The sequence below is a fragment of the Phyllostomus hastatus genome, unplaced genomic scaffold (genome assembly GCF_019186645.2).
Source record: "Phyllostomus hastatus isolate PE091 unplaced genomic scaffold, TTU_PhHast_1.1 phas_contig_948, whole genome shotgun sequence".
Taxonomy (NCBI): Eukaryota; Metazoa; Chordata; class Mammalia; order Chiroptera; family Phyllostomidae; genus Phyllostomus; species Phyllostomus hastatus.
Window position 1 is genome coordinate 2,847,123 of NW_025333993.1, and position 244,456 is coordinate 3,091,578.

Below are 244,456 nucleotides of genomic sequence, written 5' to 3' on the forward strand. Positions count from 1 at the left end.
CTGGCTTTGCCTCCAGTGCAGTGGAGGGACCCCGGGCACCCCGCACACCCTTGCTTTGCAAGTCACTGAGGGTGAGAAGGGGACAGCCCGGAGGCCTCTGAAGTGTGAGTGGGGGTGTGTGTGTGTAGGGGGGTGTTCCAGTCGTGTGTTCCAGTGAGTCCCCTGGTGATGTGTCCCCGCCCACGGTGGACGATCATATTTGACTTGGCTGTTGAACGCTCTGGAGCTGTCTGGGCCGATCCAGCCGCCGATTTGCGGGGCTGGAGCACTGCTTGCTGGCACAGAACTCTCCCTGCCCGGCAGATGGCTCATTCATGAGGTTGGCGCTTATTTATTCTCCATGTGTTATTGTCATCTGACCCAGCCCCCTCGGATCTCCTCCTCCGAGCACCCTGGAAGGATGAGCGCCCAGACTTGGTGGCTGGAGGGGGCGGGGCTGCGCCCGTGCCTGTGGCAGCACGTGGGCCGGGCCTCTTACACCGCCTGGCTGGTTCTATATTCAGAATGCGGAATGTAGCTGCTTCCCTAAGTCTCCGACTGACTAGACTGCCATGCGGGGATTCAAGCAGCGACACAGCAGTCCTGGCCTCGACCCCGTTCCTGACGGAGCTGCGGTGACCCTGGCCGCCACGGGCTCTGTCCTCACCGCGTGCTGGTGCCGCTCTAGGCCCAGTGCACTCGCTGGAGAGCACAGAAACACGAGCCCTGGCCTGGGGGAGCGGCGTTTCAGTGGGAGACAGGCAGATGGGCTCAATAAATAGGACGTGTCGCCGGGCGGATAACGATGAGCACAGAGGAGAAGAGGCACGCAGGGAAGGAGCTGCAGAAGGTGGAGTGTGGGAAGCAAGCAGAGGTGTCCGGGAGAGGAAAGAACCTTCCAGCAAAGGGAGCAGGCTCAGGCCCAAGGTCCCTAATGTGGGAGGCCAGAGTGGCTGGAGCGGAGGGAGGGTTCGAAGGGGAGTGTGAGGTCAGAGGGGTGGGGGGGGCGTGGGGGGTGCCTACGAGGGACTCAGCTCCACCCAGTCAGAGTCCGGGCAGGAGGCGGACCAGGGGCAGAAGTGGTCTCTTCTGGTTCTAAGAGGGTCCTCCCGCCCTGGGCCTGGGGGTGGGGGGGGGCAATGACCTGGCGGGGAGGGGCTGCAGCGGGAGGCCAGTGACAGGATGAGAAGTGGTGGGATCTGCATCCGATTCGGAGGAGACTGTCCGAGTCTTTCATCTCTGCTCCTTTGTTGGACTGAGGCCGTTCTGCTTTGGGCTGTCCTTCCTTCTCACAGAATGTGGTTCTGCCTAAATGTACGCTCCCTCGTCCCTCAGGGCCTTGGGGTCAGGTTCCAGGAACCAGCCCTCGGGTGCCCGTGACGTTAGCCTGAGGATCCCCTGCTGCGTCTGGACCCGCATTCCCGGTCCTGGCCTGTCCACCAGGAATGTGGCCCATGTAAGTTCCCAGAATCACGACAACACCAACGAGTAGACCGCCTGCTGCTGGCCGCTGCCAGGTGGGCTGAGGGCCGGGACGAGGAGCCTCAGGGGAGGCTTGTGGGTCTGGGTGGCCTCAGTAACCCAGTTTGCGCAGTTTTGGAGCAGCTAAGTCCTGGGGAAGCTCCAGGGAGCGAAGTTTCCAGCTGTCTGGGACAAAGGTGTGAGATCCCGCCCACCTGCATCTCACAGGGAAGGGGGTGGAGGTGCAGGAGCTCCTGGAGATGCAGAGCCATCAGGCTCCTGAGAGCTGGGGCCAGGTCTGGGCTCTGTGTCCCACCCCCGAATGGGCTGCGGTTTCTTCCGGGACCATCCTGCCTGCCCACGGGCTGCAACCTCTACACGGAGCTCACCCTGTAGTGGCCACAGAGCCCGCCCCAAAGGACAACTGCAGGGTGAAGTGCAAGAGCCACATCGATGCTCAGAGGGCTGAGCAAGGCTGCGGTCCCCGGGTCCCACTCCTGCTCTTCATCCTCAGCAAGAAGAGGCAAAGCCAGGATGAGGAGGAAGAGGAGGGTCTTCTACGTCCCCACAGAGTGGGCAGCTGCCACCAAGGACACAGACAGGGGAGGGAAGCCAGGAGCACTCGGGAGAAGGCTGGAGGGTGGATCTAACAAGTCTGTCCAGAGAGGCTGCGCGGGGGCGGGCCGAGCATCCTCCAGCATGGCCCCATGCCACCCGGTCCCGCTCTGCCCGCAGCAGCAGCAGCAGCAGCAGCAGCAGCAGCGTCCCTGGGCTGGGCGGGCCAGGGGAGTGTTCTCTCTCCCGGCTCTGACTGGTGTGTTTAAAGGGCTGTTCTGCAAAAGCATCCAATTGCTTTCCATGCCAACTTTTCTGAACCAGGGGTGGGATGGGAGGACAACACGAACTTGTGGAACAGGCAGCATGCACCGGCGCTCACTTCACACGAGGCACGGAGCGGGCCTCGTCCCAGGGGGTCGGGCTCCCGGGGCTCCGGACACTCGGGGGGAGAGGAGTGGGGTTATAAAGCGGTCGGAGGTGAGGCGTGTTACACTCGGAAGCTCCGACCACCGGCCTCTGGGAGGAATCAGACCGCCTGGAACGTACGCTAGGGACCGAACAACACCCACAGACTGCCCAACACTCTGAGAAAACCACTGGCAAGGTGCTCCCGGAGTTCAAGTTCGGGTCCAAGTTCCCGGTGACCTGACTGAAGCGTGCATGCAGAGACGACCGCAGCAGTGTCAGCTTTAGGAGCGTTTGAGTCACACACGCGTCTTCCTCCCAGTGGGTTTGGTGCTACAAAATTATTACTAAGTGTAAATAGTCTATACAGTGTTGTAGAAAGTCAAAATCCCACTTGGGTCACAGGACGAGCTCCGCCCCTTTGTGGGCCTCCCTGGGTCCCTAAACTGCAGGCTCTCCCACCTGCTTAGGTGAGACGCAGCACTGCATGATATGGGCGTTCACAGTCCTCCAAGAGTTTTTGGTTGTAAACCATGTGAAAAAACACCCCCCTGTCTATCATTTGTGCTGCTGTTCTGCAGAACTGATTCTTGGAAGTAAGATTTCTGGATAACGGTGTGTGCACGTGTCCATTTCTGACTTCGCCACGTTGCCCTGCGTGGTGGAAAGCGGCCTGAGCTCCCAGCTCCAGTGTGTGGGTTGGTGTGTGGGCTTCCCACGCCAGCAAGCGGGTCTTGGGTGCCACCTGCATGGAGACAGGGTCAGCTCCCACAGGGGAGGGACTCGGTCCCATGGGGCTGCCTGCCCCCACTTTGGATGCCCCCTGAAAGTCCAGGTTGTCACCTGTGTTTCTGACGGGCCGCTGTAGATCGGAGGCGCTTGATTAATGTGCAGGAGTGGCTCACAGCACTCGGAGAAACTTGTTCCTCACCAGAGCACGGGTTTATCCTACAAAGATGGGGCTCGGGAACAGGCAGGCAGAGAAGACGCACCAGGCGAGGTGTGGGAAATGGCACGGCACCCCCACGACCTCTCCGAGTGTCCTGCTCTCCCCGAGTGTCCGTGTGGCACCAGCTGGGCAGCTCTCCGCACCCCATCCTTTGAGTTCGAGTGGAGGCCCCGTTCTGCAGACAGGGTGGGTTAGATCCTGGGCGGTTGGTGGTGGATGCCACTTCCAGGCTCTCCCCTCCCCCCACAGGTGGGGGCAGGGTGGGGTTGAGATTTCCAGCCGCTGATCAGGGGGCGATCAGGGGGCGGGTGAGTTCCCCTGGCAACTGGCCCTAGGTGCTTTCCAAAAGCCACCTCATTGACAGCATCTCAGGAGGGATGGCCAGGACCGTGCTAGGAATATCGAGGCCCCCCGGCCTGCTGCTGTTATCCCTGGGAAATTCCAAAGGTTTCCGAAGCTCTGTGCCAGAAACAGGGACGGGGAGCAACTATGTATTTCTTATTGTCAATCCCAACATCACACAGGGTTGCACCGTGTATGCGCCCCCCATCAGACAACCGGAGTGCCCCTTCCCCGTGCCTTCAGTGAAATGTGACTTAGCCCTGTCGATGTTTTCCAGTCCAATCCGAGGGAGCGTGTCTCGTTTCCAATGGCATTTCTCCTCGTGCAAGTGAGAGGAGGAGCTCCTGTATGTGGCCATTTGTGTTTCTCCGGTGAATTCATATTCTTTGCCCTTTGTTCCATTTAAAAAAAACCCTTTCATTGTTGATTTACACCAGCTGCTTCTATACAAAGGATAGTAACTATCAGGCATTTACATCTTTTAATTGTATTCATGGTACCTCCAAAATGTGGCATTATGTGTTTAATCAAAACTCCGCCACTCTTCTGTAGGCAATCTGGATTTCTTATCAGCCTAGAGAGGAGATGTCATTTAGTATAAGAAAAAAAGTCTAAAGAGAAAGAAAAAAAAAACTGACCTAAATTTACAAAGATTGGGACCGACTAATTAAACCGTGGCACATTTGCTGACGGGAAGATCAAGGTCAATGATTATGAAGAGTGTATAGAAGCCGAGAAAACTCCGGTAACTTCAGTGACAAGGAGAATCCACAGAGGCGTTTAGGCTCTGGCCGTTGGGATGAGAGACCCCAAACTGAGACCGGTTTGTCGGCCCCCTGCCTCCCGGCCCTCCTCCGAAGTGTGCCGGCCGCTGCGCACGCCCCTGACAACCAGCTGGGGCTTGCAGGAATCTGGGGAGATCCTGTGAAGGGGCTGTGTTGGGGTGGTGGGGTTCTAGGCATGTTTTTCAAAATACTTTTCTAATGCTGTGATGTTTATGGCCATAAAATTGGGAAAAGGAGGACTGTAAAAGTGGTAAAATTAGTGCTGGATGGAGCGGTTTCCAGCACACGTTCGAAGTGGCTGGTTACGGAAGGAGTCTCCCTGGGAGTGGGGTGCTGTGACCCCTCAGGGCTGAGCACACTCGGGTCACTTTATCGCTGCGGTGTGGAGTCGCCCCGCCCCTGCGGGCCCTCCCTCCGCTGGCCCCCCCAACCCCCTTCCTGGGACGGCGACCGCCTCTGTGGAGGCTGGTGGGTCAGACCCTCCTCTTGTCTTGGCCCATTTTCGTGGTGTCCTGCCAGGTCCCCTGCTCCCCTAACCCTCTCACCCTTCTCACCTGTGCGTGGGCTGGTCTGCCCTTGTCATTTCCCTGGAAGGTCTTTCTGGGGACGTCCCATCTCCTCCCCGTGCGGAACCCCAGGCATCTGCTGCCCGGCTTGTCCTTCTGTGTCCCCGCCCCACCCCGTTTCTGCAGCAGACACCAGAAACTCACTGTCACATCGGCCGTTTGCACCTTGTTTCATCCCAGAGAATGTCTCTCCTTCTCTCCTCACCTCGATTGCCTCTCCTTTAAGGTCCATTAAGGTGCCACCTTCACGGTGTCATATCCCCTGGGCCCCCAGCTCTCTGGAGCGAGGTGGGGAGCTCCTCCACCAGGTCCCCAAGACCTGGCGTACCTCTGTGACCCTCGCGGTGTGCCCCCGGACGAGCCTCAGACTCCTGGTTGATGGGATGGGGGTGATAGTGGGGGGCCCAGGACAGTGTGTGACGGTCCATAAGCCCCGGCGTGCAGTGGGAGCGCGGGGCTGACGTGTCGTCGTGTTTCTGTCGGGAACAGCAGCCTTGCACTGTCACTGCCCTTGTCCTCCTGCAAACTGTGACCTGGGGAGGGGAGAGGGAGCCGTGGGGTCTTCACGGCGGGGGCCGGGCCTCCCCCTCCCCGAGCTGCGTGGCCATCCACATTCCATCCGTGAGTGTCTCTGTGTGATGCAGCCACCAGCCAGCGGCCCTCTGTACCAAGCTCTTGGCCTGCGTTGAATCTCTGACCTTGGCTCACTTAGCATTCAAGCCGGTACTAAGTGCCAGCTCTGCCCGCCCTGCCCCCTTCAGCTAAAATGGCTTTTCTGAGTTTCTGAAGGGAAAGAGCTGTCTCACGCTGACCTCGGGAGGCCTCTTTCCCCGTCCAGCCCCGGGAGGAATGTGCTTCCTGTCTGTCCCTCGGAGCCGCAGCCCCAGACACAGTGCGGCCGGGAAGGGCGCAGGGAGGCCGCACGGGCCGAGCTCTGTAGCCGGGCTCCCGTGCAGGCGAATCAGGGGGGCTCAGCTGGAGAGAGCCCCGGCCAGCTTGCCGCTGTGTGCCGGGAAGAGGGGGGGCTCCCTAAGGCCAGGACTCACCTGCCCCCGTACACGGCGGCACGTCAACACCTCCAATGTCTTAACGTGAACTCTGGCCACGCCTCTCACTCATGTCCCCCCCATCTGTCGAAAGGGCTCTCCCATGACCTTGGCGGGACCTCAGGTCAGTTTCGTTCACCTGTTAGGAGCTCCAAGGCTGCATGTGCGTGTGACTGGGGGACACCCTGGGTGGGGGGCTGCTGGCCCTTTAGCTGCGAAAGCACGCCACCTCTCTGGAGACCGCGGTCCCAGCGATCGGGAGGTGGACGGAGCGGAAGGCGCCCTCTGGTTCTGCAGAGCTGCGTTCACGGCGAGGGGAGCGGAGAACGGGGCGGCTGCTGAGGACTGAAGGAGGCTCCAAATACGACACGTGGGGTGGGGTGAGGTGCGGGGGTGACTCCTTCGGGGCCCAGCCATCGGGGAAGGGCCCTGAGACCTGTCACAGAGGCGGCGGCTGGCCCCCAGCCCTCGTTTCTGAGTCATCTCACGGCCTCCCCCAACTCCGTGGCACGGGGGAAATGGCCGCCCACCGGACAGACGCCAACCCCACCGGCCGGGGGCTCCCTTTTCCTCTGGGCTCTGGGACAGTCCTGGGAGGGCGTGGTGGGCGTCAGCCTGCCCTCAGCCTGTCCGCTGCAGGGACTCCCGAGGCGGCCACGCGGAGCAGCTCCAGATTCTACGTCAGCGTCGGGGCTGCGCTGAGAAGCCAAGTCACCGCCGGCCTCGGGCTTGGCTGAGCAGTGAGCCCGCCGGGGTCCCTGGAATCAGCCGCGGGAGGACAGCCTCGTCTCCGGAAACAGGACACGGAGCCCCACTCGTGTGCAGGCCCCACGATGCACTGGGGGCACGTGTCCTCGGGCCCTGGAGGTCCAGCTTCGCTGCACGCTTCTTAAAGAGGCGGCTGTGGGCCATTTAGTTCGGTGGCCTCCACGGTGCTTGCGATGCTGTGAAAATGTGCCGAATGCTCGTTGTAGGGGCCAGAGCTGGTGTATATGTTTCAGTGAAAGAAATGTTTCTGTAAATTTAAAGTTCGTGGCTATGCCTCTTTTAAATTTGTGCTTAATTTCTTGAGCAGCTGCCTGTCCAGTGCACAGGAAGGTCCTGGTCTTGCATTCCAGGAGTTCTCTCCCCCTCCCATGTCGCCCACGACCCAAGGCTTCATGGCGGCTGAGAGGAGGAGCCTCTGAATCCTCGTAGGGGCAGAGGGCAGGGCGTCTCCTCCGTTGCTTCCCGCAAAACAAGTAAATGTGTGAGACATGGTACGTTTTACAAACTGCAGGTGCCAGAAAAATGAGATCTTCGCAGTAGGGAAATCCTATCCCTTTTTCCCTTTTTCCTGGCTGTGAGCTGTTACCGATACTCACGTGTTTAAGCAACGCGGCCCTGCAGCCATGTGATGTGGGGGACACTGCCGTGCCGTCGCCGTCACTCAGGCGGACGTCCCCGACCGCAGCTTCAGGAAGCAGGGTCTCTGCAGACCCAGCTGTGGGCCACCTGCCCTCAGAAAGGTCCCCCTTGTCTGCGCCATGACAGCGACCCCGCTGGGGTGGCAGCTGCCGCAGCCTCAGGGGCCCTGCCTGCTCCTACTTGCGCTCTCTCTCTCACTCTGGACTCGCGCTCTGAGCCCCACCGAGCCCCTGCACTCGCCGGGGCGTTCCTCCCCACGCTCTGGCCCCTGGGGAGAGGCTCCGAGTTCAGTCCCGACACCCCAGCCCTGGCCTCTGGGCCCACTCCCACCACCTGACACCCTTTGCTGAGGAAAAGCAGCTTTCAGACCAGTTTAGACCAGAGGAGACTGGAATTTTCCAAAGCAGCTTCTACTGAGAAATGAGGAGAGGAGGGGCATGGAGGGAATCAAAGAACCTGCCGGAGTTTGGACACATGAGCTCGAGGTGGCCTGTTCCTGACCAGGTGTCATGAGCACCAGCGGTGGAGCGGGTGGAGCCGGTGGACTGGCAGGACCCACCGGGCCTTGCAGCCTCAGGGCCGGCCCAGATCCAGACAAGAGCAAACAAGCACTCGAGGAGCTGTAGTCAGGCGAAGCATGGGGATGGGAGCCAGGATGGGGTGAGGCCATGCGAGGCTGGGCCCTGCTCTCCAACGAGCTCACAGGCCAACAGAGGACGGAGATGTGTAACCCCCCACCCTGCACCCTCCCCACACATACACACGATACGGTAGGCGCCATCTGTAGCATGGGTTTGCGAAAAGCTCCACCAACAAACAAGATGGGCAGAATTCTACTAACCTTGGACATGTATTCTGGTGGGGAGACAGATAATAAGTATCCACCTGAGACTTATGTTCTGGTGGGGAGACAGACAATAAACAAACCAATGGTGTATAATGCCAGGACAGAGATAAAACCTAGAAAAGAAAAAAAAACACACTAAGAAAAAGCATAGAAGATTCTTTGGGCTACTCTTTTGGGTATCGTGGTCAGGGAAGGCACTGTGGAGGAGGTGGCATTTGGGCAGAGACACGAATCGACTGGAGGAGGAGACTTCTCAGAGGAAGAGCTGTCCCGGTGGAAGGAGCTGCAGCAGGGACGGCGGGGGGAGCCGGCACCGGGCCAGGGAGGTGGTGGAGAAGAGGCGGCAGAGCGCTGGGGCCAGAGTGGGCTGGCTTTGCAGAATCTGGGGTTTCGTTCTAGGGGTGGTGAGAGCCACTGGAGGACCCAGAGCTGTGGGGTGCCCCGAGTTGGCTTGGGTGCAGGGGATGTGTGTGAGGAGGCCAGCCTGTCCATTGTAGTGGTTAGGCCAGCGGGCCCTGGTGTCTGGTCAGTGGGGATCTGAGTCCAGTTCTCACTGGCCGGCAGCACTGGTAAGTTGCTTACCCTTCCTAGGCCTCGGTCTTCTGCTCTGTAAAATGGGCTGTTAGGGCCTGTACAGGCTCCAGCGGCACCAGGTGTGGAAAGCACGCGGTTGCCCACAGCGTGCCCTGATCCAGGACTTTCCTCTTCGCCACCACGCAGGCCCCTCCTTCCTGCTCTCGACTGTGTGCACAGACTCGGAGGCCCCTGTGCGCGAGCCCCGTGGTTTGCTTAATGTACGGCGAGCTCTAAATCACCGTTGCCATGGCAGTTGTAATTTTTTTCCCCTTGGGAGCACAGGTTTAAGGATTGCTGAAGAGGCCCCTTTAAAGCCAGCTGAATACTCTAAACAAAATTTCTGCCCCCACATATGGGCGGGCAGCAGTTTCTCTCAGAGATGACTCCAAGGAACGGCATCCAGCTGTCGGAAGGGGCTGGCGGGCCAGCGTTGACCTTTCGAGAGAGTCGCCGGGGGCGCGGTGCGGCCTTCCAGGGGCGGAGCTGGTCCTGCTGACCTCCCGCCAGAGCGTGGGCTGGGCTCCCCGTGTGTGCTCCCCGTCTCTCTTCAAAGGCTGCCTCCCTGGCGACCAGCTGTCCACATCAATACGATGTTGGTACAGGAGTCGGTCTGTCGCTGTGGTTATAGGTTGTCGCTGTTGTTGCTTAAACGTAAATTTGTCGCCCCTTCTTCTTCTAAGCACAATGGCAGGAGCAGGTCTGACAGCCTGCCAGTGAAACTCCGCATTGTCATCGCTGGCGTCAGCCACGTCACCGGCAAGGTGAAAAGACAAGGACGGCTAGCCACTATGTGCGGGGCAGTTTGCAGCTTCAGGACAAACGGGTTTGAACTTGGCATCTGCAAGGTGCCCTACACATTTCTTGATGACGCAAGACACGGTCCCCCACATTTCTTTTCTCTCTGAGACAGGACCAGCCAACGTCACTTACATCCGGGGTGTGTGAGAATCTTTTGTGAGCAAGTGACGGAATCTCGACTCGGGCGTAAGCAAAGGCGATGCTTTGGCGCATAACCAAAAAGTCCAGGGGTGGGTCTGGCATTAGATGCAAAAAGATGCAGGGCCTGAATCAGTCGGACTTAATCCATCTGTCTGTCTCCTGTCCCTCCGGTGGCCTTTCCCCACGGGGCCAGTGCCATTGCTGGCCGGCTTCCCAGAACTCCCGTCCCACCAGCCCTGTGACCCAAGTAGAAAGAGAATAACCTCCTGAGAACTCGGTGACAAAGGCTCCGAAGGGAACCCTGAGAGGCCAGCCTGTGTCCAGCACACGTCACTTCGGTGGGGACCCGGGTCACTGCCTGAGCAGTCATGGTCATGAGTCACAAGCTGAATATGTTCATTATCCTTTTAAAAATAAAGATTTCATTTCAGAACCGCTCTACGTTTGCAGGAAAACTGCAAAGAGAGTGTACGCAGTCCTCATGTATCCCGCACCTGTTTCCCCTGTTGTGACTCTCCTGCCTTGGTGTGGGACACTTGTCACGGTGAATGAACTCATGTCGACACATTGTTCTTTTTTTTTAAAGATTTTATTTATTTATTTTTAGAGAGGGAAGGGAGGGAGAAAGAGAGAGAGAGAGAGAAACATCAATGTGTGGTTGCTGGGGGCCATGGCCTACAATCCAAGCATGTGCCCTGACTGGGAATCGAACTTACGACACTTTGGTTCGCAGCCCGCGCTCAATCCACTGAGCTATACCAGCCGGGGACACATTGTTCTTCACCAAAGTCCACAGGTCATTCAGACTGTCCTGGCTTTCCCCGAATGTCCTTTTTCTGTGCCGGGACCCCATTCAGAAAACCAGATAACACACAGTCACCCCGTCTCCTTAGGCTCCTCTGGGCTGTGACAGTTCTCAGACGTGACTGGCTTTCCGTGACCTTGACAGGTTTGAGGGGTGCGGGCCAGCTGTGTTGCAGGGAGCCCCTCGGCTGGACCTGTCTGGGGGTTTTCTGTGGGGTGTGGGCTTGGAGCAGGAAGAGCGCGGAGGCGAGGTGCCATTTTCATCACATCACATCCGGGGTGCACGCCGCCAACCTGACTCCTTGTCACTGTCGATGTTGACCTTGGCCACCCGGCAGAGGTCCTGTTTGTCCGCTTTCTCCCCTGTACAGTCACTCTGTCCCCCTTCCCATGCGGTCCTCTCTGGGAGGCAGTCGTCACACACAGCCCACACTCACTCCCGGGAGGGCAGAGCGCCCGCCTGGATTCCGAGTGCTCCTGCCTGGGAAATCCGTCTCTTCTCCCCTACGTGTTTATTTACTCAACCATTTATTTATGTCCGCGGGGACTCACGGGCATTTACTTTATTCTCGGGCTGTAATCCAGTATCGCTTTATTTATTTTTCGCTCAAACTGCTCCAGCTCCGGCCACAGACGGCTCTTTCAGTCGGCCGCTGCGTCCCCTTGACGTGCCTCCCCGTGCTTTTCTTCCCTTCTCTCCTCCCCCCGCCCCGCACATCCTTCCCTTCTGCACCACACGGTGCTCCACGCTCATCATGTGTATTTCCCGTCCCAGGCCCAGAATCAGCCCCTTCTCCAGGAGCCCCGGGTCCTTTCACCTGGGAGTAAGATCAGCTCTAACCCATCACCAGCCCCTCCTCTTAACTGTCACCTCCCAGTCACCCCGTGGTGGAGCTGGCTCCCACCGCCCGCCGTCCCTCACTCAATTGTCCGGAGCCATCCGTGTGTACTGACACTTGGAGAGCACGTCAGGGGTGGGTGGGCCACCCGGGTGCGGAGGTGAGGGAGGCCCCTGCGGTTTCCAGCTGGGGAGTCTGGCTGGGAAGCCAGGGCGCTGTGTGGCCTGTCCCCCTCCCAGTCCCTGGGTGCAGAATGGTCCAGACTCGCATGTGGGGCCCAGCGGCATTTGAGGAGTTAACCTTCTGCTGTGAAATTCACGGACAATTAAGCTTCTTCTCTGCAGAATGTTCGATAAGGGGCCTGGATAGACGCTCATTTCCTCCACCCAGCGAGGGCAGAGCGCGGGGACTGCAGAGAGACGGAGAGAGGCAGGGTGTTCTCACGAGCCCTCCCTGTGTGGGAGGCCAGTAGCCCGCATAGCCCCACGGGCCATCCAAAGCTGCGTGAGAATGAATAAATGAATAAAGACACTGGGAGGGGACCTGTCAGCCCGGCCAGAGAAGCTCTCACACCCAGGAAAGAGCAAAGGCACTCTGCCTGCCGACAGAAGAAGTTAATGTGCATTAGGCGGTGGGCCTCTGGACAGGGGTCCGAGGTTGAAATGGTGACTTCAAAGCAGAATGTTAAAAGGTAGCCCTGGTCTTGCCCTTTGTCCAAAGCGACCTTCCCCTTTGAGAAGTCCCCCAGAAGGCCCAGGTAGCTTGGGCAGAAGCCCGGAGGAGAGTGATTGATGGCTGTATGGAAGTACTTGGCACGGGGGTGCTCCTGGCACAGGGCCTTGCAGCACGGCCCGGAAGCCTTCCCTGGCATTTCACCCCCCCTGGGTGTGGGGGGTGGGGGTTTGGGGCTGGCTACCCTGCTGGCTGTTGTCATCCCCGCTGTGAGCAGCCGCTGTGGCCAGGAGTCCCTCTCTCTGGGTCAGAGAGCTGGCCTCAGTATTTTGCTCAAAAGTAGCCTGACAGTCACCATCGGGGAGTGTGGGAAGTCCCCGTATAACCTGACCCCGACGCAGGTTTTCTGTCGACACGTGAGCTATCCTTCGTAGATTGCCAAGAAAGGAAACAGCGTCCTCTGTCCCCCTTCACCTCTCCGCAGGCAGCGGGCCGTGGCCCCCTCACCACGGGTTCCCCTCCCTATTATGAGCGGTCGCTTGTTATCAGAGAAGCCGCGCAAAACTCAGTGCTCAGCGCGTGATCAGCCTGGGAAGGAGGCGTGGGCCTTCCCCAGGCACGCACGTGCACGTGTGTGCGTGTGCACACGCCGTCCAGTTCCACTCACGAGCCCCTTCGGCTCCAAGGAGAACACGACGCCAGCCCCTCTTGTGGTTGCTTAGCCTCATCCCACCTCCCCCGGAGCCCACGCGGCCTCCCAGGCCCGCTGCATAGACGTCTCCTCATGGAGGCTTAAGAAAATACACAGCCCTTCCATATCCGGGGAACATACATTTTTTTTTTACCATTTTGGAACCCAGATTAATTCCTTTAAGAGACGCTGTTACCAGGCGCATGGGGTTGATGTAATTATGCGCATGGTAAAAATAATAACCCGCCTCCCGGCTAATGCCATTCTACGGTCCGTGTGATTGGCTGGCTTTATACACTGGCCTTGCACTCCCTCTCCAGCTCTGAAAAAAAAGAAGAGGCTGGTGCACGAAATGGCATCGAACTGGGAAAGGTGAAGCTCTTTGCAACATGGTGAAGGCTTCTTTGGAAGTGCTCCCTGCCCGAGCGCGGTGTTTACAGAGTGTTATTAATAAGGCGAACAGTGGCGCAGCGTTATGGCTTTAGTGTGTTATGGAACGAGAAAAGAACCACTGGCCTCTGTGGAAGCATTAGCCAGACTGAGGATTTATCACTCTGGAATAAATATCTGGTTATTTGACTGAATGCAAACCTTTCCGGCGGCTGATTCCACGCCCTGCAGACAGAGCTTTAATGAATCATTGTTAGGTCTCTTTGGCTGCCTCTCGGAGGGAGGACAAATGCCGTCTCTAAGTAAACAGAGGATGTGCTCCAGAGTTCTCAGCATTCTGTTGTTTGCTTTAACTGAGGGCCAAGTGAGAAGAGCTGCTGTTACCAATGAGGGTTTCCCTGTGCACCAGCCCAAGGTTGGCACAAACAGCTGACCTCCAGCCCTGGGCCGTGCAACAGCTGCTTTGTGCTGGCGACCCTACGGGAGGTGAAGCTTTCTTGGGCCATGGCACTTGCATTTCGGGGTCCCTGTGTGTGCTTCTACATGCGACCTCCAAAAAAAAGAGCCAAGGGAGGAGTTAAGGATGAGGTTAAAGTCGTAAGCCACAGGCACCTGGTGGAGTGACGCTAGTGTTGAAAGGGTTCGGAGAATATGTCTTAAATGAATGAATGAGTGATGGGTGGGTGGATGATGGATGGACCGTGAATGCTTGGATGAGTGATGGGTGGATGGATGATGGATGCTTGGATCCACGTACGGAGTTTTGTGTGGATGATGGATAGCGGCACAGGTGTAGGGACGACTTAACAAATAACGACGTCTGGTTTGGGTTAGGAGAAACGGCGTGTCCCATCATGGAAGTCCCACAGGCAGGTGGGCACACAGTCGTTGGGTGCTTACTTCGTGACAGGTGTCACTGCAGCTGCGGAGAACCTCACTATGGCCCCGTGTGATCTGGTTAATGTTAAGACTGGTGCGGGTGTGTATTTTGTACAAAACCCTACCTTATTGCAAATTGGTAGATAAGAAAAGCAGTCATTTTACTACATTGTTCTGGAGAAGAAATACTAATGCCTCATGTGAAATAAGCTAAATTGCTTCTAGAGTGTCAGAAGAAGTCAATCTTTTAATTCAAGCAAAGATGTTCTGAGGAATTGCGGGGGACCCGGGTGTCAGCCGAATCCAGCAGAGACGGGGTTCTGCCTCCGAGTCCCAAGGCAGGAGCGCTCCTCCAGCAGATCCGGGTTCCCCAGCGCCCCTGGGTTTGTGCTGGGGAGTATTTAAGAATGCTGCTGTGTGGGCCCCGCCCCAGACCAAAGGAATCAGTCTCCCTGAGGGTGGGCCTGGGAATCTGTGTTTTTAACAACCCTCCCCCTCCCCCACCCGGTGGGTGCTGAGAACCATTGCAAAGAGCTTCATGACTGCTGCAAAGTCAGAAGCCAGGTGGGTACCCACTTTTGTGACTGTGGCTGGGCCACGGCAGGGGACTGAGTGGCTATGACTGATGAGGAGTCGGGGGGGGGGTGGCCTTGAAATGTGCGTCTCAGTCTCCACGGCAAGGCTCACTGGGAACCCCCCTTCTCTCTGCCCCTCAATCAGCATGATCCCGGCTGCTCACGGCCGCACGGAAGGCTGCTGATCGCTGTGCAGGGAGGTGAGAGGGTTGGCGCGCACTCACGGGGCCGACCCCACCTCCACAGCATGCCCAGGAAGACAAGCGCTCATTAGCTGCTTTTCAATACGCGTCATTATCCAGCTGCCCCGAAATTAGTCTGTGCACATCCACATGCATTTCAGGGAAGCAGTGACTGACAGCTTGCCCGAGAATGGAAATGCAGATGACAGAAGCTCCATCAAAATAGAACGGGCCGTATTTTTAAGGCCCCACACTTGGAGGCACAGCTTGCGCCGGGAACGCAGTCACGACGTGGCCTGGAATCGGAGCACATCGAACTGGAAAGATGTGACTCAGGGAGCCCAGGGAGAGGTGCGTGGCCAGCGAACGTCTCTCCGCGGCGGGGGTCGCCCACTCCGATCACACATTACCCGCCGTGGACTTGACCCCTCCCCGGGGCTCTGCCTCGTTCATCTCAGTAATCTGCACAGCATCCAGCGTGATGTCAGACACATTATAGGGATTCAATTTTTTTTTTTAAGGAGTGAATGAATAAATCCAGCAGCACCCGGGAGGTAGGAGACACAGCAGCCTCCACGAGGCTAACGGGCGGCGCCTCTCCCTGGACACTGCAGGTTCCCGCCGCCCCTCGCCACCAGGGAGAGAGGAGCTTGCCCGGTGGCACTTTCGGGGTGGTGCTGGTCCACCCTGGGCGGAGCTCAGTCACTGGGAAATAGGAACGAGGGAGCGGGGGTGGGGGGGAGTCACATCTCCCAGTTCAGTTGGAGTGGGCGCTGTCCAGCTGCCCGCCACACCCTGAGTCTGAGACCTGGGCCCGACAGCCTCGTGCAGGAAGGAGGCCAGCACACGAGTGAAGGTGCCGTGTGTTCCCTCGTTCGTTTGCTCAGCAGCACCGTTTTGAGTGTCAGTGGGTGGGGGGTGCTGAGCTGGGCCCCCGGGGACCCAGGTGGAGTGAGGGCAGCTTGTCCTCATAGAGGCCATAGCCTAGTGTGGAGACAGACTCGGAGAGAAGTAGTTCCCGCTCCACGGAAGGACTGAGACGGTGCGTGCGGGGCAGGGGGACTCTGAGGACCGTCACCAGGGCTTGGGGGAAGGTCAGCGGCCCACATTCAGTGGGCAACAGTGGGGGAGCACCTCCTGCTCTCCTGCGCTCTGGCCATGGGGCATTCCAGCTATTCCGGGCTGATATCGCAGCAGCAGGGCAGCGGGAAGAGGGCCTTGGGTGGGGGCGGGGCATGTGCGTCCTCAGAGCTCCGCCCCCAAGGAGCTAAAGGCCGTGGAAGTGTCAGGCCAGAATGCTGGACCCCCAGTGTACAGAGAAGGGAGAGGAAACGGCTGCCTTCCACAACACCGCTCGGAACGCCAGTGCACGCCCCGGTCCGCGTGAGAACAGGTGGGCTGCTCCGGGCTCCCCGCGGTCAGGTACAGTGTAAGCTGCTGGAGGGGGCGGGCAGGGCCTTCTCGACCGCCTCAGCCACCCGTCCTGCCTCACCCGTGTCTCCTTCTGGCGCTCCACGGACAAACGCGCCACCCAGGCCTGCCTGCACCTCCCGCGGGGGTGCTCGTGGCTGCCTGGTGAAATGTCTGTTTTCATCGTGGACATTTTCTTATTTTTAGCTTTCAGCTGCATTTCCTTGGAATACGAACCCAGAAGCGGATGGGCTACATTTCTGGCCATGCTTTAAGGTTTTAACTCGCCCCAGTGGAAGATGGCATTCCTCGGAGCGGGGGTTTCCGTGTATGCCTGAGATTTGCTTTTCCCTCCCTGTTTTCTGCTGCCAGGCCCCGAGCCTTGCAGCCTTCGGGAGCAGGGAGGCCCACAGGCCTTCTGTTCGGCACCCGGGACGCAGAAACGCTGCACGGAGGAAAGGCGAGCTGGCTCCAGAGCGCAGCCGTGCCCCACGGGGCGGTTTTCAGGGAGGTTCGCGGTCAACGCTCTGTGGACTCAAGTTCACAATTACCCTGGGGAACCTCAGCCTAGCGATGTCACCGTCAGACGCCTCTGGGCAGAGACGCGGGCTTCCTAGAACATCTGCTGTGAACGAATCACATTCACGTTGGGCATTTCCACGCCAGGCCACCCCACCCCACTGTGACAACAGGTCACGTCTCAGTGCGGTTCTTAAGAGAACAGTAGCCGGGGTGCCCTGCTGCTGGTGGCGGGGGTGGGGTGGGGCGAGGGGACGGGGGCGGGGGCGGGGGAGATGACCAGGGGTCATTCCTCGGAGAGGCGTGAGCAGGTTTCCCTGATTTCAGAAGCCTGAGTGAGTCCACGGGCCCTTCGGACTTCTTTTTACGACGCCCCTGAATCCCGCGTGAGGTCCTGTCGCGAGGTGAGACCCTGCCGTTTTGAAGGCAGCCACTTAAAATAATTCACAACGCTTGTTTTTGCAGGGTGCACAGGTCAAGAAGCGAGCGAGCGCAGGGAGCGCTGCTGGGCGCGGAAGACACCTGCTCCCGGCGGAGCGGAGGGATCTCACAGCCCCGGGGACACCAGGGACCCGCTCGCACTGGGGAAACCCTCTTTCATTGGCCTCTTGAGTCCTTCTGTCTCCCTTGTGAAAGTTCTTCAAGGGGTAACGTCGTGCGGAAAACACGAGCTTTTGTGCCAAGACGCACTCGGAAGTAATGGGCTGCTGCAGAGCCGAGAGAGGGGGGCGGTGCGAGCAAAATGGGTGGTGATTTGCGCGGGGGACAGCAGGTCGGGACGCGGCCCATTGCTCCCCTGTTTGACAGACACCTGCTGTTTCTCTTTCCAACGAGAAAACTCACCCATCGCAGTAAGCCTCCTCTGGGACAAAAACCTCCTTACTACATTCACAGAAGAGTAAAAGATATGGACCATGTCTTATGGTTCGGGCTGCAACCTAGAAATAAAGACAGAGCTAATTGCTTCCGCCGGTCGTGAGACCGTTTGTGGCTCCGAAGCCTGCGTACACTCAGGGGGACCTGCCAGGTGTTCCAGCCGCGGGTGTGCACTTGGATTCTTGTTTGGAAACGACAGGAGCGGACTCCAACCGAATAACCAATATGCCCGGCATTGAGGAGAAGCCGGAGAAGCAGACCCAGCCAAGGGCGGGGACCCAGGCGCGCCCGGCAGCAGAGAGCGCGATCAGAAGGTCCCTGGGAGGGTCGGTGACAACGCTGTGGCCCGCAGACACTGGCCATCGTGAACACCCTGCTCTCCGCTGCTGCGCCCAACCACACCGACCCTCGCCCTTCCTTCGCTCCTGCAGCCACCTGGGCCGGAGCCACGCGGCCGCCTCCCACCGTCAGGGAGACGCCCAGACCCATCCTTGGGAGTTACTGCCCCTCATCAGGCTCTTTGCTGCTCTTGCCTGTTTGCAGTTAAAGCAGGTCGTGGGAGAAACCAGGTGCCCCTGGGGCCTTCCCTAAAGTATCGGCAGCCCCATACCTCCAAGACGATGAGAATCAATGATTCCGGCCACCATGGCGCCTTTCCCGGTCCCTTGGTCTACTCGCACGAGGGGCCTGAGCCGGCAGTGGGCAACCCATGGACGTCCCCGAGAACGGCAAACAGTGCCGCCGAGCTGCGAGGGGCCAACGCACCAGGCAGGCAGCCCTGGGCTGGCCAGCGGTGATGACCGTGCAAGGACTGGGCGTCCGTGAGCCTGCGCCCTCGCCTGCGGACTGGGCAGAGCCACGCCCACCGTGCGGGGGTGGGGGGGGGGTGGGGCCCAGGCTGGGCTCGCGGTGAGAGCTGAACCGCTCCGGGTGCGCGCACCGTCCTCCTGCGGCTACGGCGCACTCGGAGGCTTTCTGATTCGCAGAGAAACTGAGGGCAACGGGCTTGCCTGTGAGCGGCGGTCGTGGGCCGCCGCAGCCTGCCGGGAACACGCACCTGACTCCGGTTTGAGTTTCAACCGATGATAATAAAAAAAGCAACAGCACAGCCGCATGTAAACATATTTGATTCATCCGAGGCAAAAAATTTAAAAATACGTGTCTCCAGAGGACCTAAGTGGACAGGCGCCTGTGCTATAAACACCCATAAACACACGCAGTCCAGACGCCCAGGGCGGCCCCTGTCCTTGCCTGTCCCTGTCTCCCACGCCACAGCCTCTCTGGATGCAACACGGCCGCTGGCCCACCCCAGGGCTGATGGGAAAATATCCAGACCTGGACCCTGAGGGGTCCCCAGGATGCGGAGTTCCGGGGAGACAAGGAGCTGGAGAAGCAGGTCTTCCCTGAGGGAACTGAGCAAGGTATAGGGTCCCCAGGGACTGCCCTGATGATGTCCCTTTCCCCCAATCATGTCACTCACCCTCCCTGTAGGCTCTCTCCTCGCCATTGCCATTGCTGCCTGGGGTGACAGGCACCTGTTAGAACAGGTGCCTCCATCCAACTGCAAACAAGTGGGCGAGGGATGAGTGTGAGTCAATTGTAGCAGCGTCCTCCCTCCCTCCTCTCGGAGCCGAGATGCCCTGTGGAAAAGGACTCTGGGGTTTTATCATCGCAGAGAACTGTGAGCTGGGTTGGGGGTAAGGAGCACCTCAGGTGCGGGGCAGGTGGGGTGGGGATCTCCCGTGGGTACGGGGACCCCAGGAAGACACTGGAGGCCTGGCGGCCGGTGCTTAGAACACAGGGAGAGGTGGGGGAGTGCCGAAGGCAGGGTGGGCCCTCCTCAGGCTCGGTGGAGAGAGGGACACGTCACATCTCTTTCTCCTGTCTGCACCCCCGATTCCACAGCACGGAATGCAGGCCACTGACTGCTGTGGCCCCAGCGGTTCAGCCCACGACGGGGCTCCTGAGGGCTGGCCTTTCCTCTGTGGGAACGCTCGCTTTGGACCCGAGACAAATCGCTCACACATTAATGTGGGATGCGACCTATTCAGAGTTTTAGGTCGGCCTGTGGTGGAGCTTCGGAACTCAAGCTAGAAAGCTTGGCTTGAGTTTTTTTTCCCATGACAAAAATGCTGCCCCCAGAAGCTTGCAAAAACGTAACCCTATACTTCCCCCGGGAGCGATGGTTCAGGGTTTGCTAATTCCGTGTTCGCACATACTTTCTGGCACATCAGTGCTGCGCATCGTGAGACTTGTCTATTGTGTTGCAGGTTAGCGGTGTCCGTGGTGGTCCCATCCTCTTAGGTGACTTCTGGCCGCAGTGAAGGGAGACAAGGGCTGGTCTCTCTCTCTGGAGCCTGGAGCTCAGTCAGCCCTGGCCCCGGCTGCTTCCTCTGTCCTTCTGAAATGATCCTCTGGGTGTCGCCTCGTTGCCAGAGGTGTTAGACGTGGAGGTAAGTCTGGGGCTTGATTTTCTTCTTGAAAGCACCTGGGGTTAGTCGCTGCACTTGTTGCTTCCGGCGGGCACTCCTCCGTTTCATCACTTGGCTGTTGGTGTCGGAGGAGCAGCGGCTTCTTTCTGACGCTGCAAGTCCCCCGATTGGTTCACTCACCCTCCCCTCTCTTGCAAACCAAGTCATTGTTCTCTGAGCTCGTTTATTTCTTGCATCTTTCCAGCAGAGCCCGAGGCAAGCAACACACACTCCTCAGATCTCATTTCCAACCACTTCCCCTGGAGCCACGGTTTCCTGAGGTGTAAGATCCCCTCCCACGGTGGGGAGGGAGTCGCAGGTGACAGATCTGCTCAGTGAGTCACCCCTGTCTACCTCGAGCTACCATTTCCCCGCCTCTGATAGCAGTTTCCTCCCTGCCCTCCCACCAGCCTCCTGTCTTGCCGGCTATACACCTGGGACCTTGGGGGCACCAGTGGGGACCGTCAGGGAGGGTCAGGGGCTCTGGATCCCATCTAAGCCAGACTTGCAGAGCAGCTACCTTTTTGGACACCACCAGCCACCGCGGCAGAGGGCAAAGAACCTGGGGCAGGGTCACACATGGGCAGTTCAATGCTCCAGCCCAGGAAGAACATGTCACCGTCACCCCTACTCACAGCATGTTGGCCGAACAAGGCAGGGGCTGGCGGTACCCTCGCCGCAGTACTTAAAAGGGGCGCGGTCTGGAAATACCTGGCAAAAAAATGCTAATGACTACTACGGAGGACCGAAGAGACGGGAGGACTTGCAGGGGACTCACGGAGGACGATGCATCGTCGTAAGCCTGTTCGGTAGCATCCAGGGCCGGGGCACGAGCCCTACGGAGGGGGCTGGCCAAGCCGGTCAGGAGAGCGGGCACACCTGTGCTGCGGTCCGTCCCCTGCTCTGGCCCGTGCTGGCCGCACACGGGACGGCGTCTTGGGGACGGCAAACCTGGGGCACACACCTGCTCGTTTACCTGAAAGCCTCAGTGTCCCCCCCTCCCGCCACTCCCACCCCGCTAGGGTGCTGATTCTGGGAACAGCTCCTGGATTTTAGTTCCGCCTTCCCTCGGGAGCCCTGGAACTATGCTGTGTTCACTGCTCCCTGCGCTGCATTGGCAAATGTCTCGGCCGCTTCGGAGCGGAGCTGGGCCTGTCCTGGAGCGGGTCAGGAGCGTGATCCGTTTGTCACCCGACTGAAAGCCCTCCGGGGGTCCCCAGCTCCGGTCGAACCCCGTCCCCGCCCCTCTGGGCCACTGGCTCTGGGACGCCTTCCCTGCATCCTGTACAATTTGGAGGCATCGGTTCGTCGCTCCCCCTACTCGGTATTCCCGAGACATGCTTCTCTCACTCCGTCCTGCGGTTTCTATAAATAAAGTTAGTGGTGGCTCGAGCATCTTACTCATCTCTTCCCTTTCCACTTACAAGATCCCGTGCCGAGGAGGTGAGCGGAGGCCCGCGTGCCCAGGTTCGCCCACACCCACCTTCTGGGTCCTTCCAGGGGGCACACGTGTGACCTCCGGCACGGGTGGGGCTCGCCCCTGGGGCTCATGGGTTAGGCCGCCAGGCGGGACCCACGTCCCCGGGGCTCCCAGCTCTGCTCCTGGTGGGACCGCTGCATGGCGTCCCCTGGCTTGTCGGGGCTCCGATGACCTCGTCTGGCCTTTGTCCCCACAGCTACAGGCGGAGCAAAAGGTCCTGTTCAGGCAGCCAAGTTGTTTGGGGTGCCATGACAGGGTTCTGGACTTTTCTTAAAAAATACATATTTTAGGAGGAAACTGAGAGCGACATATTAGGTCAGAATGAAGCAGTTAATGTGCTGTACTGCTAACTGCTAGGCGACGGGCACAAGGAACTTAACATGTCGTCTTGTCTGTTTTTTTGGTGCATGAAAATTCCCATAAGGAGCATAAAAAAGCTGCAAGACAAAAATCACAGGGACGCCTGACGGGCTGTGGCGTCTTGGGTCAGAGCAGGTGAGTCTGGGCCTCCCGCCCGGGCTGGGGATCAACGGATGGTCAGTGAGCTGCAGGAGCCCCCGATGCTGACCCTGGCTCGGCCACAAGGGGCCTCGGGGCTCCGGTGCAGTGAGCTCCCTGGGCCTGGGTCCTTCATCTTTTTAATTAGGAGGAGGGGGTAACGAGGCTTCACAAGAAGCCTTGGGAGCAGTGCGCGGTGGCTGAGCGAGAGAGGGCTTCCCTGGGCGGGAACCTGAACTGTGTCGGGGGTCATCCTCCCTCCGCGCTCCCCAGCCCTGTTCCCGGGCTGCACCCGGTCCCCACCCTCCTCCCTTCCTCCCCTCGCCCAGCTGGCGATCCCAGGCAAAGCGCCTGCCCTTCGGTTCCTTGTACCACGTTAAATGCGCCCAGAGAAGCGGTTGGACCCTCTGACAGCCCGACCCTGAGGGGAGCGCAGTGGGGGTCTCCTGGGCACGGGGGGAGCCCAGGCTGGGGGTGGGGGGGCTCTTCCCTGCAGAGGACGTCCTGGATGCTGGGCGCTGTCCTTCCCGAGGTCCTTCTGGGAACCGGCTCTCGGGGGCCCTCTTGTGGCAGCAAAGGGAAGTGGGTGATACTAGAACAAAAGGAAACAAAAACCACAAACCCGGCCTCAGCCTCTCAGACACCTACCTGGTCAGGTGCACCTTGCAGACCTTGGGCAGTGGGGCCCCATGTTTTCTGTCAGACGGTGGCACAGCCCCTGCCTGGACCCTGCGGCACCCCCGGCACCCGCCCCAGATCTGCAGCGGGGGCTGAGGTCATGGAGTGAAGACGGCCCTTGGGGGCTTGGGGGTCCCGAGAGGCACGGTGGCTGCACCCCGGGCACCTGGGGCGGAGGTCAGCTGGGGTCGGCACGTACCCAGGACGGGACGGACACACAGGCCAGCGGCCGACACGCCTGGGTCTGGCCTCCATGGTGTCTCTCTCTTTGGGCCTCAGCTTCCTCAACTGTTAAGTGACTTCTGAAGTCACTGCCAGCTCTGGAGTTGTGACTATGTGACCACAGTCCAACCTGTGACTCTTCCACCCAGACTTGCTTTCCTTCTGGCCCTCGGCTGCTGCCCTTCTTGGTGTCTCCTGACGCCCCCCACTTCCCCTTCCCTGTGCCCCCTGAGTCACCTCCAGCACACCACCCTTGTCCTGGCCAATACCGGCCCCACCTCCAGGGCCTCTGCTCCGAGGACCCCTGGCCACCGGGTCCCCACCCCTGAGCCCACGGCGGCTGCTGTCCCCTACCGCTGCACCCACCCAGGGTCCGGCTTGGCTCTCGCAGCCTCACCCCTTCCCTTGCCCCTTGCTTATTCCTCCTCCCTCGGCCCCGCTTGTCTGGAAAAATCCCGTTCAAGTCCCTGGGTCTGCAAGCTCTTCCCCTGCACGGTGGGCTCCGTCGTTCCCCAGATTTTCTGCACGGCCAGCCCGTCCTCAGAGACGACCCTCAGACATAGAACGCCATCTCCCCTCTCCCGCCCCACGTCCCGGCTTAGTTGCTCCCAAAGACACGTGGGAAGCCGCCCGCCCTTGCTTGCTGAGTTAGATGACAAACAGTGAGGTCAGAGCCACATGTACTTCTCAGGGCAGGGAGGGCCCAGGGGCCGTGTCTGGGGTGCTGGTCACGTTCTCTCTCTTGCCCTGGCGGCTGGTCGCACAGCTGGCCACGTGCAGCCACCGGGCACAGAAGCTGCAAGGGACTCCCAGGCCAGGGCCTGGCTCTCTGTGACGGGTGCAGAGAAGGCAACATGGACCCTCAGTCTTGGGGGTCGGACGTGTTTATGGAGTCAACGCTGTAGCCCTTGCCCGTAGGCAAGCCGCCGGACTCGCGGGTGTCCACCGAAGCCCCCGGGTTTCCTGGTGCAGACTCAGCCGATCCGTGGCCCTCAGCCGCATCCACTTTGAGGCAGAAAGACAGGTTTTGGCCAGAATTGGCTGTGTGTCTTGGGCCATAGGCTTAGTGTGACTCCAAGTGGTAAGAAGGTAGACCGAATCGATCATGTTTAATCCTGGTGGATCCGTGCGCACTGGCACACACCTGTGCTGTGTCCCAGCCATGACCAAGCCACTGGGGGCCGTCAAGAAACCACCAATGAACAAATCCGACAGGCAGAGGAGAGGGAAAGGTGTTCAGAACAATTCCACAGAGGCCTCCGGACGGACAGGGGGAGAATGAATATGAGCAACGCAGACAGGTCACGGGGTGCTTCTCACCTTGCTCACTCATGTGCACTCTTCCTGCTTGAGGCTCGTCACCGCCCTGGCGTTGGTCAGCACATTGGCTCGCCCTGGTCTGGGCCCAGCTCCCCCTTGGCTGCTGCCTGGGAGGGGAGCAATGAGGAGGACCCTTTGGATGGGTGGGACACTGCCTTCCCGGCCCAGGTGTCTGGGCCGTTCACTGCCCCCAGCTGGCTGGTGACAGGAATCTGCAGACCCGCTGAGCGCCTTACTGCAGCCGCAAGGCTCTGAGGACGGCGGTCTGACACCGGCGTCTCCAGCCCGAGCCCCTTCCATTCCTCAGGGGCGCCCCGGATTTCCCAGGGGCTCCAAGGGCAGGCAAGGCACAGGCCAAGGCTGAGCAGCCACACGCTGCCTAGTGATGGTGGGCCCATGGGGTTATAGCAGCACTGGAGGACTCTTGTTCTGCAGTGACTGTGTGGCCACCGTAACCTCGTAGCACAGGGCACTGCTCCCACATGGCTGGCGGCACTGGTGCCCACAGCCCCACTGCACTGTCTGTTGTATAAACGTGCAGCACACGCAACTGCGTAGGACACGTGGCACCTGATGATGATGACAGACGACTGTGTTTGTGGCTTATCTATTTACTATACTGTTCTGACTATCGTCATTTCAGGGTGTGCTCTTTCTGCTCACAGAGTAAAGCTGGCTATGAAACGGCTGTGCCACGCTGGCCATGGCTTCCATCTCGTGGTCCACAGACTCCGTGCAGCCGAGGGCACGGGGTTGTGAAGTGAGCAGTCGTGTCCCGGCGAGGCCCTGTCAGTGGAAGGGGTGGCATCTCCAGACACTGAGCTCTGGGGTGTTTGTGCTGGAACAGCCCTGGAGCCGAGACCCTCGTTTTACATGTGACGGGCTTGGGGGGAAGATGACGGGGTGGCTGAGTGGGCGCAGGTGTCCCTCCAGTGGTGGATGACAGCTGGGACTGGACGGGGGCAGGTGCACCATGCGGTGAGCGCACCCATGCCACCCGAGGGTGCACTTCAGAATGGATGCGTGTCCTTTGTGTGCCCTTCTGCTCGACACAAACTAGAGCTCCGGAGAGCAGGAGCGGCCGCACGGGCCGGGCCCCAGCTGCCGCCGAGGGACTTGAGGACGCTTTGGGGTGCGGCTGCCATGCGGAGAGGCCCTGAGCCTCTTTAGGCTGCGGGTGCAGCGACCCCACAGAAGCACATCTGACTGAGCTGGCTTCCACTCAACATGCACCGGGCCACAGTGGCCTGGAGGCAGACGGTACGCGTTCTGACAAGTGACAGGACGGCCAGTGCAGGCCGAAGGTAGAGCTTCCCCGAGGGGTGGGGCCGCCGTGGTTACTTGCAGAAAAGCTCAGGTGGTGCGATTCCCAGTCGGTTTTCATCGATAGCCCCAAACAGTCACGGTGGCCCCTGACGGATCCCGCCCTGACCAACCCCTGAGCCCTCTCTCTGCTAACCCGGTGCCTCGCTCCAGTCGAGACCACGCAGAAGGGTGTCCTGGAGCAGGTGGGAGGGGCATCCCAAAGATTGGGAAATTCTAATGGGCACGTGCTCCGTCCCCTTCTCCCCTGCTGGAGCAGAGGGGGGCGCCCAGCCCAACGCCAGCCAGGGGACGCCTGTGCCCCGCTGCCCTCTGACTGCCTTCTCAGCTGCAGACGTGTCCCCCTCTGCCCTCGGTGTCCCACCTACGGTTGGCCCGGCGAGGACGGGACCCCCGTCGACAATTCACGCGGTGCCCACCGAGCTGGGTCGCAGTGAGCTCTGAGGGTGACACTCCTGCCCTGTCACCGGATTGATCCCGTTGGGACTGTGACTTCACGTCCGTCACCCCTGCCAACTCCTGTCCTATTTTGGGCATGATGGCGTCTGGCTCCCGCTGGAAGTTTCCACTGTGCCCGGGACCTCTGCCCGTGGGGACTTGGCACAGGGCTCTGCCTCGGTTGGCGTCCCTCTGCAGGGGCCGAAGGGACTGCCGGGGATGCTGATGGGCCAGGGCCAGCAGCCCTTCACCCAGCCTCCCTTAGCAGCGCACCAGGAAGTCTGCGCCCTCGGGTGACAACGAGCCCAGGCTGGCTGGTGAAGGGATGACAGAGGAGTGGGGGGCTGGGGCCGAGAGCGAGGCTGGCCCCACCTGTGCAAAGCTTTGAGGGAGGAGCTCAGAACGTGCATTTGTTCTCCAGCAGAAAACATGCCAGAACACACCGGAAAAGGAAGCCCACAAGGCAGCCATTACCCTCTACTGGCTGCATAATATGGAGGGCCCAGCGGGGGGGGGGGAGGGGGACCTTGTGAGCCCGCCCCTCCTCCTGGCTCTGGCTCTGGCTCTGGCTCTGGAGGCTGGTAGGACAGCGGGGCTCTCAGTTTGACCCGAGGTTCCCATCGTAAGTCTGTGCCAGGAGGATGCACGTGGGGCCTGTGCCGTCACAGGGGGCCATGCACCCGGGAGGGCCTGCGCTTGGGGTCGAGTGCTCTGCCACGGCCGTGGCTGTGCTGACATTCTGAGCCGTGTCCGTCCTGCATTGTGCTTCTTCAGTGACAGGTGGGACAGTGCAGCGGGTGCTGGGGGAGGGGACCGGAGCCAAGCCCCACCCACTTCTGTGACCCTTCCTCCCACCGCCTCCTAGGAGGAAAACAGGGAAACATTTCACATTTTCAGGACCTTGAACAGCACCGTCTCCAGCTGGTTGAGAGAGCTGTCCCACGTCTGCCTGGGACACAGGCCCCCAGAAACGGAAGCCTGCAGCTCAGCCTGCAGCTCAGCCAGCCTGCTCAGGGGCTGCCGGGTCCCCGGGCTCGGCAGGCTCACGGAGGCTCCTTGGGTCAGTGTGCATGACACACAATGTGAGCAAGTCACAGCAGCTTCTGCACACAAGGCCAGCTTCCGAGCCAGCCTCGCTGCGGCCACACGGCCACACGCACCTGCGGTCCACAGGCCGGGCGGGGCATGGTGGCCCCTCACAGCCAGAGACGCAGAGCCCGGGGGGGACACGTACCCACTTCTACCGTGACTGGGCGGAGTCGGGTTTTGTGTCTGCGGGATCCAACCACACACAATTAGGACCTGTTTTTTTTTTTTTTTTCCCAGTTCATTTTTTCTTGTAGTTGAGTCTCACTGGATTCTGCAGCTGCAGACTGGAGGGGCGGTGCTGGGTGTTGACCTGGAGGTGTCTCATTTAAGAGCTGCCCAGCCGTTCCGTCTCCAGGACTGAAGACTGCGGTCCGGCCCTTGGTCCTCGCTGCCCCTTCTCCAGCCCGCATCCCCCTCACCCGGCCACTGTGCATGGGGGCTGCACGGGAGAACCTCAGAGTCTTACAGTTCCGGAGAGGCAGGCCCGTGCCCATGTGAGTGCAAGCCCGCCTGCCACCAAAGGGGCTCCCTGCAGACCGAGGCCTCCCACCTGCTGCCCCGGATAAAGCAAAGCATTTTTATGTTCAAATCATACACTTTCCCCTTTAAGGTCAGGAGGAAATCCTCCAGTTGTGGCCCGTGAGTGTGTTTCGGCAAACTTGCTTTAAAGAACAGCCATCGGTCCTCCTCATTTTCTGCAGGCCTCCCCTCCTCCGGTGCCTTGGGGCTGTCCTCATGACCGCAGCCCGGGGGCCGGGGAGCCGGGGCGGCGACGACCGTGACCTGCCTCAGGCTGCCTGTCCCTGAACCAGACGGTGGCCGCTCCCCTGGGGAGGTGTGAACGTGAAGGGGGGCTCCTTAACACCGGACACCAGCACCTGACGGGGCCACAGAGGACAGAAAAGGGTTCTCCGTGCGTTACTGAATGGCCGGCTTCCATGTCTCATCCCTCCCCGTGTTCGTTCGATTTACTTGGGAAGTGGACACGGAGGAGGACAGGGCCGTGTGTTGAGCAGGGGCTGCAGCCGGCGGGGGCGCAGACCCCTGCGGGCCAGGCGGGGAGGGGAGCCGACAGCCGGGGCCGGGGGCCGGAAGCCGGGGGGCCGCGGGCTGCGGGGGACAACACACAGGACGGACGGAAGGGGGACACCTGTGAGCCGAGGGAACTGCGCCAGAAACGGCACCCAACCCACTTAGTGCTCACGGACTTCTATTTTTAGTGGCAGGGAACTTTAAACTGGGTCAGGACCTTGTGTCGTCAAAAAGAGCCAGCCTGCCAGCGAGGACGAAGGCTGGTCAGAGGACTCTTACCCCGTCCGGCCCTTCTCTGGCTTGCAGGGGCGTGAAGCCATGACCTTGGCCGTGCACCGACCCCTGCCCTTCCCGCTGTGAGGGCGGCGGCACCCTCTCCGTGCACGGGGAGTAGGGGGGCTGCCACACGGCCCCCCCCCCCAAGAAACACAGGCAGCCTGCAGACTGGAAGGTGCCACGCCAAGGAAGCCCAGAAGCCTGTGCTCGCCTGTGCGACCTCCAGTGCCGCCGCCGCCCCCGGTGTGACACCTCCCCGTGGAGGACCATCTCGGGACGTGCCTGACACCGCAGGCTTCACAAAACGTCCTGTGCCTGGGGCTTGCGTGGCTTCTGGCCTCCGTGTGGACAGGGCCCGCTCCGGGGCTGCATCCCCACGCCTCCGGCCCTCGCGGGCTCGGGCGGCTGGGCCCTGCTCCGGTGGGAACGGTTTCCGCTTGAGAAAACTGGGAAAACCAAGAATGAGCAGTTCTATTCGAAAGTTTTCTTTTACTAAAATAATGGAAACGGGAGCAGGAACAATCAACATTCCACGTTTTTTAAAAAAACCAAAAACACTTTATTTCCGAGGGCGGATGAGGATCCTCCTAGGCGACGACCAGAAAACAGTGGCCGTGGAACTGCGGGCCGGCCGGCCCTAATAAATAACGGGCGCCGCGTGTGTGCGGGGCTTCCGCAGCGCAGTGTGCGTCTCAATAAATAACCCGCTCGGGGCTGCGCAGCGCCAAGTTCCAGGCTGGCGTGTCGTGCAGTGGAACAAACTCTGCCCTGGGCACCCGTCTGCTACCGGCGCCCCCCGCAGTGGGCCAGCAGCGCCTGGCCCTCGGTGCCGGGAGGGTGGGAGTCCCCCGGGGGCTCTGGGCTGGTGTCCGGTGCCTCTGACCCACAAGGGCTTGGACGGCTTCATCACTGCTCACCGGTCACCGTGGCTGTCAGGTGGGCACAGAGCAGGAGGAACTGCCGGGGTCTTCGGGTGAGGGGGCGGGTCTAGGTTCTGTGTGCGTTTCTGACCCGGTGGTCAGGTTCTTGTCCTTGGGAGGTGGCTCTTCGCTGGTTGCTGTATGTGCCCTGACTGTCTTCCACACGGCATGTCCTGGTGTCCTCGGAGCCCCCGCCAGCGTGGCGCTCACCCCGATCTGAGACTCCGCCCCAGATACTTGAGGGGTGGAGGGCACCTGAGCGCCTCCCAGCAGCCCCTGCCAGGTGCCCGCCGCCCGGGCTGGGCTCAGCCACGGTGGCGGCGCGTCCTCAGCGCTGTCCCAAGCGCCACGGCTCGTCTAAAACAGTACCGGGAGTTCTCAGGGTGGCTTCCGTGTCTCTTCCAGGTGCGTGTGCAAAAGGCAAGAGTAAGTCATTCAACACAAACCCAGGATCCTTTCTTTGAACTTTCCCTTGGAGGACGATGGCGTGTGGAGGACAGGCCCAGCCTCCCTCTGCAGGAGCCGGCGGTCAGTGTTCCTTAAACCTGAGAGAAAAGGGCGACACGGCAGCCGGTGGGTGACACAGACAGCGGCGGTCAGAGGGCAGACGCTCAACCCCTGCCCTGCGCACCAGCCCCACCAGCCCGGCCCGGCCCAGCCCAGCCCAGCCCAGCCCAGCCTAGCCCAGCTTTCTGCCCCTGGGCAGTGGTCCTGCCGCCCGCCCCAGCCTCTGGGGACACAGGAGACAGGGCAGGCCAGGCTGAGGGCTGCAGCTGCTGCCATCTGTGTTAGAAAGCCAAGCCCCTGGGGACAAAGGAGGCAATTTCCCTCCCCATCACTCTCTCAGATCAGGAGGAGAGATTGCCAGGATCACACCCACCGAGGTATTTGTTAGGAAAGATGAAAGGGGAGCTGCCAGCCGCCCTCCCTCCTGGAGGGACAGCCAGGTGCGGGAGGCAGATAAGCCTGAGTGAAGTTCCAGAGCCGAGCCGCTCTAATTACTGGGGGAAGGGGCCGGGGATGGGGGGGGGGGCAGGGGGACTTACAGAACTTGGTCCTCTGTCGCTGACCCTGGGCAGCTCAGCTCCTTGTGTATGAGGCGGATAAGGAACTGCACCCAAACACAGACAAGGCCACCTGGTCAGGGCAGGGCCCCGGGTGCCGGCAGCACCTGTGGTCACCTCGTCACCTCGCAGGCTCGGCCCTGCCCCCGCTGCAGCCCCATGCCCACAGCAGCGGCTGCCGCTGACGACGCCCTGCGGGTCACTGTGTGGGGGGCGGGGACACGCTCCTGGCAACAAGGCTGCCAGGGCACATTTGAGCCTGTATGACCCTCGGGTGCGAGGAACGTTTACCATAAAATGAGCCCAATCATCAGACATCCAAACTGGAAAAAGAGTAAGGACAGGGTGACCCCCAGCCACGGTGGCACAAGCAGGGGACAGAGAGCCGCGCAGGCGACTGTGAAGGCCAGGTGAGCAGGCACGGGCCGCAGGGGGCTGAGCAGGCTGTCCTCGGAACAGCCCCCACCTCGGGCCCCGGGCGAGCCGCTGCTGCTGGCGGGCAAACTGGCGCTGGCCCCTTGCTCGGTCGGCCCCTTTTCCTGCACGGCCCTTTTCCTGCTGAAGGGCCCAGAGCCAGGTCACAGGTCCAGACGCATGACTGAGCACCGCCCCACATGTAACTTTTTGTGCCAGTGTTTTCCTGGTCTTTCCCCAGGGGGACCCCAGCGCCCAGAGAAGATCCCACCGCCCCCCATGGTGAGCAGTGCCCTGGGCTTTGAAACAACCCCTGCAGGACATCCTGTTTCTGGTGGACCCACTAGGTAGACGCAGAGGGCACCCTCCCACCCAGGAGGAACCTCTGTGCGGGGGGGCTAAGGCAGTGGGGGCTGGAGGAGGTTTTGAAGGGAGATTTGAACCCATGCAGCTGCGCAGGACCGAGCCTCAGCCAGGACATTTATTTCCTTAGATGCTTAAGGTTCGAGGCGGAGCTCAGAGTCCTGTCTGTGCGGTGTGAGCTCAGACTAGAGGGAAGAGGCTTTCCCCGCAGGTAAGACGCGGTCCGCTGCCTTGCTCCACCCAGGGCAGCGCTCTGGCTCTGCAATCTCGGTGGGAGGTGGGAGCGTGGGGGGCGGGAGGCTGGTGCTGAGAGCATGGCCGGCAGCAACATCATTGTGTCAGGTAAGTGGATCAGCATGAGTTTGAACCCTGATCTCCAGCTACTAGCACGGCCTGCTGAGTTGAAGCTGGTGTCTTAGCAACATCAACCCCACCAAGTCCCGAATGCGAAGAGTTAGAAGGAAGCGGCTCGTAATTATAAAAAGCGGACCATTACGAGCAAGGAAAAACAGGAAGACGCTGCTTGTCACAGGCGGGTGTGGGATAAGCTACAAACAGCCGCAACGATTCCGAAGGACCAAGCTCAGCTCCCGAAATGTGACGCACGTTCTGGTCTGTGCACTACTCCCGACAAGGGGACCCGCCAGCTCTGGGTGTCGGCGTGAACTGGCGAGGGGCAGCCCATGCGTGTGACAGCCCGGCCACCCGGTTGGACCACACGCCACGGACAGTCCCCGAGGCCGCCAGGCGGCAGGGCCGGGACCCACAGCTGGGGCCCCCGTGCGGTGCCCCTCTGCCCTCCCGCCTGCCGCGGCCCGCAGCAGTTGACCTGCGTCTGCGCTGCCCTTGGCTTAGACCAGAAAGAAACAGGGTCTTGGACAGGCTGCCGGGAAGGGGCCCCGCGACTTACCAGTAAGGCACAGGCGTCTGCCAGCATGAGCATGTAGAAGACGTTGTTCCACCCCGACGGGGAGATGAGCCCAGCCAGCAAGGGGCCCAGGGCTGCTCCTGGAACGAGGCAAGCGGGCACGTTGCTGCCTGAGGAGCCGCCGGGGACGTGACCGGGGCAGCACCCAAGCCCAGTAGAGACACAGAACGGCGCTCGCGCCCTCAGTGACAATTAAGCGGAAGCCGTGAAAACAGTCCCGTGTCATTGTCACCTGTCAGACGGTGAGGGGTGAGAAGCTTAATGATGTTCGGTCCTGCTGAGGGCGCGACTGGCATAGCCCTCTTTTAGCAGCGAGGCTAAAGTACGCATTGACATTAAAATGTCCATTCTTTTGATCGAATCATGCCACCTGAAATGCTATCCTAGAGAAACCTGAACCTAACGCTATGACAACATTATGCGGAGAAGCACGAGCGAGGTCTGGGGGCCCCGATCCTGTGCTGACGGCAGCGTCTGGAGTCGGCTCGCCGTGCGGTGGCTGCGCCAGGGAGCCCCCCCCCGCCCGCTCCCGGGGAGCACACACTGGCCGCGCAGCTCCTGGGAGGGGGCAGCCAGTCTGCGGCGCACTCTTCCATGGTTCAGAAAAAATATGCACGTGTAGCCGTAAGTGTGCATGTATGTGCACATGTGTGTTATAAATGTGTGTGTGTCAGAACGTGGGGGAGATAAAGCAAACATAGTGTGAGTTCTTTGTACTTGTTTGCAACTTTTCTTAAGTCTGAAATTATGAAAAATTAAAAAAAAAAAAAGAAAGCAAATATTCCTCAAAACGCCGAAAGCGGAGTGAGCATGCCCGTGGCCGTGGTCTGGTGACTTACTTTCCTGCAGGGGACTGGGCTGGGCTGAGACGCGTGTGCGGGTGGTGCACGGTCTGGCGTGCGGAGAAGTGTGGAGCGTCCACGCCCACAGGCCGTGAACAGAGGTCTGCTCTCGGGGACGGGGGCGACGAGGGGCTCTCCCCTTATTGCTCACGCACTGACGCTCTGTCGAGTGCTTGCAAAGGGCACTCGCTGCCTTTATAATCTGAGAAGCAACTGCACTTTTGCTTCCAAGTCTCAGAAGAACTTCCTGGTACACACAGTAGGCTGTCCTATACCTCCCAAACACCACGAAATGGACTGCAATTGAATTTAAAAAATTAGAGCCCTAGCTGGTGTGGCTCAGTGGACTGAGCACTGGCCTGCGGACCAAGGGGTCGCCAGTTTGATTCCCAGTCAGGGCACATGCCTGGGTTTTGGGCCAGGTCGTCAATAGAAGGGGAGCGTGTGAGAGGCAACCACACATGGATGTCTCTCTCCCTCTCTTTCTCCCTCCTTTCCCCCCTGTCCAAAAATAAAATTAAATAAATCTTTAAAAAAATTATAAACCCACAGAGAGAGGGGCAGAAAGAGACGGACAGATGGGAGAAGGCACCTGTTTCTGGAGGATGGGCTTGACGGGGTGTGACGACAGACGCAGGCGCCACTTTCCTTGCCTGGAGGAAGCCAGCCAGGATGCCCCCCCCGCCCCACCCCGGCTCAGAGGCAGGCCCACCCCAGTGCAGGAGGCAGGGCGGGTGGCAGGGTGGGACGGCGGGAGTCGGCTGTGACCTTGCACGAAGCACTGTTCGATACGCCCCCTGCACCCCTCTGATCCCAGGGCTTCCCCCCAATGTCACTACTTCAGTGATGCCCCTCCTGCCCCCAACCCTGCAGGGGAGCAGCAGCTTAGCCTTTGGAGAATCTGCACCAGAGGCTCCGGACACCAAGGCCAGGGTGGAGCGAGGATGCAGCAGCCGCTGAGCACAGGGCAATGCAGGGAAGGCCACCAGCTTCCACCAGCCCGCCGCCTGCCCTCCCGCACGTGACAGATGCTGGCAGCTAGGCCCGCACCCCCCCGTGGGCAGTGGGGGCGTCTCCTCCAGACTCCAGGCGGTCCCACTCCTGTGGAGGGCAGCAGCGGGCGTGCCCTCCCATGCAGAGGGCCTCTGACAGGGGCCTAGTGGCTCATCCTTCAGCACGAACGCGTGGAGGGCCGGCCGAGAGGGCCTGCATCTGGGCAAGCTCAACCACAGCAAATGAACCGGGAGGGAGGGAACCCACAGGAAACAGACAAACTGGGGAGAGGAAAATGCCCAGGAGGTTATAACACCCCAGGGACTATGAGACGATCGGGTCAAACCACGGGAACCCTGCCCTGGTGCCTGAACGCCGCGCCGGCATCGGCAACGTCGCCGGGCCCGGCCTGACGCACGGCGGCCGGAGGTGGAGGAGCATGCACCAAACGGGTGGGCGAACCCACGAGCGTTGGAGTTGTGAGAGCCCAAGTACAAAGCTCAGTACAGAGGCTGGACGGTCCAGAACATCTCTGAGAAAGTAGAAGAAAAAAACAAAGGTACAGGGAGGGAGGAGAAAAGAAAGGAAAGAAAAGACAGTTGAAGGATTAATCCAGAAAGTTAAACACCTGAATATGTTTTCCAGAAAGAAAATACACAGAAAAGAGGAGAAACAACCTTATCAGGTAAAATGGAGCCTGTTTTCCCAGCGAGGCGGGCAGGTGTGAACAGACGGAGTGGGCCCCCAGGCACCCAGGGCACGGGGGTGGTGGGGAGGGGGAGCAAGGCCCCAGGAAGAAAGAGAGACGGGAGCCCCGAAGTGTCCAAGGGCGAACGAGGGTCAGAGGTGAAGGCCCGGGCTAAGGACCACAGAGGGCTTCTCTGTGTGACACGGGAAACCCGGAGACAGAGGACTTTCAGTCTCGAACTCCGTGCCGACAAACCGTCCCCCAGGGAGGGACAGCAGAATTCAGACACCACAGTCTCTCCAGTTCTCAAAGTCAAAGACACTACTATGCAGAAGCGACTAGAAGACACTTTCACAACGAGAAGCCGCAAATACGGGGCCTGGAAAACCAGGGCGCAACGTGGGCGGAAGAAAGGGATTCTGGGAGGCGGTGACAGCAGCTCGGACACTCGGGGGCGGGAGCACGGAAGCGGACTCAGGGCCGTGGAGGGCCCCCGGGGGCTGACGGAGCCGAAGGGGGCGCACAGAGGGGGTCTGGGGTGACCGTGAACACGGGGACAACTGTGACAGAAACTTAAACACGAGGAGAAATGAGGCATCTGATAGTTGGAGATAAACAAAACATACGTATTAGGAAGCATAAACTAAAGCTCTTCTGGGCTCAAGGGTGAAGGATGTCAACACCACTGGATTACTGACGAGGACAAGGAAAGGGCCCGTGGGGGTGGACCCCCGCCCTCCTCACCAGGACGGCGACCGCCCCGGTCACAGACGGACGCGTGGAGAAACCCGTGCCTGCGTACGTGAGACCAGGAAGGACAGCTGGAGGCGGCTGCTTCTAGAAAGGGGGCTGAGGGGACAGCCAAGGGACTGTCATTTACGGAACAATAAGCTTGTGAGCCCGTCTGGCTTCTCAAGCGACAGCATGTTTTGCTCGGGTAACATAAAAATGAACTTGGGCAAACTCAGGGCTCCACTTAATTGTTCTGCCTGAAACGGGGAGGCGGCGTGCCTCGCTTCCCCGGGGCGCAGTCCAGCGCTGACCGCACGGAGCCGATGAACGGGCGTCCCCGGGGCCGCGTGAGTCTGTGGGTCGGGGCGAGGCACCGACTCGGTCACCGTCAGTGACGCTCTGCCTGCGCTGAAACCAGTAGTCACCGCACTTAATAAAGGCACCGGTGGACTGTCCTGTGGGCGCTTGTGCTGAACAGTGTGCGTTTCCCCTCGAGCCTTTTCCTGCTTCTGTCTAGCTGGGCAGCACTTCTGGAGAGAAATAATGACTGACACCCAGTGGTGAGCCAGCGTGTGCCGTTTCCATGGTGACCATGCCCTTGGGCCCAGTGCACTGAGCTGGCAAAGCCCGGGGGTCTGGGTCCCTGCCAGACCTCTCAGTGTGGGCGTGGCAGTCCACCGCGTCAGCTCACACTGCAGGTCAGCGAAGGGGCCGGCCACGGTCCAGGCGCCCCTGCATTCCTCCGTGGGGGAAGGGCGTTCAGAACCGTGGCCCCTTTGCAGATGCAGCGGCCCCCGCCCCCACAGCCTGGGCCAGGTACTGCTGCGTCCCTCTGGTTTTGAGAATGTGAAGGAAGATGTGTTTCTCACCTAAGTCATACCTCCCCTCTTTCTGAAGTCCCCTCTTTTGCTTTCCAACAGCAGCCAGGGCTGCTAGCTGAGCTCTGACTAGCTCTAACAACAGGGTTCACGGGGCAGGGGGTGCGGGGGCACTGGGCTGGCTCACAAAGGCCTCCGAGGACGACAGGAGCCAGAGAGCCGGTTGTGCCCAGGCCCAGTCCGTTGGAGCGGAGCTCAGCCCAGGAGCCCTGACTTCTGACTGAGCGCATGGCTTCCAGGTGTGGAAAGTTCCTCGTGGGCTATGACAGCCGGGGAGGACAGCGGGCCTGCTCCTCGCAGGGGAGTTTGCCGCCCTGCAGGTGCCGTGGGGCAGAGCGCCCACCTCCCTTTTCCTGGACATGTCTGCACGCCCCCAGAGGGTCCCCCACAAAGGGAATGGTCTCACTTTAAAATAAACATCAGAGCCTGGCTGGTGTGGGTCAGTGGCCTGAGCGCCAGCCTGCAAACCAAGGGGTTGCCAGTTCTATTCCCGGTCAGGGCACAGGGGTGTGTGAGAGACAGCCCATCCATGTCTGTCTCGAGTTGTGTATCAATGCTCCTCTCTATCAATGCTTCTCTCTCTTTCTCCTTTCCTTCCCCTCTCTCTAAAAACAAGTAAATAAAATTTAAAAAATAAGAATAAAATAAACGTCAGAGAGGTGACCACGAACACCATCCAGCAAATTCAAAGTCACTCCTGGATCCAGTCACCCTTGAATGAAGGAACCAAAGATGAAAACAGACACGGGGCTGCTGCGGTTTGGGGCACAACAGACGCTTGAGCCCGAACTTCCCAACGGTGGGTGGCCAAGGGCCTGCACAGGTGTCTCCAGCACCTGCAGCGGGGGGTGGTCATGGCGTGCGTGAAACTTCGAGAAAGGTCAAAGACACTGCCTGTTGCCACCAGCCTTCTTTCTGATCAGGCTGGCGTCTTACCAGCTCCCACCTGCTGCCCCTTTCTGGGGGTGAGTTCTGTCTCTTAGCACCTTTCTGCTCTTCAGAATACAACGCTGAACTGTCTCTGAGAACCTCGACAAGGATGCTACAGCCCAGAGTCTGGCATGCTTGGGGACCCATTAGCTTTCCTGTCATTCACACTTTTTAAAATCCTCATCCCAGGACATGCTCATTGATTTCAGAGTGGGGGAGCGGGGAGAGGGAGGAAAAAAGAAAGGTAGAGAAACATCAATTGGTTGCCACCCCCATGCGCCCTGACCGGGGATGGAACCTGCAACCCAGGCAGGTATCCTGACGGGGAATCAAAGCCACGACCTTTGGGTTTATGGAACAAAGCTGAACCCACCGAGCCACGCCAGACAGGGCCTGTCATTTGCATCTAAGTAAGATTCTGTCCTGGAGACAGGAGTGATGAAGAGTTACCAGATGAGAGGGCCAAGGGCCCGGCCGTAGCTTGCAACCAACGGCTTTGGCGAAAACTAATGCCAACCAGCCACACGGCCACGTTGTCTCTGGAGCCATCTGACCAACGAGGACAGACAGTGCCACACACTTATATCCCCTGGGTGCGCACACGCTTTTGACCTGTTCATATTTTAACAAGGCCAGTGGACCCTAGTATCACCAAAGCAATTGGAATCGTGGCATCTGTTAATTAGGACGTGATCACGTGGTTCCCCGGGGACCACAATTAACTCTGAGAGCTAAAAGTATTCACGTACCTACAGACCCAGTTCCGTCAATGATGGCGGTCACGGTGGCGAGGGCGTGGGCATTTCCCTTCAGGCTTTTGTGCGTCCCCTGGAGGAGGAAGGTTGCGTGTGAGGCCTGTCCCAGCAGCATCAGAGGGCACGTGAAGGGCACGCCCTCCACAGGACAGTTCACGCAAGCATCTCTGCAGAGCAGTTCGGGACGTGGGGTGTCTTCCACGGGAAAATGAAGTCTGTGCCCACCCAGACTTACCTGGGGATGGTGGGCAAAGCTTCTGGAGCTTTTAAGAGAAATCATCAGAAATACTTGCTCAAACATATTCTAGCTTAAAGGACTCTTCGAATTCTCTCTGAATAAACAAATACTCAGCACAGCCATCGTCCTCACTGAGGCACCAACCAGCCACCGAGGAAGACAGGGGATGAAGGGCACACACGCCCTGTCCCTAAGCCAGGACCGCATTCGTGTCCATCCCCGCATTTCTGGGGGGCTTCTGCGACGCGCTGGATGGCTCTGCGGGATCTAAAAGCCTAACTGGTGACGAATGCCGGGGGGTGGGGAAGAGGGCAGGACCCATGAGACCCACGTAGGGGACACAAGTCCCAGATGACAAACCAGCACGAGCTCTGCTTTGCAAAAGTCCACACGCATAAGGTGGGGTGGTGGAGGAGGTGGCCACCACCGCAGCACCTGCCCCGCCCCGGCCCCCCGGCCCCTGCCGGCTGTGTGCTGAGCCGAGCAGCCACTCACCAGGTCAGCAGAGACGGCGGTGGTGATCAGCGCGTAGGGCCCGCTGACCAGGGCTCCACTGAGCAGCAGCATGGCTGTGGGGACCGGAAACCAGGGGTGTTTAGGGGGCACCACAGGGAGAGCCTCCACCGTCTCAGCAACCCCCTAGGTGGGCACCCTGGCATCATGAGTGGGTCCTGGCCCCAGTGGATGCTGGGGAGGTGGCCCCCACACCCCGTGAGGCTCACTGCCAGGGCCACTGTCACAAGCATCTTCCTTGAGACTTGCCCCAAGACACCTCTGGCAAGCCCAGCCGGAGTCCGGAACTGCACGCCTCCCCCTCAACGGACAGCAGCTGCTGACACGCCGAGAGGGCGAGAACCTGGTGTGCGAGCACACGCGTGACCTGGGGCAGCAGAGGCTCCCTGTCGTCTGTGTCGGCTGCCACCAGACACGGCCTCATCTGCGGCGGAAAGGACTTCCGCCCGTGCGCCCTCGAGGGGACCGCCCAGCGCAGCAGCGTCCCCGAGGCAGGAGGGCGGTGCCCAGTTCTGAAACGCAGCTGCTTTCCCAGAGTGTCCTCTAGTTCACAGTCCCCTGCGCAGCGGCTTTGGGGCCTGGGCGGCAGGAGACTCCGTGACACACCCCCAGCCCCGTCAGCAAGCTGCCTTCCGGGGAACTCTCAGCAGGAGCCCACCCGGCCTGCATCCCTCCCGGTCCCCACTGCTGGCTTGTCAGGGCGGAAACACTGTTTCTCAGTGTCCGAGCCCTAAGGTAAAAATAGTCCCCCTGTGTTACGCAACTGCCCCTGAACGGCAGCCCACAGGGGCCAGCTGGGGGGTCGGGCTGGGCGCCTGACCCACCCTGCTCTGGCCCACCCTCACCTGCCGGGGTGCAGCCTGCTGCCTCCGGGGTGGCATCTGGCTCCTGGGAGCGGCTCCTTGCCACCGGGCACTCAAGGCCTATCACTGCCCCGGGCCAGGCGGCCACACCTTCCCGGGGTCACTCTCAGACCTGCAGAGGGTCAGGCCCTGTGCCTGGGGGCGGGAGGCCTCTCCCAACGGCCCCACTTGAAGGGGACACGGGGACTATTTTAGCCACACCATATGCTCCAGTCTCATGAGCTGAATGCTCCTTTGTTAACCTTCATTCCAGCTCCCCGAGCTGTCTGGTCAGAAAACGTGTGTGCAAGGCCGGCGAGGCCTGGGACTCACCTACGGTGGCCTCCAGGCCCATCCTGCTGACGGTGGAGAACACGTAGAGCTGTGGGCGGGTGAAACGGGGCGAGGCAACGGTTCGCTACGCGCAGCCGAGCGGCTGCCCGGGGCCCACGGGGCAGGGGACGCTCGGGCAGCCACCCAGCTGGGGGACTGCCCCAGACAGAAGCCACGGGCCTTGTCCCAGGCACGCGGGTCCTGAGGGTGCTCGCTGAGCCGGGGGACCCTGGGCGCCTCCCTCTCTGAGCTCCCGGGGCAGAAGGACGGGTTTGGGGCAGTTCCCTCCCAGTCTAACCGTCTCCCCCTCCGGCCGTCTGCCCCAACGCCTGCGCCTGGGGAGTGGGATTCTGGGGCGGGGGGGTGTGTGGGGGAGACACGCACAGTCAGTTCTTTAGTAAAAATTCTTTGAATGTCCGTGTGGGGCAGTGTCCGCCACCCCAAGATGACTGAAAACTAGGCTTATTCTAGGGACAATCACAGCCCAGTGCAGTGGCCGATGGCCAAATAATTGTCATGCAGGTTGATGAGAAACAGCATTATATGTAGTATTGTTGTAAAAACAACAGTAATGACACAGCGCTGCACTCGAGCCTGCACTGACAATGGGAAGGGCTGCCGTCACCCTCATTCTGCAGAGGAGGAGCTGAGCCACGGAGGGAGAGGCGCCTGCCCGAGGCCGTGCGCTACTGAATCCTTAAGGGCGGCAGGGACCCAGCTGTGAACATGCGGCGGGGTCAGCGCTGCTGAGGTGGCGATGGCCTCGGGGGCCCTGAGGGTCAGTGGGAGTCCAGGGGAGGGCCCTGACCTGCAGTGGGGCGGGGGAGGCTGGCCCAGGAGGGCCTGGGGGCTCTGCAGGCCCACTGGTTTGCCGAGGGAGGTTCTGGGGTGAGGGGCAGTCCCCAGAAACCAAGAAGCGTGCACGGAGCGAGCTGGGCCCGACCCGAGAGCGTGTGCTGGTAGGCAGGGCGGGGGCGGCGGGGGCGGCGGGGGCGGCAGGGGCGGGGCGCCGTTCGCAGAGGCAGAGGCGGTGGGTGGGGCAGGGGCAGACGCACCGTGGGTGCGGCCAGCAGCAGCATCAGCCCGCAGGTGGAGGCCCTCTTCTCCAGGCGGTCGGAGACGACCCCCGCCAGGATCCCGCCTGCAGAGCGGAGGGGCGGGGCCTGAGGCGCTCGCCTCCCTGGGCAGCGTCCCATGGAGGGAAGCTTGGAGGGAAGCGGAGGACGGGGCAGCAGCAAGAAGACAGTGACGTCCTCCCCCACGTCCCCCTTCACGCCGGCCTCCGGAGGGGCCCGGGTGCTCGTGGTCAGACGTGAGGGACCCGGAGGGCACCTCCCAGGGAGGCAGCGAGGGCATGTTGGGGTCTGGTTTTAGGCTGGCCCGGAGCCCCCTCACCTGTTAGGGCGCCACCACCACCAGTGTGCCACCCACCGAGTGCGCCTGGCAGAGCGCCCGCTCACGTTCAGAGTGAGGGCCAGGGCGCAGGAGGGGACACGCCCACTCAGACGATGCACCCCGGGGCACACATTTCCTCCCAGCAGCAAGCCCGCTCCGAGAGAGCCCGGGCCGCGGGTGCTCACGTGCCCGTTTCCACGGCGGCAGAGCCGGCGGCGGTGAGGGACTCACCGAAGATCCCGCCCACGTCGAACAGGGTGGACAGCTCCCCTGCCTCCTGGGCATCCAGGTGGTCTGTTGGAACGACAGGAGTGTCTCTGAGAGGAGGTCCCCACGCCACCCCCTTCTGTTTCACGAGCGTGACTCACAGCAGGGAGCGGCTAGTTGACTCGGAGGCCAAGAAGACAAGCAGCCCCCCGTGCGGTGGACACGCAGGAAGGAAGACAGCTGCTAAACACTCTCAGCCCCGGCAACGAGCGACGGCCCTGCTGAGTCGTCTCAGTAGCCCCGCTCTGGCTCCATGGGGCGGAGTTACATGCAGCACAGGACGGAGGTGGGGTCGCCAGGCGGGGAGGGGACCTACTGCCCAGAGCTCCCTGCGCCTGGCCCCCGGCGCTCCCACAGGCCCTGGCCCTGCGAACATGCCGGTCCCCTCTCTGTCTCCTCAGCCTCTGTCCCTGAGAGACTCGGCCCTCCTGTCTCGGGGTCCTGTCTGCCTCTGCTGGTCCCTGGGACGCTGCTGGGAACACAAGGTCTGCCCTCCGCTGACCTGCACCCCTCATGTCACCTGCCTGTCCCACTCACCAGAGCCTGCCTCTCAGGGGACAGCCAGAAGCTCAGGGCCCTCCTTGACCACCCCTCGTCCTTGACCATCCTGCCCCCCGCCCCATCCTGACCACCCCTATCCCCCTTCAGCAGAGGTTGCTGCCCCTGGACTCAAGGATCTCTTCTCTCGAGAACTTCTGGACCCTCTCCTGGTCTTTCCTGCTGCTACGGAGCTGGCATGGGCAGTCACAACCTACAGCTTCAGCCCCGCTGGGCTTTGGAAATAAGACAAACTGTCCACTCTTCCCTCAAATGAGAGCTCCTCCCTAGGAACCCATCTCCAGGTCAGGTCACAGAGCGTTTATTGGCTCAGCCCCCCAGGGCCTCTGCTCCCGCTCACCTGCCACTCTGACCTGAGGTCTGGTGGCGCCCACATTTAAGTGCAGGCTGCCCCAGAGCAGGAGGGGCTGCCTGGAGCTGGCAGCCATGGCTGGGGTGGAACATGTCATCCCTTTACCCCCGTCAAGGTTGTTACCGTGGCAACAAAACACGCCTGGCCCAATTCCCTCTTTGTACATTTCCACTAATCGTGTGTTTGGATGCACGACATCATGCATCACGTGTGTCTCTTCTTCTTCCCAAGTCTGTGGAACCCGCAGGCCAAGGGAGCGCGGATCACGGCCACCGCACAGAACCCAGCACCGGTGCTTCCGGCGCCGGGGACTCACCGACGTTGGTGATGTAGAGAGGAAGCCAGAAGAGGAACGTGTAGCTGACCAGCTTCGCAAAGAGCAGACACAGGGAGAACTCGACCACACCCTGAACGAGAGAGAGGCGCTCAGCCGGAAGGTGTAGTCACGGTTCGTTTCAGTGTGCAGCAGAACCTCGGATTCCCTGACTCCCGTGAGGTGCCCCGGCGCTGGTCTGGCGTCAGCACTGCCAGGTGGGCGGGGGGGGGGGGCACCTGGGGCTGCACAGAGCAGCCTGGGGGCGGGGTCTCGGGACAGCTGTGCGGCAGGCTCCTATAGCACACGGCTCCCCTTTCCGATGGAAACCCACGTCCTCCCATCAGCTCGGGCGGGAAAAGTTCACACTGCTGTGACGCTCGCACCACGTCGCTCCGAAACCTTGGCTGTTGAAGGAGAGCAGGACATAGGCGGGACCCACCTAGTTCCCACCCAGTCCCACGTCAGGTCCCCCTTTAGAAAGAGCCGGCACTTGCGAGAGGACAACCCCAGACACGGCCTGGGGAGTCTGCGTGAGAAGGGGATCACGCGGGGTACCGAAGCGCTCCCGCTCCCCACGCTGTGTGTGCGTGGGACCCCCACCGCGGTGGGGTGCAGACACGACACCCGGCCCGTGTAAGTGATGCTGGAGTGGCAGGAGTGCGTGTCTGCACAGGCCCCCGCCGTGAGGACGTGCGTGTGGCTCACGGCGTGTCACCACGCCAGCTCAGTCACCAACGGGCCAGTTTCTTTTCCTGGTGCGCGCCAATGCCCCTGTCGGGAGCCCTCCCCAGGCGCAAGTACTCACGGGGATTTTCAGGGCCCCCGTGAAGCTGATGGCGGCCATGCTGCTCCCGCCGTCGGCCGCCGGGAGGAGGACCACGTGGTTCTGGCGGACGGCGCGCTTCCCGTCCGACAGCAGCAGGCACTGCGTCTCCGGGTCCTGCAGCCGCGTCCCGTGAAAAGACAAAGGAACAGGAGAGGTCATCAGCCCGGCTGGCGGAGCCCAGCCAGAACTCCTGACGCCCGGGTGCCCCCCGGAAAGTCACGGGGACACCTGGGAGAACATCCTCACCAGGGTCGTCACTTCGTCATCGTGACCTTCCCCACGTTTTAGGGAATGCTCACTGAACACGCAGAACCCTGGACCCACCCAGCAAGTCTAGGGCCCTGTCCGTGAAAAATAATCTGAGTGACGAAAAACTACTTGTACGATGAAATGAATGTCACACACTTTTGTGGTAAGGTCCACCCGTGTTGATAATATATCCTGCAGCTGTAAATAAGGTTGTAGATTCTAACGACATGGGAAAATGTTTATGACACATTAAATGATAAAATACCACGCAAAACTGCATTTTCGCTATGATCTCAAGGAATATATTTATATATAACATATTCAATCTAGTTTTATGTTTGCCTATATACACGTGTAACTAGGTAACTACAGAATGCATTTAGAGAAAGAAACTAAATTCTAAAGTGGCAATGGTTGTCACCAAGTGATGAAACTGCATGTAGTCTTTATGAAAATGCCAGCAAGTTTTTCATGATCCTGTATTTTCCAAGGGGCTCACAATGGACACACATTAGCAGAAGCACATTATTTTAATATTCATAAACCAATTCTGATGTTCTTAAAATCCTGGTGTTGGACGTTCCTAGAGGACAGATTGCATTATGGGAGCAAAAGCACAGTGGTCCACAACGCGGGGCGGGGCCCGAGGCCGCGCAAGACGGTCTGAATCCGCTCCTCGGGACGGGACGACCGAGCTCAGGGACTTAAAGGTGTTTCTCTGCATCCCAGACTTCCCGCGAGATCCAACGGCTTGCATTGCACTTATCTCAACACAGCCCGTGCCAGTGGGGTGCAAAATGCAGTTAATTTAACTGCATCCTCCCGGGACGGGACCCCGTCCCGGGAAGCTGGAAGCCGGCTCTCTGCCAGGGCGGGGTCTCGGGGGCTGGCCTTCGGGCATGTGCCGTACGTTCTGAGGCCCCCGCGTGAAGGGCACAGACCCCCCGTGCAGAAGCACACGGTCTTCCCGACGCCAACCCCACACAAGCACGTGGAGACGAGGAGCTGCCGCCTGAGTGGGGGTGAGCCTTCCCCTCACGAGCGACACCGGTGGGCCAGTTTCGGAGACACGTCAACAGGTCTCCACCCCGGCCAAGCCCAGGGACCTGCGGGGGCTCTGGGCAGCCCGGGTGTGCAGATTGCACCTGCACCAGTGCCAGCGGCCCCCACCCTCTGGGAGGAAGCCATCCACCCCCCAAGGGGAGTCGTGGGTCCCTGCTGCACCACAGGTGGAATCACCCTTAGCAGTAAACACCCGCGTGGTGCTCATTCCGTGTCTGTTGAGTCAGCCAATCAGAAAGATCCTCCGAGAAGCCGGGGTGACCAGGTCACATGGCTACAAGGATGACAAATTTCTATCGCCCCCACGATAACCATCATACAACCCACGAGGACTGGAAGAGGGTCCACCACGTGGCTGAGTGACGCCAGAGCCCCTTTCTCATCATCCGTATTTCCGCTGCGCCCCCCCCCCCTTCTCTTCCCGCACGTCCGCGGCAGTCGCCGGGAACCATGCCCGACACACAGAGAAGGCAGCAGCGGCCTCGAAAGGCGGCCGTGGTCCAGGGCTGAGGAGCACTCGCCTCGGGCCCCATGGGCCTGAGCTGGGCCTCTCGGGGAAAGGGGACCCCAGGGCATCCTGCTAAGCTGGTGGGGCGCCCTGCCTGCCGGCCTGGGAGCCGCTGCAGCCTGTGAGCTCCCCGGCCGCACAAGCACAAGGGCCAAGCCTGGGTGGTGCCCAGAGGCCCCTGCGCGAGGGACACCTATGAACCAGGGCCAACAGCTGCCCGGTCGGGTCTGCACTGAGGTGTGGCCGGGCCTGAGACCAGACCTGCCGGGGCCCCTAGCTGCGTCACTCCCTGGTGACAGACCAGTACACAGGCTCTCCCAGAACGAACAGAGAAGGAGAGAGTGATCCCACACTCCGAACACGTGGCCGGCCTCACTGGTCAGTAGCTGCACCAGAACGCTGAGCCCGAAACCTTGCATCGAAGGAAAAGGGTAAATCTTCGGTGACAGTCGGGAGGGCTAAGCCATCTGGACATCGATTAAGACCCGATGCTAAGGACCAAGTACTTGAGTTCCTCCCAGATCCCTCCTGCGAGGAGCCCCATCTCCACCGCAGTGGTGCTGGAGGTGGGCCCTCTGGCTGGGGCTCGCGCCCTTCCGAGAAGAGACACCGGAGCCAGCCCTCACCAGGCACTGGCTGTGCCGGTACCTTGACTTTAGACTTCCCTGACTCCAGAAATGAAAAGAAGTTAGAAGCTGTTGACTATGTGTATCCTTTAAACGATTTGGTTTAAAAAGAAAACAGCTTAGAATTTCACCACTGAAAGCCAAATCTAAAATGCCCTGGGCCTCCGCGTGGTCGGTGGAGCAGAGGTGACGTGAGGAACTCCCTGGAAGCGTCCTGAGACGTCGGGGGTGGAGGCCCAGGCAGAGGTGGGAGACCACTGGGCTGCAGTGTGGTCCCCGCATCTCTGCGCCTCAGCTTCCTCTTCTGTAAAACGGGAGTGGAAGGGCGGAGGGCCAGAAGATGACTTTTTGTGTTATCTCTGGGGCCGCCCACCTCGTATTCCCAGCCTCCTGAGCTCCCTCCTCTTGAGTCCCCCCTGGCCCAGGTGCATGCAGACTCTCCCTTCGCTGCCTTCGCAGCTCTATTCGGGGCCACCTGCTTAGGGACGGCCCCCGCCACCAGGCCTGGACTAGGGCTTGCCCACTCCTCTCCCAGCGGGCTCTGTCTTCCCGGCATTGGCTGCTGTAGAAAGCATGTTTCCTGTCTGTACCCCACCCCAGCCCCCAGAACGGGAGCTCCACGGGAGCGAGAAGTGTCACTGATGCTCCCGGCAGGGACCGCCCTGGCCAGCGCCTGCGGCACTCGATGCTGCAAATGTTTGCTGAACCAGTGGTTGACTTTCAGATTTCACTTGCACATTTAAAGTGAGCTCAGCCTTACTATCCAAAGAAACCTAACAAGGGCAAATTCAGGTTTCCCTGAGAAAACACGAGACCCGGACGCCTGCGCGGAGGCCCCCCCGAGGCGGCGACCCTGACTTCCTGCTCAGCAGCAGCGGCACGCACGACTCACCAGAAGCTTCTCGTCGGGCACGGCTGGCCTCTGCAGTCTAAATCTGTGTGTGCCGTTCTCATAGCTTTTTGAGTGCTGGAAGAAAAAAACGTAATCAGAGCCATCACCGGGGCGACAGCCAGAAATGACACCTCGCTTCACTACCCGCACGGAAACGCTACCCAGGGAAGAAAGACAGGCGAGTGAAATAAAACAAAGGCGAACGTGTTTAATCTCGAGGTTCCAGACCCTCGGACGACAGAAGGTGAGTTCTAGACCCTTGGATGACAGAAGGTGACAACGGACTTTTTCCTTGAGGAACCGCCCAGGACCCAGGGGCACGATTCCGCGGTTCCCAGAGTTGGGTGACCGCCACCACCACCGCGATTGGGGGACCCTGTCGTCGTCCTTCAGAAGGAAACCCGTCACCGTGAGCAGTCGCCCCTCCTTTGGCCCTTGCCTGCTCTCGACCCCCGGCTCACGACCTCTGACCCTACGGTTCTGCCGCTCTGGACGCTGCGCTCACTGGGGTCCGGCAGCGCGTGGCCTTCGGGGCCGGCTTCCTTCCCCCAGCACCGCGCTTCCGAGTCTCACCGCGCCGTGGCGCCTGCCCTTGGACTTCAGCCTGCTAACCGCGGGAAACCAGCCCGCTGCGTGGACGCGCGGCTCCGTCTACGCGTCACCTGGCAGGTACCGTTCCCACGCTTCGGCCGTCGTCGGGATTCACGCTGTGATGAATGCTCGAGTGTGAGTTTCTGCGCGGGCGCGTTTTCACTGCTCTCGGACGCGCGCCCGGGAGCGGAACCGGCGGGTCACGGGGCAGCACCCGAAGCTCGCGGGGAGCAGCGGGCTGGTTCCCGGAGCGGCCGCGGCATTTCACACCCTCACCGGCAGTGAACGGGGGTTTCGGCTCATCGTCTGTCTCTGATTCCTGCCGTCCCAGCGGAGATGAAGTGGCGCCTCACGATGGTTCTGATTATGGTCCCCTGACGGCTAGTGACATTGAAGAGATTTTCATGTGTTCACTGGCCATTTGGGTAACTTTTTTGGAGAAGTATCTGTGCAAGTCCGTTGCCCATTTTTTAACCGGACTGGCTTCTTATTCCTGGGTTGTATGAGTTCTCTATACAGTCTAGACACAAGTCCCTTACCAGATACAAGATTTAGAAATATGGCCCTGGCTGGCGTAGCTCAGTGGATTGAGCGCGGACTGCGAACCAAAGTATTGCAGGTTCAATTCCCAGGCAGGGCACATGCCTGGGTTGTAGGTCATGGCCCCCAGCAACCGCACATTGATGTTTCTCTCTCTCTCTTCCTCCCTCTCTTCCCTCTCTAAAAATAAATAAATGAAATCTTAAAAAATATTTAGAAATATTTTCTCCCATCTGTGGGTTGTTGCTGTACTTTCTAGCCATGCTTCGAAGCACAAGTTTTATGTTCAGATTAAATTCAATTTATTTTTTCTTCTGCCCCTTGTCCTTTTTTTTGTAACTTATCTAAGAAGGCTTTGTCTCATCCAAGGTCATTAAAATATACTCCAGTATTTTCTTCTAAGAGTTTTACGGTTTCAGCTTTCACAGTTAGGTCTGTGACCACTTGAATTTTGGGGCCCAGCGTGAAGAGGGGCTAACAGTCCCTGCCCTCCGACCCCAGCTGTCCCAGCACCAGGTCCAGAGGTGGCCGTGCCTCTAGGCTGCCCCACAGCATGACTGGAAGTGGATCCACAGAAGCTTGGATGTTGAAATTCAAGATCATGGCAGAAACGTGGCTTTCAAAACATTTTAAAATGTCAACTGTAGTTAAGGATCATAAGGCAATAATTTTCTTGAAGGGAGTGATTTTCAAGATGCGTTTTGTTTTCTTATTTTTGCAAGGTACCAGAATCCTTCTTTGCAAGGTGACTGCACTCAGAGGCCTGCAGCGGTAACCGATGGCCTGAGCAGGCCCCGGGCCCCTCCCTGCAGCCGGGCATCGAGGGCAGCAAGACGGGGCCCCGCCTGCAGGGCTCTCTCTCACTTGTAGCGGGGAGACTGGCGGCAGGGGAACCGGGTTTGCACTGAGTGGACCGGGGAGGAGGAGCCGCCGCAGGCTGTGAGCAGGGCAGCGGCGTGCTCTGACATCCGTTTCGGGGAAGGCTTCCCCAGTGCAGTGGGAAGAGCCGGTTTGGTCGAGCAGAAGGGCGCCGTTTTAGGGGCTGACGAGAGGAGGTGCTGGCAACTTGGACCAGGGCCGTGGAGGTGATGAGAGGGTTTCCATCCCACATATACACACAGACCTGGCGGTGGACAGGCTGAGGGGCAGAGGGAAGGCAGAGCTGGGACGATTCCTCCAGGTTTGGGGTGCCCACAGGGTGGGTGGGGTATCCCTGAGACTGTGGATGCCACGGGCCTAGCAAGTTGATGGGGGGAAGTAAAGAGCTCTGGTCACGCTCACTTTGAGAAGACAACCAGACATCTCTGGTGACATGAGGTAGGTGGTAGAATCCATGACCAGAAGGCTCAGGGGAAGGGGCCGTGCTGGGGGCATCAGCAGGGACTCAAGGTCGACCCACATGGGCATGCACAGAATGTCCTATGCAGTGAAAGAATGAATGAGGAAAGAAGAGGCCAAGCACCAGGTTGGGGGTGCCCCACATCGGGGGGCTGGCACAGGGGCGAGGCCAGCCAGCCAAGCGCTCTGTGTAGAGCTGGCCAGCGTGGTGTCTGGGAGCCCAGGGAAGAGAGCCGTTCAGGGAGGATGGGAGGAACTGTGTCAAATGCCAGTGACAGGCCGAGTGGGTCAGCCAGAGCCCTGACCACATGTGATCAGTTGCTGCTCCTGGGGCCCTTGGCGCGAGGTTTCCATGGGGTGGCCTGGGGAGGGGAGGGGAGCGGTCCTAGGGGAGTCAGGGAGGGGCGCTCTAAGGTAAGCAGGGGGCCTGGCGTGAGGGGGACGGAGGCTTTGTCCAAGGTGGGTGGTGACATCACGTGCTGGGAGTGCCACAGGGGAGCGAGAAGCTGACAGCACAGGGCAGGTGGACTGTGGGGGCGAGGTCCCTTGTTGTGGGGGAGGGCTGGCCCGGGCAGGCGGGAAGTGCACCGAGTGGCTCGGGGAAGGCAGAGACCTGCTGTGTGAGCGGGCAGGGCTCGAGCCCTCCGTGGCCGCGGATCTGCTCGGTAACCCAGAGCGCAGGCCAGTCGTCCCCAGGCGGGCACGGGCAGAGGTCAGAGGGGACAGGTGGCAGCAGGCGCTGCAGACGAGGGAGGAGGTGGATGATGTGCTGGGCCGTCCTGACGACCCACGAGACGTGTGTGGGCAGCACTTTGAAGTGGCATCAGCCAGCTCACTCATCGCGTCCTTCTGCGGTCACATGGCGACGTCTGTCCAGGGGAAAGCCAGGGTGTCCCCACTGCTCTTGAGGCACGGCCTCTGGTCGCCCTCCACGAGGTCTCTAACCCAGCCTGAAACTGCCAGTATTTGGAGGGCGGGACCCTTATCCACTCTTTGTTACCCACTGACACTGTGCAGACAGGACCAGACTGTGACAGTCATCAGACACCCGGCAGACGACACACCATCCAAGAAGACCCATGAGGCAGAGAGCGAGTCCTTACCGCCACCAGGGTGGGCGAGCAGGCTATGTCCTTTGGATCTGAAATACCAAACATGCGACCACGTGTGAACCCGGGGCCGGGTGTTCCCCCCAACACGAACATTGAACCAAAACAAGACCCACCTGATACCAAAAAACAAAATCCCCCCCACCAAGCAACCCAGTTAAAAAACGGGCCAGGGGCCTGAACAGTCGCTTCCCCAAAGGACATGCAGAGGGCCGACAGACATGGGAAGAGACGCTCCAGCTCACTGCCCAGAGACGTCACCTCGCACCTGTCGGAGTGGCCATGGTCAACAAACCAATGACTAGTGCCGGCGAGGACGCGGAGAGGGCGCCCTCGAGCACTGCTGGCGGGAGAGCAGGCGGGCGCGGCCGCTGTGGGAAGTGGTACGGGGTTATCTCAAAAAACTGAAAATGGAACTGCCTCGTGACCCCGCGACTCCACTCCTGGGAATCCGCCTGCAGGAGCCCGGAGCGCTCACTTAGAAGGAAGCACGCACCACCCCCCACCCCCACACCGCGTTCACGGCAGCGGCGTTGTTTACGTCGCCGGGGTCTGGGGGTGGCCCGAGTGCCCACCAGCAGAGGAGAGGGTAAAAAACTTGTGGTACATTCGAGCAATGGGGTACTCCTCGGTTGTGAAAAAGGAGAAAATCTTATTTTGCAATAGTCAGCGAAAGACCAGTACCATGTGATTTCACTTACAGGCAGAATCTAGTGAACAAGATAAACTAAGAAACAAAACAGAAACAGACTCGTATTTACAGAGAGCAGACTGACAGCTGTCAGAAGGGCGGGGGGTTGGGGAGCTGGGTGAAAAGGTGAAGGGATGGAGGGAAAACAAAAAACCCAACTCACAGACAAGTATGGTGATCACCAGAGGGAGCGGCGGGGGCGGAGAGAAGAGAGCACGGGGGTGGGGGGGCAGGGGGAATGCCGACAGGAGGCCCGATCGGGGTGCGGGACACCCAACACCATACACAGGTGCCGTGTTATAGAACTGTGTACCTGAAACCCACGAGACTTTATTAACCAATGCCACTCCAATATAATCAATAAAAAGTAAAATTAAAAAAGATTATCATCTAAATGAAAAAAAAAGTTTTAATTGAACCCACAAGAACCCGTCCCAAGGACCCAAGCTGTCCAGAGCCAAGTTTAAGACCGTCTGAGCGGGTGAGCCGGCACGTGGTCACACTTCCCCACGTACTGTGTGACCTTGGTGGGTCAGCCGGCACCCTGAGCCCCACGCTCTTTCCCCGGAGCTCCAGGACTCAGGCACCCTGCCTGGGACAGGGAAGCCCCTCCCTACCCGCCCCTCCCAAGTGTCTGGTTTGTGACCAGGAAGAAGGACAGCCTCAGGCAGTGTGCTTGCTAACTAGTAGGAAGAGTCTGAGAGATGCCTTCATTCCAGTGCAAACAAGAGTCGACCTCAGACTTGAATACAGGGTGCAGACGTGCCTTCAGAGGCAGAGCCGCACCCGGGGAGACACAGAGAGGGGGGCTGGAGATGGGGAGCCTCGGGGGGCAGGCCGAGAAAGGCCAAGTCCTGCGAGTGTCCATGGTCCAAGACCCAGGCACTGGGGACGGCCTTGGCGGGGCGCTGTGACAAGGACAGCCAGCCTCCAGGAGCAGCCTCCTCCCCATCCGAGGAGGAGCCCAGCGATGCAGGTGACTGCCAGGACCAGGCACCGGGTGAGATAAACTGGGAGGACCAGGGCTGTGGTGGGAAACCGGAGCTCAGCAAGCATCCTGCTCCCAAAGCACACACGATGCGAGGCCGGGTGGCCAGGAGAGGGTCACGCGGGGAAGGAGGGGCGGTGGGAAGGAATTATTGGTGGCACCACGAGGAACAGAAACGGGGGTCTCATTAGGGACCCTGCAGAGCTGTGAGTACACTACTGATGAGGCAGGAGGCTGTGACTGTAGGTGGGAAACCCCAATGGGCAGAGGGGTGAGAGCGCGGCGACAGGAGGGCGGGACGAGCTCTGCGGCCAGGCCTCCGGCCCCACGGCACCGCCCAGCCCCAGCCGTGGGGCCTCAGAACTCCCCGTCGGGGCCGGCCTGCCGCCGAGGAGAACCCCAGAAACAGGAGGCACAAGCCCAGGCCCGGATGCGCCCCCTCGGCCCTCCACGTGGGTAAGATTTCCTAGGCCAACCGTCCAGGCTCGGTCTACTGCTTAGGGCCTGGTGGGCCCTGGGCCCGGGGAAGCTGAGAGATGGTGTTCCTGTCCCCAGAGGGGACCAGGTGGGAGAAAACCAGAGCCCCGAGGTCCCCACGGTGCACGGAGAGGGACGCCAGCAGGGGGACCCCGGGACAGGAGGAAGGCACAGCAATGACGAGAGGTGACCGGAAGTGGAGCAACAGGAGGTGGCTCCAGGGGGACCCTCCGTTCAGACTCGGGGCAGCCTCGCTCCCCAACGCCCCACCCCACAGGAACCACGGCAGCAGGGCGGCTCGGTGGGAAAGAGGCTCCCATTTTATCACAAAGACCAAACCAGAACTTCCTTATTCTTGGAAATCCCGCCTTGAGCGGGGGCAAGGTCCGGCCAGGGTGACCAGGCCGAATGGAGCAGCAAGCTCACGTCCCCTGCCACACACTCCGATTTCCCGGGTCGCTCCCCCTCCCCCAGGACCAGCCTCTCGGAAGTTGAGAAGAGAGCAAAAGCCCCCTCGGACTCCAGACCTCGGGCCGAGCACACGTGTGGCACCCAGGGGCCTGCGCTAGCAAAGAGAAAGTGTGACCCCAGGTGACTGACGTGTAAGGAACACTCTGGTGAGCCCAGGTGACAAGAGCGCCAGGTGCTGCAGAGGCAGCCTGCAGGAAAACAGGTGGCACAGATGACTTTTCCTAGAACTCCGGTGACAAGGTACGGCTGAAAGCTCGTGGGACAGGAACACCCTGACAGACAGCAGCTGCGGCAGCGCCAGCCTGTCTGGCATCAGCGTGACTAAGAATCCGAGGCCTGCTGGAGCTCTGTTTTACAGATTAACTTCGAATTCAACTGAAACAAGTTTCGTACCGAGTCTGGAATGGACACTCCCCCCCTAATTAAGATACGTGGTTATAAGTCGAGCCACGTTCCACAACACTGTCCAAGACGTACGTTATCAGAAAGTGAAGGAGCTGGCAAGGCATGTCTCAGCGGGTGGCAGCCAGGCTGCGGCGAGCAGCGGCAGCCACCTGGCCCGAGCGGGCCCGAGGGAGTCGTGAGACTCCCAGATGTAAGGAGAACCACGCACGCCCGATGCTGCGGCGGGGAGGCCAGGGTGGAAGGAATTCCAACATCGGTTCCTCCAGAAATTGGGAACCGGCAGAAAATACAGCTAATGGGGAAGTCTACACCTGAAGAAGGATGTCACCTGGTGAGGTGAGCGCAGGAAAACCATGCACCCACAGAGGCCCAAGCAACAGCCTGTTCTCCTAGCAACCTGCCCCCACAGCCCTGCCGGGGGTCCCCTCCCGGGCCCCGGGTACTCACGTTCGATAAGGAAGAGAAAGCACACGACCCCCATGGCTGCCACGATGGCCCCGGGCACGATGAAGGACAGGCCCCAGCACGTGGACACCCAGTAGCCAGCAATCAAGGACCCCAGGATGTTGCCCACGGAGGTGTGGGAATTCCAGACCCCCATGATCAAGCCTCGCCTGCAACACAACAAGACACGGGCAGCAGATGATGTCAGGAAGCTTGCGTGGGTCCGTGGAGTGGGGCCCAGCAGGGTGTGCGCCACGTCAGAGCCGCCCGGCCCGGGGACAGAGGGGCCACGCGGGCACCTCTGCCGGACGTGGGCCTGGAGACGCTGGCGTGAGAACGGGGCTTCCCTTTGCCTCGGAGACATGTGTGGATTATTACATGTCTCTCTCAGAGCTTCTCTATGCATGACTACAAAGAGGAATGAGGCCGCTTCCTGAAATTCTTGGAAGGCCCCAAATTTAAATTTGTGCTTCTGCAGACTCAATCCAATAATTGGCTGAAATATCCCATCAACACAAGTTTCTGCTGCGGACCTATCAGGTGGGCGGAGTATCTGATGAGGCTCCGTGAGCTGGTTTCCTGCTTCCGTTTCCCCATCCTCAGTGTCTCCCAGCACTTCTTCGCCTGGCCCTGGCCCTGGCCTTGGCCTGAGGCCGTGCATCACACAGACGTTACAGCGTCGCCTGGACGGCACTCAGAGGCTGGGCGGAGTGCTGGACAGAGGCTGGGCACACCTCCACCGCCAGGGGCTGGGCGGCTCGTCAGGACTTGGCACGGGTGCACCTGCCTTCGTGTCTCGTTTCTGACGTGGCTTCTGTGTCCAAGGCCCAGGGCAGGGCCTGCCCTCTGCGCTCTGCCCGAGTTCCCGGAGGCCAGGAAGGGCCGCGCTGCGGGTCAGCTGTGCCGTCTGGTGCAGACTCGACCCCGCCCACGGCAGGGAGGGCATCGCCCGGGACAAAGGCCATCTGAATTTCAGCACCTCGAGTCCCAGAGATTTTCATGATCTTAGTTCATAGAATAAAGTGGTTTTTTTTTCCTACAATAAATCTAAAGAAAAACTAAAACTAAAGTCTAAAAACATCTTTTAAAAAGTAACGCTGCTGGAAGCAGGGTGGCCTTTTCTCGCCTTCCTTTTAAAGAAAATTGTGTTTTTCCATCACGGTGGACACTCAGTTATTCTGTTTCAGTCTCGGGTGGGCAGCTCGGTGGGCAGACAAGCACGGACTTGACACACAGACTCTCACCTTCCTTTCCCAAACCAGTTGCTGAGGCAGGTGACGACGCTGGGCCAGCCGGTGGTCTGCACCAGTCCGTTGATGATCTGCGACAGGGGACAAGGGGGAGGGCTCACCGAGGAGAAAGCACGTCCTGTCTTCGGGTGGGGACCGCAGGAGCCTCCCCTTCTCTGTTCTTTGGAAGTCTGGGAGCACGGCCGGGACCCGCCCACAAAGGAAGAGGCCACGCCCTATCCACCATGAGCCCCAAAGACCCAAGTTGTATTTTAAACCATACGTATAACTACAAATGTAAGACATGCCCATCGTGAAAATTTTAGAATAAATAAAGAAAAGAAAAGAAGACAAAAATCTCTTGCCAGAAGATGAACGGCTTGGGGCCAAAGTTTCCAATCTCTGTCTAATCTAAACTTCATAAAAAGAGAAAAAAAATGTCTTCTTTTTATAGAACTGTGATTGTATTATAAATTATAGCTTGTAAATTGCGCACTTTCACGTCTCCTGTCGTGAAGAGGGTACTGTTGTTAATGACTCTCTGAGCCGAGCTTGACCTTGACCTAAAGCCTGCAGAAAGCACTTCCCCCTTTCCAAGAGGACCCTGAGCTCACATTTCGAGAAGGGCTTTTGCAAGTGCACTGGCAAACAGGTTTGCTTTAGTCCCAGGAGCGTCAGAGGCAAATTTTCAAGACAACTAGGCCCCGCCTAGTGCCTCCTATAACCATGACTGGGCCGGACCAGCTCCCCAGGACACAGGCTGACTAGTGGCCGCGGGCTGGACTGGCCTCAGGGCCAGCCGGGGCTGGCCTTCCATTCAGGAACGTGCTGGAATGCTGGGAAATTGCTTTTTTTTCTTCCTTCTAATTCTATATATTACTATAAAGTATGTTACTTTTATAATTAAAACAGTCAAACTTTTTCAAAGCCTATGGCAAAATTTTTAAAAGAAAATTATGGCCCTGGCTGGGTGGTTCAGTGGGTGGGAGCTCTGTCCCATACACCAAAAGGCTGTGGGTTTGATCCCCACTCAGGGCACACACCTAGGCTGCAGGTTCTATCCCCGGTTGGGATATATACATGTAGGAGACAACTGATTGATGCTTCTCTCACATACCAACGTTTCTCTCTCTCTCCCACCCTCCCTCTCTGAGGCCACTAAACATATCCTTGGGTGAGGATTTTTTAAAAAAGCAAAGTATGTCCAATTTACTTTGATGATTTTATAACATCTCCCCCAGGCTATGTGAAGAGCCTCAGAAGTTAAGCTCATCACTCTGTCATTTTCCATTTCTAGTAAATATCTGTCCGCAGGCATGTTGGGAGGGGCAGCAGCCAAGAGTTTCAGGAAGGGCTGGGCCCAGCCGGAAGGGCAAGGCCACAGGGCCCGTCTCGGCCTTGGGGCCCGTAAGGCTCTCTCCGCCCACCGACTCCCTTGACCCTGTCCCCTGCCAGCCACGCCCCAGTCCTCCCTTCCTCCTGCCCTCGCTATGCCCCGCATCACTGGGACTCCTGAGTGGTCCAAGCTGTCACCAGACGGGACACCTAGAGCTCCTCCAGGTGAAGGCAGAGGGGCTGGCGCTGCAGTCCCTGAGGGGTACGGACAAACTGATTCTTTAAGAGGCAACTCCCGAAACTTCAGGGGAACTGCATGGCTGCCGGAACTTCAGAGAAGACGGGAGAGAGACTTCACACGTCAGCACGTCAGCACCGACCCTGACATCAGACTGGATGCACGTCTGTTGTGCGCGCCCCCCACCCCGATCCCATCACCGCCATCGTCTCTCCTGGCAGAGGCAGGGACCTGGGACATAAACGCCCCGTGCAGCTCATCACAGAGACCCCGCGCGTGGTGGGCCACGGACCCGGACCTTACCTGAGTTACCACGTAGAAGCTGAAACTGTGGATGTTGTAGAAATAGCCCAGCCCGAACAGGGCAGTAAAGGTGCCACTGGCCAGCATTCCGAAAGTTAGGTAATACCTGATGGGCAGGCGCTCCCCTATTATGCCACTGAGGATGAGAAAAAGGACAGACGAGCATGAGCAAACAAACACACCCACAGTGTAAACGACCCGCGATTTCTTTCCGGGTGTTTTTATGCTGTTCTCTGAGCTTTCAGAACTCCAAACACCACAATCTCCAAGAAGATTTCATCGTAACTATTTCCCCGTGGAGCATTTATTAACCAGAAACTGTCCGTTGGCAATATTTTTTAAGACTTTTTATTTCCAGCAAAAGTCACTAACTGTCAAATAATGAACCTGGTATACCATGGCTTACACTTTGATGGCTGCCAATTAAAAAAAAAATCCAAAACTTGTCCTGCTAGTTAATCCTGCTTTTATATAAACAATATCCAGTTACAGTTTCAACTGTCAACCTGTAGACAAATGTCATAAAAAGGTAACACCTATAACCATGAGCCAGTCTCTTAGTCTCTCAGCTGTCATTAAGTTACTAACCCACATTAACTGGGCCCAAATTTGAGCTCTACTTAATAAAGTTTTAGTCCCAGCTGGTGTGGCTCAGTGGATTGGGTGCCAGCCTGTGAACCAAAGGGTCGCCGGTTTGATTCCCAGTCAGGGCACATGCCAGGGGTTGCAGGCCAGGCCCCCAGTAGGGGGCGCATGAGAGGTACCCATGCATTGATGTTTCTCCCTCCCACCCCCTCTCTCTAAAAATAAGTTAATAAAATTTTTAAAAAGCTTTGAAAGAAAAGGCCTGATGGAAGGGACCCCGTCCCACATTACATCAGATCCACTCAGGCACTAACGGCCACCCCACACCTGCGGACACCAGCCAGGAATGCCCTGGGCTGCAGACGGCGCCCATCGCGCCCAGCTCTGCCCGTGTGCCCTGGTGTCACTGAAGGCCGTGAGCGGCAGCGGTGCTCGCCCATGCTGCGGTCACGAGTCAGCGGGGGACCTTGCATTCGCCAGAACCTCACACTGACCCTCCCTGGCAAGCCGCATGAAAAATGGCCTTTGCCAATAAATGAGCAGCAGTAAAACCACTTCATTTCAACCAGGTCCCTTAACCTCAGCGCTCTTGATGTCTTGGGCCAGGAAGCTCTTTGCGGTGGGGGGCTGTCCTGTGTGCTGCGGTGTTAGTGGCACCCCGGGTCCCTGCCCACTCGGTGAGAGCAGCACCCCTTCTCCAGCTGTGACACCACAAATGTCCCCAGATATCGCCCTATGTTTCCTGAGGGGCCAGGCTACGCCCAGCTGAGGAGAATATTTAACTACTGCTTTCTAGTAACTGAGAAAAACGCACTGGGCCTCTGGGTCTTTTTATACTCGGGGTTACGGGTGTCCAGGCAGACCCGTGTGCAGAGCACAGCATTGTCCCTCCGCGTGGCACTCGGCTGCAGCCTGGCTGCCTCCCAGGCCCAAGAAGCCTGAGGCTTGCACGGCACTTCCCGTCAATCGGGCTCACGTTCTGCTGTGCACCACACGCTTCGGGCTTCCGTCTGTGTCACCGCCCCCCTCTGCAGCACTCTGCAGATATGCAAATGCAATAAAGCAAACCATCCACTCCACCAGAGGAAGCTGCCTGGCCGGGCCCAGCCACCGGCAGTGCACGGGGCCGGGGTGGGGCCCAGGTCCTGACCCACCGCGCTCTGGGGGGCCTCAGTGAGCAGGCTCCACACGGACGGGATCCCCGAGACCCTCGAATCCGTAAAGATCTCAGTCTCTGAACCAAAGCCTCTTTCTCGGGTCAAAGGGCTCCGTCCCTATTATACTATTTCTTCCCCGACCTGGCTGGACTGACATAATACCAGTGTTTAACCCGCCAACCCAGGTCCCGTTACCCACTCGACACGTACACCTTCAGGTCAAGGTCAGTTCAAGAATGGGATCAAGAACCCAGGATGACAATCACGTGTGACAGACACTGGGCACGCACCACGTGCCGGCACTGTGCCAAGCATCCTGTGTGTGTCAAATCCCCGCCACAGTCCCTCCAGGTAAGAACTACCGTCCCCCATTTTGCACAGCCGCAGAGCGCCGCCCTCGGCCACAGGAGCGGGCGGGGTCGGGTCACAGCAGCGTGTCTCTGCGCACGCCCCAGCCGCCACGCCGCCCGGCCTGGCGCTCAGGTGAGGGGCTCTGTGCGGGCCGTCCAGGTGGACGCGCCCGGCACACACTCGTACACTGTGGAATCGGTGGCTCGGGACTGCGAACAGATGGCGGTCCTGAGACCGCAGCCGAGGATGCGCTCTGCTGAGCACCACCAGGGGCCGCCAGGGCCCTGTGCCAGGTGGCCACCCCCCGGCAGGGCTCCAGTGCGTCCTGCGCCCGAGGGCCAGGAGGGCCACGCGTGGGCAGCCCGCCCTGAGCAGCACGGGGCCCGGGTCTTCCACGTGCACTGCCCCGGGGTCGTGTCCTCACAGACACAGCAGTGCACGCTGGCTCTCGCCTTTTCCTTGTCCCCGAGGAGAGCCTGGACGGTAAGTGGCCTGCGGGTGGGGCTGGCGTCAGGCGTCCTGCGCACCTCGGCGCACCAGAGACGGTTCTGCACTGAGTGGAATACCGGCCAGGGCCTCGCAAACTCGGGCAGACCTACCTCAGGTACATGCCGATGGCGTAGGCGCACAGGAAGGAGTAGTCCAGGGCCCCGAGCAGCTGCTGGTAGTTGTCCTGATCTGCGCGGGTGAGAGTGGACAGGCAGAGGTGAGCGGCGCTTCGCTCCCACTGACCATCAGAGTGCCTGCTGGAGCGGGGCGGGGGCAGGGGGATGCAAAGCGTCTGCCCTCTGGGTGCGGGCGCTGGGCTCAGAGCAGGGACACGGAGGATGCGGAGGCACGCCTGCCGCTGGCTTCTCGGCAAAGGAAACTGCAGCCGCCACATTCCGAACAAGCGCCAAGCGCACGTTACTGGTGGGAACGGACCCGCGCGGCTCACGGTGGGCACCGGCTTGTTCATTTCCTTCGCGCCCCGCCGAGGCCAGCCCCGCACGGGCCCTGTGGTCTCTCCTTCCCACCCACGGTTCGCGCTCCGCGCACCCTGACTTTCGGCTTTGACACACACCACCTGCACGCTGTCCTCAGCAGACCTCCGCACTGAGAGGGTCTTGTTCAGGTGGCGGGTCACCTGCACACAGGCCCCAGGACACAGCGGTGGCGGAGGAGTGGGACCCGGGGTGGGACACAGCTGCTCCCTGAGACACGGTCCCACTCAGGAACACCGGCACCGCCGCCGAACTGGCAAGGCCGGGCGAGTCAGGCCGTGCCAGCGGCCTCTTGGCCCGCCCGTCTGTGCAGAGCCCTGCAGGGGCGCCCACGTCAGAGGTGCGCGGACACGGGGACTCACCGAACGGGGCCCAGCCGCAGTCGGTCTCGTTGTCGGGGAGCTGGTGAGTGGGGACGCCGCCGGCCGTTTGGCTCTGGTCGCTGACCCTGACCCCGTCCTTCTTCCCGGGAGCACAGTACTTGTGGAGCTCACCCTAGGACACCCACAGGGGGGACAGAGGACAGAGGACAGAGAGGGGGAGCGCAGCAGGTGAGTTCAGCAGGGGTGCAGAGTACCAACAGCGCCCCTCTTTCCAGCCCTGGGGAAGGGGTCACCGCCCGCCAGGGCAGGCTGCCTGCAGGGCCCACAGAGAGCGGGTAGGCAAGGTTATTTGGGCTCCAGCAGCCCCGCCCCTGAGCACACACAGCAAACCCACGCACGTCCCAGGCCACCGGAGACCACTGCTCAGGGCAGCTGTGCCGCTGAAAGCCGGCTGCCCGTCATCCCCGGACCGCCCGTCCGCAGCGGGCCAGCAGGTTCATCCCGCTCGGTTTCTACAGCTGAACGCTGCCCGGTACAAGGGAACCAGCGCCCGGTCCCTGCAATGACCGGGACGCCTCTCGTGGACAGTGAGCCCGACACAGAAAACCTCCAATGGTGGACTCCATTTCCACCCGTGACGCTCAAGAACAGGGGAATGACTCCGTGGGGACCTTGGTGACAGTCAGGGTTGCCTGCAGTGGGTATGATGGCGGACAGGGCACAAGGAGCTGGCACGGGGCCGGACCTCAGCCAGGTGACAACTTCCTGGGTAAGTGTCAGTATCTGTCCCGGCATGGGACATGGCACGTGGCTGCCTGGTGGTCACGTGGCTGTGTCATCATTACCAGGGCACTGCCCTAAAAATCTAGCCAAGGGTCCTGCTTTACAAATTCAAAGTAGCTATTTGCCAAACAGCTTTCCTCAGCAGAGCTCATCCTCGTGGGGGCTGGGGGCTCCCCCTGGTGAGTGAGCCCTGCCTCTTGCCCCGGCCTGTGCTCAGCTTATTCACACTCCACCAGGGTGACCGTGCGGGGCTGCGGACACGACCGTGAGCTCCGGTCAGAGACACGGTGGGGGCCCGCAGTCCTTCCCTGCTTAAGGCTGGCATTTTCAGCATTTCCCCAGTTCCCTCGATTTTATACTTCCTCCTCCTCTTCGCCTTCGGGAGTCAGGTGTTTTTGCCCAGCTGCTGCTGCTTCTTGTGGAGGCCTAGCTGGCCAGACCCGAGCCCTCACGGACGCTGCTCTGGTCAGCTTTCAGTAAGAAAGCTGCAGGCCGGGTGGGAGAGGGAACCGGGACCAGGGCTGGAGGGGGTTCTGACACGCGCCCTCCATGGGAGCATGGGACAAGGAAGGTGGCGGACGGTGGCTTCAAACAGAACTTTAACATTCTCTGCTGTCACGTAATACTCCCAGGGAGGAGCCATCCATGGGAAACAGAAAAGGTTACACATGCTCCATTTCTGTTTCGTGAGTAAGAGAACAGCATTTCTGTTTAGTTTTGTCCTGTGACAAAAGGCAGCCGTGCCTCCTTCCTGGCAGGGACTCAGGCTCCGAGCTGGGAGCCTGGTGCCCCTGGGCTGGGTCCCGACTTCCACTGAGTCACGGGAACTCTCTGCTGCCAGCTACGCAGCCAGGATAACCAAGCATAACCCAGTCCTGGGTCTGTGTCCTGCCGACGACTAGAAGTGGGCAGGGGGGCAGGCAGAGCCGTACAGGAGCTACCTTTGGCAATAGACAACTTCCTCATATCTTCCACCATCAAGAGTCCAAAGCCATTCGAGCCCTTTGACAACCTAGGCAAAGTGATGTCATTCCAAGGAGGGTCAGAAAATCTCATTGCTTCCCCCCAAGTCATAACTGGCTACTACGGAGGACTGTCTGCTGGAATCTTCCCTCCGTCTCGTTGAGTTAGGAAGAGCCTGGCTCACAGCCCCGTCCACCCGCCACTCGAACAGAGACTCAGAGTTCCGGGGGTGACGAGGAACCTCCGCCACGGCCCGACTCGGATCCACCCGTGAGGGTCGTGGGGGCCGTTCGGGAACAATTTAAGACTGGATGCTTCGGAGAGAAAATTCACACAAGACAGGAATATACATTTCATTAAGCTTTAGAAGTCTGAAACTGTCAAGTAATATAATTGAAAGCATACTACCTCTGAAAGCATAAACGAAAAAACGTTTTAAAGATTTTAATTTCAGAAAAAAAGAAAAAAAAAGCAAACCAACAAAATACCTTGCTTCTACCTAATTCCTTTTCTCCACTTATCTCCTCCCCCTGCAGCCGCCCCACCCCCACCCCACCCCGCCCCCATCAGCTGCCTCTTAAAGTAACACACGTTCGTTATCGAGATTACAGGCGGGATAGGAAGCGAAGTGTTTTATGATTTCTTACCTTAACTATGCTGATAGGCTTTCGAGATAGGTGGAAACTGGCATACAGCAAGAACGTCAAGATGAAAATGAAGGCTCTGTACCTGGGACACAAAACAGGGAAGAAGATGATGGCCAGTGATGGGAGCTGCGTGAAGAGCACACGGTCACTGCAACTTTAAATTTTTCTTACACTGTGCATTACTCATTCAGTCCTCTATCAACTATCCATCCTACTTATAATATCACCATAATATTATATTTAAAAGGTGGGACTTCCGTCCAAGTTGAAACTATTTAAACATTCACTAAAAGAACTATAATCAAAGAGAAATCTGGGACTCAGAAGATAAACACGTGCTTACAGGGCAGACAAAAAGAAAGGATTGTTTAGTTTGAAGCAAAATTAGCCGCAAGCTTCTTGTAAGCCTGCTATCCTGGGCATTTAAGATCATATTTTATCCCTTTTTAGTTTCTGTCCAACTTTCCGGAAGCACATGAGCGGGGCAAGAACGTAAATATCTCACTGACCTCAATGAGAAAAACCCAGCGATGCTCACAAGCTATGAATAAGGCCGCCGATATAAAAATTCTGGCTTAAAGCCCAGCGGCTCTCATGAGAAAAGCAGTAAGGGGGAGGTGCTGAAATATATGGGACTCTAAAGGAAAGAAGATTCTCTAGTAAGAAGATGAAAGTTTATTCCAGTCTAAAAATTTGAACCACGCTATGGAAAAATATTTCCTAAGGCCAAAAGAAAAGAAAAAAGTCAGGAGGAAAAAGAGTTTGGCAGGAGGTGAAGACAAGGGGCTTCCACCAGGGGGCAGGTCCTTCTGAGTCCTGAGACCCCACCTCTCACCCTGCGCCACCAGGCCCGTATCTGGCCTGGCCGGGAAAGGCCAATGACTTTCAAGTTGGGCGATGGCTGGCATTGATAGTTACCCACAAGCAGAGATGGGCGGGGGCCCTGGGGGACAATGAAACCCCTCCTCCTGTCTCATGTCATCGTCGTAATGTACTCCTTAAGGGCAGCACTCACTGAATAACACAAAGAACCCTGGGGGGCCCGCCTCTTTGGCCAGTGGGGGACAAATAACTGTTTCTAGATTAAAAAAAATACAGGCCCTATTTCAGGCGGGAGGAAAAGGATTGATGGGACCACCAGAAACCTGTGCCTTAGGGAAAGGAAAACACCAAACCCGCTTCCAGGCACCAATAAACACTGGATACACGAGTGAAGAAACAGCCCCGCGTGCTCCTCTTCATCATGGAAGCACGCTCCGATGGCTTTCCCGGGACTCTTTGCTCTCCGAGCCCGTGCCAGTGACCAGGTAGGAGAAAGTCAGTCCATAAAAAAAGTGTGTATTTTATCCCAAGGAGCAGAAACTAGGCAGGTGCAGTGCATCCGTTACAAAGTCCAGGCCTTTGTCCCCATGCTTCTGAAAACCATCTGCTGGGGTGGAGAACGGAAGTCGCTCAATTATCTGCTGAAAGCTCTCTGTCACTCCACCCACTGCTCCTAGGTGCCTTAAGTTGCCAGCACAGGAAGGGTCTAGACTACTGGAGCTCTGTAAGCCTCAATACCCAGATTCCCAACCCCCAGGTGGATTCGCTGGCCAACTGTTTTCTCACCGAATGTAAATTACCAGGGTGACAGCAGTCTGTGGGGAGCCCTGAGCTGCCCCCATTTGGGCATAGGGGTCCCTTTCCCAATCTCCACGAGGAGTATTTGGACAAGTTCTCAGACTGGGTTCCCTTCCCACCTCAGAGTATGGAGGGAGAACCTGGAGCCCCCCAAGGATGCGAGACACCACCAGTCACCGCTATGTGACCCTCCGGGAGAATCCGAACGTCCTCTCACACAGCTAAGAAGGATTTTGAGAAAGTAGCTTTACTTAAATGAACCTTGGGTTCCTGCTCTCTACCAAGACAGAAACAGAGGGTTCTAGTTATAAATACTCTGTTTATCAAGTACATTACCATATTTATAAAGTAGAATTAATAACCCGCAAATAAAGAGCTCCTCCATGTGTCCAGACAACGTCTGAAAAGCCCTGGGCCCTCATATACCAGCATCCTTAGGTAGTCAAGTCAAGCTGTCTCGGTCATGGGAACCTGGTCGCCGTTCCCGGGCTTCCGTTCCCGGGCTTCCTTTCCCGGGCCTCCGCCCCTTCGCTGACCACTGGTTCTGCAGGACCGCTCACCAGCACTGGGCCGGGGGACCACGGGGTTCCTGGGCTGTGCCGCAGGGCGGGGGGGATGCCGAGTGCAGTGCGTGCCCAGGGACGCTCCATGCGCACGCTGGCCGCAGAGGGGAGCAGCACACGCTTGTGGCCGAACTGAATTTGCAGCTCGGTTCTCAGTGGAAGTGAAATGCCTTGAGCAGGCAGCCTGCAGGTTGCCAGGTTCACAAAGAGAACCTTTTTACTTCTGCGGGGTTGTCCTGGGTTAAGGGACTAGAGTCCTGAGTAACTCTCCTAAGTCCTCTGCCCGTTTAGTAATTCTTTCTCCATCTTCTTTCTGCCTTTGTCGTGCACGATGCAAGGATTTCAGAGGATGTTTGTGTCCTTTTATTGTGTACTGGGTTGGATACCATCCATCCCCCTGAAGTTGTCAGAATGTGGCATAGGGTTGCAGATGTCATTAGTCAAGTTGAGGTCACATGTAACTCATGTGTGACCTCGAATCCAATGAGATCTGAATCCAGTGCCTGATGTCCTTATAAAAGCCACGTGGAGACACAGGCAGGTGGGGAGGGAGGCCGTGAGACAACAGAGGCACAGCCACACACCGAGCCCCGAGCCCCGGGGACCGCCAGCTACCGCCCGAGGCTGGACAAGGCAGGAAGCGTTCTTCCCCGGAGCCTTCGGGGGCGGGCGCAGCCCTGCTGACACCTGGGCCTCAGCCTCCTGGCCTCCAGAACAGTGAGGGCAAATGTGCTGTTTTAAGCCACCAGAGTGGGGCACTTTGTTACAGCAGCCCTTGAAACGAATACAATCTGGTACTCTTTGTGTTTGGTGTTGCATTTAGGCTTGTGAATGGGAAGAAAACACAATAAAAACCGAATGACCTAATGCTTTCCTTCGCCAGTGCTTCACTCACTTTCTGAAGTCACGCCCGACTCGAGCATTCTTTGCATCTACCAGTGTTACAGCAAGAGCGCTCGGGTCAACCTCCAGTTTCTAGCAAAGACAGCCTGTTTCGGCAATGACGGTCGCTGCGCACCTTCAAAGCTTCCTTAGACATGTTCCCAGAGGCAAATTAAAAGACTCCACGCAGAATATGTGGAATATGTGTCCTTCTTGGAAGATTACTTATCACAGTCACATGCAAACAAGGAATGCACAAGTGCTTTGGACGAGAGTTACTGAGCAGTGTGACTCGGCGCAGGAATGAGCCCAGAGACACCCTTCCTTCAGAAACCAGGAAAGCGCCCACGGCCGGGGTGGAGTCCTGCTCAGAGCCCCTGAGGGGAGGCACGGGGCGCTAGTGACGGCAGCGCTGGCCACGTGGTGGAGGGGCTGCTGGCCAGATGGAAGCTACGACTGTTCGCTGTGAACAACGAGTAAGGAAGCTGTGGGAACACACTTGGAGATGACGTGAAGAACCGGTTCCTCCTACTTTCCCACCTCAGAGAGTGTGTCCCTCTCTCGGTGACCCTCACCGAAACTGCGCACTGCCGACAGTGACAGGCAGGCCATCGAGGTTGAGGGGCACTGCTGCTCTCCCAAGGAGCTGACATTTGCTGTGCGGAAGAGCTTCACTTTCTCCTGCTTACGCATTTATTGAATCATCGCTGCGTGGCCTCACGGACTCGGAACGTACTCAGTGGGCTAAAGTCCGTCACTAGTGCTGTTTATTTTAGACCTCAAATCACCCCAGATGTGGCAGTGACAGCCCCTTTGTTTTTAAGCACCCCCTTATTTTCTGGCACAAGATATTCCCGGATCCTCTCAGCCCCCCTGCCCCAGGGCAGACCTCGTCCCCGAAGACGCCGGCTCCTTCTGTGGGGGCGGCACACGGAGACCGAGATCCGGCAGCAGGGGTGCTCACTGCTGCGGGCGCTGCGCTCCCCAGGGTCTCTCGGTGGGCAGGGATGTAGCATTTTACACACACACACACACACACACGCACATACACATGCCACACACATACACACAGCCTTGTATACCCACTTCTCCCCCGCGCTCCCACCAGTTCTTCTGGGCATCTTTAATTCCAGCCCAACACAGCATGGTTCATTCAGTCCCTCCCCTCCCCATAGTTTCAATTCCTTCGCCATCAGCGAGAAGCTGTCTCCCTTCCGCGGTATTCCTGTCAAAAATGCACACTCTGACCCTAAGCATGAGGAAATACTAGACACGCCCAAAACCAAGGACAGTCTATAAAACAATGGCTTGTACCGTCAAAAATGTCAAGGTCGTAAAAGACGAAGAAAGGCCAAGGAACAGTTTCAGGTGGGAGGAGGGTAAGCCCAAGGGGCAGTGTGACCTGGACGGGACCCTGGGCCGGGAAGAAAGCCATAGAAGACGTGAGGGGACACCCGATAGAACTCTGAATAGGACTGCAGGTTAGGTGGTAGCACTGTATCAGTGTTCAATTTCCTGACTCCGGTCCTTGTGTGTAGTTAGGTGAGAATTCTCGTTTACAGGAAATGTGCACTGAAGTATTTAGACTAAAAGGACATGACGTCTCTAACTCACCCTCAGACGTCCATTTAAAAACGCGTGCATGCAGACACGCACACGGAGAAGAAAACGAGGTGCCATGTTAAGGACTTGTCTGCCGGCCGGGCCCAGGCCCCACAGCGGGACGAGATGCACGCTGACAGTCCCTCTGCCCTCGGTTCTCCCCACTCAAGACTCAAAGCCCCGCGAGAGAGCCCTGCAGCCCCTCCTGCCTCCCACCCTGCCTCCCGCTGGACCTGCGTTGTTCCCGGAGGCTCCTGGGAGCGGAGCCTCGAGGGCCTCCACCAGCTGCCGCCGTGAGACGGGAGCCCGAGACTCGCCGGCCTATCCCAGCTGCACTCAGAGCGGGGAGTCAGTTCCCAGCGGGAACCCGAGATGCTGCCGGAGACGGGCAGTTGTGCTGCGCAGAAACACAAAAAATGTCCTTTGGAGGCACGTTAAAGCCAGTCTCTTTAGGATTGCTGAATCTCAGCTAAAAATAAGTTTTAAAGGTCACAAGGCAAGTGGAGGCAGAGAGGGAACGGAATTGAAACAAACTCCGCGTCTTTCCTACGCCGAGTGTGGTCGGCAGGCTGGCGGCACCGGCACCTGGGAAACGCGGGCTCCCGGGCGCCCGAGACCTCCCGAGTCAGAACTGCACTCGAACAAGTGGTTTGGGGGGGAGTCGCACGCTCGCTCCAGTTCGGGATGCACTGCTGTATCTCTGTAGCTCTCAACCTCACAAAAATAAGAGTCTGTGACACACGGGAACTTTACAGCAGTTCTCTGTAACATTCTCATAATTCTGTGAGTTTGAAAACTGTATCAAAATAAAGCTGTAAAACAAAGGAGCTAGATGAACGCTTTGGAAATAAAAGGTGAGTGTTTAAACACCTGTGGCTAGAATTGCAGCAGACTCGAAATGAGTCAACAAGGGAGCAGCCCTGGAAGGAACGAGGTGGCCGAAGTCGCACCTGAGACCCAGCGGGTGCTCCGCCACCTAGAGGGGCCGGAGAAGACGCCCAGGGCGTGGAGGCCACAAGTGGGTGGTCGTGACGGACAGGAAGGGGTTCCAGGGTACACCGCTGTGGTGTGAAAATTATTTTGAGCAGAAAGCATTTGAGCTCCTAAAGTCTCTTCTCTGCCTGAAAGCAGAGCCTCCCTTAAGAAGTCATCTGTCCTGAGTCCCTCCCTGGGAGCACCCGAGGAGACTGACGCGCTCCTGAAGACGAGAGGGGTCCACACCGCGCCCAAACAGATACGGTCACGGCAGAAACACAGCGCCCGGTCACGACAGAGACACAGCGCCCGTGTGCTGTCCTCAGGCCCCTTTACCTTCCCAATGCTGTTTTCCCACCAGTGCCTTCCTCCTCCTCTTCTTCCCCCATCAAGAATTTGGCGTACAGCCCTGCCTGGTGTAGCTCAGTGGATTGAGCGTGGGCCTGTGAACCAAAGCATCACTGGTTCAATTCCCAGTCAGGGCACATGCCTGGGTTGCAGGCCAGGTCCCTAGTAGTGGGGTGTGAGAGGTAACCACACATTGATGTTTCATTCCCTCTCTTTCTCCCTCCCTTCCCCTCTCTCTAAAAATAAAAAAAAATAAAATCTAAAAAAAAAAAGAATTTGGCATACAAACTCCAAACTCTAACAGCCGCTGTGAGTCACGTTTTTCTGTCAACTCCTGCATACGTGGGATTCGATTCTCCTCTCCTGTGAATCTTTTTGTCAGTGTAATTTGCATGCCCCCAGTGACTGAGCCTAAGAGAGCAGAGGGGAACTTTTTCCTTCCCGACCGAGATCAGCGGGGAAGGCACCACTGAGGGTGCGCGCCAGGGGCCAGAGAGCCCGGCTGCAGACCGACTCCGCCCTTGCCCGTGGCTTTCTCCAGGAGCACGGGGCTCACGACCACCCGCCACCTGCCCCAGGGAAGGGCTCCCACAGAGCACGCACGCACGCACGCACGCAGAGGTGCTCTCGGAGCAGAGAGCTGTGCTCTGGTCGGCATTTAACTTGCTTAGACGTTCCCTTCTCCCTGAAGTTCTGTCCCAGCCAGGCCACGCACTGAGCTCAATCCGAGTTCACGTACTGATTTCACTCTCGGGCACGTTAGAGTCCTGCCGGTGGCCGGCGGTCATTTTTCCATGGGGGCCATGATTCTTACAGAAACCACTGGAGACCTCGAAGGGGTCTAAATGCTACCTGTCACCTCCAGAGCCACAGACGGAGAACAACTCGGCCATGCTCCTCACAGCTTCCGCCGCTGGGAAGTGACTCCGCGGTTACGGGGAGGCCAGCATCCGCGTGCGTCTTATCATGAACCCGGGGGCGGGGGACAGCCAGCGGCACAGTGGCCCTCACCGGCTCCCGGCCCAGGACTCACCACTGATCCCGGGAGAATGAGACGATGAAGCGAATGCCGGCAGGGAGTCGAGCCATTTACGCACGGGCCACGGAGCTCTGGTCACGCGATCGGACGCTTCATAAAGAGGGTGGCAATCCTGGCTCCGAGTTTCCCGCTCGCCCCTGCGCTCACACAGGCTGGAACGCGAGTAGAGGTGTCCCGCTGGGTGTCACGTCCCCTCCTCCTTCCTGCGGAGGCTTAGCTCTCTACAAGGGGAAAGAGGAGTTGAAAAGTCAGGTATTCTGGCAACGGTACCTTGGAATCCCTGGCGGAATCCATTCCCTGTTCAGTTGTTACCCAGCCCAGCCCAAAGCTGACCTTCCAGGATGATGGGCACGCTCACCACCAGGGCCACTAGGTGGCAGGCAGCGTCTGTGCTGGGGCGGGGGGTGGGGGGTGCTTGTTCAGAGATCACTGAAAGGAATTTCATGTGACCTTCCGATGACAGGAAAGGAGCCACTGAGTTCATCTCCACCTGGAAGGCACCTGGAGACCAACCCACTCACCCTTAACCACAACACCCTGCGGGTGGTTAACATTATGAGAGATCATTAACATTCATGAGAGACCAGTCTGTGCCCGGCGGTCACACCACATGCCCCATTAGCAGAGCACGCCCGGGAACTGGACGTGCTCCGTCCCGCCCACTCTGGAGCCGCCCACGGCTGAGCCGCGGTCACAGAAAGGAACGTGGGCCTGGGCGAGATGGCAGGCCGTCAAACCCACCACTCAACTGTGGCCTTGCAGCCAGATCGAAACGCATCTAACGCTGTGGGAATGGAGTTCACCTCGTGTCTTCTCCCCACTGCTCATCCCCTGCGGCCCCTCAGAGGCCACGGGCAATGACCCCATTCCGGAGGCAGAGCTGAAGGCAGAGCAAGACAAGGAGTGGGCGGGGGGACCCGAGCACCGAAAGGGGGCCCCGGCACACCTCCTGTCCCAAAGCCAACCTCGTGACTTGTCTCGTTTTCCAGTTTTTCTTCTGCACTTGGCAGCAAGGAATCTCTTGACCAATGCGTTAAATAACACGATTTCCGGTATACACAGAGCACGGATTGTTCTGACTCACACTCACTGAAAACGCACAGGTCACGTAATTTTTTTAAATGAAAGTTACTTTTGAGTAAACATTAATCTTGATTTAAAGAAGCTGATCTAAGCGGCCTTCTTGGCGCAGCAGCACGTCAGTATCGTAATCTCAAGGAAGCTGATACTTATTTAATGTCTCCCAACAACTTCCTTAGGGGAACAGACAAGTAATAACCGACTGTTTGGATTTGGAGGGCTGACATTGATGGGCAAATGCCTGTCTTCCCAAACAGAACCACTCCCCACGCTCATTCTGGCCCTCCCTCCAGAGAGAGCTTTCAAAAAATGCTCTCTCTTCAATGATTTTCCTTTATACCAAAACCAGAAACTTCAAGATCCTTGCCAAGCTCTCACCCCAGAACCTCCCACCCTAGTGCCTCCCCTCGGGCCGGAGGCAGTGGAGGGGGCCCCTCAGCCCCACCAGGGCCTTGACGGTTACACAGCCTCAGCTATTAATCCACCTGCAGCGTCACCAGCCCCTGCAGCTGACTTTGGCTCTCTCTCCTGCTAAAAAGCAGGGATGGCGGCACTTACGTCTTAGGGTTGTTGTAAAGAGGAAGTGACACAGTCCACAGAGAGCCCTCGCACCAGCCTGGCAGCACCAGCCTGGCGTGCGGCAGGTGCTCAGCAGACGTGCACCCAGGAGAGGATGAGGCCATCCTTGACCTGGTGCACAACCCCGCGCAGAGCGAGCGCGCAAGAGATGTGTCGAATAAACCCCCACAACTCTTCAAATCTCTAAAACAGACTTAAAATCTGTTTTACTAAAATGCTCAAAACAAGTGGGCTTCTGTTGGGGTGGAAACAGACTTCGGGAAACGGTTCTGGGATGTGGCCGAGGAGCAAAGGGTCTGGTTTAGATTGTACAGTGCCCAGACGCGGACGGCCAGAGTCCGGTGTCTTCCTGAGTCCGCACGCAGCTTCTGGAGGCGCAGCTTATCTCCACCGCCATCGACTGATCAACAAATCAATCAACCTCAACTCAATTCTGGTAAAACCTGCAGCACCAACAACAATCCAGGAGGCACCGGAAAAAGCAATGGGAAGAAAATCTCCTTTGCCTTTGAGATAGTCAGGCTGGTCCTGCCCCTGCATGACCCGCCCCCCCCCCCGCCCCCCCAGGCAATGGGTGAGAGTTAGTGCTATGACCTCTCCCAGTAAGTGCATCTAGGACATGGGCGGGCGGTGGGTTTGCACGTGGGATGGTGAGAGCTCAGCGTCACGAGGCCCATTCCTCCGAAGCCTGGGAAGTGCCCACAGAACAGCGCTCCGTTCACTGGCGTCCCTCCATCTGAGGTCTCCTCCCTTGTGGGAGCCACGGCCACTCTGAGCGAGAGGCAGCGCTCACTTCAGAGCAGAGCAATGAGGCTGGTGGCTGGACGCAGTGGGGCCAAATCAGGTCAGGCCAGCTTCCCTCCGTCCCCTCCTCCCTCCCACCTCCCCCGCCCCCACCCCGCCCCGCCCCGCCCCGGCCCTGCCCCTTCAGAGATAGATGGTGGAGCTGGATCCAATCACTTGGCTTGAATCCTCTGGTCGGCAGCAGCCCAAGTGTGTACGAAGACTTTTTTTTAATGGCTCTTACTAGCCGACGTTGGCCCTCACCACCCAAACAGGAGACATGTAGGAAGATCCAGTTTCCTTCTACTGTCAAAGATAGCAACTTGGGAAACATCCCACCAGAGTGTCTTCATGGAAGTCTGTGTAACGCTCGCTTCTATACTCTTCTGCCTAAAGGCCCAACCTAGTCAGCCCTTATGAATGACTGGAGAAAAATATGCATTCCGGGGCCCTGCCCTCAGACACACCCCTGGGTGGTCCGTGATGCCTAGACCAGTTAGTTCCCTGTGCTCTTTGGAGGTGAAAATAATGAGACTCAGCCTTGAGTAGTGGCCACCTCGGCTGAGGAGCTCGATTGGTTAGAGCGTCATCCCCATTCGCCAAGGTTGCGGGTTTGATCCTCGGTCAGGGCACATATAAGAAGCAACCACTGGCCCTGGCTGGCGTAGCTCAGTGGATTGAGCGCGGGCTGAGAACCAAAGTGTCGCAGGTTCGATTCCCAGTCAGGGTACACGCCTGGGTTGCAGGCCATGACCCCCAGCAATCACACATTGATGTTTCTCTCTCTCTCTCTCTCTCCCTCCCTTCTCTCTCTAAAAATAAATAAATAAAATCTTTTAAAAAGTAATATAATTAAAAACAAAAAAGAAGCAACCACTGAATGCAAAAATAAGTGGAATAACAAACTGATGTTTTCTGTCTCCCCGCCTCCCCAATCAGTAAAAGTTAAAAGAAAAATTAAGTCACAGCCAGAGTAATATCAAAGGGTCTTTCCAGAATAATCAAAGCAGCCTCATGAGTATTTTAAGTAATATACTTAAACAAAAAATTCTCTAAAGTGGATCTTATTTTCAGGCAAAGGTGGGTGGGAAAGGCATATCCCCCCAAAACATTCTCTGAGAAACAACTCCCTTTCCAGGAAAAAATGAAAAAAAAAAAAAGAAACAAAACAAAACAAAACACTTTCCACAGTTCCCGCTTTAACACACTACTCAACGTGAAGGATGCACAAGGGTTACCCGGCGGCTGAAGGATGAAAGCCACTCCTCTCCCCTAGGACCGACGGACACCGAGGTTGACCTGCACCCATCGACCTGCCAGCTCGGCCCCCGCCCGAGTGGGGGCGAGACGGCCGGCTGGAGCGGCAGGACTCCGAGCTCGCTACCCACTCAAACCCCCTCACGCAGTTTAAGTTCCAGGGCAGACAACGCTTTCCAGATAGTGACCTCTGGCAGACTAAAGGAAAGACAGGCTTAAGATTCCACCTTTAGAAATTCAAACCTGGGGGTGGGGTGACAGGCTCTCCAGTGTCCTCCGTTCGTTCAAATGCAAATCATGACGGTTCCCGGGGAGCTCCAGTCACCAGCTTGACGGGAGAAAGAGGAAAAAGGTGCCCAATGGCGGTGGTCGATGGCTGGGGGTCTTTCTGGCGCCTTAAGTCCTACAAATACTGAAGGTCGCAGTCACTCCTGTTGGCAAGGAAGCTCACGGGCTCCGCAACCAGCTGCCCAGCAGACAAACAACCCAAAGGCCCAGGGTGCTGACGCGCCTGAGCCTCCCGGGCGGCTTTCCACGCCGGCTCCTCCCGGTTGGCTGGTCCCCAGAGCAGGTGGACCCGGCGGGCACGCCCACATCCCCACAGCGCGGCGGACAATGAGCGGGTCTCCTCCGGCCCCATCCCTAGACAACCAGCTGTCACCAAGGCCTGCGCGGCCAGGGAGGAGACCGGGCAGGACAGCTCATATCATTCCTGCCCAGCCTCCAGCTGGCGGCTGGCGGCTGGCGGCCCAGCGCCGGCGCCCCCGCCTCCACTTGCGGGAATGCCTGCGTTGCCGAGTACCGGGCGCCGGAAGGGGCTCCCGGCCGCTCCTCTAGACCCCTTATTCCAAAGGCTTCCCTCCCTATGGCCGGGGGAGCTCGAGATTGCTCAGCTCAAGCCAAAGACAGGCACAAAGACAGGCTGAGGGGGAGCACGGCTCAGGGATCCGGTCCCCATGCGCATCCCCCGCCGTCCCCTTGGTGGCAGGTGCGGCATGGCCGCGGCGCCCTAGTCCCGCGGCCCTGCAGGTGCCGGCGGTGAGAAAGGGTCCCCGCCGATCGCCGTCCCTACGTCTCACCTGCGCTGCCCAGGCCGGCTCACCGCAGCCCTGCCGGGCCTCCATGGGCGTTTCCTGCTCGCGACTTCCTGGGGCGGCGCGTGCGGAAGCCCCGCGGCCCTTTCACTTTCCTGCGACCGCGGGGCGCCAGGCCGGGCGGCGGGTGCCGGCTGAGCCCCTCCCCTTCCCGATAATCTCCTCCCTGAACCGCCCCTCCCACCCCCCCCATCGGAGCCAGCCCAGGGTCCCAACCAGCCCTGGGGGCGCCCCCGCGTGGGCTGGTTGTTACCATCCACCACCCCCCACCCCCAGCCCTCAACCCGCCATCGCCCGCCCGCCCAAGATTCTTCCCGCAGTCCTGTGTCTTTGCACCTGCTCTCCAGCCAGCACAGGGACAGTTACTGGCATGTTCTCCACTGGCCAGCCACGAGCTCCCCAAGGGCCTGATGTCTTCCAGGTAGGTCTCACCCAACAGCAGCAGAGCAAGGCATTCCCCAGCAAGGACCAGCGCTGAAGAGGGCCTGCCTGACCTCCTGGCCTTGATTCCTACTGCCCCTTCTCAGGGGTCAGAATCATGACGGTAGCGTTCCATTAAGTGACAATGGACCCTGCCGAGAGGCTACCTTGAACCATCTTTTGTCCCAGGCAGCTCACCCGGCTGTGCTGGAGAACACCAGCCTGGCCCCAGTCACTTGAACCTGACCTCCCCCGCTCCCCGCTCCCCTGCTGGTGCCTTCACATCCCGGAACCATCCTTCTCCGAGTCCCACTCTTCCTGCCCAAAATTGACCTTGGGCAGCCGCAAGAAGGGCCAACTGCAGCCGGGCAGTGGAGTGCCTACAGAGCGCACTCGGCGCACACCGCGTCCAAACCCGGGGGCCCAGCCCCGGACGAGCGAGGGGAGGCAGAATCACACTGCAAATGAAGTTCCCGACCGAAGGCTGCCCCTGGTTAAAACTATTCTTGAGGCCACGACCAATCCAAGGCCGGGCTGCAAATGCCCCGAAAGGTCTGTATGGATGGTGCCCTGCACTTCCGGCAGGCTCACTGCCTTGCCCCGCCCAGAGGCCCCGCAGGCAGGTCTGGGGAAGACCTCCTCCTCCCTGCCAGACCTAAAACCCTCCCACTCCCTGCCGACCCCGTTTCTAGAGCACTCTAACACTGTTTTCTGTACGCTGAGTTGGGTCACGTCAAATGCACCCCTTCTTTTCACTTCTGAGGAGTGTTCACGCAGAAGGGACACCTGCTGGCCTCACTGTGGCTCCGGGGCCTTACTAAGGCACAGCCACAGGAGGCCTCCTGGCCGCCCCCGTCCCCACCCCCATCCTGCAAGAGCGCTGGCCCAGGGTCTCTGGGCTTCTCTCCCCTCTTTGCGAGGTCTCTTTCTGCGGACCTCCTCTCGCTCAGGCTCAGTCAACTCCTTCTCCTTCCCCTCATGCCCCGTTCCCTTCCCGGCACCTCCAAGCCAGCCGAGTCTGGCTCCCAGCGCCCCCCCGCCCCCGGCTGAGTCTCGGACTCACGCTGCTGTCTGCACACAGCTCTTCCTCTCTCCCAGAATTTGGGCATCAACCTCCGCGCTTCAAGCTCCCGCTCAGGCAACCCACTTTTCCAGCTCCTCCAACTGCCCCCCTGAGGCAGGGCAGATCCTGTCCTTCCGGATGGACACCCTTCCAGATCCCCCTCGCCCCCAGGAACGAGACCAAATTCTTGAGCAGCTGGAAAACGACGCCTTGCCCAGGGAGTGCGGACTCTCAGGCCCAGGCCAGCATTTCTGCCCTCTCCAGCAACCTTCACTGGGCTTCTGGGTACAGGAGACACCTCTGTATCCTGACTTATCACGTGAGTCAGGACTAGCAGTTTCTAAACCTCTCTCAGGGGTTGGAGGGGCTCTCGGGATGTGTCCTGACTCGGAGGGCACGGACTCACGCTTGCGAGCCCCACGAGTGACCGCAGCGCGGCACAGCACAGGGCGTCCCGGTGTGGTTCCACCTTCTCGTGTAGATAGCGGTGACACGTGTGGGGCACGCTGGGGAAACCAGAGGGCACCCCGTGCGGTCCAGGTCACCTTCGCTCGCTGAAAATATTGGCTTTTTAACTTTATAAAGATTAAGGCATTGATTGTTTATCAAATATTAATCTCTTATGTGATTATAAGAAACACTGAAACATGCATTAGAGGACAGAGGAAGCTTGTGTGAACTTCCACATGAAACAGTTCACATTCTGGGATGCAAACTTGTAATTGCTCCGGGGAGCATCCAGGTTGTGTGTGTGACACCGCCACACACAGCTCAGGACGCAGCTGGGACGTCACCATGGAGACACCTTCTCCACGCAAGGAGAGAGCTTGAAGCCGTTCTTCACAATCACACACATTCCATGACGGTTGAAGTATTTAAAGAATCTAACAACTCTTCCTCTTCTTTCACTGACAGGTAACATTAAAATTTCTAGTGAGCATCGAATGAATTTCTGATTCGGGTGGACTCCTCCTATCCAGTATTTCAGACGCATGACAGAGCATGCCAGGCTGGCGGCGGCGTGCCCTCGGGCGGCTGCTGACCCAGCCGGGGCCCGGGCCCCAGAGACATGAGCCCAGGTGCCCAGACTCCGGGCTGCCTGGAGCGCACTGCCAGGGCGGGACCCTGCTTCCGCCCGGAACTTCCACGCTGGCTTTGAGTCTGTTCTGACTTTATTTCAGTGAGAGGAGCAGATGGAATGAGAGGCGAGTCCCCTCCGACAGGTGTTCATGGGGTGCCCGCAGAGGCCGGCCCTGCGCCAGCACCCAGGCCTCAGAGTCAGCCGGGGGCCTTTGTCTTTGCCTCTGGAGAGTTCACAGAGCAAAGGGCAGGTGTCCCCTCAGAGGGAAGTTGATGTGACGGGGAGGAAGGGGCTTGTATTCACTCCCCAGGGCCACCCTGCAACAGCCTCGGCCTGGGCGGCTCAAGGCGACGGAAAGTCCGGAGGCCAGAAGTCCGAGATCGGTGTCGGCAGGGCTGCGCTCCCTCCGCAGGCTCCGGGCTCAGTGTCTTCTGGGCCTTCCCCTTAGCTTCGGGTGTTGCCGGCCACCCTCGGTGTGTCTCAGCTTGTAGCTGCACCACTCTGGTCCACTTCTGTCAGCCAGTGGTGTCTTCCTGTGTGTCTGCGCTCACACGGTCTTCCTTCCGTGTGTCTGTGTGTCTGTCTCTCTCCTCTCCCAAGGACGCCAGTCACGTTGGATTTACGGTGCCCCCTTCTCCAGTAGGACTTCTGCCTTACCAATTACATCTGCAACCCCTCTGTTTCCAAACAAGTTCCCGTTGTGAGGCCCCCGGAAGGACATGAATTTTGTAGGGGCACTACTTAACCCAGTGCTGAGCTGTTACGTAAGGTTCAGCAGGGTGTGGGGACATTAGTGGAAGAAATGCGCCCCAGGCTAGCAATGTGAGGAGGCTGGTAGCTCCCCAAAGCCTGAAGGACTGAGAGCTGAGGCCGCAGCAGAACTGCTGGAGGTTGGGGTGGGGATGTCTTTGGTAGGGAAGGCAGCTGGCTGTCTAATTACAGCCCAGCAGGGAAGGGAAGGTGAGAAGGAAAGGAAGGGGGGGGCAGTAACAGCCGACTTTCCTTTTCTCCTGTCCTCCCACCAACCAACCCCAGAGGGAGGTGGAGACCTATGGCCCCACTGGTGCCCCTCCCCTCAAGTGGAGGTGGCAGACTGGCGAGAGCAATCCCAACACTGCATTACATATTGTAGTGGAGGGCACTCCACTGGGTGCAGAGAGGGTCCCCTCACCCAGACTCAAAGGTCACAGGAGGTGACATCTCAGGAGCACAAGGCAAGCCGAGGGCCGGTCTGGGGAGTGTTGAGGGTGCGAGTGACGTGGAGGGGGCGGGCCGGGAGCTCCTGCAGCGATCCAGACCGCAGGTGATGGCCGTTGGGGAGTGCACATTCCAGAAAGGTGTAGAAGGGGAGAGAAAGGGGAGGCGAGGGAGGGAGAGGAGCCGGGGATGATCCACAGGTGTCCGGCTTGGACAGCTGAGGGGATGGTGGAATCTTCAGGAAGAGAGGAAACACAGAAAGGACAAACAGACTCGGGGGCGGGGCTGGGCTAGGAACTGATTCGCACTTGCTGAGCGTTCGGCTCCTGGGGGAGCTTCTCCGTCTTCCACGAACCAGGGTTGGACGTGTGGGTCTGCAGACTCTGGCAGAGCCCCAGCCAGAGAAGGGGCCCTGGCGCTGCCAGCAATGACGGCAGGGGACTAGACTGAGTTCCCGGGGGTGCCAGTATTTCAGGGTCAGGCAGGGAGGAGGGGCTGGGAGCCACCGGTGGAGCCGTGGGAAAAGCCAGGGGCGTGTGACGTCCAAGAAGCCCAAGGAAGGCGGCGTTTCCAGAAGGGGCGAGAGTGGGCCGTGGAGTCGGGCACTGCGAAGAAGTCAGGGTCTGCGGGCTTCCCCCCGAAGATGAGGGCTGATGCCTCTGCGGGGTGGGCTGGGCTGGGGCGCGGTGGGCGGGCGGCAGACTGCTGCGGGGATTGAGGGGGGGGGGGTGAGAAAGAGGAGGCAGCGGGGAGCAGACGACCGAGTCCAGAAGGGCGGAGAGACCGGCCCAGAGCTGCGGAGGGCCGGGGGAGGAGCAAGGGTGCTTTGAAACGTATGGGTATCTGCAAGCACAGGCGGAAGTCAAGAGGACAGTGCAGCGCAGCCCCGGGCACCCGTCCCCCAGCCGCGCTGGTTATCACTCCGTGGCCAGTTTTGTTTCCTTTCTGTTTTGACCCACTCTCTTCCCCCACCCCCGGGATTATTTTGCAGGAAATTCCAGACATGATAATATTTCGCTTGTAAAGTTTCAGTATGTTATCTCCAACTGTATGGTTTTAGATGTAACCACAAGACCATCATCCTGGTTCCCCAGCAACAAGAACAGCTGCGTAACAGCATCCAACGTCCAGCCCGTGTTCTCACGTCCCTGTCCCATCAACGTCCTGGCTCTCAGTCTGGTCGTTCAGTGGGGCTCCAAACAGGCCACGCGTGTGCTGTGTGCTGTGTCTCCCTGGTCTCTCGCCCCGCCCCAGCCACGGGCTGCCATGGCTGTCACGGAGGCCAGGCCGTTTACCGTGCAGTCTCCCACACTCCGCATTGTGCCGACTCCGACTTTACGACACGGTCCAACATGTTCTTTCTCCCCGTTTTTCCTGAACTTGGCAATGAGGTCGAGAGGCTTGACCAGATCTGGCAAGCACACGGCATCTGGTGAGCTGTTTCTGATGCCTTAGATGCTCCTTGTCTGAGCTGATTAGTTCACTGGAAGTCAGCATCCACAGAGGTGGTGGACCTATGCTGAACTACTTTCACTCCTTCTCTGTTAGCATACTTCTGTAACGAGGATCTCCTCCTCCTCCTCCATTGTTCAACATCAGTTAGTTAACTCCGAGGTCCAGTTTGCATACAAAAAGCAGGATAAATGCAAACTCCCTCTTTTGTCACTTTTCAAAAATAATGAGGTGGTTTCTAGTATTCCTCAAAAGTTAGGCATCTTCTTTTGTGTTTTATTATGTGCGCTGGGGGACCGAGTCACCACTGATGTGTGGTGACCCACCGCAGCGACGCCCCTTCCTGAATGTCCCTTGCCCGTCTTTGGTCGGTGGGAGCCTCTTAGAATCATCTGGGTGCTTCTGACATGTCCCTGGTACCTCCGGTAGCGTCCTTGCTTTCTGCTGTGACACGATGTTGTCACCCAGCTTCTGCTCCAGACCTGGAACCCTCCATCTCTCCCAGGAGCCCCAGTCAGAAGGGGTCCCAGTCTCTCCAGAAGTCAGAAGAGAGGACGGGAGTGCGGACGTCCAGGAAAGGAGGCTACCCATTCAGGGACACGTGTCCCTTCGAGGCAGAAAAGGGATCCGAAACCCGCGAGGAGGAACACGCCCTGGTGAGGGGCAGACGCCATCTGGAGACGGGTCGGTGTGAGGGTGGGACGGCCTGAGCCGAGAGTCCTTACCCAGGCCCCCGGTGCGGCAGCCGGCGAGGTCAGCGGCTGACAGTGACGAGAGAGGCGGTGGCCTCTGGTGTCGGAGGGAAATCAGGAGGACTCCGGGTAACAAGAGAGAACACTGACCAGAGGACGGCCGGGAGGACATGAGGTCACTTCTCTCGGCGCCCGCCTGGGTGAGGGCGTGCGCATGTGAGCGTGTCAGGGAGCCCGAGTGCTCAGAGGGGAAAGACGGGTGGGCGGACCCAGTGTGAAGGGAGAGCTGCTGCCATCCCCCGGGCGGGCAGTGGGGAGTCACGCCTTTTCCCTGCTCTTGAGAAAGAGGCAACTCTGACACCTACTAGAGGGTTCGGTAAGCCAAATGAAAGCCTTCTGTGCTAAGCAAGCCCTGGGCTCGGAGCTGAGACTTTTCCAGAAGGACCGCCTGTGCAGGAGCTCGGTCTCCCCAGGGCCACCACGCCGTGCGGCGGGAGGGCCGTGCAGGTGAGGGGCCGACGTTCCCGGGAAGGCCCCGTGGGCCCACGGGCAAGCCCTGCCCAGCTGGGTGCTGTCTCCCGAAGGGTGCTTCAAGGACGCTGGACTTCGTTCGGAGCTCGAGAAAACGCCTCAAGCTTGGACAACATCAACGAATTAACCAGTACTTGAGAGATAAGGAAAGATAAATCAGAACCTGTTTAGCTCGTACGGAGAAGAGAAGCTGCTTTTATCTCCAGTGATCAAGGACTCTAGCGGTGCTGACAGGTGAGCACGGAGATCTCTGTTTAATGACTCCTGTCGATGATGCATGCAACGAAGGGCCCCCACCAGGAAGCACCACCCGTGTTCCAGGCAGGCAAGAGTCCAGATGCCCGGTCTGGCGTCAAGGAGCTGCCCCACCAGTTCTGCAGGGGCCCGGAGAGGAGCTGTCCCCTCCCCGGCCCTGGCCCCTCTGGCTGCAGACCTCTTGATTCACTCTCTATAAATCTGTGAAAGCTCATCTCCCCCCGAGGTTCTCCTCCCGGACGGGGAGGGGCCAGGCAGCAGCCTTGACCTACATCGGGAGTCATCCTCAGGGGCTGTATCTGTTGGTCCCACCAGGTCAGGGGGAGCAGGAGGGGACGTCAGAGAGCCGGCCTAATCCCCAAAACAAGAGGTCTCCCATCCCCAGTGCCCAGCTCCCCGCAGGGCTCACATGTTGCCCGTGCCTGTCGCCTGCAAACTCCCCCGCCTTTTCAGCTCTCAGGGGGTACCAGGTCAGGAATGTGGAAGCAGGAAGCTGACTCTCTCACCTGGCCTAGGGCAGGTAAAGGTGGTGAGTGAGTTGGGACATTTTTGAGAGGTGTTCAGTCCAGGTGTGGTTTGGTAAAACATGTGGCTTAAATCGAGGGGCTGTACTTTAAAGCTCCCCGCAAGCCTATATTTGACGATTTCTGGAGAGAAGGCACTTTTATTTTAAACACCGTGCTGACAGCCTGGTGGGCTGTGACAGCGGCTGCTCCTGCTCTCCGCACCTGACCTTGGTGGTCCGGCTCTCCGGGGTGCCCACGTCTTCCCGGCCAACGCGGGGTTTGTGGAAGTCTGGCCTTGCAGGGCGTGTCTCTGCCCTGTTAGCTGCATTTACCCCCATCAGAGGGGTGGAGAGACGGTGCTCTGAGCCTGCTCCCCCTCCCAGCCCACCCCAGTGACCTCCGCACTCGCTGTTGGTCACAGGGAGGCTGGGCTCTGGGCTCTCCTAGTAGCTGTGTTTTCTAATCACTTCTTGTTGAACTCCTGTGGTTGAAACTATGTGTTTTTAGTTCTTATAATTGAAATCCTTTCTAAAAATAGACTGGTATAACTTGATATTAAATTAGTTCCTTATAGGCTATGACATCTTTCCTTCATTGTCACTCCAGATCATCTGTTTGAACATGGTTGTGATCCCACAGTGAGCGGTGGCCGGGGAGGACAGGCTGGGGACGCGGAGTCTGAAGTTGCCGGTTCAGACCTTGACTCCACTCCCCCCGCCGTGCCTCTCCCGAGCAGCAGTGTGCCCACCGGGGCTTCCTGAGGCCGAAGTGAGGGCGGAATCACGTGCTAGGGCGTGGGCTCCACGAGGGCAGGGATTGTTCACCTGTCTCGGGCATCACGAATCCTTATCACCTGGAATCCAGCCGGGCACCCTGGAGACGCTCACTACACCTCTGCCGTTGAACGCCCAGTCACAGCGCGCTTGCGTCCGGACGGAGCCATAAATAAATAGCATCCAGCCGACAGGTCCCAGCCCCGCCTGGAGGTGGCAGCCAGGGCCCTGGCAAGGCCCAAAGTGGGTCCCAGCCCGGGCCCGAGCCTTCTCAGTGCCAGACCTCAGTGCTCGGAGGACGCAGATGCCAGTCCCGGGAGGCCTCACACTGCTGGCGGGTGTAAGGTCTCCCTGGCTCTCGTCTCTGTGCAGGGGAGGGAAACGACTCGTTCAGCTCTCCGGACGGCTGTGTTTGGCCTGCAACCGCTCCGAGGCTTGTCCTGGGAGCCAGACCCTCCTGGGGAGGAGAGAGACACACAAACAAGCGAGCAGGTTTGTCGGAGCCGGAAGAGGAGAGGCCGGCACCCGGAGCTGGGGAAGGGCCTTTGGTGGTCATCCCAGAGCAGGGGTAACGAGGTACCCAGAAAAAACACCCGAAATGGTACTTTCTTAAACACACAATGGAGCACAATGTCCTTAAGCAGTGCCCGTATCTCCTTCAATATTGTATCGAATGTTCCCCTTCATTCTTTATTGAACCTTGACTGAGTCGAGGTAATTCTGGCACATCCTTATGGTGAAATATTATTTAGTCTTTTAAAACACTTGTGAAGAAGTTTGGACATCTTTACTGCATAATGGTCTGTGATCGTGGGTGGTGGTAAATGAATTGCCAATATACATGGGATCTGTCCAGAAAAGCTTTCAGCCATGTACTATGAGAAAAAGGGGCATTTGCTCAAGAAGATACAAGAAACATTGTACACAGGACAATGACGCCTCTGTCCCCATCAAAGTAGGTACCTTGGGACCACACATAGTTATCTTGGTTGCCATCAGCTGCCTCGTCATATTTTCCTGAATCTCACTGACAGTCTGAAATCCCTGCTCTTTCAAAAGTGATTTTAGTTTTGGGAAAAGCCAGAAGTCAAATCTGGACTGTTGGGGAGCTGAGTCACCTGGGGGATTTGATGTTTTGCCAAAAACTCTGCACGAGATGATGCATGAGTGCACACATTGTCATGATGAAGCTGCCAGTCACCACTTGACCACAGCTGTGGGCTTCTGAATCCTAATAGTTTCCGAGGAGGAATGTTCAAGCTTAACACAAAATCTGATGCGGATTCACTGCTGTACTCGCTTATTTTGAATGTGATGGCCACACAGTACACATGCTCACTCAATGGCGTCTACTGCCCCCACTGACTAGTACAGTGAAGGCATCATTGTTCACGCATGTGCATTCCAGTCCGCTCTCCTTGGCTGCCAGGTTATATTGATGTTGCATAAACCACTCTCGTTATATTAACAATGGCAGGACTTTTTCCAGATAGACCTTGTATGCACTTGAAAAGCTTAGATGCCAAAGGACTCACACCAGAAGGCCACAGTGGCCGTCTCTGGGAGGTGAGGTTATTGGTCATCTTCATGTTCTTCTTTATACTTTACTGTACTTGCCCAACTTGCCAATGGCATTTAGTAATTCTAATACCTTGAGCCTAGACTATGGGTCAGGCTCTGTGCTAGACTGTGAGGGTCCAGGCCCTGAGGACACTTAGGGAACCTGACCTGTAACACCTGTGTGGGGAGTCTGACAGAAGCACCACTGGACAGATGGTCATGAGAGGCTTGAAGCCATTAGGAAAGGTGTCCCCAGGGAGGCTGCATCTGGGCAAGATAGTAAAGGTGAAGAATTGTTCACCAGGTAGAGAAACACGGAGATCACACTTCAGGAAGAAGGGACACCATACTCAGATAGATGAGGGTATCCTGCAGAAAAACTATCTAAATAACTAACAATAGTTAATTTAGATGAAGAATAAGCCTTCAGGGGAAACGGGCTTATCCTGACAAATAACCAAGGACGTACAAAGTAAAGGCACCACGAGACGCTGTTCTGCCCATCAAATTAGCAAAGGAGGAAAACTACTTACAGCAGGCGAGGGGGCAGCAGGGCCGCTCACTGTGCTGGAGACAGCAGGCTGGGCCGGCCATCCTAGAAGGCAATGCAGTGAGTAGTGTGTGTTGAGTCTTAATGCTCCCCCCCACCCCGCCCAGTGATCTCCAGTCGATCTGACTGAATTCCAGAGCTGGGTCTGAGCCGTGGACAGAGATCTACGCGCTCAGACATTCACGGTGATTCTATTCCTTCCTTCTTTCCTTCCTTTATTCTGGGGAGTGATTTCACAGGTGTTCCACTGCCTTACTTTGCTGTATTACGGACATAGAAGAACATGCATTCTTCTGTATATATCAAATATTATATAAGCAGTGACTTAAAAACCCAAGTTAAATGTACACATTATGTTTACATGGCATTGGGCATTTCCAGAACATTTCAACCCTCATTACCTTCTTTGAGCCTTAGGACCTCCCTGCGAGCGGGGCAGGGTGAGCCTTCCCCTGGGAGAAGAGTGCACGCGCCACTCAGCTTGCAGCCTCCTCCCCCGTCCCTTCCTCAGAGGACCCGACCCATGCCTGGGCCCTGGAAGGTGCAGCCCCTGGTATCACGGGGTCTCCCACCACCACACCGCATGGGCCAGAGCAAGGCCATCTGTGATATCAAGAGTAGAACTGACCTTACGTATCCACCAGTAGGGAAGAGGGACATCCATTTTAGGATGAGGGACTGACAGGTAGCTGTAGGTATCGCAGTTGGGCTAATTTTTTTAACACCAAGGATTAATGCTGAATTTACCCCAGACGGGTCTGTAATTTGATCCTATTTCCTCATACTCCCCCCATTCCCCTAGAACTTGATTTAGGGACACAGCACACCTGACTGTAGTCATTTAACTGACATATTGGGGGAGCCCCTGGAAAATGGAATCTGACTTAAGAAGAATTAAAGAAGATCATAAAAGAAGAATTAAAAATCGATTTACTTCACTTTTCTTTCTCCTCCAAGTGTCGCATGAAGTACAGCTCTGTGGTAACATGGCATCCAACATTCAATTTGGTAAGCATACGATGATCGAGCACCTACTATGTGCTGCCCACTGTGCTATGCGGCGGGGGAGGGGGGCTGAGCCTCGGCCCCTCCCCTGGAGTTGCTGCCCAACTTGAAATGCGTGTCTGCTGGATTTCCCATCACTCCACCCTGGCTGACTCCACTAACCCGTCTGCCTGTAGGTGTGGGGCATTCCTGAATAATCCTACTTTCTGGGCTGAAAAGACTCTGTTTCCTCTCTTGATGACAGCATTCTCAATACCCTCCCATAAACCGTGGGACTCTGGTAAGGTGTGTCCACGTGCATCTGGCTATTTCCTCTTTGTTGGCTGCCATTTTTACAGGGGACAGAGCCTCGAACAGCTAAACTACTTACACTAAAGAACCTGCGTATGGAGATGTTTCTGGAAACAATCTGTTCATCACAGGCCAACTTCTGATTGTCATAATTACCTGGCTGAACCAGCTTTGGCAGTTCGATCCTCTTTGGGGAGAAACGATGATTGAAAATGAGTCAAAGCTTGTCCAAAGTTTCCTAAGGACCTGTTGGTAGACGAAAGGCGCTCAGCTCACTCCGTGAGTGACCACAGCCCAGTGAGTAACAGTAATAACAGCTAACATTTACTAAGTGCTTGACCGTGTGCTGGGCACTGAGCTACGCTCATTACAAACATCTTATTTAGACCCCACAGCAGCTCGAAGAGGGCACGTTCATGGCCACCCCCATTTTCCAGATGGGTTCATCGGTTTCCAAGAGAAGCAAACAGAACTAGGTTTCCAACCCTGGGTCTGACTCCTATCCACTCAATGCCATAAAAACAACTGTTTTTAAAAAAGAAGTTGCAGCCCTGGCTGGTGTAGCTCAGTGGATTGAGCTTGGGCTGTGAACCAAAGTGTCGCAGGTTCGATTCCCAGTCAGGGCACATGCCTGGGTTGCAGGCCATGGCCCCCAGCAACCCGTACATTGATGTTTCTCTCTCTCTATTTCTCCCTCCCTTCCCTCTCTAAAAATAAATAAATAAAATCTTTAAAAAAAAAGAAGTTGCAATTCCTGTCTTTTTATGTCTACCTACACATACACCTCTATCTATAGCTGTATGCTTATGTAAATGCATCCATAATACTTCAATTTGCAGGAATACAAATATTTAGATAACCTCACATTCCCATCGTGAAGGCGGGCCTGCATTCGTTTTGCTGGAAGCCCCCGCCTTTTATCTGCGCGGTTGCTAGACCCTTAAACAAAAAACGGACACACCCTGTTGGCATTTTTCGGGCTCCTCCAGTTCTTAACAGCCTTTTCTCGGCGTTGTCCTGGGTAGCCCAGAGGAAAAGCTCAGGGACTTGGCCAGTTGCCATAGCAACTGCCAGGCTGCCTGGCCCCCAGCTCCAAGGTGGGCCATAGAGGTGCGGGAGAGAGGAAGGGGACCCCAGGAGGGTCTCCAGGGCACTCTCTCTCCTGCAGGGCAGCCCCACGTGGGGGCAACAGGCGCCCTCGCCCGGGCCTCTGCGGAGACGGACCTCGACCAGGAGGTCCGACGCTTTTACTCATTCCTTCTGTACTTGGCGGGGGAGTCAGGTAGGGACGGGTGGGGATCTCTCCCTCACATGTAACAAAGGCAAGGAGAGAATTTCTTACTGGGGAAGCGGAATTTGGCGGAACCGTGGGTGTTCCTCCTCTGCACTCACCCGAGGCCCCGCCGCCCCGATCCACCCTTCTCCACCACCGAGGGCTGCCTCGGCCCAGAGCCCTGCAGGGGGTGATGGGAAATTCCCTCCCGAGGCATGATGGGAGATCCCTCCCGGGGGAGGGTGGGAAGCATCGGCTGGGTGGGGACGGTGGGAGACCCCTGCCGGTGGATTATGGGAAGCCCCTGCTGGTGGGTTATGGGAAGCGCCTTCCCAACGAGGTCTTGACGAGGTAGAAAAGGGTGTCCTTCCCATGTTGCCCTTCATTTCAGACTAGAAAGGAGGAAAATGAGTTAAGCAAGTGTTCTGAGGGCCTTCTGCACTGGAAAGTGCTGCTTCTGTGATCACCAAGCGCGTCCAAGTCACCCAGGGGTGAGAGGGTCAGGGAGTATGGGGGACCAGGAATCGACTTGGCCTGACCTTCCTAGGACCCCCCCCAGGCCTCCAGAGGAAGAGAGCAGGGGGGCCTCTGTGCCTGACCTGAGCTGGGGCACAGCCTCCCACTGGAAGGAGGAGGTTGAATGTTGTCCCCCGGCTGCTGCTGGAAGCTGGGAAGTGGCCCTGTGGTTCACTCCGTCTTTGCCTTGTTTGGACAACTGGGGAATCCGGAGTGTAGTGAAATTACTGTATTGAAAGATTTTCTGGAAGGAACTCTGACTAATTTGTATGAACCACAAACTGTAAATTTTAGGATTCTCTGGCGTTATGGCTGAGCACCCAGCTGCTAGTGATGGGATTTAGGACAGGGTTTGCTTAAGCCACTTTCTGTTGTTTCAATCTAAGGCTTATTGAGCCAGGGCTTCTCTGCTTGGTAGGTGGTTTGAGGTCACTTCCAGAAAACCAGAGTCATTCCTTTAAATCAGAGGTCTGGGAGGCAGCAGAGGGTAGTGATTAATAGTAATGGCTCTCGAGTCAGAAGACTTGGTCTGAATCGCACTGGCTGTGTGATCTTGAGCAATGACTTTATTTCTCCGAGGTTCCCTTTCCTTAGCTGTTCAATGGGGAAATGATCATGAGGATTTAATAAGATAATTCGCGTAAAACTCTTAAAACATACCAGCACAGTCAGAACCTAGCGAACATTAGTTACTGTCTTTGTTAAAGCAAAGTTGAAAGGTAAAGTTTTCACGTTTATTGGTACAGGCAAAAAGCCAACATTTGTTTGCACATCCTTGATTACCATTCCAGATTTCTAACATTTAAAATCCTTTTGATGTTTCATTATAGACGTGCTCGATTGTAGTAAATGCAGCAACTTCCGAGTTTAAAGAAGAAAATAATGATCTAATATTCCAAACTCCTCACTTTTCCCCAGAGAAAAACTGTTAAATCATGATGTTTACAGTTGGCCTCAAGTGGCCAGGACTCGATTAATAACTGAGAGTTTTTCTAGGACCAATGAGAGAAAGTTGACCTAGGAGGCCCTAGTTCGAGTTAGCTTTCTTTCCCACGGCTTCCCCGGGCTGGACAGGACAGCGCCTCCAATTGGAGCGCACCTGGAGCGCTGCCTTTGTTCCCCTAGGAAGTTTTCCCACTTCTCTGCCAAATGCAAATGTAATGGCTGACTCCCTTGCGATAACGAGCTCTGAATACATAGTCATTGTTGTTCTCTTTGGGATGGTCTTTGTTTATTTCCACACATGCAAAGATTCTTTGAAGTAAAACAGATTACACAAAAAACCTCAACCATATTTTCATTGCATTAGGGTTCTAAAGGCCCATAGGGACTGGGTTTCACTGGCTTGGTTGAGCGTCTGCTGTGTGAAAGCACTTTTCCAGGTGCTGTGGGGAGACAAAGGTAAGGGTGGTGGGGCTTCTGAGTGTCTAGGAATCGGATCACCACCCAGATAGACGGCTGCTATGTGGGACAGAAAGTGCGTGCGATAAAGGCGACTGGGGTACCGTGGGAGTTAAGAGAGAGACAGTAGTAGTAGCGCGTCTAACTCGAAGGATCAAGAGAAGCTGAAGGAAGGAGGTTTCACATATGTAATGTACAAAATTAAAAATACAGAAAAATATGCTTAATATATACTAATAAAACAAACTCACCACATACAATTCAGGTTTGCCTTTTGACACACTCAGACCTTTAAAGTGGAGGGATGGATGATAGGCGGATGGCACACAGAGCTGAAGTCCTTCCTCCTTCTCCACTCCCCATTCCCCTCTCTCTCCCTGAGGGCGCTCTTTATGGATTTGGTGCTTTTTGGCGGGGAAGTGGCCCCTTAGCTAGTCTTTGGAAAACAGCTACGTTTCTAGATAGAGCTGAGGGGAGGGAGCGTTGCAGGGAGAGGGGATGGCACAGGCAAAGGCATAGAAGTGGGGAAGTGAAGGATGCATCTGGGGGAAGTGCCTGTGGTTTGGTTTTGTGTGAAGCTCATAACGAGTATAGGAAGGGGATGGTGGGTCACGAGACTAAGAAGATGGTTTGGGCCTTGAACCTGGAGAAACTGAATTCCAGCGAGAGACAGTCCTGCATTTGGGTTTCTGAGTTGCCGAGGAGTGTGATGTGGCTTAAGAGGGCCAGAGGCTGGAGGCAGAGACACTCAATTAGAGGCTGTTGCAGAGTTTACAGAGCGAGTGAGAAAGCCCGGATCCGGCCGTGAAAGAGGAATTGGGGTAGAGATCACGAGGGGCCCTGGGCAGGCGGTGTCAGATATCTGGAGGAGACTGTCAGATATCTGGAGGACACTGTCAGATGGCAGGAAGAGGGCTCCTTAGCGACTGAGTGGGAGTGTGAATGAGCGTGTGTATGTGCGAGCGCGCGCGCGTGTAGAGTGTGTTTGCGTGTGGACGCGCCTCTGCTAAGAGGCCAGAGCTGCCTCCTAGAGTCAGGAGATGTTTACAAACTCGAGGGAAGATCTGGGAGGACGCACCTCTGTGGACCACCAACACTACAGCGGCGGAAGAGCCTAGAAAGGTGAGGAGGAGCTGCCAAAACAGCAGGGGCTGGAGAAGCCGAGGGGCGGGGTCGGAAGGGGCAGTGCCCAGAACCAAGCCCTCTCTGGAGGTGACCCGACCCGCCTCCAGCGCCCCTGTCCTCTTCAGGGGCCTGATTCAAAGGTGGCTCCTCGTCGCTGCATCACCCAGTAGCCGACCAAACATTCCCCGGGCCAGCTAAGTGGCGCCGGATTAGAGAGCCGGAGGGTACCGATTTCGCCCCAGGCCACGCCCCTCCCGTCCGGGCCCGCGATTGGTCAGTGAGTCCCGTTGCTGTGGCAGCGCACGGAGGCTGCCTGTGGCTCCTCCTCGCGCCTTCCAGGTCTACCCCCTACTGCGGGGAGATAGGAGGGGCCGGTTGCGTCTCCATGGTGACTGCAGACGCCGCGGTGCGGGTTGCTGGTGCTTACTACAAAACACCACCGCCGAGGCTGGGATCAAGGCTGAGGAGAGGCCATGTCGGACCTGGGCTCCGAGGAGTTGGAGGAGGAGGGAGAAAATGATCTTGGGGTGAGAGCTCCGGATGAGGGGGGTGCGCTTTCCGGGGTATGCGGTGGTGGGTGGACCCCTGGAGGCCCAGGTCGCATAGTAGGGAGGAAGACCACCCCGGCCACAGCGGGCGCTGCGTTCTGGAAGTTGGTGGTGAAAGGTAAAACGTTATGACGTCTGCTCGCCACATGCCTTCTCTCTCTGGCCCCCTCCCTCTGGCCCCCCTCCCGGTGAAGGCAAAGATTTCCACGTCAAAGCCCAGGGCCCTCCTCCCTGCTGTTACCCTCCATCCAGGTGGTTTCCTTGGAAGCCTGGGTCCTCCCAAGGTGCCATTATGTTCTTGAACAAACATTTCTGCAGTGGAGCTCGGATCCTCAGGATCCGGGTGAATGACGGAAAGCTGCGTTCAGGCAGCCTTCAGGCCATGGGGAGGCGGTCTCAGCCTCGCAAAGGCTCCTGAAGATATTACCATACATGTCTATGATTGCATGTTATTTCTTCACTCTTGTGGGAACTGCCCCAGGTCGTTGGAATTGTTCCTTGGTTTAGGCAGCAGAGAGGAGGTAAGGGATGCACAACCAGCGAGCTGGGCTCTGTGTGAGCATGTGTGTCCTGTCCAGGGATGAACCCCACTCAGCCAGAGGGTGGCCATTTCCTAGAAGATGACAGGCTGGAGCCTCAGCCTCTGTGTGTGTGGTCAGGGTACAGGACTGAGATAGTTTCGAATGAATGGAAAAACCTAGCCCTGGCTGGTGTGGCTCAGTGGATTGGGTGCCAACCTGCGAACTATGAGGTTGCTGGTTCAATTCCCAGTCAGGGCACATGCCTGGGTTGTGGACCAGGTCCCCAGTAGGGGGCAAGCAAGAAACAGCTGATCCGTGTATCTCTTGCACATTGATGTTTCTCTCCCTCCCTTTCTCTCTCTGAGTAAATAAATAAATCTTAAAAATAAATAAATAAATAAGTCTTCCAAAAGAAAAAGAAAAATCTAGCACCTCTGCTGGGATAGATGCCATCTGTGGCTGCCCAGACCCTTTAATTAGCTGGGTATATCTATCTCCCACCTTCTACCTGCTTTGCTGCAGGGTGAGTACCTCCCCCCTGCACTGGAGCCACCAGCGCCACCTGGCCAGTCGGGAGAGCCAGAAGTGCCTGGAACTTACCCCCGCCCCCACAATAGACAGCAGCTAGTGCTAAAAACCAGGACAAGCTGCCGTGATCTGCACTCCAGATTCCCCTGCGCTATGAGGGCTGAGATTGGGACATCACTGGGTGTCACCTGTGCCTGGTGACCTCCTCTTTCCTACCTGTTTCCCCACCCCCTGACTGGTTTCTCTGGGGAGCACTTAAAAAAAAAGTCGCTTGCTCAGTGTCTGCCACAACGCCTGCCCAGTCAGCTTCCTAATTTCTCTCCCCAGATGGCCCCACTGGATTTGTAACTTTCCTGTGCCCGGGCGTCTTTACCTGCCTCAGCTGTAAGACTGGGCTGAGGATTGGGAGGACTCCATGGAATACTATTTATAAAACACCTAGCACGTGGTTGGCACTCCCAGCGAGACCGCGGTCACTGTGCTAATTTTATGGGTTGTTGTCGTTGTTGTTGCCAGGAGTACGAAGGGGAACGGAATGAGGCCGGCGAGCGGCACGGCCACGGGAGAGCCCGGCTGCCCAACGGGGACGTGTACGAGGGGGGCTACGAACACGGGAAGAGACACGGCCAGGTCGGACTCGGTGGTGGGAGCGGGTGGTTTTCTGTATCTAACACTCTACCAGTGGGTATTCGATGCAGGAGAGATATGAACCCTGTCATCAATGTGTTTCAGGGGACCTACAAATTTAAAAATGGCGCTCGATACGTTGGAGAATATTTTAAAAACAAAAAGCACGGTCAAGGCACTTTTATATACCCAGATGGATCAAAATACGAAGGTAAAATGGTCTCACGAAGCAGGTTTTTGTGTTGCCAAGGTCTTCTTGGGGAATTGTCTGTGAATGCAGAGATAAATGAGAAAGCTTAAAGTTCTCCAGATTAGTCAGTCATTCAACAAACACAAACTGTGTTCCTGGGTTCACAGGGTTGATGCAGAAACCGGAATGCCTTGTAACTGTGGGAAATGTGACTGTCCCTGTGACCGGCACATTCTCTCCTGTGAGCCTGTGTGCTGAGGGGCAAAGGCAAAAAGGCAAGGGAGGCCGCTGGGCGAGCACACACCTTGGGGAGGGGGTTGCACCTATGATGTCAGATGCCCTGTGGCATTTGTCTCTGGGATGTTGCTTTTACTGTTTCCATTTCTGGTCGACCCTCTTCGGAGGAGCACACTCTTCGTTTAGACCTGGTGGTGCCTTCCTTCCCTGAGGGCGTCTCGTCAGAGAGACGTTCTGCCTCATTAAACCGGTGTTCTGATCTCTGCCACCCTTCTTTACATGCCAGTGTTGTGTCTCAGGAAGATTCTCGTTCCCCTGTCTCCAAGAACTTCACTGCTGCCGCAGGCCCCGCCTGCTGTGCCTACAGCTGCAGTCTACTTCCAACAAGGGACGGAGGAAGCTTCGAACCTGGAAAGAGAGACAAGTGGGGAGTGGGTGCGAGCCATCAGAAACCGTGTGCAAAATTCTATGTTCTGGGCTGCTTTTCCGGGAAGAAGTTCTCTAGCTTCATCAGATTTCCCAAAAGACCTGTGACCCAAGCCCTAAACTGTGGCGGCAATAGGCGTGACCTTGCACAGGGGACGTCATCCCTCCCGGCCTCAGCTGTCCTATCTGCAGTGAATTAATACGTGTGGAATACTCGGAATCATCCCTGATGGAGGGGAGGCAGTCAGTACATGCCCACTGGGTGCCCACGTGCCTGTGGGATCTCTGAGGACCACTTCTGAATGAAGGTGAAATATCCTTGGGGCGCAAGCTCGAGCCGACTGTCTCCCTGCCAGGTGAAACCGGAACCCAGGAATTCTACAACAGGGTTCCTGCCAGAACCTGAGGCCAAGTTGCACAGTGTCATGCTCTCCCTGCCGGAGACGGAGCTTCTGTTCTGTTCCGCAGGTCTTAGCGGGCTTGCTTCAGAGGATACACCCACTGCTTTTTAAGTCAACCTTAAACAATGTAACTCAGGGTTTAATTTATTTCTTCCCAAATCCTTATGAACCTAACCTCACTGTCGTCATTTTTTATGTCAGTGTAGATGTTCATACAGTTTGAGCACCATATAAGTATATGTAAAAAAGATACTCAGAAAAAGGGGTTGAAGAACATCTTAATTTGGAGGTTAGCTAACATGTAAAACTTCCTTGGAAACAGTTGTACACTTTTGCTTATTTCATACGGTTTTGCAGCGTGCAGGGTGCGGCGACCCCTCAGTCCCTTCCCTGAGGTCAGAAGCTACAATACTACCTTCACCTCTGTCAGTGAACTGCTCTCCAGTCACAAAGTCTGAGTGAGCACATAGCTGACTTCTTCACTGTCTTTCGGCTGACCGCCACTGTCAGGGACAGAGGATGGGTTTCTGCAGGTTGGCGAGTGTGCAAAAACTGCGCCCGAGGCACAGGGCACGGTGCAGTCTCCCAGGTGCCGAGGCACAGCTGGTTAGGGAGCCCAGGAACAGGTAGAGGCTGTGGTGCTGTGACAGGAGGGATCTGGGGGGGCATTCTTAGGTAGGCGGTCAACTTGACCAGAGGCAGGGAAGTAGGGAGGCTTAGGGGCTGGGGGATGAAGTTGGAGGGGTGAGTGGGTGTCAGAGACCAAGGGCCAGCGAGGGCTGGGAGATTGGGAGAGGAGAGGAAGGGAGCCTCACTCTCCGTGCTGGTCCTGTGGCCTGCCAAATGCAGCTGATACATAGGACGATGTTTAATAACGAAATTGTGCAGAAATAAGATGGTAGGACTTGAAGATGGCTTTTCTGGAAGCTCTCAGATGGCAGGAGCTGGAGGAAGAAGTGGGCGCCTGCCTCTTGGGGTGCTTGTGGAGAGGAGAGCATGACACGTTGAAACCAAACACACCCTGATCTGCTTTTTAGCCCTGCTCTGTGACCTCGGGCCGTGTGCATGATCTCTCTGGTTTTTGGGCGTGGCTTCTGCAAAACCGTGTTTTGGTTTATTTCACATCTGCAATGAGGTGGCGAGTGCAAGACCCCAGCTGGTGGGTCTCCAGAAACGCCAGCTTCCTTCTCTTTCGTGTTTCCCTGACCCAGCAGCTGGGGTGGGTGGGGAGGTTCCAGCAGGGCAAACAAACCAACGACCAACTGTGCTTCAAATGGGGGAAGAGCGTCTTGTTCTCCTTTATCTTATGAGGGCCTTTACTTTTCAAAGAAAGGTCTTTAGTCTCCAGAGCACCAGATCTGGAGGGAGCCACGGGGAGGAGTGGGGGGAAGGTGGATGGAGAGATTTGTAACTGACAGGTGCTCAGGCAGAGAAAAATGCAGCCCAGGCCACCACCTACCCACCCACCAACCACAGGGGTTTCTCCTGGAAGGAACCATCATTGAAAAACACTTTATTCTTGATATGATCAAGAATGATGAAAGAGTATGGGATTAGGGGTAGAAAGACTAAAAACAAAAAGTTAAATTTCAATGTAAAGCAACAGCAATAAACGTATTAAAGGGCATTCACTGCAGAGGCAGGAGCCTGACTCGGAGCTGCCATGAGCAGCCCTGGCCGATGGGCGATCTTCCTCTCGGCTGCCTTCCTGGGTCTGCAGTTCACGGCCTGAGAGTCCCGGTGATAAGTGGCATCAGGGGACCGTGATCCGCTGGGCAGAGTCTCTGACAAGTTGTCAGGGAAACTGGGACTTTTGCAGAAGTTTGCTTACCCATCCTCTCTGGCTTGAAATTTAGTGCCTTTTGCAATGTATTTTTTTCTTCCCTTTTTGAAAATTTTCTGCAAAACACTTACATATTTTTCTTGCTGAACAACCCTGGAGGTCAGCTTCCGTGTTGGTTTTTAGGGCAGTTGTGGACTTTGGAGACCTCTGTGAAGGTTCTTTCAAATGTGAGCTGTGAGGTTTGAAGACACTGAGTTTTCGGCGAAGAAATACCTTCAGTACCTTCTGACTGATGACATTCATGAGCTAGTTTGCTGTTGTCCTAATGGCAGAGGTGTGGTGGGAATTTGAGGATCGTTTTACCGATTATAATATGTCCAAAGAAACGAGCAGGGCCGTGCACGTGGGTGGGCAGGAAAGGACACCCAGGGGAGGGAGGAGTCCGCCCAGAGGCCCGGTTGGCAGAGGCACAGTGTCCACTCGCACAAAGCTGCGTGCGGTGGGGCTGCCCGGGGCGGCTGGGCTGGAAAGGTGCGTCGGAGCCAGGTGGCGAGGTGGAGGATGGGGTGAAATGCTGGCACGTGGCTGAGGGTCAACCCTCGAGAGGACTGCTGGGTCACTGAACACACACATAAGGCAGAGGAGTGTGGGGTTGGGACCGCTGGCAACGGGGCGGACAAACACTGGTTCGAATCCTCACTGTGCTGCTGGCCGGCTGTGAGACCAGCTGTCGGCACACGCAAGTCTCTGTGACCCCATACATACACCTGCCCGGTGGGCTCAGCGAGCCCCTGACTCAGCCTCCCTCAGCCAGCTGCCTACTGCATGGCTTCCGGCCGGCGGGCAGGGAGGAGGGTGGAGGGGAGGTGGCGGAGGCTGGGCTCCCTGCTTCTCACCAGGACTTGCTTTTGTGTCCTCTCTTCCAGGGGAGTGGGTGGACGACCTCAGGCACGGCCACGGCATCTACTACTACGTCAACAACGACACCTACACCGGAGACTGGTTTGCTCACCAAAGGTGCGGGTGTCTCGAGTGCTGCGGGTTGGTTCACGCAATGCGACTGTCACGATGTCCCACTAAGAAACAGAATCATGACAAAAGCCCATGAACCAGCTCTGCCAGGCCGTTCAAACCCTTCGCGGCTTTAAGGCGAGGCTGCTGGACGATGCACACTCGTGGGGGAGAGCACGTGGGTCCTTCACCTTAGAACCCTGGGGGCGTGAGAGACAAAGAGGCTTCTGGGGGCTGAGCCTCAGCTCCCAGGAGTGCTGCCCCTTCCAAACGAGACGCAGCTGACCGGAAGGAAGGTGCCTGCTGTGCAGCAGGCGCTGCCCACCCTGTGCGTGGGCGCGGTGAGCAGGAGGAGTGCTTCGGTGGGGCAGATACAGGAGACAGATAGCTCGTGCGCCTGTGTCCACCCAGGCCGTCCTAAGTACCTGTCTCATGCTCTGGAAAGCTGGTCAGTGCTGCAGAACAGAAGGCTCTGTGTGTGCTCCCTGTCTCAACCAGGCATGGGCAGGGCACCTACATCTACGCGGAGACTGGCAGCAAGTATGTGGGAACCTGGGTGAACGGACAGCAGGAGGGCGCGGCCGAGCTCATTCACCTGAACCACAGGTACCAGGGCAAGTTCTTGAACAAAAACGTAAGTCGGCAGGAAGCGATGTTTGCCAGTGAAACACGCAGCGCCCTCCTCCCCAGCCTGTGTGACCGTGTGAACGGAAGATACTGATAACTCAGGGAAACCCTCCCATCCCTCCGAGTGTGGGAAATGGGGCAGCTGTGCCTCCCTCCAAGCTTCCCGATACCCACAGCGGGCAGGGTGGGGTGCGGGGAGGCTTGGCCAGTGAGTCAGATGTGAGATCCGTGTTTGTCGGGGACAGCTAAAGGTTTTCTGCCGTTGAGCATTTGGGGGTTTTGCCTTTGTGTCCCTTGGGGTACATGAGGCTGGAGCTGGGGAGAAAGACCTCGAGCCCTTCCTCACCTGGTGGCTGTGGGACTGGAGAACAGCCCGGAGCGCCAGACCTTGGGTCTGAGGCCTCCAGGTCGGGGCGTCCGCATGTCGGTCATCTGTGGGGAGGGCTTTGTGACTGCTCTTGGCGTTATGTCTGAGCCCTGGTGGGGCGCAGGGAGAGCCCCGCAAACCAGAAGCCACCACCCTGGCATTCGTGGCCTCTCCAATCTGGGCCCAGGCAGGCACTGTCCCCGAGGAGAGAGTCTCTGGAACGCATTGTGGGGGTCAGAGACTGACTGACGCCGGGAACACTTGAGTGAGGGAAGTAGCCTCAGGCTCTCTGAAAACTCGGTTTGCATTTACGTACCGTTCATGCCCTGTCACAGACGCTCCCCTTGGTCTCGGTACCACAGCGCCTTCCCCTCAAACCTGCACGGTGCACGTGGGATTCCCAGCAGGCCTCTCGCGGGGTGTTTGCTAGGACAGAGACGTACAGATCACGAAGCAGCCAGTCTAGAGACAGACCCGAGTGTGCATAATGATTTAGCGCTTGGTAATGATGCCATTTCCAATTAACAAAGAAATGACGGGAGAAGTCAAGAAATGGTGCTGGGAAACTTGGTAACCGTTTGGGAGAAAATTCAAATCAGAGTTTGTCCTTCAGCTCATAGATAAAGGTACTTTCTAGGCCAAATAAAGATTTAAATGTAAATGAGAAAAATCACAGCAAAAAAAAAAAGAGGTGAATATTTATTAACTTTAAAATGAGGACAGAAATGTCCTAAACAAAAATATAAAGGAAAAGCCAGGAGATTTTGTCCGATAAAAACAATCTAGATTAGAAAACACCATAAAAAAACTTAAGAGTTATATGATGAATAGCGTTAGGATAGTTGCAACATTTAATATATAAAGGACATTAATCAATGTGATTTAAATGGTCAAAATGTTGGGGGAAAAATGCAACCTGACAAATAACTTAGAAGAGATGAGTTAAAATGATTTTTTTTTTTTACATATTACAAAGATGTAAAGGTAGAACGAGGTGTTGTAGTCCAGGAGGAAACACGGCTTGGAAGACACGGCGGCTCTGAGCGCTGTCGTAGGACTGGAAACTAGTGAGGCCTCATTCTCGCGTGTGTGTGCGCTGGGCACACGGTTGCCCAGAGACGGCACTGCTGAAGGTTCACCCCGGGCAACTGCCACCGGTGCAGTTTTACCCAGAGCCTCCACTCAGAATGTGTCTCCGGCAGCGGCCCTTGTCCAAGGAGGGTGCGGGCACAGCCATCAGCCCCAGTAAATGAGTAAAGCAGACGATAATTCCCCCGAGGAATAAGAGACCAGGTGGACAGCCGGTGCTGGGGAGGAACACTTGTAAACACGGGAAGGCATTCACACAGAGTTTCAAGTAAAAATGGAGTAGGAGTCAGTGTGCACGTATGTGAGTGTGATCAGGTTTTTAATAAAAAAACTTTCCATTCCAGAAGCAAGGTTACAGAAACTACATGAAAATATTACCAATAGTTCCATCTCTATCTGGTTTGCCTGTGGCTGTTCCCCTAGTGAAATTCTGTAATAAATACATTACCTTTACAAATGAGATAAAATTAAGTTTTTTTATTAAAATTTATTTATTTTTAGACAGAGGGGAGGGAGAGAAAGAGAGGAAGAGAAACATCAATGTGGGGTTGCCTTTCATGCACCTCCCACTGGGGACCTGGCCCGCAACCCGGGCGTGTGCCCTGACTGGGAATCGAACCAGCAACCCTTTGGTTTTTAGGCCAGCACTCAATCCACTGAGCCACACCAGCCAGGGCTGAAGCTAACTTTTAAAAGACAAACAAAGCAGGCCCCATACTTTGCATTTCCGTTAGTCCTTTCACAAAAGCCCTGTCTGGTCCGCAGTGCAGGTCCCCAGATCCCTCCGGTGATGGGGGCGGGTTGTATGGTGGGCGTTTCTAAAGCTCTCGGACTTCCTGTTGGGCGCGGGCTCTCAAGAGTGAAAAGTGCCCCTGGCCTCTCTCCGCCCGCAGCCCGTCGGCCCTGGGAAGTACGTGTTTGACATCGGATGCGAGCAGCACGGGGAGTATCAGCTCACAGACGTGGTGAGTGGCAGAGGGCATCTCGTTTCCCGCACCGGCGGGCAGGCGAGCCGCTCAGAGAGGCTGAGCCCATCCACGGCCAAGGACAGGGGCCACGACAGCTGTAGGGGACGCCCGCGTCTCCTCGCTCCTCCTTCGCTTGCACGTGTTGGGCCGGAACTAAACGGTGTCACTCCGCAGTTATTACTGAGGCCTCGGCCGGGTCTTCCTGTGTGGGAGCCAGCCCGTTCCAGCCCCGCTGGAGGGCTCGGGACAGTTAGGTCCCCGAGACGGCGGCTGAACTCTGTCACCACGATGTCACCAAATTCGCGCAGTAATAACTCAGTGTTTGGGGGGTGTCCAGATGACTCGCACCAAGTAAAATTTTTCTTTCTTTCCAGTTCTTAACATTGACATTAACGCTGAACTGATACTCCATGTTCGCATTAGCACTAGCCCGCTGATTTGTCATTGTTAGGGGTGGGGGTGATGCGGGGGCGTGTTGGGGGGTGTCTGTGTCTGTGCTCCCGCTGCTGTTGACGGGCCAAGGCCTGCAGGTAATAGGCCTTTCAGTAAAACACCGCGCACATCCCCCCCGGCACCCCCGCCCCGGGCACAGCTAGGGTGCCCTGCCACCCTAACAGGCCCTCTGGCCCCTCATCCCCCGGCTGCTTCTCCTGTCGTGTTCCACGTCCTTTGTGTCCCTCCACCACAGCCACTTTGTTCCCGACGTCAGCCTGTGGTTCCTGCAGGTCTGCGAGTAGGTGTCCACCTCCTTTGCCGTGACCAGCACCCCAACAACCTGTCCCCTTGGCCTTTTCCCCTTGCTTTGCTTCATTGCCCTTTTGCTCCGGCGGACATGAGTCCTGGCCAGGGTCGCTTTTTTTTTCAGTTAACTATAAAATACAAAATAGCCACAATGCTTGGTTTTGTTGCTAAAAATGAGGCTCCCCCACCCCCCTCCCCGAGCATGGTGTCTTCTTGGTTCCCAGGCGCCTAGTCTGAGGGTGAGGAGGGTTCCCAGGAGTCATCGGGGACACGTCCCCTGCCCGTGTGGTTCCACCGCTCAGCGCACTTGTCTGTGTGTGGGTGACCCGTACGCTAGTCAGGAACTGAACACACTCAGGCTTCGTGGCTGGACCATGCGGGGTGGGAGGCCTCCCATCGGGCCCCTGCCGGGACCTGCCTGCTGAATGTACTTACCGCCCCTGGGAACGCATCCGGCCTTTGTAAGTCTCCCTGGCGAGGGAGCAGCTCCTTGGACCCGTGAGGTGATAAAAGCAAAACACATCTCATCAGCTGTTTTTCAGTTTAGGCTCTCCAGTCAACATTTAAACTCCAAAGCACTGAGTTTGAGTTTCGGGAAGCTGAGAAGAAAGCAGGAAGAACATCAGTGACATCTAAGGAGGGGAATGCTGACGCGAGCCCGCCCCCGCCCCCCTGCAGAAATCACCCATGAGCCGATGCAGGCGACCCAAGGCCCTTTGTCCACAGCCACCCTGCATTCTGGGGGAGGCCCCGACTGTGGTGAAACAGAAAAGCCTGGATTTTCACTTTTGACCCCAAAAGGGGAGTGCATTCCCTTAGAGACGGGGCGGCGAACTGTAGCCCACGGACCAAACCTGGTGGCCGCGCGTTTTGATTTTTTCCCAATTGTGGTAAACTGCACACAACATGGTATTTGTCATTTTAACCACTTTGAGTGTACACCCCGGTGGCAGTAAGTCCACTCACACTGTTGTGCGACCTCCATCCCGTCACCTCGTCACCCCGCTGACGCTCTGTCGCCCTGACCAGCACCTCCCTGTCCCCTCCCCTGCCCCTGCTGACTTCTGATTCACTTTCCGCCTGTGGCTTGCCTGTTCTAGACATCTCATGTGAGTGGAATCACACCGCTCACATTCGTCTGTGTGTGTCTGCCTGACTTCGCTCAGTACAGCGTTTTCGAGGCCTGTCCCTGTTGCAGCAGGTGTCAGAATTCCCTTCTTTTCGTGGCTGGATCATGTTCCATGGACAGACGCTCGGGTGTTTCTGCCTCTCGGCCGGTGTGGGCAGTGCTGCGACAGCCATTGGTGTATAGATACCCGTCTGAGCCCCTCTGTCCTCCCCTTTCGGGTTCACGCCTGTGAGTGGCATTGCCGGGTTGTAGGATAGCTCCATGGTTCGTTTTTGAGGAACTTCCCAGAGTTCCCCACGGCGGTGGCACCACGGCACGTGCTCACCAGCAGTGTCCGAGGTTCCGCTGCCCGTTTCCGTAAGTAAGGTTTCATCGGAGCCCGGCCTCACCGGTTCACTTACGTGCCATCTGTGGCTCTTCCAAACTGCCGCGGCAGGGTGAGTGGTGGCCGCAGGCACCAGGCGGCTGGCAAGGCCCCAGAGAGTGGACGGAGAAGCTCACCGATGCTGGTCCGAGAACAGTGTTTTTCAAAGCGCACGTTGCACCCTGTTCACGCGTCCTGGTGTCAGTGTAGTGGATTGTGGGTGACGTTCAAGGAACTGAAATGGTATTTAAAGCAGAAAATCTCAAGCAGATGTTGGTAATAAGCCTATGGGTTTTGCTCTAGGTCTGTATTTCGTGGCACGGGGTTGTGACCTGCCGTGGACTTCCTCCCGTGGGCCGAGTGATGGAAAGTAGCTGCCCTGGAATTTTATTTTCTTCCTGTAACCCTTGAGACTGGAGCTTTAGTGTTTCCTTGTCGACATCATTACAAGGCCGTCTTAGCATGCCATTAGTTCTTCGCTTACCGTGAGGTTAGCTACATCACGGTAGTTACCGTGAGGTTACCGTGAGGTTAGCTACCGTGAGGTTAGCTACCATGAGGTTATCCTGCAGACAGAGCCCCAGAGCGGGGAAACGTGGCCGAGCCACGGAAAAGCGCATGTTGTCTCGGTTGCCCTAACAGTTCCGGAGCTGGGGCGTGCAAGCCCGCAGGCGTCCTGGGCATTGCAGGGAGAGCGCCGGCCCGCTGTGCTGCCGTTTCTCATCCTGGCTCCATCCAGAGCTGCGCTCCGCCCTCTGTGGTACCAGGCAGCTGGCAGCTGACCCAGCCACTGAACTACGCTGCACAAATGCTCCAGTGTAAGGACAAACCCGTCCTGTCGCCCGTCCCTTTAAGGATGCCACACCGGGTTTACACAGTTGGCAAACTCACATTTTCAAACTTAACCTAGGAAAGAGGGGAAGAGGAAGAGGAGGAGGAAGCAGTAGTAACTGTCATTCCGAAATGGAAAGCTACCAAAATCACCGAGCTGGCCTTGTGGACACCGACCCTCGCCGAGGAGCAGCCGTCGGTGGACGTCCCTGGCCAGGAGGAGGTTCCAGGAATGGAGGGTACAGGCCTGCAGCGGTGGGAGGTGGGGGGAGGGCGCTGAGAACAGCCTCTGTGCAGACCCGCTGCGGGCCAGTCTCCAGGGAAGAGGACACATGCGGGCGGGCATCAGGGGCAGCCTTTGGGGCCTGAGGCTTCTGGGGCCGGAAGGGCAGTGATCAGCAGGAGTGACTGGACAGGGTCAAGCCGTGGCTCAGGCCCTCAACAACCTTGGTTGATTCTGTGGGAACCCCTGGGCTGAAATGTCCCTTGGACCATTTATGCCCTCACCTTGGTCAGGGATTGGCTGTGGGTGTGACCTCAGGAAAGCCAGCTGACTGCAGCTGGGTGACGGGTCCTTTCCTGGAGAAGGGTCTGGGCCGTACTGTCCCATGTCCCTCAAAATGGTTTTCCTGAGAAGTGGTGAGACTGCCTGGGGTGTTGAAGAATTGCCAGGGATTGACAGCTGAGCCAAGTGGGCCTGAGTGAACTAGTACTGGCGTACTGGCTCACACAGGTGGAGAGGTCAGGTGGTCCAGCTTCAGGCATGGCTGGATCAGGCCTCCACTCTCTGTTCTCACAGGCTTTGGCTCTGCCCTCTTCCCATGGAGATTAATTCTCATTGACTTTATCAAATTGTCACCAGTCAGCTCAAGAAACATGGGGAACAGAGAGATTCTCTTTTTCAAGATGGTCATCAAAACCTTTGGGATTAGGGTCATCATCCCTGAATCTGTCACTGTGGTTGGGGACAGGTTGCTCTGTTGGCCAGGCCTGGGCTGGAGCTGGGTGACTCACCCTGGGGAGGGGTGGTCCCCTGAGGGAGGAGCGGGGTGCTGCTCTCAGCAGGAGGGAGGGTGGGTACCACACAGGCGAGGAAGTAGCCACCCCCACCCAGGCTGGTGCTCCCCTGGACACGATTTTCCTTCGTTTCGTCGCAGGTGGGGAGGAGCCTGTGGAGGAGGCCCAGCCTCTGACGGATGGTTCCGATGGGGAGAATGAATTCCTGAGGGCCGGCGAGGAAGAGCCCGACACCTTCCGGGAGGAGGGCAGCGACTACGGCCGGGAGGACTTCCGCTATGACAACGTGGAGCAGGGTGAGCCCGGGCTCTGGGGGAGCAGGAGGCCCGGGGGGGGAGGGAGGTGGCATGCACGCCGGGACAGGCTGCGAGGCTGGGAGCAGGTCTCTGGGGCTCCCCTGTGAACTCCCGTCAGACCCGCGGGAAGGCTGCTGCCTCATCGGTTCCCCCGAGAACCTCCCACGGCGGCAGGGGCAGCGGGGGCCAGCCTGCTCCCTCTCTGCTCTTCGCTGACCTCCATTTCTACCAGGGGAGCAGGCCCCAGCCCGCGGCGTCCCCTGAGAAATGCACGGCACGGCCGTGTGTTACTGCACGTTTTCCAGGGTTGAGTCGCAGGAGCATGCGCAGGGGCTGGCAGTGCTGGGAACCAGCCCTTTTTAAGTGGGTTTGAATGAGCCACTAATCTAGAAGCTTCTGCCACGTTAGGTCCTGGGAGAAGGGTGTGACCTCCAGTCTCCTTGGGGCTTCTGGTTCCTAGCATCTTTACAAATCTCTCCCCGGGAGCTGAGGGCACAGCTGGCCGGCCAGCTCAGAGAGGGTTCTCTGCTTTCGGAACAACTCCCTGCATCTGGTGTAAAGGGGCTGTCTTGGCGGACAGGCCCCCGGTCGCCCGGGAGCAGCCCAGCCTCTGCGGTCCCTGGGCCCGGGGCCCCAGGCAGCCAAGTTGGTCTTTGCTGTAAATGCAGAGCAAATACATTCCCTTTCTTTTGAAAATAGCATGTGAAATGATTTAATCACACAAAGCTGTTTTCTATCTAAAGGCGTTAGACACGCATAGCTTTGGACTTGGGTCAGCCATGTGCCGCCCAGTATGGTGGCCATGCACTGAAGAGCTGGCACCGCTGCCGCGCGGCCTCATGGCTGAGAGCCGGGCCCGGAAACCTGGCTCTGCCGGCCGGCGGCCCGTGACCGCGTGTCTCCCACATGCGAGGTGCAGAGGGGGGCCACCCCTCGGAGGCACAGTGCCCGGTGGCTTGTGTCCGTACGGAGTCTCGCCAGCACGGAGATGCTCGCAGGAGGCGGCTCTGGGCAGGGGGCAGACACGGTGCTCGCTCAGCCCCTGGGGCACGGGCAGACAACCGGCAGGATGTCAGCAACGGGGCTGCCTCGTGACATCAGTGTGCCTGCTGTGCGGCCTCTGTCTGACTGCCGGGGACAGGACAGGTGCACGACTCACCTGGAGCAGCATTAGGGAGTATTTCTGAGACAGGGGCGCCTCCAGCCGAGTTGAGGCTGCTGGAGGTGGCAGGAGCATGGCAACCAAGAAGGAAATGCTGCCCAGACAGGCCGCAGAGTCGGGGTGGGGAGCAGGGCAGGGTCCCTTTCCGATGGCCTGTCCTCGAGAGCTGGAGGCGGTGTTTGGACTTGGTCCTGAGCACCGTGGGGAGGGGGCCTCTAGTCAGGGAGCTCCTCTGGGGCTGGCGGGGGCGGGTGCCCTGGGGCCAGGCAGGAGGCAGGGGCAGGGGCTCCACCCGGAAGCCATGGTGGGGGAGCAAGGGGGGGGACAGGGTGAGCGATACTCAGGATGAGGAATCTGAGAACCGGAGGCGGGGTGGGGGGAGATCAGGTCGAGGCCACGCCATGGGGACTAGCCAGTGTCTGAGGCTTCAGCTGCCTGACACAGCCTGGACAGAGGGAGCGGCACCTGGAGAAGGAGCACGGCCTCTGGGGGCATTGGGCCGTGTCTGGAGACTCGGAGGGCCGGGCAGTGCAGCGGGCAGGGCTGCCGGCCTCCCCACCGGGTAGAGCTGGGAGTGCTGCTGCTATGTGTCCTGCGGTCACGGGACAGTCCCCACGCAGAGAATTATCCAGTCCAGCAAGTAGAGAGTTTTAAAACAGAAAAAAGTTGGCATGGAATATACTCACGTTTCCCTTTCTCTCCCAGGAAATGCGAGTTTCGAAGAGGATGACTCCAGACAGTCCGATCCCCCCGACTAAGACGGGGCGCCGAGGGCGGGGGCTGCGCCCTGCGAATGCCCGTCCCTCCGGAGTTAACGCCGACCGGTCACTACTCTTTCTTACGTAGTTTGTGAAGACGGTTTACGATGGCAAATAAATGTTCTCGTTGTCCTCTGTAGACGACACCACCTGTGCTTCAAGTCCTTCGCGCGGGAGTGGCCAGGTCATCTTGCCCTGGTTTTCAGGGGTGTCTTCTAGGATAGAGAGCGGGGTGCCACTGTGCGTCACAGAAGACGCGGCGGGGCTTCTGGCCGAGCTGGTGCGGTCACTGTGCACTGCCTTTCCTCTCTCGGGCTGCCCTCAAGGGAGCTAGGGAGACACCCGGGCAGTCAGAATTCCTGTGTGATTCTCGTAAACCACAGCACCGTAAACACGCTTCGGCCCCGTGCAAGGCCCAGAAGCTGCCATTGGAGGGCGCGCTCCCGCCCTTCCCCTGGCTTCAGCATGTCAGTGTGATTTCGGGGCTCTCTGATGGGGGTCCCTGCCAATGGCTGGGGGGCAAGGCTGCCCACAGGGGTGGCCCCGGCCTGTGTGTACACCCTTCAGGTCTCCTGGTGGGCTGGAGGCTAACACCCAGGGCCCTCACAGTTCTGGAGTATCAGCCAGCCCCTCCTGGCCCCCCCTTTCTCTCCCCAGCACCAGTTCAGGCCCCTGCCGCTCATCTCCCAGCTCTGCGTCCCCCTTTCTTCTCTGTCGCCAGGGTCACTCAGGGGGCCAGTGTCTTCAGTTCCCCCTAAGTGTCCTTCCTAGTTGGTCTGCCCAATCCCAGACCATGTCCTACACTTGGTTTTTATGTCCCTAAACTCGGGGCCTCCTTAAGAAGAACACACTGTGAACACAGCATCCCGCCTCTTGAAGAAAAAGCACACGGCGCTATGAATATAAAGTTACATGGAAAGAAGCATTTATTTAGACTGGAGACAGAAATTTCTAAAATGTTACAAACTAAAAACTTGACAAATTTACAAACAGCACAGCATCTAGAAAACTATCAGATTATTACTATTAGTTCACTCCCTAACACGACTCTCTCTCTGTTCCACCTTTTTCCGTTTTTCTGCCCATGCATGTTTTGGTTGCCTGCCCTTCTGATGACAATTTTGTAGCTTTTCTACAGGGAGGTTAGCACGACAGGGACAGCGGCTCCTTTCCTGTGGTTTGTGCCCTACTGAGGGGTCAGGGCACGAAACAGCCTCACACCCCGACCTGTCGACCTGTCGACCTGTCACTCTCACGTGGCTGTGCAGGGGCGGCCCCTCCTCCCGGCGTGCAGTTAACCCCCACTGCTCAGGACTGCAGTTGCAGCCTCCCATTCCCACCTCGGCTGTACTGTTTGCACGGGGAGGGGCACGGGAGGGGTCAGTGAGAAACCGCCCCACCCCGGGGTGCGGGTGAGGACCCCGCACTTCCACCCTCGCATCTTCTCTGCCTCCCCAGGCTCTGTGCCGGGTCTGTGGGACGGGTTTGGACTGAGATTTGACCTTTGACCCCACACCTCTACAGCACAACCCTACCTTAACAAAACAGGTGTCAGGAGCATTTCTGGAAGCTGTTCCAGAGCAGCCAGCAGTTAGGGACCTGGCCGTGGAAGTCACTGCAGAACAGCTAGCCATGCACATATATTCCCCCCACCCAGACCCGAAGCCTGTCTCTAATTCAGCCCACTCGGCACTCCCTCAGAGGCACTCTACATGTGCTCGCTCTCCTGCCACCTGCCACGGGGGACGTGGGGCTGCATGGGAGATTGTGGCGATCCCCTCTGCAAACTACACAGACCCCATAACCGTGCGACCACACCGTCAGGGTCTGGGGGGGGCCTCCGGCTGGGGAGCACCAGCGAACCCGATATACTTCACGCCCTGTGCCTCGTGCTGTCCCCAGCACCACTGGTTCGGAAGAGCCCAAGTCGTTGCCTGGCAGGACGTCTCTCCTCCTGGGAGCGTCCCTTCGCTCGCTCTTCTGTCCCGTGTGTCCCTATATTCCGGAAGCCACAGCCAAAGGCTTGATGGAGTCACTGTGGACAGCTAAGCTCACCACTCCTATGCGTTCCAGTCAGAAGAAAGAGTGCACCTGGGTGACTCACCCGGAGGTGCTATTTATCGCCCCTCAGTGTCAACAGTGCCGAGGCTGAGAACCCTCGGGGCTACACGAACGAGCAGTTTTCCGGGTGAATCACTATCTGTTACCGCGTGCCCCTCCCTGCCCGGGTCCTGAGCTCGCATTGAACTGGGCATATTCCCCATTGCAGCCCGCTGAAAGAAGCGAGGTCCACACACACACACACCAGTGAGAGCAAACAGCAGACAAGGCAGAATGTGGCCACGGACCAGCAGACAAGCCCGCCCTGGGGTCCAGAGGGGGCCAGCTCCGCAGGCTGGACGGCCGGGGGGTGCTCCGTGGAGGAGGCGGGCTGGACCGAGTCTCCAAGCAGCACAGAGCTTTGCCAGCTGGCCTTTTACTTTTTAAACTCTGTTTACGGTGCTCTTTACAAAGCAGACTTGAAAGTGGCTTAGTCGACTTTATCTATTTCTCCCTTGGCATTCTGCACGTCTGTGGCGTGCTGACGCAGAGCTTCCCCTATTCTGAGGATTTTCTTGAAATTCTTACATGATGACTACTCACGGTTTCACAATTTCATTTTTTTCACATTTAAATCTTCGATTTGTGTGTGTGTGTGTGTGTAATGAGTGAGGAATGAATGATTCCAACTTTCTTTTTCCCAGATAGCAGCCCCGTTTCCCCCACACTGTTGGTTTACTCAGCTACCTCCCGCAGCCCAGCCCGCCCATCGCCCCATTGTGATCCCCCCCACACGTTGGGGGGCCAGTTGCTGGTGTTTCTACTCATGCCCTTGAACTTTATGTCTACGATCCACGGCTGCCGCCACACTTGTAATCATTGTAGCTGCAAAACACGTGCTCATTCCATGGCTGTTTTGGGATTCCTGTAGTTCTTCCTGGATGTCTGTTTTGCCATATGAACTTCAGTACCCTCTTTGTGGGTTCATCTGGGGACAGGTCATCTTTGTGACACTGCATCTTTCCACGCGATGACACGGCACGTGTTTCCACCCCCTCAGTCCCTGTGCCCTCAACGGGCTGTGAACGTTCTCATGAGTCCCCGTGACTGCATTCCTAGGCGTGCTTTGTTTTGTTGTCACAGCCAGGCAAACGGGATACTTTCTGTCATCACGTCTCCTGAAGGAGTTGGCATAAACAAAAGCAGCTGATGTCCGAACTTGACCTCGGAGCGGAGCCACTGGCTGAATTCTCTTCTCATGGCGCTAGGACTTGGGGTGACTTTAATGGCTTCCAGGTCTGTGGGGCTGGCATCTGCAGACCCTGACGACAGGCCTCCGGGGTGTGGGCTGGAGGGACGGGGGCTCTGCCTGTGGGTGGGGAGGGGCGCCCCTGCTCTCTCCCCTTGCCCTCCCATGGCTCCTCGGGCTAATCTGGGGGCCTGGAGGAGGGCGAGGGAGCAGTGTGGGCTGTCTGTAGGACTCGGTGAGCCCTGAGGCCAGGTGACAAAGGGGCTCAGAGTGGGGGAGACCCCGCAGCCCCACTGTGCACTGGGCGCACTGGCAGTGACCCCAGCTGGGGCCTGCCTTCCTGCCGATGGCTGGTGGTTGGCACAGCCACCCGAGGTCTCTTGAGGAAGGGGCTGAGGACATGCGTGCTGGGAAGCTCTGAGGCTGTGTGTCCCATGGACTCCTTCTTGAGCCCCCTGAGCCCCCTGGGGGCTCCTGGAGGCACATGGAGGTGGGAGTGGGAGGGAGGAGCTTGAGGGGTTCCTCCGCCAATGCCCGCAGACCGCGTTGCCCCAGGGCTGGGAGCGGGAGGACTCTTGGGCGCCGTGTTCTTGCCTTCACTCCTCTCAGAAACCGCTCCCGGGGAATCGGAGTTTTATGTTTAATGTGCGAAAGTAGCACAAAAAAGCTCAGGGGAGGCGCCATACGGACCCTGGTGTTTTTACAGGCTCACCCGGGCCCGCTCCCAGGTGCCTGTGTTGAGTGGCACCGCGTGACCCGTGCTCAGCCCTCCGCGGGGACACGTTTCTGGTGTTTGGATCAACGGTTTGCACCTGCGAGTGTCCTGGGGCTGCCGTGACCGAGTGCCACAGACCAGGAAGCCGAAATAACAGACACTTAGTTCTCACCGTTCCGGAGGCCGAAGGCAAAAGGTCAAGGTGTCGGCCGGGTGCTTTCTCCCAAGGCCTCCCTCTCTCCTTGGCGTGGAGAGGCCGCAGGAGAAACCCCATGTCCTCGCATGGGTGTCCCTCTCTGCGTGTCTGTGTCCTAACCTCTCCTCGTGAGGACAGCAGCCACACGGGATCAGGGCCCGCCCCAGTGACCTCATTTTACTTTAATAAAGGCCAATTCTGAGATGCTGGAGGTCAGGACTTCAACGTATGAATCTGGGCGAGGGACACACCCATATGACTCTCAGCCCATAAAATTCACCAACGTGAATCGTATCTAAAACATTTCCAATTTGGTTCCAAAATAAGACTTCCTGCAGGAGAAAATCGTGATGATTCTTCTCAGATAAACACAGGCGGCCCTAGGCCCATCCCTGCGCCCTTCTCCTTCCCCGGGAGAGGCACGGAGTTAGCCCCTCGGTCCCTGGCGGCCCAGCCTGAGCGCAGCTCCCCCTCCCGTTTTCCTCACCTCCCATCGTGGGAAAGAGCCAAGTGCTGGGGCGTGAAGACCCGCACAGATCGACACGAATGTCCCCCGTGTGGGGGCGGGGACGCAGGCAAAGCCTGACGGGTTTCCTTCCAGGTCTGCGTTTCCCAGGCCCCAGGTGAGAGCATCCAGGGGACGAGGCTGGGCGGGGGGGTCCCTGGTAACCAGACATCCACTTCCAGATGACGTCAGCAGGGGTCAGACTAGGCTCAGAAGCACGAAGGACCGATGGGCACAGGCAGAAGAAAGAGGAGAGTGATCAGAAGTCTTCCTTCCTTCCTTTAATTTTTGGTTTTCCGTTAGCTCATAGAGCTGAAATCTTAGTCAAACAGTGGTCAGCGTTCACAGACACTTCAGGCTTTGCCTTCCCCGGGACCGTTCCCAGGACGCGGTCCTCACACCGGGGTTCTCTCTGGCAGCTAAGAATGGTCCAACAGGCGTTTCTGTCACTGCAGCAGAATGGGGGGTGTCTGGTCAGACCAGGATTATAGAATATAAACAAAATGGTGTTTCCTGTACACTTGACCTTGAGATCGAGATGCAAGTGCACCTTGGTGTCCCTTGCAAGGGTCACTATCTGCCCCTCTGGTTACCCAAGGGCATGAGACTCGGGAGCCTTACCCCTGGAGGGTGAATCCAGACATCTGTGGACCACCCCACAGTCCATGAACTTGACTGGCAACGTTTTTATTCATCATCAAGGTTAGTGAGGTCGGCGTGGCACCAGGTCATCCAGGAGAGCAAGCAGAGGGACAGGGGCTGGGCAGCACAACCTGTGATGACAATGTCCTGTCTCTGAGCCCTGGGGTGGACTTGTCTTTTCCTTCAGCAGGGATGGGGTGAGAGGTCACCACTGGGAGACCCCCCTGAAAACTGTCTGGACCACCTTCTCCCAGTCAGACACACCGTCTCACTCACGGCACCTGGGCGGGCAGGTCTCACCGTGCTGGCGGGTCCCTCTCTGGTTTATCTTCACTGTTGGTCAGGGAAGGACCTGCTCCACCCATTTTCAAAGCCCCCCTCCCCTCTCCACTTGATCAAAACGGAGAGGAGAGGCTAAAAAAGACCTCTGCTGGGGGTGTCTCAGATCCTCCCACCTGGGACGGCAGCCCCGATGTGTTGGGGGTGTGTGTGCTCAAGGGCGGCCCGGGAGACATCCGCATCCGAACCCCACGCCTGTGCACGTGCTCCCCTCCAAGGCCAAGGGCCTTTGCACATGGGACTCAGTGAAGGACCTTGGGATGGGAGGTTCTCCTGGATTGTCGGGTGAGAGAATCAAGGAGATGAGGTCAAGGGTGGGTTGCAGGGGGTCCCAGGTAACAGCATGTCCACTTCCAGATGCCGCCAGACCTCACCAAAGGGAGACAGGAGGTCAGAAGTGGGAAGCAACGTGACGGTGGAGCAGAGGGACGAGACGGAGGTTTGAAGGGGGGACACCGCTGTCTTGGGAGCTGGAGGGGGGTCCTGGGGGCGAGGACGGGGCACCTCTAAAAGCTGGAGAAGGCAATGAAATGACTTGCCCCTGGGCCTCCGGGAGGTGTGGAGCCTGCTGACCCGGCCTAGAACATGGGACCTCCAGAAGTGCAGCAAGACGAAGTGTGCGTGTGTGTGTTAAAGTGTGTGTTGTCTTTACCGCTCCATCGTGGTGTTTGTCACAGCGGCAGCCGGACACTAATTTGAGGCGGTGGGTGGACATCAAGCAGTGGGTTCCAGGTTTTGATCTCATAAATAGCTTCTCATTTCATTTTAGTGGATATTCTACCTCTCTCTGTTCGTGTGGCTATAGCCAAAGAGTGATTACAATAGAAAAGGGGAAAATGGCCGGAAACTTGATGAGTAAGAACATGTGAAATAAAGTGGGTATATCCTTTTTGGCATGTGGGTGGTGGGTCTTTAACTCCTGGAAACGGGAGTCACAGTCCTCGTGTCCCTCCGAGCCACGTGGCGGACGTGGCACCAGGTGGCGCCTGCAGCTGAGCCTGCAGGGTTGCAGCTCTGCAGGTGAGAGTGACACAGCAGGCTCCCTGGGCCCGAAAGTGCTTTTTGTGCTTCTACAAGTCACGTCAGACGAGGCCGAGAGAGAGCTCCGAGTCGCAGCACCGCACGGCCTCTGCGCGAGTTCCGCCTCCTCGTGTGAATCCTCGTGTGAAGCCACGCGACCTGACGGCGGCTCTCAGTTGCCCAGGATCCAGTTCCTCCAGTTGAACGCCGAGTTGGAGCCGTGGGTCAGCGTCTTCACGGGAGGGGCCGCCAGCTCCCACTTGCCTTCCTCTCTGACCTCTTCGCAGAAGCACATCCCCAGGGAAGGAATCTGGAACAGAACGAGACCACTCCCTGACTAACGTCTCACACCGGGTCAGTCGATCGTCCCAAAGCCAACCTGACAGGCACGCCTTGGAGGCTGGCATGGGGCAAAGGGGGTGGGGTGACCAGACTGGCCTTGCACACCCTGACACGCGGTCCTCGTGGGGAACGACCCTGGGACGTGGGAAACGCCTGCACACAGTTTCGCTGGTCATGACAGGGGTGCTGCTAACACCCCACAGGCTCGGGGCGCCCCCACGTGCAGAGTTCCCCGCCCCCAGTCTGCACTGCTGAGGCTGGGGACCCGGTACCTTCTTTGCAGAGCGGCTTACGTTTTCAAATGTAGCCTCCCACAAAGATACAGGTGCTGCGTTTTCATATCTTTGTTTTTTAGGCCTTTTTGTTCATGTTTTTTGCTTTTCTTTCCTTCCTCTCTCTTTTTAATGTCTGGTAATTCTTTGGCCAGACAAAATCTGCAAAAATCCCACCACTGACTGGAGCAGGCACAGAGCTGAAAGTCTACTGGCTGGACTTCTTCTGCGGCCCCCACAGCCCTCAGGGGCTGGGCGACACCTTGCTGCCCATACGGACGGCAAATGGACCGTGGCCGCCAGAGCTCCCTGGCGACCTCGTGTAATGGAGCCACGTCGAGGACCTACCCCCTGTGCCGGGCGTTGTCTACGCCTCTGTACTCCCGGCCTCAAGGCCGTTGGTTAATTAACTGGTCAGTTTGATAGAAGGACAAGAGCAGAGGGTGCATCGGCCCTGAGCAGGTTTCCTGGTCAGGGGCGGGTGGTGGGTCTCAGTTTCCGAGTCTGTCTGCCTCGACTTATCTCACTAAATGGATAAAAGCAACTTCCGCTTTGCCGGTGACATTCCGCAAGCCGGCCCACGCACCCATTGCCCTTCTCTATGTGTCTGTCCCCTGTCTGTTTCTCCCGGAAGTGTTTGCACAGCCGGGCCCAGCGCTCAGCACGGTGGCGGCTACGTCAGCTCCTGTGTGCTGTGTGGCTGGGTGGCTCCCCAGGCCCGGGGGTGGGGGTTCCTTTCTGTCTACCCCGTCCCCACCCCCAGAGCAAGTCAGCCTAGCTCAGCCACTGTCCTTTCTCTCTTTATCCAAATTGTCCACTCCTTACAGGACCATCTGCTCCACTGCCGGCGTGGCAAGGAATTATCGTGTGAACTGACCTTTAAAAAGTCCTGTGTCTCGTTTCTTGTATGATCTCAGCAGCAGATGGCCAACGTTGCCATACTGACGGTCTCAACCACAAACCTGTCCCACCGGCCCCCTGCCCAAGGCCGCCCTTTGCACAAGAGCAGGTGGGCGCATCCTCAGGGCACGGCGGGGCCCTGCCGCCCTGGGCCGTGAGGACGTGGGTGTTCATTCCGAGCAGGGTGCGTGAGTATGGCCTGCGGCCCAGCACTGCCCAGCTCGCTCGGCGGCCCCGGGGCGGGGGGAGGGGAAGGGCGGGCCGTACCTTTCTCACCAGGTGGGCGAAGTCCGCGCAGTCCCGGGGCGGCAGCCCGAGCAGCGGGCGTGTGCAGGAGTCCAGCGCCGAGCCGTGGCCCACGATGAGGACGATGCCTGCTGCAGGGCGGAGAGCGGCTCAAGGTCCGAGCAGGCGCAGAAGGCGTCTTTTACTAGACTAGGGGTCCCCAAAATCCTCGGGGTGGAACTACCTCCTGGTGCCCCACCGCCGCCGTGGGAGGCCCCGGGGTGGAGCAGGTGTGTTGGGTAACTCACTGCTCAGTAAGGCAGCCCGGCCTCTCACTGCACTGGGCTGGCTCTTCAGAGCGCATCACGTCCTCAGGCAAGGTCTGGGGGGGCCGCTCCGGCTCGTGTGAGCCCCGGCGATGGGATCCTGCCTGCCTGGATCTGAGCCGCCACCTCTCATGGGGTGGAGTGGTGGCTGCCCCTCCCCCGCCCCCCCCCCCCAGGCCTGATCTGATCAGCGCGAGAGTTACAGCCGGTTGATCGCCATGAGCTAGCTTGCTGATGACTCACTTCAGAAGAGGACATCCAGAGTCCACTGGCTGAGGGAGTCTCCCTCAGGTGACAGGACGAGGGAGCCCAAGCCAGGGCACAGCCCAGCTGCCAGGTGCCGAGGCGCAAGGGCGGAGTCAGGGAGGGGGTCCTGGCCAGACTCACTGGCTCCACCTAGAGGACGAAATCAGACCGAGCGCTTCCTTTCGAAGGCCAGGCTGACTGACACTGAGCAGACTGTTCCTGTCACCTGTTAATGTGACTGTAACTTCTCCAGTGTGACACCTAGACTGAAGCTCCTGCGATATTTCCTATTAATTTCACACTCGTGTCTTTGGCCTCCGGACTCAGGGCTGGTTGCCAGGATGCTGTTTCGGGAGGTGGAGACCCAGGTTGGACCCCTGGCCTGTGTTCCCCAGCCGGGTGACGTGGGCACCCGAGCCTCTCAGCCCCTCTGAGCTTCAAAGTCTCGCGGCATAAGTAGAGGTGGTATTTCAGACCCCACAGGAAGGTGAGGAGTTAACAGGTAGTGTCTGTGGAGGGCCCACCTGTGCCAGGCGATTGGTAGGTATTAGCTTGTACCCTCTGGCTCAGCTGGACTTCCTGCGGCTCTGCCCGCTGCTGCCCACCCCTCCCACCCTCCTGCCTTGCTCATGCGCTCCTCCTCTTCCTCCTCCTCCTCCCAGGCACGTTGGCCTCTACTCCTCCTCGTGCTGCTACTCGGGGCTGCATCCTGGGCGCCTTGGCGCTGGCCACCAGCTTGGACGGGTGGGCTGTGCTCCCTGCAGTGGGTGGCCCACACACGGTGTTCAGGAGACCCTGGGGCGGACAGAGCGATGGTTCTGCATCTGCACTTGCAAAGGGCTTCGGGGCCCTGGGAGAAAGGGTCATCCCCAGGCACGGTCGTGCAGCTGGTGGTGGAGGCTTGAAATGGGACAGCCAGAAAGGGGCGGGCTGGGGTGCGGCCCCGAAAAAGCTCAGTGGAAGGATCATATGTCACTTTCTGTCCTCTGAGGTCCTGTGGCAATGACTGTGAATAGCAGCAGGTGTTCAATAGTGAATCCAACGTCACAAAGGCACGGTTTCCAAGAGTATGTTCCCCAGGTTCGGATCGGTCAGAACTGGCAACGGAAGCATCCTCAGGGCCAGGCGCGTTTGGGGAGCTGGATTCGGCAAGGTCTGGGGTCTCTTTCTGTACGGTGTTTCCGTGCACGTACCCAGGTGCGCTGGGGGCTCCCCGGGAGGGGCCAGGTGCTCAGCTCCTCCCTGTGCTCCTCGTCAGTCGAGTTCTGCACCCCTGGAGCATCTTGGGATGAGGGGCAGGGCGGGAAAGAACACAGGTGGCGAAGTGGGCTGAATGGTCTCTTCCTGACTCTGTCTGACATTCTTCCTCTTTGTGTTACTAATACTCCTAATATTCCGGATGTTCGTGCCCTTTCCCCAGCAACATTCCAACTCCTCAAGGGCAGAGCGTGTCGTCTTCATGTACACGGCCAGCGATGTTTTGTGTGACGCCGACACACCGTTGTATTCAACACACACTTGCTGACTTAAATATCTGTAAAGCTGACTTCTGCCGTCTCACCGCGGACACTTCCTGCACACGGCATGGAAGGTCCGATGCACCCCGCACACCTGTCAAGGAGCGCTGGCCGCTGTCCACTCCCAGCCCATCCTGTGACCTCCGATCTCTGCCTTCGATGCTATTTTAGAGCACAGTGTGGACACCCGGCTGCCCCACAGGGGACACCTCAGTCTGCGCCCCCAAAGGACAAGGACTTTGCGTTCGTATGCGAGCCGCTGGCTACAGCCACTCCTGACGGAATGGACGAAGTTCCTGCGGCTTTTCCACACTCCAACCCACATTCTGGTTTCTCCGAGGGCCTCACCAGTCCATGGTGCTGGCACGGGTGTTTTTTCTATTGTCACGCAAACATGTCCCGACCTTTGGTGGTTTGGTTCCTGCTCTCTTTGCTTCCTAAGAACCTGGCCCAGGTGGTTCATGCTGCCCCTGCTGTCCCGGGTCCCACAGGCCCTCCATCCCAGGGCTGGGGTCCCCGGGCCTGAGGGGCGGGGACCCTGTGTCCATGTGCTGGGGTGGCGCAGAGGCAGTGGGTGACACTCTGTGGCTGGGGAGTGGGGAGGATGAGGTTGGGGGATTACTAAGTTCAAAAGAGGGTCCAGTTTCCATCCCGGGGGAAGACCCCCAGCCCCGGGGCGGCGCGTGCAGAGCATGGCGGGCACTCACCGTCCTGTGGGCAGCCGCTGAGCATGTGCTCCACGCTCACCGCGCACCTGCGCACGAACTCGTCGTAGCTCTCCGCCGGCAGGAGGTCGGCGAAGGGGAACGCGGACCTGGGGGGAGAGAGGGCACGGCTGCCGCGCTGGCCTGCTGGGGGGCGGGCAGTGGTGGTCAGCCCTGTGCGGGCTCAGGGCTCAGGATGGACGCCCTCCAGGGCCGCTCTGCTCAAAGCAGGGCTCGCTGTCGGCAACAAGGCCCCAGTTTGGGGCCCCCAACTGGCTGAGGACTGCTGTCCTGCTCCGGCCGGCATGCTGAGTGCCAGATGGGGTCTGTGCTGGCCAAGAGTTAGCCACTGGCCGAGAAAGACAAAGACGCTCGCTTCGGCCAAAGGCTAGTTAGGCTCCTCTGAGCCTCGGTCTCTACAGGCCTAAACCTTGGGGGTTAGTGCTTGTGGGGTCCATTTCAGCAAGAACCCTGCGAAGGCAGTTTAGGGCTCATCCTCCACCCCGGATACCTGGTCCCCTTTCCCGGTAGAGCAAACTCTGCCCCCCACCCCCACCCCGTCTGACCATCCTGGTCTGCCTATGTCAAGAATCCCCTTAGGTCAGTTTCTACGAATCACCTGACCCTCTCAGAAATCTTTTCCACCCACCCACCCCGCACCCTGCAAGTCCCCCTCTGTCCTCACTGCATTCAGAGTTGAGCCCAATCTCTCTCCCCTCTGCAACTGCCCACCGCGGCAGCGCCCCCTCACTGCCTGTAGTGAGGACCCGGAACCCCAGCCGCGGGCGCTGTGCGGACGGCGCACCTGTACTCCATGCTGACGTTGACGTTCGCCTCTCTCAGCTCCTCCAGGGTCATGAGGGTCGGGGCGGTTCTGCCGGCCTCCCATTTCGTCCATTCGAAGATCCCAGGCTCCACGCGTATCTTTAATTTTTTCTCCAGTTTGAGCTCTGTGTCGAACACAATACAAGTGCTTATTATTTCCATGTTTCCATTCTGGCTTTGTGTAAATAGGTCTCTTCCTAGATCTAAAGAATATGTTTCAAAAATGTGATTTTTTTTTTGCCCTGGTTGGTGTAGCTCAGTGGATTGAGCATGGGCTGCGAACCAAAGGGTTACCAGTTCAATTCCCAGTCAGAGCACAGGCCTGGGCTGTGGGCCAGGTCCCCAGTGGGGGCCACGTGAAAGGTAACCACACACTGATGTTTCTTTAACTCTCTTTCTCCCTCCCTTCCCCTCTCTCTACAAATAAATGAAATCTTTAAAAAACGATTTTTGTTTTTGGCCAATACTGTTTTGTGATCACCTGTGGTTGCACCATTTCTGAGACAAAAATCACGAGGTAGTTGGATGGTGTCGGAGGAGTGAGGACCCTCTGTCTGAGAGGAAGGGACAGCCTCTCGGTCTCCCTGCACCACCAGCAGCAGGTCCAGCCTGGTGCTCATCCTGATGGGCCGGCACAATGCCGCAGCCAGACCAGCACGGGGCCTCGCCCGTGGGTCAAGGGTGGGAGCCCACCAACAAGGTCTCGGCCAATCGGGTGACCCACGCACAAGACGCAACCGGTCTCGGAGGGCGTCAGCCGCACGGGATGTCCTCCTGACAAGCACACCGTCTTCTGGAACACTCTGACTCCTTCCAACTCACCCTTCCTGAGCATTTTAGACCTGGACCGAAAGGCCTGCAGAGCAAGGCCGTCTCTTTGTGCGTGGAAGAAAAACAGACCTTGACGTTTTTATTCGCAGTGGAGAAAACTGCATCAAACTCAAAAGCCGGCAATAAAGTCAGTCCCCAACATGTACCCCTGGTCCACGCCATGGGTTCCTCTGCAAGCACGTTCAGAAAAGAGGGAAGCCAGCTAGCGGGGCCCCTGCGCTGTCCCCCAGTCTGGGAAGGGCTCGTGTCCACTGTGGATAGGTCACACAGGGGAACGTCTGCAGAGTTGGCCAGGTGGGGCTGGCCTCTCTTCCTTCCGGGGACATCGCGGCCGCAGATCTGTGGTCACACGTGAGGAGATGGCCCATCTGGACGCTCGCTGACACGGCGCTGAAATAAGGTTTAGCACGTAGTGTCTCGGATGTCAGTCTGAAAGCTGGGCTGGCCATGTGGGAAGACCCGGGAAGAAGGCCAGGTGCCCTTGTGTCCCCGAATTAACCTACGGTGTGTCGACTCGTGCCCTTCCACAGGCATAGTCACGGTAATGACATTGGTCTACATACAGGGTAAAGGTCAGCGATGGGTCACGGTAAAGACATTGACATTGGCCACGGTCAGAAAACACTTTGGAGAACTTTTAATTTTAGATGCAGGAGGCCCAAATCATAGAAAAATAACTCACAGAAGTTGGAACAAATATGTCAATCACAGAGAACCATGGATGATGACACAGAGGGTAAAGTTATGGAGAATGTTTTTGGAGCTCTCGGCCTTTCTCTTGTCAGGGAGGGTGGCCTAAAGGACATCCCAGGCCCCGTACTCAGACACTGTCACCATGGTGAGGGAGGCTGGGTAGGGAGTTGGAGACCAAGGTTATTCCTAGAAAAGGACCTTCTTAAGACTTCAGAGGACACCATCACAGTGACGTCAGCTGGTGCCCCGACCCCCGTGTGTTTGAGAAAGTAGAGGCAGGCCCCTCCCGCACATCTGCCCATCAGCTGCACCTGTGTCCACGCACTACCCCTTTGTCCCACCACCGTGGATGGCTGGCCCGTGCTCCCGCGTGGGGAACCACGTCCCATCCTTCTGGCCCACACGAGGAGGGTGTGGAGGGTCCAGAGGGAGGAGCTGGCCCGAGGCCCCAGGACAGGCTGCCCCGCCCTGGCAGGAGCCCCCTCCTCCTGCAGCGGGAGCCCCAGGACTCTGCCAGCAGCCTCTGAACCACATCAGCCTTTGTGGACCTGGACAGGTCCCCGCTGGGAGTCGGGCATTTTGGACTTCCAAGGACCATGGCGGTTCCCAGCTCTCTGCCTTTCTGAATGCCCCTCCCCAGAATTAAAACAAAACAAAATAAAACAACAACAACACCCCCTCCCCCAGCAGAAGTCACTGAAGGTGGACCGAGTGGTGACAGGCCTCAGCACTCCGTCACCACCCGGGCATTCCCAGAATGTCAAGGGGCTCAGTCCCTGCTGGCGGTCCTGAGAAGGCTGGACCCTAACTGTCTGTGACTCTCGGGCCCACCCGTTGCCAGTCCTGCCTGCGGGTCCCACCTCCGCCCACTCCCCTCCCCCCTCAGAGAACAGCCGGGAGGTCAAAGCAAGCCGAGCGGCTCACTGAGTTCGCACCGACCTTCCAGGATGTGCTTGGCCGTCTGCACGCAGCGGAGGGCCGGGGAGGTGAACACGGAGGTGATTCGGACGCCGCTGTCCAGCAGTGCTTCTCCTGGAAGAAAGCAGGAGGACAGTGTCTCTGTGTGATCGTGGCCTCTCGTGGAGGGAGCTACAACGGGAGGCTTGCCACCCGAGGGAGGCGGGATCTTGAGTGGCTTCAAGATTCCCACCCCTGCTGTGCACACGGGGCGCAGTCCCCTGGGGTGTGTGGAGCCGGTGAAGAGGGGGAGAGGGCGCCCTTGCAACCGTGTTATGTCCTGTGGGAGGAGGGATGTCACCGCAGGGGGCCTGACCCAGTCAGGGGAGCCCATCCAAGGCGGAGATTTTCTCCGCTGTCACAGAAGTCAGAGAGACTCAAAGGCAGAGGGATTCGGCATGTAAGAAGCCCTCCTGCTGGGTCCGGGGTGGAGGAGCCACAGCCATGCGGGAAGTGCGGGCGGCCTCTCGGGGCTGAGTGTAGCCCCGCACTGATGGCGGCGAGGGAGGGAGGACTTCCGTCCTGCAGCCACGAGGAACGGACTTCTCCCGCAGCCGCATGAATGGAAACGGCTTCTAGGAGCCTTCGGGTGGGCACTCGGCCCAGCAGCACCGTGCTCTCAGGCGTCAGGGCCTGCACAGAGGGCCCATCCGTGCTGCGTATGCGGTTCTGGTCGACCGACAGTGAGCCGACGGGTGGGAGCTGCGTTAAGCTCCTGGGAGTGGGTTCTGGAGTGATGGGGACGCGAGACCACCTGGGGGTCCCGGAGGTGGAGCCTGGGAGCCACGCCTCCCCTCGCAGCGCGAGCGCGAGGGGACCTCGTCTTTGGGAAAGAAGGGGACCTTTTCAGAAGAACAACTACAGGACTGCCATCAGGGGGTTTAGTGGGTGCTGTCACGGGCTGAACAGCACCCCCCTAAATTCATAAGTGGGGGTCCTGACCCCCGGTGCCCCAGCATGTGATTGGCCTTGGAGATGGGGCCTGTAGAGGCAGGTGGTCGAGTTAAGGGGAGGCGATGAGGGCGGCTCTACTTCACCCTGACTGCTGTCCTTGTAAACAGGGGACACTGGACAGAGGCAGACACACACGGATGGTGCGGGGGCACAGGGTGAAGACGCCCGGACATAAACCAAGAAGAGAGGCCGGGGCCGACTCTCCCCTCGCAGCCTCAGAGAAAACAACCCCCCGGCATCTGCGTCCCTCCACAGCTGTGAGGTGGCCCATCTCTGTGCACTGAGCCACTCCACCTGTGGTGCTTTGTCGTGGCGGCCCCAGGAAACCGACACGGCGGCTGACAACTGCCCGCGTGTACGTCCACTCACAGATGCTCCACGTACGCGCGGGGAGGTTGTGCCAACATCCAGGTGAGGATTCAGGCATGGAGCACGCTACTGCACAGGTGCTTCACAGAGAGGACACACACACACACACACACACACCACGGTGTCCAGCAGGAGAAGACGCCCAAGCAGGGCTGTGGGGAGCAGGTCACACTGACCCGAGGGAGTCCCGTCTGTGTCCTAACTCTTACCTGCATGTTAAGTGACCTCACCTCCGTGGCCCTGACACCAGCCTGGGTGTGAGCTCACGATTTACACCACTGCATTCAGCAAATGCTACAGATCAGAGCTACCCCGCCTGCCCAGCTCCCCGGGATGGAATGCCTACGTCAGACCCGCCCGGGGAGGCGCCAGGAACCCCAGGCTCTGGCCCCTCCAGGGGTCAGAACGTGGGCCCCTTCTGTCAGCCGCTGGGCGACTCGGGAAGCCCACGTGCCTTCCTGGTTCTAGATTCCAGTTTCTTAATTCATGAAATGAAGGCGAGGTGGGCCCAGGGGCCTCTCCTCTCCCCAAAAGTCAACCCTGTGGAACCAGAACCCCAGACACAAAACAAAGGCCCGAAGATTTTGAAATAAAATCAAAGAGGGGATGTATTTTTAAACACTTTAAAAAATGACATCCTTAGTGCCCACGGTAGTCATTAATTTATTCTGTCCCTCTCTGTTCTTCCAGGCCTTTCATTCCTTCCGACCTCCCCAACCACCTGTCACTGGGTCAAATCTCTGAACTTCCACTTGCTCGCTGTGTGACCCTGGGTGGCTCCCCTAACCTCTCTGTGCCCCAGCGCCCTCATCAGCGGAGCGGGGATAATGCCAATGCTGACTTCCAAGGACAGGGAGCAAGGGCTCAGCACACGTCAGTGACAACCACTGCCGACGATTATTGTTCCAAATCCCACTAGAGAGGCGCTCCAACTCACCTGCCGTTCTGGCTTGGAAAATTCCACAAGACGATAATGGCGGATCGTTTTCAAAGGCTTTGAGGCCGTGGCTCCGCCGGGGCAGGCTGCAGGGGAAGTTCAGGTCTGGCCGGTAGTATTTCCCTAAGGCACAAACACGCACCGGACGATGAGCTCCCCCGAGGGGGCACGCAGCCCTGCCCCGATGGAGGCCCATGCGGGAAATGGGGCTGGCACTGAAATTGTCGTCGACTGTTTTTTCTCACAAGGGCTCTGGGACGCGAGTTCAAGCCCAGGAGAAAATGCTGCTTTGCCGCGCATGCATTCCCTCAAGTACAGAAAACTAGGTTTCGGCCCCAGGGGTCCCGAGACCCGCCCCGTCCCCTCCTGACCCCTCCCGCGGACTCCCTCCCCCGGCCTTCCTGATTGAGAACCCAGTGTGTCCATGACTGACAGAGCTTAACCTGAGAAGAATCTCAGGTTGGCGTTAATTAATTAGGTGAAATGCGACCCGTTCCCCATAGCTTAAGGGTGTCATATTGCCTATGGGGACAGAGTCCCTATGGCGGGAGAGGCCCCTGCATTGTCCGTTATTCAGTCAACTGCTTGAGGGAGGCCTGGAATCCGGAGGGTCCCCTGGACTCCCCCCCCCCATCCGTCCCAGAGGCTGCAAAGCACCACGGGTCACTTAGAGTTGGACCCTGAGCTTTAATCTGACGGTCTGGTGCAAATCCTGGCACCACAGGTTATTGGTTGTGTGATTAGAAGCAAATGACTTGACCTTCCTCATCAGCAAAAGGGGAAACACTGTTTCCACGAATCATTGAGATAATACCCGGAACCTGGTCAGAGGTCAGTCAGTGGCATGTCTGATCTCACTGTCGAATTATCGATCACCCTACGGAGGACGCCATTCCGTGCCCAGCCCTCCCGTTCACCCGAGCCACCCCCAGACCTCCTGGTGCAGCAGGTCCTAGCAGCCCAGGCGCCTTTCCTGCAGCCTGTACACACCACAGGGCAAGCCCCGAATACCCCGCCCCCGCCCCCTGGCAGCCTCCCAGCCCTTCCCCAGCGTGCAAGGGTCAGCGCATGCCTTGCTTTTTAGTTTCCATCCATCATTTTGCTGAAAGCTCCCGCCCTGGAAATTCCACTGGCAGAGACTTCAAGAGAAGTCTGTGCCTTTTTTGGCTAGTTGAAACGGATGAAGCGGAGGACTAGGTGGCCCTGACACCCGGCTGGCGGTGCCTCCCAGGCCTGTAGGTGATGGACAAGTCACCCAATCGGTGGCCAGTCATCTCAGGCCTGATTTCCACCTGGCTGAAGGACTGGCTGTTGGACACGCCCACCACGCTGCCCGCCGGCTCTGGCAGGATGATGGTGTCACACAGGTGCATCTTCACCGACACAGGTGTCCCCATGGGTGGGTCTCCTTCTGGGCCTCCCGCAGGTGCTCGGGCAGCGAGCACTGCTTCCTCACACGCCCGGTCCAGCGCCACCGCGGGCGCTGCATGGCTGTACCAGCTGCTCGTGTGGTCCGGCGGCTGGTCACCCGTGGTAGGCGGACTTGTGGACGTTCCGCTGCGTCTGCTCCGCTTTCACCGTCTTGTTGGCTCTTCGGACGGGACCACCCACTCACTTCCAAAAAGGCCTTTATCACATGCCAACGCATTGGCTGTGCTTGCTGGGAAAGAGGTTTTTCCTTCAAAGAGAAGGTCCATCGATTGTGCCATATTCCCCAAGGCATCTGTGATCTAATAGACGTCAACCCGCTCCGTCTCATTTTTGCCCTCAGTGACCCTTTGCGGTCACCGTGAGTGGCAGAGAGCAGAGCTCAGAGGATCGGGTTACGGAGCAGGGTTAGGGTCTGACGGAAGTGGAGTCTGCAGAATGGGGGTGCCCGGGGCCAGCACCGCTGGGAAGTGAGGGGCACGTGAGGGGTGGGTGCTTGCGCCAGAAGTGAGCAGAGATCAGGAGGAACATGGGAGTCAGAGGAGGGGCCGGCAGCCCCCCAAAATGCCCTGTCGTAATTCACTAAATGGTACAGCCTGCGAAGTGCAGCCGAATTAGCCTGTCAGCACTCGCTTTATCAAGGGGTTCTTTCCCTGGGAAAAGACCCACCTGCAGTGTCCTTTAACCTGGTGATTTCCAGCGCCTTAAATATCTTCCCCAGCCGGTGGCTTGATCTTTTCTCTCGAGGACCAAATCCTCTTCCTCATATCCACCTCTCGTCCTATTGTTTCTTTCCCGAGACTTGTCTCCACTTGGCCTTGTTTTGTGGAGACACCATGGCACCACCTCTGTGGGTTCCTGGAGATTATATTCGGTCACGACACGATGGGCTCAGAACTTTCCCGGTGTGTGCTGGTCATCTGCCACTGGTGTTCCCCGTTCATTTGCCCCTTTGCTGGCCTTCTGGGCTTCTGGAGGGACCCCAAAGGGCCCGACTCGCTTGGCTACTGTGAATGGATTTTATCCCTGTGTTCACTCAATGCCTCCACGCACACAATTAGCCTTGGCTTAGAAATCGTGGCTGCCCACCGGTGCCCAGGGGATGGGCCGTGATGCAGGTGTGGATCATCAGGACCGAGGCTGGCCTGTGCGTGTGTTGCACCCCAGGCGCTGTCCTCGGTTCTCCGCATCTAGAGGGTGAGGTTGGAGTGAGCAGCAGACATGTTCCAAAACATTCCCATCGGTTTAGAAAGGGGGGCCGAACAACTGAGGGACATGACCCCCGCAGTGAAGATTAGAGTGATGGGGTTATGAGGTAGGGAACGCGCCAGCAGCTGAGGGTTCGGAGACCTCGGGCCAGGGCGGTTTGCGCGGGAGTCACGGTGCACTCCCTACCCAGACACCGCGTGTGCTGCCAGAGTCGGCGGACCGGCCGTGTGTCGCACCAACAGACCCGCTTCCTGTGGAAACCGTCCCTCCACCTCCCGCAAAGCGCTGGACCTGAGACACTCACAGACGGCGTGGCCCCTACAGGGAGAGGCGCAGCAGGGTCCGTCCGCACGCACCATCTACACGGAGTCACTCTACAGAGTGGCTCCACGGGGAGCCCCGCGCGCACACTCGGGAAGGGAAGGGATGCTGTCTGTCAGAGGGACCGTGCGTCGGTGCGCACGGGAGGCCGCCGGGACCGGACCTACCGTCGGGAGTGGAGCAGTGCTGCAGCCAGGACTTCCCGAAGACCTGGTCCACCCGCTCCCCGTGGCGCACCACCAGCACGCTTCGCCTCACGATGGCGGCCTGAGACGGAGGGAGGGAAGAGGAGTCACGGTCAGCCGCAGACACGATCACAGATATGCCCGTCAGTAGAGAGGCGTAGCCAGACATGGTTAAAACGTGCACGTTAACATCTGCATCATTAAACTTCTTCAAAGCGCCATCTCGGCCATCCAATGGCTGGCCGAGAAACGGGTCCCCTCCTTCCCTGTTCCGCAGCTGCGTCCCGTGTTACCAACAACGGCATTGCCGTGGAAGAGGACTAGGAACTGCAGCTGGGAATCTCTTTCATTTCTGGCAACTTTTTATTCCCTGGGCATTATACAACCTTGTAAAAGGAATGAAAAGAAATGGGAGTGGCCCCAAACCACAGCACATCAGCTTCTCCACTATCCAGTCTCTCCCAGGTCCTTAGCCCTCGTCCTAGTCCGTTCTGGCCGCTCCGACAGAGCACCACACACCGGGGTGGCTGATAAACAGCAGACAGTTCTTTCTCCATGTTCCTGAGGTTGGAGGTGCCACAGGTCAGGGCGAGGCCCCTCTTCTTGGTGGCGGACTCCTCCTGTGTCCTCCCGGGGTGGGAGGGGCAAGGGAGCTATGGGGACTTTTTTATAAGGACGCTAATCCCACTCGTGAGGGCTCCACCCCCAGGACCAAGCACCTCCCAAAGGCCCCACCTCTTAAGACCACGACCTGGACACAGGGACAAGGCAATGCAAAGAGCTGGGCCCTGTCGCACTGGCGTGTGCAGCTGCTCGGCCCGGACGCGAACACCTGGCACTCTGCGCCAGAGGAAGCTGTCTTGTCCTCTCACAGTGTGGGAGTACGGCGGCTCAGGGGTTGCCTAGACTGGCTCCAGGACGCCGTCCCCCGCCGAGAATGAGCATGAGAACATCCCACCCCATTCTCGCCCCTGCTTGCCCTGCAAGTGGGCTGCAAGGCACACCCGGGCTCCCCACGGCCGTCTGCTGGCTGACGTTCTTAAAGTGCCATCACCGCATCAGGCTGGGGTTTGGGACTTGGGGCGTTTCCTTCCCTGGAGGAGCCTGCAGCATTTCGACTCTGAAGAGCAGAGCTTGGCACCGAGAATATTAAGATACAGTGGAAAGCCCACGGGGAATGGAATGGACCGACCTGGGGCCCCACAGAACAACAGGGCTGCTGTGACTCCCTAGTCATGAGGTTGTGTGTGTGTCCTGTGGCTGCTGTAACCAAGTGCCACCAACTGGGTGGCTTAGAACAAATTTAATCCCTCATGGTTCTAGATAACAGAAACGTAGAAGCAAGGTGTCAGGGTACTGTGCTCCCTCCGTGGTTTTAGGGGGGGGGTTCCTCCTGCCTCTTCCAGTGCCCGGCGGCCCCTACAACCCTCGGCTGGTGGCTGCATCGCTCTGGTCTCTGCCTCACGCTCACATGGTCCTTCCCTGGGTGTCCGTGTCTTCTCCTCTAGCGTACGTCAAACTCTCTCTGTTTCCCTCCCATAGGGACAGTTGGGATCAGATTTGGGGCCCACAGGATAATCCAGAATGCTCTCCCCACCAAGAGCCCTCACTCCATGCCACATGCAAAGGTCCTTTTTCTTTATAAAGTAACGTTCACGGTTCCAGCGACTGGGACCCCCTATCTTTGGGGCCATTATTAAGCCCACTGCAAGTCTGTTCTATCAAACCTGATGCCACGGTCTTCTCTGGTTTCCTGCTGTTTGGAAGGGGCACACTCAGACGGGTTGAGAAGCTTCAGTCCACAGGGAGGCGGATGTTGGGTTTTTGTGCATTTAAAGCGCCAGTGAGGTAGACACAGGCTAAGCCTTTCATTCCAGCTTCTCCCTGTCCATGGATGTGTCCATTGCACCCCTGCATGTGTTCCCATGTGGGTGGGGGGCTCAGACGCCCCTGCTGTGCCCCTGGCTGGGGACTGAGGCTGCTGTCTCCCCCTGTCACTGAGCACGGGCCTCCTCACCTCTCCCAGCCTGACTTGAAGACACAGAAGCTCCATCTGTTGGGGCCTAAGGAGGAGGGGACTCCATCGGGGTGACGTGGCTTGGTAATGAGAGAATCAGGGTGGGAGCTCAGGACTCCCGGCAGGGCTGTGTCCCCGTCCCGTCCCCACCCTGCGTCCTGGCACCACGGCCGAGTTACAGCCATGTGCTCCCTGTTCTCGCACACCCGGCAGGTGCCTGTAGGGTGCAGGCCGGCTCTCAGCCATGGGGGTTCACCCTGTGCCCAGGGGACGGAGTGGCCTGGCGCCTCGGCACCGAAGGGTAGGGCCTCCTGCCGGCGCACCAGAGTCTGCGCTCTGGTCCAGGGAAGCAAGGGTGCGCGTGTCTACAGGACAAAAGCCACACCTGCGAGGCTGTGTCCAAGCAGAGCTGACATAAAGCGTGATGTCGCTGAGCTCACGGTACAGAAAAGGGAGCCCGTCACCTGTAAAGCCTGCAGGCTGCTGGCGCTCCGTGGCCTTGGGGGAGGATGGAGCTCCCCATTCTGTCTGCTGCTGGCTTCCCCGTCCTTTCTGGAGTTCGGGTCCGCGGCTAGGCTGAAGGTGTATGTCCTGTGGGCGAGGAAACGAGGTGCTGGGTCACGGGGACCGCGGGAAGCACTGGGTCAGGCACGCGCTCGAGAACGGACGTGAAAGGCAGGAGGTCATGGTGAGGACCAACGAAAGGAGGAGTTCAGAGAGTTCGGTGCTCAGCACACAGAAAACCCCGAGTAACTCTCGGCTGTTTGTCCCCGTACCACCGCCTGAGAAGGGCTGAACTGGTCTCCCCCCGCCCAGTCCTTATGTTGAAGTCCTAAAACTGTTGGGACCTCAGGACGCGGCTGTATGTGGAGATAGGGGGACTCTAAAGAGGTAATTAAGGTGAAATGAGGTCATTTGAGTAGGCCTTGATCAACCATGACCGATGTCCTTATAGGAAGAGGAGACTGGGACACAGACACACCCCGAGGGGCGACCGTGTGAGGGCCAGGGAAAAGACTGCCAGCTACACGCCAAGGGGAGAGGCCTCCGGAGGAACCAACCCTGCTGACACCTCGACCCTGGACTTCCAGCCCCCAGACTGTGAAAGGCCAGATCCCTACCATTTATCTGCCCAGCCTGCGGTATGGCACCTTGTTCCAGCAGCCTGGGCAGACGCAATGATCTCTTAGAGTCACCTTCTATAGCGGCCAAAGGTGTAAAGGTGGGCGTGGTTGGGGTGCAGGGATGAATGAGCCATGGACACACACAGGAAAGGGGCGGATGGTGTGGGGGGGGCGGGTAAAAGCAGCGCCCACAGTTTTCGGGCCACGAGGAAACTGCTACCTGTCCTGCAAGTCAAGAAAGGTGCAGGGGTGGGTGGGGTCCAGGAGCTCCGGGATGACTGGGAGGAAAGACCGCGGCACACTTAGGGTAAGGGGGTGGCAGTGACGGCGGTGACGGTGGGGTGCCCTAGGTTAGAGTGTGTGGAAGGAACTGGGAGGGGCGGGAGCAAGCAAAAGACCGTGTGCCCTGGGGGAAAGTTCATTTTGTAAAAGGAAAGGTCTTGGGGAACTCAATTTTAAATAATCTACAAGCGGGGCAGAGAAATGGGGCAGTAGCTAGAGAGGGGGATGGGAAAGAGGATAGTGTTTGATTTGGCTTGCCGGTGGGATGGATCGGGGAGGTCTTGGGGACAGCAGTGACACTGGCATGCTGCTGGAGTGATGGGCTACGCAGGAGGGAGGGGACGCAGGCACCACGGGCAGGTGCCCGGGCCAGGCGGGTGCACCACGCTTCACGGTCTGACGCGGAGGAGGGCAGCTGGTGCAAAGACCACAGGTGGGTGGCGTGGTGGCGACAGCTGGTGGACACTCTTCTGATTGTTCACCTGTCACGGTGGGTGGGCACGAAGAGTACAGTAGATGGCCTTCTGGTTAAAGGGAACAGTGAGACACAGACCACATGGCGGGGAGGAGTGCCCGTGGGCGGAGTGTCCAGGGTCGCCCGGGCCCCAGCTGGCACAGTTTACGGGAGGAGGAGGCGGAGGCACGTAATCTAGTCACGTGGGTAGGGGACCTACCAATCTGATGACTGGTAGGGGGCCCTCGCCTTCGTTACTATTTTCTCTTTTTTTAATTCTTTTTAAAAAGACTTTACTTATTTATTTTTAGAGAGGGAAGGGAGGGATAAAGAGAGAAACATCAATGTGCAGTTGCTGGGGGCCATGGCCTGCAACCCAGGCATGTGCCCTGACTGGGAATCGAACCTGCGATGTTTTGGTTCATAGCCTGCGCTCAATCCACTGAGCTACGCCAGCCAGGGTGCTCGTTACTATTTTCTTAAAAGCATTGCTGTCATCTGGCTCATTGGATCATAGTATTCTTTGTGATTTTTAACACAGAGAAACCTCAAGCTTCAAGCATTGAATAACCACTGTTAAAGACAGATCTAAGGGTCCCTCTGAGATCCCCTCCATCGTTTCTACGCTTTCAAAGCTCTCTCCGGAGTCCAGACATCAGAAATACGTTCCCTTTAACTGCCTTCTAGTTTTACACCATTTTCTTTTTCTGTTTGATTCTGGGCTTTGATGTGAGGTCACGTGAAGTGCCATTTTCTCTGCACCCGTTTCCTTCCCTCTTCCGGAAGCTCTTCCCCACGGGCCCCGCCTCCTGTCTGGCGGCTGTTTGGTCCCCTGGTCTGTGTCTTTCTTTTCCCCCTCGGGCCAAGGCCACATTATAGATCTGCCGCACACTCTTCACAGCTGGCAGGGTAGCTGTCTCCTCTGACGTCTTTACTGTGCAAAGTGTTCTCAGCTCCTCTCCCCTGTTGATTCTTCCAGGTAAACTTCTCAGTTGTTCACTGAAGGTCTAGAAAGTGATGCCCCGGGCCTGTTCCTGGTCTCTCTAAAACCTGGAAATGGCTCCAGGAGGCATCAATATAGTCACGGTTCATTTTTCCGGGATCATACATGTGGTGTGTTTCTATGTATTAGCCCATTGGTAGACCTTGCATTTCTCTTACAGAGGCCTCAGCACCCCTACACTTCTCATTAAACTGATGGCCCCCCATCCTCCACCCGAGACCCTCAGGAGGAACAGGGCTGGGAGCATCGCAGGGGCATCTGTCTTCCATCTCAAACCTCGGTGCCCCCCGTCACCGGCGTTTGCCACCACGGCCATACGCCCCGGACCATCCATCACCCTCGCGGTCTCTCGTGGTAGTTAATGCATTTCTTAAATAGCCTGCGGCCTCTACTTTCTCTTTGCACGCTGTTGCCTGCGCTGCCTTGCACTGTGAACTCCCGTCGAGGGTAACCGGGTCAAGCAGGCTCACTTGGCTCACGTGACAAGTGAGCTTTGGTCGGTCATAAATAGCCCCCAAACACTGACATGGTATCCGAACCATTGACATTTCCCTCTTCAAAGGAGCACACTCTCGGTAGCGCGGGCGCGGTTCATAGACGCCCACTCACACCGACCCAGGAAATGTTGGTTGGTTTCTTCTTCCTGAAGGCGAGGCGGGGGCACCGGCACCCCGCTTGCGGCTCACCCTGCATACGGTGCAGCCTCATTATCTATAAATGACATCTGTCAACTTTACAGTTAGAGACAAAATTGACTTTTCTTTTTTTGCGCCAGTCTTTCAGATGCAATGCAATCAAAACGACGACGGGATGTTGGCGGTGAGAGGAGAAAGAAAAGGACCTCGCATTTTAATGTTTCTGTTTTTCTCCTTAACTCAGAGGTAACCCTCAATGGTTGACTTATACCCTGGACATGTTTGCATGACAATGCAAAGGCTTCTGAAAGGGGCCCAGCTGGGGTCGGTGGGGCTGTAGGGATGACGTCACTGTGTCAGTGCTAAAGCCACCATAACAAGGTGTCACACACTGGGCGGGCGGCTTAAACAACAGAAATGTACTCTCCCACAATGTGGGGGCTGGCAGTCCCGGGTCACGGTGCTGGCAGGGCTGGTTCCTTCCTTAAAAGTGGCCGTCTCCTCCCCACGTCCTCACGTGGTGGTCCCTCCGTGTGCATCTGTGTCCCGATCTCCTTTTCTCCCCAGGACGCCAGTCATATGGGATTAGGGCCTCTTGAACAGTCTCATTTTAAGCAAATCTCCTCTGTAAAGATCCCATCTCCGAATACAGTCCCATCCCGAGGTGCCAGGAGTCAGGGCTTCGCCGTATGAACTGTAGGAGGACGCAGCTCAGCCCAGAACAACACCATTATTACGGTGGAGCTACCTGCACCAGCGTGCTCTGTGGCTTTGCAAAGTTACAGGCTTGTAGGGCTTCGGTGTTGGAAACTGCACCACAGCGGGAAGACGACAAGGTGTCTTCTAAGCCCTGCCACTCAGGTCTCTCAGCTCTCGGTCCTACGCTTTTCCTACGTACATTCTTCTACTCAGAGAGTTGGAAAGTGCCGTGGCTCAGGAAAACACTCCTCCAGCATGACCACTCCGATCAACTCGGATCCTTTTCTTCACACGGACACACAAACACTGCCGTGTGGATGGGCGTTGAGGGAGTCCAGACTCCCAGGGCTGTTGTACTGGTGACAGGTGACTGAGGTCTTAGTGGCCACGCCGTGGGCACTGCAGCTGCAAACTCCTACCTAGAAGCGTGTCTCCTAAGGTGGGCGGGGCACTCCTCCCTGTGTACTTGTGACCATGCTCTCAGGCACCTATCGGCCAGCAGTTCTTGCACCTGGGCTGCAGGAGCTTGGGTGAGTCCTGCAGCTGACGCCCTAGGGGTATGGACTTCTACACGTCCCACTACTCAACAGATCAGCGAAGTCCAGACCTCCAAGGACCATTGTCTAAGTTGAAAAGCAGTGAGCGTTTAATAAAGCTTGTTTTTGACAGTTCTAAAAGGCTGTGCTGGGACCCCTGAGTCTGACAGCAGGCCGGCTCTCTGGCGTTCTGGCCAATAGTCATGTCACAGTTTGTCTCACTGACCCCCCACCCCCCAGTGAGGATGGGGGTGCTCCCGAAACAAGGCCAAGAGGACACCCTCCAGCCTAGCCTCGCACTTTTTACTTTTCTCTCCTTTTGTTGCAGTTTTTTTTAATGCTTATTAATTCCCAAGAGAAATGTGTCTCTAAGAAGAATAGTCCCAGAAATGTCAGGCTTAAAGGCTGGAATGATTATTTTGGTGACGGGTGACCGACAGATTAATTGTGTAGCAGAAAAATGTTCAAGCCACAAACTTATCTGCTACTGAGTCTTGACTGTCTAGTTCTAGAAACGTCCAGGTTTGCCAATTGCCTGGTGATAGCGAGCAGAAAGCAGAGCAGGGAGTGGAGGACCAGCCGGAGGACAGGGGCAGGAGGGGTGCCCTGACCTCCTGGAACTCTGACGGTCAGTTAAGGTGGGACCAGCGTCTTTCTCCTGCTTTCCTTAAACCGTGTATTGGATGGAATGAGGATGCAGTTTGTACTAAAGGGAAACAAGTGCTTCCTTAAATGTGTGGTCTCATACAGCCTCCTACCCCCTGGGTCTGAGGGTACTCAGCCCTCCAGAGAGAGAAACGGAATTAATTATCTCTGCGGTCCCAAGTGGCACCAACATCTTGTGATGTTGTGGTGGCCCAGGGGACCCACGACCCTGGTCTGAATCTGCAAAATTGTGCTTCTCCTGAACAGCTGGACCACTCGCTCGTGGGATGGCTGTGCTGGCTGGTGGGAAGCCGCAGCCCTGTCACCCTGGGTGTGGGAGAGCTAGGAGCTGGGACCTCCCAGCATGCACCTGGTGTACAAACCTCAGCCCCGGCTTGTCTGGCTTGTTTCCCTCTGACCCAATTCCCTTATATTCTTTTCTCTATATGTGAAACAGATTAATTTCTATTTCGAATCAGTAACACATTTATATGGTTCAAAATTTAAAAATTATGGAACGGTACTGAAGAGCCTTCCTCCCATTCCTGTTCATTCTTCCAGTTTGAACCCGCATGCCCCACTCGGTAGCCACTGTTAGAAGTTTCTGGAGATCCTCCTTTCCGGGGAACTTTAAAGCATAGACGTGCATATAAATACACATCATGTGTGTATACGCACAGACAAGTGTGTCTGGCTCCACCCTTCCCAACAAACAGTGCTGCAGTCCCTGTTCTGCAGCTCCCCTGGGCTTTTTCACGTCAGCGCCTAAAATACCTCCTCGTGACCATTTAAAAAATCGCAACTATTCTATCGTGTGGCTGTACCACAGCTTATTCCACTGGCTTGTTTTTAAATTTAGGTACCTCTTCCACAGGCATTTAGGTCATGGCTGAAAATGCACGCACACCTTTTTTTCCAGTTATCCAACCAGAAGCCATCTAGATGCGGCCGCGGAGAGATTTTCCAGATGTGATTGAAGTCCTTAATCAACGGACTTGAAGTTAATCGAAAGGGAGAGTATCCTGCCTGGGCCTGACTTATTCAGCCTGAAGGTCTTTCAAAAAGGCCCAGGGCTTCTCCAAGGTCAGAGACGCAAGTAGCGACCGTGTCTGCAGTTGCTCGCCCACCTGCCGGGTGGGTGGTCCTTCCCGACTGTCACACCTAGGCTGTGGGCTTTTGCTCGCCATGGTTCCCAGGCTGCTCTGGGCTCCTTCCCTTCCTTCTTGCCTGCCCTTGCTTAGCCTGCCCTTGCTCAGCCAGCCCCAACAGCTGCGCAAGGCAATCCCCTGTAATAAATCCATGCATGTGTATGTAGACACATGGCGTGCAATGTATGCATGTATTATTACACAGATAATACAAAATAATAGAACAAAATGTGGGTTAGTTATATTATAAATAATTATATCTGAGTATAGGATAATATGAAATACACTTGTATGTATTTATATTATAAATATGTATGTGTGCATATGTAACTATAATATAAAAATTACCGGTTACGCTTCTCTGGTTAAACCCTCCCTGACACTAAATTTGGTAACAGGAGTGGGGTGTTGCTGTAACGAATACCTGAGACCAAGCAGTGGGTGGAGGCTGGGAGGGTTTGGAGAAGCACGATAAAGCCTCAATGGCCTTGGACAGACTGTTGACAGAAATACGGACGTGAACGGTGTTGCTGGTGAAGACTCAGACACACGTCATAGGAAATTGGAGGAAGACAAGGCCTTATGATGCAGTGGGAAAAAGTTTAGTGAAATTGTCTGTGGGAAGCAGAACTGGTAAGTGAGGAAGTCGGTTACGCTGCTAAGCGTATTGCCACGCAAAGGGTTAAAGGTGTGAGGAGAGAGGGAAATCGAGGGAAGAATTGTTCAGGAAGAGGAACCGGTGCTTGGTGATTTTGAAATTCCTCAGACTGTTCAGGTGATGCTGAAGGCGCTAAAATTAAGAAATTCCGGCTGAACAGGACACCACCAGGAGCCCTGTAGCTTCGAGAAAATGAATTCTTCCAACAACCGTGCGTGCTTGGGGGAAGACCCTCAGCCTCCAACAAGCCCCCATCCCCAGCCCAGACCTGACCCCAGCCGTGGGGGCCCCTGTACTCAGCCATGCCCAGACTCCTGACCCGTGGAAACTACGAGGTAATACATGCATGCGGCGTTAGCTGTTAGGTTAAGGATGTCTGTTATACAACAACAGAAAGCTAATAACGTGCCATAGGACCGCAGAAGCAGGGGTGTCCAACCCATGGCCCACAGGCCACGTGGGGCCCAGATTGGCTATGAATGAGGCCCCACACAAAATCGTAAATTTACTTAAGACATTATGAGGTTTTTTGGTGATTGTGTGTCGCAATGTATTTGGTAGTGTGTGGCCCAAGACAACTCTTCTTCCAGGGTGGCCCAGAGACACTAGTAGGTTGGACACCCCTGTGATTGGGTAGAGATTAGTAAAGCCAAACACAGGACTTCTGATTGTAATCTATGTCCATGACAAGGAAGTGGTATTCTGCAGTCTTCTGAGATTAAGATCTCAGAAGCCATATATGATAATTCTTGTCTTCTGAGTGTTATCAGCAGAAAACCAGGGGTCAGCCAAGGTCTTTACTGTATCCATCCTTTCAGGGATAACATTGCAATTTATACCAGTGGTGGCATGGTCTAGAAGCATGCAAACACCGTGGCCACAGTTTGCAGGTGGACACTCTCAGACACCAGCGCAGGGACCTTTGGGCCACCACCGCTGGAGGCGCCGCTCACCTGTGTTTCACCCAGGTGTCGCACTCGCTGGCTCGCTCCGTGTAGTTCTCGGGCAGGAAGCCTCGGCAGCCGGTCCGCTGCGAGAGCCCAATGACCCAGCCCATGCTGGCTTCCTCCTGATCCGTGGGGTCCACGAAGATGTAGTCACCGGGATTTAGTGGCAGCTCGTCCACATTCTGGGGTTTGTACTGAAACATGGCCCTCAGGGTCTGGAAAGGAGGCAAATGTTTTCAGGTCTCCAGCAAGGACGGGGGCTGGGAAAGATGACGGGAGGGGGCTTGTGTCTGCCTTCGGCTCTTAGGCTCTCTCATGGGCGGCGTGTCTCCAGGGTGCCCCCCAAGCCTCTGTCAGATGACAGATGGCTAGAATATGACTAAATACAGCACAGAAGCCTCTGGATAGATTTAGAAATGAATTTTGGTGTCTGTCATCTGTCTAGTATGTGTGTACAATATGCATGTATTTATCACCAATCCATCATCTACCATCGATCATCTGTTTATCATGTCTGTCATCTATCTTTCTACCATCCACTGGGATGGATACAGTAAAGACCTTGGCTGACCCCTGGTTCTCTGCTGACAACGCTCAGAAGATGAGAATTATCATATATGGCTTCTGAGATCTTAATCTCAAAAGACTACAGAATACCACTTCCTTGTCATGGACATAGATTACAATCAGAAGTCCTGTGCTTGGTTTTACTGATCTCTACCCAGTCACAGGGGTATCCAACCCATTGGTGTCTCTGGGCCACCCTGGAAGAAGAGTTGTCTTGGGCCACATTATAGAAATAATGCCTATCATCACTCTCTTTTTCTACCAGTCATCTGTCATTTATTGATCCATGTATCCATGTATCTTTGTATCTGTCTATCTTTGTCCTTATTTCTTATATGAAATACCTCAAAGCATAACCCGACTTCCACGTCTACCTTCCCTGCTGTGAAGTGTCTGACAGCTTCTTTCACAGTCCGGAACACGGTGGATTCAGCCGCACGTGTCCCGTGGGTCGGTGAGGGGCCCTGCATGGTTTCCGTCTGAACGAATCGGTTTAGTGGGAGATAGTCTTGGGATGAAGCTTCACTCCAATCATTATGTGAACAAATGACCGTATTTTGCCATGTATCATGCACACCCATGTTTTTGGCCTGAACTTTTAGGGAAAACGAGGTTTCATTTGAATTTTTTAACTCAATTATTTATATTTAGAAACCAAGCCAATTACTGCATTCCAGGGTATTATTTGGCATATCAATATCATTATTGCTTTCTAGAGTTACACTTTTAGTGCATAAGCATCAATAAAAGAATTCAAAACATTTATATAGATACGGAATTAGTACTACTCATGTATAATATGCATCCTTATTTTTCTCTCAGAAATATGGGCAAAAATGTATACATTATACATGGCAAGACACAGTAATAAGCAACATAATATATCGATAAATCTTTGCAATAGTTCATTTTTTATTGCCAGAAATGCTTCCATTTCCCCCTCAAATTTGTGTGTCTGCAACTTACATAGGATGGGGCAAAAGGAGGTTTATGGTTGTTCGTATGGAAAATAATACAATAATTCATAAATGCAGAATAACCTCTGTTTCACATACTCACAACTGTAAATCTATTTTGCCTCACCCTATATATAGAAAACAATGCTGGTTGCAAATTGCACAAAGAAAGAAAAAATTGTATAGAAATAATAGAAGTGCTTCCTTGCACTAAAATACCTCCAGCGGAGGGCGGCTGGGGTGGGTTCTCGGTTGGGGAGGCCACATGGGCAGTTTCTGCGGGGGGATCCGTCTCCCTGCCGGCCCAGGCCGCTCACCTGGTAGTGCACGAAGCGCATGTCCCGCGAGTACAGCGCCGCGGTCCATTGGCAGCTGTGGCCCGGGTTCACCTCCTTGGCCAGCTGCTCCAGCGTTCTCTGGTGGTGGGGGTAGAACTTGTGGGCCAGTGTCAGATGCAGCTGCTTGGTGCAGGGCTTCACGGTGCAGTCTGCGAAACCAGGTAAACACAGGGATGCCCGCCGTCAGCACCGTGCGCCCCGGATGACTGCGAGCCCAGGGTGGCTGCATACCCAGGCTCAGCAGTGCGAGCCCCTACCCACGGCTCCCTGCCTCCGCGCCAGGCCTTCCTCCGCCAGGCAAGGACTCCCCCAGACTGTGCCGTCTTGCAGAGTTCGCCTGATAAAGGAGATGGTTGGGTACCTGCGGATTCTACAAGGAAAAGTAGAAGAGGTGGGGGTAGAGATGGGGATTTGCGGGCAGAGTTTGGGACCTATCACTTTGCAAGCCAGCTGCCCCAACAGTGGATTGACTCGTCTAGGAAACCCATGCTCCACCCCCGGGGGGGCGGCGCACGTTACTCAGTGGCCTGGCCTGGTGGGCCCACTCTCCAGGCCAGTGGCTTCTTGCTCAGCTGCAGAGTCTCGGGGAGAAAATGCCACAGGCAACACAGTTCTGTCGAACGTGACAGGCTCTCTGACACCTGGCTCGCTTTGGCGGGCCCTGGTCTTCACGGGGATCTCGGCCCTCGGTCCTCTCGGGTCAGCCGGGGTCTGATTTCACCTGGGCCACAGAGTGCTTTCTGTTCTGGGGAGGCGGCCACGGACGGGAACAGCTCACAGTTTGGTGTCAGGTAGACCTGGCTTTAGACCCACGCTGCTCCTTTCGGCCGGGCCACCTTGGCTTGACTCAGCTTCCGTTTCGATGGCAGCGCCACGAGGATGGCGAGGGCCGCCTGCGGGGGCTGCTGTGGAAACCGGTCCCTGAACCCACAGTGTCTCCGAGTCTTTCAGTTACTATCGGTTACCCGCTTCCTCCCCACGGGCAGCACGCGGCAGCAGACGGGACCTGCCCTCCTCTGAAAAGCGTCAAGGGCGCCACCGACACTTCCTGGAGCCCAGACTTGGCAGCCCCACCCAGGTTTCACCCACCACCATGGAGGCGAGAAGCCTGAGGCAAGAGATTGAGTGGGCGTCGGGGAAATTCCTTCCCTTAGCGGAAGGGGCAGGGCCGCCTCGCCGCCTGAGTCAGTGTGGCCCGAGACCTACCGCTGCTGTCACCGGAGCCATCAGTGAGTCACCCCGACTTCTGAATGGGCTCTTGTCTTCTCTTCTCTCTGTGGCCCCATGCCCGTGGGGATGTTTCGATGGGGGCAGGGGGGACCTGGGAGACAGCGGCGGAGCTGGGGCTGGCCCTTCTGAAGCCCTCGGGGTCAGGCTCGGGGCACAAGGAGCAGAAGGGCAGGGCCAGCCTGCTCAGGGTCCGGCCTGGACCGACCTCTCAGGACCCGTGGCTGCTCAGTAGGAAGCCCAGCTGGTGCGGAGTGAGACGCAGCTGGACTCTAGGCCTAGTTCCCCCACCCCCCGGGCAGGGGGCTCTGCTGGTTTCCTGGGGCTGTTGCCATAAACTGCCACCGACTGGGCGGCTTCAAACAGAAATTTGTTCCCTCGTAGTTCTGAACAATAGAAGCCTCAAGTCGAGGTGCTGGCAGGGCCTGCTCTGTCTGGGCCTCTGGGAGGGGTAGGGTCCTTCCTGCCTCTTCCTGCTTCTGGGGCCCTGGGTGCTCCTTGGCTTGTGGCTGCATCACTGGATCGCTGTCTCCGTCTTCTCGTGGCCTCCTTCCTGCATCTCTGAGTCCTCTCCGAGCACAAACACCAGTCATGGGACTCAGGGCCCACCCTACTCCAGGGTGACCTCGTTTTAACTAATTACATCTGCAAAGACCCTATTTCCGAGCAGGGCCCTTTTCTGAGGCTGTGGGGAGACATGAATCTGAAGGGACACTACTCAACCCCGGGCAGTGGCCTCGGGCAGACAGTACACCCTTCCGAGCCTCAGTCTCTCCGTTTGTGAAATGGGCAATGAGACCCACTTTGGGGGGAGAAGGGAAGAGGAAGGGAAGCACCGGGCCAGCTCCGAGGCGCGTGGCTGACACGCTGCACCCGGACAAGAACCATGCTGTCTTTTCAGGGGCAGGAGAGTCAAGAGACAACCTCTGAGGTCACCTTTACGTAAAGGAGACACATCCACAGAGACAAGGGTAGGTTCACAGCTACCCAGCGTAGCTGACCTCCAGGCTCGACAAGGCAGCCTGCCAATGGAAATCGGAGAGTCATGGACCTGGGCTCACACCTGTGTGAGGACGGAGCAGACGGGCCACCTGTGCGGGGGCGGGGAGGGGTCTTCCCACCAGGGCCATGGCCTCTGAGTTTCAGAGTTGGCAGATCATGATACTGAGAAGTACCAGGAACAAGAGGGAATTTCCACAAAAATAGGCTCCATCGTTCCAAGAACAAGAGCCTCACCATTTTGCAGAGAAAAAAAAAATGACTCGGGGAGTTGAGGTGCCTGGATTAAGGCACACGGCTAACCATCCTCGAAGGTCAAGTCCAGAATTCTTCCCGCTAATGCTAGCCCGAACCTCAGTCCCCAGACCTGGCTGGCGTTTGGGGAAAAGGGGATTTTGTTGAGTCTCAGAGTGAGTCTAGACAATCTTTCCCCAAAAGGCCAAGGAGAGAGGACTAAGCTCACACCTAAAACTTCAAATAAATCAGCGAGGACCTGTGTTTTAGACACAGCGCCCATGTGGTTAGGAGAGATGCCCAAGGTGGGCCCGGGGCTGGGGGGCGGCCCTGTCTCTCTGTGCGCGCACCAGCCCGCAACCCCTGTCACCACACAGCCACGCGGCGTCCCCACCTGGGACAGTTTCCCCGAAGCTGGAGTATGGTGGGGGTTTGGAAAATCACTTTGAAATCCATGCAAACGAGGCTCTTCCCATCAGAGACTAGACCACGCGGGCTCTCTGTTTGCTTACTTTATAAGGACACTGGGCGCATTAGGGAGGATCTAGGGAAATTGTTCGGCCTTGGGTCAAGGCCGTATCAGAGAAGTTGCTTGGCAAGGGAGTGGTGGGGGTGGACGTGGCCCGGGCAAGGGCAGTGCACCCCTGAGCCCTGCCCGGCCAGCCCGGCCAGCCGCCTGACTGCCGCTGTGTTAAGGAACAGCCTGCGTGCCTCCTGCCTTTGGGGTCCACCCACTGCGCCCAAGGGCGGTGAGCATAGCCCCGGACACGTTCTATTAACGGGCCCTGCAGGTGCCAATGGCTGGGCCTGCCTACCTGCTAAGACAGCCGCCTCCGTGGCGAATATCGTGGCGAATTCCCGGATGATGTCTGCAGAGCCCTCGCTCACGAAGAAGCCCAGGTAGCTGATGGAAGAATGGAGAACCAGAGGGACCACCGGGGGGAAGGAGCCCAGCATCCGGTCGCCGGCTCTCTTCAGAGCCTCGTACAGGCACTCCGCCTTCTGGTCTTCACACTAAGGGAAGAGACAGCTGTGTGCTTTCTCAGCGCTTGTTACCAGGTCCCCCGTTCACCTAAAATGAAAGGGCTTTCAACGTGGGAGGCAACGGGCATTTATGTGAGATCAGACCAAAGAAGAGCGACTCGGGAAACACTGATTCAGGCAGAAGCCCAAACACTGCTTCGATTCGGAGACAAAGGCCAGGGGCCTTGATGAGAAAGGGGGGTGGGGAACAGCTCCATCGGTAGAAGGAAGGCATCGCTACTGGTGCAGAGGACATACCGTCATCATGTCCATGCTAAGTAATTTAAAGCATCGTGAGCTGGCAGTCAGCACCTCTGCTTTCCCGTTATCCTTGCAGACAGCTCTTTGGGCACAAGGTAGCTCAGGCGCAGCCTCAGCTGACCTGGCCCTGTTCTGACGTTCCGGGGTTTGAGGCGTGAGACGTGCGGGGCAGGTCCTCCGCCGGGGGGGTGGGGGCAGCTCCAGCTCCGTTTTAAAGTGGATCATTTACTATATTTAAACATTTATTAATGTAATTAATAAAATTGTGCAGCCCAGTGAGCCCCTTTTCTGCTCACAGTGCTGTAACTGTAACGTAATTTGTCTGGTTTGTGTGTTTGGGGTTATGGGTTTGTTCTGCGCCCGACGGGGTCCCAGCTCCCAGCTCCCCGTCTTTCTGGGAGCAGCGAATGCGGGTGAGGCTCTGGGCCCCGGCCCGCCCTCCCCTCCGTGCACGGGCGCCAGGCCTGCGAGGCTCGCCCTGCCCGTCCTGTCTTCCCCTTCATCCATCACGGGCGTTTCTCCCACAGAAATCCCCAGCACCTCTCAGTCTGGAGAGTCTGGCCCTGGGAGGACCGAGAACCAACACAGACTCTGACCCTGCGTCCTCGTCGCACCCGCAGTTCTGTCCCAACACCCCTCCTAGTGCCACGGTGCCACGCTCCCCCGCCAGCCACCCAGAGAGGCTTGTCTAGATGGCGAGGCTGGACCTGGGTGGAGCCCACAGAGCTGGCCACAGCTGGGCTGGGCCAGGGTGTGTCCTCTCCGGGATTTTCTGATGGAACCGCAGAGGAAGTGGTGTCTGTCCCTCCCTCCCTCCCTCATTCTCACACCTGCTCCTCTTCTCAGCAGCCAGGTCCTCCTCACCTTCCCAGGGCCCCTGTGGAGCTGTCCGTGTGACCATTTTCTAAGTTGGGGCTGGTCCCCCAGGCGGGGACCAGTCCTACATCGGTGACTGGCCCAAACCCACCCACTGCTCTGTTTGAGGCCCCGTGACCATCTCTAGGGGTGGCTTTCCCCGAAGGACTTGTTCTGGTGAGGAATGCGGAGACATTGCCCCGGACACATTGTCGTATGACAGGGCAAGTGCCACTTAGAGACATCAACGAAGGAAGGTGGGAGCACAAAGAGCCGAAATTCCTTCTGTCTGGGAAGCTGGGCAAGACTTAAAAAAGAGAGGGGATAAATGAATTGGGTTCTGAAGGATGAGTAGGAGTTGACCACCTAAAGGCGAGGAGGAAAGTAAAGGACATCTCGCAGGAAGAGGTCAGCTAACACTGCGGTTGTGGCCCACCCCATCCAAATAAACCAAGTGGCCGCCCTCGGTTTTGTCCCATCACTGCCTGGTTTTCGCAGAAAATGACTTCCGCCGCTGGGTTAACGGGCGCCAAAGGCACGTTGGGGCCGACTCACCGTGAAGAAGTCACAGAGCGTTATGTGAGGGAAGACCTCATGGGCTCGGTTCCTCGTGCACTGGCGCTTGCTCTCTCTCCAGAACTCTTGAAGCTTTTCCAGCAGGGGCCCCGTGGGACAGAGGAAAAGGGCATACTCCTGGGGGATGGGGTCATCCAGAGAAGGGTCGTTGCAATGACAGCGCAGCCTGCAACGGAGCACAGGCCACCTTCACCTGGTGTCATGACAAAAAGGTCCTGTCCCCCCGGAGGCTGGCCCCTCAGAGCAACAGCCCCTGCTGAGCACCGGAGCCACACGTATCACGACCCTTGTTCCCGACCCCTCCCGGTGAGGTGGGCCCAACACGGCGCCGGGGCGGCCGCTCGGGTCTCAGACCCCGCCCCTCTGATTCCCAGGTCAGAGGCCGAGAAAGTGCGAGGAAGGTGACGGGGACACTCAGAACCTGGCCTTCGAACGACCTCTGTGGTCCAGCCAGCTCCTGGGTGCTGAACGTTTTGTGGGAAAAAATTCACATTTTTAATTTTATCTCACACTTCCAATTAAAGGTAAAAATCAAAACCACAGAGAACGAGACAGAGTTTGGGGGGGGGGCCATCACATTTCCTTTCAACTCAGAAAAAGTTATTTTAGGTGTGAGGGAAATCAATAGGCAGCCCATAATTCAAGAGCATTCTCACTGAGAATAAACAGGAGAATGAAAACGACCGTTTTTCTCATGTGTCAGATGAACGCAATGTTCTCCAAAGGATTAAGTCACACGCCGTCGTGCCGCAGGTGCGGCGAGGCTCCAGGATGAGTTTACGCGATCCCCACGCACGGTGGTGGGCCCGTCCGGGTCAAAGCCTTAAAACGCCCGGACCGCTGGAATTAATCGTTCTACTCCCAGAAACAGAACCAAAGGAAAAAAACAAAAAGTAGAAAAGAAAACTGCGTGGATAAAACATTTGCTGTAGAGTTAGTTATTTACGATAGGAAAGAAGGAAAAGCTAGGGAAATGACAGTACATTTACTTATCTGTTCGTTAAAAACTGCGGTCTTGAAGACTCGCTAATGTCTCAGGAAAGCGCTTGTGAGATAATACTAAGTTTAGAATGCAATGTGCACCCACTCGGGAAAACACTGGTTATGTGCAAATGCATCTCCTTAACAATAATAATAAAAAACACCGACAGAGGCACCCCTCCCCCTCCCTCCCCCTGACTCCTTACCCCTCTGGAGGCAACCTCAACGGTTAAGAGGTTTTGTTTTCCTCCAGACATTTAGGTAATAAATTCATAGATAGCACTTGTGTGTGTTTTATGTAAATTATAGGCCATTGTTCAAATTATTCTGCAACTTGCAGTTTTTAAGATTTTATTTATTTACTTTTAGAGAGAGGGGAAAGGAGGGAGAAAGAGAGAGAGAGAGAAACATCGATGTGGGAGAGAAACATCCATCGGTTGCCTCTTGCCCGCCCTGACCGGGGACGAAACCCGCAGCCCGCGCCTGTGCCCTGGCTGGTAAATCCAACTGGTGACCTTTCGCTTTGCCGAATGACACCCAACCAACTGAGCCACACCAGCCAGGGCCGTAACTGGCATTTTTTTACTCGACAGTGTTTTTCTGATTCCTCCATGTTAATAAATACACACCTAGTTGAGCAGGAAATTTCTCGGGCTGTATAACATCCCATCGTGAACACAGGTAACCGTTGGTACATCCTTCCCACAGGGGTGCATTTAAATCATTTTTCTTTTTAACGCTGTAATTACAGCTTTTGCATTTTTGTTTTCAGTCCCTTTGTATTTCTCCAGAGGGTGCCCTTAGACTTGGAACTGCTTGTTTGGGTGGCTACACCCAGTTTCAGAGTTGATAGGCACCCCAGAATGCAACCAGGCACCCCGGATTGCAACCAGGAAAGGAAGAGACCACCGTCCCCGCTCCCCACCAACGCTGGCAGGTGCCTGTTGTTTTTAAGGGAACCTCATTTGCACCGCCCTGAGTGTGAGAGGGGTCGGGCCCACCCTGCGCAGGGACTAGGGGATCCTGCTGCCTCCCAGCTCCTTGGTGGGACTTCTGGTCTTGGTGGCTGAGGGACCAACCAGGGCCCTCAGAGCAGTGGGTCCTGTGGGTCCCGTTCAAACGGGACAGCTTGGCCCTGAGTCCTGGTGTTTCTCTCCCTCTTGTGGAGGGGCCGCATGCGTGGCCCTCGGCCCAGGGTTTCTGGAGGAGGAGGGGCATTCCCGCGGGGGACATGCTGGGCACGCAGAGGACCACTGTCAGCGCCTGTCGTCCTGCTCCGTGAGGGGTACCCCAGCCTGGAAGGACCCGGTTTTTATTGTTGGAATTTCACGACGGCAGTTTCGGGCACAGCGAGAGGGGACTTCCCGCCGCAGGCAGCAGGATGGCATCATGGCACACTCGGGCGGGACTGGGTTTCAGAGAGCGGGGCGGCCTCTCCAGATCCCCAGATAAGAAAACGGGGGCCCAGAGCCGTGGGCGGTGGCCGTGGGCGGTGGCCGTGGGCGGTGTGCGGAGTCCCGGAGCTGGCGGGCGGTGGCGCGGCCCTGAGCCAGGGCTCCCGCCCCTGCCCCCAGGCACACGGCACCCCTTGAACTGCAATGTGCCAATTGATGCCCTAGGGGACATTCAGGACCCCAGTAAACTCTGTCCCCATCCGAGGCTGCCACCCGAGAGAGTGGCGGCCTCTCTTTTATACCAGCCAAAGGGCTCTTCCCCTCGCTCCACAACCGAGCGGACTTTTCCCGTCTTGGACAGCCGCATTTGGACTGAACCAGAATTTCTAAGTGAAGGAAACCTTGTTTGAGGTTCTCGCTGTTTTGTGTTTTACTTTACACCAGAGCTGTTTATTCCTTTTCCTCGGAGCTGGGTGGGTGGGCCCGGAGGCGGCCCCGCCCTGTCTGGACCATACTGAGCAATTGGAGGAGGGTCCCCCTGCGGAGTCCCCCCATTTCCACACTGTCCGGTGTGTGGAGACAACCGCACTCACCACTCGGCTGCCTCTTTCGCCGACTTTCTCCCAGTGGCTGCCAACGCCTTCAGCCTACAGGAAGCGGAACACAAGGAGCATTCAGAACCCTCTCTTCCATTTTGGGGGGAAAGGGTGAGAGGCAGGGGCAGCCCAGCCCGGAGCTGGACGGCTCGCTTCCCAGCTGGACGCGGCAACCAGGCCTCTGTCCTCTGCAGAGCCTGCTGTGGTTTTGGACAATGCCGACCTGCTCGTTTTCCTCCCGGGGCCCCCGCCTCCAACCCTCGGCCTGGAGTCCAAGGGCTCACGCCCTGAGGTCCGCCCACGCCTGCAGTCCTGTCCCCCCGCTATGCCCCAGGCACCCTGCACCGGGGCCAGGTGGACCCCCTCTCTGATCCTGCAGTTGGCTGTGAGGGGCCCCAGCCCCGGCGTGCACCTGTTTTCCTGCCAAATGTGGCCCTGAGCCAACATGCCCGTGGTTCTTCCAGGCCCGGCTCGAAAGCCCCCTCCTCCCAGAAGCCCTCCCCCAACCGCCCAGCAGGGTGGATGTGCAGCTCCTCTGTTGCCCCACGGTCACCACGCTTGTCATCTCAATGAGCTCATGTCTGTTTGCCTCCACTACCAGCCTGCGGGGCCCTGAGGCCCAGCTGTGTCTCACTGGGCATTGCAACCAGGATGTGCGCACGCCGGTTGAATAACTGAACCGGACCACACTGAACAGCCAGGAGTGAGGTTCAGGGACTTCGTTCAGGGGTTCAGCCCGCAGTGTCGGGGGGTGATGAGGAGCCCAGGAGGCTGCGGCCCAGTGCTGCTCTGTGGATGCAACCCCTGGAGAGGTTCCCCCGGAGAGGCCCTGGCGTGGAGCCTTACTTGGGGTGCTTCAGACTCATGAGAAGCTTAGCACACGTGTCCGACCCCTGACATGTGGCTAATGTTCAAATCAGAGGGTATTCTGAGCATGTGTTTATGCTACCGGTCAGGGGCGTGACAAAGCGTGGGCTTCATAGGTGCGTTCGAGAGTGGGGCTTGAGTCTTGCCCTGCCTCCGGCTGCCCCCTCTGGCCTCAGTGTCCCCGCCTGCACCCGGCGGAAGGCGCTCAGGACAGGGTTGGGCGCACGGCACGCGCTCTGCTCGCGCTGGCTTCCCTTCTCCATGTCACGGGCCCCGGGTGTATTTCGAACGTGAGGACGCAGCCCTATCTGGGTTGCAGAAGGAAGGGCTCTAGCTTCAGCAGCATTTCGCCCAGTTTGGCTGGGATTTGGCTACAGGGTTTAAGGAGAGTTTGCCCCCTTTCCCAAGTCCAGGGGTCCCCCAGGGGGCTTCTGATGTGTTTTCCGTGAGGGTGAGCATCCGAGCGGACCCGCTCCAAGAAATCGGTTTCCTGTGGAAGCAGTAATCCGGGGTCGGTATCCTAGCTTGTGGCTTCGGGGTGTCTTCTCTCTCTCCTAGGGTTAAACTCTTCTACATGTGGACTTTCTCCGTGGGCAAGGAGGACCGTGCTAACCCGGTAGTTTCCTAACCATTTTGTTTCATGACCGGACAGTCAAAAGACTTTTTGTAAGGACGAATGCTTTCCGGCACCCTTTGGAGACATTCTCATCTCAGCAGAATAAGGGACTCACTTTCAAATCAGAGTTTGAAATGTCCCCTCAGAGTCACTGAGTTGCCTTATGAAGAGGGTACAAGTAGGCCCCCAGCTCCTCCAAACCCTGAGAAACAGTGTGCTGTGGTAACACTTCTACTTCCCACAAACCAGGCCCCCCACCATTCAGCCAGCAGAGTACGTCCCGATCATTTCACGTTTACAAAAAAGCAGAAAAGGGTCTGACCAGAGAGAGTTTCTCACCCTGCCACGGGCGCCCCTGCGACAGGAAGTAGTTGCCCCGAGCTGCCCTGCTGTTCTGTGGCAGGGGCCTCGGAAGGGCCAGGCTGGGAGGCAGGGGCAGGCGCCCACCGGGCAGTACTCACGCAGTGTGTGCCGGGAAGCCCATCCCCAGAAGGGGGTCCAGGAGCGAGGAGGCGCTGCGGCCTTTGAGCTTGCTGTTGACCTTCGCGTAGACCTGCACCTCCCCGGCTGCCATCTCTTCCTGCCTGCACGCTGAAATGAGCAGATGAAGCCAGAGAGGGAGAGGCTGAGGCTGCGAAGAAAAACCTCAAGACTTTTTTTGATCTCTCTGACAAAAGCTAATATCCTGTTTGCACGGGATATTGGTTTTCAGAATTCTCTTTGCAGGGTGCTGGGCAGCCGCATCCATCGACCCTGGTTCCACAGCGGGGTTCGAGCTCCAGAGGTCCCCGTGTAGACCCAGCCTGGGCTCTGTCTCGGGGCTGCATTGGGAGCGAGTCTGCAGGAGACCGGGTGGGGGGAGGGGCTAGGGGGTGGGAGCAGGGGGGACAGGGTTCTCTGCTGGGGCCCACTGCCAGCAGGACCCCTGTACACCCGCGACCTTCGTCTCCTCATATGCACACAAGACATTCCACTGCTCACTCTAGAATTTTCTGTGCTCACTTTAAAAGTTTTGGTTCTTTTAGCTATGCATTGACTTCTTTTTTTAAATTTTAAAAATCTCTCAGTTTACAAAAGTTTTTACGCGTGCAGGAAACTTGCTGGATTGTGTGTGCGTGTGGCTCAGCGAATTTTCATAAAGTGAGCACACGCACCCAGCAGCTCCCCCAGGACCAGCAATAAACACCGGTCCTTGACCGGGAGAGTGCTGGCGCCCCTCCCCCAGGGCCCACAGCCCAGACGTCTCGAGACGTTTTTTACTGTCCCAGTCGAGGAGGCCAGGGACGCTGCCGTGCAGATGAGAGCAAAGAAGGGCCCAGCCCAACATACCACAAGTGTCAAGGCTGAGTAACTCTCTCTGGAACTTGACCAGGACCTCTAAGGCTGCCCCGGCCCCGTCCCCACCCAGCCTCTCAGTTATCTCTCCCTCCCCTAAAAAGGTAACTACCTCACTAACTTGTGCATCACCTTAGCCTATTTTTGAATCTTATACAAATACAACCACACAGGATGTATTCTTTTGTGTCTGCTTTCTTTTGTGTGTGAAGTTAATTCACATGATTATTGCACGTAGCCATAGTCAGAGTACTGCATTGCTGGGTACTGTTCTACAAGGTGAAGGCACCATAATTTATTTCTCTGTCTATGTCGTTTGTGTGCTTTTCAGTGGTTTTGCTGCTGAGGTCATTCTCACACATGCCCATGGGTCCCGATGTGCATTTCTGTTAGGTTGTCTATCGAGGGGTGAGACTGTAGGCTCGTAGGATATGTGCACACTGCGTGAGAAATTGCCGAATGGTTTACAAGGCAGCCACTTATTTGCCCTCTCACCAGCCATGGGTGGACATTCCGCTGCCCTGCATCCTTGCCCACACTTGATACTGTCAGTCTGTTCAGTTTTAGCCAATCTGTGGGTGTGCCGTGGTATCTCACTGTGGTTCTAATCTGTATTTCCCTAAATGGCAGTGACATGGAGCACCATGAGAAAGGCTATCGGCCACTTAAATAACCCTCTCTTTTTTTTTAAAGATTTTATTTATTTATTTTTCGAGAGGGAAGGGAGAGAGGGAGAGAGGGAGAGAGGGAGAGAGAGAGAGAGAGAGAGAGAGAGAGAGACATCAATGTGTGGTTGCTGGGGGCCGTGGCCTGCAACCTAGGCATGTGCCCTGACTGGGAATCGAACCTGCGATGCCTGGCTCGCAGCCTGCGCTCAATCCACTGAGCTACGCCAGCCAGGGCTAAATAGCCCCTTTGAGGAAGATCCTGTTCAAATCTTTGGCCTTGTAAAAAATGGATGGTTTGCTTTTTATTATTAATTTGTGGGAACTCCACATATAAGTCTTTAGTTGAATGCATTTAATAATAATAACTTCGTCCAGGTTGTGATTTGCTTTTTTAATCTCTGAATGTCTTTGGGTTAAACAAAACTTTTCAATTTGAATGAAAATCAATTTACCAATCTTTTTTTAAAAGAATTTTATGTATTTATTTATAGAGAGGGAAGGGAGGGAGATAGAGAGAGAGAAAGAAACATCAGTGTGCAGTTGCTGGGGGTCATGGCCTACAACCCATGCATGTACCCTGACTGGGAATCGAACCTGCAACACTTTGGTTTGAGGCCCATGCTCAATCCACTGAGCTATGCCAGCCAGGGCCTTCAATCTTTTTTTTATGGTTAGAACTTTCTGTATCCTGTTCAAGAAATCATTGTTAATCCCACACTGATGAAGACAGTCTCCCATGTTTTCTTCTGTTAGTTTTACCCTTTTTATTGTCCACATTTATCTCTACGGCCCATTTGTATTAATTCTCTGTATGGTGTGAGGTAGGGGTAACTTTCACATATTTCCCCACAACTTCATTCATTGGGAAGACCATCACCTGCCCAGCAAATCACAGTAGAATGTTTACTGTAACTCAGGAGACTATATATACAAGGTAGGTTTACAGTTGTGAGTCCATGAAACACAGAGTTTATTCTGGTGTTATTATTAATTATTACATAATTTTCCAGAGGAACAGCTACAAACCTCCTTTTGCCCCACCCTGTATATTAGACCATGTCTGACTTCCTTCTGTTCTCTTGTTTGATTTGTTTATTTTTGTGTCCATATTAAACTGCTTTAATTACTGTAGGGCTAAACTGTCTGATTTTGCCTTCTTCAAGGCTGTCTCTGCTCCTCTGCACCCCTTGCATTTTCATATAAACATGAAAATCACGTTGCCGTAGTGTGCCGTTGGAGAATGCAAACAGATTCACATGTAGTCAAGGGTTGCTCTACAAAGGGGTCAATGTAATTCAGTAGAGGAAAGGTTAATATGTTTAACCTATGATGCTGGGAAACTCCATACTAATGTGGAAAAAGTGTGAACCTCAACCCTTCACATCATGCACAAAAACTAACTCGAAATGCGTGGTGGACCTAAATGTTAAAATTTCTAAGAGAAAAACTCTTTGCTATGTTGGAGTTGACACAGCTTTCTTAGGATGTTAAAAGCATACATCATAAAAAAAATTTTAATTGGATTTCATCAAAGTAGAAACTTTCTACTCTTTAAAAGATACCAAAAAAAAAATGCAGCCACAGACTGGGAGAAAGTGTCACTATATAGATACCTGAAAAAGGATTTATAAGCAGCATGTTCATAATATAATACAACATAAATAATGTATATATGTATTTATTGTGTGTATATGTGTTCTTATAATCAATAATGTAAAAATCCAGTTTAAAAATGATCAAAAGATCTAAATGGACACTTGACAAAAAAAAAGATGCATGAATGGCTAATGAGGATGTGCAAAGATTTCAGCATCATTCATTATCAGGAAAATGTGAATTGAAACACCATGTGGTGCCACCACACACTTGCTAGAAGAGCTAAAATTGAAAAGCTGACGACACCAAGTGTAGACAAGGCTGTGGAATAGTTGGAACACCCATACGTTGTTGGTGGAGATGCCAGATTGTCTAACCACCTTGGAAAATGTTTTGACAGTTTCTTTTGAAGTTAAGCATACATTTTCTATACGACCGATTCACTCTTCTCTGCTTACCAAGGGGAAAGGAAGATGCATGTCCATACGAAGACTGTTACGTGAATGTCCATGGTGATGTTATTATTCACAGTGGAGCCAAACTGGAAAGAAGCCAGATGTCCATTAATTGGTGAACAGATACTTAAATTATGCATTTTCAATCAGTGGTTAACATTCATCGGTAAAAAGAAGCACACTGTCGATTCATGCAAAAACATGAGTGAATTTAAAAGGACACTGTGTTGACTAAAAGAAGCCAGATACAAAATTATACTCACCATACGATCTTACTGATATTAAATTTTACAAAAGGTAAAAACTAATTTACATAAACAGAAGGGAGAGAATGGTGGCCCAAGGCTGGGGTCTGAGAGAGTTTTAGGGGGTGATGGACGTGTCCCACAACCTGATTTGTTGGTGACTATGCAGGTACATAGATCTTTATGTCTGGCTGAACTGATGGGTGCATTTTACAGTGTGGAGATTAAACCTCAGTAAAATTCATTTTAAAAAGGAAAAGGGAAGAAATATGAGGATAATAAGAAGCAGTATGCTAATTTTCACCAAAAAAAGGCCTGCTGGGATTTTATTTGGGATTATGTTGAATCTTTAGATCAAATTAACAATACCGAGTCTTTCAATCCATGAACATGGTATATCTATTTTGTTTCTCTTAAAAATGTTTTGGAGTTTCTAGTGTCTTGTACTTCTGTCACAAAGTTTACTCCTATGTGTTTATTCCTCCTGTTTTTGATGCTATTGTGTAAAATTATTTTCTATTTCCATTTGTTTGTTGCCAATGTGGAGAAACCCAGTTAATTTTCATGTATCAATGGCCATATAATAATCTGGCTCAGATCACTTATTAATTCTAATATTTTGTAGATTCTTTTGCATTTTCTATGTATACAATTATGCAATCTTCAAACAATAACAATTTTCCCTCCCTTTCTAATATTTATAAACTTTATTTTCTTCTCCTGCCACATTGTTCTTGCAAAGACTTCCAGTGCAATGTTGAAATAAAAGTGCTTTGTTTTGCCTGGCTGGTGTAGCTCAGTGGATTGAGCATGGGCTGTGAACCAAAGCATCGTAGGTTCGATTCCCAGTCAGGGCACATGCCTGGGTTGCAGTCCACGGCCCCCAGCAACCGCTCATTGATGTTTCTCTCTCTCTCTCTCTTTTTCCCTCCCTTCCCTCTCTAAAAATAAATAAACAAAATCTTTTTAAAAAGTGCCCTTTTTTGGGTAGCTACCCTTAAAACAGATTAAGGAGATTCCTTTCCACTCCTATTTTGCTGAGGTGTTTTCAAAGATCATTAGCGGACATTGAATTTCATCAAATGCTTTTTCTGCATCTATTGAGATGATCATATGGGTTTCCTTCTTGATTCAGGGAATGAGGTAAGGTACGGCAGCCGACTTTTGAATGTTAAACCAACCTTGTTCTCCTAAGATAAAACCTGCTCGGTCATCATCTGTTATCCTTGCCATGTATTGCTGTATTCAATTTGCTACTAGTTGGTTTAACATTTTTGCATTGATGTTTGTGAATCAGCTTGGCCTGTTGTTTTCCTTTCTTGTAATTTCCTTGTTAGGTTTTACTGTCAGTAGAGTGAAATTTTAAAAATACATAATTTACAGTGGCACGAAAAATGACCCAATACCCCCAAATGACCCAATTCTTAGAATTGGGAAATACTTCCCGACTCCTTTATGAGAGGCTAAAATAATTCTGACCCATAGGGTGGCCACCCGTGCTCGCGTACCTGAGACTTAGAGGACTCCTGGGATAGAAATTCACAGTGGGGACACTAGGAAAGTCACAGAAAAATCAGATGAGCTCGATGGAATGGATTTGTAGGTGGCGGTTCAAGGGGCTACTTTACAGAGGTAGAAGGGTTTTTTTTTAAGATTTTATTTATTTATTTTTAGAGAAGGAAGGGAGGGAGAAGGAGAGAGAGAGAAACATCAATGTGCAGTTGCTGGGGGCCATGACCTGCAACCCAGGCATGTACCCTGACTGGGGATCAAACCTGCAACATTTCGTTTTTGCAGCCCACGCTGAATCCACTGAGCTACTCCAGCCAGGGTTAGAGGTAGAAGTTTAAGCGACTTCATGGTCCCCTCCTTGCTTCTTGCTGCTAAACTAGCTCCGCCCTTGACCTCACCAGACACTCATCCCAACATGTTAACAAAAGCTGACACATGTTCGTATGACCTCGTGGTGGCGTTTGGTCTTCTGCAAATTACAAAGTATTGTTAGTCTCGGTTTAGGATCACCCAGTGGGCGGACACGGAGCCCCGGCGCACACTCCTTGCCGTGTCAGGCACGGGGAGAGCACCTACCGCTCAGGTAAAAGCAATGAAAGTCACGGCTCTCAGTTTCCTGTCCCCGTCTTTGAGGCAAACGTTCCTCCGGGGAACGGAGAGTAGTTAGGGACGATGTGAAGAAGGGTTATGAGTTGACGGATAATCTGTATTAAATCCAAGAGACGTGGATAGGTGCCTGGGCAGGTGCTGGAGGCCGGAAAATGAGACCGAACTTAAACCATCATTGGCTGACTCTGTCCTCCCGGCTGTTGTTGCCACGGGCAAATCCCGCCCACCTACCTTGGAAAGAATCCCAAATCCAGCCCTCATCTTCATCTGCACGGTTAGCACGTCTGGCTGAGTCACGGCCACGGTGGCAGAGGTTTTCAGCAGCCTCCTCTCGACTCTCTGTGCGTCCAGCCCCTGTCCCCAGCCCCTGGCTCCTGCACTCAATGCACATGCGCAGATGCGGACTTCGCCCTGCTCCGCTGCCCCGTGGCTTTCCACCGCGGAGGAATCAACCACACCCCTTCCTTCCAGGGGCCTGGGCCCTCCGTGGTCTGCCCATCGGCCTCTCCAGGCACAGGGTCTTTCTCACCCCAGCCGTCTTCTCCGAGCCTTCCGTGTTGATGGTCCTGCGCTTGGAACAACCTCTCCTCTTAGCTCACGAGGCCCGCTTCAGCCCATCGCCCAGGCCTTGCAAGAAACGTCACTTTGTCTGGAGGCCTGCCTCCGCCACCCTGTCCCATCCCTCCCTAGCCTCTCCCAGCCTCAACCCTTCCTAGCGTTTGTCACCACCAGAGACCACGGGTGAATGCTTCGATCTATCTGCCACCTCCCTTGAGTCTGGGGACCTGGCTCATGGCCGCTGGCCCGGGAGAGTTCTCTGAGTAAATGAATGCCTGGTTCACATCCACCCGCCTTCCAAAGGGGCCCTTTTCGGTGCCCTGGCCCACAGCTCAGGGCTGTCTCTCTCCCGATAAAACATCTTGAAGCCGCATCGTGCGCGGAAACACCCTCGGGACGGAGAGGTCCCCGAAGAATGGCGCGTCTCTGCGGAGAGCTGGCTGCGAGGAACAGTCAGCTTCCCTGCCTTTTGTCTTCCGAGCAGCTGCAGGTCTGCACTTGGGCTCAGTCACGTGGTGGGGGATGGGGACAGAAACCCCCCTCCGGGTCATTCTCCCTGCCCCCTGGGTGCGCCTGCGGAGCAGGGCAGGGCTGGCCTGTTCTTTTAAGTAGGAGGAGTGCTTGTGTTCCAAAGACTCTCTTCTGAGAAGTTTCTGCAAAGGTTTGCTTACCTTACTTACTTACTAATTAAAGGGAAGCCACATTTTCCCCTCCCTGGCCCCCGCGGTCCTACCCCCAACGGCCACCTGATACCACAGGCAGGTTGGGTTACACCGTCACCGGCGACCGTGCCATTTGCTGTGATGACCGCGTCGACAAGGCTGAGTGACTTGGTGGAAATATTTCCCGATTGGACTGAACCGTTGGCAGCCTGCGCACCATCCCGCTTGCTTTTATAATGAAAAAGGAAATTATTTCTGCTTTTGACGATGGCGGCTCCAGAAATGGTGAGTAGGTGTGGGGAGAGAAGGTTCCACACAGTGGTGACTCTTCAATGTTTCTCAGTGTGCGGAACCAGCCAGCCGTGGCCCATCTGGGGAGGGACTTCCTCCCCCAGGTTCCACGTTTCAGGGAGTGTTTTATCATTTGGTCGTGTTCTAGTTATAAAGTTAACCTGTCTAACTCGCTTCATGCTGATGGTCCGTCAGCCAGGATCAAAGCGAGAATCAAAGTCAAAAAGGCCGACTGTGAACTGAGTAGCTCTCTAAGATACTCTCCGAAGCTGCTCTTAGGGTGGGAATGAAATGGACTGTTCTAGCGCCCACCTCTGGCTTAGGTTTTCCCGTGACCACGTGAAGCAGCATGAAGACAAAGCTTGTTTTAAGTGGCCTGGTAGTTCCCTGTTCAGTGTCAAAGGTTACAACAGGGAAGCACAAAGCAAACAAAAGAGGCAGGAGCTCCAAGTGTCCATGTTTCTGGGCCCATTGGAACCTCTGGACGTGAGTGTCTTGAGGAAGCCGGCTCCTGGCGGAGTCACACCTGCTGCCCCGGAGCGTGACCCGAGAAGCTGCCTCTGGGACATTGGCCATCCCCTCCCTCCCTCCCTCCGCCCCTCTTAGATCTGCCAGGAATGCCTTCCAGGGGCTCTGGCCCCTGGGGCCTGGCGACGGGAGGAATTCTCCTGCAGGACACAGAGCCCAGTGTAGCTCTGGTGCCGCCTGCGGCCGGCCGCCAGCCACTCCTCCCTTTGCTGGGAGTTGGGGCGGGGACCGGGCACCCCGAGGGCCCGGATACTTTCATCCTGAATTAGGTCAGGGTGGCGGGAGCCAGGAAAGCTACAAATACTGTGGGCGAGTGTCCCTTCTCTGGTGCCGCTGACATCGGAGGGGCGCGGACAGTATGTGAGTATCAGAACCTTGGACGTGGGGGGTGGGTGTCTCGCACGCGCAGGCGAAGGGTCGAGTTCATGTGATACAGACACGGCGATGGCAGGAAAATGGAGGGGGTGTGCTTTGAAAGTCATTCATCTGCTGTAACGTTGGGGTTTGGGGACTTCTAACTGGCAAGAGGGCGCCTCTCTGAAGATGTGCACTCAGTTGATTTTAAGACTGGTGGGACGAATGTTGGGAAAGTCCTTATTTTAGCAGAAGTAAGTTCACTGTTGTTCGCTAACTCTAGAAGTTTCTCTGTTATCTGCTGTGGCTTGGGGAAAAAAATGCGTCTCACCAGACAAAGAGTTTTGATTAGTTGGCATGGAATTCGCTTCATGTGGATTGTCAGATTTCAAAGACTTAACACAACAAAGATGTATTTGGTGCTGGAGCCGTAAACAGGGGAGCAAACGCTTTCTGTTCTTCCTGGCCGAGGAGGTGGAGGTGGAGGCGGAGCCGAACCTCAGAGGCCCTGAAATAGTCACCATGGGGGAGAACGACCCGCCGGCGGCTGAAGCCCCCTTCTCCTTCCGATCCCTTTTCGGCCTTGACGATCTGAAAATAAGCCCCGTCACACCAGGTAGGTGCAACCAGGTGTGCTTTCTGCCCCCCACCCCCATCTAGAGATGGCGAACGTGGCTGAGGGCTGCGTCTCCCGCTGCGGAAATATCTCACCAGACGTCCTTGCACCTCACGTGTTGAACATATGTGATTCTCTGGCGTACAGACTGTGGGAGAGAGGGGGCGTCAGAGGGGACGGTTGTCCCGCCCCTTGCTGACTCTGTGCACACAGGGCTTTGTATTCTTTGCATGAAGATTCTCAGAAATGGAGGCTCCAATGGGCCCTGGGAGTTAGGGGTCAGTTGCTGGCCAGACTCTCTGCGCCCTCCTGGAAGTCTTGGGAACCCGCTGCTCACCAGCCCTTCTAGAAAACTTAAAATAAGCTGGGCCTCCCTGAAATCCTTCCCTGAAGGATTTGATGCCTAGGTTAAAATCCAATAGCAGGCGACAGGGTACATTTTGCAAACAGGCTACAAGTATGTGGAGAGACAGGGGACTCCACAATGCCTGTCCAGCTGGCATCTCTTTGGCAAGAGCCCACGGGGGCTTGTCACAGCGAGCAGGACTCGCTGCTCCCGTACGCAGTCAGGGGCTCCCTGGCCCCTGGGGCTGGGAAGGGGGCCCTGGGGGCTCTGGCTGAGGGTCCGGAAAGCATGATTGGGGGTAACCCCAATGATTCCTTTTAAACCACAGTTGATGCTGGTGGGGGGAGAGAAGAGGATGGGAGATGGGAGGAGATATTTCTATGAAAGATACACAATTGAAAAAGACTTCTCCAAAATTAACATAGATGTAAATTTTAAAAGTACCCTGCAATCCCCTAACTCCCAAATTTTACCCCACTTTTATATCTGCATTCATTTTCTTCCCGTCGTTTCCTGTAAATATGCATCATCCATCCGTGGTGCTGGCAGGCGGGCGGGCCTCCTCCAGGTGCTGCCAGGTTTTCATGAATGTCTTTTTTTTCAAGATTTTATTTATTTAGTTTTAGAGAGGGAAGGGAGGGAGAAAGAGAGAGAGAGAGAAACATCAATGTGCGGTTGCTGGGGGCCATGGCCTGCAACCCAGGCATGTACCCTGACTGGGAATCGAACCTGTGATGCTTTGGTTTGCAGCCCGCACTCAATCCACTGAGCTACGCCAGCCAGGGCCATGAATGTCTTTTTAAAAATAACATTATTCCGTCAAGTATATGTGTGATTTCATAACCATTTTATCATCATTTGACATATGATTGTTTCTAATATTTTGATAATATAATCTGAACATGAATAGTGATATGCATTTTTCTCTATGCTAACTTTTATTAGTTTTTTCATGATTAGCTCTGGTGGGGGAAGGAACAAAAGGTGTTTAAAACTTTTCTTTTTAAATAAAGCAATGCATTATTCATTGTAGAAATCTGGAAAAATAGTTAATCAAAAAGATTTTTTTTAATTGCCCACAATTTTACCGTTACTCAGGGCTAATTCTATGAGCAGTTTATGGGGGATTTCTTGCCTTTTTCCTGCCAATATCTTTATTCCCCTTTGGAAGTGACATAAACTATTTGTATCATTTTGAAGCTTTTTAAAAAACTAAACAGTATTGTGTTAATTTTTCCATGGCATTTAATACCTAAATCTTCTTCAGGGTTGGGCAAACTATGGTCCATGGGCCAAATCCGGCCCACTGCCTGTTTTTATGACCACAGTTTTACTGGGACACATCGATGTACTCACATATTGTCTGTGGCTGCTTTTATGCCGTAGGAGAGTTGAGTAGTTGTCACAGAGGCCATGTGGCCCGTAAAACTTAAAGTATTTGCTATCTTGTCCTTTGCCGGAAAACCTTGCCGACCGCCCTCTCTACCACCTGGCGTCCATCCTGTTCAGTATTTCTCCAGTTTCTTCCCTTGGTCGCTGAGGCTGTTTCCCATGCGTCAACGTTATCAGTGACCCTCCTCTACGCGTCCTTGTAGGTAGGCATCTGTGTGTATCTACGGTGACGTCATAGGATACATTCCTAGAAGTGGATTCGCTGGGTCAAAAATTCCATCCAGTTTTAAACTTTTGGTGCATGTTGCAAATGTGACTGTCAGAAAGTTCCCACAATGCAAACTCCCGTCGACTGTATGTGGAGGTCCATCTCCTTTCACTTTGGACGGTAGTGAGTGTAACAACCACAAATACCAACAACTGCAGTACTGTGTTGGGGAGTTGATGGGGAATTGTGTCTAACGTGTGTTGTTTCTTTTTCATCTCCAGAGAGGCTGAAGGGTTTTTTCTTTATGCTTGTTTATCATTTGCATTCCTCTTTGGAGGGGTGCTATGCATCTTTCTTCTTATTCTAAGCACACCCTCAAAGACAGGATAAGGCGGGTGGGACCATGGCGGCGCCCACAGGGCACCAGGATGCAGTGGCGAAGCGGCCAGTGTGCACTGATGCAGGGGTTCTGACTAAGCAACAATCTTCAACTCTACCATCTGGGTGTTTCCTAACTGAACTCTTACAGAATAACTGGGATGATATGAGGTCATTCTGGGGGTTCCTGCTGATTTTTAAATTGTAAATGGAGAGAACACATCTCAACGGGAGAGATTTCTGGGGGTGGGGGAGGGTGGACGGGAGGCGTCTGCTCTACCACGTCAAGGCTATGCACTGATGCCTTGAGAGGAATTGGCCTCTAACCCTGAGATAAACAACCTTCATTATCATGATGTCATCTGTCCATCCATCTCTCCATGCATCCATTCAATTTACCAATATTTACCAAGAACTACCAGGTGCCAGGTGCTGTTCTAGGTGCTGAGAACGCAACCGCGAACAAACCGCTTGTGCATCCAGGCCAAAGCAAAGAGCTTACTGTCCATCTCCCCGTCTCTCCGTCTCTCCGTCTGTTCTCCTCTCTTGCTCTGCACCCCTCACGATCACGGAGGATTGTATGTGGCACGAGTTACCTTATTTCCCCTGGTGTCTTCCCTTTTCCCCCTTACCCTTTTCTGTTGCTTACTCTTTCCTCCTTTCCCTCCTAATCCACCTCTTCCCCCGATATATTTGTATTTAAACTCTTTTCTTTTTAAGGCAGCCTGGAATGATATTGACCATTTTATAATCGTGCTATTGCCAGAAGGAGAAGCTGTGTGTAGAGACAGGCAGGGCGAGATCTTTTTGATTCTCCCACGGGAGACCTCTCAGCTCAGCGTCTCCGAGCCCAAGAGAAGAAGGGCAGAGGCGGTCTCTGTCCCTAGCAACGGCGTGACCCTCAGAAGGCTTTCTGCCCTTCCTCCAATCCAGTCTTGCCAATTGCAGGGAAGACACCTTGGGCGTGGATGCATTTTCAGGATTGATGAGATCATGTGCTTGAAATGGCCTGTTCTTCGGAGAGTGAAGGGTGCTAGTGGAACCTGTCCTGTTGCACAGAGAGACTCGTGCCTCTGGGGATCTTAATGCCCCTCACATCTCCTTCCCCCCCAGACTGCCTGGTACGTTAGCCAAGAACTGGAGGGAGGGCTCTGGTGCAGGCTAACAGGCCAGCCTATCACAGATCCACGGATGCTGGCAGAAGACACGAGACTCCCGGGTCAGACGCAAAGGACTTTATTGCTCACAGCACAGGCGGCACACGCATCCTGTTTGAGTTGTTGCTGTTGCCCACCAAGCCCCATGGAGGCGACGTGGAGCAGCCCAGGCGCACGCTGCACACCCGGTGGGTCTGCATGACCGCTGCGGAACCCGCAGCGGAGGGAACCTGAACCCCTATACTGGGCCACAGGCCGACCTGCACAGACCCGGCCCTGTCTCCATCCACTAAGGCTGTTTGCTTTGCCGATGTCCTTGGAAAGATGTTCTGGACCCAAGGCCATTGGTGCCCCCGTGCACAAGACCTACAGAGAATGGCCTGCTGCGTCATCTGGCCACACTCTCAGAGGGCCCAGCTGTCCCTCTCCCAAGAGTATGGATTTTACACGTCACCCTCCCCTGTGAGAAAATGACCTCGAAAGCTGGCGTCCTACTTTCTCTTTGTTTCGGTTTCCTGGGGCCACCGAAACAAAGAACCACAAACGAGGTGGCTTAAAACAACAGAAATACTGTCTTGCCATTCCGATGGCCAGGAACCCGAAACCGAGGCACTGCCAGGGCCCTGCCCTCTCTGAAGTGTGCAGGGGAATCCTGCTCGCCCCTTCCTGGTTTCTGGTGTTCTGCCGGCGATCTTCGGCGTTCCCTGGCGGGGAGACTCATCACCCTGCTTTCTGCCGTGACCTTCGCACGGCCTCTCCCTGTGTCTCTTCATGTCACCCTGTGTGTGTGTGTGTGTGCGTGTGTGTGTGTGTGCATGAGCCTCTGTGTTCAAACGTCTTTTTGCAAGGACACCAGACAGGTTAGACCCCCCTACTGACGACCTCATTTGAACTTGAGTACTTCTCTAAAGACTCTATTTCCAAGTCAGATGACCTTCTGCGGTGCTGGGGGTTAGAACCTCAACACATCTTTTTGGGGACACGTGATTCAACCCATAACACCACCGTCCCTCCACCCCGGGGAACAGAACTGGGTCAGAGCTGCAGAGTGTGGGGCTGGACTTTTAGAGAACGTGTCCCCGGCTGGTGGCCCTTTTCCCCGCACGAAGGCTGCTTTCTTTCTTTCTTTCTTTTTAAGATTTTATTTATTTATTTTTAGAGAGGGAAGGGAGGGAGAAAGAGAGAGAAACATCAATGTGCAGTTGCTGGGGGTCATGGCCTGCAACCCAGGCATGTGCTCTGACTGGGAATCGAACCTGCGATGCTTTGGTTCACAGTCCACGCTCAATCCACTGAGCCACGCCAGCCAGGGCACAAAGGCTGCTTTCTTTGGGTGGGAACCGTCCCTTGCAGAATATACGGGGGAGATGAATAGCTACACTTCAAGTTTCCTTTTATTCAAACGTGTTGCTCTGTGGATTTTTGCCCCTCCCCCTCCTCCTCCGGTTCTCAGATGCGGATGCTGTGGCCGCACAGATCCTGTCCCTGCTGCCCCTGAAGTTCTTCCCGATCATCGTCCTTGGGGTCATTGCGCTGATAGTGGCTCTGGCCGCGGGTCTGGGCGGTGAGTACGATTCATTATTTAGCAGGCTTTCAGCTACCTGCTCAGGCTCTTAAACTTTCATGAGCTCCCTGGCCCCTAGGTGGCCACCCGGCCTTCGTTACTGGAGGCAAACAGCGTCCGGGTTTGCTGGCTTTGAGTGTTATTCGCCTGCGTGAACGTAAGGCCGACTGGAGGCCCAGCAGGGGCTGTTGGCCACGCTCGGGGCTTCGTCACCGCGGAACCTGCCCAGTTAGCAGCGTCCAAAGGCAGCTGATGAAATAGAATCCTCGAGTGGGGGCGGGGCAGGGCTGGGGGCAGGAGACAAGGAGGCCATTCAGGCAAGGCCAAGACCGCCTGCTATTTTTAAAAGAAGGTGCCTGTGGCTTTTGAGAAAGTGAGTCATTCGGATGGTCTCCATTAGGGAACAATTTCTCATGTTCTCTCTCAAATAACTGGAATACAGATTGGTGTCATTCCCTACCTGCTTGGGTGTGTGGCCTGCAGTCCTTTCGCTTGCCGCTCTGAGTCGGCGACGGCAGGAGGCAGACAGACGGGGGGGCGCTCTCAAATCCTCACTCAGGGCTCCTTGCTCAGCTGGCCCAGCCAGCCAGGCTGCAGCCATCCACGTTCCCTCTCGACCTGGAGCCCCGCAGGGTCTAGATTCACCTCCAGGTGTGTCTCAAGGCCACTTAGTGAGACAGCGTTGGGGGCAGCAGCTGCACCCCCTGGAATTTGGAACCGACGCCAGGCTGCTGACACAGGTGCAGTGTCAGGGCAGCCTCGTTACTAGAGGGCAGGCTCAAGGCCATGGGCCGAGTGGATGGTTGTCAGTGCAGCAGCGCACGGCAGGGGCCTTTGTTTACCCTGCTGCTGCCCTCGTCTGTCCTCAGTCCACTTCGACTGCTCCGGGAAGTACAGGTGCCGGTCGTCTTTCAAGTGCATTGAACTGACGGCTCGATGCGATGGCGTCTCAGACTGCAAGGCCGGGGAGGATGAGTACCGATGCGGTAAGACCGTGCCTCTCCACTGCAGACGGCACAGGAGGGGGTCAGCACCCCCCGGCCCTGGCCTTTCCCATTGGGGAAATGGGTCCCAAGTCAATGCCAGAGTCAAGTCATGTCCTCAACTGTGATCCAACCAGCCCCCGGGACACCCTGGGCTGGGTGCTAAGGGAGGGCCGTTCCATGAAGCTGAAAATTTCGGTTGGGGAGACTCCCTGAGCCATACGAGATCTCCGAGAGCGCTCAGGGGCTCCCGGCGGCAGGCCGGCCCTGCAAGGGTGGGACGCCATGGGCAAGGGGCGGGGCGGGTTCAGCAGAGGAGGGTCTGAGCTGGCGGCAGAGGAACCTCTGCCCTGGGCTCAGGGCTCTGCGGGCCACTCACGCGTGGTCATGCCCGCGCGTCGGCCAGTCCGCGTGAGCGGTCAGAACGGCGTGCTGCAGGTGTTCACGGAGGCTGCGTGGAGGACCGTGTGCTCTGACGACTGGAAGAGTCACCACGCTACTGTCGCCTGTGCCCAGCTGGGGTTTCCAAGGTAATCTGAAGAGCACTCCAGGCGGGCGATGGGTGGACATTACTAGTGATCGTGGGGAAGAAAGACAGCTGCCATTCAGTTGGGTGCTCACAGGGTGCTTAGCCTCCTGTCACATTGCACCCTCGTGGCAACCCCACGAGGCTGGACATCACCCTCACTTTAAGGTCACAGAGAAATGGCACTTTGGGGCGTGTCTGAGGGCCAGGACAGACCCAGATGCAAACAGGAAGTAAAAGAGCTTCTGAGACGAAAGTCCTTCACAAGGACAAGACCCGTAGGTGCCTCAGGCCACAGCTGGAGTCACCTCCTGACACCACCCCGCTTGGTCCTGGGGGTCACGTCCTCATCCGTGCACACACTCCCCAAGGAGCCCCAGAGAACCAGGTGCAAACAGTCAGCAACTTGGTGAAAACACAATTATTCGAACACTGTAGTTTAGCGACACATGGGGGAAAGAACCGTTGGAGTGAAATCTTCACTTGGCACTGTTTGCCCTCGGCCGTGGGGCTTCGTGCATGGGGACGACCCACTTTCTCCTCGACGCGGGGCCTCCTTCTCTCTCCCGCCCCTTCCTTTGGTTCACGGCAGCTGCCATCTTCCACGGGAGCCCAGGTGGTCACCCTTCCCTCTTTGCTCTTGATTCTGGGTTCGGAGCAGGGAGGCTCCCGAGTTACACGTGCCTCCCAGGAAGTGAGTGCAGTGACACGGGGGAACAGGGAAACCACTCCTGTTTGTTTCCAAGGAAACGAGTTGGGTGGCGGCAGCCTCACTGCTCTGACTCCCCCAGGAGCCTCCGGCTTCAAATCTGATGGGTCGTGTTCTGTGCTCCTATCTCTGAAGCCAGTGAAACCCCAAAGGCCCCCCAGCCCGTACCCCTGAGATCTGCCTCCATCTCCCCTGGTGACTCAGAAATCAGCTGCAGTTCCAGCTCAGCGACAGCAGCAAACAGCACCCCTCAAGCGCCTGTAGACCTTCCTCTGCACAAATACAGACGAGCCACACAGACTACGCACACATCACACACAATCACACACACTATACACATGTGCACACGGAGACATACCACACACATCACCTGCACACCACAGACACATACACTCACTCACATGCCACAGACATGACACCATACACCACTTCTGTGCGTGCACACACACGCATCACACACATTCACTCACTGACATACCACACGTGCGTGCACACACCACACATGTGACCACACACATCAGACACCTGTGTGCTCACACACACACACACACACACACACTCCACCCCATCGCCACCACTAGGGTGTGTGTTCCCTATGGAGGCCCTTTTTCGGGCTCACCAGAGGGCGTCCTCCATCTTGTCGCCCCTCCTCTCCCTCTTGGGACGCCACCCCTGTCCCCTGTCCCCAGGCCCCAGGCCCCAGGCCCCTGCTCTGCTCTGCACAAAGACCCAGTCACCCCTTCCTTCTCCACCTGCGTGCTCTTCTTGAGCAGCCCTCGGGTCTCTGTCCACCCCAGCCCCCTGGTGGGACAGTCCTTCCTACGCCGACCTGTCCCTCCGGAGGGAGGTGCCCCTCAGTGTTGCCCAGTTCCTTCACTGTCGGCTCGTCCCTCTCTCCCTCGCCTGGTGCTTCCGTTCTGGGACCGGCTTCCGCGTTCTCTTTCGGTTCTTCTCTTTCTTTGGAGCCCGCCCTTGACTGCTGCTGCTCTGCTGGGTCCCACCCCATCAGGCGTGGGCCCAGGGGCCCAGAGCCTGTGCTCATGGGCGGGGCCACGGGGTGGGGCCGATGAGTCCACCACTCCAGACTGCTCCGGTTTCGGAATGTCTCAATGACACGTTGACAAGAGGAAACCATTGACGGCTTTGGGGAGCGCAGTGACGTCCCCCCAGTGTACCTGTAATAGTGTGACTTGGGCACGCTGGTGGTTTGGGGGGACACAAGGACATGTCCCCCAAGAGGACACCTGTAAAGCTGTGACCGGGGCACAAGCTGATCCAAAACAGAGAGCCAGTGTCACACCACCCCCGCGTCTCCCTGTGCTCACAGCTACGTCAGTTCAGACACCCTCAGAGTGACCCTGCTGGAGGAGCAGTTCCAAGAGGACTTCGTTTCCATCAACCACCTCTTGCCAGACGACAAGGTGACCGCTCTGCACCAGTCGGTGTACCTGAGGTGAGCGCCAGCCGGGCTGCACGGCCATCCCTCCCTTGCTGCATTTGTGCAGCTGTGGGCGGCGCCACGGGAACAAGAGAGAGCCAGGGGGGCGGGGCAAGACTGGGCGGGGCGAGACTGGGCGGGGCAGCAGCCAAGGTGGCCGGCAGAGGCAGGGAGGAGGGGGTTAAAGGAGTACCAGTGGGGTGCGCATGGTCAACGTGGTGCTGCACGTCAAAGAGTAGGTGTTGCAATGTGTTCGGAATGAAGGAAGGAGGGAGGGAGGGTAGGAAGGGGAAAATCAGGAAGAAAGATTCAGAAAGAAACATATCCGTGTTTGTTCACAAAATCCTTTAATGTGTTCCCCAACAACTCATGGGGGAGGTAAAACGAGTGTCCTTGGCTGACACTCAGGCACCTGAAGCTCAGAGGGCTTACCTGCCTGGTGGATGGAGACGCCAGGTGTGCTGGACCTGGGTTCCAGGCGCTCTTCCTGGCACCTGGACCGAGCCCCAAGGGGAGTGTGTTCCAGGTTCTGGGGGACCACGGCTCATCAGCTTGTCCATCTCATCACGGACAGCCACCCCTGGACACGCATGCGTTTCCGGGGGACAGCTAGTCTTGTGACAGGCCTGGGGTTCTGAGGGCAGGAAGGGTCACAGAGGGACCTGGTTGGCTCCGGAGAAACGCAGGGGCCCGGCTCCCACCCACGCGGGCAGAACACCTGTCATTTCCAGCGCAGACACCTCTCCGCTGTGGGAGGTGTCCTCTCCCGGGGGCGTGTCCCAGGTCGCAAGGACGTCATACCAGGGGAGCCTGCCGTCCGCCCAGCGGGCACTGCCCGTCCCCGGGGGGCGGTGAAGAGCACCGGGTAGAACAGACACGCAAACGCCCCAGTGCCCGTGACAGAGCGAGGAATGTGTCTTTGACCGTCAGCTCCACAGAGCTGAGAAACGCTCTGTGCCTGTCACTCACACAGGACCGCACTGTCGTCGAGTGGTTTTTAAAAAAAAACAATTCTGTGACATAGACTACAGCTGTAATCTGTATTCAAGAGCAAAAGAATGGAATAGGGTTTGTTTTTCTCTTCACCCAAGGTTAAGTTGAACAACGTCCACCTCACAGGCCTTGGGTGTTTATCATGAGCTCACTCTCTTTCCACTCTAGGGAAGAATGCACCTCGGGCCGCGTGGTCACCCTGAAGTGCACAGGTAAGAGTGTCAGAAGCTCGGAGGCCAATGGGAGCCAGAGCTCGCTCCCAGAGTCCCGCCCCTCCCCTCCCCGCCCCTGGTTGCCCGGAGACCCATCCTTCTAGGTGCCAGGTGGGCCCCCCTCCCTCGGAGGAGGGTGAGCTCTGTTAGGTGGGGGAGGTGGCCTGGAGTGGCTTCTCAGCAGAACACTGGACCTTGGCATGTCCTGTCCTGTCACTGCAGTGGCTCTGGGGGCTTGACTTTCTCCTCCCCCTGCCCCTCAGGGGAAAGCTGTGACAGGCTGCTCAGTGACCCAGACCCCACCCCCGGGGCAAGCAGGGGGAGGGGGAGGGGGAGCAGGCTCGCTGCGGGGGTAGGGTCTGGAGGAGTCAGGCAGCAGCACACCAGCACCCGTGCCAGTGAGGCGGGGCTGTGGGAGGCGCCCTGTGCTCCTGGGGGCGCTGTCACCGTCCCCGGCTGGTGGGCGCCTGGGGGAGGGGCCCTGCCGGCGTCAGGCTGTTTGCTCTGATGGACTCTTCCCACCGCACCCTCACAAGACACCCCTGTCCCTGATCTCCTGTGAGCTGCCCCCTCCCAGCTCTGTTCCCTGGCTGGGAGCGCTGTGCGGGTGGCAGGACGTCCGGGACGGGAAAGGTCTGTGGGATGGCCCCCCAACCCTGTTCCCCCTGGCAGCCTGTGGTCTGAGGATGGGCTACAGCTCGCGCATCGTGGGTGGAAACATGTCTTCGCTCGCACAGTGGCCCTGGCAGGCCAGCCTCCAGTTCCAGGGCTACCATTTGTGCGGGGGTTCCGTCATCACCCCGGTGTGGATTGTCACCGCCGCCCACTGTGTCTACGAGTGAGTGCTCCCGCCTCCTGGGGGTGGTCCTCGTCTCCCCCAGACCCGTCCAGCCCGGGCTCTTTGGGACAGGGTGGATGTGGGTGGTGAGCGGCAGGTCCAGAGAGAGCAGGCGACAGCACATCATCACAAGTAAAGTCCGTGTGGAGGGACCCTCCCTCCTCACCAGGAACCGCCCGCCACCCTCGGCTGCATAGATCCTAGACCTCGGCTGGTAGAGAGAAAAGGTAGGAAGAGAGGGAAGGAAGCTCTCACACAGGAGGAAACCCAGCAACATAGAGGCCTTAGACCTACCACCCCGTAGCTACCTGTGGCGGGCCAGGTTGTGCCGGGAAGGTGGGAGACTGTGCAGGGTGGGTGGGGACAGAGGCACCCTAGGGCAGTGTCTCTTTCTCTCAGGGGACATTAGCCTAGAAGAAAACACTCAGTTATTTTTGTTCCCTGTCATTTGTACCTCCCTCCGAGGTGCAGGGCAGGAGGCCGCTGCAGGCAGTGTGTGGGGTGGGTCTGTGCTTCTGCTGGGCGGGGGCGCTGCGGGGGTTTCGAACACGGGCAAGCAGGGCCGTGACACGTCGGCCACCTCCCTGGTGCTGGGCCGGGGCCTCCTGAGGTGCAGGCTGGGCTCTTCCTGCTTTACCTGTCAGTCTTCTCATTGCAGCCTGTACCTCCCCAAGTCGTGGACCATCCAGGTGGGCCTAGTTTCCCTGCTGGACAGTCCGGCCCCTTCCCACCTGGTGGAGAAAATCATCTATCACAGCAAGTACAAGCCGAAGAGGCTGGGCAATGACATTGCCCTCATGAAGCTGGCGGAGCCGCTCTCCTTCAACGGTACGCCTGGGTGTCTTTGTCGTCCTGTTGCTTTGTGGTGATGACAGCGCTTTGCAGGTGTCCGGTAACCCACCATCTGACTCATTTCGGTCTTGGCCTCACTGATTCTCTTCTCACGGAAGTGGGGGTTCTCCTGGTTCTTGGCACGATGGGATGCCTTCCATCGTGCTCTGGGTGTGCGGGTGAGTGGTCAAGGGTCACTGGTCCTATGCACATCTTCAGCTGTAGCAGGTGGCCGCCCCGATCAGGGTCACTGTGCAGGCCTTGGTGATGGTTTGGTTTTAGAGACTTTGAGGCTCTATGTTGGTCAGTTTGGTTTGCCTGGTCCCTCTGGGGCTCCCACTGGTGCCACCTTCTCCCTGGGGTGCTACCTGGAGATAAAAGGGCCGTGCCCAGGGCAGGCCACCTGGCATGCCTCTAGGTGGTGGAAGGGCGTCTCCGACCTGTGGGCATGAAGAGCTTGGTGGTGAGGTCCCCTGCCAGTGCCACTCGCGTGCCCAGTGCTTCAGACTTGGCTGATAAAGCGAGTGCGGCCCAGGCCGGCCCGCCGGTTGCAGTGCGGCCCTTCCCGCAGCCGTTTCTTTATGACCTGGAAGGTCCTGGGCATCTGCAGCTCCCCAGAATACGCAGGAACATTCTTTCTCAGTTCGGCAGGCCCTGTTTCTCTTCACATAGGAGATGTCAGGACCTGACCTCTGGAGGTCACAAAAAAAGCCACACGGGACAGAACTGTCAAACTTTTCGCACCTGCAAACAAAGCATTAGGAGCCCACTCCCACGTCAGCTGTAGCCTCCCCCTCCCTCCCCAGGGTCATGGTGGCTCCATATTGGAGCGGAGCCCTGGCTCAAGCCCAGGGGCAGGTTTGACCTCGGGGGCGGGGGGGAGGTCCTCCGCGGGCTCGCCACGTGGCGCTCCACACGCTGCACTCTGAGACAAAGGCTTCTCGAGAAACAGGGACTGACGTGGCGATGCTCGTGGGCTAATTATCAAGCATGGTATTTGACCGTACCAAACGAAGTGTCAACATTTGTACTGTGATCAAATTAAAACGGACCCTCCCCGTAGTCTTTCTCTGCCTTCCAGTATTGTCATACCCAGAGAAGCGTAGCACATGCCGGACTGTGTCACGCGAGAGTCCCGTGACAGCCGTGACACTGACTGTGGTGGGGCTTACGGGACAGCCCACAGGGACAGGCAAGCTGGCTGCCTCCAGGGCTGTCGGGACGGACAGGGATGTCCGTGGAGGTGTGTTCTGTACCACAGCCCGGCCCGGGAGTGGGCGAACTGTGGCCCACGGGCCAAATTAGACCCTTTACCTGTTTTGTAAATAAAGTTTTATCAGAACACAGCCAGACCCACTTGTTTCCCACGGCCTGTGGCTGCTTCTGTGCTGCTGTGGCAGAGCTGAGCGGTTGCCACGGAGACCACTTGGTCCGCAAAGCTGAAACTAGTTAGCGTCTGGCCCATTCCAGAAGCTATGCGGACCCCTGGCCTGGACTTGCTGAAGTAGCCACAGCCTAGGGTGGCTTTGAAGTTTTAGGGCTCTGGTGGGGGAGGGGCCCCCGCTCTGAGCTAATAGCTCTCCGATGACCAAGGTTCTTGGCCTTTCTTTGGGAGGTCGCCTGCGCCCTCAGAGCGGTGAGCGCCGACGAGATCGGTTGTGTTCCCGGGTCTGAGAGTTGTTTCCTCTCCGCACAGAGATGGTCCAGCCGGTGTGCCTGCCCAACTCCGAAGAGAACTTTCCTGACGGGAAAATGTGCTGGACGTCGGGATGGGGGGCCACCGAGGAGGGAGGTCAGTGGTCCGAGACCGAGATTCCGAGTCCAGGGAGCCCCGAACCCAGAGGGCCGGGGTAGATGTCCACACCAGCTCATCCCGCCTCCCCACCCCGTCCCAGTGTCACGTTCCCGTGGGACACCTGCGCGTCCCTGTTGGGGGCTACGAGTCCACTCAGTGAGCCGGTCACTGCGGGTCATGAGTCACGGTTCCATCTGTCCTGGGTCTCGGAATCGCAGACTTTGTCAGGAGAGAAATAAGGCATAAAGGAGAACTGTTTCTCGGCCTCCACGGGGAGACCTTCACCCACGTGCCGGGGCCTGGAGGCTCTGGGGAGGAGCCAGTTCCCCGCCCTTTCCAGATTCCAGAGGCCGCCTGCTCTCCTGGGCGTGTGGCCCCTGCTCCATCCTCACAGCCAGCAGCTCAGCGTCCTCCATGCCTCCCCCCTCTGACCTTCGCTTCCGTCTTCACGTGTTCTCCTCTGAAAGTCCCAAGGGTCCTCGTAATCACATTCAGGGTCCACCCGCATAGCCCAGGACCATGTCCCCCATCTCCCGGTCTTATCATAGCTGCAAAGTCCCTTTTGCCATGTAAAGTGACACGGTCATAGGTACTGGGGATTGGAATGTGGGTGCTTGGGGAGGCTATGTTCCTTCCGACCACCCCAAGGTTCCTCCAAGGGCTGTGTGTGACCCTCCCGAGACTCAGTTTCCCTTCTGTGACCTGGGTTGCTCTGAGAACCAAACAGGCTGGTGTGATCAAGCATTTGACCCAGGGCAGGCCCCCGGGAGGTCCGTGGTGGTGACAGCTGCCCCCCCCACCGCTCCCCACCTCGGTCCCCTTAGGGAAGAGGGGGGCTCTGCCCTGAAGCGGCAGGGCCTGTGTGGGACGTCCGTAGGGACAGAGCCCTGGGGCCGGCTGGTGCTCGTGGCAGAACCCCCACCGTGCACTCGCCGGCGTGGCCGCCTCTGCCATCCAAATATCAGAGGCGTGGCCCCAGGCCTCTGAAGTCCTCACCGCACGCCCCCCACCCTCTGACACAGGCGATGCCTCCCCGGTCCTCAACCACGCGGCCGTGCCCCTGATCTCCAACAAGATCTGCAACCACAAGGACGTGTATGGTGGCATCATCTCCCCCTCCATGGTCTGCGCCGGCTACCTGAAAGGCGGTGTGGACAGCTGCCAGGTGGGCACCCGTGAGGACCTCCAGGGGCTGTGGCAGCGGGCGAGGCGAGGCTCTGCTAGGGTGACCCTGCCCATGGGACAGGTCGCTGCCAGCATTTATTTCCCTGCGGCTGGTCAAAAAGCAAATTTACAGGGTGTGGGGAAGAAGTTTGCTCAGGATATCACATCCTTGCCCGGCCAGCCCTGTTTACCCAGCGCTCCCACTGCGCCTGGGTGCGGGGCGGAAGGTGGGGGTCCCGGGGGTGCTTCCCTCCTGACCCTGGCTCTCAGAGTCTGCAGGGGACGGGAGAGGCGGAAAGCAGGTGGGAACCTGTGGGCGTGGGCCTCCAAAGCCACAGTGGGTGGGACCCCGGTTCTGCCTGGGTCCGGAGGTCAGCGAACGCCCCTGGCCAGGGAGATAGGTCCTCCCTTGGAGAGCTCCCTCGGCTGCACGCAGCTGCCCTGACCCACGTGGGTTCGGTGTGTGGGGACTCTGGCTGGGGCGACCACCCTGAGGGATAAAGGACCCACCGCCAGGAATGCTGAGTCAGCTCTGGAAGGGCTGTACGCAGGGGGTGACCGCAGAGCCGTCCCCACGCCGGATCTCGTGATGTGGTGACAGGGGAGCCCTGCCCTGGGACAAGGGACAGCCGCGGCGGTGCCTCTTCTGGGGCCCTCAGTCTCTTTCCTTGCCGTCCAGGGGGACAGCGGGGGACCCCTGGTGTGTCAGGAGAGGAGGCTGTGGAAGCTGGTGGGGGCGACGAGCTTCGGCATCGGCTGTGCGGACGCGAACAAGCCCGGGGTCTACACCCGCATCACCTCCTTCCTGGACTGGATCCACGAGCAGCTGGAGGTGGGGGCGCGGCGCCGGCCCAGCTCACGGGGACCCTCTCAGCTCGCCTCCAGCGACCCTGGTCCCGCTGTAGAGAGCCAGGGAGGGGCCCGTGGGCGGATGATTCATCGAGCAGTGACTCGGTGGCTCTGCGGTGCGGGCTCGGATGTGAGCACCTCCACCCACCACCGGGCTCCGTGCGGGCGTGGCCCCGGTGGGGTGGGCACGGGCGGTGACTGGGTCTCCACGGAGCTGGCAAAGGAGGAGAGGCAGCCGAGAGGATGCTGGGGGTGGGGACAAGGAGAGCTGGCCCGTGCACGCGTGGAATAGAGGGTAGACGCGGGACAGACGGGGGAGGGGAAAGGACCTCCAATGCCCACTGGGGGAGGGGGTTTGGACCTTGCCAGGAGCCAGGGATGGGATGGAGAGTCTCTGACCAGGACAAGTGTGGGCAGCTGTGTGCTTTGGAAGGGCCTCCCTGGAGGGGGGGACCTGGAGCAGGGACACAGGTCAGCGAGGCTGGCAGGGGACCCTGGAGGTGGAGGGGAGGAAGAATGGGCTACTCAGGCAAAGGGCAGGAGCGCCACAGCCAACGGCAGGGGACAGGCGGCGGTGACACCGGCCCCAGGGAAGCAGGCGGGGGTGCTGCAGCCAGGCCGCCAGGCCGCAGGGGAGCTCACACAGTGCGGTGCCCTGCGCCGCGCCCTCCGGGGCACTCGGCAAATATTTGCTGACTTATCTCAGGCTCTGAGCCCCACGTCACGCTTTGGACCCGTTTCAAAGGCATGTTTAAATTTTTTTTCTTAAATTGAGACAAAATTTACATAGCAAAAGAGCGATGTAACGCTCTTTTTGAGCGTTACACTCCAACGGCATTTAGCCGTTGGGCTAAATGAACACTCCAGCAGCATTTAGCACATTCAGGGTCTGGGGCCACCGCCTCTCTCGGGTTCCAGGACGTGCCGCCACCCCGACGTGAAACCTCATCCAGCAGTCACCCCCTCCACCCACAGCCTCAGCCCCTGGCCTCCCGTATGTAATCTGCTTTCTGTTGTGCGGATCCAAGACCTTTTTAAAGGCCCCTTCCCACGTGAAACAATGGGCCAGGAAGGATAGCAGACTCCTAATGTGCCTCAGGCACCCATTTTCCACGCCTTTCTTGGGCATTGTCGCTTTAAATGAGGAGGTTCTCATGGTTCTCTTTGCACCAGGTGAGGCCCAGGCCTGGGACTTGGCGTGGTTTCCGGTCCAGCCTGCTGCCGCGCAGCTGGGTGCCCCAGGCAGGTGCAGACAGTCCCCGCCTCTTAGTGGCTGCAGGCTGCTGGCTGCTGGCTGCTGGCTGCTGGCTGCTGGCTGGGGCGGCAAATGCTGGAAGGCGGGCGCTGGGAAGCCTCGGCTGGTGCTCATTGTGTTGCTAATGGGCAGCCTGGCCTGGTGCTAAGCTCTTCAGCACAAAATTCAGCCGCTACCCATCCGCCTCTAACAAAGTATCAGAGAAGGTGGATGAAAGAGCAGCTCCTCAATGCAGTGGCCTCGATGGCCCTTGAGCCGGGAGGTGGGGGCCTGGGGCATGGACAGGGGTGTGGGCGTGGTGGGTGCAGGGTAGGAAGGCAGGAGCAGTCAGGCCCTCTACGGGGATGCCCGCGACGGCTGGGGGTCAGTGTGGCCAGGCTACTGATCATGAAAGGTGAACTTCAAACAGGTGCGGTTGGCAGAAACCAGCCCCCAGTCGTCACGCTCTGGAGTGGGGCTGGGGTGGGGCAAGCTCCCCAAGCCCCCTGGGGAGCCTTCTGACCGTGGTACCGCATGATGTCTCGGCCCGTTTCCCCCAGCATCACCCTGGGTGGCAGGTCCTAGGACGGGCCTCCTGTGACAGGGGAGGGGACCTGTTTAAGGCCCCAGAGACTTAAGGGCCCTTGCTTAAGACTCCAGCCCCGGCATATGCTGGGCAGATGCACCGGCCATTCTCCAATGTAGGGGTGCACATGGCTGTCCTGGGTTGTTTGTGACCACTGAACCCCACCCCAGGAGCCTTCTCCAGAGGGCAGGGTCGGGGGTGCAGGGTGAGGGCCCTGGTGACCCGGATGGTCCAGGTCTTCAGGGCGCGCTTCGAGAACACACTCTCAGGCCACGTGGCTCCCCATCAGGCTTAGGAAGCGCTTCCACCCCCCGCCCCGTGGCACTGGAGGAGCCGCTTTGTCTCTGACAGGTGTGTGGCCCTCTTGACACCCAAGAGCATCGCTGCAGCCTCCGGCCCGAGGAAGGCCAGCATGAGCCTCACCCTTTTGCCCGTCTCTCTTCGGGTGTCCCCAGGGGAGACCCAGGGAGGCTCCCTTCCCGTGAGAGCTTCCCCAAGGTGTCGGCATGGCCGGCTGCTCCTTCGGAACGTGGACGCCAGGGCCCTTCGAGAGCTCACCCATTTTTTATTGTTTTTTTTTCTGTTACCATTTAGTCCCCTTATACTCCCCTTCCCCACCCCACCGTCACCACACTCATGTCCATGAGTCCTTTTGCCTTTTTGCTCTACCCTCCACCCTCCACCCTTCCCCCGACCTTAGCTGTCAGCCCGCTCTCTATCTAGGAGTCTGTCTCTGCATTGCTTGCTCGTCCCATGTGTTAATTTGATTCCACAAAGGACTGAAATCATGTGGCATTTGTCTTTCACCGCCTGGCTCGTTTCACGTAGCCTAGTGTTCTCCAGGTCCATCCGTGCTGATGCGAAGGGTAACGCTTCCTTCCCACACCTCTTGAGGGGAATTAATTGCCCATTCATTAGCCCACGGGACTTGCTGCTAGATCACCTTCGTTTCCTCCACTGGTTTCCTCTGCCCACTGGGGCTTCACACAGAACTGCTCCGGCCCAGGTCGCGACTTGGGAGCACGAAGAGAAAGCCGGCAGGCGGGGCGGTGCATGCCCCCGGGGTGGGGGGAGGGGGGAGAGCTGTGTCACTCTCCTCCGGGAACGCTAGTCGGGGGTCTGCGCCGAGGTGGCAGCCCCCTGCAGCCGAGGCCCCCCCCGCTCCGCCCCGCAGCCGAGGCCGACCCTGTCCCCACTGATCGTGGAGAGCAGCGGTCCTTCACTCGGGATCAAGTGCAGATGCCCCCTTGCCCCCAGTGTGTGCTGGAGAAGGCGCCTGTGTTTCTATTTCCAGAGGGACCTGAAAACTTGAAGAGCAAGGGGACGAGCCACCGCGTTGAGCTCCTGCCACAGTGGAGACGTCCCCGTCCCTCCATGGATTCCCGGCTGGGAACTTCGGACGCGAGCGAGTGCCTCCGGTGCTCGGCTTCCGGGCACCACCGGCAGCGCCGGAAGGCGGGGCGTCCCTGCATCTGGAACCATTTGCTTCTAACATGTCGGACGGGGTACGGGGCCGTTGGACTAAAATGACCTTGAAGTGCCTTTCTGACCCTCCCTAAGAACAAAGACAGGAGCGCCTGTGAAGTGCTACCCTTTCCCATCGTCGATTAGGTTTTCTCTACCGCCGCCCTCCAGCGCGAGTGACCACACCAGCAAGCCTGCCACGCAAAGCCACGGACGGTCCAGCTGCTCGGGGGCGGGGGTGGGGCCGGCCCAGAGCCGCAGACGCCCCCGCACCCACCGTTTACCCCTGGGCACCGGAACCCAGCGCAGGTGTCCGAGACCTCTGCACGTGGGAACTTCATCTCCAAATGACTAGTTTTAAGGTATATTTCTATCCTATTTTGTAGCACTCGGTGCCTGGTGTATCAGCGTCCCTCGCTTCCACGGGACACGGGCCTCGGGCACTTGGAGCTGGTCTGAGTGTCTGCCCGCCCGTGCACACTGACTTCATCAGCTCGGTCGCAGACGCTCGGTCACGTGGCTCCCCCCTACCCGCCCCGTGGGGCTTGCCTATCCCTGTCCGAGCAGGTTTCTCCGCAGATCAGAGCGACCTCCTGCTCCGTCAGGAGACCCAGAGCAGAGGGAGAAACCAGGTAGTGAGACAAGGACCACCTCACCCCGAGGACGTTGGGTCCTCAGGCAAACAGAGTGGACCAGGGGTGTCACATTCATTGTCACCAGGGGCCACATCAGCCTCGCGGCTGCCTTCAAAGGGCCAAATGGAACTTTAAGACTGCATAAATGTAACTACTCCTTAACAGTTAAGTGAGCGCTCACGCTGCCACCTGGTAGAGACAAGGTGCCGGCAGATAAAACAAGGTGGAGGGCCGGATTTGGCCCGCGGGCCTTGTGTTTGCCACCTGTGGAGTAGACGGTCCTGTGTCACTACGAGGCCATAGGTTCCGCACCCCTCTGCAGGCACCTGCAGGGTCAGAGACTCCGCCCTCTGTGACCCACATACCTGTAGTCCCCACAGCGCACAGAGGTTACTCGGTAGGTAACCAGCGTGGTGCTTTCTCACCTACGAAGGCGTGAGAGTGGGAATGTGCCCCTTTGCCTGGAGGCAACGGTGGGGAAGGGGTGAGTGTCTCAGCAGCGGCTCCGGGGACCCTCCTGGGCGGTCTGAGGCGGAGAGGGGGATGCGGGAAGGAGCGGGGGATCCCATCCCGCAACCGTATCGGATGAGGCATCATGTCGCCCTGCCAGAGTCGCTACACGGGCCTGTGTGTGTGTTGGAAGGGACGAGATATTTTCATTTTAAGTGGTTTTGCTTGGGTCTCTCTGAACGTTGTGCTAGCTCATGGACTGAAGATCCCGGGGTGAGAAGACACTCCTTCTGCGTGACAGCAACCTCAGCTGAGAAAGCCTGACTGAGGGGTCCGCGGGCACGCATTTCTCACCTGTTTCGGTGTCATTTGTCGTCTTTGGTCACTGCTGCCGTTCCTGAGGACACGGCTGCTGGCTTGCAGTCAGTCTTCTCCCGAGGGGCCTTGGGTGATGCCGTGGCAGGTGGTTTTAATCGGTGTGTACCATGCCCCCGGCACCGCTCTTCGTGGGGTTCGTCTGTTCTCGTGTTTAACGGTCACAAGCACCCCGCGAGACAGCTCTCGGAGTCCCGTCCTGCAGGAGAGGACCCTGCAGTGTGACAGTGGAGTGGCTTTCCCAAGGCCCGCGGGGCACTCAGGACTTGCACCCAGCCCGTCATACCAGCAGGAATTAAAGCAATTAGCTAATTGCAAAACTACACTCCTTGGTGCTTGCGGCGCCTGTTTGAACCCCTCTGAGACATGTTCGTCATCCGAGTTCGTGATGCGCTTCTCCTTCCTCCAGAAACGTTTGGGGACAGCGGCCGGCTCAAGCGGCAGCGCCGTGGCGGGGCTCTCTGTTCCTTTTTCCACAGACTCACGCGTCATGGCCAGGCCGGGCGGGAGCCCGAGGAGAGAGTCACGGCTCCAGCATTGCTGGCGTGCGGCCTCAGAAACAGCCAGCACCGCGGGCCGCGTGCAGCTTGGGCTGCTGCCCTGGTGGCCTGGACCTGAGGCCAAGTTAGTGAGTGAGGGGGCCTCCCTGCCCCTGGACAGCCAGGAGAGGACCGTGGGAAACACTCTCTCTCTAGTACTGCACCATGGTGTGTGATATGGCCTAATTTCAACATTTTTAAACAACTATAGAAGGCCTAATGATAGCATAGACAGTTTGGGGGGGAAAGAGCATTAAACATTGGCCAGCAACTCAAATGCTGTCATTGGCCACGAAAACTGTGCCTTGCCTGCCTCCCTCTTTTGAGAGGATATCTTCCGGCTGGGCTCCGAGACACCTGCTGACGCCTGTCCCCTCCCCTGGAACGATGCAGGAAGGCCCTCGGAGGTCTGGGTGTGCAGACCTGTCGCCTGTCACAGGCACCCACCCAAGGGGGGCCAGGCGCAGGCCCATCGTCCTGCTGGCTGTGTCCAAAGGCTGGCGAGGACTCCCACCCAGCACAGCAGCCCGGGGCCGGGGGGTTCGTGGGCTGGAACCTTGTCCCTTCAAACAGGGCGGGATGCAAAGCCCTGATGACCTGGCCTCCAGCCTCGGGGAGGCTCAGGGACGCTCAGGGACATGGCTGTCATGTGGAAATAGAGGGAGGACCGAGAAGAGCGAAGTCCCTACTATGTGGCACTGAACAGCACTGGCTCCAAATCCGTTGATTTAGACACGTTTACCTGTTGGGCCACCTTCTCCCCACGGCGTGGGAAAGAAACCTCCCCAAGCTGCTGCTGTCCGGGTGACTTGGGACACATGCTCTCTGTGTCTGCAGGGGGGCCGGCCACACCCAGCACACCCAGCCACCCCCCCCCCCCCCCCGCCGTGCACCTGCCCCCGGGCGACCTCTGCAGGCGCGCCACATTCAGGTTCACGCACCTCTTCCGTGTTGCCCAAACAACCTGGATTTTCCTGCAAATCTGTGGACCCATAGAAAGAAGCTGTTCTTCAGGCTCCTCTAGGATGTGGTCTGTGTGTGTGTGCATGTGCGTGCGTGCACATGTGTGTGTGCGTGTGCATGCGTGTGTGTGTGTGTACACACGTGGTGGCCCTTCCGTTGTGCTCATTTATTTCTGTGTCTGTCTGTCTGAGCCGGGAGCTCCCCAAGGTGGGGCCGTGCTCGTCCTCCGTCACCTGTGATGCCAGTGCCTGACCCGGGGGGTGGGGGGCCGGAACTGCGCGTGAACACGGGTGGATGAATGGTGACAACAGGAGAAACACGCCACTTAAATGGACTTGGGTCCAAATTCTGTTGTTTCGTGAGCCAGCACACACTTGGTTTGGGAGGGGGTGTTTACAATTTAACACCGTGATTGGTTCTAGGAAGTCTCTGCATTTGTCCCCTTACAAGTACAAAAAACGACTCTGTGAGTGAAAATCATGACATCACCGTTGCCACCCTGCTTTCCGGTCTGCCCTGGAGTGGCCATAGTCACGTGATAAAATACGACTCCAAGTCTCATTCACAGCAAAGTGGTCCGAGTGACATCCCTAGGGGGTGAGAAACCGCAAAATGGAGGAGTTTTCTTTAAAGATGAAAAGAAAACAGTAGCCATGGCCCTGACAATCCATCCACTAGGAATCGGTGTCACAGGTTCAGAGCCGGGGAGAGGGACTCTGAAGACACATTTTCTCTAAAAGTGATTTTTGACTTTCCCCCTCTGTTCTTTCCTCTTCAGCTTGGGTGCCAACTAGAAGCCCCGCCCTCCCTCCTTTCCGGGAGAGGTGGGGGCTGCAGGGGGCCTGCAGGGAGAGCTGGGTTTGCTGCCGCCCTCGCCACCAGCCCGGGGGTGGGGGGGGCCCTCGCAGACCCCTCTGTGCCCAGGGAGAGCTGGTGAACGGACGTGGCGCCGGCACCTGCGCGGTGCGCTCTTCTCTCTGTCACCCGTCCCCACCAAGGCGGTCACCTGCAGGCAGGGTCGCTGGGCAGGAGGTGCCCGAGTCAGAGCGTCAGACTTCGTATACACGAATGCTTCCCGGCCCAGTAGTAACACGTCACACTCACTGCCTGAAAGCCCTGGCGAGCAAAAATACTTTCACAGCCAGAGGCTTTTCTGAAAGAAAGGGTTTCCTGAGCCCCACGCCCGCCAGAAAGGGACCAGGGCCAGGGGCGTGCAGTCCGAACCACCGGCAGCAGGGCTGGGTGGAGGGCACAAGCCTGCCCCTCATCCTGGACCTGACCGGAGCTTTGATGGCAATGGGCCGGGGGAGAAAGGCATAACCTGCTCTGGTTACAGCAAGAGTTTCCACTGGCTGTAGATAAAGCGGGTGGGTGGGAGAGGGGGCAGCGGGCAGTGCTGGGCTAGGGGCATGAGCAGAAGGAAGACGTGTTGGCTCCTTCGGACCAGTGGTCACAACAGCCCGGAAAGTTCTGTGACACGTAAGCAAGAGGCAGAGGCTGCGGGGGGCTGGGGGTGCCTGGCTCTTTTCTGTAATCGCGGAAACAGCCCCCCGGGAGTTAATGCAGAGCTCCGGCCCCCACTCAGGAATGCGGGCAGGGTTTTGTTGGCTTTGCTCTGCTGTTGCGAACTGACTAACCTCCCTGGCCTCTTCCTTGCTCCCTCCGGCCCGCTGTAATTTCATTTAGAGCATCGCAGATTTTTTTTTTTTTTGTCGTCACACCAGAGGATAAGACAAGGAAAGGGATGGGGCAGAATCAGCAACAGTCTCTGGGTCGAGCTGCCCATTGGTTCCTCGTACCGAGAGCCTTCTTCAGAAGGAACCTAGAAACTTCCCAGGTCTGGCCACCAGGTGGGGCCTGGGGAGGGCAGCCACATCTACCCACTCCTTCTGGTGTCTGGAAAGTTCCAGATTGTTTCCCAGAGGGGTGGAGGCCAGCGGCCTCCTGGACCTCTGACCTTGGTGCCATATCCCCCCTTCCAGAGCTAGAGCTCCCCGGGGTGGGCAGGGGGGAGAACACGGGAGTGTGGAGGGCTGGCCACTGCCAGGCCATACCTGGGGGTGCCCACCCGAGTCACAGCCAGCCACAGGAAGTGGGCGAGACCGCAGGCAGGCATCAGGGCCCCACGGCGAGCGTCGGCCTGCGGCTGGGAATCGTGAGAACGCATCTGCGGCCCTGGCTTCCTGAAGGCCCCGGCAGGAGCTCCCCAGGGGGTCCTGTGTGAGTTGGGGTGGGGTGCAGTCATGCCCCGGGGGAGGGGCGGCAGGGCTGAGGGTGCGGTTCAACCACTTCCGGGCGCGTTCTCACTCCCAGGAAGCGCGACTTCTGGGTAATTTACACGGGTATGGAATCTTGTCCTTTCCTCAGCAGGACGGCTCACCATCGGTCCAGGCCAGGTGGAGCCTCCTCATGCCTGAAATAAAAAATGTACCCATGCCCTGGCTGGCGTAGCTCAGTGGGTTGAGCTCGGACTGCGAACCAAAGTGTCGCAGGTTCGATTCCCAGTCAGGGCACATGTTTGGGTTGCAGGCCATGACCCCCAGCAACCTCACATTGATGTTTCTCTCTCTCTCTCTCTTTCTCCCTCCATTCCCTCTCTAAAAGTAAAATAAAATCTTTAAAAAAAATTTTTTTAAAAAATGTACCCACACACCTGTGTCTGGGGTGGACGTGGATTGAAACTGACCCAAGAGCCACCTTGAAGGGCTCCATCAGGGTGGGGCGGCTGCAGGAGGGACATGCGGGTCACGGGAGCAGGAGGCTTTGGGCTGGACCAGCCAGTGCTCACGGTCCAGAGAGGTGAGGCAAACTCCAGCCAGCGCCGGCAGGAGGCGGGCAGGACCGTGGTCAGCGTCCCGGGAGCCTGCTCACCACGGGACTGACGGACAGATTAGGGAGGGAAGGCGCAGTGCTCACACTCACCCCGGGCTCCCCGGGACCCACGCCGGGAACGAGCAGGTGAGTCCCACGCTCACCTGCTGGGAGGACCAGGGCTTCTTCGTTCAGCCGAGGGGGCGTCCTGCTGAGTGTTGGAGACTTAGGTAACCGTAGGTTGGCAGAGTCAGGGGGTCGGCAGGGATGGCTTGGAAGTGAGGAATTAGGTCTCCACTTCTCCATCTGTCACTCCTGGTTAAATTCCCAGGACCCACCGTTAAGACCGAACAATGGTTTTGCAGCCTTGAAGAGGCGTTGGGCCCTGGCTCCACCACCCCGGGCTGGGCAAGAAGGGTGGGGAAACTCGAGCTTGGTGAGTCCTGGAGGAGTGTGGGGGGAGGGGTGTCAGGGGATGCTCCTGTTTTTACCATTGCTGGACCCAGGGGCATCCTGCTCCCTTCAGGGGCAAGGCTGCATCTCACCGGCATGTCCCGAATGGGCGTCTGGGTGGGACGAGGACTCACTGGGTGGGAACGGGCGGCCTCAGTCGTGGGGTTGCTGGAATCTAAGAGATAACAGGCAGCTCGCACCAACCCCACTCCTGTGTTTGACTTCAGGGAAGGTAGGAGGAAGCAGGTCGTGGGGCGGGTGTGGCCGGGGTGGAGCCCCTCCAAGGTCAAATACAGCTCTGCGATTGACGCATGACCCACCGACTGGGGGGGATGGGGGAACGCTCCTCCTTCTTTCTCTTTGGCAACAGCAAAACCACTGCATTTAATTTTTTAAAAAATACAGTATTTTTCAACGACAAAGTGATTGCTCACTGCAGAAGCATTTCGGTGGCTAGGAAATGGGCTCCAAGAAAAATGGCGTGGCATCCTTCCGCCGCTCAGTGACACCCATTGGTGCAGCTTCTTTCTTCTCGTTTTTCTCCTGAGCTGTTTGTAAACTTCTGTCCCGTTCTCTCCACTTAACACTAGAGTGTGAACATTCTCCAGGCTCTTACAAACTGCACAAGACGCCGCCACGGGTGGTGGCCGAGCACCTCATCGGGCAGCAGCACACCGACATTTGTTACCGACCTTCCGCGGTTGGTGATTTGGTTCTATCTGCCATGCTTTACAACCGCTGAGATTTCTTGTGATGACATCTTTGTGCAAAATGATTTTTCTGTGTTTAGGATTCTTCCTTTAGGGCGACCCCCAAAGTAGAGTTGGTAGGTCAGAGTGTGCGCCCTTTCTCAGGCCCCCAATGCAAGGTGCCGTGCTGACTACCCTAAGGCGAGCTGTTCCAGGACAGATCCGCCACATATTGCCGGGGATAATGGGCCCTTTTCGTCCAAATTTCGAGGGGAAAAATAAGGATGCGCATTATACATGGGTAGTACTAATTCCATATCTATATGTTTTCAATTCATTTATTTATGTTTATGCATTAAAAGTGTAACTCTAGAAAAACCCAACAATATCCATATGCAAAAGGTTACCTCGGAACATGATAATTGGTTTTATTTCTAAAAATAAATAAATAAATAATTGAATTAAAAATTAAAACAGCCCTGGATGGTGTAGCGCAGTGGATTGAACATGGGCCTGTGAACCAAGGGATCGCTGGTTTGATTCCCAGTCAGGGCACATGCTTGGGTTGCAGGCTGCATGAGATGTAACCACACATTGATGTTTCTCTCCCTCTCTTTCTCCCTCCCTTCCCTCCTCTCTAAAAATAAATAAATAAAATCTTGAAGACAATAAAAATTAAAACAAAAAGTGTTTTCTTTTTCTTGAAAGTTTGGGCCAAAAACATGGGAGCACATTATATATGGCACAATGCGGTAAGTTCTGTTTCACCTGACTCTCAGCAGCACTGAATCTTCTATTTAAAAAACAAAATCAGACAATTTGATTGACCTGCACATTGCGATCATTTTAAATTATTTGACTACTAATAATTTTTTTCGCCTTCCCTATAATGTAGTCACTTGCACGTTGCCTTCTGAGAAATCCACGCTCACGCTCTTTGCCTCTTTGTCTATTGGAGTTCTGGGGTTTTAAAATTCAACCTAAGTGAGCCTTTTATATCTTAAAGTTTTTAAACCTTTGTTCATCATATATACTATAAATGTTCACAGTTAAAAATGTTTTATATTCAGCCCTGGCTGGCATAGCTCAGTGGATTGAGCGCGGACTGGGAACCAAAGTGTCGCAGGTTCGATTCCCAGTCAGGGCACATGCTGGGTTGCAGGCCACGGCCCCCAGCAACCGCACATTGATGTTTCTCTCTCTCTCTCTCTCTCCCCCTCCCTCCCTTCCCTCTCTAAAAAAAAGTAAAATCTAAAAAAAAATTTAAAAAAAATTTTTATATTCAGCCCTGGCTGCTGTGGCTCCGTGGATTGAGCGCCGACTGGCCCGTGTGCCGGAAGATCGAAAGTTCGGTTCCCCGTCAGGGCACGTGCCTAGGTTGCGGGCCAGGTGCCCATTCGGGGGACAACAGGAGACAGCAGGTTGATGTTTCTCTCCTCTCTTTCTCCCTCCTCTCCCCTCTCTCTGAAAATAAATAAATAAAAATCTTTAAAAATTTTTTTATACTTAAGTTTAAAATATTTTACTTAGTTAAATTGGCTCTCCACCTGTGTGTGTTATATACATTTAGATGATTTCTGTTATTGCTACAAGGCTTAGAAATACCTAAATCTTCCAGGAATTAGCTAAGTATTTATTGCTATTTTCTTTAACTTATGTAAAACAGCTGCTACAGCCACTGCTTGGGTTTCTGGCCGAGAGGCCGAGGTCTGTGCTCGGTGGTGGTGGGGGTCGTAGCTCCTTCCCATTTTCTGCCCCGTTGTCACTGCTCTCACTGCAGCTGGGTGTGGTTGCTGGCCTGCGGCGGTGATAATGACCCAAGTGTTGACATCAGTGGGGGCTGAGCCTGGACGTGTATTTACTGGGCTGCCTCGGTTTTCCATGGGCCAGGACCATGCGGTGAGAAAGCACCCGCAGGAGCCCCAGTGACTCCCCTGGCCACAAGCATTGTCTTCCTCACCTGGTTCGGTGGCCGTAACACAGGTCTCCCTTGGCACCTAGGACCAATCCCTCCAGCCAACGGTCCCCCTCTGACTGTTGGTTCACTGGCATGGGGGGCGGGGCCCAAGGGTGAGTCTCCCCTGCTGGGTCAATGGCCTGAGTCTCTCTTGGACAACAGCTTCTAATGGGTGAGAAAGACCACAGCCGGCCACGGGGAAGGGAAGCAACACTTCTCCCAGCAGTTACTCCGTTCAGTTATAAGGAAGGCCACTCCTACTCCTGGTGTTTGCTTTCTGGGCACGTGCACACGAGTGGGGAAGGAGCCCTGTGTCACTCTGGTTTCAGGCTTTTGCTGAACTGGAATCCACCCACTGGCTGCTGAGCAGATGAGCCTGCTGTTCTGTTGCGCTATCTGCTCCTGGGTCATCTGCAAAGGTCTTACATCCAAGTAAGGTCACACTCACAGGTCCTGGGGTTCAGCACCGTTTGGGGGACACAATTTAACACGTAGCTCTGGCAACTGGTCCAGCTCATTACATGCTCATTAATGACCCGGGAAGGCTCATTACATGCACTGTGGCCTCGCAGTCAGGCCCTTCCTCAAAGGGACTGGGCCTCTGCTCTTGCTTAGGGACTGAGTCATACATCATCACCTCTGGCCTCCGAAGGCTGGAGATGCCACGGGACTTGTGAAGGGTGCTGCTGGCCCCTCACTGGAGAGGTGGGAGCACCCACAGGCAGTCCTGGGTGGCTGAGAAGGGTGTACAACACAGACCCACTCCCACACTGAGGCCTCCCTGAGTCTGGGATGCCTCCGCGGCTGCAGCACCAGCTCCCGCACTGACCATGCGTGTGGAGCACCTGGGAACTTGCCAGAATGCAGATTTGACTCCATGGAGTCTAGTGGGGAGTGTGTCCATCAAGATCCCGGGGGTGGGATTCTGCCAGCCCACCTTGAGTCAGGAGGCGTCCATGTGTTGAGTTGGGTGGGGGGGGTCCAGCATGAACTGTTGGTCATGAAAATACTGGTACAGGTGACCAACTCGTTACATCGGACCAGCGCTCAACTCTGTGTGGCGCTGAGTCTTCCCCGGGTTGGCATGTTTGAAAACAGGGCACATATGGCTGTTGCCGGATCTTGTATTAGTGTCGCGGGTCCTCCAGGGGTACCACCCACACGGGAGGGCAGAGTCGGACCCTTGGAGGTTCTCTCTCAGCTTCTCCCCCAGGAGGTAGGAGCTGGGCCTTGCAAGATCATTGTTCACACAGAGAGATGATGCAGCGCACACCCGTGAACCTGCGCCTCCCCCGTAACTTCACAGGCGCCAACCTTTGCCCCACACACCCTTCAGGTTTTCTCAACGAAAGAAAACATCACACTTAAGTTGAGGGCCCTTTGCGCCCTCCCTGACCCCATGTCCCTTCCTCCCTCCTTCCCACACGGGCCCCTTATGCAGAGGTCAGAGGTCAGAGGTCCCCTTCCCGTCTCTGTCGTTTTCACTGTATTTCATCTGGGTGCCGTTCTAAGAGGATGTTGTATGGTTTGACATATTTTGGAAATCTGCACCATAAATGATACCATACTTTGTGAAGCATTCTTATCTTCTTAATTTGTTTTCAATATTTATCCTTTTTATTATTTATTTATTCTTTTCCATCTTCTGCAAGGTATCCTACACATGTATATGGTATATATATTATACATACATACACTTTAGGTTCTTTTTCTCTTTCTTCTGGTGATGAATGCTTATGAAGAGTTATATTGTTTCCTTCCTTCCTTCTTTCCTTCCCCCTTCCGTCCTTTCTTTTTCTTCCTTCCCTCCATCTTTCTTTCTCTTTATTCCTATTTTCTCTGCTATTCTTTTCTTTTCTTTTCTAAAAAGCTATGCAAACAATGCTGCAAAGACGCTCCTCATCTATGAGAGAAGTGAGCAGGGCAGTTCTGCCCACCGTGAGCATTGCCCAGGTCTGGCGGCCCCACTGTTCCTGGCACAGTTCCCACCCCCCACAGAGCACTCTCCGGGCCCTGGTCCTTCCCCGGGTCCTGCACGTCAGGTGGTTCCAGCTCGGGATTGGCAGCCCCGGAGGGCAGGGGCCGGCTGGGCCAGGAGTGAGGAAGAGTGTGGTGGCACTAGTCGACCGGGAGGGGCTGCAGCTCCCCTAAAAGTAAGTACCTCTCCCAGATGAGATTCACTTGCCTCGGAGCCTAACCTCTCACTGCAGACACATATCCCTTTACTCATTCACTCATTCTCCCGTGGCTACGTATTGAGTCAGGCCCCATCGGAGGTGCTGAGGCCACGCAATGCACAAGGCAGATGAAGCGCCCGCGGCACGGCCCTCCCACCGTTACGAGAGGGTGAGCAAATGGGAAACACACTCGTGCGTGTGAGCAAATCCCTCTGCACATCCAAAGGTAAAAAGAACCACGAAAGAGGAAGAGCCAGAGCAGGGCAGATGCCTAGGGCCGCCGGGGTGAGGGGGTTTTTGTGATGCTCTCTCCTGGGGGGTCTCCCTGGGAGGATGTACCGGACCCCACAGATGCGGGGAGAGGGATCCCGTTACAGGGGAGAGCGCCCCCACTTTATCAGTTTCCATGTCTGCTCCTGTGGACACAGCCTCATTTTCTAAAGGAAAAAGGAAAGGAAAGAAATGAATTTAGATAAGTAAGTAAAAATGCCCACTCGTCCCTGAGAATAAGAGGCCAGTGCCAGCTGGCCCGGGAGCCCCCTCCGTGCAGGCACGGGTCCTCGGTGGGGGATGTGCTCTGCTCTCACGCGAATTCGCCAGGGAAATGCCTAACAAGGCACCGCCAAGGGAGAAAATGTGAAGTTTGAAGTTCAAGTCCCGGGCAGAGGACGTGGGGAGGGGGCAGGCCCGTCGTTCTCCGGCTCGCCTTGTCCGGGCGCAGTTCCTCCCCCGGCACCCCAGCCTCGGAGACACAAGCTAGTTGAAAGGGACGGTGTGCCCACAGGGGAAGGACGAGGCCAGGCAGGCGGGCCTGGTCTCGTCCTTCTCCTCCCCCCTGAACTGTGTGGCGGGGACCCCGTGAGCCACTGTTGACACAACTGTGCCTTTCGTGGGCCATCTCCCGCTGTGAATCACTTCCCAGTGGGTGTGATGTTGACATTAGCCGATACGGGTGGGACCCGGGCCGGGTCACGACCCGAGGAGACTCCCACGGATAAGGGCACGTTGTGCCGACTCTCACACCCCGCACCGGGATGACTGCGCCACGCGGTCTCCTCTATCAACAGACTCATGCGCGTCGCTTGCCCGTGTTTGGGAAACACCTTTTAATCAGTGCAGATTACTTGGCGTGAAAGGCGTTGAGACCCTCCTTAGGCAAATGGAAGGCTCTTTCGGCAAACAGAGCCCGGGCTTAAAATCGAGGGTTCCGACGGGTTCTCACCCCTGACTCGTAGTCCCCGGGGAGCGGAGAAGAAGGTCGCCGCCACCATGGAGCCCAAGGTGATCTGTGTCCTGCTCCTGGTCTTCTCGCTGGCCCTCAGCGCGCAGGCTCAGGGCCAGGCCGGTAAGACAGCCCCTTCCTGCTTCTGGGTGGCCGCGGAGAGCTAGTTCGATGGGGTCTTCGCTTCACAGTGCAAACCTTGGGGCCAAGTGCTGCTCCAGAAGGCAACAGCAGGTGGTGACAGCATCGGGGTTCAAGGTCAGCGAGCCCTTTGCAAACTGCTGGGAGGAAGAAGATTCCTTCCAGCACCAACACTGGAATATTAGGCTCTTCTTCAATACCGCATTTCAAAGAGCAAGCTGTGATGGAGGGTGTAAGAACAGCACTTCTAAATGTCCCAGACAAACTCTACCTCAGGGTGTGGACCCACTCAAAGTGTCCACAGGTGTCCAAGTGCCTGCTCCGTGGGTGGGCATCCCGAGAACCTCTCTGGCAGGTGTGTGGCCTCTCCTGGGCCCCATGTTCGGGGGAGCCCCACCCGCCTGTCCCATTGGTGCATGATCAATATTAGTCCACGGGCGTCACTCAGGGAGAGAGGGCACTATTGCTTCCTCCGAACCTGTTGTGTTTTGATGCCTTTGTCTCCAGAGCGTGATCAATAGTCCGCCTTAGAGGGTGGCCATGGAAATTCGGTGTGACGATGTCTGTGAAAAGTGCTTTGTAAGCTCCAAAGTGCTCAGGAAACATCACTTCTCACTGTTAGAATGCTTCACCCGATTTCACAAAGGAGTAAATGGGGGTGCCCTGCCCCCTCCGTCTAGGAAGGGTGTCCCGCATCCACCCGTCTCTGGAGGGCCTGTCTCTCCCAGCGTCCGATGCCCCCATCCAGCCCCGCTGTGGCCACCTCTGCCCTGACTCTCGGTCCGCCCGTCTCTCTGGCTCTCTCCTCCCGCTTCTGCTCAGGGTCTGTTCTGCCCCTTTGCTCTCCATGCCCCCGAGGCCTCACGCCTCATCCTCCTTGTCTTCGTGCTCACGGTGCACAGCCAGGAGCGCCTCTGAGCCCACGTGACAGGAAGGGATACTCCCCCCCTCCTCTGCCCCCCACTGCAAGACAGAAACAGGGAAGCAGCTCCAGACGCCCCTTCCATTCCCTGCCTCGGCCCGCCGAGTCTGCCTTCTCAGAGCCCTAGCCCCCGGCCCCCACCGCAGAGCCTGCAGACCGCGCATCTGGACCTCGTGGGAGCTCTTGGCTTTGGGTCACTTCATCGCTCCCCCGGGGAGAGCTCTTGCTCCTGGGCTGAAACCGTCGACCCTAGGCCCCAGCTCGGCTCCTCCCAGACCACCCCCACCCCAACCTCCACGTCGTACCCTCGAGTCGACTTACACCTCCTCGAACCCACTTGCTTTCCCCCTTCACCGCCACTGAACACGCAGCTCCTCTTGCTTGGAACACCCACTGCCTCATCCTCATGGGGTTAGCCCCCTCCTACGGGAAGTGCTCCTTGCTTGGCTCGGGCTTGTTGTCCATTGTCCGTCCTGTGCTTGCCCTGGACACACTGGGATGGCTTCACTGTGCTGTTTTATACACATACTTGGCTTTCTCCTCTATCCGACTTCTGGTTTCTTGACGAGCATGTCTCTATTTTTGCTTTCCGGGGCCCCACCACCTGCCAGAGAGCCTGGCATGCGCTCGATTTCTGAGGGACCCGCGCTGCCTGTTTCTGCCGTGCCAGCTCCTGTTTCTGGCACACACACCCGGCGCTAACAGGTGTATAGCGACTGAGCAAGTTTAGTAACTGTTGAAACTAATGAGCACTTGAATAAGTTGTTCGGTTAGGGGCAAGGCTCGACAATCCCAGACCTTGCGTTTTCCCTGCCGCTACATGTTTTCATGTCAGGAAATGAGGACAGGGTGTCCCTCGTGGACCCCGAGTCCTGGGCCAGGATCCGCCTACGACTGACCTTCGCCTCCTGCCTGGTGCCCTTTCAGAGACATGCGCAGTGGCCCCGAAACAAAGAGCAAATTGCGGCTACCCCGGTGTCACGCCTTCCCAGTGTGCAGAGAAGGGCTGCTGTTTCGACAACACCGTCCCGGGCTACCCGTGGTGCTTCTACCCCGGGAAGATCGAGGACGCTCCCGAAGGTACGTCCCTGATGCCGCCGCCGCCACCGCGGGGGCGGATGGCGTAGCACGGGAGAGGAAAACCGCACGGGACCACAGGCCCCTGGTGGGCGTGGCCAGCCGCGTGTTCAGCCAGAACAGTGGCCACGGGGTGCATGCGGAGAAGTGGCGTCCACTGTCCCTACCGCGGGCTGGACTCGGGTCTGGGGATGAAAGGCGGGGCTGGGAGACGGTCTGGGGAGGAACCCTGTCTCCCCCCGCCCTTCACACCTCTAACCAAATGTCCTGAAGAATCACCCTTGCAACGCTCGCCCTGGGGCGGGAGTGACAGGAAAGGAAACAATGTGCAGACAGTCCGTGTTTTCTAAAGACTCTCCCCGTTGCAACTTTCGAGTCAAAGCTCCTGGAACGATTCAAAAGTGCAAGAACGTCCTTATTCTCACTCACTGACACATGTCTTCTCCTCGCCACCTTCCCCTTTCAGAGGAGTGTGAGTTTTAGCCGCTCTGTCGGTGGGAGCTGCGTCCGGACCGACTCAGAATGCGACCGTCCACCCTCCACCCTCCACCCTCCACGCCGGCGGCTGCCGCTCCGCGCCGCCACCCACCCTCTCCGGCCTCCCACGCCTGCCAGCCAGCCGTCTGCCCGCCCTGCCCTTCGCTCGCTGCCCAGATCGACGGCTCTGAGTGTTCGTGCTCTGCGTTAGCCTAACAATGAAAACAGATGAATGCTAGTCCGTGCTTTTAGTTCTTTTAGAAAATACACAGGATTCTCCTTTCTCTCCAAGAGACATGCCTGCTTCTCCCTGTGGTTTCTTGTCACGGTTGCGCATTAACTCCTGCCGTCTCCGGCGGGGTGCGGGGTGCAGGCGGGAGGATGCAGGGGCAACAGGGTCGCCGCGGTGGACTCAGCCGCTGCCAGGAGCCGGGCCCCCGGCACGAGGCCACTCACTGCAAAGTCTGAGAAACAGCTCCACGCCACACGCCTGTTGAGTAGACAATAGACACCAAACTCTATTAACGCTCCTGCACGATTCTCTGTGGACGGCCCGCTGCCGTGCAAGAAAACGGCCTTCCGAGTCCTTCCCTTCCCCCAGGTGGGAACGGGCTCAGGAGATAAAACCCGCAGCAGAGTCTAATAAAACACTGCAGAGTGTAGTGTGAGGTGACATCTTAAAGACACCCCCCCCACCCCCAAAGAGAGGGAGATGAAGGGCACACGCCCCCTTATTGCAGACACAGGCAACATGGAAGGACAGGGAGGACCCGCCGAGTACACCCGGGCATGGCACAGACACCCAGGCCCAGCCAGCGGCGCGGCCCTGGTAGTCTCTCGGCAGCCTCAGATGGCCCAGCCCCCACAGGGCCGCGAGGAGAGGGAGCAGAGGCCACAGCTCTGGGCTGTCCCCCTGCCCCAGGAGCTCAGTGAAACAAGTCCATTGCTCCCCAGATCCCTTCCTCCTCCCATCCGGGGTCCTTGCTCCGGGCACCACCTGGACAACCATCCGTGGGGTCCCAGGGGCACTGCCGGCCTCCACGGCCGCCGGTTCCCACGGAGAAGGAGGGGCACTGAGCTCCGTGTGAACAGTGGTTCCAGCCCGGCTGGTGGGGTCAATCCCTCCCCCAGCACTCTGCCCCCGGGACCAGCACGCACAGAGGGAGGCCGCAGGGCCGGGAGACCTGGGCACGGGCAGGCACCCAGCAGCGCCCACGTGTGTGCGGTCAGTCGCGTGTCGTGTTCTGTGTGCGGTGGGACCGCCGTGGCTTTTCCGCACTGGAGAACCAGCAGAGAGGTTTTCGCTTCTCTTCCGTGTCCCTACCATGTGGTCTCCCTCACAGCCTCTGTCTGCTCCGCACAGAGGTAAAAAGACACCAACTCATCCGTCTAGCCCCCTGTGGGAGGCAGTGCCCTCTAGTGGCAGCCTGTGGAGGTGGCAGCCTCCGGAATAAACCTCTCAGTCTGTCCTGGCCCACCCCCTTCCTGATCCTCTCCGTGGGGAGGGGCTCAGTGTCCCCCCTCTCCTCCCCAACCCGGGGGGGCTGCCAGGTGAGGGAGTCCTTGGGTCCATGGGTGTCCCTTGGATTCTGTCTGTGGAGTGAGACTCAAGCTTTCTCAGGAGTCCAGCTGGTTCTGTTCCCTGTGCCTTTCCCTGCACACCCCCCAGTGCCAGGGAGGTCACTTTCCCCCGTGACCTCTTGTGGTAGACCTGCTTCCCAGTTCTGGCCATCTCGTCCCTCCTTCCCCTACCTCTTACCTGACTTCCACTCCACAAAGACATGGGACAAATGCCTACTTTCCCCACCTCTCTTTCAGTGAGAGGTGGCCCTGTGACTCTATTCTGGCCCATGAGGTAGGAAGGGGCATCTACCTGGGGGCTCCTGAAGAAGACTTTTCCTCCTTGGTAAAAGGAGGGCTCCCTGTGGCCGCCCTGGTCACACCCGCAGCCTGCCTGCGGATGTTGTGTGGTATGAAGCTCTGATGCGGTGCTCCAGGCAGCCATTTTGTGATAATGAGGGACAGCCAGAGAATGAGAACCTTGACATCCCTGGGCTACTGATTGGACCCTCACCACCCACCTCTAGACTTCGTGCTGAGCAAACCCAAGTGTCCGTACGGGGTAAAGCACTCCCCACTAGGTTTCCCTGGCAACACACAACCAAGGCTGTGTCTTCTCCGCACCACAGAACAGTCACTCTATGGCCAGCCGTCACAGGCAGGGCAAACTCTTGCCCTAGGTGGAAGTCCTTAGGAGGCATCTTTTCGGCCGGGCCCTTGGTCTGTTAGAGGAACATAGGCGGCCATTCTCCGCACCACGCCCCAGGTGGCCCCCCACTCCTCACTAAGCCATCCGACCGCCTCAGCCCTCAGCACGCACCTCTGCCTTGGCCTCAGGAGGGAGCGGGCAGGGGGAGCTGCGTGTGAGAGAATCCGAAAGCCTCACTTTAGGTTTCCAAAACCACAGCCATCACCAATGACACCGGTCCTTGCCGCCACCCCCAGTTTGTAAGGGAGGACCAGGTGCCCACAGGTGGGGAGTGACCCGCCGAGTGAGCAGACCCCCCGATCAGACGGGCTCAGCAGACTGGAGTCGGAGGCCCCCCGGGGTCGAGGGCCAGCAATGATGTCAAAGATGCACTCAAGAGAAAGCGGAGAGAGGGGTCTGGGACACGGGGGCAACACCCCACACTGTTGCTTCCTGTGGCTCTGAAACCCGGACGAGGCCCCCAGTGGGGCTCACACGGCAGAGGGCTGTCCCTGGGGGTCATCTCACGGAGAGCAGGTGGGTGACGGGACCCTTTCTGGGGAGCCATGGCGCATCGACCGGGGGCTCCTAGACGCTAAGTCCTCCTGTGGCCAGGGACATGCAACCGCCTTCCTCCTGGCAAATGCGTCCGACTGTGGTCCCAGAGGCCAGGTGACAAGGGGACTGATTCGGTGGGTCCCCTGCCTTCCTCTGGTTTCCCTGGACTCTGGCCCAGCGAAGGCACTGAATGGGTACAGGGGCGGCAACCCCTCCCCCAGATCAGGTTACGCAGACAGAATCCGTGGCCCACGATCCACGCCCACCCCCTCTGGCGTCCACCTCCAGAATGTGTGGTCGTGCGGCTCCACCATGTGGACACCAGGTCTGTCGGGGAGGAGAGAGACCGGGGACTCCTGCAGGGGCGTCCCTGCCTCAGCACGAGGGGCTGGGACACAGGCCCTTCTGGCCCGTCCTGGCCCAGCACCCTGCACAGGAGCAGAGGTGGGTGCGAAAGAAGATGACCTCTGCCACACTGTCCTCCCAGAAACTCACCAGCATCCAGGAGAATTCCAACAGTGCAATGCGACTGAGGGGAGGGGACAGAAAACGTGGGGGGCGGAGCTCGGCGTGCACGACCCCTGAGACCCCTGACGGGAAGCAATGCCGAGGAAGCTCACCCGTCTGCAGGGTCTGGAAAACCGAGATGCTCAGAAGGACGTTGGGACCATGCTCCACGCTGTCCCTCCTCGGGCCACCCACACACGTCCAGGGACCTACAGCACTCTCTCAAGTTTTGGGGGTCGGTGGGAGCTGCCGAGTCCTGGGCAGTGACAGGTGGGGCAGCGTGTGTGGGTGCAGGAGCTGGGCCAAAGGGGACAGAGGGCACTGGGTGACGTGCCACTTCCTCCTCGTAATCCGCACCAGGCGAGGTGCGATAAGAGAGTAGGAGGAGGTTGGGAAGAAAACCCACAAAAGCCCCAGAGGAGTGAAATGTTTCCTCCTCACGCCCAGGAATATGCAGACATCAGGACCAGCCTCTGCCAACGGTAGCCCCCCACCCTGGGGCTCCACCCGCACCCCCCACCCCAAAGCCCAGGGGCAGTGATCATCTGGGGGGTGTCTGGTACCACAACCCCACCGATGCCCCTCTACAGCATTGTGCAGGTGGGCGAGGAAAGTGGGGGGAGGGGGGGCACAACGGGTGTCTTCAGGAAGCAATGGCCGACTTCCCTGGGTCCCTGCAAAGTCCTTGCAGCGTTCGGAAGTGTGGTGGGGAGAAGGCCAGTGTGGTGATAACGCGTCTCAGTGACTTACAGCCCTGCTGATAAGGCACAGGAGCAGTTCACAGTTTGGGGAACACACACAAATGTGCGTGCACACAGGCGTGCACACTCACACACGCGTGCACACTCACACGTGTGCACACTCACACACATGCACACACAGCCCCTGAAGAACCCGAGCCCCTCTCCACCCCCCAGCCTCGGCAAACAGGAGGAGGACACCTGTGGGAAAGGTCATCTGGGGACCAGTGCTCTTCTGCACCTAAAACCACTGGCTGTTGCCGGGGTGGGGTGGGGTGTGAAAAGCACCCTTACAACTTTCAAATGTGAATACGTGGCTTGGGAGTGAAAAGTTTTGTACACTTTATATTTTTGTTTTTGGAAACAGGCGTGTCCCTTCAGCACAAGGCAAGGGAGTGATGTGTCAGCTTAAAGCTTTCTTGGGTTTAGCAGACACGAAGATGCAATGCTAATCTGCCCCGTTCACTGCTGGGCGCCGGCAAACCTGCCCCCAGTGCCCCATACGCTGCCCTCTGCCCACCGGCCTGGAAACTGTCAAATTGGGGAACTTTCTAGAGCTTCCTGCATCCCTGAAGAGCTTCAGACAAAAGTTCCAGGCAGTCTCTCATGGGGAGAGACTTCTGTTCCTGGGACGAAGTTGGGGATTTTCTGGTAGATACATGGTGTGGGGACATGCGAGGCGGCTTTGGGCCTGGAAGGAGCTTGGAGGGCGTGACGGAGGAGCCGAGAGGGAACCCAGCCAGCCGCGAGGCCTGGGGGGCGGGGAGCAGAACAGGCAGACGCACAGAGAGGGGCCCAGGGAGTGTGTCCTGGGCGCCAAGGCTGGCGGTGCTGCCGCCCCAGAGGGGTCCCACTGACACCCCACACCCACATCATAACCCCCGCTTTTTTTCCAGCTTGAGCTGGTGGATTGGTCAGCTTGGGCGGCCACCAGCCACACTGCGTGGCTGAGACAGTGAAAGTCATCCTCTTGCAGATCTGGGGGCTGGAAGCCCAAGACCGAGGGGTCGGCAGGGCCGGCGGCCCATGAGGTCTCTCCCTGGCTGGTGCATGGCCGTCTTCTCCCCGTGTCTTCACCCGGTCTCCCTCTGTGCACCTCTGTCCTGCTGGACTGAGACCCACCCTACAGGCCTCATTTGCACTTAATCGCCTTTCTAAAGACCTTATCTCTCCCAAAGGTCACGTTCTGCAATAGTGAGGGTGACGGCCTCAGGCTGTGTGTTGGAGGGAGACACAATTTAGCCCCAAGCAGGTGCACCTGCTACTTGCAGCCAGAGAGTGCGAGTCCGCGCCCATCACTAGCACGTAGGTGTCAGAAGGTTCACTGTTATCTGAGACCAGTCACCCCTGCTACCGTGGGGAGAGGACAAATGGGATACATGAACTTGAGGATGTGTCAGGTCCAGATGGCAGGAAACTAGCTGCTGAGATGTAGGGGACAGCGGCGTGTAGGGCACGGTACCCCATCAAAAGGATGAAACACGCAGACGCAGTATTACAGACGGGAGAGCGGGCAGAGGCCACCCTTCAGGCGCAGGTACTGCACGTCTAGGCTGACGGCTCTGTCGCTGCCGTCCCTAGACTAGGCACTCAGCAGTGACTCCCGTCATGGCCCCATGTGGGCCCCGGGTGTCAGTCCAGAAACGCAGACCAGCAGCAGACTGACCACCTCTGTGGGTCACCATGGGTTACCGCTGGTCCAGCAGGGCCAGCTCTGAGTCTCCCCAGTAAAACCTGACCATGGAGGACTTCCAGCCAAGATGGAGGAGGCATAGGGTAGACACGCTGTGCCTCCTCGCACAACCAAAAGAAGGACAGCAATAATTTAGAAACAAAAAACCAACCAGTACCAACAGAAAACTGAACTGTATGGAAGTCCAACAACCAAGGAGTTAAAGTAGACACATTCATCCAGACCAGCAGGAGGGGTGGAGTTGGGCAGCACCTAGAGAGGGGTCAAGGCAAAGTGGTGGCTGGCAGACCCTGGGTGCACAGGGTGGCGGCTGGCAGACCCAGCGAGGTGGCACATTATGGATGGGCGTGGTGTGCAAGGCCACTGGTGGGCGGGGCAGTCCCACATTCCTGCGCAGATAAACCAGGCGAAACTGGGGAGTGAGTCAGACCATGCAACCCAGGGTCCCAGCGCCGGGAAATAAAGCCTTAAAACACTGATTGAAAACACTTCTGGGGGTTGAGGTGCCGGGAGAGATTCCCAGCCTCACAGGAGAGTTCGTTGGACAGACCCACAGGGTCCTGGAACGTGCACAAACCCACCGACACGGGAATCAGCACCAGAAGGGCCCAGTTTGCTTGGGGGAAGTGAGGGAAGTGACTGAAATCTGGCAGAGAGTGGAGCAAGCGCCATTGCTCCTTCTCGGACCCCTGCCCCACACATACCATCACAACCCAGCAATGTGTGTTGCCCTGCCCTGGTGAACACCTAAGGCTCCGCCCCTCACTACATAACAGGCTGCCGAGACAAAAAAAAAAATGGCCCAAATGAAAGAACAGATCAAAGCTCCAGAAAAAATAGAACTAAGCAACGAAGAGCTAGCCAACCTATCAGATGCACAGTTCGAAACACTGGTAATCAGGGTGCTCACAGAATTGGTTGAATTTGGTCACAAATTAGATGAAAAAATGGCTATGCTAAGTGAAATAAAGGAAAATGTACAGGGAACCAGTAGTGATGGCAAGGAAACTGGGACTCAAATCAATGGTGTGGACCAGAAGGAAGAAAGAAACATGCCATCAGAAAAGAATGAAGAAACAAGAATTCAAAAAAATGAGGAGAGGCTTAGGAACCACCAGGACATCTTTAAACGTTTCAACATCCAAATCATAGGGATACCAGAAGGGGAAGAGGAAGAGCAACAAGAGGAAAAGTTATTTGAACAAATAATAAAGGAGAACTTCCCTCTGGCAAAGGAAATAGACTTCCAGGAAGTCCAGGAAGCTCAGAGAGTCCCAAACAAGTTGGACCCAGGAGGAACACACGAAGGCACATCATAATTACATTACCTAAGGTGAAAGATAAGGATCTTAAAAGCAGCAAGAGGAAAGGAGACAGTTACCTACAAAGGAGTTCCCATCAGACTGTCAGCTGATTTCTCAAAAGAGACCGTACAGGCAAGAAGGGGCTGGAAAGAAGTATTCCAAGTCATGAAAGACAAGGACCTACATCCAAGATTGCTCTATCCAGCAAAACTTTCATTTAGAATGGAAGGGCAGATAAAGTGCTTCTCAGATAAGGTCAAGTTAAAGAAGTTCATCATCACCAAGCTCTTATTATATGAAATGTTCAAGGGACTTATCTAAGAAAAAGAAGCTAAAAAACATGTACAGTAAAATGACAGCAAACTCACAATTATTAACAACCACCCCCCAAAAAAACTCCACAAAAATAAACTAAGCAAACAACTAGAACAGGAACAGAACCACAGAAATGGAGATCACATGGAGGGTTAGCAACAGGGGAGTGGGAGGAGGAGAGAGAGGAAAAGTACAGGGAATAAGCAGCATAGATGGTAGGGAGAAAATAGACAGGGAGAGGGCAAGAATAGTACGGGAAATGTGGAAGCCAAAGAACTTATAAGTATGACACGTGGACATAAACTGAAGCAGGGGGAATGTGGGTGGGAGGGGGTGTGCAGGGTAGAGGGGAGTGAAGGGGGGAAATGGGGCAACTGTAATAACATAATCAATAAACTATATTTAAAAACAAATCAAAACCCGAGTGTGTATCTGGACCCTTGCTCAAACCCCAGTTTTGGTCCCTGTTACCACGCATTGCTGGAAAGGCCAGGAGGTAGACGGGACAGAATCCCTCGTGATCCAGGATCCAGGGGTGTGGTCGTTCCACCCACCTGCGCCCATGGGGAGTGTGGACCTGCCCTGTGCTTTTCGCCCTGGGCTGTGGATTGCTTTAATAAACTCTGGCTTGAATACCCTAATTTGATCCTTGAACTTGTTTGTTCTGCGGCTGGTAGTGCACTTGGAGGTCACCATTGCTGCGAGATAACGTCCCACACAATAGGGTTCTGTTCAGACAGTGCTGAACCAAAGACCAGGGCAGGAACCAACTCTCCAAGCCAAGTTGTGGGTTAAGATCATATTTGTAGGGTCATAGAGAAGGATATTGTTAGCTTAAGAAAACTCCCTTGCCTTTCTTTGGGAGAGTGGGAGGGGCGGGTGGTGGAAATATCCACTAATTATGAGTCTGATAGGAGACATCAGTGGCTATTAGGGAACAATTAGATATTTGATCTAAACGTCAGTAGCTCTTGGGAAATAGCCATCCATTTAAAGGTCTGAGTGGACAGAAGATTATAGTTAATAACAGAAAGATAAATAGCATTATGATATTTTAAAGGTATAGATTATAAGGAAATTTTTAAAAGATTTTATTATTTATTTTTTAGAGAGGGAAGGGAGGGAGATAGAGAGAGAGAGAGAAACATCAATGTGTGGTTGCTGGGGGTCATAGCCTGCAACCCAGGCATGCACCCTGGCTGGGAATCGAACCTGCGACACTTTGGTTCCCAGCCCGAGCTCAATCCACTGAGCTATGCCAGCCAGGGCTTTAAAGGTATTTCTTTTGTTTTATTTTTTAAAAATTTTAAACTTTTAATTGAATGCATTGAGGTGGCATTGGTTAATAAATGTGTATAGGTTTTAGGTGTACGATTCTATAATGGATCATCTATATATTGTATTGTGTGCTCTTAATTGTCCTCAGTTCTTAACATTGCCTTGAGTTGGACACCTTGGGGGCAGCAAGCAGGTTAAGTCAGGCAGAACTGCACACACCTTCGAACGTCTGAGGTATAATAAGGTTGAGTGGGCCTGGTGAGTAGGGAACATCTACTCCAAAGGCGAACATGGAAGGGGTTTTTTGTGTATTTAATCTGTTCTAATTCATCATTGTCAAGGACTCAGAAGAGCTCAGCGTCTACCCGACCTGCCAGCTAATGGTTTCGTGGACACTGTCGGAAGATGGGCGTGTCCGGGCTCAAAGATGAAAGACGTGAACACTCACAGTTTAGGGAGCCCAGGAGATCATGGTGTCTGCGCCCCCAAGTCCTCCTGGGGCGCACAGGCGGGCCCTGACGAGTGCCAGCACATGCAGCGGGTTGCGTTGCGCAAGAGGAACCCTGACTTCCTCCGGGACATGGGTCTTGTAAGGGGCAGCAAGCTTGCCTGCCCGCGGCTCCGGGCGCAGACGCCACTTCTACCTTCTCAGTGTGTTTGCGCACAGACCTCCCTGAAAAGGGAGCCTGGAGCGGAGGACTGTTCCGCGAGCCTCCTCCTCGTCTCATTGGCGGTGGGGGCGGATACATCCGCCCAGCGTTATGGGGGTGGCGGGCTCTGCGCTGCTGGGACCGCTCCAGCGTATGAGTCACCTGCGCTCACAGCCCAGGAGAGGAGGACACCCCATGCCATGCAGGGCTATCTGGGGTGCACTCGGGAACAGAGTGAACAACCGGGGGTCTGTGGGAGGGGGCTTTGCTGTATCACGGGGGTGGGGTGCCCATGGTTCCCACGGAGGATGTGATTGGCTTGTTTGAATAATTCTGTGGGCTGGCGGGAAAGTGAGATCCCCCACGCAGGGGCCAGCAGGAAATCGAAAAGGAGGGCTCTCTGGCTGGGGGCCTTGTCAGTGAGGGCAGGTGGGGAGGCCCTCTCCGCTCACTGATGACAAGGCACACCCAATACCAGACCTTGATTTTAGGTCCCCTGCTGTAGGGACAGATTGCCGGGCATTGCACGGATGTGAGAGGTGCATGCAGAACCGTCTCCCAACAGTTTTAAAGCATTTCCAAGTTTATGTTTAGAGAGTTTTAAGATGATAATATAGGGGTAGGCAGATTCTGTCGTTTCTCAAAGGACCAGATGGTAAATATTTTAGGGTTTGTGGGCCATCCAGTCCCTGTCACAGCTAATCGACTCTGCCATCACAGCGTGGCAGTAGCCATAAACACATGGGTAAATAAGTTGGCATGGCTGAGTTTTAATAAAGTTTTATTTAAACAAACAGGCAACAAATCCATGGGCCATCGTTTGCCAGCTCCCATCACTTTGCTGTGACATGTGGTAACCTAAATAATTTAAATATTTTAAAGTTTTAAAATCCACCAGATTTTGGCTTTTCTCAGCATGGGATCAAGTAAAGCAAGCCACCACAGACACCCAGATACCAAAGAGACATCTTACAACAATGCAAATCCTGAATAAAGTCTCTCAGAGAAGTACAAGGAGGCGCCACTTTGCATAACACACTAGAAAATGGGCTCCCATTATAGTCATCCGATTATATTCCCTAACATCACTCGTCAAGAAATCTGGAGTTTCATCCCCTCCCAAACTCCGCATCAACACTCTCGTCAGCAGGGAGTTGGTTCTCCGCTGATGAGTTCTCATTGGTTCACCTGTTTCTGTCTTCTCCTAACTTTGGCCACGTTCCTCACTAAGTGGACACACTTGGTCTGGGCTCTGAAGGAACTCCGTTATCCACCCACTCCACGGCGCAGCACCGCCAGACTCAGAAACCTGCAAAGCTGGGCGTGTTGGCGGGGGGGAATGGAATTGTACGTTGTTCATCCCCATGAAGCAACACCCTCTTCCACCCTCGGGGGCACCAGACCTGTAAATGTTGGCAGTGAAAATACTTCTCCCCTGATGCTAGTGTAAGAATGACATCTCATCCTGCTCGGGTTTGAGGACGCAGGAGCGACTTCGGTGTGCGCTGAATAGTCAGCCCCCATCCCACTTGCCCTTACAGAGGAAGACACTGTAACCCAGAGACGGGAGGAGGTTTGCCTTAGTTATGTTCCCATGACTATGTGTACATGTTACTGTACAAGTTCCAGCGGTGATCGGGGTGGTGGGCCATGTGTGGTTGGGAAGCTCCCATTTCTCAGCTCCCGGGGTGGGGGTTATCCACTTCTCCGCCCTGTCTGCCCCCTGAGCCCCCACCCCCACCCCCGCCCCGTCCACTGGGAAAGCCCACGGTGTGCAGACGCTGGGTCCGGTTCTGGGATACGAAATGAGCAAGGCCCAGCCCCAGCTCCGGCCTCACCCTGCACGTATTCTGTGGAGTCCATCAGACGGGGCGGGAGCATCAGCCCTTCCTTCGAGCTGCCGTAAGGATGAAATGCAACCCAATGCGTGAAACCCGTAGTCAGTCCCCTGGCACAAAGTTAGCCTGCAGTAAGTGCCAGCTGGTACCTTCGGTACGATTCATAAAGAAGCCAGAAAAGTAAAAATCTCCTTAAAATGTAGGCGCAGCTGACGTCCTGAATCGGGTGAACAAAGGGTGCTTATTTGAGGCGGGAAGGGCACCGTCGCCTCTCTGGGGGCAATAAAGGAAGTCTTCCTGAAAGAAGTGACTCCCGACTGAGAGCAACAGCACAGAGAGGAGGCAGCGAGACGGAGCATGGAGGCGGATCCCCGAGAGAGATGCAGACACACGGGCACAGGCTCCGAGGCCAGGGCGTCTGCAGGGGAGTGGGGCGTGCCTGCCCCTCGAGGGGCCCCCAGCCGCCGAGGAGGCTGGAGGGGCATGTGGGCCCAGCTCGCAGAGTGTCTTGCTTTTCATGCTCAGGTCACTCAGAGCTGGTTTTCACCCTGCAGGCCGTGGGAGGCAGGGGAGTGGCCGAAGAGGGATATGTCGAGATTTTTATTTTATAAAGATAATTAAAGCGATTGACTTTTGTCTGGAGAGGGACAACATTATTTGTGGCTCAGAGACGAGTTAAGAGACAGGTGTAGCCAACAAAGTGGGAGGTCCCCAGGACTAGTCTGGGGGTCAATGCAGATGGTGACGGAGGCCACGCAGATGCTGGAACTGGATACATCTGGCCGGGGGCGGGGGGAGGGGAGGGACCCGGCCGTGGCAGTCTGGAGAACTCACCCCCACATGAAAGGACCGCCGCAGCTCCAGCCTAAAGGGCTGCCTTCAAAACCCCTTGGAGAACAGGTTTGTAAGCGACAGCTTTGCTCAGCTTTGGTTTGTCTAAAAAAAGTTGGGATCTCTGTACCTTCTGCTCAGTTCTGCTGTGAACCCAGAGCTTCTCTAGAGAGTAAAATCTATTTTTTTAAAGATTTTATTTATTTATTTATTTTTTTAGAGAGGGAAGGGAGGGAGAGAGAGAGAGAGAGAGAGAGAGAGAGAGAGAGAGAGAGAGAGAGAGAGAAACATCAATGTGCGGTTGCTGGGGGTCATGGCCTGCAACCCAGGCATGTGCCCTGACTGGGAATCGAACCTGCGACACTTTGGTTCACAGCCCGCGCTCAATCCACTGAGCTACGCCAGCCAGGGCTAAAATCTATTTTTTTAAAAAAGTATTTCGCCTTTGTTTTTGGAGGATATTCTCACTGAGTATAGAATTCTGACTTGACAAGGTTTTTCTTGTCTGTGGGCACTGCAGGACTGCCATCCTGTTGCCCTCAGGTTTTCGTTGTTCCGGGTGAGATGTCGCTTGTGATTCTCCTCATGCTCCTCCGTACGCAGTGCGTGTTTTCTCCGGTTGTTGTGAACATATTTTTAATGACTTACATTCAACCACTGGCCCACGCTGCGACTCACTGTGGTTCTCTTTCCCTTGTCTGGAGTCACTGGGCGTCTACAATGCGTGAGTTTACATGTTTCATCAAGTTTACCACGTTTTTTGTCATTATTTCCTCTGCGCTTTCTCTCTCCTCTCCTAGTGCTACCCCAGTTCTGTGGATGGTAGACGGGCTGGCGTTCCCTCGCAGGTCCTGGGGGTCGTGTCCCCTGTATCAGGGCCTTTCCCCCGCCCGCTGCAGTCTGAAGAGCATGCACGCACGCACGCACGGCCCCGGCGTCCGGTCAGCCAGCCTCTTCCTGTCCAGCTCCCGATCGAAAGCCCATGAAAAGTGGATTTTTCGTTTTAGATTTCTTTTTCGTGTCTAGAATTTCCGTGTGGCTCAATTTCAGTTTCCATGTTTGAATCCAGATTTTAAAATTTGTTTTCTCACCATAGTTTTATGTCTCCCTTGAAATGCTTGAACACTTCAGTGCAAAATCTGGGTCCGTTTCTACTCACTGAGTTTTCTAATGGGTCACGCCTCTTCGCGCAACGAGTGAGTTTCGGTTTTGTGTTAAACATGGTGGCGTGTCTGGATTTTGCTGTCCCCCTTCACAAAGGCTAAGTTTTCGTTCTGTCAGGCAGTTGATTTACTTGCAGATTAAATTGACTTTTAAGACTTACTCTGAGGATTTGCGAGAAAGGAGACAGGAGGAGGCGCTGCAGCTAGCGGAGGCGTGGAAAGTGGGATGGTTCACGGCCCTCATCGCCAAGGAGCATGGTTTTTGAGTGAGGACGGAGACATCAGGTCTGAAGGTCAATGTCCAGCCGCCTTCCCGAGCCCATGTGACCGCAGCGTGGACAGACGACGCGGGTGCAGACGCGCCGCGTGCACAGCTCCATGCCCCTGTAGGGCGCCACTCACACTGCCAACGTCACATCTGCTGTAACTTGTCCTGAAGAAATGTGCCTTGTTCTAACTTGCCCCCAAGCATCGTACGGGTGGCTGGTGCCCGGGAGGGTGGTGCCGAGCGTCTCCGCCTGAGATGGAGGCCAGGGAGCATCTCAGGGGAGACCCACACTTCTGTCGGGGGCAGAGGAGGGCGGGAGCCTCGGGGCTGAGGCTGGCGAGCTGTGTCTTGGCCATGGTTCAGGGGTCTCGGCTGGACGTCCGGAAGGGCCGGGCTGGGGACAGTGGGCAGTCGGGTCCGGGGGGAGGAAGCAGAGAGAACAAAGGGGATGAGAAGCCAGGAGAGGGGAGATGATCCGGGGCCTCCTGTCTCTGTGGTGACAAAGGGCGACAGGGACATGGGGCAGGAAAAGCTGACATTGCGTGGTTTTCAGAGAAGGAGTCCCATTGGTCCCACAGCAGAGGACAGCCAAGGACCTCGCCTGGAGACGTGCTAGCTGGACCCCCGGAGGCCCTGAGGACCCAGGGTTTCGGGTTCCCTGAACCTCTGGGTCCCCGGCTGCTCGACCGATGGGGGACAGATTGGCGAGTCCTAGCAAGTCCTCTGGTGGTGCGGAACTTAACCGCCCTCCCGGCCTTCCCACCGCGCCTTTCCGCGTGTGCTGGTGGGGCGCCTCCCCTCTGGCTCCTCTCCTCCCCCTTTCTGTCCTGCCCTGGGACCCCTACCCAGAGCACCTTCCCCTGGGCGTGGCCAGGTTGCAGGCAGCATCTTTTAGGACACGCAAGGAGTTCCCACAGGAGAGAAAATGAGCAGTTTTGAGGGTTGCTGAAATGAGCTTATTTCCACACCCATCCGGGCTCCTCCTCTTGCCTGGTCAGATGCATCATCTCCACGGAGAGCAGCCACCCCCCCAACGTGGAGGAAGGAGGTGCTGGCAAGGGGCCAGGAGAGCCCACCCCCCCGCCACCTGTGCAGCCCTGAAGGAGTGTCTCCCGTCCTCCTTGGAGACCCTCCCATTCTAGAAGCAAGGGTCTTCCTCTGCTGACAGCCGGCCTGGTCGTTTTCCCTGATAGCCTTGGGGCTGATAATTTTTTTTTTTAAATCCTGCGGTAGTCCTCCACTTTACCTGTTGAAATACCTGGCTTATCCCTTCCTGGGTGTGACGCTCTGGGCTCCGTACGCGCACGTGGCCCTCACTCCACGTTGGCAAACTGGAGTGACCGGCCCTCGGCCCCGGGCAGGGGCGGCCTCGTGGGTGCCCGGGGAGCGCGGCTCCTGGCCCGGAAGCCTGCCTGCGTGGCCCTGTGTCTGCCGGCCGAGCTGTCTCAGCCCCTTTCCGAACAAAGGATCCAAAGTGTCGGGGCCAGGGGCGAGAGAGAAAGGTTATTTCCGCTTGCTGAGCAAACAGAGGGAAGATGATAAAACACCCGCTGGCAGTGGGAGCCCTGCATTTCGCAGGCGCCCCTGGGTGCAGCTGAACTTGGACATGGCAGGCACCCGGCTCCTGGCGGCGGTCCTCGTCCTGGGCCTGTGCGTGCTGGCGGGGGCCGAGAAACCTTGTGAGTATCTCTCGGGGAGCCTCCAGGGCTCAGTGCTCGCGGCTGGGCAGCGGAGCGTCGGGGCCAGTGACCCCAGAGACCCTGCCAGCACCCCGAACGCAGTGGGAGTATGGGAGTCCCCCTTGGTGGGTGTCCATTCCTGTTTGTCTCTCTCAAGGGGGAAAGGCGGGACCATGAGTGAACTTGAGGGAGGGAGCCGTGGGAAAGGCATCCTAAGACACAGCCAGCCCCTGATTACGCTCACGCTTGCTTTCCTGCTATTTCGGGAGGACACCTGGGGTCCACACCACCTCCAAGAAGGGCCTCCCGCTGGTTCAAGGTCAGAATGGCCACAGGAGCTGGGGGGCCAGCTTGAGGAGAGGGACTGGGCCGGAGGCCCCACCAGGGTCTGGCCTTGACCATCTCTCATCGGACCTCCACCTGGGTCCCTCTGTCCACCTGTCTCCAGAAGGTTATTTACTTATTTACGTGCTTGTGTGTTTTACTAATAAAACCATTTCAGCAAAGCCCCATCACTATGGGTGAGATAAGTCTTCGCATTTCCCTGTGTGGACAGCGAAGGGGTCCCAAGCATGCGCCTGTGAGCAGGGGGGCGCAGGGAGGGGAGACCTGACCGTGGGTCTCTCCCCAGCACCCTGCCAGTGCTCACGGATGAGCCCCCAGAGCCGGAAGAACTGCGGCTTCCCTGGCATCACCAGCGACCAGTGCTTCGACATGGGGTGCTGCTTCGACACCAGCGTCGTAGGGGTCCCCTGGTGCTTCGACCCCCTCCCGAAGCAAGGTAACCGGGCGGGAGAGCTCCATTCTCTTTCTGTGCCCTCGGCTGCCAGCCCAGGACCCGGCTAACGGTGCTTGGGGACAGGTGCCCAGGGCTGCCGAAGGGAAGGGAAAGTGCCCCCCCTCGCCCCGCATCCACCCCCAGAGGCCCAAGTGCTGGTCCCCTGTGCCTTCTGGCAGACATCTCTGAGAACCCGTGTGTGGACAGAACTTGTCTTCCTGTCTTTAAAGAGAAAACAACTCTCAGGCCTCTCCTACCTGTAATAGTGTGGCCCCTGGAGGGGCATTTAATAGGACACCAGCAACCTGGCAGCTCACAGACCCCCGGGATGAGGGAGTTAAGATGTCTAGGGTTGCCTTCTGCGAGTGCCTATGAGCACGGGAGAAGGTCCTTCATTCCCAGGCGCGCGCAGAAAACCGTGGTGTGTGCGGAGCTCGCCGGTGGGTCTGAAACGCGGGGCCCACGGCCTCTCCTCCACATGCCGGGGGCTCAGCGGGAGCTCCTGGTTCTGGGGGGCTCAGCGGGAGCTCCTCTAGGGGACTCAGTGGGAGGCTCCCGGCCCTGAGACTGGCTGTTGGCCGGGGCCCGCCCTCGAGGAGAGGTGCCGTTGGGTCAAACACGTGGGCCAAATACTTTGCAGTCTTACACATCACTTGCCAACCTTGTCTTGCTGTGGCCTGGGGGTGGCCACCCCATTTCACAGAGGGGAACATCGAGCCCAGAGAGGAGGAGTGACTTTCTCGAGACCCCAGGACTTTAGACCTTCTGACTTGTGCCATCTGTGGGGAGGAAGGGGCGGCCAGCCGCTGGTGCCCCCCCATCCCCCATCCACGGGTGTCGGCCTTGGCTGTACACCCATCAGTGCTCCTGTGGGGGAGGATGGGGACAGAAGTCTGTAGGTCACTGTAGCGGGCCTAATGGAGTGTCTGCGTTGTCTCTCCCCCAAACCTGGTGACGGCGACCAGAGTCCGAGGAGTGCGTCATGGAAGTCTCGGCCCGCCAAAACTGTGGCTACCCGGGCATCAGCCCCCAGGAGTGCGCCTCCCGCAAGTGCTGCTTTTCCGACACCATCCCGCAGGTGCCCTGGTGTTTCTTCCCGCAGCCTGTGCAAGGTAACCTCGCTGCGGCCGGGCCCCCGCCTGGCTCCCAGACACGGGGGCCTTCTCAGGGAAGGTGGCAGCTGGGACGGGGAGGGTCCCAGGCTGGACTTCACGCCCGAATGCCACAGGGCTCCTGAACCCGGGGGTCGCCGTTTCAGGAAACAAGTATACTGATGAGTGAGCCCACCTTCATTGTGAACTGGCTCTGAAGGCAGTTCCAGAATGTTCTCAGCCACGGCAGCTTCCTTTAGATACGTTTAAAGCCACGCACAGCATCGTGCGTCTTTGCCGTGGTGTGAGAGCATTGCATGGCCAGCCACACCCCTGGATCCTGGCCCACTTGGGTGGCCTCTCCCATTTCAGGGCAGCCCAGTCACCATTCTGGGGTGCCCCCACATGCCACCCCTGTGTTGGGTGCTGGGGACGGGGCCCAGAACAAGGCAGATGCGGCTCCTTCTTTTTCGGACCTTCCTGTCCTCTCCCACGTGACCAGGCGTGACAGCTTCTGCCCACAGCGTCCTGCTTCGGGGCCAGTGCTGGGGGTGTCCAGTCCCCCTCCCCCACCCGCTCCATCCCACGTGTCTCCAGACATTGAGTTGGGCAAAACAAAGGAAAAGCAGGCACCTTCCAAAAAGTGAGGGGAGGGCCCTGACCCGTGCAGGGCACAGCTTCCACTGTCCGAAGTTTCTGAGTGGGAGCTGAGGGTCTACCTGGACAGGTCCCCCTCCCCGAGGACACCCCAGCCCTGGGTGTTTGCCCCGGGAGGGGGGCCCCTCTTCAACGGGCACAGCCTGGCCGCTGGCCTGTTGGCACGAGGCTCCGAGGGCCATCTGCTCGGCCCCCTGGGCTCCCTGCCCGCCCGCCCACCGCCCACCGTCTTGCGTCTTCCGTTTCCAGACTGTCATTATTAAGAGGAGGCAGTGGCCCCAGAGGACCCGCCCGCTCCCGGAGGCCCGGGCACCAGACGAGAGCACACCCCTCGTGAGCGTCCGGGCCGGCGCGTGCTTGCGTCCTAACTTCCTGGGTTTTCTCGGCCGACGTTTGTCCCCTTCGGTGGCTTAACGTTCGGTGTCTGGAAATAAAGAAAACCCTGAAAACCTGCTCAATTTTACGTTGGCTTCCTTGGCACGGAGGTGGAGACAGTGTTGCATGAGTGTGTGTGTGTGTGTGTGTGTGTGTGTGTGTGCACACGCGTGTGTGGTTTTAATGCTTTTTCATTCACCGTAAGAGCGGCAATTCATTGATAGGTTCAGTGACTCCAGCAGCAACCAAGTGTCATGTGTAAGTGGGTTTCGGAACCCACCCTACTTTGTCATACCTATGCCCGCCCGGTCGTTCGCATACTCACTCAGGTGGCGTTAGTCCTCACAGCTCTCACAGTAACCTGTAGTGTCAGGCTGCAACGACAAAGTCACTCCGCTTTGACCAAACGCATCGCTGACCACCTGCTTTGGAGCTGAGTGCCAGGCCCCCTTTCTGAAAGGGCGTCGGGAGGGGCTGAGGCTGCGTTGGCTGCCAACACCCTCCCCCCACCAGTTTGCGTCCTTGTTTTCTACAGCCCCTCCCCCCCCAGAGCAGCGGGAGGGGACGCACCAGCTCTGACTGAGGCTCCTCCCGCCTACCCGTGGGCAGGTGTTAGCAGACAGGTGTTTTGTGTCTATGGGAAGGGGTCAGAGTGGGGCTGCGGCGCACCGGACACCAGGCTGGTCTGTCTGCAGCTTCTCCCCGCTCCTGCTCCGTGCTCCAGCTGAGCCCACTGGCTTAGCACGTGTTACCCAACTCCCCTCCCCCCACCCTGCCACCTCGGAAACCCGAGGCCTCCCCTTCCCGGGGGCCAGAGGGACCAGGGACACCGACTTTGCTTTGGAAAGTGGGAGTTTTGAAAAGTGCTTCTTCAGGGAAGCGACTGGGCCCACTTTGGGGGCCTCTCCCCTGTCACTGCAGTTCACACGGCGTAGTTAGCGTGTGCCCGAGTCAGCCAGGCCGGCCACACCCAGGGCAAAGCCAAGTCCCTCTGCAGGGGCCGTGTGAACTGTCCCTCCCCACGCCCCAGGGCCGAGCGCCCGGCGGTTCTGCTCCTGCCCGCTGGGTTCGGTGGGAGCTCCGGGTTTCGTGCGGCCCTGGGGCATCTTCTGGTCCGCAGACCTGGTGTTCTCGGGCTGAGTGAGGGGCCCCCCCGCAGGAACCTCTGGGCGCCCACACTGCAGGCGTTGTCTCCAAATTCCCTTCTCTGGCCCCGCGCCCACCCCCCTTCCTCCCCCAGGATTCTCTGGGACGCGTCAGCACCCTCGCTGCTGAGCCGGTTCTGGCGTCGCCCTGCTGAGGGCTGCGTGTGGGGTCTTAGGCGGTTTCAGTGGCGTTTGCTGTGGGCTGGGGGTCCCTGTTCCAGACACTGTAACCCCTGCTCCTCCAGAGTCATTCACGGCAGTTCACCGCTCTGCACCCCGTGTGGCTTGGATGGCGCTGTCCCTCTCTCCTCCTCCTTTAGGTGGGCCACCAGAGGGTCCTCGCTGCCCCCGCAGCAATGGTTGGTGACATGCGAACCCTTTCCCACCAGCAATGCGAACTTTTCTTTGTCCTTCTCTCTGTCTTCCTATCTCGTCCCTTCCCCTCCTTCTCCTCCAGTGACGAGTTCTTTCCGGTCTCCCCTGCCCGTCTCTGCTGCCCTTCCCCCCATCCCCTGTCCCTTCAGAGGCACCCCGGCCACCGCCAGGCTCCGGCAGGCACACCGCGGGTGGTGGGGGAGGGGGAGGCTTGGTGGAGAGGGTCCCATCGGGAGCTGGGGGAGGGGGAAGGCCCCTCACTCCCACTGCCCTGGTCCCCTGGCTCCTGAGGTTCATCCGGGCCCTTGATTGCTGGTTTAGGTAATTGCTTGAGAAGCAGTCACAGGAGAGGGGACTGGGCAGCACACTGGCGGAGTGGATGTCACAGTGCAAGGAGGGGGTGATACCCCAGGTGTGTGACATTGGGGAGCTTCTCTTATCGCTCTCAGATTGTGAGCTGTCCTGTTTGTACAGCGTGGGGATACTCACCTTCCTAGCTGAGTGCGGCGGGAATCACAGTGAATGTTCGAGAGCCCCCCTGGTGCCCAGGGGGCCCACCAATGGCGAGTCTGGGCCAGGGCGATCGTCTGCCCCTCTCGTCCCGACACCACGCAGGGCCACTCTTCGGACCCCGTGCAAAAGCCTTTTCCACGTGGCGTGAGGGCGGTGTGCCTGCGTCCAGGAGGATGTGGGTGGGTCCTGACGGCCAGGTACGTACTCATTCCTCTCACTGCACGTTCACTGCAGACTGGATGTAATCGGTTCTCATTTCCCGAGGTGGTTTTGTCTAGAAAGTCACAGCCCTGAGCAGGCAGATACAGAGCCACTGCCACCGGGGGAAATGCAGGGCCAGGCTCCTGACAGCACCTCGACAGATCACATCAGCCTGTCCACGCGGGACGTGGCTGGATGGGTGTCTCTGTTGACAGAATATGTACCGTTCCTTCACCAACATGGAGCTCACGGCCAGCAGCGCTGCAGCCCACTCCGAAGCCAGCTGGCCTGGCGACCCTGCTTTCCCTCTGGGAAACACCGCAGCCTTCTTGCCCCGAGGACTCCAGAGAACCCTCGGCCACTGTGCTTGGGGACCATTTAAGTGGCAAAATCGCCATCAAAAAGCACAAAAATGCCCAGGAGGAGACATTAAACAGGCCGTGAACAGACATGCGTTTGCAGTGGGAGAGCGGAGACGGGAAGGCAGGTGGAGGGTCACCGGCTGGACCTCCTGGTTTCACTTCTCCGCACCACCGGGCATCGGCTGACGGCCGCAGACGCGGCCCTGGGAGCCGTGGCTTTGGAGGGGCAAATGAGTGTTAGTGGGTCGGGGGATTTGGAAGTAGGGGAGCAATGGGGAGCTACTGCATTCTCATTATAGGGAGTACGTGACACCTATCTGTAGTAGGATACGTATTTTGGAGATGAGGTACATATAAACGGGACCCCAAACCCAGAATTTATTGATAAAAAGTTGTATATTTATTCTTCCATGTTTAAACTTCAGCCACCTTGAAAGTGCTCTCCATTTGATGCAATACACCTGTCGAGACTTTTTCCCACTGCTCAAAACAGCCTTTGAATCCGTCGATTTTGATGACTTTTAGTGCTTCTGTCGTTCTTTATTTCACCTCTCCGACATCAGCAAAATGTTTCCCTTTGAGGACTTTTTCCACCCAGGGGCATACAAAAAAGCCACTCTGGGTACGATCAGGTGAATAGGGAGGGTGGGGCATGGGGATCATGCCGATTTTGGTCAAAAACGGCTGAACACAGCACAGTGTGGGCATTTGCGCTCACAGACCACCCATCACGAAATGGGCAAATGCATTAAAAAAGTCTTTAAAAAAAATTACTGAAGCCAAACACAGCCTCTCACAACAACACCAGCTGGTACACTGATACAGACAGGTTCCTAGAACACTCACCTAGTGGGGGAAGCCTGTGCTACCAGGGCCTGCCCTCCAGAAGGTAATTTAGTTTTTGGGGGGTCCCCCTTCATGCACATAAACACCTCTGGCTGTTGCTTCGGGGTAAGGGGAGTAGCCCTTCTGCTGACACCCCTCTGCCTATAAAAGGAGGAGGAAAGGCTCCAGAACCATCTCAACCTCCAGGGGGCCCCACGGAATAAGGGTGTTGCTATAATACGATATGTGTCGGGTCCCCGAAATACACACATTGCATTAAGCTATATAACCATTTCTGCATCCAAGTCACTTCCTAGCGGTGCCACCTTCGGCAGGTTAGTTACATGGGCTGTGCCTTGCTCTACTTACGTGCCAAGCGAGGGTGTTGACAGCACCTTTTCTCGCAGGCTTTTGACGGGACTGCGTGAGTTAATTCTTGAGCAGCGTCAGGCACACGGTGAGTGCCCAGTGAGAACGCAGGGCGAGTTATTGTTGCTACTCACACACCCACTTCCCAACAGTCCAGGCCCACTCCTCCGGGTGACAGTGTGGTCTCATTGGTCTCAGTACCCATCAGCCCCTCCAGGGTCCCACCTACTCATGCAGGAAGGCCAGTCCCTGCCAGGTCCCCTCCTTGGGGGTTCTTCTGTGGCCCTGGCCACTGGCTGTGGTGCTAGTGGGCCCCCGTGGTCCCCCTTGCGGGCTGGAATGCCGAGGCTGCCACCTCATGGGGAAAGCCCTGGGGGTCTGCCCCGGCTGGCAGCGTTTCCGTGAAACGGGATGCGGTCAGCTTTCTGTGCCCTTCCCTTTCCGAGCCTCTGGCCCTCCCTTAGGCTAATCTCCATTTGTGGGGCGGTGGTGGGAGGTCCCAGTGCACCCCAGGGAATTTCCGCAGCTTCCCTGCCACCCTGAGGGGCTGGGGACAGAGGCGGAGCCTCATTCCACGGCTCCTGGAAGTCTCTGACCCAGCTCCAGCCCAGCCAGGCCTCCCTGGCAGCTCAGGCATGGGCGGCCAGGCTTCCACACGGGCTCGTGGGTGACAGCTTCCACGTTTATTTCCTGTGATCCAAAGACAGCTCAGCACTCAGGTGCTCAACCCTAATTTTGCAGTCATAAAGGTGGCTTTGAGGAAGGAAGGACCCTTCCATTTGTCCCATTTGGGACTTGTGGCTACTGAATCTAAGGTGTTTTCCCCCCATAAAGAACCTGCTAGGGCCAAGGATGCTCAGGAGGATGCCTGTCCTGCAGTGCCCTCTGCTGGCCGACATAGGAACAGAATTCCCCAGCCTGCACCTGCCCGCTATTGGGCACCTCAGGCTGCAAAGATCTGGTGTCTGTGTATAGCTTCTTAAGGGCAGGAGATAGACCTCACTGGGTCCTCACATGAGCCCTTCCGTGCAGGTGGAGAGAGAGTGGAGAGTGTGCGTCTCTCTTCCCCTCTTGCATGGACACGAGTCCTGTCAGAGCAGGGTCCTATGCCCCTGACCCCACTGCACCTTAGATGTCCCCAAGGGCCTGTCTCCCAGCACCGTCACACTGAGCTCAGGGCTTCCTCACGTGGATTTGGGGGGAGGGGGTGGACAGCACAATTCAGTCCCAGAACCGCCCTTTCATTGGTCAGCCCACTGTCTGCACAATAGAAATGTCGCATTGGTTATGGTTATACCTTGGATTTTATTTTTAAATTATCTTTATTGAGATATAATTCCAGACAATAACAATCGCCCATTTTAAGTAAATCAGCTCAGTGCGTTTTGAGAAACGTATACAGTCACATAAATGCTACCGCAGTGAAAATGTAGGGCGTCTTCACCCTCACCCCCAGTTTCCTTCTGCTGTGGTGGTCGGTGCCCGCCTCCCAACCCCCAGCCCCAAGACACCCAGGTGTTGCTTTCTCCGCTGAAGTTCTGCCTCTTCTGGAACTTCATAGATTCTCAATCTCACAGCGCGTGGTCTGTTGAGGTTCCTGCAGGCCCCCCGGTCCCTTTTCCTCGCCGAGTAGTACTCCGCAGTGAGGGGTGTTCCCCCCAGTGTCGGCCGAGCACCGCTGGTCAGAGGTGGGAGTGGTTTCCAGCTCTTCGCTGCTGCGAACAATTGTGTCCGAGTCTTGCGTGGACTTGGGTGAATGCCTTCTCCCGGGCAAACACCAGCGGGGTTGCTGAGGAGTGTGGTGAGGATCGTATTGAACTTGATAACACAATCCAATTGCTCTTCAGTGTGGCTGTACCGTTTTGCCTTTTCGCCAGCCAAGCGGGCGACACGCAGCCCCTCCCCACAACGGCCCCAGCTTGTGCTCTCAGCCAGGCAGGCGTCTGCGGTGTGCTGGCCCCTTTGCAGGTGATTTGCTCTCCCCTAATGACAAGTGATACTGAGTATCTTTTCCTGCACTTGTCTTTTGCTTACCTCTTCTCTGGTCACGTGTTCACATACTTTACACCATTTTAATCAGGTGTTTTGCCTTCTCTGTATCGAGTCGTAGGAGTTCTTTGTCACTTCTGAACACAAGTCCTTTATCAGATATATGCTGTACAAATATTTTCTTCCAATCTGAGACTTGCCTTTCATTTTCTTAACAGTGCCTTTCAAAGAGCACGTGCTTTTAATTTTGATAAAGTCTAATTTTTTCAATTTTTCTATGATTCACACTTTATGTATCTCAGCTTTAAAAAATCTTCACTTAATCTAAAGCCACAATTATTTTCTTATATTTTCTTCCAAAGTTTTATAGCTTTGGTTCTTATATTTTGGACTTATGACACATTTAAAATTCATTTTTCAGCCTGAATTTGGGTATTTTCCTTTGCTTTTTTTCCTCTGGAACAGTTAGGCAGCATTGGGACAATTTGGTGTTTTTGGCATTGCTGGAATTTCTGAGCAACCCTGAGGCTATCAGGGCATTTTACAGATTTGCTCCTCAATAAAGTTCTCCATTTCTTCTATGGTTTATTTGAATTTTACGTCTCTACTGGGAAAATTTTGGTAAATTGAGATTTTCCTAGAAACTTATCTATTTCATCCAGATTTTCAAACATTAGTTGCATAGAGTTATTCAGAGCAGCCTCTTATAATTTATAAAGTTTTCTCTGTTTTAATAGGTGTTTTCCCTTGGCGCATTCTTATTTTGTATATTTGGGGGGGTTCTCTTCCTTTTTTGGTTCAGGTTGGCTGGTGGTTTGCACAGATTTTTTAAGAAGTGAGATTTTAATTTATTGCTTCATTTAACTACTTCTCTCTTAACAACTTTGACAGACCGAGGCAGGCCTGGGAGGAATGGGAGATCCCCAGGCGAGAAAACAGCACCTGGGAAGCTGCCTGTGGGCCCCACCCAGAAAAAACGGGAAGAGTGGGGTCTGGGGGTCGGCCGTTCTGGCGTAAGGGGATGATGCAGCTGTAACTGGAGCTGCTCCCAGCAGCCAGCTCTGGCCAGTCCAACTCTGATGCCCTTCGTGGGTTTCTGTGTTCAACAACCCGGACCTAAGGACAACCGGCCCAGTCCCAGCGTCCCTGGGTTGGGTCCACTTTCTCCCTTATTCCCGCTACTCAACCCCGTTCTCCTCAGCTGGCTGCGTCCGTCCGGTGCCTTGAGCGACTCCGACCTGACAAACGTCATTAATTTTTTCAACCGCCATGTTATTTTGTCTTGGGTTCCTAGTCCTTTCCTGGCTTTCTGAGTTGGGCACTGATGACCGGTGAGTGTTTGAAGCCGTCCGTTTTCCTGCGACCGCTATTGCGAACATCCTTCCTAGATTTGGAAACGTGGCGTTTCGATTAGCAGGAATTTTAAGAACGTTTCTCATTTTGGTTTGTAGTTTATCCTTTAGCCACACATGTTTGATAAAAGGTATTTAAATGCCCATGTGCAAGAACCTTCCACAGACGTTGTCGTGATTTTCTGGCTGTGTGGTGTTTGACCCCAGAGCAATGCTAACTGTTCCTACTTTGTGGAATGAAATGCTTTCTTTGTGAACAAACAGGTGATTAAGTTTTGTGACTATTTCCTGCGCACCTAAGAAGAGCTGGTCAGGACTTAAGGTTGACACCCCTGTGTCCATAAGACCTGCTGTATCGATTACATTGCCACGACTCTATTTTCTTAACAATCTTGTTGTTCGTGCGGTTGCCGTGTAGCTGAAAGGGTTGCCCGCAGACACGGCACATTTCCCGGGGCGCACCAGCGCTGTCTCTGCAGGTGTCTGCCTGCACTGCCTGTCCCTCCCGCTTTGGAAAGTCGAGCACCTTTGCCCAGCTCTGTCTGGGCACAAAGATGTGTTGGCCACACCTTTGTGGCGAACCGTGGTTTATGAAGTGTCCCTTGTCATGCCCACGTGCTGTGGCCTGACCTCTGTGCTGTCCCATCACTCCCCCTGCTCTGCATCTGAGTCCTTAAACCAATTCTGATGGTTAGTGTTTTCAAGGTCTACGTTTTTAGCAATGACTAACTGATTAATTATAATCGACTAATTGTAATCATAATGATTATTGGTTAAAACCAGAGAACGAAAGGAATACTGGCGAAGAAACACGGGAACCTGACAAAGAGAATAATAATACAAATAATAATACTGAAAAGCTCTCTTCAGACCTTCGACAGATAAGTTATCTGAGGGATTGATTTTGAAATCTCGTAGACCACACCTGTGTTTCTTCAGAAGGTAAAAGCAAGTTTTCAAAACAGGATCACAGTGTACGCGATTGCATTTTTATTGAAATGCTTATCCAAAATAAATATTTTTGCACCAGTTCGTGTTGTCTTATACCATACAAAACAACTATAAATTATTTTTGCAGCTCCCGAGGAAGGCTGGGGGCTCTATCCTTCTACCGTGAAAAGTGTTCACGGTCAGAAGGCTCGGGAGCCGTTGTCCCCGCCTGCTCCATACCCCTTATCACGCTCGAACCTCCTATTAACCCTGAGAGTTAATTAGCTCCAGAATCTCTGAACTTCCCTGCTTTCTGGCTGCGTTGTTCTGCCAAGTGTACCTTGGCGCCCGCGTGTATTGAATCATGCCCCAGGGGATCCTCATTACCGCCTGTAAAGCCGGGGCAGGGAGCCTGCCCATCTGCCGCCGTTTGCTTTTCCAGGGCCTGTAAACACGCAGCAAGAGGATGTGTTCGGCCTCCATTGCTGCTCGGTTTCTAGTAGCTTCTCGGCGCTTGCCCAGAGCCACGCCGTCTATCAGATAAGTAACTTGGCCCCAGGGTGCAGCACTGAGTTATGGTGTTCCCGTCCTTCCTGGGCCAGGGTCAACATCCCTCACCCTCTTCGCCGACCCACCACCCCTCTCCCGCAATTGCCCCACTGTGTGGACTTCCATCCTCCTGCGGCCGGGGTCCCAGGGGCCAGAGCAGGCAGCAGTGTCCAGTGGGCAGAGGCAGCTCGGCAGAAGACTGGGAGGGCAGCGGAAGTCAAGGCTCTGTCCCAGGACGGGGCAGCTGCCCTGGGCATGCGACCCACTGTGGGAGGTGGTCCAGGAGCCCACGCAGTGCGCTGGCCCAAGTCAAGCTGTCACGGAGTCACGAGGGACCGAGACTGTCTTGGGGTTTGCATCTCAAGATCTTCGCTGTGAGCGTCACGAAGTGGTCCTTGTGCGTGGGTCTCCTGGATCAGCGGCACTACACCCGCCGGCAGCCTGATGACGGCGCCTGCACCTCACCGCTTGAGCCCGCGCCCACCGTGGGGCGTCACGGTGGTCCGTCGGGAAACCGTGACCCCCACACAAGCTTGAATCCCATCTGTGTCTGACCCCGCAGGGCCATCCTCTCTCAACTCCCCTGCACTCCCGTAACCGAAACCCAGGTCCGGCTGACTGCCTGCCGCTTCGAAAGCCAGGACTCCAGAGGCAGGTGCTGATGTAAAGGGGCGTGGTTTTATTTAGGAGCCGACAACCTGGAGGGTGGGGGACTCTCATCTCAAAGCCCATCTTAACGTCTCAGCACAGACAGGGGTGTTTGTGAGGAGGGGGAGGGGAAGCAGAACAAAGAGACCGGGGGAGGGGCCGTGGACCAGCAGGCAGTGTCCTTGCTGGGCCGGATGCGGGTCTTCAACGTGGGCATCCTGGAACCGGTCAGTGCCGGCCAAATTCCTGCAGCTGGGCGACCTCGTCACCCACAGTCATGGTCAAGGCCGTTTCTCGTACAAGCAGGAACCAGGGCTGCTGGCGCCTGCCGTACGCTCATAAAGAAACTGTCCGTGTGTGAGTTCTTTTTGCCAGTGCGTCAGTGCATCTCACTGTAATTCTATGTCACGGTAAGACGGAGTCGCATAAAGTTTTCATTCCCTGCTAAACCGCAAGGTGAAGGTGAAGGTGAAGGGCCCAGGTCCTGACCATGGGGCTTGGTCCTCCAGCAGCTTCCATCTGGAGCCCAAGTCCTGGGGGCTGGGGACCCTCCTGCCTGGGAGCTGTCCCGGGTCTCCTCCCCTGTCCATGTGCTCTGGGTCTCAGGACAGTCTGGCTCTGCCCCGATGCCCCAGAGAGAGGCACGTGCTTGAGTCTTCGTTCATTTACTTCCCTGTTTCTCGAGCCAGACCTCCCCGTTGACACCACTTCTGTCTGGCTCAACTCAGAGTCTCCTGTTCCTTTAAGACGCCCTCTGTGGGGGGGAGCCCTGTGTGAACCTCAAGGCCCCTGTGCCCACCGGTCTCTGCCTCCCACGCGAGTGCGTGCTTATTTGTGCAGTTAGTTTCGAAGTTAGCGTATCCACCTGCCTGACCTTAATGGGCTGATCCACTAGAGGGCCGTCGCTATAGCGACAGGAATGCCTCCTGGATCCCACCGTGGGGATGAGTGGGGGCGGGGGTAGGAAGTTCCCTCCATGACTGCCACTGGCTGATCCGGGGCGACCACGTCACCTTCTTGCCCTGCAACCCCCACGGCACCTGGGCGGAGGCCTGAGCACACAACGGATGTTTAATAAATATTGACCAATTGTTCTTTGTTCGGTAACGTTTCCGCCTGTAGGAGCTCAACAAATATCCCTCGGGTAAAACTCCTGAAGACACGCAGAAGCGGGGTCTCAGATGAGTGCCTCGCTTGTGTGAACAATCCGTGAATGAGCCTTGGTATTCAGCTTCTTGCCATTTGATGTGCAAAACAGGGCTATTATGAGCCTTGAGCACTGTGGGGGTGGGGGCGGTGCCTTTATAACTGAGAGCTCCGGGCGGCACTGGCCACAGGAGGCTCTTGCTGGTGGACGATGGCGTTCTTTGCAGTCTCACCCTTTGCCTTCAGTTCCCGGTGGGTTGGGAGTCCCTTGCAGCAGGACAAAGGCAGCCTCTGAAACAGGGAAAGGCTGGGAGCAGGAAAAGACTCAATGTGCGCGATGGGCTTGCCGCAAACCCAGCAAATACCCGCACGGCACTGTTAGCCCACAGCAGCCAGCATCCCGAGAGCAGCCCTCTGGAGAGGTGGCCCGCTCCAAGGGACCCTCCTCCGCGCAGAGAGGCCACCCTCCCCTTTGCAGACGCCCCACCCCCCACGCCTCCCGGCCAGCACCCCGCTGCCCGCCCAACCTGAGGGTCAAGGCCTCGTGTGGAGGCTCCAGTCTGCGCCCCTTTGACCTCCTCCGCAGTTCTGATGGCGCGTTGTGTTTGTTTCTGGCAAACAACCCATTTCTTACGGGCGGAGTCTGCTTTCAGCTTCTAGAATTCCCCCGAACAACCACCTTGCCGCTGGGCTAACCGCCGCTGCCGGACACGTGGCAGAAAACACCAGGCAGGGGATGAGGTTGCGTTTTCTGAGACGTGAGACCCTTTCAATTCTCATGGCTCTTATTCCGCATTTCAGAGACAAATAATCTCACAGACCATTTCCCCGCCGTGAGTGGTCAGCCATCACCCACCTATGGCCAGACAGGTCAGGGGTCATTTCTCAGAGGTCGGAACCACAGTCTCTGGGGTCATTTCCCTGTCTGTCGTCCCTGAGGTGACGGGTGAGACGGCCCACGGCCTGGAGGGCGCAGGGCGGTGCCTCTGGTGCGGAGACGAACGGTATGAAACAGGGACCCTCGGGTGGCGCTTCCCTGCCGGGATGCTGGGTCACACTCCTTCGCTGTCCCTGCCCCTTCCCCAGAGACACCGCCAGGTCTTCATCCTCAGGGGATTTGGCGGCTCTACCAATGCAGACACACAGCTGAGATGGCACTGCAGGGGCCAAGGACTAAGAATTAAGTAAGACAACTTGAAATAGCTTGAGACTTTCATGTATCATCAAGCTGGATGTGCATGGGATTAATCAGGGGTCTTCTCCCCCAGCCCCGGACCCGATATCCCTCCCGGACGCTGGCCGGGCCTGCAGGGGGCCAGGGCTCCGGCCCCAGACCCCAGACCGCAGACTGGCGTCTCCCAGGCTCGCCCGCACCCCGCGCCTCCTCGCCCAGCCCCCCAAGCCACTTTATGATTTTTTCATAAAATTTTTAAATGACCACGTTTCAAACTCCTCACGAGACAGACAACCAATGATGTTATGGTCCACTGTACATGCACTGCCCAGATGTACTGGTGTAGGATCTTTTTGCTCTTCTTGCCTCAATGCCTTGCGTTGCAGGAAATGTAAATAGAGCCGGAAGTGTGCCCTCTGCTCTCCTTGTCCCTCTGGCTCGGAGCTCCCCGTTGTCCGGGAGTCAGGGCGCTTTACTCTCATGCATATCTGCAAACACACAAAATGGTATTGGTTGTTGTTTTTTAAGTAATCAGAAACGGTATCACAATACGCAGGGTTCTGAAGCGACATTTCACTGTGGCCTCCCCTCAGGAAACACCCAGAAAGAGGGAATTTGCCCTCCCCTCCCCTCTTTCCTTTCATTCAAGGACTGCACCGGGCGGGTTGGTTTGGTCTGTTTTTACTCTCCTGTGCCCGCAGGTCATTGTTTCCCCGCATTTTCCAGAGTTTCCATTCTTATCTTCGGAAGGAGAGATGGGTCTGGTATTTTCTTTCTAATGCTTTCAGGTTTACTCTTCACTTTTGCCCTTTAATGCACCTGGCAATTTGTTAACGGGTTGTTAAGTTGTGGATCTAAGTTTACCTCCCTTCCGTATGGACGATGAAAAGATGCCTGGTGTTGGCAGGTTGGAAATCCGCATGTATCTCTTTCCATTGAGGGTGATTGCCGTGACCCCACAGAGTCCATCGTCCACCCTCCCCCCCCGCCCCCCCCCGCTTCCTCGGATGGGCAGCATGTCTCTGTCATCACCAGGTGCACTGGCGCGACAGGGCCGGCCTCCTGCTTCTCCTGCTTTCCACTCCACTGTGTCGTCTGGGGTTCTGTCACCGCGCTGGTACTTGCCTGGGCAATGTGATGGTTTGGTAACGTCTTTTTTTTTCATTTTTTATGGTTGTTCAAGTACGTTTGTCTCCATTTTCCCGCTCCCCACCACACCCATCCCCACCTCCCGCCCTCCATCCTTCCCCGCTTTGGCTTTGTCCGTGGGTCCTTTACACAGGTTCCCTGATGACCCTTCCCCTGCTTTCCCTGGTATCTCCCTCCCCCCTCCCCTCTGGCTACTGTCAGTTTGTTCTTTATTCCTTTGTCCCTGGTTCTATTTCGCTTGTCTGTTCTGTTGATTAGGTTCCACTTGTAGGTGATCAGTCTGAACATTTGTGTAGATAGACACCCTCTGATTCTTCTCTGCCTCTTTTTACTCCTTGTTCTTCAAAGCTTTACTGGATATTTTTGGCCCTTTCCATTTACATTTTAGGATTCATTTGTGGTGTCTCACAAAAATCTCCCTTTGGGGCTTCCGTTTAAACATGCATTGCCCTGGCTGGCATAGCTCAGTGGATTGAGCGCAGGCTGCGAACCAAAGGGTCGCTGGTTAAATTCCCAGTCAGGGTACATGCTGGGTTGCAGGCCATGACCCCCAGCAACCGCACATTGATGTTTCTCTCTCTCTCTCTTTCTCCCTCCCTTCCCTCTCTAAAAATAAATAAATAAAATCTTTAAAAAAAATAAACATGCATTGAATATATAGTTTACTTTTGGGGGGAAATTGCAGCCTTTACAGCAGGGGTCTTCTCGCCCCCACTAGGCTCCTCCCTGCTGGGCTCGCTTTTCTTGCAGGAGCTTCCAGAATGTCCAGGGGGGTCCTTGGCAGAGCTGCCTCCCACCCACCGGCCCGTCCCCGGTGGAGGAAACGGACATTGTCTCCCTTTGGCCCGTCACTGCGACCCGCCGTTAACGGCTCCCAGGAAGCACGAGCAGACCTCCTGCCATTGGGTTTGACGGGGACACAGGGTCCAATGAACAGACAGTCAGAACCGCTCCCCTGCAGGAGGCCGTCGGAGTGGGGGCTCCGCTGAGACGCCCGGAGACAGCAGATGCCACAGCAGTTCTCAGGGAAGATGACAGACAGATCTTGACGTTTTAAAATCTGTTTGGCTAAGACTTGGGAGGACCCTGACATAGTGCCACCGCACCTAAGCCACGAAAGGCTCGGGGGAAGAGGATTTCAGAGAAAATGCTGTGTGAGAACTTGGAGAGTCCTGGGAATGTGCCCCACTGAAGCCACATGGCATTGGGACAGACTCGTAAATGACCGCCACCTGGCGAGGGGGAGGTGGGCCTTGTCCCATTGGCTGGGGACCATCCCCATTCACAGCTGGGGTCCTGGCGTGATTGCTAACAGTGGCCGGACACTCTCTGAAAAGTGTCCCTGTTTGGACAATCCCTTACACAGTCACCTCCTTGTTGGCCACCCCTCCCCCTCGGCGTGGGCTGCCACCTGCCCAGGCCTCCTGGTGTGTACAGCCTGGCCTGGCCCTGACCGGGAAGTGACCGTCCTATGCTTCCCACCAGGCATGTTGTCTTAGCCTCCGCTGAGACCAGGAACTAGGAAGAAAAGGCTGGGTGGGGATCCCTGGGGATGTGGAAAGGGCTAATTGGCTTCAGCCAATGAGTCATAGAGACTGGCAACTGAACGGGCCCAGGGGGCGGGGGCCAGGCCTGGGTCCCAGCACAGACAGGGTGCAGACCTGGGTGCAGACCTCTCCCCTTTCCCCGGGAGCCGGGTCAGGGCAGCACAGGGGAGGGTCCCTGCAGGACAAGCTGCTGAGACCTTTCCCAAGCCTTTCCCCTCCCTCACTCGGGAAAGTGCGAGTTAAAACAGACACTCAGAGCCGGGCGTCCCTGGCTGGACTGGTGTCCCGGGGCTGCCATGACAAAGGGCCACACACTGGGCAGTTGAAACGACCAGAATCTTCTCTCCCAGCTCTGGAGACGCCTGTGCTAAGTCCAGGGGCCTGCAGAGCTGGGCGTCCTCCGAGGGCTCCGGGGAAGGCCCCCCGAGCCTGCCCCATCTCGTGGAGGCTGCCGCAGCCCTGGCAGCCCCCGGCCCTCAGCTGCGTCACTCCCATCACGGCCCTGGTGGTCACGGGGGTCTTCCTGCAGTCTGTGTCCCCACCGCCTTCCCTCTGCCGCACGTCTGTCTCTGTATCTCTTCCACTCTCGTAGGGACACCAGTGAGGCCGGGGCGAGGGCGCACCCTGCTGCAGTCTGCCCTCAGCCTGACTTAGATAATCACACCCGACGAAGGCCAGGTGCTGAGGTTGCAGGAAGGACGTGCATTTGGGGAGGGCACACTATTCATCCCAGTGCACCTGGAAGTCACTTGGTGACAATGGCTGCAACCACAGGGAAGAAGTCTTAAGCCCAAGAGGGTGGTGGCTTGTTCCCCCTGGGCTTGGCGGGCTGGTGGGAGGAGCGGGCTCCCCGGAGTCCCCTGCTGCTGCCCCGGGATCTTGGGGTCTGTCTCTGCCCTCCCTGCTGCCCTGCTGGGACAGGCTGGGCGCAGGGCCTGGCAGGCACGGGTACAGGGCACATCCAGGCCCCCCCTCAATGCGCTGCCAGGACCTGTCTCCCTGCTGCAGCACCTCTAGCTCCAGAGGCCCGGCCGGGTCCCGAGGGTGGGGCTGTCAGTGAGGAGCCCGGTGTCCCCACACACACCTGCTCCCCAGCTCCCGGCTCTGGTTATCTCCGACTCATCTCCGCACTTCTGGGTCTGGGTCGTAAGTCCACTCACTCCCGGGGACGCCTCTTTGCCAGAACAACACCTGGGCCGGTGCGCTCGTTCCAAACCCCAAGGAGCTCTGGTTCTAGAGGCTGCCGTGGCCAAAAGCCCCCCAAGTAGACCCTGAGCCAGAAATTGGTTCCCCTTGAACTCCCAGGGGCCGATCTGTGCCCCCCCCGCACCCCCCATGTGGAGGACGGACACTGGCCCAGTCCGGGGCGCAGGAGGCCGGGGCCCGTGAGGGGCACTCCAGGGCCCATGGCCTCTGTCCTGACTGACTCACCCACTCCTTGTCCTCCCCCCACTCCCCCTGCGCAGTCGGTGGGTGACACATTTGCATGGCTGGACCCCTCCCCCATTTGTCCTCAGTGGAAACCACACCAAAAGACAGGAACCTCCCTGAATCGGTCGCGCCGGTGGCCATCTTTGGGCCCTGATGGCTCGGGACAGGCCAGGCAGGGGGACACCGTGCGGGACACAGAGAGAGGGGCTGGTAGCCGAGGCAGCTGCAGGATGACACGACAGCTGGTCGGCAGGAGGCTCCCGGGAGGCAGGTGACATCAAGGCCCACCCAGAGGTTTCAGTTAACGTGACTTTGCACTTTCTTCCTCCATCTGGCTCTCCGCTGGCTTTAGGAGCCGAGAGTGAGCACGTCAGAAGCCGAGAGGTGACAGGGAATGTACAACCCTGTGCAGGACACACGGACCCCCTGTTTCCTGCGGGGTGCTGAGTTAGTACTGCCTGCCTGCCTGCAACACCCTCCTGACCCTCACCCGTCTTTGAACTCCTGTTCATCCCTCAAGACCCCACTCAGATTCACCCCACATGAGAAGCGTGCTGTGTAGCATTGTGCCAGCTCTCATATCATGCTGCATCACAATTCACGCTTTAAGGCTCATCCTCCCTCGCAGGGCTGTGGTCTCTGAGGCCACGGGCCATGCCTGGGGCGCTTAGAGCCTAACGTTCGCCTGGCCCGTGACCCACACTTAGCCTGTGCTTGCTGCATACGCGTGCCAGGGGCCGTGCCTCCCGCAGGTGGAAGGCTGCAGCCCCAGCACTCAGCCCGCCCAGGGGGTGCTTGCCCTCCCTGGGACACCTACACACCGGGCCTGGGGTGAGAGGGGGGGCTTGCAGGGGAGGGGTCCCAGGACAGTCCAGACACAAGGTCACCCTAGGCCTCAGGGGTCAGGCCTCCCAGGGCCAGGCCAGGCGAGCCCCCTGCTCTCCAGGGAGCCCGTGCCACCAACACCTGCAGGCCTGAGCCTCCTGCCGCATCCACCGCTTCTACACACTGGGGGGGTCGAGAGTCTGGACCCTCTGCCCCCGTGGCTGCTGCTGTGCTACACCCGACAGGTGACCAGTGTGTGTCCTGGCACGCAGCATGGCTCTGCGTCACCTACTCAGAGGGCCCTGGGGGCTGGGGGCTATGTGACAGAGGAGGAACCTGAGGCACACGCAGTACAATGACGTCCCTAAGGTCACGGAGCCCAGGACTCCAGACCAGCTCCTTCTGCTTCCCCACCTACGAGGCAACTGTTCTTCCTGAGGGGGACTCTTCAAGGACAGGGATCGGTCGCCTCTGACGGTCCTTCCTCGGCCCCAGCCCTGGGCGCAGTGGAGACTGCCTGAGTTAGACTAGAGCAGACACCAGGCGGCGGTTCCGGGCGACGGCCACCCAGGGCAGCATCCCGCCGCCTCTGAGTTACCTGCCTGGGGGCAGAGTCCGGCGGGTGCACTGTCCCAGCCCCCCAGCGACCCTGAAGGCACTGCGGCGAGGAAGCTGTGGAAGCGGCTCCAGTGCCCTTTGGCAGACGAATGGGTAAAACGCTGTGGTACGTCTATACGGGGGAATACTACTCAGCCCTAAAAAGGATGAAGTTTTACCATTTGTAACAGCAGGGAGGGACCCAGAGGGTAGTATGCTCAGTGAAACAAGTCAGTCGAGAAAGACAAATACCATATGATTTCACTTATATGTGGAATCTAAAGAACAATATAAATGAACAAATAAAACAGAAACAGACTCGTAGACGCAGAGAACAGGCTGAGGGCTGTCGGAAGGGAGGGGTCAGGGGGTGGGTGGAAGAGGAAGAGGGGTTAAGAGGTAGAGCTTGGTGGTTACAACGTAGTCAGGAGGGCGGGGCGTGCAGCACAGAAATCAACAAAACAAAGAAACACGCAAAATATAACCAAAGACACTGCAATAGAGAACAGACTGAGAGTGACCAGAGGGGAGGGTATTTCAGGGGAATTTCAGGGGGAAAGGGGAAGGGTTTACAGGAACAAGTATAAAGGACACGTGGACAAAAACTAGGGGGGGTGGAAATGGGAGGGAGGAGGGGAGGGATGGGTGGATGGGCTGGGATGGGGGTAAAAGATAGAAAATTGTACTTGAACAATAATGAAAATTTTAAAAAAACACCAGTATGTATTACTGGAGACACCATACATTTCAACTTTTACTGAGTCAACTTTTACATTTCAACATACACTGAGTAATGTTATAAATACTGTACAAGGTGTTTTGTTAAACCTGTTTTCTTCAAAAAAAAAAAGAAAAGAAAAGAAAAGAAAGTACAGTACAGAGAATACAGTCAGCAATATTGTAATAACTATGCACGGTGCCAGATGGGTCCCGGAGATGCCAGGGGGTGGGGGGACAAACATAAAGTATGTGATTGTCTTACCGTTATGCCACACACCTGAAACTAATACAAAACCATACTGAATGTAAGCTGTAATTTAAAAAAAAAATTTTAAACATGGGAGGAGCCCAGGACACTGGCGGAGGTGGCCCCTGACAGGGCCGCCCCGAGTAACTGTCCCCTTGAAGCCTGTTTCTGGGGTGACTGCGCTCTCTGAAACCAGCCCTGCCCCCTGGCTTGGCCTGGCCTGTACTCTGGAAGTGGGCAGGCGGGGGTCCGGCCAGAAAGGGCTGCCAGGAATTCCCCAGGAGACATTTTTCACAACGTGAGAATCACGCTGCCCGTTAGCGCGGGGCAGCCCCCCTCCAGGTGCAAAGCAAACACACCGAGGGCGGCGCAGCCCCCGCTCTTCGCCAGCGCTTGCCCTGGAGGGGGAGGCAGGCCAGTGCGGGTGTCACCCCCAAGCCCACTCATCTGGGGCTCACTGCGGACAAGGGGCTGGGCCTGGGGAGTCACAACGTGGGACACGGTTGTCGTCCCCATTAGTTACTCGGTGGAGGACAACTCCGTGGCCAAACCATGGGTAGTCAGTTCCCCTCAACACCACCCCCCAAACCCAGGTGGTAAGTGAGGTCAGACAGGTGCCCCCACTTCCGGGACGATATGCAAAATCCACCCCAGGTTCCTGGTGGCGTTGGTGCTGAACAGTCAGGTGAAATGCCGCAGGCGGAAAAGAGACATAAACACAATAGGACCCTGTACTGTCCTGTTCTCACCGGGTTGTCACCTGCCCAGGACAGAGGGGTTGGGATGGACAGCTGGGACTTCGGGGTCCCACAGAGGGGGTTTGAACCTCAGCACCACCCGGTCTACTAGGTTTGAACCTTGGGCAGCCACCTTCATTTCTGAGCCTTAGTTTATTCCTCTGAAAAATGGGAATAAGTATTCCCCATCATTTAGGCATGTTGTTATAAAACCATTTCCCAGATAGAGTCTTCATTTAAAGAAAATGCAAGCTGGGTGAAGGTGTACAGCAAGCTCCCATTTGTGTTAAAAACAACAACAACAACAACAGGCTTAGGTCTAGAGAGAACATTTCTGGAAAAATATCTAAGAAAGTATTCCACATGGACATCTCCAGATGGGAAGGGGTCTTTTGCATTGCCTGATCTTAAACACATATTATATGTTTATTAGATGTATTGAATGAGTGTACTTAATACCTTTCTTACAATGTAGTTAATAATAAAAAAATTTTTACTGGAAAAAAAAGTAAAAAAGAAAGGAATGGCACGTGTCCCTTCTTCAGAAGCCGTGAGAGAGACACGGAGTCCCAGGCGCGGTCCCCGAGTCGGGTGGGCTGCCGGTCCTCTCAAGACCCAGGGCGGGCCTGGGACTGGCGGGGGACCCCCAGTCAGGGCCTAGGGAACCTTCGGGACTCTTCCTGGCTGGCTTGTCAATGCTGAAGCCCAGCCCCACGCTGAGCCTTTTTTATTCTCTCCTCCTGGCCAGGCTGGTGCGGGGAGGACACAGCCCTGCCCCTGACAGAGGCGTGTTAACGCCCCGCGTCACCGGTGGGGTTGGTGGGGCCGGCACCGCCCTCTCTGCTGCAGGGAGCCGAGCCTCTGGGGGGTTCACCATCAGGTCCTGGAAACTGCAGGCAGGGCTGGCGAGCAGGGAAGGCCCACCCCCAAGCAAACAGGCTCCAGAGTGCCAGTGCAAACACAGGGGCAGCTATAAAGGAGCCTTCCTGGCCGACGCAGCATGTCCTCTGAGGGCCGGGTCCCCAGCGCCCGTCCGCGACCATGGAGGCCAGAGCGCTCTGGCTGCTGGCGGTGGTCCTGACCTTGGCATTCTCCAGCTCGTCCGGGCAATATGTGGGCCTGTGTGAGTACCGCCTTCCCTCCCTTCTCTTCCCTCCACGGGGAAGTGGGGGCCGGGGGCAGCGAGGGGCCCAGGACCGGGGGACAGGCACATGAAAGATACAGGCTTGGGGGCTCTTTGTGGGCTTGAGAGAGGCAACCATGCCCCGATGATAATGTCATGATTGCCATTGACCAAACACACATGTGGTCCCTCAATAGCCCTGCCAGCCGGGTCCTGCTGTCCCGTTGTAGACAAGACACCTGAGGCTCAGGAAGTCAGTGCCAGTCCTAAGGCACCCCCCTCCCCGCCATCCGTGTGGGGCCCCAGGCCAGCAGCCAGGTCTGCCCAGCAGGCAGCCAGTGCCCGGCGCACTGTCTCGGCGCCTTCTCTACTAGAAACAAAAAGGAGACACACCTCACGGGGAGGACTTCCAGAGCCGTTCTGGGTCGTTCGGCCCTCGCATGGCAGATCTGGGTGTGTGTGTAGGGGGGAAGGGGGTGCAGCTGCTTCATTAACCCAAGTTTAAAGACATTAGGGGAGGCTTTTGTCCAGTTACCTACTGAGCTGTGTCCAAGGCAGGGGCTACCAACCTGGGCGCCCTCTAGACCCCCAGGGCTCAGGATGCGCCGGTTGCGTCAGAACATCTGCGGGTTGCAGGGGTCCTCCGTGCGGTCTAAAGATTCCCGCAGATCCCGAGGTGTGGGAAGCAGCAAGGGATTGAGGAAGTGCGGACTGGCAGCCGTAGGAGAGGACTGAGGTGCTCTCTGCACTGCAGAGCAGAGCTCCGGTCAGGTGACGAGGCGAGGTGGCCTCCCGCTAACTTCAGACACAGGGGCGGGCGAGCTCAGAGAGTGAGCACCGGGGACCGAAGGAGCAACAGGCCCAATGATGATCTGGGGGTGGGGAGAGGCAGGAAGAAGTGAAGAGCTCAGCGTGCATGGTGACTTTCTGTACTGGATGAATACATCCTGTTACACTTTCCATTGAAAAAGGGGAATGGGGCCCTGGCTGGTGTAGCTCAGTGGATTGAGTGCGGGCTGCAAACCAAAGCGTCGCAGGTTCGATTCCCAGCCAGGGCACATGCCTGGGTTGCAGGCCATGACCCCCAGCAACTGCACATTGATGTTTCTCTCTCTCTCTTTCTCCCTCCCTTCCCTCTCTAAAAATAAATAAATAAAATCTTTAAAAAAAGGCTTTAAAAAAAGGGGGGGCGGAATGGGAGTTTTTCTGGATAAAACGGTGAACCCGGAAACAAAATTCCAGGGGACCCCGGATGCCCTGGGCGGCAGCCAGCCCCAGGGAACGCACGTCTGTAATGAGTTCCTGGCAAGTGCAGGAAGCTTCCAGGTGGGCGGTCAGACCCCCTGCAGAGTGTTTCTTCTTATGTATTTACACGGAGAGAGGGTTGGCCTCAAGCAGATGTTGGGGAGGGGAGTTGCAGACTTTGAACTCAGGAGGGGGCAGGGGGTGGGTGCAAACGTGCAAAGTGCAGCCAGCAGACCAACCCCCAAGCCAGCGGGGCGCTGGCGGCTGACTGGGCTTTGTCCGGGACAGCGGAGAGCCAGTGCGCCATCCCGGCCACCGACCGCGTGGACTGCGGCTACCCCGAGGTCACCCCCGAGCAGTGCAACAGCAGGGGCTGCTGCTTCGACTCGAGCATCCCCGAGGTGCCCTGGTGCTTCAAGCCTCTGCAGGACACAGGTAAGCCGGCCCGCGTGCCCACCCTGGGCCCTGGGCAGGACACCCGGAGCCGTGGCCGTCCGTTCACGGAGGCCTCGGTCGGCGGCTCTGTGCTCGGGGCAGCCTGCCGCCAGCGGCTGCTCTCTGCTGTGCTGTTGCAGGGCGGCGGCTCGCTCAAAATGCAAAAGCAATTGTTTCCAAAAGGTGCCAAAGTCAAGGCAATATGTAGAGAGAACTAGTTTAAAAAACTGTCCTGGAGGGAAATGGAAGATATGGAGGTTTGGAAAGCTGGGCGGTTTTGCCAGCCATGTCCAGCAAACGCACCAGCACCCCTTGTGACACGCAGGCAGCGGACGGGGGGTGGGAGGCAGCGCTGGGCATGGGGCTCTGTCTCTCCACGCCTCCCCACAAGTGCACCCCTCCCCACCCCTCCCTCCCTCCCTCGGTGGTGCGGTGGGGTGCAAGACAGCCACCCCAGGGAGCCAGCAACAGATGGCGTGCACACGGGGGTGGCTGTCCTGGTTCCGGCGGCCCCACCTCGCACATCCTGGGCGTGGAGGTCACCAGAAGCCATCTGGCAGCCCAGGTGCCAGCTCATCTTCTAAGGAGGACAGCTTCCTGGAACCAGCACCCAAGGGATTGCTCTTGGCCTTTGTCCCAGGATAATTCGGAGGGGGGGGCTGGGTGGTTCTGCAGGGCCCCATCTCACCTATCACCTGGCCCCCCACCCCTGGGCCTGCTGGGGTGCGAGGTGGGGAACTCAGCACTTCCCCAGGGACTGCGGGGAGAATGCAGCCTAAGACGCTGACCTTGAAGCCTAACTTGGCTTTGAGAAGCTGGGCAGCGGGGTGGGGGTGGAGAGGAGACCTGCTCCCGGTAATGCATCCTGTGATTTGTTTCCAGAATGTACCTTTTGAAGCCACGCCCACCTCCCCCAGACACCTCGGGAGATGACTTTCCACCCTCTGGAGCCCTGTCTGCTCATCCTTGCTTTTCCGCTCCCGGCAAGGCCTTGGCTGAAACCTAATCCCCGGGCCTGATGACTTCCGGAATAAAAATCCACACCCAGCATGAGGACAGGTCTTCACTCCCGAGAGTTTGTGGTGTTCTGTTTTATTTCCGCCAAGTCGCTCTCACTCCCTTGTCGGCTTGTCACAGGCAGGGGACGGCGGGGGGTGTCCCGTCATCTCTGAGAAGAGGGTCAGTCCCAGCCTGGGGATCAGGGGCAGAAAATGGGCCCTAAGGAGCCACATCGCCCGTGGGTTTGCTGCAGACAGAGAGGGTGCAGACGTGATGGGCGGGGGCGGGTGGGGGAGGGGACAACCTCCCAGGAGGCCACTGCCTCCTGCACGTTGAGCGAACACATTTCAAATGTAAACTTTAAAAAAAAAAATTTATGTTTTTCTTGGTGAAGAGAAAGTAAAAAAAAAAAAAAAAAAACGCACAAAAAACCACCATCTTACAAACGGGCACTTTCTTGTATTTACTTGCAAGTGTAACATGTGTTTCACCTTGGGTGGCCACCTTCTCCTTTTCTCTCCTGAAAGTGGACCCGGGTGTGCAGACAAAGGAAGGAGGGTCATCTCGAAGTTCTCCTGGAGTTTTCAGCGCCCCTCCACGGAGAGCTGCCCCTGCCGGTCTGGGACACGCAGTCCCGGGGCAGCAGCAGCCGGGGTCCCACGGCGGAAAGATCAGGGGCCCCGGCCCGTCTGCACATTTGCTCAGGCGGAGTGTCCGCTGCTGTTTCCGCGGTGGGGGCTCTCTTAAGGGCACGAGGAAATTCTGCCGCACGCCTGTTCAGGCTGCACAGCGGCCAGGACGCACTAGGCGGGGTGGGGTGGGGGTGGGGGGTTATTTCTCGTTCTGAGCTGCCCTCCCCGCTGGAAAAGAGACACCGGCTGCCTTCAGAGCAACAGCCTTTGTTTTTGAGCTCGCGCCTGGGACCAGGTCCCTGGAGATAGTTCTACCCTTGTCTGGTAGCCGAGGAAGCCGTCCCACAGCCCCCGCTGAAAGGGACCTCGTCAGGATGTCCAGGTCTCTAAATCCCAAGCCTTGTGTGTCCCCTCTAACGCCTCCCAGGCCTTGGGGGTGAGCCCTTCCAGGGACGTCTTGGACCACGGAGCACAGGCCTGGAGTGGCATCCTCACTCGGGACTCTGCAGCTACCCGTGCAGTTCCCGCCGCTGTGTCCCTTTTCCTGCCCGGCCCCGAACGCCAGGCCTGAGCTCAGCCGGAGGGGGTTAAGGGTCACCTAGGGCCCTGGGTGTCAGCCTCAGGTCAGGCCACAGGGCTGCCGCTTGGGTGTCACCCCTCTGTCCTGCTCTCACAACCGGCTCTGCTCATCGCCTTGCTGCCTGCCCGGGGCCTTCTCTCTAGGGGGGCACTCTGTGCCTCCCGGCTGCCTGGCCTGGCCCATGGTGACCCCCTACCCCATCTGTGCTTCCAAAGAGCCCCCGGCTTGTCTCTGCCCACCTCTGCCATCTCTTTGCACTGCCCTTTCTGCCTCCACCAGCCACGTCCCCACCTGCCCCTGCTGTCTGCCGCTGTGTCGGGAGGGGTGGGCTCCACCCCAGAATCTGCAGCCGGGGGCCCTGCCCCCACGCACTGCGGAGCCAGCCCCATTTCCCCACCGGGCCTGTCCCTTCCTTAGCTATGACAGTGTTCTAGAGTCCAGGGGTGCCCAAACTTCCGGCGTCTCCGGCCACACTGGGAGAAGAAGAGTTGTCTTGGGCCACACATTAAGTACATTGTGACACGTAATCACAAAAAAGTCAAATCTCAGTGTTTTAAGTAAGCTCACGATCTTGTGTCGGACCGCACTCACAGCCACGCTGGGCCGCACGTGGCCCGAGGGCCGCGGGTTGGACACCCCTGCAGGACGGTTCCCTGCGCACTCCCGCCGCCCTGGGTGTGGCGGCTCCGGCTGCTCTCACCCAGTGGGAGAGTATGACGTGGGAGGATATGACATGTGACAGGTGGTTGGGAGAGCAAGACCCCCCTGGGCCCGGCACATCGCTCCCCACGTACGCACGACTCCTCTGTCCTTCCTCTCTGAGGGTCCCCTCACCATGGCCCTGGGTGGCCCTGTGGCCCCTGTGGCCCCGTGTCCCGAGGCCGCACTCCGGTGGTCGCACGGCTGCCGGGTTTCAGGGCTGTGGGCCGCCAGGGCCCTCAGAGCAGGCGCACCGACCAGGAAGGACGGGGGCGCTTGGCGGACATGCTCACTTGCTGTACTTGGCTGCCCGGCCCCCCGGGTGAGGAGAGAGCCCAGGCCTGGGCGGTGACAAGGGACAGCCCCACCCCGGGGGCACAGGCATCCTGAGGCTGCTGCACCCACCCTTCTCAGGCGGAGCCCGAAGCCCAGGGGAGCGGCCACCACCCCTCACAGACTCCGCTGTCGCCAGCTACCTGTGACTCAGTGGCCAGATGGAGTCACCGCTTCTTCATCGCGGCCACTGACACCACCACGGGGGACAATCCCAGCCCCCCACCCAGACGGCGGCTTCTGTTCCATTGTATCCACACTGTTCAGGGCCCCGTCCCGATCATGCGCTTCCACGGGGTCTCAGGGAGACCCCGGGCCGGACTCAGAGGCGGAACCAACCTGCTTCCTGGCATAGGAGCCGCTCTCCTGGAGGTGGGGGAGGGGTGTGGAAGGGAGTGGGGTGGGGGAGGTGAGGGGCTTGATCTTCCTGTCCCAGGGCCCAACCTCCTCTCTCCGCACTTTCCTCTCTTGCTCCTGCAGGGGTCACGGGGGTCAGTCACCACGCAAGGCAGCCTCTGGCTGTCTGCCCCACGCGCCCTGGGCCCCGGTCAGCGTGAATGGTGGCAGCCCCATCCCCCTAGGCCAGTGCTTCAGGGGATCCAGACAATGGACGTGGACATGAGCATTAGAATCACCTGGGGAGCTTTGAAACATCGCAGAGCTCTGGTGAAGAGATCGGAGCCTCCCGGGTGGGCTGGGCCCAGCAGTGTCCGTGCGCGAGGTGGACACCCGACAGTAAAACCGAGTGGGTGGGGAGGGCAGCGTCCCTCCCTGTGACGTCGGGGAGGACGAGAGCTCCCAGCAGAGAAGCAGACACTGACCCGGGGTTCAAGGTTGTGAAATACACCAGCCGCTCAGGGTGAATTTGAATAATGAACTAGGTTTTGTAAGATCCAGGGATTGTTTTGATACCAAATAGCTTCCTTGTTGACTTGAACATGGTATGTATTACTAGAACCTTCCGGAAACTATGGCATGAGAACTTTGATTTGCCGATCAGAAGTCAGAGCCCCTTGCTGCTGCTGAAAGGGGAGAGAAACAATAACCCCCCATACACACACACACACACACACACACACGTGCACTGTGGCCATTAAACCTGTTAATCACTTCCCCATGCTGCTTAAATGCCGTCCCCGCATCCTGGATTTTGGAGCAGTCGGTCATTCAAAGCGTTGCTTTGACACGTCTTACACATGATGGCTCCTTCCCTGTTGGCTGGACGGCTGGGTATTGTTTCAGAATATGCTGGAATTCACTGGACGTCATGACTCTTCCAAGAATTCTTCGTCTTTCAATGGCATCTTGGGAAGGGGGTTCTGCTGCCTCCTCAGATGCCAGCACAGGGCCAGGCGAGCAGCAGTCTCCCTGGGGGGCCCGGCGAGGGAGGAAGGGCAGGCATGGCCTCTCTGCCGGTCCGACACCCGAGCACAGGGAGGGGGGAGGAAGGGCTGGGTGGGCAGAGCTGCCGACCATGGCCACGTTCAGGTCGGGTCTTCCGCGGGCTGGATGGTCTCCCCTTGGACCCCACTCTTCAGGAGGCATTGTTTTGTATTGGAAAGAGTTGGAGGCTCTCTTAAGCCTCGAAGTCCCCATTGGCACCTGGGGACAATTGCGACAGCTGTATCCCAGGGCATTTGAGGGTGTAATGAGGACCTTGGTCCTGATGCTTTGGTGTTGGGGGTTCCTCAGCCTTTCGGTGCTGCTGGTCCCTTTGTTCCTGAGACTGTTTGTTGCTTTTGAAGCCTCAGTGTGCTTTCTTCTGAGTGAAAGAAGCCAGAAGCCAAGGCCACACGTTGTGTGATTCCACATTCAAGGCTACACAGATGGGAAGTACGTTAGTGGTGGCCAGGGCTGGGGAAGGGGGTGGGGAGTGACTGTCGATGGAGCCTGGGCATTTTTTGGAAGTGGTGGAACATTCTGGAATTACAGAGCGCACAAAACAGTGCATTGCACACTTCAGCAGGGCGGGTTTTGTGGCGTGTGCATTCTCTCTCGCGTGCATGTGTGTGCTCGTCTCTGCTGACTCACTGACTTCAGACAATGCCTGACTTCCTGCTGAGAACCAAGGGTTTAGTCCCAAGGCTTTTGCAGGGACCAGGGCGTGGACTGGCTCGTTTTGTCCTTGATGCCACCGGTCCTGCCAGGTGGCCTCCGAGGGGACCTTGACCCCTTCCAGGTGGCACCAGGCCCCACTCAGGGGCGGGAGCTATTGGTTGCTTCTCTCTGGGCAGCTGTCTCTGCCCTTATTGGCATGGTCACCGTGGCCTCTTCCTCCTGGGTTTGCGGGGCACACACAGCCCCTTCCTCCGCGTCCATCCCGCACAGCTGCTCAGCTCCGCGGGACGGCGCACCGCCCCAAGAGCCCTCTAGAGGGAGCCCTCGGACAGCGTCCTGGATTCTTCCTCTGCTGCTACCGCAGCTCCTGCCAATGGGGAGGCGCCCTTGGTCTCTGGATGGGCAGAGGTCCCCTTTCCTTCCTCCGCCTGCACTCACATATGATAATGAGATGGGAAATTAGGAGAAACAAATCACCTTTCAGGGTCCCGAGCCAATAGGTGGCTGCATGAAAGTCTTCTGAGCGAGGAGGCAGGGCTGGGCACAGACCCCCCCCCCCCCCCCCCCGAGGGCTGCTCACCCACAGGGGGAAAGGGAGGAGGAGGCACGTGGGGAAACCACTCTGTTCTTCTTAGGGTTTTATCTCTATTTCTTATCGCTCCATCTTTGTGTAGAATGAGGCTGCCGACAAGCGGCACTCACTTTTGCTGTCAAGGCCACGGTCATGTCCCCAGTGACACTGAGCACCCTTGGGTGAGGTGGGTGGGATTCACTCGGAAGGCCCTTTTTTGGCAACATCCCCGAGGCAGCCTGCGGCCCAGAGAGTCACCACCCTCAGGTGGAACTGGAGGCCAGAGGCCTCTCGGCGGCAGGTCTGAGCTGGGCGGGGCGGCCTCGACAGCCCCTCGGGGACACCGTGAGAGCCAGGGGGGCCCGTGGGGCCTGCAGGTTCCCACCTTCAGTCAAAACACTTCTCGATGCCCCCGTTTTACATTTTGGGTTCCCTTTGCTTGTATGCAGGCAGGCATCTGTGGTTCGAACTGCAGGTTGCAAGGATATCCGTGTAAGGATGTTTTCCCAATTTTCAAATGTTTTGAAGTATGGTTGTTACTGGAGAAATGACCACAACATCTATTTTATTTTATTTTATTTTATTTTATTATTTTATTTTAATCATTGTTCAAGTACAGTTTTCTCCCTTTCACAACATCTATTGAAAGGCAAATGGCTGCACAGATTCTGGAACATTCCACAAAGTGTGCTGCGCAGCGGGAGTGGGGAGCGCTGTTTCTTCTGGTCTGGAGTGCTGCCTGCGCTTGGGCATGGGGGGTGTGAAGCAGGTGTGGGCTGAGGCGCGGTGTCCCTCTCCTCCTGGCGCGCTGACCCGAGGGGCGAACGGGCTGTTTGTTACCTGGCTGTCCACCCTTGACGGGGTGTGCGTGGGTGGGTGGGGGCGAGATGACTAACTTTTGTGTTATTTGTGGAAGCAAGCACATAGGATATTTGTGATTTAAAAGTTCCAATGAAGACCGTTTTGGAAGGAGTGGAGAAAGAGTGGGGATTTTCATGGGGAAGGTGGCGGATGGTTTGGGAGCACAGGGACGCACCTGGGACACAGAGGCTTGGGCAGGAAGCGGGGGGACGGGAGCACTGGGGCATCAGGCCTCGCTCGGCCTTGCTCTGTCCCGTCCCTGCGCACACTCCTTGCTCCACATGGACAAAGGCAGCCTGGCCTCCCCATCACGGCCACACCCGCGTGGCCCCGGCCCACCCGAACCCTGCTGTTGGCCCATACTGGGCCCTTAGATGGTAAAGAGCCCAAAGCTGATTCCTGGGGGCATTTGTCCATCACCTTACCCGTTGACCACCCGTCCGGGAGGAGTTTCCCCTGGTTAGGGGGACGCATTCCGCCAGGCCACTTCCTGTGACAAGAGGAACTCTCCTCCTTTGCTTTCAATGTCTCTTCCCAAGGCGAGGAGTGTGACGAAGGGGTCGGGAGCCCCGGCTCCCCAGCCACACGGTCACCACTCCAACTCCACCTCCACCACTTGCTGCAGGCAAGGCGTCTCCTGTCTCTGAGCCTCAGTTTCCTCATCTGAGAAATGGGGCTGGCGGTGGCTCTCTGGCCCCAAGGATGGTAGTTACATTCGATCAGGCACGAAAAAGCACTTCACTCTGTGCTTCCCACCACATCGCCACCGGGGGCTGGTGCGTCGCCACCCTCACACTTCGTTTCTTTTCCCAGCGTCATCTGAACCCATGACCGCACCTACCACAGAAACAGCTGGACTAAGAGCGAGGCCCGAGCGAAAAGGAGAAAACAGCCCTCCCCGTGCTCAGCCAGACCACAGCCCGTTCACCCCCCCACCCCCGGGCCAGAGGGCTGGTGGTCCTGGAAGCCAGAAAGAGAGAGAAGAGAGGAAATCTGGAAAATAAACCATTTTATTTGGTTCATGTCGCACTTTCATAAATGGCATCTAATTTGAGAAAACAAAGTTCAAGTCTGCAAAAAATGCATGTACAAATCTAAGAAGGCAACTCTACAGAAATCCACGGAGCAGGACACGGCGTGTTAGGTCGAGTCAGGGCTTGTACCTGGGGTGCGCTCCTGTGGAGCGAAGCAGGAGCACAGGCCCGAGGGAGGCTGTGTCGTTTCTAAATACATATACATATATATATATATATATATATGTACGTAGATACGTGTGCCGAGTTTATGTACAACAGTGCAAACCTCTCACAGCGTGCAAGCTACTGTATTATTTCCTCAGTAACTCAATTCAAAGTTACACACGTACAGTGTTCAAAAAAGCAGGGCTTATATAATTCTATATTAAATATTTGCAGGTTTGCACGCAGGTTAAAAAAGTTACTTGCATTGACTCTTGCTTTGGAAGGAAGAACAGAGGAAAGACCTTACAACAGCTGAGCGTCAAATGAAGGGCAACGGTTCACGACAGTCGGTGGCAATCGGGGCGCACCCGCAGGGCCGCGCGGGGACGACCAGGGAGGCCAGGGCCCCGGGCACGGAGGTTCACTCTGACACACACACACATGCTCTTCTACTGAGAAACTCAGCTCCGTTCCCCCTCCCACGGGGGTCACAGCGATAAAAACAGAAACCTCACGTGTGGGGGGGTTTTATTAACCGTTCGACTGACAAGACCTTTTCACCATGAATTAGCTGAGGACCTACAGATGGGCCATTAATGACGAAGCTGGAGTGGTCTGCAATCTGAAGGGCATGGAAAGGGGACCCCACAGGTGCATGATGATGGAATTGTTAAACATGGAGAGGCATTAAAACAAAACAGCCACCACAGCCAGTGAAATGCTCTCAGGAAAACCAAGTCCCCGTCGTGGTGTTCGGACCAGGCTGCCCTGAGGCCTCCAGGGACGCACGGTGAGCAGGGGCTGAGCCGTAAACCCGCACACCCAGGACTTCCTGCCTTCCCCTGGAGGCCCGGTCCAGTTCACCCAGCAGCAGATGGCCTGTCGGGCCCCCAGCAGGGAGAACGGATGCGCCTGGTGCCCCAGCGAAGCCTCGAAGCCTTGTCTGGCAGGTGCAGTTTTCTCGAAAGCTCCCAGTGCTGGGCCGAGGGCTGGGCCAGGAGGAAGGGCTGGTGCAGACCAGGCCTCGGGGCAGGTAAAGCAAAAGGACAATAGTTCACGCCGGGTCCTGGCAGCAGGGGCTCCCTGAGGTCTCCTTCAAGGGACACCCGTCCAGGGGAGCTGAGAACGGCGCCAAGCAGGCCAGCAGGGGGCGGTCACACCTCACCACTCCTATGCTGGCCCGCCGGGCTTCAGCGTCTTGTCGCGGCTCAGTGGGCCCCTGCTGCCCTGACCAACACCCCCATCACGAATGGGACAGCAGGTGGCTTACAAGGGACCCCAATCAGGTCTCCCACATCAGTGAACATAAGGAGATGCCATTTAACTGTATGCAGTATCGGGACCACGCTTAAATGCAGGTGCAAAGGGGCTGAAGGCGCCCACAGGTGACCAGCTGGAGTCTCCGCCCCTTTTCCTCCATGCAGGCGCAGCAAACAGGACAGGGGCGCTCCTCTGAGAGGAAACTCCCACTGAATGTAGTCATTTGAAGTTTCCCCATTTTTTATTTATGTGGCCGGGGTGCACGCCACTCCCAAGATCTGGTTAAAACCACGAAGGCCTGTGAGACATCCATCCACACATGCTTGTGGCCGTGTCCTTGACTTGGACTGCAAGGGGGTGGCCCCGGGGCGCACGCCACTCCCAAGATCTGGTTAAAACCACGAAGGCCCGTGAGACATCCATCCACACATGCTTGTGGCCGTGTCCTTGACTTGTACTGCAAGGGGGTGGCCGTGGGGGCCGGTGCCCCGGCCATGGAAGGACCGCACAGACGGCCCAGGCCCAACTGCAGGCTCCGCCCAGGGCGGGGACACGGCCAGGGCACTCTTGTGCGTCCACTCCCTTCTCTTCAGCTTTGCAATGGTCACTGCATGGTGGAGACGCCCCAGGGTGGGGTCCCTGCCCACGACAATCCCCCCTACCCCTGGCCAGAATGTGGTGGCTGGTTGCGTGTGTATTGTTTTCTGCTATTGGCCCCAGGGGACTAGCTGAGGGCGGAGCAGCATTGGGGCCCTAAGCCTGGCGCGCGCCCACGGGAGTCATGTGTATGCCCCAGCTTTGTACAGGTGCAGGGAGGCTTCCTGGAGGGGCCCCAAGACACCTGCTGGAGGGAGATTCCAAGTGAGCATGCTCAGGGAGAACATCAGAAGCGGAGCAAAGGTCAAACCCTTCCCTTTCCCCAAAGACGGGAACAGGAGTCGGAGGGGGATGCCCTGGTCTGAGACAGTCTGGCCGCACAGCCTGAAGAAGGGGGGTCATGACAGCACCCTCCTCACACTCGCCACCTTCCCGCCCAGGAGGCGTGGGTTTAACACAGGCTGGAGTGAGCTTGCGAGTGTGAAAATGAATGTGCACTAGGGGTGGGGGGGTGCCTCGCTCCTTCCCTGCTTCTGGTCCCAGGGCAGCCCCGATGATTGTCTCAGAGGCATCTCCCTGACGTGAGAGGACCCAAGTGCAAGGACCCGGCGCGACCTTGACGTTCACATAAACTGGAGGGAGGGAGGGCCCGTGCTCTGCAGAGTGGGCTCCGTCGGCAGGCAGCACCATCACGAGCTCGCCCCGTGTCTGGTCATGCACGCCACCCCTGGCTCCCTGTCACTCAGGAGGACGGCAGAGGCCATGGGTTCTGTGACTGCGTGCGGCCCGGCTCTTTGCTCCGTGTCCCGGGTCGGAGGGAAGCCCCGTGTGACAGCCGGGCCCTACGCACCGCTGCCCCCGAAGCTGAGGGACCCGGGAGCTCACGCAGCGGGTGACCCCAGACTCCTGCTGGGTCCCGCTCAGCCTGACAAGGGGGCCAAGCCTCGTGGGGGCACTCTCCCCGGAGCAGCACCCCCTGGGCGCCACGGCCTGTCCCAGACGCTTGGAGCCGTGACTGAGGATGACGCCCGGGTGGGGCACTGCCCGGCGACCATTGCAAAGGTGAAGGGGCGGGAGGGTGCGGGCCGCCTGCACTGGGGGCCTTGGCACTTCTTGAGGTCACGGCCGGCATGAGCAGGGCAGGAGAAGGTGGGCGAGGAGTCCGGGAGGACAGAGGCGGACCACGAAACTCTGAGACAGTTCAGCACAAACCACGAGCGCTCCCCAGGGACGAAGGCGATTGTTTACAATCAGTGCTGGACCAGAACCCCAGGCAAGAAACCCGAACGCCTCCTAAAGATACAGCAAGTACATTCGAAACAGAACCGCAGAGTGCACCGTCACCAGCCGCGTTGGAGCACGTCGTTTTGAATCGGAAGGATTTAACAGTGAACACGAGAAAAAAGCTGTATATAAAATACTTTATTAGCAGTCTTCATTTCTCAAAAGTATCTAACTGTATAGTCATACACTCCGCAATCCCTCCCCCCACTTGGAGCGGTTTCGCTTTAGTTTTCGTCCCATTGCAGCTCAGCGGGCGTGCAGGGCACCTCGGTGGGCCTGGCTGTGCCCTTACCATCTGCACGGCGGGCATGAAGTGGGGGGGTTTTCCCTCCCTTTTTTTCAGAGTGCCGGATGGCCGAGGACTCTCAGACGAAGGGATATGCTATCACACACAACCTAGCACAAGCCTGCACGTGTGCACATGTGTGTACACACACACACACACACACACTCCAGCTGTCCGCCCACGCTCGTCTGCAGGTGGCACCCCTTGGCAAGGCACCTGAAGGGGAGAGGCGTGCCCCCCCCCCCCATCTCAGCTACCTGGTGGGAGCTAGAATTCCGAGGTGAATGGCCACTAAGCTAGCATTGCATTTTATACAAAGTGCTGTCACATATGCTTGTACTCTGTGCGCAGGGGGCAATGTGGCAAAGCAAAAAAAAAAAAGAGAGAGAGAGAGAGAGAGACACCTTGGGGTCAGACTGGGGATCGAATTCCAAATCCGTTCTTTCCTGGCCCTGGGACCAGGGACCTTGCTGCCCCTCTGCCAGCCCCGGTGTCCTGCGTCTCCTGAATGAGAAGAGTGACACGGTCATGGGTCCCTTCCCACCTCTCTGCCCTGGGGGGCTGGCCCACGTCGTCTGAGCTCCCTCCCCGAGCCCAGCACCTGGGCAAGCACCGAGCTCGGGGACGGCCAGTCCGCATTGGCCGAGTAGACAAACAAGAGGAACTCATAAGGCACCAGCGTGGTACCCGGAACACGTCGCCAAGAAAGATGCTGAATCCACGGGAGCTCAAGTTTTCCTCGGGGACACGACCAAAGTGACTTTGACCTTGTGGACGTCGCCAGTCCCTGTTTGCCCGGCCCTGCCTTGCTCGGGGTGGGAAGCCGACCTTTCTGGGGAGCAGTTTCTACCTAAAAGCCGGTCAGTCCGCATCATTTCCGGGTCCTGAAGGCCCTCCCCCAAGGCGACATAATCTGACTCCAGCATCTTCTGGGGCAAGCTTCCCGCTCCACCCGCAGCAACTTTGGGAGAATTTCACGCTCTAGCCGATGTTCAGCAAGCATAACAGAGGGGGCAGGCGTGCTCTCCGTGGGGACAGAGGCGAGGGGCCCCCCTGACGCTGTCCTGGGGCCAGGACAGTGGCTAGAATCCCAAGGGCCCCTTTCTCTCCTGACAAGTCTCATTTGACAGCAAAAATCTCCAAGCTCCCACCTCTGCTCTGCCCCCCTCTGGGGGAGCCGCTCATCGTATACCTGGGGGGTTCCTCCTTCTCTGAATCGAGACCCAGTCAGCGGTGCAAGGAGTGTTTGCACCCCCGCATGCAGAAACCACGGAGAAGCCTTGGGTCTGGGAAGCTGGCCGGCCCATCCCTGCCTGCCTCCTCACCGCAGCCGTTTAGAAAAATCCATCAGCAGGTGGCTTGGAGGCTACCTGAGGCCACTGGAATCAGGTGTGTTCTCAAACTAGCCTGAAACAAAAGCAGAGGGCAAGTACCTGGAGATCTGAACAGAACGGCTGCATGGCAGTAAAAGCTGGTAGGGGTTTCCAATGAGAACGTACAAGTGGGGGGCACCCGCTGACAGTTACGTTGGGGTGAAGGCAGCATCCCGGCGGTGACGCTTCTTCAGTCAACTCGGCTGTCGGTCTTCCCAGGCAAACTGTCCCGGGGTGCTGGCTTAGTGCACTTGCTACACCCCACTTAGCATCCTTTAAAGGTAGCCCTGGGTTACTCTGCACGCGGGTTTCCCTTCTAGCAGACCGACAGCCGTCCCGTCCCCAAAGATCTGCCCCTGGGTAGGGGCAGCCTCCATCGGGGCCTCGTCTGGGAAGGGACGACTGTCCTCTGCCAACAGTGAGAAGCCGAGATTCAGGAAGCATGAGCCCCTATGGAAAACACCCTTCTGTGGGCTCAGGAGTGGAGATTTTACAGCTGAAGGAATCTCGCGGTTTCCTTCTGAAGTTGCCGAGACACAACGCCGAGGGCTCGGGGAATGGGATGCAGCCGCCCTGCCTCGGAGACAGCCGACCCCACTCGGGCAGTGCCTGGCACTGTGCACGTTCTGAGTCGGGACAGGGAGCCGCCACCGGAAGGGCTCGCCTGGCGGGGTGGCGGGGGGTGGGTCCCTAAACACTGACCTCACCTGACACGGTGCTGAGGCGTGCTGGGTGATTCTCTCCTCTCCCCAGCTCTGCATGCGCTAGGCTGTTCCTGCGTGGGTCTATGTGTGATGTCCTACAAGCCAGCCCACCTTGGAATTGAGACGACATTTCACAAAGGCTAAGTCTGACCCTGGTCACATATAACACAGCCTGGGAGGCAATGCTGTATCCGTGTGGGACAAGCAAACCTAAACTTACATTTTAATATACCTCGATGGTGTCTGCTAAAAAGGGTCTGAGGCTGCAAAATCGACCTCTAAGAACTGGCAGGTTGAATTTGTGGGCGAGTGAAAATGGAACTCCTTTTGTTCTCCGAAGTAGGAACGAAGAGTGTTGGGAACGGAACCGAGGAATCTCTTAGAGCAGAAACGGCCTTGAGACTAGCTGGTGCCTCCGTTCACCGAAGAGGAAGCCGAGGGCCAGAGAGGGTGTGAACTGGCCCACAGACACACAGCCTTGCATTAGGGGGCCCGGGTCCCGGGGCAGCGATGTGCGTGAGCAGGGAGAGCAGTCCCACTTGCCCTCAGGTGGTCTTCCTGGGCCGGAGCCCCCTCCTGCCTGGGGGCACACTGCCTCTGACAGCGGGCAGGCGTGCGGGGCCCCGTGAGGCAGTCAGAGGCTGCTCACCCTGCTCACGCTGCTGTTCCGGCCTCAGAGAGAGTGGCTCCCGCGATCACGTCCCCGGGAAGAGGGGGCCTCGGCCTGCGAGGCCTGCACAAGGCCGACACTGAGAAGGTGGTTTGGCTG

General features: G+C 57.0%; 7 protein-coding genes and 1 long non-coding RNA gene across 14 annotated transcripts; 5 read left to right on the top strand and 3 right to left on the bottom strand.

The window, feature by feature from the left end:
* Positions 1-29,059: 29,059 nt before the first annotated feature.
* On the bottom strand, positions 29,060-74,916 carry SLC37A1 (solute carrier family 37 member 1). 4 transcript variants are annotated; one of them, XM_045852628.1, is made up of 21 exons: positions 74,767-74,890; positions 73,931-74,099; positions 69,983-70,209; positions 62,960-63,041; positions 60,606-60,738; positions 59,860-59,938; positions 57,168-57,303; positions 55,307-55,383; positions 54,066-54,232; positions 50,581-50,618; positions 47,009-47,083; positions 43,651-43,785; positions 42,846-42,936; positions 41,584-41,646; positions 41,013-41,098; positions 39,958-40,006; positions 38,765-38,838; positions 38,026-38,104; positions 32,196-32,293; positions 30,491-30,555; positions 29,060-29,989 (listed from the first exon to the last, which is right to left on the bottom strand). In XM_045852628.1, exons 3-21 carry the CDS (start codon positions 70,036-70,038, stop codon positions 29,974-29,976), a joined length of 1,599 nt encoding a protein of 532 aa, XP_045708584.1. In that variant the 5' UTR covers positions 70,039-70,209; positions 73,931-74,099; positions 74,767-74,890; the 3' UTR covers positions 29,060-29,973. The 4 variants fall into 4 exon arrangements, with proteins under 4 accessions (XP_045708584.1, XP_045708588.1, XP_045708587.1 ...); XM_045852632.1 differs by having other exon boundaries at positions 73,931-74,015; positions 74,767-74,887; XM_045852631.1 differs by having other exon boundaries at positions 73,931-74,090; positions 74,767-74,887.
* Positions 74,917-90,945: 16,029 nt separating this feature from the next.
* On the top strand, positions 90,946-106,187 carry RSPH1 (radial spoke head component 1). The gene is made up of 9 exons (XM_045852674.1): positions 90,946-90,999; positions 92,586-92,699; positions 92,802-92,907; positions 96,660-96,750; positions 97,243-97,378; positions 99,721-99,792; positions 102,940-103,099; positions 104,018-104,173; positions 106,041-106,187. The coding sequence occupies exons 1-9, from the start codon at positions 90,946-90,948 to the stop codon at positions 106,091-106,093; spliced, it is 942 nt and encodes a 313-aa protein (XP_045708630.1). The 3' UTR covers positions 106,094-106,187.
* Positions 106,188-112,512: 6,325 nt separating this feature from the next.
* UBASH3A (ubiquitin associated and SH3 domain containing A) lies at positions 112,513-148,266 on the bottom strand. Of its 3 annotated transcripts, none has more exons than XM_045852690.1 (14): positions 148,140-148,266; positions 146,193-146,246; positions 143,204-143,390; positions 141,325-141,523; positions 138,029-138,198; positions 136,195-136,403; positions 128,522-128,648; positions 126,023-126,122; positions 122,898-123,020; positions 120,620-120,712; positions 118,137-118,281; positions 117,335-117,441; positions 114,581-114,687; positions 112,513-113,109 (listed from the first exon to the last, which is right to left on the bottom strand). In XM_045852690.1, the coding sequence occupies exons 1-14, from the start codon at positions 148,250-148,252 to the stop codon at positions 112,972-112,974; spliced, it is 1,872 nt and encodes a 623-aa protein (XP_045708646.1). In that variant the 5' UTR covers positions 148,253-148,266; the 3' UTR covers positions 112,513-112,971. The 3 variants fall into 3 exon arrangements, with proteins under 3 accessions (XP_045708646.1, XP_045708645.1, XP_045708648.1); XM_045852689.1 differs by having other exon boundaries at positions 114,581-114,690; XM_045852692.1 differs by lacking the exons at positions 114,581-114,687; positions 117,335-117,441.
* An 8,161-nt stretch (positions 148,267-156,427) lies between these two features.
* Positions 156,428-178,071, top strand: TMPRSS3 (transmembrane serine protease 3). The gene is made up of 13 exons (XM_045852677.1): positions 156,428-156,497; positions 156,963-157,107; positions 162,042-162,152; positions 163,022-163,138; positions 163,542-163,665; positions 165,698-165,823; positions 166,970-167,013; positions 167,686-167,851; positions 168,510-168,679; positions 170,379-170,474; positions 171,500-171,642; positions 172,321-172,473; positions 175,605-178,071. Exons 2-13 carry the CDS (start codon positions 157,014-157,016, stop codon positions 175,620-175,622), a joined length of 1,362 nt encoding a protein of 453 aa, XP_045708633.1. The 5' UTR covers positions 156,428-156,497; positions 156,963-157,013; the 3' UTR covers positions 175,623-178,071.
* A 101-nt stretch (positions 178,072-178,172) lies between these two features.
* LOC123828091 lies at positions 178,173-182,926 on the bottom strand. 2 transcript variants are annotated; one of them, XR_006787417.1, is made up of 5 exons: positions 182,039-182,926; positions 181,712-181,862; positions 180,791-181,149; positions 179,743-179,852; positions 178,173-179,326 (listed from the first exon to the last, which is right to left on the bottom strand). It is a non-coding gene; the product is annotated as an uncharacterized LOC123828091 (long non-coding RNA). The 2 variants fall into 2 exon arrangements; XR_006787416.1 differs by having other exon boundaries at positions 178,173-179,852.
* A 4,012-nt stretch (positions 182,927-186,938) lies between these two features.
* On the top strand, positions 186,939-190,959 carry TFF1 (trefoil factor 1). The gene is made up of 4 exons (XM_045852380.1): positions 186,939-186,992; positions 187,979-188,168; positions 190,036-190,188; positions 190,652-190,959. Exons 1-4 carry the CDS (start codon positions 186,939-186,941, stop codon positions 190,666-190,668), a joined length of 414 nt encoding a protein of 137 aa, XP_045708336.1. The 3' UTR covers positions 190,669-190,959.
* Positions 190,960-205,535: 14,576 nt separating this feature from the next.
* TFF2 (trefoil factor 2) lies at positions 205,536-208,713 on the top strand. Its single transcript, XM_045852573.1, has 4 exons — positions 205,536-205,734; positions 206,366-206,515; positions 207,478-207,624; positions 208,510-208,713. Exons 1-4 carry the CDS (start codon positions 205,662-205,664, stop codon positions 208,521-208,523), a joined length of 384 nt encoding a protein of 127 aa, XP_045708529.1. The 5' UTR covers positions 205,536-205,661; the 3' UTR covers positions 208,524-208,713.
* A 19,719-nt stretch (positions 208,714-228,432) lies between these two features.
* On the top strand, positions 228,433-231,335 carry TFF3 (trefoil factor 3). Its single transcript, XM_045852547.1, has 3 exons — positions 228,433-228,589; positions 230,123-230,269; positions 231,152-231,335. The coding sequence occupies exons 1-3, from the start codon at positions 228,508-228,510 to the stop codon at positions 231,163-231,165; spliced, it is 243 nt and encodes an 80-aa protein (XP_045708503.1). The 5' UTR covers positions 228,433-228,507; the 3' UTR covers positions 231,166-231,335.
* Positions 231,336-244,456: the final 13,121 nt, after the last annotated feature.

Bases quoted from the DNA above. Each gene is read 5' to 3' on its own strand.
- RSPH1 (XM_045852674.1), top strand. From the start codon at position 90,946: ATGTCGGACCTGGGCTCCGAGGAGTTGGAGGAGGAGGGAGAAAATGAT. The intron at 96,751-97,242 runs GTGCGGGTGTCT...TGTCTCAACCAG, and splicing joins GACTGGTTTGCTCACCAAAG to GCATGGGCAGGGCACCTACA. The intron at 103,100-104,017 runs GTACAGGCCTGC...GTTTCGTCGCAG, and splicing joins GGAGGTTCCAGGAATGGAGG to GTGGGGAGGAGCCTGTGGAG.
- SLC37A1 (XM_045852629.1), bottom strand. From the start codon at position 70,038: ATGGCTCGACTCCCTGCCGGCATTCGCTTCATCGTCTCATTCTCCCGG. The intron at 60,739-62,959 runs GTAAGAAATCAT...TGGGTGTCCTAG, and splicing joins AGCCTATCAGCATAGTTAAG to GGTGAGCTCCACAAGTACTG. The intron at 47,084-50,580 runs GTAAGGACTCGC...TTTTTCTTCCAG, and splicing joins GCTCGCCCACCCTGGTGGCG to CACTCAAAAAGCTATGAGAA.
- TFF2 (XM_045852573.1), top strand. From the start codon at position 205,662: ATGGCAGGCACCCGGCTCCTGGCGGCGGTCCTCGTCCTGGGCCTGTGC. The intron at 205,735-206,365 runs GTGAGTATCTCT...GTCTCTCCCCAG, and splicing joins GGCGGGGGCCGAGAAACCTT to CACCCTGCCAGTGCTCACGG. The intron at 206,516-207,477 runs GTAACCGGGCGG...GACGGCGACCAG, and splicing joins CGACCCCCTCCCGAAGCAAG to AGTCCGAGGAGTGCGTCATG.
- TMPRSS3 (XM_045852677.1), top strand. From the start codon at position 157,014: ATGGGGGAGAACGACCCGCCGGCGGCTGAAGCCCCCTTCTCCTTCCGA. The intron at 163,666-165,697 runs GTAATCTGAAGA...CTGTGCTCACAG, and splicing joins GCCCAGCTGGGGTTTCCAAG to CTACGTCAGTTCAGACACCC. The intron at 168,680-170,378 runs GTACGCCTGGGT...CTCTCCGCACAG, and splicing joins GGAGCCGCTCTCCTTCAACG to AGATGGTCCAGCCGGTGTGC.
- TFF1 (XM_045852380.1), top strand. From the start codon at position 186,939: ATGCACAAGGCAGATGAAGCGCCCGCGGCACGGCCCTCCCACCGTTAC. The intron at 186,993-187,978 runs GTGAGCAAATGG...GACCCTCCTTAG, and splicing joins CCTCCCACCGTTACGAGAGG to GCAAATGGAAGGCTCTTTCG. The intron at 188,169-190,035 runs GTAAGACAGCCC...GTGCCCTTTCAG, and splicing joins GCAGGCTCAGGGCCAGGCCG to AGACATGCGCAGTGGCCCCG.
- TFF3 (XM_045852547.1), top strand. From the start codon at position 228,508: ATGGAGGCCAGAGCGCTCTGGCTGCTGGCGGTGGTCCTGACCTTGGCA. The intron at 228,590-230,122 runs GTGAGTACCGCC...TGTCCGGGACAG, and splicing joins CGGGCAATATGTGGGCCTGT to CGGAGAGCCAGTGCGCCATC.
- UBASH3A (XM_045852689.1), bottom strand. From the start codon at position 148,252: ATGGCAGCCGGGGAGGTGCAGGTCTACGCGAAGGTCAACAGCAAGCTC. The intron at 143,391-146,192 runs GTGAGTGCGGTT...GCTCCGTTGCAG, and splicing joins GCGAAAGAGGCAGCCGAGTG to GCTGCGCTGTCATTGCAACG. The intron at 141,524-143,203 runs GTGAGTCGGCCC...CTCTTCCCTTAG, and splicing joins CGCTCTGTGACTTCTTCACG to TGTGAAGACCAGAAGGCGGA.